At 44.5% G+C, this 288,358-nt stretch overlaps 4 protein-coding genes across 14 annotated transcripts; 3 read left to right on the plus strand and 1 right to left on the minus strand.

The window, feature by feature from the left end:
• Positions 1-344: 344 nt before the first annotated feature.
• Positions 345-73,616, plus strand: GTF2I (general transcription factor IIi). Of its 9 annotated transcripts, none has more exons than XM_055001146.1 (36): positions 345-607; positions 6,542-6,584; positions 8,713-8,816; positions 10,997-11,135; positions 13,094-13,228; positions 14,347-14,530; positions 14,878-14,906; positions 17,304-17,352; positions 18,013-18,056; positions 18,931-18,996; positions 21,789-21,848; positions 22,723-22,779; positions 25,869-25,931; positions 28,361-28,462; positions 33,953-34,018; positions 34,607-34,790; positions 38,089-38,147; positions 39,256-39,327; positions 40,475-40,658; positions 41,501-41,559; positions 43,175-43,246; positions 44,049-44,232; positions 44,522-44,580; positions 46,192-46,266; positions 47,934-48,032; positions 50,104-50,169; positions 53,700-53,883; positions 55,476-55,534; positions 56,331-56,441; positions 63,913-63,993; positions 67,709-67,892; positions 69,170-69,198; positions 69,975-70,037; positions 71,301-71,345; positions 71,891-71,966; positions 72,973-73,616. In XM_055001146.1, exons 2-35 carry the CDS (start codon positions 6,572-6,574, stop codon positions 71,947-71,949), a joined length of 3,039 nt encoding a protein of 1,012 aa, XP_054857121.1. In that variant the 5' UTR covers positions 345-607; positions 6,542-6,571; the 3' UTR covers positions 71,950-71,966; positions 72,973-73,616. The 9 variants fall into 9 exon arrangements, with proteins under 9 accessions (XP_054857121.1, XP_054857122.1, XP_054857125.1 ...); XM_055001147.1 differs by having other exon boundaries at positions 21,792-21,848; XM_055001150.1 differs by lacking the exon at positions 25,869-25,931.
• Positions 73,617-75,181: 1,565 nt separating this feature from the next.
• On the plus strand, positions 75,182-118,129 carry NCF1 (neutrophil cytosolic factor 1). 2 transcript variants are annotated; one of them, XM_055001518.1, is made up of 11 exons: positions 75,182-75,267; positions 93,590-93,670; positions 94,222-94,297; positions 102,786-102,951; positions 104,245-104,294; positions 105,790-105,912; positions 106,796-106,903; positions 109,411-109,528; positions 111,020-111,127; positions 115,186-115,328; positions 116,414-118,129. In XM_055001518.1, exons 2-11 carry the CDS (start codon positions 93,596-93,598, stop codon positions 116,515-116,517), a joined length of 1,071 nt encoding a protein of 356 aa, XP_054857493.1. In that variant the 5' UTR covers positions 75,182-75,267; positions 93,590-93,595; the 3' UTR covers positions 116,518-118,129. The 2 variants fall into 2 exon arrangements, with proteins under 2 accessions (XP_054857493.1, XP_054857492.1); XM_055001517.1 differs by lacking the exon at positions 75,182-75,267 and adding an exon at positions 90,786-90,921.
• Positions 118,130-123,051: 4,922 nt separating this feature from the next.
• RCC1L (RCC1 like) lies at positions 123,052-147,797 on the plus strand. The gene is made up of 11 exons (XM_055001192.1): positions 123,052-123,723; positions 125,650-125,779; positions 127,745-127,873; positions 130,327-130,393; positions 131,058-131,109; positions 132,229-132,313; positions 141,327-141,508; positions 142,015-142,099; positions 143,779-143,952; positions 145,910-145,995; positions 146,711-147,797. Exons 1-11 carry the CDS (start codon positions 123,328-123,330, stop codon positions 146,786-146,788), a joined length of 1,464 nt encoding a protein of 487 aa, XP_054857167.1. The 5' UTR covers positions 123,052-123,327; the 3' UTR covers positions 146,789-147,797.
• A 1,180-nt stretch (positions 147,798-148,977) lies between these two features.
• CASTOR2 (cytosolic arginine sensor for mTORC1 subunit 2) lies at positions 148,978-230,092 on the minus strand. 2 transcript variants are annotated; one of them, XM_055001193.1, is made up of 10 exons: positions 229,593-230,092; positions 188,309-188,379; positions 161,829-162,022; positions 160,548-160,680; positions 159,464-159,587; positions 158,138-158,248; positions 157,090-157,172; positions 156,110-156,204; positions 150,222-150,263; positions 148,978-149,437 (listed from the first exon to the last, which is right to left on the minus strand). In XM_055001193.1, exons 1-10 carry the CDS (start codon positions 229,703-229,705, stop codon positions 149,402-149,404), a joined length of 1,002 nt encoding a protein of 333 aa, XP_054857168.1. In that variant the 5' UTR covers positions 229,706-230,092; the 3' UTR covers positions 148,978-149,401. The 2 variants fall into 2 exon arrangements, with proteins under 2 accessions (XP_054857168.1, XP_054857169.1); XM_055001194.1 differs by having other exon boundaries at positions 150,175-150,263.
• Between the last annotated feature and the right edge of the window lie 58,266 nt (positions 230,093-288,358).

Below are 288,358 nucleotides of genomic sequence, written 5' to 3' on the forward strand. Positions count from 1 at the left end.
ACAGGCAGATCTTCTGCTTACATCGGCCTAGGTTTGCATTGCCCCCTTTCCATGCTCGTCCCCTGCGAGTGCACGGAGCTGCGGAGGCCTTTGCAAGCCTGCCCTGCCCCCCCCCCCCGCACAGCCATCTTTCCCCCTCCTCATTGACTGGCCCTAAGAAAGAGGCCAGCGTAGCTCTTTTTTTTACTCTTGCTCCCGACCGCGGCGGTTTCTGGGAGTCGTAGTTTCTCGCCTCCCTTTCGGACGCTTGTCCAGAGCGTCTGGAACCTCGGGAAGGGAACTCCATCGCCCGGCATCCCGAGCGGCAGCCGAGCATGCGCACCGAGGCAAAAAAGGAGAAAGCTCTCGTCTCGCTCAGCGGGTCCCCCCTCCCTCTCCGGTTCTGGGTTCAGGGTGAGCCGTTGAGCGGAGGGCCCGCGCGCCGCCCCGAGACTTGAGGGAGGGGGAAGGCCCAAAAACGGGAGAGGGGGAAAGTCACCCTTGGAGAATAAGACGGATAAGAGTTTGTGAGCCAAGCCGAGGCCGGGCCGGCGCTGCCTCGTGGGCGGTAGAAGTGGAGGGACGGCTCTCCTCCCCCCTCACGGAAAGCGCGACGCCGAAGCGAGGAGTGAGTGGGGGAGGGGGAGGAGCTCGTGAGGGGAATGGGGGAGGGGGATCCAGACCCATTTCTGGGGGGGGGGGGAGAAAAGGGTCATTGTGCCCTTTCTGAGGAAAAAATGACGGGGGGGGGGGGAGAGCAGGAGAGCGGCTACATTTTATTTCTATTTTTTTATTTTATTTATTATTATTATTCAGGTTGATTTGTTTTCTTGCGCCCTTTCCTCAGTTGAGGCGCGCGGGGGTGTGTGTTTAAGAGGACTTCTTCAGTCGGTATTCCTGGAAAAAAAAGGGGAGGGGGGTTTAGCAGAGGCTTTGGATGAATTAATAATCCCCATAATCTAGACGGAGCCTCAGCCTCTTTCTCACCCCCACTGGTTGGTTCATGTAGAGAAAGGAATGTAAACATTTCTGTAAAAATGTTAATTTCGGGGTTAACCCCCGCTCCCCCTATTGCAAATTTCCTGATTTGAGGACTTTTAAAAAGCTGATTTAGAGTTGAAGCTCTGCACGGCATGTTGTTCTGGTTATTAATATAAGCAGAGCGCCTGTCTTCCCTTTTAGGAAAAGCATATAAAGAAGTCCCCCCCCCCCCAATTCCCCCCAAAATTAATGGAAATGGTGCATCTGTGGGGAGGAAGAAATGATCATCCGTGTAACGCTTTTCCTTATTTATTTTTGTTCTAACTACTATCATTATTGGTAATATTATTGCTGTTAATTTTCCTTCCTCTTCACATTGACATACTTCACCCCCTAATTTGGGAAAGGAAGGAGAGGACTACTTTATTCAATTTTTTTCATTTGGATGGGGTTTGATCTTTTTTATTTCCACTACAAAGTTTATTTTTCATCTGCCCATGGGGATGAAAGATGATTAGATGACCCCCCTTGCGTTTTGTGTCTGTCTAGTTGATTTTACTAAATTGTCCTATTCTGGTCAGTTACAGTTTTTATTATCTGTCTCCCTACCTATCAGTGTGCCCCAGTTAAAGTCACCCCCCCCCCCCCCAGTTATTGCCTTCAAATGAAAGTCTGTTTCTGAAAGGGGCGAAGATAAAATCCTTTTTCTTCCTCCTGTGGTCTCCATCTTCCACTGTCTTTTTTGTGGCTCAGTTCTTTTATGTTTGCGATTTCAAAATTTGTATGGTTTTTAAATTTCTAAAGGAATTTTAATGCAATCTGTTGATCTGATGAATGCCATGCTCTGTTTTTCTAATTTCAGTAAATCTTCCCTCCCCTTTTCTTCTTCCTGCAGTGGGATTGGATGGCAAACGTCTTCTATTTTGTCCCTTCCTCTCCTTTATAGAGATGGGGTATATAAGTAATTTCTCTGGTAGTTCCTGATTCTATTTAGATTGTGAACCATTATTTGCAGTTGTAAACTACCTTCAGTGCATTGGTAGAAAGGTGGTGCATTAAATATGGTCAATACATAAATAGAAGCATGTTTACTCAGAAGTAAGTCCCGTTGTGTTCATCTGGACTTATTCCCAAGTGAGCAGTTGAATCAGAAGCTTAGTCTGTTACCTATCTTCTTCCCACCCCCAGATGTAATAAGGAATGTAAATACACTTTTTTTCTCTTCTCCAAAATGATATGAGTTTAAAACAATTAATTCTTTTCTCACCACCATCAACACTGCTGCACACTTCGGCATACAGGGAGGATTCCCCCCCCCCCACTCTTCTCCCATGCCAATAAAAGGGATCAAGGTTAATCTTTTGTAATTTCATTGTTTTGTTTTGGAAAATCTCTGCACCCCTTACTGTTCAATGGTATTTCCTGAAAGTTTCTATTCACCTTGTTGGTGGGAAGACATAGATTACATGTTCATGTGTACTTCCAGGTGACTTTCTACCTCCCCACCTTAATTTCCATTTTGGAAGTTGTATTCTCCCCCCCCCCCCCCAATACTTTCATGCTCCTCCTCCTCTCTCCCTTTCGTTTGATTTTCCAACCACTCTTGTTGGAAAGTCAATGGGGGTGATCTTTACCTCTCAAAACGTGTGTCTTGCTGAGGGGCCGTATGTTTTTCCTCTCTGTCTTTTAGCAGCCAAAGGACTTCATTTACAGCAGAGCTTCTGAAGTGTATAAATACTGTTTATTTCTATATTGATTATGCTGGAAGTCTTGTAGCTAAGCTTTATGTCGTTGTCCGTCCCCCCCCCCCTTCCCACTTTTAATAGAAGCCGGTCAGTAATGAGAGAACCTATGCTGAGGCAAGGGAGCATATTTTGAGTAAACACTTCCTTATATTTGTGATGGTAGGTGTTGCTAATCCCTACATCAGTGACTGAAGCAGGTTCCTGAATTCTGTCCCGACAACTTCTCATTGCTGAAGAGGAGTCCCCCATTTTCCTAAAATGCTTTTTTTCCAGAATGGGTAGTTTGTAGTCCAAAATTCCTTGCTATTTCTTGTTGGTTTTCTAAATCCTCCAAAGTGCCATCTCCAGAGAGGGAGAGATCGAGATCTTTCCTTTCACCTGCTCTTTCCTCCCCTCTCCCTTTTCCCAGGTATAGTCAGTTTGGTGCAGTGAACAGAGCATTAGATTTGTTACTGAGACTCAGCTTGTGATCTAATCCCTTATCAGCTGTGAAACTCACTGTGATGCTTAAATCTCAACTTGGTTGCTAAGAGCCTAGAATTTTGATGCTGGCAAGTCAGCTGTGTGAAATAGATTTTTCATGCCCTGTGCAGGTTTTGTATCTTTAAAGCTTGATGGTGTTCCCTACATATTTGAGATGAATAATTAGGACTGTAATATATTATTCATCTATAGCTCTAGGCATGAAGAAGTTACCTGCCCTGATTCCTTGGCATAGGGTGGGAAAGATCTGTTTCTCTCAGCTTCAGGAAATAACTGTTTTCTTCCAGTTTAACCCTGATTTTTTCCCGTTGTTTGTTAGGTTTAATTGGGGTGAGGAAGAGCCCCTCATTCTCCTAGTCCTTTTCCACCCTTTGCTTGCTTAATGTCTGTATCCCACCACTTGTTTCCAGTCACTGATGGAAACAATGGCCTGTAATGTGATTCCTCTTGCTTCTTCCATTTATTCCTTTGTGGTGATGGGCTTTTAAAACTTCTTCCCTCTTCATTCCTGTGATGTTTTTCATCAGACCTTTTTGGTCTCCTGTCTGTTCTAGAGATGTAAAATTTCCAGAAGTGCTAAAAATATGGAAAAATGTGTTTCCCCCCAGCCTCTGGAAAAAACTGGAGATTTTTTGGGAATCGGAAATACATACAATATTTACTTTTCTGTCAAACCTAAACTGATTTTGCTGCTCTGACAACATAAAATCATTTATAACTTAGCTAGCAATATAAAATTGTATTAGTTGGCAGATTTACGGTATTTAAAAGTATAAGTGCTTTAGTTTTATACCAGCAAAATTGCAAACAACATTTTAAAAATTGTAAATGAGATCATTGCAGTTTTATTTATTTACATTATTTATAATTTGTTTCACTGAGACTCAAGGCGAATTACACAGTGTAATTCAGTATAATCAATAGCTGGGGCATTCAATAAACAATACAGTAGAGTATAGGTTGCCGAAATCTGAAAACAAGCAGATACCTGATACAGAGCTGAAACAATGTTGAAAAAAGTATAAGCAATTTGACATAACATATTAAACAACATGGGCGCGATCCAGTAGGATCATACTTAGAATAACATAGTGCACAGTAGTATAGTCTACAGTCCCTATCCTTTATCAGAGCATTTCTTTGAACCGTTTCCTTATAGTACAGCCTATTTCCTATGTAAGAAAGTCCTCAGTTTTGCACAGTTTGTGGAGAGTGGGAGGTTGCCTGAAGTCTTCAGGTGGGCCATTCAATAGGTTGGGGCCACAGCAGAGACGACAGCTGATGATTTTGTCCATTTGCAGGATGTCACCTACGAAGGGTCCTGTTCAGGTTAACAAAGCTGTTGTGGCAGAACATAGGGAGAGAGGTGGTCCCATAGATATGAGGGACCAAGGCCATGAAGGGTTCTGCACCCTCTGCTATGTAAACCCATTTCAGTCATTCAAAAAGAGATATTTTATAGAAGTTTTTTCCAACTCCTTGCAGAATTTTCCAGTGAAAAAAATCTCCAGACTTCTTGAGCTACTAAAACATTGTCTTAAAAATATTTCATGCATTACAAAAGGGGAAAATAATTCAAATTAGCTGTTTTCAGTGCTCTGCAAAATTCCCTTGGAAAAATTGTTAAAAAGTCCTTGGGGAAAAAACTGGGTCCACCCCTTTCCCCCCCAGGACCTTCATATTTGTAGTGCTAATCACCAAATCTTGCCAGAGCTCTTTTGAAGTATAAAGTTTTGTATTGTAATTTTGGAGTCTTGGTTTGTTCAGAGTCCATCCGCAATAGTGACGGCTCTTTTTCTAGAGTGAAATCTTCTGGGGTTAGTGCTTTTTGCTTCAGAGAAAATCTGTCTATCCCATTTGCATCTTGTAATTCCTCATTAGCGGTATCCATGAGAGATAATGTTGAGTCTTCTAGAGGAATGCCGACTACAAAAGCTATACAATTTTAAAAAGAAGAATAAATGAAATACAAAGTCACAAAATGTAAATTTGGTTCATTTGATCCCTTCCAAATATCAGATAAATAATTGAATCAGAGATCATAACTCAGTGATGCTTGAGGGTACAGTCGCTGAGGCTGTTTCCATGCAATCATTTTTACTTAGATGGAATAAGGTTCAGGTTTTTTTATAGCAAAATCTAAGCTCTTTGTGTTGAATTGATTTCATTTTATCGAAAGAAATAATTATGTATTTTTTTGTTGGAGATTATTAATTGCCACAAAAAATAGTAACTTGCATGTGGCCACTAACCATGCCCATGGTTCTGCCTGAAGAGCGGTTTCAGTTCAGAGCTCCCTGATCCAAGCCCAGTGTTTTTAAAGCCGGTGATAAATAAACGCTGAAAACCCTACCTTTTGAGAGCATCCTCTGATTTGTAATGCTAGTCTAGCCTTGGCATCATTGCATCTTACAGTGTTTTTGAAGCCAGTGCTGTGGAGAGATCCAGAACACAAGAATTCTGCAGAGAGATCCTTCCTTGGGGAAAAACCTTCACAGCAAAATGAAGTGGGTTGGTGTACGTTAATTGCTAGGTTTGCCTCCAAGCAAGTGGCTGGATTTCAAGGGCTTAAGTGTGTTACTTGCTCCGTTGTTGCAGGGCATCCAGCTGAAATCTGCCCTGCTTGCTCATCTGTTGCAGTGAGATCAACGCACACGCACAAACCAATGCTCAAGATTATTTTGAGTGGCTTGGAAGTGCGATTTCACTGTCCTGCAAATTTAGCTGTTCATTATCCAAGTGCATTGTGGATAATTGTTGAGCTAATGTCACGGGTACCTATCAGACAGTATGTGTGAAGTTTCTTCCAATTCCTGCCCCAATCCCTGAGCTGTCTGATAAGTGGCCCAGCTTTTAAACATGTCCTTGGTGTCTGTGCAGACTCTCGATCCACCACAGACCTGCAAATTGAAATGTGGAGTATATACTGCTCCATTTACCTTGGCCCAACACTTTGGGATCTAAGCAGTCAATAAGCTTCATTGGCATGATTTCTGAGTGGACAACATAGTTTTGGGCTATAAGTGAAATTGACAAAGGAAAGCTTTTAAAGGAGGTATCCTACAGAGGAGCAATAAGAAACAAAACTTTAAAGAGGTTATATATGTATCTCCAATCAACAACAATGTTGTCTTCTGAGTAAGATGCACTTTCTCTCACTCTCCCTTCCCATTGTGTAGAGATTACATGTTGTATATCTGTTCTTTGTGTGGAAATAATGAATATAGCACTTCACGTTGAAATGTGGTTGACTTTATTTTTCATTGTCCAAAAAGGTTTATAGGAACAGTGCCTCAAGCTCATCTTGCTCAGACAATATGAACACTTTTCAGTTATGCATTTTTCTGTTTCAGGTTCCATTTTAGCTGTGCAGAATTCTTGTAATGCAGAGAATAGGTATGACAATACAAACTGAACTTTCATTGGCTGTTGAAAATAAAGTATAAGATACAGGAATAGTTCTCAAACTGGGGTGGGGGCATGGAACAACAGTGTCTGTTGGAGAAAGTGCAGCTAGTTTCAGGTCATATTGGTAATTGGCTTGTACGTAGTGGTGAGTAAGGGTTTCCCAAGCATGGGTTGTGAAGCCTACTAGGATCCTGGAAAGAGAGAAACGGGGTTGTGAATCTTTTCTCTGCTGTGGGAATGGTGTACTGTAGCAGTAAATAAGTTAGTAAGAATTGAGTGTGGAAAAGGGAGAAAATGCTCAGAATGAAATGCAACCATGTGCGTAAAGGAACAGGTGGAAAATAAGCTTTGCAGCCTAAACCTTTTAAGAGAGTAAGTAGAAAGTGAGCTGCAGAAAATGACCCACAAGGCATATTCTTCACTAGATGGCCACGATTGCATTTGCTGGAGGAGGCAGGGCAACACGTGTCTGATTTTTAGTGGGGCTGCTGACATTGAATATCCAAAAAACTTTGCCAGGTCCTGAAAAACAAATGCACTTCGAATACAGTAGCATGAAAAGAAACAGCCTGAGTTTCTCTTCTTGCAAATTCTCTGTGCAATCCAGAGGGAGGGGCCCATCCTCCTGGGAGGTGAGGTTGGGTCTATGAAGGGGGTCTGTGGCAGGCTTTTCCCATCCATACGGAGCCCGTTGAATACTTGACTCCCTGGTCCTAACAGTTTTGCAAGTGCTACAAAGGCTAGCTTTTGAGTTTCATATGGAGCTTGATATGTATGTTTTTATGATGTCTGCTGTTAGTCCCCTAAAGCCTGTGAATTATGCGGAAGATGCATATGTTCATATAACTTCGCCATCTTGCTTTCCTTCTGGCAATTGAACTTTCAGGCTTTTCCCTACAGGCCTGGAAATAATTTTTGATGGGGTGCTGTTGCCATGTGGAGCTTGTAGCGCAGTTCTTTTTCACATTTTCATATACATATCCGTGAAGCATCATAGAGTAAAAGGAAGTGTACTACCATGGAGGTGCTTACCATTAATACACCAGTTCGAATTTTAACTTTGCATGAGATAATGCACAAACAGTTGAGGAAAGCAATATATTCTCGCTGCTTGCTTTTGGAGGTTTGGGCAAGTTCATGCTTCCAAATTTAACAGGCTGTGTATTGTACACAGATGTGTCCATCTGTGTTTGTGAACCTGAAGCAAGAGATAAGCAATTTTTAGGGAGGGAACGGAGGGAGAGACACTCCCTAGTTTTGAATGGAGTAGGAGAGAAAGCAAAGAGGACAAATAACACTATAGCTCTGTTAATGTGGAGAAAGAGGAGCCATCACACTGTGCTGTGAGAGGTTTGCTTAGTTGAGCTTTGAACTCACTCTTTTTGATAATGCTGCCTGTCATTTGACTATTAACCTAAACTGAACTACAGCAATACGTACAGGCCAGAGCAGTGTGATTCATACCAGTAAAACAATGTTAAGAATTAAAATAAGAAATGTTACTGACTTAATCTCCCCTGCCTTGAATGGTGCTTATCTGTTAAAAGCTTAAGTAAATAACCATGCCAACATTGAAGAACAAGAAGCATGGGGAATGTGACAGTGGGACTTGCTAACAGATCTTCAGTGCCTTCTCAGAGTGCCCCTTTACAAAACGTAGTTGTTGACTTGGGTTGTGCACTCTCTTAAAATTTGCTGAACTGAGCCAAGCTGGCTAATGTAATGAACAGTGTCAAGGGGCAGGGCAGGGGCAGAGCCTAACAAAAGTTTTGCTTTGTAGTTCCTCAGCATAAATGGCAGAGTATAGAGCTGATTGATGGGATTAGCTCATGTCCTTTTACCTAGTTAGGACTTGTACAGGCACTCGAAAAGAGGGTCAGAAGAGAGAGATGCTTACACCTCCTCTGGCAGCCACCTGCTTGATGGCCTTAGATCTGCAGCAGTAAAATGCCTTGCTTCTGAAAGCCTCCACAAATGCTGTTAGTAATAAACTGGTCTTCTGACCTGACTTAGTCAGGTTATTGATTGTGTTTCGTACTGCACAAAAGGGAATGTATTTCATCTGTGGATGCCCCTCATTTTGATTCATGCCCATCTTTATATTATTCATTCGCAGCAAAAATGGCTCAGGCAGCTATGGCAGCAGCATCCAGCCACGACGAGGACTCCTCTGAAAGCCGAATGGTTGTAACATTCCTCATGTCAGCCCTTGAGTCAATGGTGAGACTTCACTCATTTATTTCATTTATACCTTGCCTTTATCCCCTGTGGGGGTCCCAGACTGGCTTTCATCGTTGTCGTCATCTCCATTTTATCCTCGCAACAACCCTGTGTGGCAGGTTAGGCTGAGAGTGCATGACTGGCCCAAGGTCACACAGCAATCTTCTGTGACAGAGTGGAGGATTCAGACCTGACTCTCCCAGGTTCTATTCCGACTCTATAATCACACCACCACACTAGATGATTTGCATGGCTGCTATATCGTGCTTTCTGTTTCTTACAGCATCTCTGGGCGCCTGAATGCGCACCTGTTCACTCAGTTGCTTTTCTTTTGCATCCATTAACTCACAAACAGCAGAAGATGTAACTGGGGCGTCCCAATATTCCTTCCTTTCCCATTTTGAGTGCTTATCACTTACTTACACTGCACTGCTGAGTAATTATTGGGTGCTTCTCATATGCATGCCTTTATCAGTGTGCTGTCATAGTGCCTTTAGCCCAGCAGTGACATATAAGTCTGGGATCAGGTTGGAAGAGGCTCTTTTCCATCCCTCACCTTCCAAATAGCCCCTCTTCAGTATGCATCCCTGCATATATGAGGGTTAAGTTCTTCTCAGAAACCTCAGCTGTTCAATGCTCCCCAGGTTCTACCTGTTCCTGTTGTGTGGGAGAGGCTTTGTTACTTCTAGAGCCCTTCTTTCTTAACACCAAGAGAGACATTAGTACAGCCTGTTGACAGCATGTACAAATCAACAAATGTAACAGGAACTGAGAATGAGATTTGTATACAGTGGTAGGCACAGTATTGGAGGTTTATAAGATGTTTTCGTCCTAATAGTAAAGCATGGCTATGTATCTTCTGCACTTCTGTGACCATGTGCCACAAAAGCACAGATTTTGGCTTTTAGTACAGCTTTTAATATCCAGAGAAACTTGTTTCTCCTTTTAATGCCAAATTTTTAGAGCTTAGAGCATAGAGAGAAACATGAAAATGCCGATCTTCGTGAAATCTCATCGGCCCGTCTTTCTGGTTTGATGCTGCTTCAGAAGACAAAAACAAGTTGAATGCCAAAACACCTGCGCGATTAGATGGTTGAGCTATACACTTGCTTCCTAATGGGCTAACTTTCAGGAAGATGTTGTTGAGGGAGAGCCTTGTCTTCCACCTGTCTTCTGAAATGCTCCAATCCTAAGAAAACCTGTCCTGTCTTACACACATTCTTTTCCAAGGAAAAATTAATCTGCACCTATAGAAAAGTAGCATTGCAGGGAGAAGAGTTTGAGCTTGGGTCAGACACGCTTGCTTTTGCCCTTCCTTTTTTGTAAATTTCTTTATTCAGTTTCTGGCATCTTTAAAATTACCTTGGGTAGCTGGCAAAGGCACCTTTGAGAGAGGGTCACTGTTCCAGGAAAGTAGGTCAGTAGGAATTTGTGGCTGGTAGGTGCTTCCTATCTGAAATGTTGGAAGACCTGGAGGGAGTCTAATGGCAAGCCTCCCTGATCTGTGAGCCTTCAGGCAGGGATGGGAAGTCCCATCCTCTCTAACAACTCTCCGCTCTGCAGCCTCCATGCTTTCAGCCCTGCACCTGGACAACTGTCGAGAGAACGCAAGCTGGCCACAGAAAAGAGAATAGAGCAACCACTATGGCACAAAAAAGAGCAAGCTGGCCACAGTGTCAGAGGTGATTTTATTCCCCTTGCTCCAGAGCCAGCTTGCTGTCCTCCCTGGCGGTCTCACTCTCTCACTTGTGCCTCATGTTGAGGAGGGAGCAGAAGACTGAGAGGGAAGCCCTCTACTTCAGATGTACAGGAGCTGGCTAAGATTCAGCCGTGAGGAGAGACAGCACCACATGATCAGAGTTAGTCTGCTAATTTAAAAGATGATTTTACATTTAATATGAATAGCTGTATCTATATGATTGTATATGTGACTGCAGGGTGGTGTACCAGGCACGCAGTAGTAATGTCTCTCTTTTGGTTGATGGTAATTGTAAATGTGGCTCTCCACTAGTTGCCAAGTGAACACCACTGCTCTATTGGATTCCCTTGCAGTCTGTTGCTGGAGTTAAAATTCGTGCATGAGTGGGATATCAGCATAACTTGCCATGTTTTTCCCCACAGATAATTGTGCCAACTGTATTTCTCTCTCTACCTAAGCTGGGTTTTTTTCTTCATTGCAGTGTAAAGAACTTGCCAAGTCTAAGGCAGAAGTTGCCTGTATTGCCGTGTATGAAACAGATGTGTTTGTGGTAGGAACTGAGAGAGGAAGAGCTTTTGTCAATACAAGGAAAGATTTTCAGAAGGATTTTGTGAAGTACTGTAAGTCTGAACAAATATTTTTCACAGATATATCCCTTGCTGTTCATTGTTCCCCTGCACCTGACGTGTGTTGTGACATGATGTTCCTTTTGTACCTGGGTGTACTATAAACATATAGATGAGTTTTGAAAAGAGCTCTGGGAGATCGGATTTGGTGCCCCCTTTTTCAGTTGGCAGCATAAGGGGCAAGGAAATGTTACCTCCTTTCTGCTGAACGCATGAGTAAATCAGGCTAATATCAGAGTCCCTGAAGTGGGAGGTGTGGGCACTTGCAGAGTGTGCAGGAACCCCACCCCTGGCCACCTCCCCTCTCTTTCTTAATTTGTACGTGTCCCTGTTTTGGTTCAGGAGAGAAGATGACCACATCATCCAGTTTTCGCTCTCCTCGCTCTGGCACTTCTTCACTAAGGTGGTTTTGAAAGTCAACAGGGGAGGGAGCGCTTCCTGCTTTTTACCGAGTTTCTAATTTTGGATGCTCCCTTAGTGCCTTCAAGCATGGTGGCAGGTGACTCCACTCAACAAGCCATGGCCACAGGGCAGTCATACTCTATACAAGGAGATGGATGGTTGCATTGAAAAATACTAGTGGTTGCATTTGAGAAGAGCATATAGTTAGCCTTATCTGTCTGCTGCTTCCTTTATTCCTGTTTGTCTGAGTTTGGAAGTAAGGCAGTCATTGCAGCTAAGCCTCTTGGCTTAAAACTGGGAGACACTTTCTGTAATGAAGTTGGGCATTTCTGGGTTAATACAGTTCTAGTGCTTTCTAGTTTGCAACTGCTTTTGCAAATGAACGCAATCAAATTACTGTATCTTTTCCCAAGGCCACTTTCAAAGGACAGCAGTGAGCTTCCAGCAGAGTTATCTTTTTATTCTTTCCTTATTTGGTGCACTTTTGTCCCACTCTGCCTCCACAGGTCTCAGGGCAGAGTACACCATTCTCTTCTTCTTCATTTTATCCTCTCAACAATCTTATGAGGTAGTTTCAGCTGAGACTGTGACTGGCTCAAGGTCACCCAGTGAGCCTCATGACATTGGGTTGGACTGAGGCAGCTTTTCTACTCAATCTTATCTAATTCCTCTCCTCACTACAGTCCCTATTCCACGTGGCTTTTGTCCTTTCACGTCCCACTCCGTAACCTTTTTGGTGGTCAAACTCCACAACCTTTTTAGCAGCTCCTCCATTTGATACCAGCAGAAAAACTTGTTGGATCCAACTCAGAGTAAGGATTTGAACACCGGTCGGACACTTTAACCACCATGTCACAATGGGTCTCCTTTTGTCATGAGTGTACCCATTCTAGCAGATAACCCTAAAATTAAACTCAGTATACTGTATTTCTTTGCTAAATGTGTGCGCTTGCATCTACACACATAACTCATACTAGCTGTTCTTTCATTTTGGGAATCTTACACATCTTGTTTCTTAGCTCCGGATGGATACTCCATGTTTTCCCAGTGCGATTGCCAAGTGGCAACTGAATAACCAGTGGAGTTTTATCGGTACTTTCTAATTGAATAAGGCTTCAGAGAATACGAAGGACAGTTAATGTACTTTGAATTTTCTTGTATCCTCTGGCTGAGTTTGGGAATGGCTGGCTAGGGCAACTTACTGTTTGCCTGCAGGTAATTAATCCTGGGCGAAGCCAGAGGCATGAGTCCTTGGGCATGAGCCAGAGCGCTTCTGCCGTTGGCTGTTAGCCCATGGCTTGCAGCCTGAGGCCTACAGTATTTCAACCCAGCAAATGAGGGCCTGCTCAGAATGATTCTGTTCTCAGTGTTTTGTCTTGGCTGTTCAAATTATATTGTTTAAATCGATTAGTTTGGAAATGTCTGTAAGCTGCTTTGCATCCTTTTTGGAAGAAAAGTGGCATAGAAATGACGTAATAAATAAGTAGGGGGGACTTACATGAATGGGAAGAGCTTGGCTTTGACGTTAGATTCTATGTTCTGCTCTGTAGGTGTTAACGAAGAAGCAAAGGCTGCAGAGCTGCAAAAAATGAAATCGACCTCACTTGATAACAGGATGACGGTAGATATTGTGGAAATGGAAGCCCTCAGGAAATCTGTGGAGGACTACTTCTGCATTTGTTATGGTACATAATTTTCTTTTAGATATTTAGAGGAATGAAGGTGGTTTATTGATTATCCTCCATTTGATGAAGAGAGAGAAAAATGTCTCGTGTGACATGGCAGTTTACAATAACATCACAGTACCTCTAATCCTAGGTTTCCTAGCTGACCTAAATGGCATCTTTTTGAGAAAGACAGTGACTGCCCCCTTTGCTTAGAGCTTTCAGCTACGGTCCATGGGATCAACAGAGGAAGGGCAGAAGCTAGCCAGGCTTGGTCCAGTTCCAGCTGAGGACTTCTTTCCTCTCTGTAGCTTCCAACATCCCTCAATGTGGCTATGGAAAGAAAGTCAGGATGCAACCATGAACCCCTCCATGGTGCCTAAATCCAGCTCAGCGGTGGCACCTCCCACCAGCACATTGTACATTGTAAAGCTTTGTTAACTAGCGTACTTAGGGAATGGGAGTTGCTGGTTAATGAAATGAGTTGGATGTCCAGTCTTATTGCTTTGTCCTGCCCCTGACTCAGAAGAATCTGCAGTGACCAGACCCCACCCCATTGAGAACACCATAGCAACTCCATGTAATCCACATTTAATCTTGGTGAGAAAGGTGGGCTTTAAATAAATTAATAAAATAAATAGCAACAGGCTTTGTGCCTGGTTAGACCCTTCTCCTTTCCTCTGAGCCTCAGAGCTGTCCTTTGTAAGAGGCTTGTGAGCTTTCTGGCAGAGCTGGCTGCTCAAGAATGAAGGAGTCACCTGAGGAGGATGTCAGCTGGCACTGCCAACTGTCAGAAGCCTAGCAGTGGCCAGGGGCATCGAGCTGGCCAGCTGCAGAAGTGAAAGCGGAGTATGCTTGTGTGTGCCTGAAGACACAGAGGTGTGATGGCTGAGAGAGGAGCTCACAATTAGAGCAGTGCTGGTTAACTGAGCATTCTGGATAGTCAGGTGCCAGATAACAAATCTTTTACTGTACTCAATTATAATTTTTGTGATTTTTATTCCTCTGAGCTGCTTTGGAAACCAATTCTTAGCTGAGCAGCAGGATAAAAAATTAACACAAAGACAAAAGCATTTGAGCTTGGCTGAATCTAATACCTTATTGATACGGCTTTTATTCTCACTTTCCTCCTGTTTCAGGAAAAGCTTTAGGAAAATCAACAGTAGTTCCTGTACCGTACGATAAGATTCAGAGGGACCCCTCCGCTTTGATGGTGCATGGCCTCCCAGAAGGACTTGCCTTCAAGCATCCGGGCAGCTACGATGCCACCACACTGAAATGGATTCTGGAAAACAAATCCGGGATCTCATTTATCATCAAAAGGTGATGCCTCTGCTCAGTGTGTTCACTTAAATAGAACTGCCTCTAGATGTCTCTGTTTTAAGCTTTCTGTAATTGTCATTTGAAAAAAGTTGGGGTATGCGTGGCGTGCTGTAGCGACCAAGAGTACCTGTGGTTCAGACCTCAGCAGTGCCACAAACTCGCTGGCACTCTGCCATGCTTCTGCAAAATGGTGATACAACAGCCATAGCTTACAAGACTGTTGTGATGATTTATGGAATGTATATGGAATTCATTGAACTCTCACAAATTCTGTATGTGCTGAGTAGTAGTATTACCTTTTGAGTTGCTGTATTTCCAAGTAATAGAATTCTTTGCTTTAAACATAGGCCTTTCCTTGAGCCAAAGAAGCAGCTTGGTAAGTAAATATTTGTCTGCACTGTAATGAAAACAAGACTATTTTTATTGAACTGTACTTGTACTTGCTTCTTAATGCACCATTATTTTTAAAGAGGTGAAGTTGCAGATTAACCCCTCAGCATAAATGTTCAGGCTTTTCATCACCCATTCACTGTTTTGTAGGGCCAGTGTTAATTTTTCTTGCACACTCACAAGTATTACTGACCAGTGAGATCATTTATTTTGACTATTTTAAAGTAGATATTTATCTGGCATTAACAGATTTTGCTGCCTTTTCTTGCAAAGTGGTATGTTACACCACAAAAAAACGTAACAGGGTTTACAGTACAACTCTGTTTAAATACTGGAACTGTTGATGCACATGTGATGGTACTTTATTCACATTGAAGAATTTTTGCAAGATGTGCTTTCTTTTATTTTTTATAAGACTAGAAAGTGAACCTTTTGTGACCTTTGTATTTTCAAAGAAGAAAACCATTCTCTGATTAATCATAGGACTGCAATTGAATCTTTCTCAGTAATTGCAAAGCTTATGCTTGCAGGAACATTGAAAATTGAACAGGCAAGTGTATGTTATGGATTGATTCTGAAAAGCCTTTCTCATAGCTAAAAAGGACATTTTAACTGGATCCAAGCTGAAATTCGAACTAGTCAGTAGTATGAAAAGCTCTATATTGCAGAATTCTGAGGAATCTCTTACTGTGAGAGAGAGGATTTCCTGAGCTGAGCCATGTTGGTGAAATTTCCTGTTATTTCCAGTTTGGGGGGAGGGGAACTGGTTATTTATTTAAAAGATTTATACCCCGCCTGTCTGTACAAAACACTTGAGGCGGCTTACAATCAAATTAATGCATGCAGTAATCCAATGAAAATCAAAAGATAGAAAACCAATTTACTGTCAGTCTTAAACATCAGTCACTCTTAACATATTCTAGAAAATCTAACCTGTATTAAACCCATTGTTCTGTGTGTCCTGATAAAATCTCGTTTTACTAACACATTATGTATAATACGTATATTAGGAACAAAAGCAGAGAATTTGAGGGGAAACAACATTTAACTAAATGCTTGGGCGACTGACCACATTTGACATGGCATCCTAAAGCATAATAAAGCCAGGCTAACTGCCATGGCACTGTGCCATTCTTCTGTTGAGGGACTGCTAAGGAAAGGCCTCGTTGCTGGACGCTACTTCCATCCCTCTGAAAGTGGGGGCACACACATGAGGCTCTGTTGAAGACTGGCTAGTGAGCAGGTTCATCGGGTCTCGTTCCCGACCATTCAGGGCTTTGACGGTGAGAGTTGACTTGTGGCTGGCAACAAATTGGCAGCCAGTGGTGTTCTTTTAAAACCAGCAAGATGTGTTCTCATATGACTTAAGCCAGGTGGCAGTCTTGTTGCCACGTTTGAACCTGGTGAAATTTCTGAACATGCATCCCCTTTTGTAAAAGTGTGTTTCAGTAATCAGAACATGGATAACTCTGGCTGGAACTTTTTTTTAAAAGGAAAAGCCACAGGTCGTACACCAACTACAGCTGGTAAAAGATGCTATTTATCACAGATGAGACCTTGGGCTCTATATACAGGAATCCCATAGCATTCCCAAGGTACAGACCTGCTCCTTGAGGCGAGAGTGCAGTCCCATCTAGAGCAGGCTGGCGGTACCAGAACTTACAGATAGTAGGTGGTTCACAAGTGGAATTAGTGTCTTTTGAGATTGCATAAACTATCCAGGCAGCATCAATAACTGCAGCAGTGCATAGGAAGCATGATGGGGAGAACCATCCAGTTGGGTGTTAGGCCTGGCTACTTTCAAGCTGGAGATGAGGCAGAGGTGAATCTCTTAGTTACTCAAGCAAGTGGAAGCTTTTATGGTATTGGGGTGTAGGTATCATCTGACCCTCTGTGGCTTGTTAAGATGCTTCCATGGCTGCTGTGGTTTGACTTCACTTCTATCAGCAGAGCCTAGGTGTTGGAGCAGAGGTTGAATCTTTGCTTGATGTCCTTGAGACCTGCTTCCTGACCAGCTATGGGCAACTAGCGTTACACATTGCTGACAACTCCTCTAGGGCAGAATATGTTTTTGTGTAGGGTGGCTAACTTGCCTACAGATCCAAGAAGCATGTGTTTGTTCTACTACTCATGTGTGTGTTCTTTTGCAAGTATGTGCACAGCCAGTGAAAGAAAACTGTGCTGCAGGTGCTATTTCTTGACAGCCAAATTCCATCAGTGGTACGTGAGATCCCAATTATGGTTGTCAGGATTCTCTTGAAGCAACATAACTAGGGGGTAAAATGCAAACACTGCTTCGTTGACAGAATAACTTGTGTAAGTAGTATATATTCAATATGCCTTGTTACATTGTGGAAGCTAGATTCTGTCCTCTCCCTTTCAGGACCTCGCATGGGAGACGCCTCCCACACAATAACATCCCCAGGTGGAAGGTACTATAATTTTCATGCTTATTTGTGTTTTTTTAAAAACACGTTAGTACCAGTGATCCTTGTCTGTCATTAGTACAAAATATGAATGACTAAAGATAGGGTTTCCCTCATTAATAATGAGACGGGTAATATACACCATCTATCTATTCTGCATGGCTAAGGAGCTCTTTAATGGCGATCAAGAATCTCAGCTGCCATTGGCAGCAACAACAGCTTGAAAACAGTGCAGTGTGCCTAGTAGGCCAGGAATCCCAAGAAAAGCATTATGCTGTGATTCTTTCCAAGTTTATTTTACTGTTTGGGTGAGCTTTGACACCAGTATGTACACTTTGATACATGTGGGTTTGATGCACACAGCCTTTGATACGTTTGGGTTGCTTCCAGTCTCTTGGGAAGGAACAGAAGCTTAGTGCTAAGGCGCCTGGTCTTCGTTCAGAAGGACCAATTCTTCTTACTTTCAGTTAAAAGGGTCTTGGCTGTTAGGACTGATTTTGATTTCCTTCTGAGGCCTTGAATGGCTCATGCTTATTAGAGTGGATGGTAGTTTGATAAGTGGATGAACAATGTGGTTTGGCAGAAGACTAGTTTATATGACTATATGATCTTATTGTAGCACCCGCTATGTATGTTAAACACTATTTCTGATACTTCTCCCTCTAGTTGTCCTCCCATCCAAGTGAAAACTGAACCCAGTGAAGATTCTGGTGTGTATTACTGCTTTTTTTGCTTTCTTAATCCATGTTCATGAGCATGCAGGGCAGTAATGTATATACACATTCCTTTACCTGAAAATGTAGTGTGGGTACTTTTTGAGCATTAAACCGGGGCTTAACATCCTTTCTCCATACATCTCTCTGTTCTCTCCTTCATCCCTCCCAGACAGGAACTGATCTCTTTTGAATGATCTGATCAGCCTTTATTTGTGTGTGTGTGTGTGTGTGTGTGTAGGTGTAGTTAGCGGATCTGAGAAATGGTTGTAGCACGCCTGAAAAAAGGAGCTTCTCTTTCCAGTCTGGAACACTTCTAACAGACTATAGAAATGAATGGCTACTCTCTGACTCCCTTTTTGTAAGGGCTTGCTCTGGTTTTAAGTAGCAGGGAGTGATCTGTCCAGTCCACCAAAGGCCCTCTGTTATGTGCCTGCTTGTATCAGTTTTTTAAAAAACCCTCTATATTAAACTCTTTGGACTAACTTTTCACAGACTGAGACACTGAAGTTTACAATGGTAAAAATCTACAAAGAATACTGTTATTTCCCCCCTTATCTTCACTTTGTCTGTGCCTCTGGTGGTTATCTGCTGTCCATGTGGCAGTGCAGTTGGATGCCTACTAATGAGAGCAGAGAGGCACAAACTGAGGGAGTTAAAAGTCCCTTCTTCATAAGGTGGTTACTGTTTGGGGTTAGTTTGGTACAGTGCAAGAGAGAAAGCACAAGTGTTAGTTCTTGCTTTTTGCTGCTGCCTCGTTGTTTCTGCGCACCAAGTGAATGTCGTAATGTTTGAGAGTCCATTTGACGTGAAAGAAACCTGAATTCCAAAAGCTGCCGCTGCGAACAAGTAACTCTTGTTGCTTCTTCAGGACTCGAAATGGTAACAGTAAAGGAAGAATCGGAGGATCCAGACTATTATCAGTTTAACATTCCAGGTAATACTGAGCGTAAAGCTGTTTAAACCTTAGCGGCGGAAAACTCAGCTGTTAACATATGCTAGGGATGGTACAAGCTGTAAAGCTCTTGGAAGAGATAGAAAGTTTATTCCAGTGTGAATTGAAATATAGGATTTTTCTTCAGCCAGGGGAATCCTGTGCATGGCTTCCGCTCTTTGTCTGCTGCTTTTGCTCTTTGTTTCACCATACTTTGTTGTCCCCCCCCCCTCTCTGTTAAAGCCTTGGAGGATGTTTTTTAAAAAGTAGGACTAAGTAGGCAACTTTATATGCCTTTGTTTGTATATGTATATTTATAACCTCGATATCACAACTTCATATCATACAGAGCAGAAAAGCCCTGCTTTTTCTGTGTATAGACAGATACCATTTGGGGAGTGGGAGGGATGGCTGTGTCTCCTGGTTTCTCCCATTTCTTGCTTGTGATTGTTTGCTAGGAGTGCTTATACATCTTGCCCCCTTGTTATTTCTGTGCACTGAGTGACTGTTGTAACAAGCAATTAAATGGGTCCATGTACTGAATAGGCATGCCAACTGCTTAAATCCCTTTGCTTAAAAAAATAGCTTGCCTACATTGCTACTGCTGCTGTTAGAGATAACCACAACAAATTTTGCATTTTTTTCACAATTTTATCTCAAGTTTATCCTTGAGGTGAAGCTTGCGCACGTACACCTTCCCCCCAAAAGCCCTCTTGGCCGAACCATCTTCTTGCCAATTGAAACCAATTTCTAGCAGAGGTTGTATTGGAGTGGCATTCCCCCCCCCCCCCCATTATTTACATTTATCTTCTGGGAATCTGTCATGACCGAAAAGCTGTTAACTTTCAGTTTCCTTTGTTCAGATGTGGCTTGCTTAGCAGTAGTGCATATGGAAATCGGCATGTTAGTTCTGGACTTGAACGGTGACAGAATACAGTCAGAGTCCCCCACCCCCACCCATTACTTGTAAGTTCCTTTGGCTGCTCTGCTATGTTGTTTTTTTTAATGGTCGCCCAAATTGTGAGACCTGCTTTGCCAGGAGATGTGTGAAGGATAACATATGCTAACACTGGGCATCAGCCCAAGGTTATGACCCGTCGCCTAGTGCTGGCATTGCAAGCCAACGCAGCAGGGTGGGTTGGCATCAGAATGTAGATGCTACCAGCAGATGTGTTGTACAGGAAGCCATGCTATGGCACAGACGAACAGCTAGAAAGAATGTATGGCAGTTCAGGTTTCCCTTGCAGTGTCTTGTATGTAGTCACAGGCTGACTGAGCTTGTAAAGCGTGTCCTACTATGTTCTCTTTTCTCCTACCACATCTTGGTGATACCACTACATTGCTCTTTTTCCACCTGGAGAGTAGTCCTATCCCTTCAGCCCTGGAATGGTGCTGGGTTTCTCGTCTTTTTTTTTTTTTTGTGAAGTCTCTCTTCTGGCCTTACAGTGGATAAAAGCACTGCTGAAAGAAGAGAGGTAGTGGTTGCATGAATTTGTTTTCTTGAAATGAGCATTGATTTTTATACTGGAAAAGGATTGCATACAAGGGTAGTACATGAGTGAGGAATTGCAGGGTGTTTCGGCCATGCATTCTGGTTCATCATAGGTCACCTGTCTTCATTATAACTTCCTATGGCATCCACTTCTTCATGTCAGACTGATGGCCATGTTTTGGTTTACATGACCCCCCAAACCCTGAGATGAAAAATAAAGGGGAAGGAGGGGAAGTCTTTGTGAGGTGGAATTAAGAAGTTAACCTTGAACTAAATAAGCCTGGCAGACAAATGCCTGATGTATCCCAGTTTATGGTTATAACAGGCTTAAGATGGCCCAACAGCATAGAGGGTAGAGTTCTCCTCATCAAGGTGCCCATGCTAGAGATACTAGCGTCGCACTGCTGTCATAAGTTTGTCGGTGTTGGTTTCCTTTCTTGGCAAAGATAGTCACTAAGGTTTTTTTGAAGGTGCAGTTGCAGAGTGTTCTTATGCTAAGAAGAGGAGGCCAGGTGAACAATAGTTTGTGTTTAGGATTAAGTTTCCTTAATGAGATTGTATGACCTCCCTCCTTGGTGTGGCTGGTGGATACACATTGCAGATCAGTACCTTTTCTGCTGCACTGTTTACTGGTTGAAACCTAGATGTATGGGACACTGATCAGACAGAAAATGACTAAATTATTGATGGTTGTGAGATGGGCTTCCATCCTAGGTACTAAAGAAGAGTGAGTGGGTCTTGATCAGAAAGGGGAAATTGAAACATATTTCAGATATCATACCAAACCATGATTAAAGAAGCTTGTCTGTATTTTAGTTCTGTGTAAAGTCTGAATTGTCAAACGAGAAATTGTGATCAAACTGGAATCAGAAACCATGGCATGAGTTGGGTTTAAAAGCCATGATTTGTGCTAACTGTGGCTTGGCATAATGTCTAAATGGACTGGCCATAATTGGAGATGCTGCTTCTAGGGACTTAAGTGCTGAGCAGGTGGAAAATGAGAGCAGGCAAGCAGCTCTGGATCCATGATGTGCCAGCTGAAAGTTTGGAAGTTCAAGCCACTATTCAAGCCACTGTTCAAGTTCTCAGCTATAGAGTAAACTGTGGTTGTCATGATGTCTGAACAGAGCCATTGCCTAGGAAATCCTGCTGTTGCATGAGGTTGGCATAGATGAAAGCCACCTTCTTGGTACCGTTCTTCTGTAAAACTGTCCCCTTCCCACCCAGCTGAGCATGCTGTCGTAATGGAAACTGAACAAACCTTGGAAAGTGATTTTTTTATGGCTGTCTTTGTTTATCAAAGCAGGTCCTTCAGAAACTTCGGCGATTGATGAGAAAATCGCCATGGCAAAGTCTTACACAGGTATAGCAATTCACTTGTTCATCTTCACAGTGCTCTTTCTTACAACAGCATTGATGCCTCAATGGCCATGCTCTGCCTGCTGGCAGTACTGTTCTTCCAAGCTTGGTTTCCGATCTGTGGCCTGACTTTTATGAAAGAGATCAATAAAAGTTCTCCCTTCGCCCAGGGTCTAACATGAGATACATTCAGAGGACCAGTGTCAGCTTAGATGCTGTCCTCTCTATGTTTGGGCAGTCAAATCCTGGTAAGTTATTCATTTGCAGAAAATACAGAAAGGCAAAATATCATGATTAAATTGTTTAATGAAATTAGGCAATAAATGATTATTTTTTGACAGATTCATTATGTTCTGTTTCATCTCTCCTCTCCAAATTGTTCATGTCGCTGAGTCATGAGAGAGAACATTTCAATATTATGAAGAAAAACTATTGAATGCTTCATGGCAGAGCTTGGAAGAATGTTGATCTCACTTCATATTTTTTTTCCTCAATCTGTTTTTGAACGTGATGCCATCCAAATTAGGAACACATCTGAGGCAATTACTTTTCTGAGCTATACAGATGGCTTGAAGACATTTGCTTTTCACAACATGTACAATCCACCAAGAACTGTGTTTTGCAGCGCCTCTCTGTTTACATGAAAGTTTGTATGGGAGCAGAGCTCAGTGGACTGACTGTGCCCCTGGACATTAGCTAGTTCTCATTTTGAAAAGAACCCTGTTTGTGTTTTATGATGCAGTACGGCTTAGGTGCTGCTGCGTCATAACATTTCTTCTCTACCTCCCCTACTTACTTGAGATGCTAATTCTGAAATTTCAAGCGTTAACCAGCATCCTCCGTATTTTTATGATGGTATTGTTTATATTTGTCTAAAGGGAGCAACCAGGGTTCCGATTGCAGTGAAGGAACAGATGTGGAATTGCCAGTAGAAGGTTAGAGATATGTAACTATTTTATTTGAAAAATAAACTCTGGAAGGTTTTTTTAAAAAAAAATTAAAAAGACAGCACTTAGTGCAAACGTGTACATTGTGTCTGTGTCTTGCGTTCTTTCCCCCCATATTCCACATGGTTGTATTTTTTTCCCCCTCCCCCTGAATTGTGATCCTGCATGGTTATTGTGGACAATTATTGAGAAGCGTTTGCAAGATGGTTCCCCCTTCCTCCTTCTTTCCTGGTAATCTTTGTAAGGTGTTGTAGAACAGTTCATGATATTGGTTTTCCCCATCCCACTGAGTTCCTTCATGAGTGCGGTGGCTTGTACTTTACAACCCACTCTTTCCTAGGGGCTCTGGGTAGGTAACAGTATTACAATACGTAGACAATATGTTCACCTTGAAAGCATGAGGGCTGCATGTGACTTTGGAAGTATTTTGGTGAGTAAAAGGCTGGCTTACGAAGATTCCAAATCTTACGGTTTCTGAACATGTCCTCTATGAAAGGGATCATGACCTGGCCCATCTAGAGCTAGATATAAAGTGTGATGCAATGGGATGTGAGGTTTTTCATGCCCTAAGTATGCTGTTGGAAAAATAATGACCAGCATCTGCTATTCCTAGTAGGAGTATTCGTAATTTAAGGCAATTGCCAGACTGGGATCTGAGAAATGCTTCTGCTTATCTCAGAACATGTGATTCTACCCATGTGAAAGGAGATGGTTAATCTTCGCATGATATGGATGTTGTAATATCAGGTGTCCCCAGCTGATTCAGGAGGGCCAGCTAGAAAGTGGCTGGATGTCTGCTGTGCCTGACTGCAATAAGTTCTTAACTGGCTAGCTACAAGTGCGCTCAGAGAGACATTCGCATGTCATGAAACTAAGCTTGAATTAGTACGATCCTGGGGTCAATTTGAATGGAAACTGTGTGGGCAAATCCATAAAATTGCCAAGCAGCCATCAAGATTGCAAGAGGAGATTTTGGCATAATAGGTGCATCTTGCTAATAAATGTAGAGCTAATCGGAGACCAGTTAGATTTGAACATCCTCTTACAAATCCTCCAAATTGTCACAATTTGGGGGGGGGGGGGTCCTGCAAAACCTACATTAATCATTTGTGTCATTTGAGGGAGAAAAGATTTCTTTTTCACAAGCTTTCCTGCCAGGTTGCCTGGAGGTAGTAATGGACAAATTACACTTAATTCATTGAGTTGGCTCAGTAATTATAATATTTCCTAAAAGCATTCAGAAAAAATTCTTTTCTACAAGCTCTCCTGTGGCTTGTAACATTGATACCTGTGTGCTAATGATGCCGGCCATCATTATGATAATGTTTCCCAGCATCAGGGATGTGGAGTGAGAACTGAAAAGTGAACAGCGCAGGCTCCCATAGAGAAGATAGTGCTAAATAAAAGGCTGTTCAGTCTGACTTGTACAATAGTTCACAGCAGTTAATGAGAGTTTGGAGAGTAGAGGTCAATATGAAAGAAATTTTGAGCATATTCCTACAAAACAGCAGGCTTTGGGCACCTGTTCTGCTGAAAACCGGCCACGAGTACACGTTTTACGTTTCCAGCCAGAGAAGAACTTTTGAGGGAAGTGCTGGTTTATTTGGTAATACAGATGAACATTACAAGTAGAATGGATTTGTAATCCCAGCTAGTCAGTTACAGACTTCAGCAGCAGCATCGCTACCTGGAGGCAAGACTTTCATGACAAGCAACCAAGTTTGTAGACCTACTGAGACGCATTTTGATATAAACCAAGCTGGATCATTTTAAAGATGCTTTCTCTGCTAGAATTTTCAGCAACTCTGGTAACCTGTCTGAGTCGTCTTTCGCCTAAATGTTCCTGGCTGACAATGGAGGCAGTATACACAGTTGCATTACTGCAAAGTACATCTAAAGGACTATTGACTCTGGCAAACAATTCTGCAAGAAATAGTGCTGTTTGAGGCCCTACTGTAAGATGAAGCTAAGTGGTTCTTACCCCTCGTTCCTCTAAAGGACAATCGTTCTCTTGGGTTAATGGGAGAATCCCCTCTGAATCTGAGAGAGGATGTGGTCTGCCAATACCAGAAGAGCAGTCAATCTTTTTCTGACAATGTCATACGAAGTATTACAGAGGCACTGGGTCTACATCCCAGTGTAGCTCCAATGTTAGCTTATCTTTCGTATTGGTTGGAACTCTTTTGAGTAATTCTCTTCTTTATAAATGATGAAGACTAATTCTGTCGTGTTGTGTGCGGAGAAGGTTTCATTTTCTTCCAGTAGTGGGAACTTAAAGTTGGCAGAGCAATAGGACGCATTTGATGCAGCCAGTATTTTTGCAGTGACAGAATTAAACTACCATTTTTGGTGATGTCCCTGGAACCCATCCCTGCTCTCCTGAGCTTCTGCAAGTTCTCATGAGTTGTCGTTCCACTGATTATTTGTGACTCGATGTAGGAGCAAGGAAGAGAAGAGAAAGTGTAAAATTTCAAGACAGCATCCTGCATAGTTAGTGGTCCCTGTCACATCTTCTAAAAACTCCTGTTTGTGTTGGTGTGAATCCCAGCTTCTTGTGATATTCTGATGTTGTGGAAAGCTTGAAAATGGATGATGTTAATTTCCATACAGACGTCACCTAGCCAGTGATTTGAGAAGAACTGTAGGACCCACCTTACTTCTTGGAGAAGATACAGATCCCTCATATAGCCCCTCATCTTTTGCGATCTAATGTGCAGGTTTTAACAAATGCTATTGTACTGTAATTCATTCAGCTGTGTGTATATAACGTTCTTAACCTGAGGCAAGAACCTTATAAATCTCTGTATCATGTTGCTGAGAAAAATTTCGTTAACGATCCCCAAGAAGGCACCTTTCAGCAGCTGCTGCATGTGTTGTTTGGCCCTTTAGAACATTTTTTTTTATTACCATCCCCCAAAAGGGCTTGAGGCGTGCGATAAAAATACTTGGCTGTGAGTTTTGTGGGTCTGTTTTATTCATAGTGCGCAACACACGTGTTTTCACTATTGTGCAGTAAATCCACTCTTACTGTGCCTGCGCCGTTCAGACTTGGTTTTTGTTTTGTTTTGCTTTTTCAGATTCTTCTCAACATGCCACTTCTGAAACAAGTGAGGATCCTGAAGTGGAAGTGACCATTGAAGGTTGGCCATTTTCTCAACTAACATTTTTTTTTTGCTCACTTGTTTCAGAAGAATCTTAGTCCTGTGGCGTAGTGTGCATCACTCCCCTCCCTCCAAAAAGAATACCTTTCTCATGCTGCAAGTTGACATATCCTGAACCAATTAGATTTTTTAAAAACTGGAACTAAGTTGTTGGTTTATTACAAAGCTGTTCTTCAGGTGTAGGTATTTAGAGTACAGGGTGTGAGCGGGGACTGGTACCATATGGTTAGGCAGTCATTGTGCCTTGTTTTGCTGCTTTTTGGAATGACGCACGTGGTTTGGGCAGATGCAGTTTTAAAAGATGAAAGTTGCTTAGACATTAGTAAATGAAGGTAAAGGTTACAAAGGTCCTCTGGAGAGACAGCAGTCCTTGAGAAGGATATGTCGTCTTGGGGAATGTAGTAACTGAACTGTCATATTTAACTGTTGTTCCTCAGTATCGCTCAAGTGTGGTAGAACCTTTGCTAGTCAGAGGGTAGTTGAGGTCAGCTGGCAGTTGGTACTCTTTGCATTAGCACAATGACTAGTGGATTTGGGGAAGCAGATTGGGTACTGTTTCAGTTGTGAAGTCAAAAGTTTTGAGGTCAGAAGTCTTGATGGGAATGTCCTGTTGGAGCAAATAAGATTTCTATAAAACTCACCTTCTCGATGGCAAAATTTCATATTGTCTGTCTCAAAGTAAGAGTGTTAAGGGCACTGTCGGTGTCTCAGAAGAAAGAATGCAGAGCAAATTAGCGTAAAGCTGTTGAAATGTTAGCATGGAATTTCTCATTTGTTTTGTTTCCTTTCTAGGTGTTTGTGACTCCTGGTTTTTGCTACAAGTTCTACAGACTCAAAAGTTCACAGTTGCTTGTACTGAGTCGGGAGTTTGGGAAAGCCCTCATAACTGAGGCAGGGTTTATTCTTGTGCTGAAATGTGCTGCTTAGTTGAGTGTTGCTGCTAAAGCTGAGAATGTGTGATATTTCTGTACGATGAGTTTCTGATCCTGTCGCCCACATAGTGGGTCTTCCTTTTGTGCCTTGATAGAGAAGCAGTAGCTGCGTTTCTACCTGTGGGGAAATTCCTGGTAGCTTCTGGGCACAGGAGGAGCTTGTGAACGAGGAGATTGTAAATATGGTTAGCAAGAGAGGGGGAGAAGAACCCCTTGCTTTTCTGACTGCTTTGGTGTGCCTATTAAAGTACCAGTGAACGAAGAGATGTGATACAGAAAATGGAGGGCCCGGAATGTAGGTGATTTTAATGTGTCCATTTAATCAGACAGTATGTGCCTTGTGATTGTTTTCAGCAATGGCAAAATTGTGTGCGTCTCTCTTTATTTTTAATGGCTTAAAACCCTCAGTCTTGTGATAATTTTCATTTATTGCTTTGTTGACTGGCAGTGCTTGAGAACTGGAGTTTCTTTATCATCTTTGCTTTTAGCAGTTTGTGGGTGAAGTCCTAAGGTTTTTAAGGCCCTAAGCTTTAGGGAATGCATGAAGTCATTTTGAGGTTTAAAGGAAACTACTGAAGACAAAAGTGATAGGGAAACTCCTGTGTGAGGTGTGTACGTGCACGTGCGGGGGGGGGGGATGTGGATATGGCATTCTTTCCTTCCATCCCACACTCCACTCCAGATGTTTGTATCCTTGTATCACATTCATTCAGACATTGTATAAGAACACATGATGCCAGAATAAAAAGTTTGAAACAATCAAAAATCCACTAACAAATCTGTATCATGTGTAGCTTAAGTAACTGACAACTTAACATTTTGCGCACAACAGATTTTTCCTACTCTTTTGGAAGAAATTTTTTGTTTAAAATTGTACTTTCTACTGAGTCTTCTGCTGAAATCTTTTCCTAGTTGCTTGCGATTTCTATTCACGCAGTTGTTGGAATAGAAGCCAGCTTTCTGTCTTTCCCCTCCTAATTATATCTTCTGTATACTTCAACAGTTGCACCTGAGAAACCAAAAGAAGATTGTGTCCTGTAATTTCTTTTTATGATATTCCTTACGTTTCCAAACAACTTTATCTGACATAGTGTCTGTCTATATATTTAGTACTGCAGCTCTGCAATAGGGTTGCTAGGTGACCCTTAAAGGTAGGAAAGGATACTTTGCTCAGTAATGAAGCTCTCCTTGGAAGCATGTTGTCAGTGGATGGGCACAGCTTCAGTGCATATTCTACTTCGAAGCCATTAGCATAATTTGAACATAGTTGGCATGAAAATACTGGATGCCGGGTGCTGACTACTAGGCCCAGTTCATGTGGCATTCCTTACTTGGGAATGGATCACCACCTCCAAAAGTGAATACCTGAGAAATATATAGAACAGACCATGAAGTAGAGCCGTTGCATCTTACAATACATTCCAACATGGTCTAGCAGCAGCCGTGATGTACATGTTTGTCTCTTTCTCTCTGAAGATGATGATGACTATTTACCACCCCATAAGAAAACCAAGAGCATAGAACCAGCACCTGATACTACCAATGCTGGAAGGAGAAAAGCCAGAGAGTTCAATTTTGGTAAGTTTAAAACAAGTTTAATAGCTATTTCTCATTCACATTCACCATTTTGATGGAGCAGTTGGGTAAATTATATGCAGACTTTCCAGTTACACTGTACTTCTAAGAGGGGAGAATGAAAGGCAGCTGAATAAGTCTCTTTTTGAACACATGAAACAGCTTTATATTGAATATGACCAACTGTCTAAGGTTTCTTGCAGAGATCTTTCCTAGCCCTACTTCCCAAGAGCTGTTAATTGGCACTGTTGGGGACTGAACCTGGGACCTGCATCAAGAGCATGTTCTCTACTTCAGAGCTCTGAGCCATAAATTATAGGACAGTGTTTTGTTTTTACTAATACAATGTCAGGGCTTGTTGCTGCCGCCGCTGGGCGGGGCCCCAGCTGGGCTGGCCCTAACGTCAGAGGGGCGCCAGGGATACTACAGGACCCTGCTCTGTGGAAGGAGGGGCAGTATACATCACCCAGACTCCCTCTCAGTCCACTCGCTGGCCTGCTCAACCTGGCCTGCTTACCCTCTGCATCCTCCATCATCTCCTCCTCCCAGAACTCTCCTCCACACCTCCACTCTCGCACTGCTCTGCTCTCACTCCACACCATCACTCCTTACTCACGCCCACCACCTCAGAGCTCTTCCTAGCCACCTTATATAGGGTTTCCTTTCCCCGCCCCGCCCTCCTTCTAGGTTTGTTCCCTCTCCTGACTTGGCCCAGCCGTGCCTTCCCTCAGGTGTTTCCCTCCTACCACTAATTCCTTCTTGGCTTCCTTGCCTTGCTGGCAGGGTGGGGTTGAATGCGAGCCATCCCCAGCTGAGGTCTCCTTGGCCTTGCTCACGAGGAGCTGCCCCAGCCGGCTTCTGTGCTGCTGAGCATGCCTGGCCTTGCTCGTGAGGAGCTGCCCCAGCTGGCTTCTGTGCTGCTGAGCATGCCTGGCCTTGCTCGCGAGGAGCTGCCCTGGCCAGCTTCTGGGCTGCCTGCTCATTGATGCCGGGCGGGGCTACCCATCTCCTCCCCCAGAATGCCTGTGGCAGCTCCACCTGGAGGGGCTTGGCTCCTAGCACCTCCTGAGCCAGGCTGCTGTCCTCTAGCCAGGGTGTGGCTCTGGGCTGTAGTGGCTGCTTCTCCTCCTTGGCAGGTAAGGGCTCTGTTTGGGCTGTTGCTGGGTCCCTATTCCCCCTGCCTTGGCCCTTTTCCTCTAGCCTGCTTAGCCCCCTCTCTTCCCCCTGGGGGGTGGGACTAGCTGGCTTCTCCCTGCTCCCTCCAGCCTTCTGAGTCTTTGGCCTTTCGCCCCTTCCCCCTGGAGTAGGCAGGTTCTGGCTCTGTTTGCCAGACAGAGCAGTTGAACTGCTGTCTCCCGGCTGCCCCCCGCAGCTGCCTGTCAGCAAGTCCGGGGGCTGGGCTGCTGACCCCTGACATACAAAAGTTTTTAGACCCAGCAGATGACGGCCTAACCAAAAAGTCCACTGCTTCTGCTGTATTATTTGTTTTACTTGTTTATTACTGCACTTACAAACTGGGAGTCTGCAAGAAATTGAAAGGGGGAGGATAACCAGTTTTGAAATCTCTCCCCTCCTCGACTCAAATCATCTCATTCCAGTATAATACTCAGAGCCTATTCAGGACAGTTTCCATCCCTTTGCTTGCCTTCTCCTCTTTTCTTGGTATTCTGAAGGCATTGAGCAGTCTTGGACTTCTGGGAAGGATTGTTTCTCTTAATAGTTTTCTGGATACCTGGGGAGTTCTTAGAGCAGGCAGAACCCCTGATCTTGTCCTGTTTCACTATCCTGTGGTAACCACTTGACGACTGAATTTGCTGTTAGAAGGAGCAAGAGGGGCGTAGGAGGACTCATAGAGGACTGGAAATCCCATTGCTGTCTTGCTTCCTCGGGCTTGTTAGACATTCTTCCCTTCGTCTATTTAGACACTGCTCCCCTGCTCCTGCCCCCACACCCATTTGCTTTTTTCTGCTGCCCAGTAATGCATCCTTGTTATTTCTTTTACTTCCTGAACCCTTGCTTTAATGCCCACCCACTCTTGTCTTCCCTCAGCTGCTCACCGCAGCTGCTCACTATTTTCTTCTTCTCTTATGGTCCCTGAGGGGGGACCCCCCCCCGCCACACACACACCTTCTCATTTCAGTGGCTCTGGTTTGGGAAGTTGCTCTAGTGACCCAAAATGCCCCTAAAGTATTTTATCCTATGTGCACATGCACAGACATCGCTTTAACTGTTGGATGTGGGATTCAAAATCTTTCAAAAGGATTTTTGATAGTTTTTGCAAACTTGGTTTTCTCCCAGGGTTGCAGAAATGCATACCTTAGTCCTGTGTGGCCATCCTTTTGTGAATTTTTAAATCTGACTATGGACCAAACTTAATTATTAGATATATGATAATGATTATTATTAGCAGCTTGACCTATTTCCCCCCCACCCCCCAAATGAAGCAGTTGAGGGGCCCTCTTAGGAGAGGATTCCCAAAAATCAAAAGGGGAAGGTCTAGAGAGCCCCTGCTACCGTTCCCAAGTGCTGAACCAACAGCCACTTGAAACTCTTAGCCGCCTTATGGGGGTCTGACCCTTAGTTTTGAAACGCCTTAGCCTCTGGGTTCACTTCTGAGAGTACAGGCACACATTCAGTCAGTAACATTTGACACCTGAAGTAAAATATATTTTGTTTATTAAGTAGTTCAGATTAGGAAGGGTGAATGCAGGGTAGGAGCCACTCTATTAAAGCACAGAGAAAAAGGCAATGAACATAACAGCTTGTCTATGCTGGCTAAGACTAACTAGACATTAAAAACTTGCTAACTTGCATCTTTGAAGTAAGTTCCAGGCAGGTTGCTCATACTCACAGACTTAGAAAGTCCCAAACCATGCCAAATGGTTCTGGTCACCTCAGTATTTGGCATGGAGCAAAGAGCCTCTCTGACATGTTGGTAGAATGGTTCCGAATAGAGAGGATCCACACTGCTGTGAGCAGCCATCTTTTCAAGAGCTGTCGGCCAATCAGGGCACATTTAGATAATTGCGGTGCTAGCATGAGATGCCAGGGAGGGTGGCTGGAGGCTGATACTCCCTGCTGCCCAATGACATTTTCTGTGAGTGTGAGGGCTCCAGGTGCAGCTAATGAGGAGGCCTACATTCTTTCTCCAAGGTCAGGCTAGGTAGGGGCCTGTGGAAACTCACACTCCTGAACCAAAGTCACACAAACAGGTTGGCCATATAGGATTTTAAGGCTGGTCTTGACAGTGCACCAAAATTTTTTGGTAAATCTGATTTTTTTTGTATCAAATCTGAGGAAAAAATTCAAATTGCCAAATTCCAGATTGATTCCTTAATTCAGTTTGGGTATTTCTGAAAAATTCAGCTGACAATTTTCTATGGGAAAATCACTCTGGGAGTTATCAGGTGGGCTGGAGGGGTCATTTTCTAACCAAACTTCAACAAATTTGGCGGGAACCAGCTCCTGACTGTCCTCTAAAGATTCCCCAAGGTTCATGAAGATTGGACCCCAGGAGCCAATTTTATGGGCCTTCAAAGAAGGTGCCCCACCCACTTTCCATTATTCCCTATGGGGAAAAATATCTAGGAGCTGTCCGGAGGTCTGGAGGTGGCATTTTTCCTGTGAACTGCACCAAATGTTCAGTGGACCTACTACTGACTGTCTTCTAATGACCCCCCGCCCCAAGTTTCTGGAAGATTGGACCCCAGGGACCAATTCTGTGAGCTCCTGAACAAGGTGTCCCCAGCCACTCCATTGTTTCTTATGTGAAAAAAGTCAAGGCTGACTCCCATTGCAGAAACACACTGGGGCAAGGCTGCCGTGGCCAAGGGCACACTCCCAAATGCAAACTGATCTCATCCCAGAGAAAGCCCAATAGAACCAAACTGAAGAACAGAAATGGTATCCCCACCCCCCGAACCAAAGTGAACCAACGCTGCATCAGAGAATCACATCTGTTCCGACCAGACCAAACTGAAACAAGGGACGCTGTTGCAGCTTAGCCCAACAGAAGCAAACTGAAGGGAATGGCATGTGGTTGGGTACTGCTTGGTTCTCTTCTGTGGTGTTTCCCCACTGGCTGAACCTAGCATCTCGCTTCTGGGAATGATACTGGTTCTGTTGGGCTAAGTTGGTAAAAATTCGGGATATCTGATTTTTGATTCGGAATACCTGGGTTTTACCGTATCAGCCAAAATGCAGTATTTTAATCCAAATTCTGAACCGAACTGCACACCCCTAAAGGTGATGTTAGGGGATCATGTGGTCAGAGAGAGAGCAAAATTCCAGTGTCTTCCAGCAAAGGTTTGTCATGCTCTAAAATCTAGGAGTGTGCTAAGAGAAACTGCAGTAAAGTAAATTGAGTATGTGTACTTTCTCTGTCATGGCAGGTAAGAGGTGATTGAGCTCACCCTCATAATGAGAAAATGTGTGTAATCAAGGCCTTCGTATTCTAGAAGATAACACAGGCAGCTCAGTTTTTTGGCTGATGGCTGAGGAAATTTTCATAACTCTTGAACATCTGGTGTGGTTTCCAGCTGATGGCTGTCAAAACTAGATGGATGCAGTATAGCAGAAGGAGAGAGCAAGCCTTCTCTAAGCGAAGTTCCAAATTAAAAAACCTTGATAAATGTAGATAGTCTTTATGGATAAGTGGACCTTTCTAGAGAGACTATGGTGGCTGTACAGAAAAAACCCTGCCTTGAGTCCCAGTTGATTTTGCTTCTTTTAGGGAAAAGGTTCCCCCCACCCCAAAGGTGTCAAAGATCTGAGAAGTTCGTGTGGGAGAAGACATTCCTGCAAACGCCATCCATCTCTTTCCCCAATCTTCCAGAATTTGAATGTTTGTCAATGGAACCATGTTGCTTGACCGCATGAACAAGCAGAATGGATGGTCGAAAGCATGAATAATAGTATGATTCGTGGTTTAGGAATGAATTAGGTAGCAGTAGGGAATAAGAATAGTGGGTGTGTTTAGATACGTACATTGGGGGACCATAATTGTATGAGGTATTCAAAAATAGGACATGAATGGATGCTACCACCAGGACTGGAGTAACAAAGAAGGGAGGGTTAACCTCTTGCAAACCCCACCCTCCTTAGTTAAGGGCTTTTGCCAATACGGCTTCACACACTCTTTGTAACTCTGGCTTTTTAAGAAACTTCCCAAGTGATTTTTTTCATGCTCCACATTAAAGCAACTTGTCAGCAGTGGCTGCAAATGGACCAGAACCATGCTGATAGTGAGCTGTTGACTGAACTGCCCAAGAAAAACCATTTTTGGACAAAGTTTAGCATCCTTTGTCAAATTCTTTAACAAAAGTAACTGTTATTTCCAGAAGGTATGTGGACATTACTCCTTTTAAAGGTTTACCTTTTTCTTGATTATGCATAAGCAATGAGATGTAATGAGTAATCAACAAATCAACACCAGGACACATTGTTAGAAGCTTGATATATCTTATATTGGGCTAATGTTATTTTTCCTTTCAGAGAAGTGGAATGCCCGAATTACAGACTTGAGAAAACAAGTTGAAGAGTTATTTGAAAGAAAATATGGTACGTGCTCACAAATTTATTTCCTCTTCCAAAAAACAATTTGCCCTCTAGCATTTGGAAATCCAGAATTGCTTTTTAAAACAGGTTTGAATTCCCCCGTTCATCAAGTCTGAATTCTTTTGGCATGTTGTCTTGCTTTTGGCTAAAGACTGCCAGTGCTGAAGGGTGTTTGTAGCCGTGTTGGTTCTTCTGAATTAGAGAGGTAGAAACAGACACAGAGTGGCAGAAGATTAATATTAATGTCTGTATTCTGCAATTTAAAAAAATACATAGCAGTTCCAATTTCATTTTTGTGAGCTGTATACATTAAGCAGAGTAGCCTATTCGTGTGTGTGTGCTTACTTTGTTAATGGGTTGTGTATACTTCTTTATTTTGTGAGTGTGGTATGGAGTTAAGCCAAGATACTGTCCTTTTGTATGTATTTAGCCTTTCCTCTGGTTTCTTAGATTTCCCCACCCATAAGGGCTACAAACTTGAAATGAAATTTGAAACCTCTTTTACTGTTTTCATTGCTTTCTGCAAAAGAGAGGAAGTTGTGCTATGCCTAAAGGTTATTTTTTTGTTTCCTTTTCTCCTTTATATCAAAGCTGAAGCTATTAATGCAAAAGGCCCAGTTTCTATACCATATCCACTCTTCCAGTCCCATGTTGAAGATTTGTATGTGGAAGGGCTACCAGAAGGAATTCCATTCCGAAGGCCCTCTACTTATGGGATCCCTCGCCTCGAAAGGATCCTACTGGCAAAGGAACGGATACGATTTGTGATTAAGAAGTAAGTAGTTTGGTTTTGATTAGAGTCTGAGTAAACATGATCTTTTTCTGTAAAATTGTTCACTTCTAGGCTTTTGTTGCCACTTAAAGTATTTCCAGAACATCTGTGAAGGAATGGTTAGAAACAGTTTCTTAGAATTGCAAAGGGCCAGGTCAGACTATTGGATTTACCTTGTACTTACGGGAACTCCCCCGGATTAACCATTCACACAAGCAGTGCTGTGCATATGCTGAAAGCTGTAGCTGTGTAACAAGCTTCATGGACTTGGAAACAGACTTTGGAGCTCTGATGCTGTGGCAGATGAGATCTGTGAATTCCCAAGCACTGTCTTAGCTTACTCATGTAAGCAGTCTGTTGTGAGTGAAAGGAATTGGAGTCTTTTGGTTAAAATCACATGAAATCTGTATAAATATGAAAACAAGATGGTAAAATAAGTGGAGTCACCAGGGCTTTTTTTCTGGGAAAAGGGGTGGTGGAACTCAGGACTGCACAATTATGTCACTTTGGGTCAGCTGGAACAAGGGGGAGTTTTTTCAAGTTTAAATCGCCCTCAGCGAAAATGGTCACATGGCCGGTGGCCCCGCCCCCTGATCTCCAGACAGAGGGGAGTTTAGATTGCCCTCCGTGCCAGCGACGCGGAGGGCAATCTAAACTCCCCTCTGTCTGGAGATCAGGGGGCGGGGCCACCGGCCATGTGACCATTTTCAAGAGTTGCTGGAACTCCCTTCCACCGTGTTCATGCTGAAAAAAAGCCCTGGGAGTCGCATACTTTGACATTATAGCCAAATGTGGACATCATGAAATTCAGTTGTTCAGCCTTTTAGATACGAGTTTATCATTGGAACAATGGACATACATAGTTTCATTAGGTCTGTTAGGTCACACACCACACATGCCTCGCTTAGTTTTAGAAGTGTTTCTCGTCCACATTGGCATAACTGTATTTGGCTGCATAGAGGAGAAGAGGGGCATAAACAGTGAGCCCAAAGAGTTAAGATTTGGCAGCTGAAGCTAGGTGAAGCACCACAATGGTTACTGCTTAATGGAAGCATGTGAATGGTAGTTATTAGAGTGTTGCATTCAGATCAAGGAGCCCTGTCATCCCCATTCAGTTATGAGGCTCACTGCATATGGTCACCTTTTGTAAACCATCTACTCACAGGGTTGCTGTGAGAAGAATGCAGGGCAAATCCCCAGGTCTGCCCTCCATAAAAGGAGGAGTGACTTGCAGCAGTAAAAACAATGTTTAGATGAGTTGCCTCCCTTAGCTTGCACAATGAGAGTGGATATATATTCCTGTTTCAATGGGAAGCATGCTGAAGGGCTAACTTTGAATTAAAAATGAGAAGCAGGAAAAATTCCTGCTGTTAATATTTCCGTTTCTCTTTTTCCTGAAAGATGTCCAAATTCTTATTGCATTAGATTGGTATTCAGTGGTGCTGCCATTGTTTCCCAGTACACTGACTATATGTGCTTAGAAGAATCCAGGATCTTAAAGGAGTCAGCCATCTTTGTTATGAGCACCTCTGTCTTGAACACGTTTGAAAAACTACAAGATAGCAGTGCCCACTTTGCCTGTCTTTGTCAGACTATTAGCCAAGTTTTGGAAAGATAAACTGGAAATTGGGGAGTTGAAGTTGATACGTAAATTTTGGCCTGTCTTTAGCAATGTTCAAGCTTCTGATGAAGCCATGGCCATGCTGATGTCTCAAAGTGGAAAGTTCTGTTAGTGGTATTTGCTGTCAGTCAGTAATCTCTGCAACATACAGTTGTGCAAGCTTTTTTGTAGGGTATTTGGGATCCTTCCCTTTATCAAGCATGAAGCAACTGCTTTGAAAGCCCATGGGCTGCTGCTCTCTCTCTTTTTTTTTAAAGCCTCCCCCCTTCTACCATGGATTGTTTAACAAGTTGTAGCCTCTACACCATAGGTGTATAGATTTCTCCTGCAACTTAGACCTGTGGCATTCTGCAAATTGTGCAAGACTGAATTATTCAGTAGGTCTTTCTACTCAGATTATAAGGCTATGTCATAAGAAATAGCTACCTTGATAAGGGACAAGAACCAGGGCTTTTTTTCTGAGAAGAGAGGTGGTGGAACTCAGTGGTACCATATGCACGCGCACGAAGCGCGTGCGGTCCTGGGACCACGCAATGATGTCACTTCCAGGAAGTGACATCATTGTGCAGGGCGTGGCCAACCCCAGGAGCGCTCCCGTGATTTGAATCCACTTGCCACCCCGCCCTAGGCTGATTTGGGCCCGTTCCTGGCTGTTTTGGGCCCGTTTTGGCCCAAATTGGGCCCAAAGTGGCCAGGATTGGGCCGCTAACAGATGGTGTCCCCCCACCCGGCAGCGGCCTCATCCTGGCCATTTTGTGCCCATTTTAGGCCTCTTTTGGCCATTTTTGGCCCAATCCTGGCTGTCTCGGGCCCATTTGGTCATTTTGTGCCTGAAGCGACCAGGATTGGGCCGCTGCCAGACGGGGAGTGTTCCCCTGCCCGGCAGAGTGCTGATCCTGGCCGTTTTGGGCGCATTTTGGCCAGTTAGAGCCCAATTCGGGTTCAAGATGGCCAGGATTGGGCCACTGAGGCCCAATGCTGGCCACTTTGGGCCTGTTTCGGCCCAATTCAGGTCTGAAACAGCTAGAATTGGGCTGCTGCTGGGTGGTGGAGCATTTCCCCACTCAGCAGTGGCCTGTTCCAGGCTGATTCAGTCCTGATCTTGGCCATTTCCAGCCCGTTTGGGCTAAAAATGGCTGGAAGCGGGGGGGGGGGGGCAGTTTTGAGAACTGCCGGAACATTGTTCCGAAGCATTCCAGCAGGAAAAAAAGATCTCCCAAGATCTGTAGACTAGGCTGTTGGTTGCTGTCTGCTGATGTAGATATGCTCCTACTGGGTAGTTCAATGTTACCAAAGATGTCATGTTAATTACTTATGCTTTAATTCAGAAAGGTTTTATGTTATGTTTTTGACTTCATGCTAATTTTCAAATTTGCAGCTACCATACCCTATCCTACCTGTTTTCATTGAATGCCCTTTTGATCATATTTTGTATTTTTGCTCTGTGAATGTCCTAGCTATTGATTAGATTGTATTCACTGGCAGTATGTAATCCACGTTGGATAAATAAACAACTATAATAATCTTTGCTCAGCTTCTCTGTTTAATCAGTAAGGTTGTTAGAAGGGCATTGCTGATTGATGAAATAGTGCTTGCTGTGGAGCTTAATTTGGGAATGTAACAATGACATCTTGGTTACTGAAATGTATATTTTATATATTGTTGTGCTACTCTTTGCAGGCATGATTTGCTAAATTCAACTCGAGAAGATCTCCCATTAGACAAACCTGTGGCAGGAGGTAAGCATGGATGAATTTGGTTGGCTCAGCTCTACGGACTTCTGATTTCTCTGTTGGATCAGATGTAACTAACATTTCAGTGAAATCTTAGTTCTCAAGAAGTGAGTGTTGAATAGTAGGGTGAGAGTCCACAAGGATCCAGGAAAAATGTCAGCAGGCATCTCTGGGTGCTCGGTTGGCTCTCTGCTTTAAAGCTTCAAGTCAAAAGGCTGTGGAAACTTCAGGTAACCCAACTGAATGAAGTATGTATTTTTCTGCAGTTTGCAAGCAATGTCATGCATCCTCAAGGCATTAAATACTCTGTAGTAATACTCTGCATCTGCCCATGTAACCCTGCCCACCGGATGCCATCACCAACAGATCTTAAATGTTTCTGAAAAGCTTGCACGCTGGATCATTGGCAAATCTCCCATGACAGGGGGCCTTATAACTGGGAAGACGACTATTGAGGGCCCATAGCTCACTGGAAGATCCCATGCCATGCATGAGGATGTCCTGAGCTCAATCCGTGGCATCCCAAGGGCAAGTGGTAGCAAGGCTGAGAGATTCCCAGGGAGCTCTTACAAGTTCACATAGACAGTACTGGACCAATGGGAATGACTTGGTATGATGGCACATTGGAATCTTTAAGTGATCTAACAGATAGTTCAGTCCTGTTAAAGGAGAAGTCCATTTGGGTAGTTGTCTTGGCTGCCACACTGTTCCAAAAATACTACTTCCTCTGCACTTCCCTCTCCTCCCCGCCATCCTTCAATACCTATTGCTATTTCTCTTCTGCCTAGCTACTTGCTGCTTCCTTCAGTCTCTCCTGTATCCCAGGTTGCCATCATTACCCATTTTTGCCTCCTCTTTTCCTTTCCTGTACCTCCTATCCCTTTCATGCCTGCTGCCTGCCTTTTGTGGGGGCTCCCAAGGAGGCAGGCTTCCTAGGTACTCTCATGCTACTTCCATGGCATTTTCTAGTAGCTTCTGGCACTTACAGTCTTTGTCTCCTGCCAAGACAAGGATGATGAAGCTAACGAGTTCTGCAAAGTGAACAGAATATCAACGTTGGGATTTTTGAGTATTGAATATAACTGAATTTCCACCTTTTGATTTTTTTTCTTAGTAAAAGAAGAGTGGTATGCCCGAATCACTAAATTAAGGAAGATGGTAGATCAGTTATTCTGCCGAAAATTTGGTAAGTTCACTTGACAGCAATACATGGTGGGGCTTGTATTCACAGTGAGGTTTCTGTCAAGTTACCAGCCACTAAAAATGTGCTTGTTCGCTCTGTAGTGTAGCAATCAGGGCAAAGGATATTTTTCCAATCTCTTGCTGCTAGAAAACGCAGCTTGTGGAGTAATTGAGTTGTCAGTTTCAGTAGATATTTCAGTTGGTACCTAAGGAGAAGCCTTATTGAAATGAAAGGGCCTTTTCCTGTAGCATTTAAGAGATCTGGAGAATGTATTAGGCTTTTACATGAAGTAGTTGAGGGAGACTGTCCATGAATGCTGAGGCTCTGAAGTGTCCAGAAAATGTCAGAATTAAGTAGGTTAAGTATTTTGGCCGTGAAACATACATTATTTTTTCCTCATCCCTGCTTGATGCATGCTGGGGTATAGCTTGCAAGATCTCTTTCTTTGTGCAGATTTCCTAATTATCCAGTTTTTCTTTACACCTCTGTATAAACAGCATTTTTATTTTTATGACTTTCCAATTTACCCAGATTGCTCATTCAGGTATGTGAGATTGTCTTGTGCACCGTTCCCTAACCATGGATACCCACTCTTGGAGTAGGCAAATTATGTCTATGATGATACATGAACCTATATGGAACTAACTGTTGGTAAAAAGATAAGGCTGGAATAGATGTAAAAAGTAAACGTTCTGGATTCAAATTGCAATCTAGCCATTGTATTCTGGTAGCTGTGGCCACTCACACTGTGGTGGCCTTGGTTTCTTATTTGTAAAAATGTCTTGCTTGCTAATTTGTGGTGGAGGTGGATGGGGTGGGACTGTGGCTTTCAATGGCAGCTTTGGTTGAATTGCCTTTTAGTGTCACTGGTTGCAGATACGAGGGAAGAAAATGTTATCATCCTTTTAAAAGGAAAAGGGATAGATTTGTGAATGCAGCTTATCATGTTCTAGATAAAACACTGGATATTGTTGGTGCTATCTTCAGTATAGATTCAAATTTCTAATCTATATCTAGAGAGAGAGATTAGAAAAAATAGCCCATGTGACTTTTTAAAAAGAAAAAATACTGTCCTGGGAATTGTGACAATGATGTCTGAATCAAAGCATTTAAAATAAAACCCAAATTATTTGGCTACATCTCCTAACAGCTGAGGCACTGGGGAGCACTGAACCGAAAGCTGTTCCTTATCAGAAATTTGAGGCGCACCCCACTCATCTTTATGTTGAGGGTCTACCAGAGAACATTCCATTTCGGAGTCCATCCTGGTATGGTATTCCTCGGCTGGAGAAAATCCTTCAAGTGGGCAACAGGATAAAATTTGTAATAAAAAAGTAAGTTAAATTACTTTTTTGCATTTCCATATTTTGAGGTTACATTTGTGCAATAAATGTTGTCCTGCACAATACTAGCAAATCCCTGTCTCTGAGTTCATCTCTGCTAAAAGGGACCAAAAATCATCATTCTGAGATGAAAACTTTTCCTCAGATTTTCTTTTCTTTCTTGCATTGCAAAATCATCCCAGGATTGCTCATTATAGGACAGTTTTATGATATGTAAAATAAGCAAACCGGAGTCTATAGTGTGCCAGAGTTTGCGTAATTCATTTGTAGAACAATCATTAGATTAACGTGTAGTGGCTGATATATTACTGTCTTAATAACTGTAAGTATGCATTAGAAGTGGCAGCTCCTTTTGTAATTCCCATGTGGGTCCGTACCTGGTTTGCATTTTTATGAAGTTACATTTTAAGATTCATTGCTTTGGTCTTTGAACTGTTAGTTATTAAGCAGGTTTTGAGCAAAGACAATTTGTTAGTGCAGAACAGAGAGATGTGTTGAATATTCACGGTTAGATGTTTTAGTATAGAAATATTATAGAGAATCATTGCGGTTTAAGGGATGGACTATGATCTAGGTGACCCAGGTTCAATTTCCCGCTCTGCTGTGGAAGTCACTGCGTGACCTTGGGCCAGTCACACACTCTTGGCCTAACTTACCTCACGGAGTTTGTTGTGAGGAGACAATGGAGGACAGGAGAATGTTGTAAGCCACTGTGGGACCCCATTAGGGAGAAAGGCAGAATATAATAAATAAAAATAAAATAAATAGACCTCTGAGGCTTAAGTGCAGCCATTCACTCATTACTTGTTAATGCTTTTTATTTTTTATTCTAGGCCGGAACTGCTAACTGTCACTCCATCCGACGTTGCTCAGCCAAGAACAAACATGCCTGGTAGGATGTGCTCTTCTAATGTGATTGAAGATTAACAACATAGCTTATTCACACCACATGGGAGATTCCAATCTCTCTCTCCTCCACCTCTTTTCAACATGTTGATTAATCGCAGAGGTAGAATGTGAACTTTTGGAGCCTTACCGTGTATTGGTTTCTTTGAGATATTTATTTATGCGTGCAAATGATTTCTGTGTCACCTTTCTATTCATAAGAATACTCAAGGCAGTTTCCATAAAACTAAAACATCTATCCAGTGAAACATCTATCCAGTGAAACGAAATGAGTGTCTAAGACAAAAAAACCCATTAAAGCCATTTATAACTATATAGCCAAACAAAAGAAAAAAGCAATTAAAGCCATTTATAACAAAGAAACAATAAAACAGAAGTAAAAGCAGCAATAAAACAGTAGCAGTTAAAGATCTAAAACTTCACAGATGCTGAAAACTCATTTTCAAAGTCTCTTCGGAACACACAAATGTTTAATATTTTTTTTGCCTGAAGTCCAACAAGGACAGTGCCAATTGTGCCTCCTGGATTAGGGAGGTCCATGGCCTTAAGGGTTGCTATAGAAAAAGCTCCTTTTCAGCTACCTGCCAAACCTTGCCTTCAGAAGGGAAGTTCCCTCCGCCAGTTCCTGGGCAGCCACAGGCTCTGTTCCAAGAGTTAGGGAACAGCTTGATAAAATCTGCCAAGTGCTCTAAAGCCTGTTCAAATGAGTGTCCTAAGAGATTGTTTTGTAAATGCCATTCAGAAATGATGATGATTTACAAGTGATTTAGAATGTGCATTCAGAAAGAGTTCGTAACTTAAAAATATCAGGCTATGTCAGGCTATGTATGACAGGATACAGCAGACAGATCTCTGGCCTGTTTGCAGTAAGACAGAAGTACTTAGTCAAATGGATTTTATTCAGAAATCAGATCATTTCCGTATGCAGGTCCATAGGGCTACTTAGAAGCAAGGCAGGCATCTAAGCAGCATGAGTAGAAGTTGACAGGAATGACATCATGTGAAAGAGACTTCTCTTTTACCCTTCTGGTTTACTCCTTTCTCCCCCCTCCCAACTGTAAACAATACCTTGGTGCTTTCTTTGCGTGAGAACATTTCACATATTTGTGATACCACGATGAGTTACTAGGAGGCAAGACACAGCACTGTCTGGGAATGAGCACAAAGTCATAAACACTGGAAGCTGCTGCAGTTCAACAGGTAACCACCTGTGAAAGCCTGAGAGAGAATAGTTATGACACTAGCAAAGTGATATTGAGCTATAGCTAGATACACTGTGTTCAGCAGAACAGAATCAAAATTGACATGGATGGGGCTCAGACATGACAATTTTATGACAGTTAAGAATGTAAAACAATAGAGAATGTAAAATCGAGGGATCAACATGTCATAATTTTCAACTGTGTGTATGTATTCAGTCTTTAAACTTTCGTATGCTGCCTTTTGATTAAAAACAGGCAAAGCATTTACCATTTCTACTTACAGATTTTCTTTTAGAGGCACATTTTGAATTGATAAACTTATAGTTGCCGTCTTCTTGTTTAAAAATCCATACTTCTAAAAAATATAAAATTGCATTTTTTATTTTAAAACAAAATTAGTCAAAGAAGATTGGAATGTCAGAATCACAAAATTGAGGAAGCAAGTAGAAGAAATCTTTAATTTGAAATTTGGTAAGTTTCATCTTGTAGATAGCAGCTGCTGGCAGTACTGCTTTGTGAACATGCCATAGGAGGAGAAATGTGCCATAGTGTTATCATACTTTAGCATGTTGCTCTGTAGCTTATGTTCATTTCCTACCAGACAAGCCAACTATACAGTCTTCCCCAGGAGACTCTACTGATGTTGGCTTTATTGAATTTTTCCTTGTGAAGTTTATTGTCTTGTACCTGCGTTACTTTTGAGGCCAGCTACAGTTACCTTTCAAGAGGAAACAGTTTTTAAAAGATCTTGATGAACAGAATTACATATTTGGTTAAAAATTCTATTGGGTTAGCCATATCTGTCATAAAAATGAAAAGGAATCATGTGGCACCTTAAAGAATAATGGGTTCATTTTAGTATGAGCATTCATGGTCTTGAGCCGATGCGACCATATGCATGAAGTAAATCTTCAGTTAGCAGATACATGTATACATACAAATGATGGATGCCAGTCTTAAAAGGCATAAAATACAAGATGGTGAAAAATGGTGAGTTCTGGCTCAATAGCAGAATGTCCTATTACATTGAAATTTTCTCCAACTGGTTTCCTAATGTTGACATTTTTAGGTCCCCTTTCAAATCAGAAGAACCAAACTAGTTGCACCCCAAACTTACAAAAATTGAATCTGAGTATATAGCTGTTACATAGTTTTTCAAAGGAAGGCTAGACAAGTATCTGTTAGGGACACATGACTCTAAGGCAGGGGCTTGATTTCGGGTGTTCCATTTGAGTCCCTTCCAAAGTTAATGGTTCTGTCACCTTTTTTCCAGGGCAAGCTTTGGGTCTTAATGAAGCAGTGAAGGTTCCTTATCCTGTCTTTGAGTCAAACCCTGAAAATTTGTACGTTGAAGGTTTGCCTGAAGGCATCCCTTTTCGAAGTCCCACATGGTTTGGAATCCCACGTCTGGAAAGGATTGTCCGTGGAAGTGGAAAAATCAAATTTGTGGTGAAAAAGTAAGCTTGTCATTTACCTCTGCTGTTTTAAAAATTGTTTTATTTTTTGTAGATATCATCTTTTTATGTCCTAAGTCAGAACTTTAATGTCATGATGCACATCATGCTTATGGGGCATTTCGTCCAACTTTTGGAAAACTTGTTTCTGTCAAAGTGCATGGGAAACCCTTTTGTAGGGACTGTTTCAGTTTGAATGGTTTTTTCCAATCAAACGTAGCTATTATGGGCTGTGTGGTCTTATGCATGCCTTGTACTGAGCAAACTTTATTATTAATTGTCTGATTTATAGGCCAGAACTCGTCACTTCTTACTTGCCTCCTGGATTGGCTAGTAAGGTGAATACTTCAGGTAAGTGACTAAGAAACAAATATGTGCCTCTTTCAGGTCATAAATAGGATAGATACTCAGTTACCATATTGTACTGCACAGAGATTGGCAATTTGAAAGCTAGACTTTTGAAATCCTGTAGGTGTCACCACACTCCTCCCTATTCCCTTCATGGTTTAAGTTGCTTAAGTCTTGATGCACAAACCTGTTTTACTTCTGTGATTTTAGAGGGTCTGCTAATGGGTGAGAAGACACACACACCCGCCTTGAAAAAAGTTTCCATATAGGAATTTTTCACAAAAGCTTACTCTTTTCCTTTGTCCTAATAGAAGCAAAATTAATGATACTTGCATAACTAAAGAAGTTACTAATCTGACAGAAAGAGGGATAGTCGCAACCCTGTTCCTGTCTTGGGAAGCTAAACTCTGATCTTAATGTCTGCTTAGTAGGGGTGTGCACCCTGAAAATATTCGGGTTTCCTGCTTCTAGTTTACCCGAAGCGGGGAAAAAATTCAGAAATACCCAAAAACCAAAGTGGCAAGCCGCTTCGGATTCAGGTATTTGAATCGCTTTGGAATGCTCCTTAAAGATTCAGAGCATTGCAGAGTGATTCGGGGGGCTGGGCTTTCTCTGCCGTGGTGGCCCTTTGAGGGGCAGGAAAGGCCTTTTCCACCTCCTCCGCCGCCGTGCGGCCTCACAGGGCAGCAGAGAAGGCTGGAGCCGCCTCCTCTGGCCCTTCCTGCCCTTCAAATGGCCGCCACAGTGGACATTTGAGGGGCAGGAAGGGCCTTTCCTCCTCTGGCCCTTCCTGCCCCTCAGTGGCTGCCGCAGTGGTCAGAAAGGGCCTTTTTTGCTTCCTCCGCCACTGCTCGGCCCCGCAGAACTGCAGGGAGGGCTGGAGCTGCCGCCGCCCCACCACTTCTGGGCCTGCAGCGGCCCGCAGGGCACCTGTGAAGGCTGCATCCGGTGGCGCTCAGCCCCACAGGGCGGTGGGGAAGGCTGGAGCTGCCACTGTCTCTGCAGCTGCAGCGACCTGCTGAGCAGCTGGCTGCCTCCACCACTGCAGTGGCAAGGCCATGTTAAGTAGGGTGGGGGGGGGGCTGGGGCTGAGAGTTTGGGGGGGTTGGGACGTTTAAAAGGTCCTTTAAACTTCAGCTGGCAGGTGGGGGAATCCCCCCCGGCCTGCCAGCTGAAGTTTAAAGGGTCCTGCCGCCTGCAAGAGGCAGGGAAATGGCCCTTTAAACTCAGGACCTGAAGCTTCCCGAAGCACCCCAAATTCTTCGGGGAAGCTGCTGGCTCTGCTTCGGGAATCCTGAATCTTTACAGATCGGGTCCAATTTGGGTATTTTACCCAAATAAGAAACCCAAAGCACACCTACTGCTTAGGAATAAAACGGAAATCTAGGCAATATGCATATTAACTTGATGACATTTTTAGTTTTGCTGTGCTTATGTTGTTCAAAATAATACCTAGCTTGGAATAGACTTTAGAGTCTTCTGATGCAGAATGTGTCAACTTTTAGAAAAGCACTGGAATTGTGAATTCTGTGGAAAATTGTTGCTAATGACTGTGCTGCAGTTTGTCTGTATAGAAGAAAAAAAGAAGATAATCAATGTGATTTTTCTCTTCAGGATCCCAGAGTCCAAATAGCTCAAGTCCTGTAAGCAACTCCAAGGTTCCAGAGATTGAAGTTACTGTCGATGAAGGTATGGCATTCTCCAGAGGAAGGACATATAGTTGGGAACTGCCCATGACACATCAAACCAGCGCACCAGCAGACACCCTTCCGCGCCTGTTGGAGGTGGTGGCGGGGTGGGCCTTGGAGTACCCCAGGTTGATAGTATTGGGGGACTTCAACGTTCCAGGTACCACATTAAAACAATTTAGCGGGGCGTGAGCTAACTGATGCAATGGAGGCTGCGTAAAATTCCTTCTTTGCGGCCTTCACTGCCACCTCATAGGATTTCATAAGCAATCTATGAGATGCTCTTTTTTCCTTGTCGCGAGATCACCACCCCAACCAATTTAACAACCAAGATTTCTTCAGCTGTAAAGGGGCTTCCACTTCCTCTCTGTGGAAGTTGGAAAGAGGGCATGATTGGCGAGACTTACTCCAGTAGTTTTGTGTGTGTGGCTTCATTGGGCTAGAAAGAAAAGAGAATTTTATCAGTCTTTTAAAAAAATATTATTTCCCAGTCATCTTCAATTCAAAGTAACGTAAGTGGTGCTGGATCTCTCCATCATCTTCTTGTGGGTGATAGGGGTTTAGAGAACCAACATGGCTTAAGTCTGGGGATTTTTGTTTTTTGGGGATCGTGCTTTGATGGAGAATGCAGAGACGGTGGAGCAGCAAGGGGTGGGGAGGAGAAGTCAAGAGGAAGTAGGAACGAAATAGCTAAAATTCTCCCCTGTAGGTTAGGAGAGCAGCCTTCAGCCTTTCTGGAGCCAGGACCTACTTTTAACAACCCCCAGGTTGCAGCTGGGGTGCAATCGCAGGACTTCACACAATAGGAAGAGGGGAAAGCAAAGTTATGATGTCATAACTATGTACATGGGCAGTAGACCAAAAGGTGAGGAGGGGAAATTCAAACCAAGCACCAGGAGATGTACCATAATGAGGAACAAGTCAATGATCAGAGCATTTAAGAAATCCTCTTGACACCTAAGTGATCTGTCCTCACTGTCCTGCTGCTCTGTTAACTGTTCCCATTTGATTCTCTTGAGCGGCAGGAACAGCACAGGTGAACGATGCAAGATGCCTCCTTTGGAAGAAGCTGCAGGCAGTAGAGCCGGGAGGGAGTTTCTGTAGAGAAAATGCTGGGTTGTGTGTGGGCAAGGAGCTGATCTAGCCAAGGGAGATACTGCAAAGAGATACACAGCTCCTGACTCTGAGTTCTTGGGGGGATATGGAAGAAGGAAGCTTGGAAGCTCTTGCTGGGCATACAAGGACCACCATACTATATTTAAAGAGGGTGTGCAGAAAGCCAAGGAGATGATTCTGTAAAATCTGTTCTGAAGGTAGAAGGGTGAGGCTGAGAAGAGGTGGAAGACTTTTAACCCTCTTTTCTCCATGTTTTCGTGGATGGAGAGGGTGCAGAGAGCTTTAAGTGACAACCAGAGGACATGGTGCTTTCAAAATAGCCACCCAGATTTCTGCAAATTTAAATTTAGCTACTTTGCTCTCCACACACAACTTAATAATTCCAGATTTGGTCCAGAGTAGCTGTTAGCTGTTTGCAAGACTAAGTTTATAGAGAAGTGTTGGGAGCCCTTGATCCATTTTCTTGATGTGCTTCTAAATGTAAAACTTTATCGATCTGGTGTTACAGTTGCTAAGTATATGGCGTGTGTGTGTGTGTGTACGCTAACACAGGTCTTGCTACTAAGACGCAGACCCCCGAAGTCAGAACTAATCCTCAAACCAATGGATCCAATGTTGGTTTCAAGCCAAGAGGAAGAGAATTTTCTTTTGGTAAGTTGTGACCAAAGTGGTGAGAAGGGGGTGGGAGTGGCTTGCTATTCAATCTAAAGAGTTTTTCCCCCTAAGAGTTAGAATATCATAGTAGCTAAGAGAGCTATGAATCAGGAAAGCTGTGGGTTATGAAACAGGAAAGCCGCCATGAGTACTTCAGGAGGAAAGGCGGCTACTAAATATTTTAAATAAAATATTAAAATAAATTGGTAAAACACAGTTCTTTTGACATGCAGTGCCCCCAGTGCAGTTCATAACCATAAATCACAGTAAAATTACAAACAGCTTATCAGTTGGGGAGGTGGCAGCACTAGAAAAGTAGTCAGCCTTACTTGTTTTATCAAGCTTTTTATTTTTACATTTATTATTGCTTATAATTACAAACCCACAGAGAAAAGGTATACATATATGGTCAAACAAAAGGAAATTCATACACACGAAAGAATAATACTCAGTAAATCATAAAAGACAATTAGGTATATCTTGACAGTGACACTTATTTTCCCATTACGGAAAGTAATTAAACAGTATCTAGCATTTTTTAAATGTCAGGATTTTTGGAAATTATGCCTTTGGGTTCTCTAATGATACTTCGTCTTGTCAATAGCGTAGTACACCGGATTTGATTAAACTCATTCATGCATAGAAAAGGGTTTTGCCCTTTTCCAGTTTTCTGCTGTGGCCAGCTTGTCATCATAAACGGACTTAAATCTGACTCCATAGCTGAGGGATCCACATGGCATACTTTTGTCAAACTTTTAAATTATGTGTTAGCTGCTTTCCTGGAAGGCATCCATGCTGAAATGTCCTCTTGTGTGTTGCCATCCATGGAACCTCTTAATTGTAGTGGTGCCCAAAGTGTAAACTCTCAGAATTACCTTAGTCAAGAAAACTTAAATCTGAGTTGTCCAGTAAGATGTTCTTAACGAGGTGAATGAATGTCAGTCTTTTAGCTTTGGGATTGAGATTGATTTGGATAAAAGTCAGTTGCCTGAGTGATAGAGCAAGGTATGTCAAGGGGTGTGAGAGGAGAGATCACTCGAGTTCTTTTAAAAATTATATTGAAGAGCAGCAATTTCTACTCCCCCTTCATCTGATGTACTTAAATGGGCTCGTGCCTGCATTTTAGTTTTGCAAAACACTTTTGGAAAAACTTGTATGTAGCAATTTGAATGTGCAATGAATTTTACAACACAGTTACATTGCATCATTAGCTTTTCACTAGTAGAGAATTGAGGAGGTCAGTTTTTGGCTGAGCAGGATTTTGAACGGTCTTGGGGCCGTGATATTCCCGTCACAAGCATATAAGCTATTGCCGTATTACAAAATGAAGTTTTTAGTTATGCAGATTTATTGGAAAGTAAAGCTGCAGCCATGAGTTTTTAAAAAACACATTACAGGACACACAAAGCAGATCTGTCAATCTATTTTAGCACATGGTTGGCAAAAATGTATTCCTTCAAATGTTTGCCTCCTGGTTTTCCTTGTCTCGATTTTGAAGCAATTGATGCAAGTTAACAGAGTGTCTTTTATATTACTTTAAATTATTTTTATTCAGACAGACAGACTTGCTAAATAGATGGTTATTTAGAGCCCACATGCTGCTTTCGGCAGGTCTGCTTTGGATGTTCATTCAGCATATTTTTGTCCTGAACCTTGTAGCAAAAGGTGGAAGAATAATATTCTCAATTCTGCTTTCTTGGTACTTTTGACCTCTTGGACAATCCCATGGTCACCATTTAATTTTAAATTTTGACAGATGTTCCATGTTTAAGTTACTTACCCCTTTATGTATTGCTGCTGTTTCCAGCCCGGGTTCTTTTGAAAAGGTGGGCTTCACTTGTAGGTCTCGTAAGTGAGCTACATACAAAGTTAGGGCCCATTCTAAATGCCAATATTGTTCTATAGCTACTGGCCAGCAGTGATTTGAAAGAGGTTTCTGTTATTCCAGGTTATTACTGTTTTAATGGATCGGTATAAACCTGTAAAGGATGCATCACTTGGAACTTGAATAGATGTTGGTTCTTTTCTGTTCAGAAGAAATAATTAATCCTGTCTGATTTCTTGACAGAGGCCTGGAATGCCAAGATTACTGACTTGAAGCAAAAAGTTGAAAACCTTTTCAATGAAAAATGTGGTACGTATGTCAAATTTTAATATAAAGAGTAGAGACATTTAGCACTTCAGGGCAGAAATGCCTGAATATATCTTTTCACTGGTGACATAGACCAAGATCCGAAGCACTGTTTTAGGTATGCAGAAGGCCTTGGGCTTGGTCAGTGGGATTTATCCATTGATTTTCTTTTGGAAGGCAGACCTTTTCCGTGTAACACTAACTGCCCATATTACAATCCTGTTGATTTCAAAACAAATTCAGAGGCAGCTAGGGTCATCTGAGGACTGGAGAGAAGCTCTTATTCACCACCCTAGAGCCCCTTCAGTTCCTCATAGTCTGCCCTAGAAAGAAAAGCAGCAGCTGGAATACCATCTCTAGCCCCAGCTGATCAGCAGAGACTAGGTTAGATGAAACTCTTTGGTTAATGGGGATGTGGTCGCTTGGTTGTGGTTGGTGGAGCTTGGAGGTATGGGCTTGGGAACTGGAATTTGCAAGGAGAGGATTTGCACTGCTGTTCAATTGATTGTGGGGAGAGGAAGAAGATCTGAGGAGATGGAGGCTCTGATACATTATGTAGGTGCCAGTAGGGCCTGAGTGGGCACGTCAGTTGACTGTCAGTTTTGAAAGTCGGGGTGTGCATTAAAAAATTCAGGTGATCGAGATCCGGGTTTCAGGGATGCCAAAGAAATTTGGTGTCCCTGAAATCTGTGTCAGATTTTTTAATTCAGTTAGAAAATCCTGAATTTATTGGGCCATTATTAACTATAGGGAAAACTATCAGGGTGGTGGTGGTGGTGATTTTTCAAGCAAACTCCACCAAATTTGCAGGGAACCTTCTCCTTCCTGTCTGCTAAGGACCCCCCCCCCCAAGTTTCATGAAGATTGAACCCCACGATCCAGTTCTCCGACTTCCTGAACAAGCTGTCCCCAGCCATTCTCCATTGTTTCTTATGGGGGAAATTTCCAAGGGTTTCCAGGCAAAGGGAAACCTTATGAAACGAAGCCGAAGAACAGGACCATGTACAAAGGAGTTTAATTTCTTGCTATCAAAACTCAAATATAAGGCACGACGAAAAGCCAAAATCAATTTTCTTGCTTCCAGAACACAATTGTAAGGCACATGATAAGCCAAAATCAACCGAGGAGTTGTGAAGAATTCCCAAACTCCCGGCTGGAGGTGGCAACGGGTTTGCCGGCTTGGAAATTAGGCCCCGTTTCGCACAATGTGCTTTGTCATAAGCCACATGTAAATCTAAAATGAACAAAAGAATACATCATTTGAAATAGCCAGTGTGCCAAACAGTCTTACATAGTTACAAGGTTACAAGGTCTCTCATTTCCAGAAGCCAAAGTTACTTTAACCACACATGCAAATTACATTTAAACTGCCCTTGCTGGTATATACAGCCATGCAGAAATCATAGCAAAAGTTTTTACAGAGAGAAAAGTTCACCAATTATAGTCTGCTATTGATACTTTTCTCTTTTGCATAGATGCAAAGAATCCCAGTTTCCAAAAGCAAGGTTACTTTAACAACACATGCGAATTACATTTAAACAGACCTTGCAGATACAAACATTACAGAAAAAAACTCACCAATTATAGTCTGCTACTACTACTTTTCTCTTAGAAGCTTCTGTTTTTGAATGATTTTACTTCATGGGGTGGGGTAGTGCTGACTACTTCCACTATTTAAAGTTATATTCATTATTATTGTTCTGGAAGCAAGAAAATTGATTTTGGCTTTTCGTCGTGCCTTATATTTGAGTTTTGATAGCAAGAAATTAAACTCCTTTGTACGTGGTCCTGTTCTTCGGCTTCGTTTCATTTTGTTTGGGACCACCCCTCTTGGATTTGCTCTTTGATATTAAAGGGAAACCTTAAGCAAAGGCAACTCCTGGCCAAAAGCTGGTCTCAGATGCAATTCCCACTCTCAGGCAAGCTGAACCTACAAAGCCCAACAGAACCAGTGTCAAATCAGAGTATCTCAGTGTCAAACCAAAGAATCCCAATGTAAAAGTAGAGGATCTCAAACTGAAGGGTGGGTTATAACTTGCCAGAAGCTCAGTTTTAAAAGGTGGCCAGTGGCTTGAAAGGCTCTTTTGGAGCTTGGGTGTGGGTGGAGGGACAGGATCAGAATGCACTCTGCCTGCTGCCTCCTGTCCCCCACCAGCCTCGCACCGCTCTCTTGCTGCGGTCCAGAGCTTTCCCCCATTCTGTGCCACTGCCCTGTCGCTTGCTGCTGCCCCATGGCTGCCTGTGACAAAATCATCCATCTCAGCAGAGTTGGGCTCCTTGGATCTGATCTGGGATTTTCCAGTATGATCCAGCATAGCTGGATCATGCTAGATTGGCATAAATTCGGCTATTTAGCCAAATCAAGAATCCTGGATCACATATCCCTATCTGAAAGTACTGTCAAGAGATATCTGGTTAGTTGAAGAGAAGTCAGTTATCCTCCAGGACTTGATCCAAGAAGAAAAGATTGTTCTGGCACATATTACTAAAGACCTTTCATGAGGCAGAAGGTGTGGGTCTCTTCATTTTTGTCTGCCAGGATTCTCAGTAGGTTAGCAGTCAAGACTTGACAGTTACCGGGGGTTGGGGGGGAGTCACTGTAATACTATTCAGCTATTGTTTTCTCTGTGTGTTTTGCCATACTGAACTCTGATTTTTCATTATCTGGTGTTCGGGATGGGACACAGTAGGGACTGCATAGCTACTATTTAAGTCTCCCTTCCTGAGCTGGAAGAGGTGGTCCTGGACTTGATATTGAGGTTTCCACAATTTTTAGTGTGGAGAGAATTTCACATCCATGCTGGTATGTCTCGGGACTTCATGGGCCTCTGTAACAACCATAGATCTGTCTCAAAACCTTTCAAGGATGTAACAATTTTATATTCTCCCCACCACTGCACCTTGTTAATTTGTTTTATTATTTGTATATTGATTTTAGTTTTGTTTTTATCAATTTTAACTGTTCACCGCCCAGAGCCCCTGGGATGGGCGGTATATAAATTGAATAAATAAATAAATAAATAAAATATTAGGGAAATAACTTACTGGTTACTAAGATAAAGGAAATAAATTTGCCTTAATTGTGGGTGGGCTTTTTTCTTTTACCTTCTGCAACCAACAGTCAGATTTTATTGGTATGAATAAAGAGAACTTTTGTACAATGAACTTGTATTTCTTCCTATGGATGACTTCTGTAGATTTAATTTTGATTGATGTTTTTCTTCCTATTCATTCGCCTGTGAAACTTTGACCCTTGTGCTCTGTTACTAAACAGGACTGAGCTGAATTGTTATGGGGTTCATTTATCTCATCAGTAGATGACATTTGTGAGAGGATCACATTGGAATATGGAGTGTTTCCTCTAAATAGCTGCCGCAGCCTACAGTGGCCCCTTGACAGTTTGCCCAGATTTTGGGGGGGGGGCGTATTTTAAAAGCTCCTCCCTCAGTCCTAGTAAATGTTTGAAGCATGGAAGATTCAAGGCCTAAGAAGTCTCTCAAAGGTTTTTAAGGTACTTTTTTTGTTTGTTTTAGGGGAAGCTCTTGGCCTGACTGAGCCTGTGAAAGTCCCATTTGCACTCTTTGAATCTTACCCTGAAGATTTCTATGTCGAAGGCCTGCCTGAGGGCGTGCCATTCCGGCGCCCATCTACATTTGGCATTCCAAGATTGGAAAAAATCCTCAGAAACAAAGCTAAGATAAAATTTATCATTAAAAAGTAAGCCAAATGCATGCATACCACATGAGCTGCCCCTCTGCATCGCTTAAATGAATAGAGAATTCAACCTAGACAGGAGCAGGATTCTTGCCTCAACAGCAGAGCGAGTCTGTGTTTTAAATCTGTATCGTGGTCATCCTCTGGAAACCAAGAATTCATAATAATAATAATAATAATATGAACAAATATTCATAACTCTTAAGAACAAAAGAAAGCTTTTGGCTGAATGAGCAGCCTGTTCAGAACAGTTGTTGAAGGGGTCTTTATCACTCAAACTCAAAGGGAAAAAGGAATGCATTTAAGTTGGATGATCTTCAGAGCATAGCATCCAGTGTGGCCACGCCAACTGTTCTCTTGTTTTTCTAGGCTGCAGATGGCAATAAAGCAGCCTAATGTGTTCGTTGTGTTTTTCTTCCATCAGAAAGCAGAACCTTATCAAGATCATTAACGCCAGAAAGTTGAACTGGAAATCAGTCTGTAGGAATCTGTTGAAACAGTGTACAGTTCGTTGGTTCTTAAACTGCTTAACTGTTCTTCAGTATTGCCAGAAGAATAACAGATGAAATCTGCATAGGTTCACAGTTGTCCCAGTACTTTGATGCTGATTGAACAATGGGCAAATCACTCTTTAAAGGGAAGGTTTGGAGACCTGTGAAGCAAGAGACCTTCAGGGACCCTGAGTTGGAATTAAGGGCTGTGCCCCTTCCTCCCCCCCCCCCCCATTTGTCCAAAGATTTGTAAGGTTAAATCAGAAAATGGGTGGGTGTCACATCCACATAAGTGGCTTACAGCATTCTCATAAGTGCTCTCTGTAGTCCGTCAATGGCAGAGAAGAGGTTATACCTATTTTCACTAGAGCCTGAAGTAGCAGAGAGTTCCTCCTTTTTACAGAGGCCCTCTTTAACCTTTGGAGACAACTTCTAGTAACTGACAAATTCATGGATGCTAGATCTAGCCATAGTTACCACCTTGGATAGCTCTATGTTAACAGTAGAGCATCAAAGTATTACATGCTAGGAACCAACAACAGAAGGGGCCGTCGGCTTCATGCCTTGCTTGTGGACTTCCCAGAAGCATCTAGATGGTCCTTGTGAGAAACAAAGTGCTGGAATTTGTGGGGCCTTATTGCCTGATTAAGAAAAGTTCTTAATTTCTTTTTTCCCAATTTCCTGTTTCTTCTAGAGTTCCTCCTGGCTCCTTCCGAGGTAGTGAAGATAAATTTAAGCTAGGTGCAGAGAGTTTCATTTCAGTTTGGTGTTGATCTTTTGGGAAAAGGATTCTGTAAGGTTTTTGGTCTCCTTTGGGTGCCATTGGGTGGGAGTGGCATCTTCAGGAGAACAAACCAAGAGGAGTTTGGAGCAAGCAGGGTTTGAGTGTGACCGTGGTGCCGGCCTCCTCCAGGACTGCTTAAAGTATTCCATTGTAAGGGGCTCCCCATTTCTCCAGGATGCCCCCAAGATGGTGATGACCTTGCGTGGCTTGTAATCTCCTTTGACTTGAAGGGAAGTGAAACTGTACAATTGTGTTCACTTTACTGATTTCACTTCTTCCTTATATTCTTATGTCAAAACTTCACTTGTGTTTCTCTGCAGGCCTGAAATGTTCGAGGCAGCAGTTAAAGAAAACGCCACTGTTGTTCCAAGCCCTCAAAGTGAGTTTTACATCATGGCTAAGCTCTTGGGTGCCTGCCCCAATACTTCATGGAAAGGGCGTCACCAATAAGGGCATCAGACCATTTCCTGGCAGCTCTCGAAGACGGTCAGAGGGGCCTAGAGAAAGCAGGGGCAGAATGAAAATGAAGCTGTGATTGAAATGGAAGCCCTTCTTGACAGTCTTGAACTGTTGGATTATGCATATTCCAGATTGTTCCACACACTTGTGTATGCACGCATGTTTCTGCACAACACCCACAACCCTTGGCAGTTTGCAGAGCTGATTATGTTCACCTCTCCTTCTGAGCTGGCAAAGGAGTGATGAGGATTAGAGGCCAGACTGCTGCTGTGCTGCTTTCCCTCTCTGACCTAATTCTAATCAGCTGCCTTTTTGTACGTGTGGTGTATTTCCCCCCTCTTTATTTCTGTGGTGCTATGATGTTACGTTCTGGAAAGGCCCTGGACCATAAAACATCATTTGACTTTTTCAGGGGAGTGCCTTCTCTGTTTTGGAGTGGCAGGGCAGGACAGCACTTCTGCAGGATTTTGAGGCATGTTTGACCATTGTCTTCGAGTTAATTTTGGGGCTGCCTCAAGCATTGGTTGATCATGGGTACAAAGCGTGGGTACTTGTTTGTAATACTTTCAGCTATTCAGAAGTGATACTGATCCCTGAGCTCATCTGTAGGGAGGGCGGGGTTTAAATCAAATCAAATAAATAAATAAAATAAATAATAAATCTGGCTTTCCTTGAGACATTTTGTGCTCATACTTTGATTTCCTGTGTTTTGCAAGGAAGAACCAGTTTATCTAATACTGTGATAAATCCAGTCAGTGTGCCCGACCCAGTGGTGAACACAGCAGCTGGAGTGGAAGATCTTAACATCATTCAAGTGACAATACCAGGTACTTTACCCAGTTTGGAGGATTTGGCAGCTGGTGTATATGAGACTGAGCTATATGAATCAGGAAAACTCTGGTCTAAACCTTCATCTCTTCCATGAACTCATGGTGCAGCGATAGGCAAGCCATCTACAATACATGGATGATAATACTTACCCATCAAGCAAGGTTGTTGTAAGGATGACAGGATACTATATATGAAGCCGATGTTGTACCTTTTATCTGAGAAAACGTTTGCTACCTCTAATACTTTTCAGTTGTTCTAAATAATCTATCAAGTATTTTATTTTTAAAAGATCCCGCTGTAAAATCTGGGCCTCTATAAAACCCTTGTCGTGTGCTGCATTTGAAAATCTTTGTTTAATAATAGTTTTATTTTTATTTATTTACTTCATTTATACGCCACCTTTCTCCCCAGTGGGGACTGAAATCAGCTTACATAGTTCTCTCCTCCATTTATCCTCGCAACAACCCTGTGAGGTACGTGTGACAGGGCTGGCTCCAGCTCCACTTCTGAGAGACAGCCAATGGGAGCAGGTGGAATGCTGGGCAATCAGAATTAGAGTCCGTTGGAGGGAAAAGGAGGCTCTTGGGAGCTACTGAGAGAAAAGGGTTTTTGACTCTGCTGAAGGAAGGTTGCAGAGAGGGACTGATTACAGACCTGTTCTGATACTTAAACACTCCCTTTTTATTAGTTTAAAATCTATTCACTCCTATGTTCCTTCTTGTAAATAAAGATTGTTTTTGTTTTGTTTAACCCTGGCTGGCTTGAGATCGTTAGCTGAGGGGACATATCTAACACACACACACACACAAATGATCTGGTCACGTTAAAAGAGCCTAGTGAATTATATGGTGGCAGGGTCTATATAATTAAGGACAGTACCTCTGAGTTCCCTTTTCCCCACTAGCCCTGGGCTGTAGCTGGGTGAGGGGAGGCAAATACAGGGAACTGGCTGCCTGTCTGATGGAACCTCTGGAAGAGGGGAGAGGGGACTCTGTGAGGATTTGGGTCAGAGCTCTCTGCCTGCTGTAGAGGAGGGTAGATGGGCGGCGTGTAGTGCTGAACTCCCAGCCTTTACCTGCCTGGGAGGCAAAGGAGTGTGAAAGGCTTGTGTGTCTTTGAGGTGGGGTCTACCCACACCCGCCATAGTAGGTTAGGCTGGCTCTGTTTGACTGGTCCCAGGTCACCCAGTAAGCTTCCGTGGCAGACTGGGGATTCGAACCCGGTCCTCCCTGATTGTAGTCTGACACTCAAACCACTACACTACATTGGCTCTGAAAAGTCTTTTAAAAATGGACTGGATCCAAACTAAATTGGCAATTTCTTCTGATTTCTCTCCTTCCTGTTGCAGACCCAAGGTTTCCTATCCCACCAGGAACAACATTGGGTGGAGATCAGTGGGAATGGGGAGAGAAGAAAGTTCCGTTCTGTCATTGGAAAATGTAGTCTGGATTCGACCCATTATCATTAAATCTGTCGAACCAAATGTTGTCCTGAAAGAGTAAAGCAGATGTTTGCCAGCCTTGTCTTCAGAGCCCTTCTTTTGTCCAAATAATGGGCAAACAAGCATAGCACATATATTCTATGAAGTGCCTTGTGCTACTTATTTTAATCACCTGTAGCAGTTCTTTCTACAAGAACAAATTCTGGGGAACAGAAAGGGGAAATGGCTTGTGCAAGGCTGCCCAGTTCAGCAGCTGTTAGATACTTGGCATTCATTCTATTGCCCCATCTGTCAGGCCTTGACTGTCCTGAGAACCTTGCAAGGGATTGGGGCTGAGAACTTGCCTTACACCCACAGTGGTCTGTGTGAATGAACAGGGGTAAAATGAATACCAGCACCCCGACTCCTGGCTCAAATGAGGAACTGAGGGGAACTTGACTGCTGTTCTTTAGCACTGTGGCCTCTTTGTGGCCTGCTTGAGAATAAGAACTACAGTTGTAGACGTTCTGATTCTTAAGTCAAGCACGGCTTGGCAGACGATTTGATTGATATGTGGTAAGAAGAGGCAATGGTTTGACACAGTTTGACATTCCTGTGCTGTCATCAGGTTGAAGGTAAGAGCATGTGTCTTTGAAAATCATCTGAAGGAAGTGCTACTCCACACAAAGGGAAGCGGAGCTCATTGCCACGAGATGTGGTGATAGCCACTGCCTTAAATGGATTTAAAAGACGAGTCGGGCAGATTTTGAGAGGGCAAGACTGTTGTTGGCAGTTAGCAACGAAAGCTAAATAGGATCTCTGGGTTCACAGGCAGAATGGCTCTGTCATTGTCAGATGCTTGGGGAGAGGACTGTTGTTTGTGGCCTCTGGCTAGTCATTTTTGGAAATAGGATGCTGGGCTAGATGGGCCATTGGTCCAGTCCTGTTTGGCTGTTCTTATAAACAAATGCCCCATTACTTTTAAAAATTAGGCCACTCTTAAATACCAGGGTATTGCCATGCCAAGTACATTAAGTGATTCCAGAAACACTCTGTGATTCTCATGATTATTTCATGTCCTGAAACAATGGGTACAAAGAGAATGAGCAAACCCAACAAATCCAGTCGTTATCAGCATGCTTCTCCAGGTTCTTAGCTAACCACCACGTTGCTGTTGAATTATCTCTCTTTCTGAATGTTTGCATAAGCTTTCGTTTGGTGACCTGTGCATTCGTTTATCTTTATTTTTTACCAATGAACTCCTTGCTTTAAATCATTCTCTGGTAAGTGATAGTTGCTTCTGGACAAGCACCTCATGGCCTGTCTGTTTGTGGGATGCTCTTTTCTTTTGCTTTAAGTGACCAAACATCCCTTTGGAAGCTTCAAGAGAATGAACTTGAGCAGCAGGCACAACTGCCAGGCAGGCAGTATCCTGTGAAAAAGCAGTGAGCTGGTGGTGTGCAAGGCTCAGATTCTCTACTTTCATCCTCCTCTTTGAGCCTTAGAGGATTTGTTCATATCCTTTGGGACCAGACTAGAGCTGTGATTACTTGTCATGACCATAAGTGCCAAGGAATGGGAGAAACATTACTTTTTTTTTTTGAAAATTTTTTTATTGGGTTAGACCATTTTTATTTCTACATTACAGTCAATTTTCCCCTAGTTTTTCGTTTCTAACCCCCTCCCTTTCCCCCCCTTTTGTTGACTTCCAACAGCTTTCCCACCCCCTGTCCCTTTTCCCTTACTTCTGTTAAATTCCTCTGTCTAAAACAGATATACATTCTCCATTATATTAAGCAGTACATCTTTAACTCCTTTACTTATTATACACCCAAACTATACGTCTTTAGATAAACAATTTATCCCATTTTCCAGTTTTGAATATTTCTATATAAACCTATATATCATAAACCATAAAAATTTCCCACATTTAAATCAAACAATTTGATTTGTTCTCTATATATTACTCATTTCAACTTTTTATGGTAATTCTATATAACTCCTCGCATAATCTTTAACTCTTCTGTACATTCAGTTTGGTGCATATAAATCTTATCAAAGAAAGAAAATATTGTTATTTACTCAATCCTCATGTTTAAACCTTATCATTAATTATTCTCTATCAATGTTCTATCAGTTAACCTATACATATCTATATATATATCTATATATATCTCAATCAATTAATCTAACTGCTTATAAATTCACATTTCTCTTCCTCCCCCGGTAAAGTCACCCCTCTCTTTTATACTTTTATTATACTTCAGTAGTTCTCAAACTGCCACAGTTTTCCTCCCACCTCCCATTTCTTCTCCAGATATTGTTTCAGCTTCTCCCAGTCTGTGTTAAACTGCCCTGAGTCCAGATCTCTCAGTTTTCTTGTCATCTTGTCCATTTCAGCCATATACAGCAATTTGTAGATCCAATCTTCAATAGTTGGGACTTCTTGTACTTTCCATTTCTGCGCATACAAAAGTCTAGCTGCTGCAGTCATATAAAAAATCAACGTCCTATGATGGGCTGGAATTCCCTCCATTCCCAAGTTTAGCAGCAGGAGTTCTGGGTTCTTATTTATTTGAAACTGTAAAATTTCACTCATTTCTCTTATTATTTCCCCCCAGAACTGCCTAGCTACCTCACACGACCACCACATATGATAGAGGGAGCCCTCATGTTTCTTACATTTCCAGCATTTATTAGAAGTATTCAAGTTCCCTAGCGCAATCTTCTTTGGTGTCATGTACCAACGATAAATCATTTTGAAAATGTTCTCTTTAATATTAGTGCATGTCGTTGTCTTCATTGTAGTTTTCCACAAGTATTCCCATGCCTCCATTGTTATTTCTTTATTAAAGTTTATAGCCCATTTCACCATTTGTGTTTTAACTATCTCATCCTCGGTATACCATTTCAACAGTACTTGGTATACCTTGGATATTCTTTTCTTGTCTTCTTTAAGAAGGGTCTGCTCTAGTTCCGAGTTCTCTGTTCGTATGCCCCCTTTTGCAAAGTCCGAGTTGTATAAGTCTCTAATCTGTCTATACTGGAACCAATCATAGTTAGGTGATAGTTCCTCTTGCGTCTTTATTCTAAGTTTAGATACTTCAATCTTAATTATTTCTTTGTACGTTAAACATTGTTGTTCATTATCCACAGCTCTCGGATCTATCACCTCATATGGAACCACCCACAAGGGGGTTCCTTCTTGTAGGTAAGTTCTGTACTTCTTCCAGATTGTATATAGACTTCTCCTTACAAAATGATGCAGGAACATCGAGTTGACCTTTACTTTGTCATGCCATAGGTATGCGTGCCATCCAAAAAATTTTTTATATCCCTCTAGGGCTAATAGTTTCTTATTCTTTAATGTCATCCACTCTTTTAGCCAAACTAGGCAGATTGCATCATGGTAAAGTCTCAGATTGGGCAGTTGCATTCCGCCTCTCTCCTTTGCATCTTGTAGAACTTTTACTTTCACTCGAGGCTTCTTGCCTGCCCAAACAAAATCTGATATTTTCCTCTGCCATTTTTCAAATTGTTTAGAGTCTCTGATGATTGGTATTGTCTGTAACAAAAACATTACTCTTGGTAACACATTCATCTTAACTGCTGCAATCCTGCCCAACCATGACAAATTCAGTCTATTCCATTTGATCAAGTCTCTCTCTATCTGAGTCCATAATTTTTCATAATTATTCTTGAACAAATCTATATTTTTTGCAGTCAGCTCAACTCCCAAATATTTCACCTTACTAGTTACTTCACAGTCCGTTGTTTCCATTAACAATTGTTGTTTCTGCTTAGTCATGTTTTTACATAGTATCTTTGACTTCTTTTTATTCATGAAGAAACCTGCCAGGTCACCAAACTCCTTAATCTTATCTATCACTTTTGGCATGTTCTCCAATGGATCTTCTACAATTAACATTATGTCATCTGCAAATGCTCTAACCTTGTATGAATAGTCCTTTATTTTTATTCCTCGTATTTCCTCGTCTTGTCGTATTTGTGTCATCAGAATCTCCAATACTAATATGAACAACAATGGAGATAACGGGCAACCTTGTCTTGTTCCTTTACTAATCGTCAATTTCTTAGTCAGTTCATCATTCACTACAATTGCTGCAGTCTGGTCCCTATATATTTCTTTGATTGCTCTGATGAATCTTTCTCCCAATTGTAGCTTTTCCATAGTGGCAAACAAAAAATCCCAGTTTAAATTGTCAAACGCTTTTTCAGCGTCTACAAAGAAGAAACCAACCTCTTTATCGCAACGCTTGTCATAGTATTCAATAGCATTGATCGAGGGAGCCCTCATGTTTCTTACATTTCCAGCATTTGTTAGATGTATTCAAATTCAGTAGTTCTCAAACTGCCACAGTTTTCCTCCCACCTCCCATTTCTTCTCCAGATATTGTTTCAGCTTCTCCCAGTCTGTGTTAAACTGCCCTGAGTCCAGATCTCTCAGTTTTCTTGTCATCTTGTCCATTTCAGCCATATACAGCAATTTGTAGATCCAATCTTCAATAGTTGGGACTTCTTGTACTTTCCATTTCTGCGCATACAAAAGTCTAGCTGCTGCAGTCATATAAAAAATCAACGTCCTATGATGGGCTGGAATTCCCTCCATTCCCAAGTTTAGCAGCAGGAGTTCTGGGTTCTTATTTATTTGAAACTGTAAAATTTCACTCATTTCTCTTATTATTTCCCCCCAGAACTGCCTAGCTACCTCACACGACCACCACATATGATAGAGGGAGCCCTCATGTTTCTTACATTTCCAGCATTTATTAGAAGTATTCAAATTCCCTAGCGCAATCTTCTTTGGTGTCATGTACCAACGATAGATCATTTTAAAAATGTTCTCTTTAATATTAATACATGTCGTTGTCTTCATTGTAGTTTTCCACAAGTATTCCCATGCCTCCATTGTTATTTCTTTATTAAAGTTTATAGCCCATTTCACCATCTGTGTTTTAACTATCTCATCCTCAGTATACCATTTCAACAGTACTTGATATACCTTGGATATTCTTTTCTTGTCTTCTTTGGTCATAGTATTCAATAGCATTGATCACTGTCCTTAAATTGTCTCTTATTTGTCTGTCCGGCAAAAAACCTGCTTGTTCTTCCTCTATAACTTCCGAGAGCCACCCCTTCAGTCTCTCCGCCAATATCTTTGCAAAAATTTTATAATCATTGTTAAGTAATGATATAGGCCTGTAATTTTTCACGCTAGTCAGATCTTGGCCCTCTTTTGGGATCAATGATATATTCGCTTCGCTCCAAGTGTCTGGAATTCTTTGATCCCTAAAAACTCCGTTCATCACCTCTTTTAGGAATGGTGCCAGTTCGTTGGCCATTGTCTTATAAAATTTAGCCGTAAGTCCATCTGGCCCTGGCGCCTTTCCTAGATTTGCGGATTGTATTGCCATACTTATTTCCTCGTCAGTTACTTCACTGTTCAGCTTATTTCTCCAAGCTTCCGAGATCTCTGGAAGTTTGGTTTTCTCCAAATATGATGCTATTGATTCTTCGTTTACTTCTTTTTTATTATACAGCTTAGCGTAAAATTTATAAAAGGCTCTGCTAATGGTAGTCTGCTCCAAATACGTTTTATTTTCTTCACAAATTTTATTTATTATTTTCTTTTCCCTTTTCTTCTTTAATTGCCATGCCAAATATTTCCCAGGTTTATTAGCACCCTCAAAAGCTTTTTGATTCAGTCTTTTAAGGTTCCACTCCAATTCTTTATTACTCATTGCTGTTAACTGTTCTTGAAGAATTTTGATTTCCTGATGTATTTTCTTTTTCCCTGGTCTCTTTTTTAACTGTACTTCTTTGGCCTTTATTTTCTGGAATGGGAGAAACATTACTGACGAGTATAACATAGTCTAAGAAAGCCTCCCTTTCAAAATGCGCTCTGTAAGGTTGACCTGAGCCAACTTTTCTTCCTGTTTAAAGAATTGTTGCTGCAGTGTTAGAATCTGCTGCAAATGGAATTATCCCTGCCTCAAATCCTTCTTGTTTCTTGAAATTTCCTGCAGATGATGACGAAAGAACCTCCAAAGTAGAGAAGGCTCGACAGCTGAGAGAGCAAGTGAATGACCTCTTCAGTCGGAAGTTTGGTAATTTTTTCTTTAACATAGAAAAGCCAATTCATTGTGGTGGCATTTTGCCCCCTTTATGAGACCAATATTATGCTGCCTCCCTGACTTCTTTAGTGTTCCCAAAAGATTTTCACTACCACGAAAGGCTCACTCACCCCTTACTTCTCTCACTTTGACCTATAGTATAGTTCTGGTACAGTGACAGAACTGCCAGAGCATGGATGGGGCTCTGAGGTAAAAGGGGATCCTTTATACTAGATGAAATAGATGTTTTACTTAAGATGTTTTGTTTATAAATACATAGGCATAATGGTTTCAAAATAGTTCACAAGTGTGACGGTTTCAAGTTAGGTACAGATCTTCAAACATTTCTATAAGGACTCCGTCACGAAGACTTCTTTTGCCCAGTTGCCGCTGAGATTAATAATATCTACAAAGAAAACTACGCACAAATTTATGTTGGCTTACAGGACTTTGCTCCTGTCTCTTTCCCCAAAACTGCTCTTCACGACTCTTGAACAGCTCACTGAACTCTTTCCCTCAGAACCCTTCTATAAAACCTATAGCCCATTCAGGCCCCTGGAAGCAGCTAAAGTCCAGTCATAGCCTGCTTCACTCACCGTCCCTCCTTTTTGCTTTAGAGACCTGCATTTTTAACCACGGCAAACATATCTTTAAAACCCCACATTCATTAGCTTAAATAAAACATTTACATGACAAAACATTACAGTTACCATATTGACTTAAAAACACGGTAATCTTTTAAGAAACTTGTCCCTCTATATAATGGGGTGGTGGTGTTTCACCTTAGAATCACGTCTGGTAGGCTCCAATGGGTGATGAGAATCTACCACACCCGGGACAAAGGTCATTGGTGAGGCCACATCCTGCACCTTTGTAGCCTGGCCTCCCATGTACATCAGCTGGGTCTCAAGCCCTGCAACTCAGCTAATCATGGCTACCATAGCTCCCTCTGCCATAGGGCTTGCAGAGAGAGAGGGGAACAGTGATCTCGCCTGCTGGCTGGGGCAGGGGTCTGCATGCAGCTCACAGACCTTGCTGCTTCTGGCAGCCTTGGAGGCAGAAAGAGCAGCTCCTACTCATCAGCTGGGGCTGCCACATGGGCTCTCTGCCTCTTGCCGAGGTAAGGCTGGAGGCTGCAGTTGCTGCAGTACAGGAGCCTGGCAAGACCTGAAGTTCTCATGAGGTGTAGAGGTTGGTAGGAAAAGAATGCCTAATACTATTCTCTGGTTAGCTCATCAAAGGAAAGAAAGAGGAGGGGATGCTAATTATTGCAGTTGAGGACTGACTGCTTTGCTGCCTCCTACAACTTCTTAAAAACAGGGGTAGGGTTGCCAGCTTTTAAACTGGCAGCTCCGGCTGTCCCTTTAATATCTATTTGATCTGAAGTGAAGATCAGGTGATGATAATGACCTCCGTGCCGTGAGAGGCCTCAACTGCCTATTGCCATACATCACGCCTCTTCTAAAGAGACAGGACATTTTTTTTTCTCCTGGTTGGCTCTGCTAGGTTTATGGCCTCCTTTGTTGTAAAACCAGTTGGGATGGGTGGCACGGAGATTGATGTTCAGCTGTGACTCTGGTATTTTAGGGTCATTAAAAAAGGTAGAACAGCCCTCACAGCTGATGCTGCCGTTGTTTTGTTGTCTTACCCTTGGTTGACAGCATGAACTATAGCATTGTTAGATGGTTGAAAACAGGCTCACTCTTTTATGCTTGTAACACATCTTGAGTCATCTCCTGCTTTCCCCTTTTCTGTCCTCACCTGGCTCAAGGTCCTGCGGGCTATATTGTTGTAACTAGGCAGTACCATGTTCTGCACTTGTTTCTGAATCTGGGTGCGAGCCTCACCTTTGCTCCTCCCACAGTGGTGGTCTGCACACCAGTTCATAGAGTTCCATTTTTATTTTTTGCCACCTTTCCGGATTCTAGCTGTGAAATGGCAGCTCAGTACCAAAATGTACCATGAGAAGTTACAATGCAAAATTTAGTCATGGTAGTACAGTATACTGAAGAAATTATCAATTGTGATGCCAGGAGGAAATTTAATGTGACCAAGGGAAATGTTAGAAGATGGAAACGATCAAAGCAGAAGCATTTGATCATTTGAGCATTTCAGTGCAGAAATCATTCAGTGTACTCAAAAGAAGATGGTATGAAGAAGTTGAAGAACAAGTTGTAGAATTTGTGCACACTCAAGAGATTCGAAATCAGTTACATGGGAAATTGTTAAACCAAAAGTTCAACAAATAGCACAGGTGTGACATAGTCCATGGTAAAAATTCATTGTAATGGATTTTTGCCTGTGAAGAACTTCATTTTGCCAGCTTCTGTCTTCTGACTACACATTGAAAAACTCGTTGAGTTCCAGAAATATGTGACTGGATTATGTAACAATCACAGTTATACCGCGAGCCAAATGGGTAATGCAGATGAAATTTGATGTGCATCCAATTAACTCTAGAAGAAAAGGGCACAAAACCTTTCCACGTGAAATCTTCAAGGAATGAAAAAACGCACATTACAGTAATTTGATGGTGGTAGCAGATGGTCTGAAATTGCCACGGTATGTGATTCTGAAGTGCAAGGCAGCTACCTATTGGAGTAATCTTTGGTGTCACAACAAAAGTTGGATGTCTGCAACAGACCTAATGAAGGATTAGCTGAAAGTTATTTAGAATAAGGGACCAGGGGTGTTGATAAGAAAAAGGGGAATGCTTGCCCTAAACGCATTTAGAGGGCATACCACGCCAGAAGCTATTAATACAATCCAAGAAATGAATACTGATCTCGTGGTCATACCAAGAGAAAATGTATCACAACCACAGGTGCTTGCTATAGTGGTGTGCAAGTCCCTTTAAAACCCACTGTCATTGTACACCGAACAGCTCTTAGGAGGGGTCATGCTGTGACCCCTACAGGGAAGTTATAGAGGCCTAGTCAGTGGATTTGTCAGTGGATTAAAACAGCATGGGATCCGGTAATTCCTCAAGTTACAATTAAGGCTTTAAGAAATGCAGTATTGTAACTTTCACAGAGGGAACCAAAGATTGATTGTGAAGAAACTGAGAATGGAGACAGTAAAGGTGATAAAGAAATTGAAGATATTGACAATGCAGGAAATGACGAGGAGTCATATGATGCACAAAAGGGAAAGCAGACAATTATTCTTCTCTTGATTATATTTATTATACTGTATGTTGATTGGTATAGAATAAAAATGTCCATACTGTTGTCCACTTCTTTATTGGATTTGTCATCAGTTTGGACTCACCTGCTTTTGTGTGTAACTTTTTATGGAGGTTGGCTTACATTCAAGGTCATCTTACTCTCAAGTAAATTTGGTGTGTTCTTTACAAGTTTACGCCCTTGTACTCCTTGTTAATCCAATCCGATGCACATTTTCACCTTTCATTCTATTTCTTCTGTAAACATGTGCTGCAAGGATAGAAAATGTCCACCATTTGAGAGCAATTTAAATAATAGATTGGATAGGATCCCAGAAATTCAGCAAAAAACATGTCTCCATTGAACTTGGTGTTGCTTTTTATGGCACTCTTGTCCTTGTGACTATATAGCTTGTCATGTAAATTGTGCATTCTCTTTGGCCTGGCTGCTGTGCTCACATATACATACTTCTTTTATTTATTCCATGGAATATATGTAAACTTGGAGCTCTACTATATATTGCATTCTTGATTCTCTCTTACTAGGGGAAGCCATTGGTATGGGATACCCAGTGAAAGTCCCATACCGAAAAATCACTGTCAACCCTGGCTGCGTGGTGGTGGACGGAATGCCCCCTGGCGTGTCATTCAAAGCTCCCAGTTATCTTGAAATCAGTTCCATGAGGAAAATTTTGGATTCAGCCGAGTTCATCAAATTTACTGTCATTAGGTATACAGCTTTCAGTTACATGCAATATAACTTTTGTCAGCCTAGCTGGCTGCGGTGTAGGGGAAGCATCTGGTAGGCATGGATTTTTGTTGCTGTGGGTGATGGATTGAATTTTTGGTTCAGACAATGTAGGAAACTGCTACATTTTTTTCAGTAATAATTTAGATAGAACAAGGGCGAGTGACTCAGGAAAGAACACCTGTGTCCTTTGGAAATCTCAAGCTACCCTGACATGTCCTATGTGCCAGGCTTAGATGGGCACAGTGCAAGAGGATGGATGGGAGGCCTACCAACAGGTATAAGAAGCATGAATTGATGCTATCCCTGCCTTTAGAGGTGGTGTTCCTCCAAATTCCAGGCACTAAGAGCAGACTTTCCTGTGCCTGTCCCCCCACTGCAGCCCAGTAATCTCCAATAAATGCTGCTCCTGGGGAATAGGGAAGGAACCCTGAAAAACAATAGGAGAGTGGGCTGCAGCAGGAAGGGGGAAATTGGTGGAAATTGCTAATTTAATCTGGGATCCAACCCAAGCCATTGAATTATTAGGATATTGATTTTGTATACCTGCTTCCTTTGATAAGGCTGTCTCACTGATATCAACACAAAGTGGCTTACATTGCCCTTCCTCTGTTTTATCCTCACAACAACAACCCTGTATTATAGATTAGGCTAAGAGTATGTGCCTGGCCAAAGGTCACCCAGCAAGCTTCCATGGCGCAGTGGAGATTTAAATCTGGATCTCTCAAATCCTAGTTGGACAGTCTAGCCACTAATCTGCACATCTCATACATCTAGACATCTAATAAATCCCTAGATTTATTAGAGTTCCTAGAGTCCCTAGGGGTCCCTAGAGTTCTTTAGAGAATCCTTAGTCCATCACTCCTGTGGGTCACTTGAGAAACAGGAATAGATCTAGGTAGTTGCTCAAAAAATAAGTGTATTTCTCTCTCTGCCATCCACTCTGACTGAAAAGCCTGGAATCTGTTTTCATAATTCCATAAGGGTGGAATGGCTTTAAGCATGGTGGTCTGACAAGAGTGAGCTTTGGGCTTCTCCTCATCTGCAGACTTTCATTGTGTGTTTCTTCCTTAGAAATGGATATATGTACAAATGCACAGAGGAGTATATAATTTTTATCACCCCCTTGACACCTTGTTAATACAGTTTATGCATACTTTTAACATCTTGGGTTCTTAGGTTAAGTCTCTCGAATGTACGCAAGATAGCTATTAGGGTTAAAGTGTTCCTTCCTTTTTTTCCCTCCTTCTTTCCAACAGACCATTCCCTGGACTTGTAATGAATAACCGTAAGTATTTTATAGTAGTGATTCCGAAGTTCACATCTGTAACTTGGGAGTGTCGCTGGTTGTGTGTAGTATTTTATCCCCATGGCAAAAGAGCATCCATAACACAGTGTCATCGAGCAAATTAAATACGCAGAAGAGAATGCTGCAGCTAAATTTGCTGCTTCTCAATAGCCAGAGCTCTGTTTTGTCATTTACGTTTGTGCATGTGATATGCATGATTAACACCTCTGGTGCTGTGATTACATACACAAAATGATTTCCATTTCTTCTCCAGCTTTGGAATATGGGTACCATACTGTGATCAGTCTGAGGCTAGAAAATCTGCATGTTGTCCCTTTGAGATGAAATGGTGATCATGTGTCTTGGGAGGGTTGCGGTACACATTCTTACCCTAAATGCACAGTCACAGTGCCAGGAATGTAATGTAATAAATGCCTGCTGCTTAGTTTGGATTATTGGCGTAGGTATCCCTTGCTTAGGTGATGGACTTGTTAGCGTAAACTTGAATTCTCTGTCAATTTCAGTTTGTTGAGCAACATCTTAAAACATGATAGCAAGCCTACTAAACAGTGGGAACGAAAGGGAACAATGAATAGAGGAGCCAAACTATTTTGTGCTCATTCATGTACACTGTCATCTCCATGTAAAATTGTTCAGGGCTAGCTAATATTTTGCATGATACAACTGTTTCATTCTTTTTCTAAATATGAATGGTTTTAGTCCTGCAGGGGCCTAGTTGTTACAAAGTGTAATATTGACTCTATTCATTTTTTTAGAAGTTACCGAGAAAGCTGAACCAGAAGCACCAGCTGCACCAGCCCCGGAACCAGCAGCGCAAGGTACATGCTAGGTGGTGAATAGTTTTGAACATGCATTAGTCAGAAAGCAGATGCCCCTTTTGGAGAGGCCGCTTAGAAGCATCGTGTGCAAGACAGCAGAGGAACTGCTATACTCTGCTATGAGTCTAATTCGGCTTGCCACCATTAAGGGAGAGAGCCAGCCAAGTTGGGAGCACCTAGGAAAGCTGGAGAAACGATGATTTGTGGCCCTGTTTGCCAAGCAGGGATGCTTAACTGAAAACAGTCTCGAGGGTCACTTTTACAGGTTTATGAAGAGGCCTACAGTATGCTGACTGCAAGAACCATGTTTATTACTATTTTATTTCAGTGTTTTCTTCTTAATCCATTTTCCCTTCACATGCACACACTTTGTGTTCCGTGATTTTTCACTGCACTGTCACAGTTTCTCCCATTTTTATTTTGGGCTCATAATGGTTTTTACTCCATTTGTCCTCTGAAAGCCCATATTGTTGCTTTGTTCCCCTTTGCGCTCTCTTGGTCTGCTCTCCCTCACTGAATTGAGTGGCTGAGCCACACCAGGCTTTCAGCCTGCAAGCAGTTCACACAGTTGAAGGGAGTCTGCAGACCTGATGAGCCATGCCCTGGTTGGTAGCTGGTGCCAGCTCCAGACCATGCCTCTAGATCTAGAAGACAGGGACAGGAGTGCCCCCGCAGCATTGTCTCATCCCGGTTGGCAACTGGAATGGACAGGGCTTGAATGCTGCCAGAAACGACTAGGAAGGGGGCTGCAGACACTTAGTTATTTGAAATTCCTGCAAACTATTGAAGTAGGGTGCGGGGAGCAAATGGCAAACAAGACCTGGCTTAGAGGGCAAATGATTTAAGGGGGGAAAATAGTAGTGATTTTCGTCTGTCAAGATACTGAAAGAGATTTTTTTAAAAAATCAAAAATGCCACAAAAAGGATGAGAGGCATCAAGTGAAACTAGAAGTGAAGCATATATAGGCTTGGTGTCCGGCTGGACTTCAGATTGAGTTGTAGAAATTCTTTCCCCAGTGTTTGGGGCAAACGATGGGCTCTGTCATGCTTGGCTTGTTTTGTGGAAGTCTGTCATTGCTGGAGAGGTTGCCTTCTGACACTGAATCCCATACTCAATAAAAGACTCTACCCTTGCAGCTGAAAGATGAAATGTAACCGTATCAATAACGCTTGGTGTTTTTTGAACGACTGTGATCGTGTATTCAATCTTATAGTTAATTATAAATCACTGAAGTAATATATACCTTAATTTTATGTTTTTAGAGCCAGTTGAACCAGACCAAATAGTAGAAGTATCTGTGGAGGATGGTAAGTATCCAATATCTGATGGCAGAAAAGCAGCAGTCAGGAAATGTTGTCCATGTGAACAAAACAAAGAACAGATTTAACGTCAAACCATCCTCTCCCCAACTCCTCCCCATGTTTCTACTTCAATAAAAATGCTTTCTGGCTTTTGCGATCAAAAGCAGTTTTAGAAAATATAATTTGTAGCTTCATTGCAACGCTCACGCTGTTAACAGCTCAGAGTATTTGGCGTCCCCATTCTTTAAACCATAAGATGTAATTTCCCATTGGTTCTATGTTTTTTTTCTGAATAGGAAATCATTTTCCATCTGCTGCTTTTCTCTCGCATGCAGCTGTTGCCCACACTTCACCAAGACAGAATTGCAATCACCTGGGAAACAACCAACCCTCTTAATTAAGCCCATTTTGGTGCCTTGTTCCTCCTTTCTGTAAATGGCAATGTTTGCTGACTCTTAAATTGTTGTCTCTGTGCCTTTACTTCCCCAGTGCTTTGTTTGTTTTTCTACAATCCTAGAATTGTTGAAAGGCATCCATTTTTGTCCACACAGATTCGGTACAGACTGAAGAAAACACTCCAATAAAACAGGAACCAGATCCAACGTGGTAGACAGCATCAGCATTAGGGTAAAATGAATAACCATAAAAGAAATGGAGCAGTGGGTGGTATTGAGATTCATCTTTTTAGATAGAAAGACTGGACTTAAGTTGCAGTGAATATAGTTTGCGATTAAAATGTTGTTATATATTGATCTGTAATTATATGGATTGCTTAACTCGGTGTTGCGGTCTTTGGGTTGCGCTTATCTGCCCTTGGGTTATTTTTTGTTTAATTCTTAGCCCCAGCTGAACTGTTTAGATTAACTCAGTGGTTTATAACCTTTAATTTAACTTCTGCAACTGCATCATCAAATGGCCCCCTTCCTTCAGCTGTAAATTTAAAAAATTAGGACATTAAAACAGCACCGCATCTTTTTGTAAATGAAAGTATGATATATACATAATGATGCACTGATCTCAGGCATATATGTTCAAATGAGACCCTTGTACTGATGGCCATCAATGGATTCCTTAATATTGTCTTGATACTTGCTTCCACTTTTGCGGGGGGCGGTCTTTGGGGGAAATCCACAATCTGCAGTTAACAAAAACCCACTCTTCTGTGTGACTATTAGGCCATTACAAGGGGGGAAAGAAGAATTTTGGGGTGGAGCCTGGGGTGGGCTGGGTTTGAGGAGGGGCAGGAGCTCAGCAGGTTATAATGCCATAGAGGCCAGCCTCCAAAGCAGCCATTTTCTCCAGGGGAACTGATCTCTGTGGCCTAGAAATCAGTTGTAGTTCAGGGAGATCTTCAGGCCTCACCTGGAGGTTGGCAACTCTACTTGATACCATATTCCCCCTCCCCCCCATGTGCGTATGCCTCCCAAGATGTGTAGAATACCCTGGAGGTTGTATGATTTCCATTAAGAATCAGTGGCTTAACCAAATACAGACACATATAAAAGAGCAAGTTAAAACAGATAAAACCTACACACTTCAAGACTCATCAGGGTAGCCATTATTTTCATTGAACGTCTAGCCATCGTAACTTCAACCTTTGCTGTTTTGTTTCCTTCTTTTTTGCTCCCTCTAGTCAAAAGCATCCAGAATTGCGAAGAGTTTGCTGGGACGGCTCTGGGCTGTGTAATATAACTGTATAAGAGAAGTACCTTCTATATACCCTCCCTCACTTCCCTCACTCCTGCCCTCCTTTTTTTAATTTTAACTTTTAGATAGAAATGTCTACTTTGTTCAAAAGTCCCGGGATTTTGACATGAAGCAATGAAAATGTCTTCACAATGGCTTACGTTATTTTAAAGACCTGATTGGAGGAACAGATGCTGGACACATGACTTAATGATTGTTAGTTTTTTGTTTTTTAAATTAAATGAAATCAACAGTGATTTACATTTAAAAAAATAAAGAAAACCTGCCTTTCTGAGTAAAACAGAATTTTATTGCCCCTAGATACATCTTGGCCTTGATTGAAGAAGGAAAAAAACTATGCCTGCTGTAGTTCAGATTGTCAGGGGTTTGTTTTGTCTCCCCCCCCCCTCTGCTGGGGGGGGAGTTGAGATGGGAGGTGGGAGGGGGTGGGATTTGAAATTATTCACTGCAGTTTTCATTCTCTTTCTCCTTTAATGGCTAATTGAATAGTATCTGTATATTTGAAATAATTTTTTCCTATGATATATATCTCTCAACTCATATGTTTTTAATAAAAGCTGGTTTTCCTGACACCATGGCATGTTTTAATTCATTGGTATTTTGCCGTCTGAATATCTTGGGGGGTATAGCAGAGGGAAACGTTCCCAGTACATTTATTATTATTTATTTTATTCAATTTATATTCTGCTCTCCCCTTCAGTTTATATTCCATTTTAGAGATCGTCTCCACTTGATTATATACACTTGTCCACTTGTAAAGGTGTCAAGGCCCAGCAGAAACTCATGTGAGTGTCAAATGGGCAGAAGGAGTGTGTTGTGAGCGGAAATGAATTCTATAGTGCTTCATAAAATATGTCCAAAGCTGCTTACAATGGTATCAATGGAATGCATTGATTTTAAATCATTTTTAAAATACAGTGAAATTAGTAAAACAGCCTTTCACCCGAAGACTCAAAAAGTGTACAAGAAACTGCACCCTATTTTGTAAATGAAAGAAGAAAATATTTCAGATAGAGCAATTATAGTAAAGTTAAAGTGTGTGTGTGTGTGTGTTTATGACAGTGTAAGCAACAAAACAGTCTCATCCAGGGGACATCCACAGACATGTGGTTAAGAAAAAGCATAGCCAGATAAAAACAGAGCCCTAAAAAGTTAGTGTCTTATTAGGAGGTCGTTCTACAGCTGAGGTGCCGTCACTGAAAAAGCCCCGTTTCTGGTTGCTGCACACTCATTTCGGAAGGTGGGATTGTAGTGAACAGACCTTACATGCTGATTATATTTGGTGGGATGGTTGATGTGAACAAGGTGACGTACATAGGTCTGGATGAGGTGGTCTTGGTCTTATCCAGATAGGTACTGTTTCTGTTCTTACGCTGAGAGCATATAGTCAGGATTTAAGATGGAGAACTGCATTATAAGACATACGAGTGAAGCAGTCTTGCTTTGTAAATTGAAGGTATGTAGGTTGGCTTACAGAAATTCTAAGTTTTTTTAAAATTTAAGACAGGCAAAATTAAGCTGCCTATGCAAACTGATGCCGTTCAGCTTTTATGAAGTATTAGTGCCTTAGCAGTCAAATCTTGCATCTCTCCACCCGATATCAAAAAAGAGCACAGTCACATTAAACATTTTTTCCTGATTGACCTTGTTAAAATACAGGAAAACTTGCAAGCTCCCATTCATAATCAAAATGGAGTGTGTACAAGAACTTCCCAGGAATTGCAGACTTGGTTTTTGTGATATAAATTCTTTAGAGAGAGTGTGTGAGATAGTTATTAATGTTTTTCTTTGTTGGTCTGGATTGGGAATGAATGCGTGCTCTCCTACAGTTTACTTTTATTTCCCACTTGTGAGGTTTTGTTTTGTATTTTTTAAAAGAAGGTTTCCTCATTTATCATGTGCTTGTTGGTTTGGTGTGTGACAGTATAAGGGGAAGAACCTCATGTTGGCTTGCCCAGAATAAGAGAAAATGCTTATGCTGTAGAAATCATAAGCCCTAAGACTGATATGTGCTCTTGAGTTCAAGGATCACAGTAGTGCAGGATAAACTCTGTGAAGGTTCAGCGTGGTTTGAGAGCTGTTGCGGTGTGCTCTGCGATCCTTTCGCTGCTTTAAGATGCCATTGCTTTCCATTTCAAGGGTGATCTGTAAGGAACAGACCATCAGGACTGAATCATGATCCCACAGTTTGCCTGTCCCTGGAATATGAACTCTTGCAGAGGTAGGTCTTCACAGCAGAGCCCTAAACACACAGATGAGCTAGTCAGTATCCTGTGCTCTTGGGAAAAAGAAATGACAGAAAAGACTCGCCTCAAAGGAGCTGAGAGCATAGCAACTGCACTGGAGTCTATGGCTGACACTTGCCATCCACCAATCACAGAGTGTCTGGTTGCTAATGGCCTATCTTGGCTGTATATGGAAACAGGCAACCACTGTGTAACAATGTTGGTATGCCTCCTTGCTGTTGCCCTGGCCTCACATATACAGCACAAAAATAGGAGTAGTGAAGGCAGAGAACACTCAGCTGTATGGAAAGCCACATGTCCTGTAACTTCCAGATTCATGGGATCTCTACACAAGGGGTTTCACATTCTTTCCTGTGAACTTAGGAAGCATGGCCAATCCAGATTACCCAGAAACTTACAAAGATCACTTTACAGAATCAGAGAAATTCCAGGGTGTTCCCCAGTGAAGAATTCAGATATATGCAAGGGCCAGTGCCTTGGGAGGGACAGTTTGGCAGTAAACAAGCACTAGGGCACAGCAACACGAACTCCTGGACTCCTGCAGGGGTGGAAGAGCCATTTTGGGAGATTGTGTAGGCCTGTTCTTTAATCTAGAAAGGCAGCTAATAAACGTTTTGATTTTAGTCTAATCTACCTTACTGGGTGGTAGTTGCGAGGGGAAAATGAAGGCAGGGAAACTGATGTGACGAGCTGTTTTCCCTGTAGAAGAGAAAAATAGGATATATTTATTTATTTTATTTATTTATTCAATTTATATACCGCCCATCCCAGGGGCTCTGGGCGGTGAACAGTTAAAATTAATAAAAACAAAACTAAAATCAATATACAAATAATAAAACAAATTAACAAGGTGCAGTGGTGGGGAGAACCTTCCCCACCCCAAAGGTGGGAGGCCGACATGGCACCGCCCCCTTCAATCACCAAACGCCTGGCGGAACAGCTCTGTCTTACAGGCCCGGCGGAACGATAATATGTCCCGCTGGGCCCGGGTTTCCATTGCCAGAGCGTTCCACCAGGCTGGGGCCAGGACTGAAAAAGCCCTGGCCCTGGTTGAAGCGAGGCGGGCTTCCTTAGGGCCGGGGACCACAAGTAAATATTTATTCGCTGATCGGAGCGATCTCCGGGGAACGTACAGGGAGAGGCGGTCCCGAAGATATGCCGGTCCCAACCCACTCAGGGCTTTAAAGGTAAGAACCAACACTTTGAACCTGATTCGGAATTCAACTGGAAGCCAGTGCAGCTGGCGCAGGACAGGTGTGATGTGTGACTGGTAAGGTATACCAGTCAGGACCCGTGCCGCCGCATTCTGGACCAGTTGTAGTTTCCGGATCAGGCCCAGGGGTAGCCCAGCGTAGAGTGAGTTACAGTAATCTAGCCTGGAGGTGACCGTTGCATGGATCACTGTAGCCAGGTCCTGGGGCGTCAGGTAGGGGGCAAGTTGCCTGATCTGACGAAGATGGAAAAATGCAGACTTGGCAACCGCCGTGACCTGGGCCTCCATCGATAGGGAGGCATCCAGGAGCACACCCAGACTCTTTACCACTGGCAAAGTTGCCAGTGGTGTCCCATCGAGGGCAGGGAGCTGGATCCCAACATCTGGCAGCCCCCGTCCCAGCTGCAGGACCTCCGTCTTCACTGGGTTCAATTTCAGCCTGCTCTGTTTCAACCATGCCGTCACAGCCTCCAAAGCTCTGGCCAGATTGTCTGGGGCCGTGTCTGGCCGGCCGTCCATCAACAGAAAAAGTTGGGTGTCATCCGCGTATTGATGACAACCCAGCCCAAACCTCCGCACCAACTGGGCGAGGGGGCGCATATAGATGTTAAATAACATTGGGGAGAGTATCGCCCCTTGGGGAACCCCGCACACCAAAGGGTGACGGGCCGATAGATCTCCCCCGAGCGCCACCCTCTGTCCCCGACCCTGGAGAAAGGAGACCAGCCACTGTAAGACTGTCCCCCTAATCCCCACGTCGGCAAGGCGGCTGGCCAACAAATCATAGTCAACCGTGTCAAACGCTGCTGTGAGATCAAGTAACACAAGCAGCGCTGACCCGCCTCGGTCCAGATGCCTGCGAAGGTCGTCTGTGAGGGCAACCAAGGCTGTCTCCGTCCCATGGCCAGGACGGAAGCCAGACTGGAATGGGTCCAGGACTAGAGCATCATTCAGGAATTCCTGCAGTTGTACCGCCACCGCCCGCTCAATCACCTTGCCCAGGAACGGGAGGTTCGACACTGGGCGGTAACTGGACGGGTCAGTGGGGTCCAAAGATGGTTTTTTCAGGAGGGGCCGCACTACCGCCTCCTTTAACACTCCTGGAAAAACCCCAGAGCTCAGGGAGATGTTAACAATGGCCTCCAGATGGTCCCGTAGCCCCTCCGAGCTGGCCTTCACCAGCCAGGATGGGCAGGGGTCCAGAGGACAGGTGGTTGGCCTCATCCCCTGCAGGATCCTGTCCACATCGTCCTGAGAGAGCAGGCTGAAATGGTCTAATACGGATCCAGAAGACGGCCAAGGGGTCTCCAGTTCCCTTACTGTATCAACAGTGGGTGGCAGGCCACGGCGAAGGGACAAGATTTTACCCGCAAAATAGCTCGCAAAAGCCTCGCAGCCAATAGTTGAATTAAGAATTTGGTGGTCTCCCTGAGAGAGGGAGACCAAGGACCGAACTGTTTGAAATAATTGAGCCGGGCGTGAGCTAGCGGATGCAATGGAAGCAGCAAAGAAATCCCTCTTTGCTGCTTTCACTGCCACCTCATAGGCTTTCATAAACGTCCTATAAGATGTTCTTGCCTCTTCGTCGCGCCCCCGCCTCCACACTCGCTCTAGTCGTCTCAGAGACCGCTTCATCTGGCGAAGCTCCTCGGTAAACCAAGGAGCTACCCGTTTGCGGGCTCGGAGAGGACGGCAGGGGGCAATAGCGTCGATGGCTTCGGAAAGACGGCCATGCCAATCATCCACCAGCTCATCTAACGTACTGCCAGGGGGCATCGGATCCCGCAGAGCCGCCTGGAAACCAATTGGATCCATAAGCCTCCGCGGGCGAGCGTAAATCCGCTCACCGCCCACCCGGGAAAGGAGCGGCATGCTCAGACGAGCCTTCAGAACAAAGTGATCTGACCATGGCACTGCATCATAGGCATCCAAGACCACCATCATCCCTGCCCCAAAAATCAAATCCAGCGTGTGACCTGCTTGATGTGTGGGAGCCGAAACAAACTGGGAGAGTCCTAGGGCCGCCATGGAGGACACCAGGTCAATGGCCTGCATGGAGGCATCGTCGTCAGCATGGACGTTGAAATCCCCGAGAACCAAAAGTTTCGGGAATTCCAAGGCCCAACTGGCCACCGCCTCCAAGAGACCAGACAGGGAAGATGCAGGTGCAGTAGGCGGTCGGTACACCACGCATATTGCCAACCTCTCCTCGGCGTCCAACACTAGGCCCACACAATCAATGCCAGTAATTTTTGGGGTGGGGAGTGGTCTGAAGGAGAAAGACTCCCGAATGAGCAAAGCCACGCCTCCCCCCCGACCACTTGTCCGGGACTGGTGGAGGACCGTATAACCTGGGGGGGCTAGTTCTTTCAAAGCGACCGTCTCGCCCTCCCTCACCCATGTCTCGGTCACGCAAGCCAGGTCCACATTCAATGCTGCAAGATAATCTTGCAGCGTTTTGGTCTTATTATTTATGGACCTGGCATTGCACAGCGCCAGTGTCGGAGAGTGGTTTAATATCCTAGCCCCACAACAGGTATATCTTGGGATGGGACGCAGATTGGAAGGGCACCGAGCCCTACCATGTCTCAATGCCCTTCCCTTCCATAATCTGCTCCCACCACCATACCTCCCGCGATAGATAAATTCTCACCCTAGTTCCTGCTTTTGAATTAACAGTTCCCCTCCTCTTCCTCCCTCATGCATTGCCTCTACGGTTGTACAAACTTGGAAACTCCCAACAGGTTTTCCTCACAAACTAGACTTGTTTCCTGTCACAGACGTCTTCATGACAGAAAGCCAGCCATTTTCGTTTCTGAATCCTTTCAGAATAACGGGAAATGAAAACGCTAAAACTGAAAATATTTGATTTCCAGTCAGGTTAGGTGTGTCAGGAAGTGGTTTTTTTCGAGAAAGTCTGGTGTGTGTTCTGGGCTGAGTTTTCTGATCAAGTGCTGGGAACAAAAAAATCACTTCTCACTTTCAAGCACGGGCAGAGCCCAAGAGCTCTAGGCACAGAGAGGGGGGTAGTCTCTGTAGCCTTACAGGATAGTCTCATAGAATAGATGTGAAGACAGTTTATAGAGTATCATTCGGGTTCAGTCTGGTATATAAATATCGTTAAAGCATCTGGTGCTACTCTGTTGGACTTGGACTTGGTTGTATCGCTGCTTCCGCTTCCAGCAAATGTCCATTTATTGTGGTTACACACTGCTGGACTGAAGGCCCTTTTCCATATCTTCAGTCTCGATTGAAAAAGTTCAAAAGGCAACGCCATCAGGTCCTCCTGAGCCTGCTTTTTCCAGATCAAGACCTTGGGTGATTCCGCACTAGTGGTTTTCTGCTGTTCAGCTTCCAAATGACATTGATTTTTCTTTGAGTTTCCACATGTGGGAAGGCGATCCTAGCAGCAGCTTTGAAGTCACTGCAGGTTTTGTCTTTTTTTCCCCCCCATCCTGCTTTCCCCCGACTTATTTGTCCATTCGCAGCAGATTAGGGATTTTAATCATGCAAAATTCTTTATCCAATGTTCTTCCCACCCTTGCCTTCTCTTGCGCCCTTCGAATCAACTTAATTTGATTGGCCGATCACATTTTCTAAGCCACACACACTACCTTTGTGTTCCACTCTTGTTTTTTTAAAAAAAAAATTATAAAAAATGTTGCAACGTTTCTACAAGTCCATGCAGAAACATATCCTGTGTCATGTAATGACAGCTGACCAATAACGGGTCCGTTTTTCAACGTGCCAAATTTGTTACTTGCTTGCTGACAGCTGACAGCTTCTGAGGCAGAGGGAAAGTGGGGTCATCGGTAACAATTTTCCCTCCAAATGTCAATAACCAATACTCATTCCACAATATCAGTGGGAAATGCTCTGACCTATCAGATGTGTTTGTTTGAGGCAATGTTTATATGTAGCAACGTTTTTGGGGGGAATTTTTAAAAAAAAAATGAAGAAGATGCACGTCTGTCGACACTTCCCCCAGAAAAAGCAACGAGGAATCGATTTTTATACTGGCAAATTCCGCACGATGGACTTTGAGCATGATGAAATGAAATGTCAATGCAAAACAAAAAATGTGGAATTGGGGAGCGGTGGATTCATACGACTCCACTACAGCACGACTGCTCAGAAAGTCCGATCAAAGTCGATCATGCAGAATCCCCCCTTGTGAGGATGTTTGTCATTCTAATTCTGAAACACATTGCTTTTATAGTATAAAATATGGCACAAGCAATGTTGCTTCTCTCTCTCCCATGACCAGCTTCCGGAGACTGTCTTTCTCCACTTATCCGCCAGTTCCACAGCTAAGCGATATTTAGTGTACGTGCTGAAGGCAGAAACGAGGTGGTATGCAAGGGTTCTGCTTTTGCTAACCACATCCAAATAGATTTCACATGGCCCAGGAAACCGCAGTCCCTTAGACAACACATTATTGCATAAAACTTGCGCTGTGTCCCTAAGCATGTTTATGCAGAAGTAAACGGGGGGGTCAACTGGATTCTACTCCTTGGGGAGCATACTTGGGGATCACTCTCTTCAGCTGCACCTAAGAGAGGCGGTTGATGTACTGACAAAATTATAATTCCTAGTTCTCTCGCCTGCTACCAACCAACATTAAACTGGGATGTGTGTGAACAGAGTTGTATCTTCACACAAAGTAAGCAAGTTACTGTTTAGGGCCTCATATTATGATGAACGCCCAAGCACTTTTTCAAAACTAAATTCCATTATCAATCAATCTGGATTGTTTCTCTCCTTCCTTCTTGAGTGGTGAAGCCCAGTTAGAAACTAATTCTGGTCAACTCTATAATTTAGGGGTGCTGCTATACATAGTTGGTCTTCATTGAATCCAGCTTTGGGAGGTAGGGGTGGGGGGAATTTACTCTGGTCAACTGGCCTGCCTGCATTGGGACATCCTGAGTAACTGGTATTTAGTTTTCAGCTAGCGTTCTCCATGGAAGGTGGGGGGGATGACTAGTTAGGTGTGCGTTCAAGCCTAGCAGCAAGATCAACAACATACATCATCCCCCCCCATCCAATTTATCCTCCCAACTAGGCTGAGATAGTGTGAGTGGTCCAAGATCATCCTGTGATCTTCATGTGAGTATTTAAACCCAAGGTCTCTCTGTCTGACAAACTAATCAATTACAGCACATGGTGTGTGTAAAGTGCTGTCAAGTTGCAGCCCACTTATGTCAACCCCTCAAGGGGTTTTCAAGGCAAGAGACGAACAAAGGTGGTTTTCCATTGCCTGCCTCAGGATAGCAACTCTGCTCTTCCTTGGTAGTCTCCCATCCAAGTATTAACCAGGGCTGACCCTACTTAGCCTCTAAGATCTGATAAGATCAGGCTAGCCTGGGCTGTCCAGGTCAGGGCACACCACACTATAGCTCTGGAGAATTGCTGACCTCAGAACAGTTCGAATACCCCCTCTCTGTAATCTATACAACAACCATTGTTGTTAACATATGAAGCTGCCTTATGCTACTGGTTAATCTAGCTCAGTACTGACTGCTCCAACTGGCAGTAGTGCTTCAGTCAGAGAGAACTCTTTCCCACTACCTATTCCCTGAGCAGTGCCGGAACTAGGGTTGCCCGCACCCGGGGCAACCCTAGGTTGGCAACCACGTCATCACGCAGGGCAGAACAGAGGCAGAGTGCGGGGCTGGGAAGCCGCCCACGCCATTCGCCTCCCAGCAAATGGCGCGGGCGGCTTCCCAACCCTCCACGCTGCTTTCACCTGCCCCGCAGGACAGGGGGCGGCTGGTTTGCCGCGCACCCATGCCCTGCAGGGCAGGCAAAAACAGCATGGGGGGCTGCAAGGCCGCCCGTGCCATTTGCTTGCCCCGCAGGACGGGGCGGCCAGCTTGCCGTGCACCCCCTTCTCTGCAGGGCAGGCAAAAGGCAGCACGGCGCAGGCGGCCCCGCAGACCCCCGCACTGCCTTTTGCCTGCTCTGCAGGGCAGGGGGTTCGCAGCAAGCCGGCCGCCCCCTGTCCTGCGGGGCAGGCGAAAGGCAGTGCAGTGGGGGCTGCGAGACTGCCTGCGCCCGCTGGCAGCTGCTCCCGGTGCCCCCTCCCTAGGGGCGCCGGGGGCAGACTACCCCCCCCTGCCCCCCTTGATCTGGCCCTGTCCCTGAGACTCTTAATGGGATGTTAAAGACTGAACCTGGAATCGTCTCCCTGGAAAAAATAATTTTAAATGTAATCAGTTAGCACCCCTTGCCTGAGGTCATCCAGTGAGTGATAAGTCTGTACCATTTTATTTATTTAGAAAATTTATAGGTGGCCTCTCCAGAGACCAGTTGGCAGAATAATAGGGTCAAGGGTAAAGTCTTGGAAGGCCGTTGTGCCTCCCAAATTTGAGAGGCATCAACTGACCCTTGCTGACTCAGGGGCTTATACAGGATCTAGTGTAACTTTTATTCAGCTGTGAAAAATGTTTCCATGCTCTGGAGGATCTGGCCGCCTGGCTCCATGCTGCAGTAATCTTGAGGCTAGACTATTTGTAACACACTACATGGGTCTGCCCGTGAAGACAATTCGGAAACTCCAGCTGGTACAGAATGCTGCAATTTGTTTTCTCTCAAGAGCTAGGTGGGGCACTCATCAATATATTTATTCCCAAACTGGATCATAGAGAATATGATTGATAGAACCACCAAATGGAGCTAGATTCAGATCCAGTAGCATCTTAAAGATGAACTAGATCTCCAAGTTAATGAGCTTTCGAGAGTCAAAACTCTCTTCAGAAGAAGGGAGCTCTGACTCTCAAAAGTTTATACCTTGAAAATCTAACTGGTCTTTAAGGTGCTATTGGACCCAGATCTTACTCTTCGACTGCAGACCAATATAGCTACTCACTTGACACTATCAACATGGAGCTAGGATAGAACCAGGGGATTTTTCTACAAACATGAAGGAAGTCTCAGCGATGCAGAAAAAGATGATTTAAAAAAAAACATCAGGGGATTAAAATTTCCCTAAATAACAAACAGAAAAGAATGCCCACAGAACTCTCAGTGGCTGCTGGGGGTTGCTAGGCCACGACAACAATATTACTAAGGCTTCAGAACCTTGGCTTCTGTAAAGCAAAGGTATGGGGAGGGGAGTTGACAGGGAGGCTGAAACAGCCTCTCTTCCACTGCAGAGATGCCAAGTCTCCTACTGAAGACCTCCCTCCTATCCGACTGGCTATTCCTACCACCCAGAAAAATGTGTGTGTGTGTGTGGGGGGGGGGTTGATCTCTAACTCAAGTGATGTGACAACATCACTTCTGTAGCAACCAGAAGTAATGTCATCATGTCACTGGCAATGTAGTAATAGTGATGCCAGGCCTGACCTGACCTGGGTGGAGAGCCAGGGTCATGGGAGACTGGCCATAGGCAATGGTGTGAGGTCACTTCTGTGGAAACCTGGAAGTGACATCATGCCTCTCTATGAATCACTGGAAATCTATGGTAAAACGATAAGAGTTTTCAGAGATTCCTAGAGATGACTAACATCACGTATGGGTTTTCCCCAGATGGGCTGTCATGCCATTGGCCTGATGGCCATTAAAAAAAAATTCTTCTGCCAGTGCTCAAGGAGGCTCGCCAGCCTACATACTGACCCCCTTCCCCTGTGAGTCTTCTGCCACATACTGTCATGACTTTGGTGGAGGATAACTCACTGGGGACAGATACAATAGTGATTACTGGAGACTCACTACCCACACAACTTGGCCTTATCTGGCCTGGTGGTGGTGACCACTGAGCCTAGTTGCCTTTCCAGGTGCCTTCTTATGTCATGCAATCTCCTAGTACTTTACTTTGACGCCCACTGGTGCCTTTGGCATATTAGAAGAGCTGACAACCCTAGTACTAGCTCAGCACTGCAGGCCACCATCAACTGGACATTGCCCTGTGCTAGTAGCCTTCATAGGATCCAGATATCTGCAGTACAGCCTCTCGATATATTCTACTGTAACAGCTTCATGAATAGTTACTCATACCTGAGCATGATGGCTCCAACTTGCTGGAGTGGCCTTCCTGAGGAGGTCAGAAAGGATTCCCGCGCTTCTATAATTTTCTAGAATGAGGAAACAGAACTGTTTGGGAGAGCATTTTTATAAAAGAAATAAGGATGTGGTAAACCAGAATTGTTCTCGAGGGCACTTTTTATATGGGGAAGAGTGTTTAGTTTTAAGTCTCTATTAATTTTTTAGTTTTTTCCCTTCCCCTCATCCTACTGGTCTTTATCGCATCCTACTATATAAAAGCTGAGCCGTGTTGGTGATGACTCATTTTTTATCCTGGCACAGGCACACAAGGGCCTGTGGGTGTGCCTACGCCTGGATAAAAGTGAGTCGTTGGCGTGGTGTGGCGATGCCGCTGCAGAGCCTTGGGAGGTCCACACTGGGCCTCCGTGATGCTTGTGGCAGGCCTCTGAGGGACTGTAGAGCTGGCGGGAAGGTGCACCGCCGTCCTATGGAGGCAGTGAGAAGGCAGCGCTAGGGGGGTGGGGCTCCTTGAGGCTGCTGTGGGGCCTTGGGAGGTCCATGCTGGGCCTCAGTGCCATGTGCAGCAGGCCTTTGAGGAGCTACAAAGCCAGCGGTAAGGCACAGTGTGGCCCCGCAGCGGCCGTACAGGCAGTGGGAAGGCCACGCTGGGGGGGGGGAGGGCTACAGCCCATTGTATTTCTTCTCATGATGGGCTCTGTTGCTTGTTGTTTTTATAATTCAGTAATCTGTCTTAAGCCCCAATGAAAAAGGCAGATGATAAATAAACTAAACATGAAAAAAAGACTTACTGAACCCCACCCCAACCTGACCCTCTCAGGGAGCCCCAAAAGCTCTCTCTCAAAGCCTCTCAGTAACACTAACAAGTTAGATGCTTTCTCTTCTTTTTCCAATAGGTATTTATTATTTATTTATTTATTTCACATTTCTATTCCGCCCTCCCCGCGAGTAGGCTCAGGGCGGATCACAACCATTAAAATACAATACAATTCCATTTCCATAAAACATTTTAAAACCATTAAAATAAAAACATATTTTTAGATATATAGTCAGCCTTACAAACTAAAACAGGATGGTGGACAGCCTTTGCAGGGAGGGTTAGATTTTATACATCCCTTGTTGTTTCAGGCCGTTGGAGGCCCAGACCTCAGCCATGTGCCTGGCGGAACAGCTCTGTCTTACAGGCCCGGCGAAAAGATAGTAGGTGTTGCCGGGCCCTGGTCTCAATAGATAGAGCATTCCACCAGGTGGGAGCCAGGACCAAAAAGGCCCTGGCTCTGGTTGAGGCTAAGTGGGCGTCCCTGGGGCCAGGGACTACCAACAACTGTTTATCTCCTGAGTGTCCTCTGGAGAATACACGGGGAGAGATGGTCCTGCAGATACACTGGTCCCAGTCCACATAGGGCCTTATAGGTCAGTACCAAAACCTTGAATCTGATCCGGTACTCCACAGACAACTAATGTAGCTTGTGTAATATCAGAGTAATGTGCGCCCCATTTGGCACTTTCATAATAACGCATGCCGCTGCATTTTGTACCAGCTGTAATTTCCGGGTCAGGCTCAAGGGAAGCCCCTCAGAGAGCGAGTTGCAGTAATCTAGTCTAGAGATGACTGTTGCCTGGATCACTGTAGTTAAGTCCCAAGTTGACAGGTACAGGACAAGTTGCCTGATCTGGCACAGATCACAACTGCTGTGACCTGTGCCTCCATTTTCAGGGAGGCATCCAGGATTACCTCCAAGCTCCTAACCCTTGGAACTGGCAGTAGCGGTGCCCCATCGAGGGCCAGGAGCCGGAGTCCCGAGCCTAACCCCCCGCAGCTCAAGTAGAGGACCTCCGGCTTTGTCGGGTTCAATTTCAGTCGACTCTGTTTCAAGCAGCCAGTCGTGGCTACAAAAGCACGTTCCAGGACATCTGGGGCCGAGTCAAGCTGGCCATCCATCATCAGATACAACTGGGTGTCATCTGCGTATTGATGGCACCCGACTCCGAAACTTCATACCAACTGGGCAAGGGGGTGCATATAGACATAAAACAGTAATGGGGGGAGTATTGCTCCCTGCGGGACCCCACACACCAAAGGGTGGCGGGATGACAATTTCTCCCCAAGTGCCACCCTCTGTCCTCGACCATGAAGAAAAGAGACAAGCGGTGAGGCAGTGTGTCAAAAGATCTTAATCAACTGTATCAAACGCTGCCAACAGATCCAGTAATATTAGCAACTCTGAGCCACCTCGGTCCAGATGTCTGCGAAGATCATCTGTGAGGGTGACCAGCAATGTCTCTGTCCCATGTCCCGGGCGGAACGTGGACTGGAAGGGATCTAGAGCCGAGACAGCCTTCAGAGAGCCCTGCAGCTGTTCCGCCACTGCCTGCTCAATCACCTTTCCCAGAAATGGGAGGTTCGAGACCAGGCAGTAATTGACCAGGTCAGTGGGGTCCAGTGATGGTTTCTTTAAAAGAGGCCTCATCACGGCTTCCTTTAATGGCCCAGAAAAACCCCCAGAGCCTAAGGATAGATTAACAATGGCCTCCAATGAGGACCACAGCCCATCAGCACTGGCTTTCACCAGCCACGATGGACATGGGTCCAAGGGGCTCATGGTGGGCTTAACTAATCGCAGGGTCCTGTCAATCTCCTCCCCAGAGAGTGGACAGAAATGATCAGATATTGGCCCTGAAGACAGCCAAGGGGTCTCTAGCTCATTTAATGAATCAACTGTGGCTGGCAAGTCGCGGTGGAGGGACAAGATTTTATCAGCAAAAAAGCTCCCAAAAGCCTCACAGCTAATGTCCACATTCAAAATTTGACGGCCTCCCTCCAGCAGGGAGACCAGTGACCAAACCACATTAAACAATTTTGTTGGGTGTGAGCTAGCTGACGCGTTGGAGGCTGCATAAAACTTTCTTCACAGCCTTCACCGCCACTTCATAGGCTTTCATAAATGTCCTATAAAATGATCTTGCATCTTCGTCCCGAGATCATCGCCACACTCGCTCAAGCCGTCTTAATAAAAACAACAACAACATTCGATTTATATACTGCCCTTCAGGATGACTTAACACCCACTCAGAGCGGTTTACAAAGTATGTTATCATTATCCCCACAACAAAATGCCCTGTGATGCGGGTGAGGCTGAGAAAGCTAAGAGCTGTGACTTACCCAAGGTCACCCAGCTGGCTTCAAGTGGAGGAATGAGGAATCAAACCCTGTTCTCCAGATTAGAGTCCTGCACTCTTAACCACTACACCAAACTGGCTCTCCTCCTCCTTCCGTCGGAGCTCCTCTGAATACCAGGGAGCGTCTCGGGCATGGGGGCAAAGAGGGCAACGGGGAGCAATTTCGTCGATGGCTTCAGAGAGCCGGCACTGGCAGTCCTCCACCAGCTCATCTAACAAACCACCATGGAACATTGGATCCCACAAAGCATTCTGGAACCCGATAGGGTTCATAAGTCTCCGTGGGTGAGCATAAATCAGCTCGCCACCCTTGCATGGGGGCCTCCACGAAGAAAGTTTATGTACAAGCTGTGGCTGAATATACCACGGGAAGGGTCTGAGGACCTGGCCAGAAACTGCTATGGGAATTCATAGAGGGAGAGGCAGCCTGACAAGTATGTGGACTCCAGACTATGGAAGACTTTAACGGTCAAGACTAGTGTTGGCTGAACCCAGAACTGCACTGTCAAGCAGTGCAAAGATCTTAAAAATGGAAAAAGTGATCCCAGCAGCTGGTGATGCTGTTACTTGTGCAAACCGGGGTTTAGGGCTGAGGTGGGAGGTGAACCAGCGGTCTGCAAGGTTACCGCTCACATGTTTACTAAACTGCAACCACGTACCACCTGTTCTCTGAATTACTAAAATTTCAACACTGCCGTTGTCTGGGTAGTTGGTGTTTAGTCATTGCAGTTTAAATGGGGAAAGCTCTAGTTTCTCCCACTGTTTCTCCCACTGTTGTAACTCTAATCTGTGTTGATGATGCGAGTTTGCCATTTGAAGGTGTGGTTTGGGCCTTTTAAACATTACAGAGAAGTCAAGGGAACGGACATGAGGCTGCTGGTTTCATATTTATTTATTTATATAATGCCATTTATAGTCTGCCTTTCTCACTGAGACTTGAGGCAGATTGCATAGTGTGATTGCATAGATTGCATAGTCTGTATCAAGGACATTTCCATACAATGTTAAGGACATTTCCATAAACAATGCCATAGGGTAAAAGTTTACAAAGACATAGCATTAGCTAGGATCTAACACAGAGTTGAATTCTAGGACTGACATTAGACAACATGAAGCACAGGTAGTATATAGGAGTACATATTTAAAGCAACAGATAATATGTAAGGCAACATAGCGGTGAAGTCTATGGTCCCTAACTCATTAGCGAAGCATCTGAGACCCCCCCTCCCTACAATACAGCCCTCCTATCTGAGTAAAAAGACTTTTTGAATAATTCGGTTTTGCATTGTTTACGGAAAGTCAGGAGAGTGGGGGCTCTCCTTACCTCCTCAGGCAGGCCGTTCCACAGGGTAGGGGCCACCACAGAGAAAGCCCCTGCATGGGCTGCTGTTGATTTTGCCCATGTACAGGCTGGCAGCTGCAGGAGACCCTGTTTAGATGAGCGAAGCTGCTGTGGAGGGACATAGGGAGGGAAGCAGTCCTGGCCGTAGGTATGCTGGGCCAAGGCCGTGAAGAGTTTTGTATGTAATAACCAGTACCTTGAATTGTGCACGGAAACTGATAGGTAGCCAATGGAGTGACTCTAGGATGGGAGTGATGTTCATGCTCCTACTCGCTCTTGCTAACAGTTGAGCTGCAGCATTTTGCACCAATTGGAGTCTCCTAGTTAATTTGGATGGGAGACCTATGTATAGTGCATTACAATAGTCAAGTTTTGATGTTATCATAGCATGGATCCAGGTGGCCAGGTCGGCTGTGTCAAGATAAGAAGCCATCTTCCAGGCTAGAGTGAGGTTGTAGACAGCATTTTTTGCAGCTGCCTTAACTTGTTTTTCTAGTAGTAGTGCTGGATCCAGTATAACCCCTAGGTCTGCAAGGGTCAGACGAACGCCATCGAAAACGGGGAGTACAATGTCTTTCAAGATCTCTGCCTTCCCAGCAAGCATCACTTCAGTCTTGTCTGGGTTCAATTTCTATTTGTTATTTTGGAGTAAATACCACTGCCAGGATGGGATTAGTAAGCAGGTTGCCAACCTTCAGGTGAGGCCTGGCGATCTCTGGAATTAGAGCTGGTCTCCAGACTACAGAGATCAGTTCACTTGGAGAAAATGGCTGCTTTGGCAGGTAGACTCTAAGGCAGTATACTCTAGTGAATCGCTAGGAATTTCCCAACCTGGAGTTGGCAATTCTACTAGTAAGGTACATAACCCTACGTAAAGCTCAAGGTTCACCCCACCCCATATTATCTTTACACCAACCTTTTGAGGTGGGCTTGGGTGACTGGTCCAGCAGTTGCAGAAAGAATCATAGCTGAGTAAGGATTTGAATCAACAGCTTGACTGGCCATCTCTAATTCTCCATTCATTACCTCTTGCTGGGCTTTATAGAAGATTAGTTGAAACATGCTTTTAGTACCCACAAAACAAATACTAGTTCTAACTGGGTCCAGCCCTTTGGAGGGGTTAACTGCAACTGGCCTCCAAGGAACTCAGCGTGGCATCAAAAATTCTTCGTTTCCCATTTTATCCTCACAACAACGTTGATGGGAAGGTGAGATTGAGAGAGCAAGAGAGAATATGACAGGCCCATGTCACCTGGCCAGCTTCAGGACAGAGTGGAATTGTCAACAGCCCTCCTCAGAAATATCTGCCTAGCTCCTGATTACCTTTCCAGCGCCAGATGAAGACTATCTTTCTTTTTTATATTTTTAGCTTTTTATGAAAGATAATTTTACATTTCCTCAGTTTCCCTGCCATTTTAACTGTTTGTAATGTTGATTCTTGTATCTTCTTCTGTTTGGATTTTTCCAAGTCACTTTGGAATATGTGGAAAGATGAGAGAATTTCTTAAATTAACAGTCATAGAACTTATACTTTATTATCAAAATCCTGGAGACCAAAAGAATGTCTTGAGCCAATGTATTTGCATTTGGGGGCTTTTTGCTTCAGGTGTACATAACAGCTGCAGAAAACAGAAACCATTTTTTTTCTTTTTTGTGAAAGTCCACGTTGGGCAATGAAGCTCATCTCACTTCCCCTTTTACGTAAGATAAAAGGAATAAACAATTGGCACAGATGCCTAAAGAACAAGAGAGAGTAAGGGAAGAAGCAGTGAGTATTCTGGTAGTAGCCAAGGTGTATCTAGAGTACTAGTGGCAAAGATGGGGGATGCCTACATCAGACACATTGAACTTTTGGGGTTCGAGAAGCGATTTTTCCCAAGCCAACACTATGTAAGTACATGGGGATGCAATTTTACATACGGGTGCGTTCACAAGCCACTACTCTGCCCTGTTCTCTTTCATTCTTTTTTAGGTACCAGCCCAAAATGTTTCTTTTCACTTGGCTTTTAATTAAGGGTTGATCTTTTAAAATCGATTTTACAGTCTGCTTCTAGCCATTTTTACGAGACTCTTTTAAAGCTGTTTTACGCTCTTGGTTAATTGTTATTTTTTAATGAATTAATTGTTTAAAATTAATTTTCAACTGTTTTAAACTGGGGCTTTAATTGTTAGTGTTTATTACTTATATTTTTATTGCATAAGGTGGCTCGAGCAAGTTCTCCGGAGAGGTGGTACAGATAGTTTCTAAAGAAATAAATAATAACCCTTGCAAATAGCGTTATCTCATTGAAATCTTGGGTTTGTCTAGCAACTGGACTACCTTTTTTAAAAAGGCAGGATATATATGGGCCATTTTCTCCCTGGTCATTATTTTGTAGGAAAGTAGCTGTAGTGATCCATTAGTCCAGTGGATCCACTAGAAACAGTTGTGGTGCACTAACACTTGTGGTTGAATAACACAGTGCAATCCTATGAAGAGTTACTCCAGTCTAAGCCTATTGAAATCAATGGGCCTAGACTGGAGTAACTCTTCGTAGGATTGCACTGTAAATGAGCATGTGTATGCAATTGGAGGATGCAGAAAGAAGGATGTTTGACTGATTAAAAACCATTTTAACATTGATACAATGGTTCTTGGGGGTTCCGCAAATGAAACAACAATAGCAAACTGAGGCTAATTTCTTTGCGGAGATGTGATTGTGTGGCCCTGGGAGAACCAGAACTGACCCCTCACATTGCTATTATTAGCCCTGTGTGTTACACTGTCAAGGTGTAGCTGACTTAGGGGTTTCCAAGGCAAGAGATGAACAGAAGTTGTTTGTCATGTACCACTGCCTGCCCCTGTGTAACAACCCCGGACTTCCTTGGTGCTCTGGTCTCTCATCCAAATACTGACCACGGCTGACCCTGCTTAGCTTCCCAACTAGCCTGGACTACCCAGATCAGGGCATTATTAGCCCTAAAAGATAATAAAGATGGCAGCCCTGTTTGCCCTTCAAAACGTAGGGAGAGAAATCAGGCAAGGGTATAAGGGTTTAACTCCACCCTATAAGGCTTTATTGGGCTGAATCAGGGCCACACAGGGCTGCAATTTACTTTTCAGAAAACGCTGGGAAGATCCGGCCATGGCTCTTATCTTAGCTGGACCTTAATTTTATTCCATTGGGTGGTCTTGTGCAGCCGAAAGCGTTAGGGAATTCTCTGTTCAATTTGCTGCCGTAATAATCTTCTGTTATAAGTGACATGACAAAGTCTTATGTGGTTTTGAAATGGTTTTCAAAAAGTGCGCCAAGAGCATGGGAAGCGGGGTGCAGGGCGAGATCGAAATGTTGTCGAGAAAGGAAGGACTGTCTGTGGTTTATCTGGGCTTGGAAAGCAATATTTCCCAGTGGAGGCCTGATGGTCGAATTGGGGATTCACCTAGAAACTGGCAGTGTGTAATATTTTTTATCTGCATAAACTGTATGGAGAGCCAGGGGGGGGGGGCGGGTTGTAGAGGTTACAGTGTTGGGCTGGGATTGGTGTGGGGCAGTGGTCAGATGTCACCCTAGGATCTGGCAGACCCAGGTTTGAATCCCCACTTCTGCCGTGGGAAACCTGCTGGGTGACCTCGGGCCATTCACACACACTCAGCCTAACCTACCTCACAGGGTTGTTGTGAGGATAAAATGGAGGGGAGAAGAATGATATAAACTGGTTTGGGTCACCATGGGGGAGAAAGGCAGAGTATAAATGGTCAATAAATTAAATAACTGTTGATATGTTAAATTTGATGGCTATGATAGATAGATAGATAGATAGATAGATAGATAGATAGATAGATAGATAGATAGATAGATAGATAGATAGATATTATAGAGATGATGTGATTGCTTATGAGTTTGCTGTGCTTTAGCAAAACTCATTTGAGATCTGTTGCCTGAGACACTTCTGGCCTTGACCAATATGGGCCCACGTGGTAGAGCTGGTTAGATAGTTGGGCTAATATCAGGGAGACCTGGATCCAAACCCTCTCTCAGATGCAAAGCTCATTGCATAATCTTGGGCTTGTCACTCCCAGACCAACCTTCCTCACAGGCTTGTTGTGAGGATAAAATAAGGAAAGGGAGAACCGCATGTCCTTTTCAACTAGGGATTAAAAGAAGATAGAATTAGTCTTTCAGAATGCAAGTTTTAGCTTTCAGACCTAAATAATGCCACTTGCTTGTGGCTGAAAATACTGGGGTTTTAGATTTCACCGGAGTTTTCAGTCTATTCCATGGCTGGAATTTTCCACAGAAATACTTGAAGCATCCTCTTAAAACAGGGCTGCCACTTTAGAGTTTGGAAGGAGATTCACAACAAGCTCCAAACACCCGATTTCAGATCTAATCAAGATCAAGGGGCGAAAGAACCCCCTAGTTTTCTTCATGAGCCTTTGTGATAGTTATAACTTCATTTTTATAACGTGGAGAATAAAAATGTGTGGTTTCTGCCTATTGCATTGTTGGGTGAGTCTTGGGGGCATTTTGAACTTCAGAATATTTTTTGAAACGTGCTGCTGTCATTTTGTTGTCAGGTTTACATGTTCTTGGTGAAATGGCAAGATCTCACCGAAAAAGTCGTGTATCGGAAGTTCACCGAGATATATGAATTTCATGTAAGTAAAAATCTGGTCTGTGCTGCCTGGGGTGCTGGGCTAAGGCTGCAGTCTTGGGCACGCTTTACTTGGGAGCAAGACTCATTGGTTTCTCAGTGGAAAGACCAAAAGCATTCTGTACATGCTCAGAGGCACAGCAGATCTGAATACTGGCAATGATATAACGGTAAATGGTATGTGTGTAAAACCTCCACTCAGTTGGCAACTGTGTGGGGAGGGGAGGATTGAACCCCTCATGCTGTTTTTCTACTTGAAACTGATCTCCCTGTGTGCTGTTAGCATTTTGGTGGTGGAGGAGAGTGCCCTCAAGTCATAGCTGACTTATGGCAACCCCCACCCCAGCGGGGTTTTCATGGCAAGAGACTAACAGAGGTGGTTTGCCATTGCCTGCCTCTGCAGCCCTGGTCTTCCTGGGAGGTCTCCCATCCACTTACTAACCAAGGCCGACCCTGCTTAGCTTCTGAGATTTGATGAGATCAGGTAGCATTTTAAGGGGGAAAATTGAAACTTTCAACTTGTCGTGATGACTGTTGCTGTCCTTCCCTCACCAGAAAGCTCTAAAAGAAATGTTTCCCATCGAATCTGGGGATATCAACATAGAGAATCGGATTATCCCTCACTTGCCTGGTAAGTGACTTGGTTGCAGTTTAACAGAAGCTTCTCTAGGCTAAGACATTTTACAGTGCAATCTGATGCAGAATTGCATCCTTCTAAACCTATTGAATCCAATGACTTTAGAGGGGTATAACCAGGGCTTTTTTTCTGGGAAAAGAGGTGGTAGAACTCAGTGGCTTGCCCTCGGAGAAAATGGTCACTTGGCTGGTGGCCCCGCCCCCTGATCTCCAGACAGAGGGGAGTTGAGATTGCCCTCCGCGCCACTCAGCGGCACAGAAGGCAATCTCAACTCCCCTCTGTCTGGAGATCAGGGGGCGGGGCCACCAGCCATGTGACCATTTTCAAGAGGTTCCAGAACTCGGTTCCACTGCGTTCCAGCTGAAAAAAAGCCCTGGGTATAACTGTGCCAAGGCGCTGCGTTGTTAGTTGATGAAAACTATGCATTTATAGTTCTTTAAATTAAAAACATTTCAGTTGTTCAACTCTGCAGTGTCCAGATTTAGGAAATGTGTGATCAGTTACTCTTTTATGCAATAACATTAGAACGGGGACTTCCCAAGGGGTAAACTGCATTTGACTTAGAGGGTCGGTTGGCCCAGACTGGTGTATTTCAGGATTGAGACCAGTTCGGATCAGGCATCTGATGAAGAGAACTTGATTCTCGAAAGCTTATGCTACAATAAAATAAAATTGGTTAGTCTTAAAGGTGCTACTGGACTCTTTTTGATTTCAGGATTGAGGCACTGTGTGGGTTGGAGGAAGTGAAAGAGTTCCCATGTGGCCGGCCAACCAAACAAGCAAATGGCATCGCCTGTTGTTATGGCTAACGTTGTCTCTGTTTTTGTAACAATGACATCAGGGCCAAAGAAGGAGATTCTGGATATTGGTGTGCCTTCTCTGTATTCATTTGTTTTTTTTATTTGAAAGATGGCCGCCCTGCTTTTTTGATCCCTCTACAGAGTGGCTTACACCATGCTGAAAGCCAGAAAAGGAAATGTAATAACAGCAACAACAACAATCACAACAATAACAACAACATTCGATTTATATACCACCCTTCAGGACAACTTAACGTCCATTCAGAGTGGTGTACAAAGTGTGTGATTATTATCCCCACAACAATCACCCTGTGAGGTGGGAAGGGCTGAGAGAGCTCCCAAAAAGCTATGACTGACCCAAGGTCACCCAACTGGCTTCAAGTAGAGGAGTAGGGAATCAAACCCGGTTCTCCAGATTAGAATCCTGCCACTCTTAAGTGTCTGACCCAAGGTCACCCCCCTGGCTTCAAGCGGAGGATCAAATCCGGTTCTCCAGATTAGAGTCCTGCCGCTCTTAACCACTACACCAAACCGGCTCAGGCATAAATGAAAAACCCTCCATTTAAGGGGAAATGTCAGGATTAAACTTTGGAGCAGAAATATGGGATGCTGGTTCAGCATGTGGGGCGTGTCTAATAGTGCAATCCTAAGAAGACTTATTCTAGTCTAAGCAAATTGAAATCAATGGGCTTAGAGTGGAGTAACTCTGCTTAGGATTGCAGTGTAAGAGCAGGCTCTAGCTTCATATTTGAAGCATGCATTATCAATTAGTAATAACTGGCTCCTGGAAGCTTGTCTCAGCCCAATTGACTCAAAGCTTGCTATACTAGTAGAGCCTAAATTTTAGGGACTCACTGAAAACATTTCTGTTAATGGTACAAAATCAATTACTGAAAAAAGATTGGGCTATACTAAAAAGTGCATTCAGATTGGAGATGCTTTCCTGTTTACTTCCATTTATCTTATCAGAAAATGCTTGAGCAATACTTCTTTTATTTAACAATTTCAAAGTATTGTCGCTCTTTCCTGTTACTTAGATGCAATGCGTTTTACCTTCTGCTGAGATGAAGGGCCATTTTAGTAGAACCCCTCCTGAGAAACATTTCTGTACTTACTGTAAAAATCAAGTTGACTCAATTGCCCATATCTTTTTAAGTCGTCTCCATTATATCTCACTTTGTAACCAATATAATACTCCCTGGACTGGCCACCTACAGAACATTTCAGAACAACAGAAATTAAAAGATGTTGCTGTCAGGCTAGATAAAAAAGCGCACATGTGATTTAGTCATATTTCCCTATGCAGTTATAAATAATTTTTAAAATACTTTGATGTATGGCTTGTAGGCTGTTAAGTACAGGGAAAGGAAGTGTGCATTATTCACTTGAGGAGTGTGTGAGCACACGTGCTGTGTGTGCACATGTGTGTGTCCAGGGTCTAAAATTACCAAATTATGAAATTCTACCACTTCTCCAAACACAAACCAAATTCGCTCAAACAAACCATCATAAAAAGAACTACCTCAGGAATTCAGACCTTAGTCATTGGTGTGAATGCATGTGAACCAGAATGGCTTGAATGATGTCTAGAGAGCCAGTTTGGTGTAGGAGAGCCAGTTTGGTGTAGTAGTAAAGAGCGCGGGACTCTAATCTGGAGAGCCAGGTTTGATTCCCCATTCCTCCGCTTGAAGACAGCTAGGTGACCTTGGGCTAGTCACAGCTTTCTGGAGCTCTCTCAGCCCCACCCACCTCACAGGGTGTTTTGTTGTGGAATAATGACATACTTTGTAAACCACTCTGAATGGTCATTAAGTTGTCCTGAAGGGCGGTATATAAATTGAATGTTATTACTATTATTATAGAGGAGAGAATTTTGCCAGTTTTGTTGCCATTGCTAAATCTGGCTTTCTTTTAAAAAACATTTCTGTCTCACCCGTCTCCCAAAGGCCCTAAAGTGGCTTACAAAAATTACAAAATAAAGACGGCACATTTAAAACACATAAACCAGAATTTAAAAACCAACTAAAAATGTACAAGCTGATCCTGAGAATGAAATTGCTTTCAAAGTCCTTTAAGAACTTTCAAAATCCTTTAAAACAATCAATAAAATAAAATAATTAATTAATAACCAATTAATTAATCAATAATGAAGAAATAAGTATTTAATTAATGATCAAAATATAAGAGAAAATATTCAATAAAGCAATTAATTAATAATTAATGCTCCATTAGTAATTGATAATTGATAGTAATTGATAATTGATAATTCAGCCGTGAAGTGGTGTGGGAAAGTTATTAAAGTCGAGGGTCATAAGAACATAAGAACATAAGCAAAGCCATGTTGGATCAGGCCAGTGGCCCATCCAGTCCAACATTCTGTCACACACAGTGGCTAGAAATCCAGTGCCATCTAAAGGACTGTCAGTGAGGCCAGGACACCAGAAGCCCTCCCACTGCCTTCCTTCCAGCACCAAGACAACAGAGCACCACCTCCCCACAAAGAGAATACCATCTATCTCCTGTGGCTAATAGCCACTGATGGACCTCTGCTCCATATATTTGTCCAGTCCCCTCTTGAAGCTGGCAATGCTTGTAGCTGCCACCACCTCCTGTGGCAACGAATTCCATGTGTTTATCACCCTTTGTGTAAAGTAGTATTTTCTTCTATCTGTTCTAACCCGACTGCTCAATAATTTCATAGAGTGCCCACGAGTTCTTGTATTGTGAGAAAGGGAGAAAAACACATCTTTCTCTACCTTCTCTAACCCGTGCATTATCTTGTAAACCTCTATCATGTCTCCCCTCAGTCGTCTTTTCTCCAGGCTAAAGAGCCCCAAGCGCCTCAATCTTTCCTCATAGGGAAAGTGTTCCAACCCTTTAATCATTTTAGTTGCCCTTCTCTGTACTTTTTCCAGTGCTATGATATCTTTTTTAAGGTGTGGCGACCAGAACTGTACACAGTACTCCAAATGAGGCCTCACCATCGATTTATACAGAGGCATTATGATACCGGCTGATTTGTTTTCAATCCCTTTCCTAATAACCCCTAGCATAGCATTAGCTTTTTTTATGGCAGTCGCACACTGTGCTGACGTTTTTAGTGAGTTATCTATCATGACTCCAAGATCTCTCTCTTGGTCAGTCTCCGCCAGTTCAGACCCCATCAACTTGTATTTATATTTTGGATTTTTGGTTCCAATGTGCATTACTTTGCACTTGGCTACATTGAACCTCATTTGCCACATGGATGCCCACTCTTCTAGCCTCGACAGATCCCTTTGGAGTGCCTCACAATCCTCTCTGGCTTTCACCACCCTGAACAATTTCGTGTCATCTGCAAATTTAGCCACTTCACTGCTTAATCCCAATTCCAAATCATTAATAAACAAGTTAAAAACCATTGGACCCAATACCGACCCCTGTGGCACCCCACTGCTCACCACCCTCCACTGTGAGAAGTGCCCGTTTATACTCACTCTCTGTTTCCTATTAATTAGCCAGTTTTCGATCCACAAGAGGACTTGGCCCTTTATCCCATAGCTACTGAGCTTACTTAGGAGCCTTTGATGAGGAACTTTGTCAAAAGCTTTCTGGAAGTCAAGATAAACAATATCTATCGGGTCTCCCTTGTCCACTTGTTTGTTCACTCCCTCAAAGAACTCTAACAGATTGGTGAGACAAGATCTTCCCTTACAGAACCCATGCTGAGTTTTCCTCATCAGCTTTTGGTCATCAATGTGCCCACTAATTTTATTTTTGATAATAGTTTCCACCAACTTACCCGGTATTGACGTCAGGCTGACTGGCCTGTAATTTCCCGGATCTCCCCTGGAACCTTTTTTAAAGATGGGGACAACATTAGCTACCTTCCAGTCCTCAGGAACAGATGCAGAGTTTAATGACAGATTACATATTTTTGTGAGGAGATCTACAAGTTCACACTTGAGTTCTTTCAGAACTCTTGGATGTATGCCATCTGGGCCCGGTGATTTATCAGTTTTTAAATTATCTAGCAGTCGCATAACCTCCTCTCTCGTCACCTCAATGTGACTCAGGTCTTTCAAAACCCCTCCCAAAGTCAGTGCTTCCGGAGTGGGCATGCACTTCTTATCTTCCACAGTGAAGACAGAAGCAAAGAACGCATTCAGCTTCTCGGCCATTTCCCTATCACCCTTTAGTAATCCTTTTACGCCTTGGTCATCCAAGGGCCCCACTGCCTCCCTAGCTGGTTTTCTACTTCTAATATATTTAAAGAATTGTTTATTGTTTTTCTTTATGTTCTTTGCAATATGCTCCTCATATTCCCTTTTTGCCTGTCTGATCACAGACTTGCACTTTTTTTGCCACAGCTTATGCTCCTTTTTATCAACCTCACTCCGACTAGTTTTCCACTGCCTAAAAGAATCCTTTTTACCTTTTACAGCTTCTATTACATTGCTTGTTAACCATGCTGGCCTTTTCCTAAACCTATTTGTGCCTTTCCTAACCAGCGGTATATATTTAATTTGAGCTTCCAGGATTGTAGTTTTAAATAGTCTCCAAGATTCCCCAAGTGTTTTGACCTTTTTTACTTTCCCTTTCAGTTTCTTCTTCACGTACCCCCTCATCTCAGAAAAGTTACCCCTTTTGAAGTTAAACATGGCTGTGTTGGTCTTATTTGGCAATTTCCTATTTATACATATGTTGTACTCAATAACATTATGGTCACTGTTCCCAAGTGGTGCAATCACATTTGCATCTCTCACCAGGTCTTCAGCATTACTGAGGACCAAATCCAGGATCACCTCTCCCCTAGTAGGTTCTGTAACCATCTGTTCCATAGCACAGTCATTGAGACAGTCTAGAAACTCACTTTCTCTCCCCCGATTCGAACACCCATTGGCCCAGTCAATGTGTGGGTAGTTAAAATCACCCATTACAACACAGTTTTTTTGTTTAGCAGCCATCTTTAATCCTGTCATCATTTTATAATCCTCCTCTATTTTCTGATCTGGAGGGCGATAACAAATTCCCACAGTTAAGTTTCCATTTGGGCCCGTAATTTCAACCCATAGCATTTCCAGAAGCGAATCTAATTCAGTTACCTTCTCAATCTTACTGGAATGTATACCTTCTCTGACATATAGAGCCACCCCACCACCAACCCTTCCCTCCCTATCCTTCCGATATAATTTATATCCAGGAATCACCGTGTCCCACTGATTTTCCTCATCCCACCAAGTTTCTGATATGCCCACAATGTCTATGGATTCGCCCAACACTAAACATTCCAGCTCCCCAATTTTACCTCGGACACTTCTAGCATTTGTATATAAACACCTGTAACTTCCCCGGCACACTTTGCCTCGAGACGTAGTTAGGTCATCTGCACTGTTTGTCTCCATCTCAGTTGACAACTCTAATCTATCTCCCTGTAGAAGTGTTATACCTAGCCCTTCATCTCTCTGAGATGAACCATCCTGAACCAGAGACACTTTATCTCTTGTCGGCTTTCCCCTAGCATTTAGTTTAAAAACTGCTCTGCCACCTTTTTGATTTTAAGTGCCAGCAGCCGGGTTCCTTCTCGGGACAAGTGGAGACCGTCTCTCTTGTACAGCTCCCGCTTGTCCCAAAAAGAATCCCAGTGCCTAACAAACTTGAACCCTTCCTCCCTACACCATCGTCTCATCCACGCATTGAGACTCCTGATCTGCGTTTGTCTCTCTGGCCCTGCGCGTGGAACAGGTAGCACTTCTGAGAAGGCTACCTTGGAGGTCCTGGCCTTGAGTCTCCTGCCTAACAGCCTAAATTTTTGTTCCAAGACCTCACGACTGCATTTCCCAACATCGTTGGTTCCAACATGGACCACGACCGCTGACTCCTCCCCAGCACTATCTACCAGCCTATCTATAACACGCGTAATGTCCGCTACCTTCGCACCAGGCAGGCAAGTCACCATACGGTCAGAACGCGGTTGTGCCACCCAGCTATCTACTTGTCTAAGGATCGAATCACCAACTACCAAGAGCCTCCCTCCCGCCCCACCCAGGGATGGTTCCTTGATGCGAAAGGAAACCTGCTCACCAACTGAAGAAGAGGTCCCTTCTGAGGGCATGTTCCCCTTATCCTCAGTACGGTGCCCTGATTCCACAAGATCCTCATTCTCCTTGACAACAAGAACGCTGCCATTTTTAGAGTGGGACACATCTATCCTGTCCCTGAGAATCTTGTCCTCGTGCCTATCTAACTGTCTCCGCTTCTCCAGGTCAGCCACCTTGGCCTCAAGGGTACGTACTCGTTCCCTGAGAACCAGGAGCTCCTTGCAGCGAGCACACATCCAGGACTTCTGACCAGAAGGCAGATAGTCATACATGTGACACTCAGTGCAATACACTGGAAAGCCCCCAACCCCCTGCTGGCATTCTGACTTCATTATTCTGTTTTAGGAATAACACACTAAGAGGAAAGAAGATGGCTATGATCCCCCGGCTAAGAGCCACAGGCCAAGAGCCCTTTAGCTCTCGCCCTTCGGCTCGCGCCAAAGGCTCGCGCCCCTGCCCAGCAGTTGCCTTTTCAATGCAAAAGGTCACTTCCTGCTAAGCACAGGAGGCGAGCACAAAGGGGGTGTGTGGCTTGTACTCCAGCAACCCCCAGCAGCCTTACAAACACACTCACCCTCAAACACAATCAAGCCCAAACACACTCAGCCTCAAAACTACACTCAAATCAACACAAAACTACACACAAAAAGCCCCAAAGCTAGAGAGGACCACCCTTAGCTTCTCAGCTTAACCCACCACAGCCAAGAAAGGCAAAAAGCCCTTACCTCCTCTAGCAGCTGCAGACCATGTGCTCCTGAGCCCAGGTGACTCTGCTCCTTCCTCATGTCCTCAAGAAAGTTGTTTTGTGCTGGTTGTGCCACAGACAATGGACATTTTCACACTGCTTACCTTCCCTCGCACTGACCCGGAACATCGCGCAAAAAATGCGGAAGATCACGTTTTCTCGTGCGAGATTTGCGCAACATTGCGCAAATCTCGCGCGAGAAAACGCGATCTTCCGCGTTTTTTGTGCGATGTTCTGGGCCATTGCGAGGGAAGGTAAGCAGTGTGAAAATGGCCAATGTCCTAAGGCCCGAGGGTCACCCTATGCTCGCCCCCTTCACTCCTGCCTCACTCGGCACATATGCTTGCCAGGTAATGTCCTCCTAGCCTGATCAGCCAAAGTCCAAACTTACCTACAAGTTGGAACCAATAACGGGCCTTGATTGGAGGAATGTAACTGTGAGTGACGGTCCTGAGAAGCCACTCACTGACTCTTATCATGGGGAGAACACTGTGCAGGGGCCTTTGTAGATAATGTGAGCGTTCAAGTAGATTCCTGTTGGATAAGATGGTTCGTGTGTACCTGTAGTAGCCACATCATCACTGGCTCATTAAAACCTTCCTGTCTCCTTTTCAGAGGGGATGGATCCTCCTAGCTTGGCCGTGAGCGAATAAGTGGGTTCAGATGGGAAGAGATCCTTTAATTATATATTGCTGTTTTTATGGTATTCATTGTTTCCTTGTGAGCATCCTGAAGAAGGTCTCTAGAGAAGTGGCATATAAATCCCCTAAATAAATAAGTAAGACACCCTGGGATGTGGTTCTAGGCTGTAGATTTAAGTGATAATTTTTTTGACTTTTAAAAACCTTTTTCTGTAGCCCCAAGGTGGTTTGACAGCCACAGATCCACTCAGAACAGGCAAAGCACGCTGTCAGAATATTGCTCCGCACTGATCAACTTGCCTCGCAAAATCTCCCAATGTGCACACATCCTGAACTTCTTCAAGGTCAGAAGTGATGACCTGAACCCACCTACAGCAAGCCAGTGAGTAGCAGCAGGGTGCTGGGAGGGATGTGATGGAGTGGCCTTTTGGATTTTTTTAGAGGCTGGGGCACTGCAATGAGAAATGGAAGCTACAACTCCTTGACCCCAGTCTGAGATTTGTGGCAAGAATATACAAAGTAGTAGTAGAATGAGGCCACCTGGTTCAGATAGCAGTTGAAAGGGGGCAAAATTCCAGCCATTTATTACAGTTTGTATTATTTTATTGTGACTGAGGGAATTGTGCCATTTGTGTTTTTCCTTCTCACAAGTCACAATGTATTAGCTTTGTCCATCGTGGCAGCCATTTTGCGATGGTGCTAGAATTGCTGGCAACTGGTGGGATCTGGGGGGCAAGGTAGGCTTGCCAATCTCCAGAATTACTCTTCTCCAAGCAACAGAGATCAGTTCACCTGGAGAAAAGGGCTGCTTTGGAAGGTGGATTCTCTAGCATTATGGATTCTATGGCACTGATTTCCCTCCCCTCCCCAAACCCTGCCCTCACCAGACTCCACCTGCAAAACCTCCAGAAAATTCCCAGACCAGAGTTGGAAACTGTTTGGTGGGGACATGGGAGAGGGGTGCTATGGGGACCGGCATTATGTCATGTCCTGGGAAAACCTGGAAGTGTCTCTCTAGCAATCACCAGAAACTTTTACCATAGAGTTTCTGGTGACTCCTAGAAAGATGTGACATCACATCCAGGTGTTCCCATGAAGTGGCATAACACTGTTGCACTGTAATTTTAAATCCCCCCCCCCTTGTGCCAGAAGGCAACAGGAGCTGGGGGTAGGAGATCTCCCACACAGCAGGGAAACGGGAAGCCTAGGTGGGCCCACTTCCCATTCTAAAAATTCCAGAAGCGCTCATAGGCTCAACACAAATGGAGATCCCCATATTATCCTATTCAGGACCAAAGTATTGTGCGTGGGGTGGGGAAGTGGCACTTTACCAGGGCTGTTCTGCCCAGATTTCAAGCCATCACCAACCTGTCACGGCCACCAAGGAGCGGAACACCTGAGCCCCTCCATTTCATACACAGCACACAAAAATTTGGAAAGTCCGATTGGGCCTGTCCAGTTTGATGAGCTGCGTATAAAGATGCCAGCTGGGGCATGAGGAAAGAAGACACACCTTTGCCTCTGACCTTCTGGGTGGTGAAGTGTGAGGGGAAGGGGAAGGTAGAGGTTTCAGGAGGCACTCCTTATCGAGTGGCTTCTGAGGGGCCTGCCTGAGTTTGTGGCCAAGAGGTGAGATGTGGAATTACAGTGGGGTTTTCTTTTCTCCCAATTTCAGGAAACCAGAAACCTTTTTGATGCCCAAGGACTCCAAGAAAGGTATAGCAGGTAAGCAACGCATGCTTGGGCTGTGGTGAACACCTCTCCTTGCCTTTCTAGGGAACCTGAACTTTTACAGGTCTTGCACAAGTTAAATCTGACACATAAGTCGGCCCACTGAGCTCGGTTTTATGTACTCTAAATGGCAAAGTTTGTAAGACACAGAGATTGTAGTATCTGAAACTCTAGTGGAAGTAGCAAGGATTGAACCTGGGCCCCCCTGCGTGTAAAGCAGGTTTGCTACCAGTGAGCGACAGCACTTCCCTCTAATCTCTTGTTATAATGGCTTTGCGGGATGATTTTTCAAGCTGGCTACAGAATTGATCTTGTGAGAATGGCACTATTCAAGGATATGGTGAAGGAAGTATTTGGCCTGTGTCCAAGCACATTAAGAAAACTTAAGTGCCCTTACAGTGCAATCCTAAGCAGAGTTACTCCAGTCTAAACCCATTGATTTCAATGGGCTTAGACTGGAGTAACTCTACTTAAGATTGCACTGTTAGATTTTTTTTTTCTTTAAAGAGGGGGTGGCAGTTTCTACCAGTTTCTCCCTCCCACTGTATATCCCCAGGGTCTGCTGACCAGAACAAAGTTTCAGGGGGTTCACTGGACTGCAGATGAAGGGGGCAATTGGTAGAGATTGCTGCTTCTTCTTAAGAAAACTTAAGTGCCCCTAATTTTTCTTTATGGTGTGGCTGCATCCAGGCCATTGAATGTAACCCTTCCCCAGCCTTTCTCAAGAGCACCTGTCCAGTTGCACACAAGCATTAGGAGTCACAGTGCAATTAGGAGTCACGATGCAAATGTTCACCCATACCAACATCAGAATCATCCGGCTGTAGGCATGGAGGCTCACTCCTACATGTGCATCTCCCTTGCCAATCAGGGTATGTCTGCATGGCAGTTGTTATGTATTGGGCTAGCTTCAGGTAAAGCTAGGCTCCTCAGGCCTATTGGGTAGTAAATTAGCAGCAGCCAATCGATTCTCTGGGATGCGGGCCAATTGCTGTTTGGTAAACATGTTTGGTTGTGTTCAGGGCATGCAAATGAAGGATCCTAGTTGCATGTGTTCCTATTGGTGGGTCACTGAAAAGGGGCGTAGTTTGGGTGTATATATCTGGCTCTTTCAGGAGTGTAGTTGTTAATTGTATTTGCAATAAAGATGTTCTCATGAGCTGAAATCACTGCCTGGCTGAAATCACTATGGGCCGAAATCACAAATTTAATAGCTGTGCACAGGACATAGAGGGGAGCTAAAAAGGTGTGAGAGCAGAAAGGCATGGATAAAGGTGAGACGTGGCCGCTGAGTCCCAAAATCCTGCTTCCTTTTACAATGTGGTGCCCCAATGATGCTTTAGATTAAAAATGCATGTTTTTAGTCCTCGTGAAAATTGCTGAAAATGTGGGTTCTAGCAGTTTCAAAGCGACTAGCGCTAACAGGCTTTTTATCAATTACCCCGAGGACAAGAAACATACTTTTGAAAAATGTATCTTCCCCCTCTAGACATCACAGGACCCATTATCCTCCAGACATATCGAGCGATTGCTGATTACGAGAAGAACTCCACCACTGAGATGGGGGTCAAGACCGGCGACGCTGTGGATGTGGTAGAGAAAAGTGAAAGCGGTAAAGAGGGGGAAAAAATGTCTTTTGCACTTGCTTTGAAGCAGGGTCAGTTTTATTGCTACACTAGAGGAGTCAGCAGTTTTGCTGTGGCAGTGTGCATACAAGGCCAATAGCAGTTGGTGACTTGTGGGTGTGGGGCTGGACAATATCTCCTATAATGTCTCCGCCTATAGATATGCATGGAGATAGCTCCTCCTACTCTGCCTGCCCTTTTAGACAGAGCCAATGCCTCTGATGAAGTGAGTTGTGTATCACAAATTTACATGTTGTTAGTCTTTAAAGAGGCACTGGGCCCTTTTCACACTACTTACTTGCTTCCGAAACATCGTGAAATGTAGCGCAAAAAATGCGGAAGATAGCGTCTTCTTGCAAGAGATGCTATCTTTTGCATTTTTTGTGCTACGTTTCACGATGTTTCGGAAGCAAGTAAGTAGTGTGAAAAGGGCCCTGTATTGGGTTGGGTTTGGCAATATGGGCTGCTATGTAGAGTTTCTGTCTTTTGTACTGAATTTTATGTTTCAATCTGTTTTAATATGGTTTTATTATATGATGTTATCCCCTCTGAGCCCGCTTGCAGGGAGAGTGGACTATAAATTTAATAATAGTAATAGTAATAATGTATCCAGATGTTAACATTTACATAAAAATACAGAAAAGTTATAAAAATGGTTTCTTAATATCTTTGTTCTTTTATTGACTGTGATTCCTATTGATCGTTTGCTCCATTAGTACAGAGATTCCTTTTATTGGCTTTTATCTAAGTTGCTGGTTTGTTTGTTGTGCTTTTACTGCTGTGTGGTTTTTCAGCTTTTACAGCAGGAAGCCACTCTGAGTGGCATTGGGAAAATATATATAATATATATATATTTGTATGTCGATCCAGGTTGGTGGTTCTGTCAATTAAAGAATAAACGAGGTTGGGTCCCCGCTGCGTACCTAGAACCTATGGAAGGTCCAGATGAGGCTGAAGATCAGGAACCCAACTATGCAGGTAGAACTTCTCATCCCTTCTCAAGGAAGTCCATGAAAGTTATGGGCTGGATTGTCCACTGGGATAAGTATAGCATAGAGCAGCTCTCCTGTCTTAGTGCTGGGAAAACTAGATGGAGGAGAAAGGAAATGAAACTTTCAAACTGAAACTTTGAAATGAATTCAACTGTACTTTCAAATGTTCTGTAGTTTGCTTTGGATCTTAAGAGACTCTTTTAAAAAAACTTAAGGCAATATGATTCTTAACACCATCTCCTATGATATTTACCAAAATACACATCATTTTGGGATGTCTCCTTATGCCATGGGCCAGACAGAAATGCCTAGTCACATAATTCCTTTGAGCTACACTTAGGTGACCTCTCTGAAAACTCAGCACAGGGTCAGAGGTTTAAGCTCTATTCATATGTCATAAACACCTAGGAGTTTATTCATGATATGCCTGAACCTGTTTGTTGATGAGCTTCCATGTTTCAGCACATGAAGCTGTCTTTCACCGAATCAGACCGTTCATCTCTGCCAAGGTCAGCATTATTGACTCTGGTTGGCAGCAGCTCTCCAGGGTCTCAGGCAGATGTCTTTCACATCAACCTACCACCTGATTTCTTTAACTGGAGATTCTGGGGATTGATCCTGGGACCTTCTGCATGCAGAACAGATGCTCAACCACTGAACCACAGCCCCTTCCCTCTTCCACAGTCCCTCCTGTAGCCAGAAATGCTTCCTCTTGCTTCTTCCCTTGTGCTGTGATAGATGGTTTCTTGGTTTAGGAACTCTTCAGTCTAACTTCAGTTTGTTGCGATATTTGAATGCAGCTGCTTTCTAAACTTGGAGTTTGTTTCGCCCTGACTCTAAACCCTGACTTTCCTGCATTTAGACATCACAGGAAATTGCAGTGCAATCCTAAACAGAGTTATACCCTTCTAAAGCCACTGAATTCAATGGCCTTAGAAGCAAACACTGCCTAGAATGGCACCACTGGATTCCTAAACCAGGAAGAAAGACTACAATTGTCTCACCATGCATAGAGGGGAGGGGAGAGAAGGGAGACAAGCCGGCCTGAGAAGAAACTATGTTCGTTGTCCTAAAAAAAACCAACCTCTTTTAGTTTGGGACATCTCTTTCTCGAGCCTTGTTGCCGTACAACAGACAACTGATTCCAAAAGTCAATCACTTTTCAAAATATCTGAGGTAATTTCCTGAAATGGTTGGTTGAGTAATACAAGAGTGGGCTCATCTCCCTTGCACTGCCGCGAACATGATTGCAGCAACCCTTTTTGTGGGTTTTCCTGTTTTTCTTTTATTTGGTTTTTCGATTTCATTTCCCCACTCCTCCCTCCACCCTTCCACCAATGTGACCATTTCCGTAACCTGTTAGTTATAAGTATGTTTCATTGTTTAATTTGGGGGGGAAGAAAGGGAGGGTGTGTATGAGAGAAATCAGGGAAAGGGTTAGGAAGAATGGGGGAAGGGTAAGAAGAGATGAGGAGAATGTTTAAACTTCCTTCAAAATACGACGTTTTCAACAAATTGGAAAAAGCTTGAGGCATTTGAAACAATATTGTATCTCTCTATACATTTTTATCCCCCACTCTTTCTCCCATACATGCTCCTTCCATCTACATTTTATCCTCACAGCAGCTTTGTGAAATAAATTAATCTAAGAGAGGGTGACTGGCCCAAATTTACCCAGCAAATTACTGAGGGCCAAGCTACAAGTGATGAATGACACAGGTTGGACACTTGTCAGCTTCCCTCAAGTTTTGATGGGAAATGTAGGTGTCTTGGTCTTGCAGCTTGGCTCTCTGACTGCTGTCCAATGGACTTTTCAACTGTCACTTGTCCAACATTCCGCCAAGCTGCCTACATTTCCTGCCAAAACTTGAGGGAAGCTGACAAGTGTCCAACCTGTGTCATTCGTCACTTGTAGTTTGGCCCTGAGTGGGGATTTGAACTGCGGTCTCCGAGGTCTTAGTCCAACACTCTAGCTACTACACCACACTAGATCGAGTTTCACCTTTCTAATTTTAAAAATATTTTTCTGCCATGAACGTTACAGTCCTAAGCCCATTGCAGTCCTAAGCCCATTGACTCCCATGGAGTTATAAGGATATAATTCTATTTAGGACAGCAGTGTAAAACTCTTAAATTTATTGTTATCTTCAAATGGAAGAGGTTGGAGGTGGGAAAATCCATATTTAGGATCATATCTCTTACAACTTCTCCAGAAAATGAATTTATTTCAGGACTGCTTGCTGAGCTTTGATCATCCCTCAAATGCATTTGAATTAAAATCTGAGTTCAGATCTCACTTCCAACACAACATGTCTAAAATGGGAACCGTTGTCACCTTCTTCCCATGGAAAGTTAATGCAATTAAATTTGCAAAGCATTTTGCAATTTTTAAGGAGCAAAATGAATGATAAAAAATGCCGTGAAATCTTCCTTGGCTGTGTTTAGCTCCTCAAAGAACTTTTCTTCATGATTCCTCATCTTTTTTCCGCTCAGGTGAACTCCACATTGTCCGCAAAGGCTACACAGCTGCCCAAGAAGATGAGATCACATTGAAGGAAGGAGAAACCATTGAAGTTATCCATAAATTGCTTGATGGCTGGTGGGTTGTCAGGTGAGACCTCAAGGAAGCTCATTTATTAATTAAATCTAGACCTCATTTTTCTGTCATGAAGGAACTCAAGGTGGTTTATTAAGAAAATTTATATGCCACCTCTCCAGAGACCAGCTCAAACCAGTTTATAAAGGCATAATATCTTGGGGATTACAAACTGTGAACTGTAAATTTTATGTGTATTAGGACTGTATGATTTTACTGTGATTTTTAAATTGTATTTATGTCTGATGTAGCCTGCCCTGAGCCTGTTTGTGGGGAGGGTGGGCTAAAAAGGAAATAAAATAAATAAATAAAACATGCTAAAATCATAAAAAGCAACACAAAAATAATTAAAATCAACACAGCCATTTAAAAGGAACCCAGCAGGAGTATAAAAACAGCACAAAACATTAAGCAGCCTAAAACAATCATTGTCAAATAGTTCTCAGGCTGGAAGCAGACTGTAAAAAAATATTTTAAAAGATCAAATGCACGTTTACATGAGTTTCTCCCTCTCATATCTTGGGACTCAGCAGACATAGATCCATTTGGGTTTATCAGGTTGGCAGCCTCCAGTTCCCTCGAACAATACCCTAGGACCCTAGCTCAAAAGGAGAGCCTTATCAAGACAACTATCTCCTGTGGTTTTCCTTCATCGTTTGCTAATTGGAGGTATCCTGCCCCTGAATATGGAGGTTCCATTTCTATCTGCTGATAGCCCCATGTGTGTGTTTTCAAAACCTACTTCTGCAAAAGTCAAGGGATTCCCTAGACAAAAATACGTTGTGGGAGGAAAAGTACTTCCTTTTATCCATCTGTACCTCCTGTCAATTGTCAGTCATCAGGCATTTGTGTATCATTGGCTACAGAACGAAGAGAAGCATGTATACTTTCACACCTATGTTCTGGTATCTGCTTTTTCTCCTTTCTGGGGCTAAAAGTAGGCAGCAGGTGGGGTGAGGAGCATGGGGCCCCAGTTTTGATATATGAAACGATGCAGAAAGAGTTAGCAATCCCATTTTCCCAGGATAAGATGGCCCCAATCTATATAAAAGCCCACTGTGGCTACATTTTGGAGCCAAATTACATATCTGTTGTTGTAATGACAGAGCTCCAACATTAGGCATAATTTGGCCCTTAGAGACTTTTGTTTGGTGTGTGGCTCTCAAGCTTCTTGAATCTGCCTGGAAGAGAGCGGATGGATGCTTCTGTGATGGGCCAGTGGGGTGTAGGGGTTCGAGTGTCGGACTAGGATCTGGAAGCTCCAGGTCTGAATCCTCACCCTGTGCTGGAAGCTCACTGGGCGGCCTTGGGCCAGTCGCACACACTCAACTTAACCTACCTTGCAGGATTGTTGTGAGAGTAAAATGGAGGAGAGGAGAGCCACCATGGGCCCCCTCTGGGGAGAAAGGTGGGATATAAATGAATGAATAAATAAAATGACTTCCACTCTCAGCATTTCCTGTTCCTTGACCCTGTGTGTAAATGTTGTTGCTTGTTCAACTCCAGGAAAGATGAAATCACAGGCTATTACCCTTCTATGTATCTGCAAAAATTGGGAGAAGAAAACACCCCAGAAAAGAACCAGCTGAGGAACAGAGGAGCACCACCCCGAAGGTAGCGTGGAGGAAGGGGGTTGTTGGGGGGGCGGTACAGGAATAAACATTAAGGGCTTGCCTAACCAATTTTATTGTAGCATAAGCTTTCGAGAATCAAGTTCTCTTCGTCAGATGCATGGTACAGAAACTGTACCATGCATCTGACGAAGAGAACTTGATTCTCGAAAGCTTATGCTACAATAAAATTGGTTAGTCTTAAAGGTGCTACTGGACTCTTTTTGATTTTGCTACCACAGACTAACATGGCTAACTCCTCTGCAATTAAGGGCTTGTGTGCATCACCAACAACAACTATTCTCTCTGAATAGCCATAGAGCTGCAAAATTAGAATATGTTATGCAGAATAAGTGACTATTTGTAGATTTGTTTCAGTGTCAGTTTGCAAAGTGGTTGAGAGCGCTTAAAAATAATACCAATTATATTGTTTAGAAAGTTTGAATGCCTGCTCTCCAGAACCTGCTAGAGGTGGTTTAATTAAAACTCACCAATTGAAATGCACCATGTAGTCTTTAAGGTTGCCAGCCTCCAGGTAGTGGCTGGAGATCTCCTGGAATTACAACGGGTCTCCAGGCCACAGAGATCAGTTCGCCTGGAGAAAATGGCTACTTTTGGGGGTAGACTCTATGGAATTATGCCATGCCAAGGTCCTTTCCTTCTCCAAACCCCACTTTCTCCAGGTTTCTCCAGGTTTCATGCCCCAGATCTCCAGGAATTTCCCAACTTTGAGCTGGCAACCCTAGACCAGACAGTTCCCCCCTGTTTCTGTTCAGGGTAATGGTGTGTGTGTAACTTTGAAACACCGTCTGCCTATGCATCACTCTCTCATCCAGAGTAGGAACAGTTTGCATGAAAAGAACATATAAATCATTCATGACTATGATGGTCCATCACAGGAGTTTGTTGGATGGGTCCTAGATCTCCACCTAGATCTCCACCAGAGCCAGTTTGGTGTGGTGGTTAAGAGCGATGGGACTCTAATCTGGCGAGCAGGGTTTGATTTCCCACTCCTCCACTTGAAGCCAGCTGGGTGACCTTGGGCTAGTCACAGCTCTTTCAGAGCTCTCTCAACCCCACCCACCTTACAGGGTGATTGTCGTGAGGATAATAATGACATACTTTGTAAACCACTCTGAGTGGGTGTCAAGATGTCCTGAAGGGTGGTATATAAATGAATGTTGTTGCTGCTGCTGCGGTTGTTGTTATTATTATTATTATTATTATCTTGTACCCTGTGAAGTCCATCTTGTAGAAATTGACCCTCGGGAGACCCAGACTCAAATTCTTTCCAGGCAACTTTGGGCCATTCATTTTCTCTAGCTGAATTGACTTCTCAGATTTCTTGTAAGGATAACAGGAAGGAGCAACAACTCAGGAGGGGACTGCCATACGGTCAAGCCATGACTCGCTCCAGCCCTTGATGGTGTGGGAGGGGATGACTATTGACTCTAGCACTCATGACACCACCAGATGAGTCTGAGCTGAATAATTGCAGTATTGTTGTAAGAGCTCAGCTTGGCTATAGCCCAGGAAGAAGGAACAGGTGTAACCTCAAGCCTCCCTCCGCGTGCACCGTCCTGAACCCTGAACTCCTTTGAGAAAGGGCAGGCTATATAATGCAATCAATACAATTGACCAATCTGCCCCCCCCCAAAAAAAACCTGTCCAGGCAGCTGGATCTGCAGCAGACATTACCTCTATCCCAGATCTGGATGCAACGGTCTGTGAACAATTACCACCATCTCAAACCCCTGGCAGAGCAAGACAGTTTTTTTTTAAACTTTCCTTAAAAGCTCTTGAGGCTGCTTCCGATTTGTTGCTGAATAAAGATATCAAGTGATTAAAAATAAAACCAACAATCACATTGCTGCCTCGGAGATGTTGAAAAGAAAATCTTTGAGGAGAATGGGAGCAAAACAGACCAAGAAATCAAATCACCGCATCAGTGGAAAACCTGTATAAAAAGAGGTTTTTACTCGGTGCTTAACAGTGCAGCCTTAAACAGAGTTAAACCCTTCAAAGCCTATTGCCTTCAAGGAGGTAACTGCTTAGGATCGCACTGTAAGGTTAAAAGCGGATTCATGTGTTATAAAGTCCTTGCGGCATGGGCAGAATTGCTGTCAACATTCGTTTGCCTGGAATTACTTGCTGGGACCAAAATTCCCAGGAGTGCCGGGATCAATTCAAATTGGCCACCGTGGCACACAGCTGTGATCCAGGAACAGCTGTTTGCTCCACTGGGGAAAGTTACATCTAGCCATCAATATATGTAAATTTCCCTAATGGGGTAGATAGCACACCCTAGGGGCCATTTCATGTAGAGAAAATGGTGTCTGTGTAGGCTTAAGCCCTTTCTCTATGCTCGCTGCTGCCACTCGCTGGGTAATTGACTTCCCAGCGCATAATTCCAGGCATACATTTGATCAAAAGTCCTCATGGTGGCTGCATGGATTTTTTGATGAGTGAACGGGCCCCAGGAACAGCTGTGTCCACTTAATTGGGAGAAAATCCCATTGAAATCAATGAGATGTTATTTCTTGGATATATATGCAAATGACTGGGCTGTAAATTAGGTGCCAGGCAAATCTCTGTAGGGAGAAAGTTAGGGGTGGAGCCATGGCTCAGTGGTTGAGCATTTGCTTGACATGCAGAAGGGCCCAGGTTCAACCCGCAGCATCTCTTGCTAAAAGAACCAGGTATTAGGTGATGTATAGGACCTCTGCATGAGACCCTGGAGACAGCAGTGGCGCCAGGGTTTTCAGCACTTGCAGCCGGCCAGCCAGCCGGGCACCCCAGCACACGCGCATGCATGCACACACCAGCCTGCATGATGATGTCACATGTGACGTCATCATGGGTGCACTCGCGCTGCCAGCCCAATCGCTGTGGCAGGTGGCTGGGACAGGGCGTGGGTGGCCTCTGAACTCTCCCGCTCAGTTGCCCTGCGCTGCCACAGACGCCTGCCCGCGGCTGCTGCGCCCAGCCGGGGGCGTGTGCTGGTGGCGGCGGCGGCGTGGGGCGGGAGGGCTAGGAGGCTGCAGCTCCATGGTGCGCGCTCCCGCCCCCCGTGCCTCCTCTGGCGTTTCCTCCGGCACCCCGCACCCTGAGGACACTGCCTACCTGGCCTCAATGGGCGCGCCGGCCCTGCCTGGAGAGCAGCTGTGTCTGTTATTTGCCATCAAGTCGCCTCCAAACTATGGCGACCCTATGAAGGAAAGACCTCCAAATGTTCTATCATTAACAGACTTGCTCAGATCTTGCAAACTGGAGGGCTTGGCTTCTTTTATTGAGTCCAGCCATCTCGTTTTAGGTCTTCCTCTTTTCCTGCTGCCTTCCACTTTTCCTAGCCTGATTGACTTTCCCAGAGAATCTTGTCTTCTCATGATGTGACCAAAGTACGATAGCCTCAGTTTTGTCATTTAAGCTTCTAGGAAGAATTCAGGCTTGATTTGGTCTAAAACCCATTTATTTATCTTTTTGGCTGTCCATGGTATCCACAAAACTCTCCTCCAGCACCTCATTTCAAATGAATCAGTTTTCTTCCTGTCAGCTTTCTTCACTGTCCAACTTTCACATCCATACATAGTAATGGAGAATACCATAGTTTGGAGAGCAGCTACCAGTTCAAATAGACAACACAGAGTTTGATGGACCAGTGGTCTGATTCAGTATAAGGCAGATTCATGTGTTCGAAGTTCTAGAGATGAGGAGCTACAACCAAGAAGACCCTGTTCCTGGTAGCCTCCTACCAAATTTCCCAAAGCTCTCTTCATAAGACCTTAATATAGGCAGGCAAATGTATGTGGTATCACTTGGTCCTTTAAGGACCTTTGTTCCATATCAATTGGGGCTTTCAGGTTGATGGCTGGCCCCTTGAATTGTACCCTGAAGGGAAGATCTGGTCAGCAAAGCTCTCTTAAAATGGGAGAGAGGTGGCCTCTGGTAGTGGCAATCTAGCTTTAATGTTTCAAATGATGATTGAAGTCTCTGAAGCGATCCTTTTAGGATTCTTAACAGTATGAATGCTGAAGAAGCTCTCCTTTTTCTGTCTCCTGGTAGATCCACCATCCGGAATATCAAAAGCATTCACAACCAAAACCGCAAACAAATCAGCCAGGACACCTACAGACGGAACAGCGTGAAGTATATGCAGAGCAGAAGGAAACTGAAGACCAACTTCCTGAACAAGGGCAACACCATTGGTAAGTTTTTCTGGGGGCCACATCTGACTTCCTTAATGCCCAATCTAGAGTTTAACTTTTAAAAAAAATGTCTCCCTTTGAAAGGCGTGAGGAGGTAGGATGACAGGTTACAAACCTTGTGAACGGCTTGTGGCTAGGGTTGCTAACTGCAGGCTGAGAAATTCCTGAAAATTTGTGGGTAGACCCTGGAGAGAGGGGAGAGGAGCAACCCCAGCAGGTTATAATGCCATACAGTCCGCCCTCCAAAGCAGCCATTTTGTCCAAGGGAACTCATTTCTCTTGACTGGAGATGAATTATAATTCTGGGAGATCTCCAGACTCCACCTGAAGGTTGTGGCTCAGGCCAAGTTCACACATGCCACTTAAAAGCATTTTCCAGTCCAATTCTCACTGAGAACTAGGCTCTTATAGTTGTAATAGCTTCAAGGTACAGATTACAGTTGTCCAGTTTAGAAGGAAGATCTGCTTTTTTCTCAAGCAGAAGTGCTAAAAATGTTGCCAGTGTCAAGGCCTTATTACCCATGGCCAGGCCCCTAGGCTTTCAGGTATTTCGGGCCCCCGTCCGGCACTTCAATCTTTCACCCCACTACAGCTGACAACCTGACCCTGGTACGGTAGGTAAAAGGCCACAGTACATAGCCCTATCTCCATTTTGAGGGTCTCCTGAAGAATTCTATTCACAATTTTAAAAATATTTTTATTGTGCAAGTAGAACTCTTCAGGAAAGCACATTTTGGGGTTATAATTGTTCAATACGGTAATACTTTGAAATGAATAATTTTTTATTATTTATTAAAATATATATTATTTATGGATAATTGTTTTAATATAAGAGACAATTTGTTTCACTTCAATAAGGAAGCAGTTAATTATCTTATTAATAGAGGTTATATAAGAGAATCAATTGATTGTAATTTATATGGGGGGGGTGCCTCAGCAAAAAAAATTGATGGGCCCCTAGTCCTTGCGGGGCCCCTAGGCTTCGGCCTAGTCAGCCTTATGAATAATATGGTCCTGGCCAGTGTGGAGTTTGAAAAGCGCTTGCCGTGAAACACAAAGAGTGATTCTTTCTTTTTGTTTTATAGTGGAGAAGGATGAAGGAGAGGCTCAGCCAGCCGTTCCTCCAAGACCCAGTAAGGACTTGATTCTGATCCGCTGCTCAGAGAGCACTAAGAGCAAAATCAAATGAGAGAAGCAGCTGCATGTGGCTTCTTTGTACCCCCGGAAACATCTCAAAGCAACACGATGGCCACAGTGGAATCAATAACGTTCTTTGCTCATATAACAGTATATTCCAGAATGTCACATCTACTCGTTTGGGTTTTCAGCAATGTATATAACATTTTGTACATGTGTATGACTATAAATCAGTGCAAGACATATTGAATATGACCTGTGTGTATTGTGCTAGTCCTTCAAGGTCACATCCCATGTCAATCTTGAAAAGCTTATGGACTAGTGACATGTTTGGTAGTAGTAGCATTCTACAGCCATGGCTGCTATATATAGCGAGCAAGGTGGCATGAATGTCTGTAGATGTCTTGAGTTTTCACTGAATGGTGGAGGATCGGATGCTGTTCAGCCATACATGATGCTTGTAGGGTGTCTCTTTCTCCAGTTAGTTTGCCATGATTTGTGGGTGATGGAAGAGGAAGGAATGATTGAGAAAGCTCGTGTGGTGCTGGACTGAGGATTTGAATCTGGTGTTGTGGGGTTAGAGTTTCAGACTAGGAGACCCAAGTGTGATTCCCCTTCTGCTATGGAAGCTTGCAGGGTGGCCTTTCAGCCAGTTACCATCTTTCAGCCTAACCTATCACATGGAGTTGTTGTTGTGAGGATAAAATGGCAGGAGAATGCTGTAAGCCACCTTGGGTACACATTGGGGCAAAAGGTGGGTATAAATTAAATAATAGCCCTGCTTGTATTAAAGATATTCCAGATTCTAGCATTTCAGTTTTTTTAGTATCTCCAAGTTAGAGGGTACCTATCTGAATGGATACAAAAAAAGAGTTATTTTAAGGTCCATAACGGAGTCTGAGGAATTGCTTTTAGCGGATGATAAAGGTATTATTTCTAGTATTTGTTTATTGAAAATGATGCTCAAACTTTTCGCAGTAGGTAGCAAAAAATATAGGAAAGATGATTCAGCATGGAAATTTATTTTCACTTACGGTATTTCCTTCACAGTTTGCCTATCATTTAGAGAAAATTTGTGGAAAATGATTTACAGGTGGCATTTAATTCCTTTAAGACTGGCAAAGATTTATAAGATTAGTACCTGCATATGCTGGTTCTGTGAAGAAGATAAGGTAGATTTTTTTTCATATGTGTTGGGCATGTGTGTATGTGCCTCCAGTTATTGGAAACAAATGGTGAAAATTATATCAATAGGATTGGAAGAGCAAATTCCCCATAAACCAGAGACACTGCTGCTGAATTATTGACCTGATTTATCTAGAAATCAGCAAACGGTTGCCTTTCATATTATTACAGCTGCCAGACTGGTTTTTGCCAGGCAATGGAAACAAAAATAAAATTACTCCTAGACTAAAAGATTGGTTGTTGAACATAAAGGAGATCTATACTTGAGTGAAATTAGCCACTTATCAGAAAAATAGAGATAGTATAGATCTTTTATGGTCTAGAGCAATACAAAGAATGGAACTAGCAATTATATAATTGGAAATAGTATTGATATTGTCAGTTGATGGTGAAATGTTTTACATGTCTATGGAAGCAGGATGAGGGGTCTTAGATTGACAGTGTATTTTACCAGCATTGGTATCTTTTGTATATATCTGTAACCCTGTTTATTTTAATAAATGTATTTTAATAAATTTTAATAAATGTATTTTAAAAAATATCCCTGCTTGGCCCTGAAGTTCACCGAGTGACCCTGCCCAGTCATGATTTCTCAATCTCACTTGCCTAGCAATTTGGTTGTGGGAACACAATACCCAAACATGTATGCTGTTGCCCTGACTTCCAGGAAGGAAGAGGCAGCATAAAAAATATGAGTAATGAACTGTTCCCTCTAATAGCAAATGTTATGCCTGAGCACCTATCAACAGGGCTGTGAAATGGGGGCACCCGCAGACTAAGTTAGACTTTCTGCATGTATTGGGGGGGGGGAATGCAAGAAAATATAACTATTTTTTTTAACAACATGAATGGTCTAGAGACTGACTATGCTTATTGCCTGGTAAGCTTGAGCCAATTCAGCACCCAAGAGGCGGCGGGGGGCGGGGTGTTGCTCAAATTTCCGGTCATTGATTCCTCCCTCCCTCTGATTCTTGCCACATAATTTCTTTAAAAACATATATAATACTGTTTTTTTTCCGGTTCAGTGTATATTGGGTAAATAGGATCTTGGCATATTTCTGCTGAATCTATTATATAATATTTCTGCAAATGTCCAAATGTTTGCTAAATTAACAGGCTGATGGGAAAGCAACATTTTCAATCTTCTCTCAAGAAAGGAAATCTTGTTTTCGGTAACCAGCAAGTGTTGCGCCAGAAAGGAAATCCTTTGGGGTAAATCTTGGCCTTTGGTGGCTGCTGTGACTCATTGCAGCAGCCCTGATGTCTCATGTGTGAGACTGACAGAGACGAATTAACAATTCTGCAAAAGGGTTGCTGCCTGTATTTGTAAGCCACTCTTTCTTCATTTTGTAATATGGAGATAAATAATACTGGCCTATCTTACAGGGCTGTTGTAAGGTTTACACTCAGAGGCCACTTCATCACATGCACAAGGTGTCATCCTCTCTTGGCAGACATATACACACATCAAGGGGAAAAATGGTAAGTTTTAGGTACACGTCTTTGCAAAGCATAAGATAAGCTCAGTGATCATTCACACAACCAGAGTCCTTGGCAACAGCATCATCTTCCTAGTTTTGCTAAGCTTAACTGAACACCTGTGTATGTATTTATTTATATCCTGCTTTTCTCCCTGGTGGAGATCCAAAGCAGCTTACAACACCTAAACATAGATGCAGAGAAGTTAGCCGTGTTAGTCTGTGGTAGCAAAATCAAAAAGAGTCCAGTAGCACCTTTAAGACTAACCAATTTTATTTTAGCATAAGCTTTCGAGAATCAAGTTCAGGCATCTGACGAAGAGAACTTGATTCTCGAAAGCTTATGCTAAAATAAAATTGGTTAGTCTTAAAGGTGCTACTGGACTCTTTTTGATTTTTTTAACACCTAAACATGTGACATCAAGCTTCCTGATCAGCTTTAGTTGATCATCTGTCCTTTTGAATGTTGAATAATGGTGACTTTTAATGTCAGAAATTGGCCAATGGGAACTGAGCTTGCTTTAGGAGCCATGGATGTTTAGAGCAGTTGTGAATGAGAGAAAAAGTGGGGAGGGGAGAATTAATCTGTTCAAGTCTCTCACTGCTCAAGTTTCTAGAATTCTGGAGGGAGATATTGAGGAACTTCCCAGTTGTCCTGTCCTCCCAGGATTCCTTACATAGCTTGTTTCATATAATTAACTAAAATATGGAAGGAATCCTAAGCAGGTATATCTGTATATTTTATTCAACAGTGCTTACTCCCAGGAAAGTGTGCTTAGGGTCCTGAAGACTGAAATGTTCTCCACGTAGTTTCTGAATAGCCCCATTTTTTATGTCATCTTGATTCTGCTTTCAACCCATGTTTGCCATTGTGGTGTTCGAGGCTGCCTCCTCTTTTTTTTGATTGGGAAATCAGAAATACAAGAAAGGACGTTGAAAATCTCCCTGCAGTGAACAGTAAGCCCATGCTGCTAATTGTTGGGTAGAAAAGGGGATTTTGATAGGGAAGGGTTTTGAAGTAAAGTACCTCTTATCTCAACACTAAGTAATGTGTGACTTTGCTCTTCAGTGGGTTGGAATTTTTGAGCCATCTGACTTGGACTGAGTCACCAGAGCTTGCTGGATAAACCCATCAAGGACGCAAACTCTCCCTTTTTGTGAAAATGGAGGAAACCCCTTTTCACCCATTTCTTTTTGGCTCAAGTTTGAAGCCATCTTCCGATTTAAGGAGCCTCCCTCCAACTTAAGTGGCTTTTCTGTTTGTCAGTTTTGAGCGTCTCTCAACATGAAACATCTGACACATGAAGAACACACGTGGGGAGATGAAATGTTAGCTGGGAAGGGTAGTTTAAAAAGACAGAGCTGGTGGCAGGGTAAAGGCTTTGCTATACACTGGAGCTGTGTGAAGGGGCTGTGAAATCCCAGAAGGGGAACTTCAGCCCATTATAACCTCTCCAGGTCCAAGCCTGGCTCTGGAAGGCAGCTCTGGCCCATTTCCATTCCTTGCTGCCCTCTGGTTGCCATCCCACCCAGTTTTAGACTGGAGAGGTGAAATTGACAGAGCCTTTGGGAAGGCAAAGATGAAATTGACAAACCCTCTGAGGAGCCACCTCCAAGGGCTGTCCTTTAAAACTACACTTCCGCGCTAACATTGCATCTCCCTACACTTGACGAACATGTGCTGAGGTGTCTCGTGTAGAGAGACTCTCAGAGCGGGACCACAAGTGATGCCTGACACAGGTTGGACACTAGTCAGTTTCCCTCAAGTTTTGATGGGAAATGTAGGCATCCTGGTCTTGCAGCTTGACTCTCTGACTGCTGTCCAATGGACTTCTCAACTGTCACTTGTCCAACATTCCGCCAAGCTGCCTACATTTCCCATCAAAACTTGAGGGAAGCTGGCAAGTGTCCAACCTGTGTCAGGCGTCACTTGTGGTCCCGTTCTCAGTCAGAGCAGCTCTACTTTCACTAAGCCCTCTTGCCATTCTTCATTCTCATGCAGAGGGAATCTTGCAAAGACCTCTGGGATGGAACATTTGCTCAGTTCTCACAGGACTTATTTTGCTTCACTGTCCAGCATGGTGATGGACAGTGTGATCCTAACAGCAGTTTCCTGGGAGCAAGTCCCATTGACTAGACCTGAGTAAGATTCTCTGAGTAGACATGTTTCAGATGAAGTGCTAGGCATGCCCCCTTCTGGAAAGAGAGGCTGTTGCCACAACAGCTCGTCAGGACTAATTACTGCTGTGCCTTATAACTGAGGCCACCAGTGAAGTAATGTGTTGGAAACCACAAACTCTTTGAAACTCATAGCAGTCAAACTATGGAGCATAACCAGACAGGACTACAATAGGTACACAACATGTCTTGCAAAAATAGATTTGAGACAAAACACTCCTTTGCACGGAGAAGACTACAGCACTAGCACAGGAGAAACCTTTTCCTTGGGAAGTCTGCAAGATAGATCAGCATCCAGTGATTGGACAATTACTCTAAACACAAATGGGACTTTTGTTACCTACAAGTTGGATATCAGAGCTCAAGTAAATCTAGCATCTGAGGTTACTTTAAGGGACTTAAAGAGAAAGTCAAGCCGCATTGAATTACAAACAAATCCAACTAAAATCTTACGATGGAGAGCTCATTGTGACATAGATGTTCAGGAAAACAGTAACATGGTACAATTATTGTTTGTAATTGTTGAAAGTAAGGAGATACCCATATTAGGACTTAAATCATGTCAGACTCTAGGTTTTATTGAAAAGCTGTACAGTGTGGAATAACAGGGGCACACAAACATTGAAAATCAATTTTAGGATGTCTTTATTAGCACAGGAAAATTCTCAGAAGTATAAAATAGAACTGACAGAACCTAATTTTACACGCACCTAGAAACATTCCCTTAGCTCTTCGAGAAAAGCTAAAAGAAGAATTAGATAGACTGATTGAACTGGACAGTATAGAGAAGGCTGAAGTATCCACAGAATGGGTTACCTCTTTAGTCAGTAGAAAGATGGAATCCTGCAGCTACGTTTGGATCCTAAAGAGCTGAATAAATATGTTATTGTTGCGAGGATAAAATGGAAGGGCACAGGACAATGTATGCCAGTTGCCCACCCCGAGCTCTTTGGGAGGAGGGTTTGATTAAAGTATGCTAGACAAACAAAGGGGTTTTAAAATTTAATTGGTTAAGACTGCTGGGCTCTTCACTGAGACCTGCTGGAACATATTTACCCAGTTCTTAAAATGTACATTCTTGTTGATCCATTTGTCATGTATATTATCAATATAAGCCATATAATTTTGAAAAAAGTTAATTTTTAAAAACATTTATTTAAAAGTTACAACTAAGCCATCGCAAATGTATTTGTCATTGTGGACAACAATTTAATAATATCTATAAAACGTAAGGATTATAATAAAGTTGCCAGTTTAGCAGCGCCTCTACAGCATGGCCTCTGCTGCTAACTGTGGCCGTTGCTATAGGCAACCTAAACGCCTGGGAAGGGAAGGCATTCGCCTCTCGCGTTATGGCCGCTATCGGCGAATTGGCTCTGCGCTTGCGCGCAGAGCAGCGGCGGACGGTGAGCGCGCCGCTGCGAAAGAACGACAGGTATGAAAGATTATCTCGTTGCATGCAGGCAGGCAGGCAGGCACTGCCTCTAGTGTCATGGCCGCCGCCGTCTCGGGTGCCACTTCGCTAACTCAACCCAACCCGCCTGATAGAACTTCCAGCGGATGCGAGGCCGAGGCCTCTTGCCTCTTCTGTCATGGCGGTGTACGCCTCGTCGAGCTGCGCCTGCGCAGAGAGGTCAAACGAAGCTAACGGGGAAAGGTGGGCAAGATGGCGCCGTCCATGCTGCGGGTTTCCCAGGGCTGGATTTAGATGTGACATTTCGGGAGGGGTTGGGAAGGGGGTAGAGGGGAGGGGAGCAAGTGTAGCCCCTCGAGGCAGGACGGTGGTGCGGAAGGCTTAATGTGGTGGTTCTGTTACATCAGGAGGGAATTTGGGACAACCACTGACATGAGTCCTGCAACTGCTAAGGCTCCAGGGAGAAATTTGAGAGGTTGTTGCTAAGAATATAGGATTTTCCTTGGAGGTCTTCTTTGGTGGTCAGTAAGGTACTGTGGGTGCCATCTATAATCTCTATTTGATACCGCTTGATACTTTGAAAACGGTATTTGGGTCTCTTTTTGGGATGTCCTTAGTGTGCCAGAGAAGGCTCTTTCTAGGCTTCCCGAGGAGGTTGCAGGGTTCTGCCCTGGGGGCTTCTCTGACCCCACAGAGAAGTTTCCTTAGTGATCCCAATGGGTCGTTCCTAAGCCTCCCCAAGGGAATCCCATCTGAAGGGCTCTCCAGAAGCTTCGCCAAAGCGGCTGGCCCAAAAAGTGTCCGGGACCTCAAAGAAGCCGACGATGCTGCCCCCATTTTCCAATATGTGGGGGGACACGCCAAGAGGAAAAGTCGACTGTTTGTGTGGGGTTTCTGTTACTCGGGAGCTTTGGGCATCCCTAGTTTTGTCGTGCCGGATGTGGGGTGGAAGAAACGGCGGAGGATCCAGCCCACTCCATATCGTCTAGATATTGAGGAGAAGGTGAGGAGGAGGGGTGAGGGGAGAGAGACCAATCGTCTCCTTTCTTGGAAAGTTTTGAGTTCCCATAAAACAGATATTTATTGTTGAACGTAGAAAAACTGCCTTTATACTGAGTCCGATCCTTTGGCTGTCTAGACAGTGCAGTCTGCTTTGATTAGCAGTGGCCCTCCAGGATCTCAGGGAGAGAAAGATCATTCCCAATACCTGCTACCTGAGTTACTTTAGCTAGAGATGCCTCAGGTTGAACCCAGGACATTTAAATACGTTAGTACAAGATTCAGTACATTAATGTAAAACTATTGATCATCTCGTTCTCAGTGTAGCATAACAGGATTTCCAGTGTCATTTTCAGTACCATCTTCCAATACCTTTATTGCTATGCTTGTTCATTTATTTATTTAGATATTTATATCCTGTTATTTTTCTTCAGGGACAAAACTGAGTGGTTTACAGCATTGTTCTCCCCTTTTGTCCCTCCTTTTGTTTTCTTCTTTTATCCTTATTACACCAACCCTATGAGGTAAGTTTGGCTGAAAGTGAGTGACTTGCTTAAGGTCATCTAGCAAGCTTTCATGGCAGAAACTTGGGTCTTCCAGTTCTAGTCCAATACTCTAACCACTAGTTAACAGGTTTAATAAATACTGATGTGGCATATAGACTGTTTTTATATCATTCAGAAGAAAAACTTTAGCTTTAACAGGCAAATCAGTATTAAATACCTCTTGTATATTTCCAGTTATCATTTACCAAAAAAAGGGGGCTGCCACAGAGTCCCTGCATACGGTAGATATCGGCTCTTCTGTTAAAATGATAGTAGCTTTCGCCTGATGACATGATAAATTTCGGATAATATCCATGGAAATAAATGCCATTGTTGTAGCCTTCTAAAGCAGTTTCCTCTTGTCTACAGAAAGCAAAGAACTTCATGAACGTATATCTCACCAAACAACAGAATCCAGTGCCTAACCAAAGATTTTTATGCCACTTCTGCGTGTGGCATTTAATCCCATTTTCTTCAAGTTCCTGTAATAGGGAATGCATATTCACAGAAATCCCTTAGTATTACTTATTACTAACTTTGCAAACTCCATTGATTTCTTCAGAGCTCTGGGCTGTCTTAAAATAGAAACCCAGAGATGTTAGTCAGAGCAGAAATTTGTCCTCGTGGGTATGAACGCGACTTTTTGCTGTGCTTGCCTCCCCCTCCCCCCATATGGAACACACCTGAAGGCCTTTCCTGCTTTGGGAAGCCTTGTCTGTAGTTCCAGTTTTTTGTGATGTCCAGACACAGGTGCCTGGGCGAATCAGAGCCCCTCCCCACCCTCCCCACCCTCAAGATTATAAATTAGGATTTAGCTGAGGTTTAACAACAACAACAATAACAACATTTGATTTATATACCACCCTTCAGGACAACTTAATGCCCACTCAGAGCGGTTTACAAAGTATGTCATTATTATCCCCACAACAAAACACCCTGTGAGGTGGGTGGGGCTGAGAGAGCTCCAGAGAGCCGTGACTAGCCCAAGGTCACCCAGCTGGCTTCAAGTGGAGGAGTGGGGAATCAAACCCGGCTCTCCAGATTAGAGTCCCATGCTCTTAACCACTACACCAAACTGGCTCTCCAAGTTTGATGGTATGGGATGGTATGGGGGGGGGGGTGGCGGCTTCAGTTTGTTTAGGTATCTGCATCATGGAAAACAGGAGTTTGGTTTAAAATGTCTCAAACAATGGAAACCCTTTAGTCACACTCAGTGCATGAGAGGAAGGAAGGAGGCATAGCCAACAAGCTGTGTCCCTGACCATCATAGTTAAACCTCTGTTTGTTGCAGTATCTGAATGCAGCCACACCTGCCTGCCTCAGGAATCTCTTTACTATCTGGACCTAAACTCTATCTGGACCTAAACTCTTAATTTTTTTAAAAGATCTCTTCCGCTGCCTGTGGCTATGGATTCACGCTGCTTTCGTCCAGGACCACTGACATTACCAAAGTCTGGGGGATGGGGCTGAACAAGGACTCTCAGATTGGATTTCATCGCAGTAGGAAGGATCGGTGTAAGTACCTGCCACCTTGGTAAGGTCTGAAGCGTTGCAAATGGCTGTTGCTCAGTTGCTTGCACATATTATTACTAATTTAGGTTTGTGCCATTTTTCTCCCTGAAGAGACCCACAGCTGCTTACAGAAAACTCCAAAGAGCTAAGCCATTTAAACAGATAAGACAAATGTGTCTGGACTGGTCTTGGTTTGCTTACGCAGACCTTAGGCTGTGAGTCATGGACTAAGAGTGCTTTAGCCCTTTAGCTCATGGCTAAGAGCTCGCACCTCTCTGGTGTATAAACTCTGATTTTTCATTTCCTTGTTAAATGTCTTCCCATGATACACTGAGAGCCAGTTTGGTGTAGTGGTTAAGAGCAGCAGGACTCTAATCTGGAGAGCCAGGTTTGATTCCCCACTCCTTCGCTTGAAGCCAGCTGGGTGGCCTTGGGTCAGTCACAGCTCTCTCAGAGCTCTCTCAGCCCCACCCACCTCACAGGGTGATTGTCGTGAGGGTAATAATAACACACTTTGTAAGCTGCTCTGAGTGTGGCATTAAGTTGTCCCAAAGGGCAGTATATAAATTGAATGTTGTTGTTATGGTGGTTAGAATGTTGGAACTCTGGAAGATCTAGGTCCAAATCTTCACCCTGACAAAAAAAGCTCTCCTCTTAAATTTCAAAAATATAACAACAGTTTACTAAAATATAAGTGTGCAAAGGTGCAATCAATCATATATATACAAAATATTATTCCAATTACATATATCACAGTCAGTCCTTTCTAGAGTTAACACACAGATACTGTTACTAGTGCCAATTTGTCAAAATACAAGGCAACCAGAATCCACATGCTTAAATAAACAGTTACATAACCAGTAAATCTGGAAACGATTACAAGACCAAATGTCCCAGTATACCAGTCTACACGGCAGTGTAGTTACCCGAGATAACCCAGAAACTCATTGGCACTTTGGTGCTGACTATACCGTTGTGTATACTTGGGAAGGCTATTGCTGTCTTGCTTCCCAGAAGCATTTATTTTATTTACATCCCCATTTGTTTCCCTCAGTGGGGTTCCAAAGCAGCTTACGTTGTTCTTTTCTCCTCCATTTTTATCAACCTTCTGCGGGAGGTTAGGCTGAGAAAGAGTGACCGACCCAAAGTAACCCAGAAAGTTTCCGTGGCAGAGGGGGGATTCGAACCTGGTTCTCCTAGATTCTAATCTTATGCTGTAACAACTATATTGTGCTGGTCAGGCATTGTTGGAAATGGGATACTAGAATAGATTGGCCTGATCCTTACGTCCTTTTATTTATTTATCTGTTTATTAAAGTCATTTATACCCTGCCTTTCTCTGGTAAACCAAAGTGGCTTATATTGTTCTCCTTGCCTCCATTTTATCTTCACAAAAATCTTGTGAGGTAGCTTAGCCTGAGAGTGTGTAACTGACCCAAGGTCACCCAGCAATATTCCATGGCAGAGGGCAGATTTGAACCCAGGCCTCCCTGTTCCTGACTGACCCAAGGTCACCCAGCAATATTCCATGGAAAGGGCAGATTTGAACCCAGGCCTCCCTGTTCCTGACTGACCCAAGGTCACCCAGCAATATTCCATGGAAAGGGCAGATTTGAACCCAGGCCTCCCTGTTCCTGACGGTCACCCAGCAATCTTCCATGGAAAGGGCAGATTTGAATGCAGGCCTCTTTGTTCCTGACTAACCCAAGGTCACCCAGCAATCTTTCATGGTAAAGGGCAAATTTGAACCCAGGCCTCCCTGTTCCTGACTGACCCAAGGTCACCCAGCAGTCTTCCATGGAAAGGGCAGATTTGAACTCAGGCCTCCCTGTTCCTAGTCCCAACACTCTAACCACTATCCCACACTGGCTCTCATTCTCTGAGTTCTATTTTCACAGGCCAGCTGGTCGAAGGTTCTCACAGCCATGTTAGTAAGTCATTTTTAAACCCTTTCTCCTCTCCCTTAAGCGCGAGGTTACGAATATGTCCTGGAGCCAGGCCCCATCCCATTGCCTCTGGATAAGCCCCAAGAGACCCGAGTTTTACAAGTGTCGTGTGGCAGAGCCCACTCCTTGGTGCTGACAGATAACGAAGGAGGTAAGCTGATAGCACTGCATATCCTGAAGAAAGGCCACGTCTCATCGATGGTCTACTTCAGTATTTCTTTGGCTGCCAAGTCTGAAACATTTGATTTTAGATGTCTTCTGGAACTTTTCAAGTTCTCAGGGTCATTTTTAAAAAAGAAAACAACAGATTGGGCAAATGGTAAAATTTCTGTTAATTTTGAAGCCACATGGGCAAAAGAATTAGAAGTTTGGGGGGAAATTGAAATTTGTTCAATACTTTCCTATCAAATTAAACCATTTTTACTGATTCAGCAGTATATATTGCATCATTTATAACTTAGCTAGCATATAAAATGGTAGTATTTGGTACGTTCATGGAATTTAAAAGTATAAATGTCTTTGTTTTCTATAATAAAAATTGCAAGTATTTGAGAACTTATAATCTGCTGCACTGTATGCTCCCATAGCACATGTATCTTAATTTTTTTGTCATTTGAAAAGTAGGAAAAAACCAAAAATTGAAGGTAGTAAACAAAAAAAGAGTGTATTATTTGGACAGAAATTTTCAAAGTCATAATAGGTAGGATGGCTAACATATTTAGATATTAAGCTAAATCTTACTGCACTGAAAACAATGAACTCCTTAATAACATATCATATTATTATAGCATATTTACATTTTTGCAAAACATGTTCTTGAAAACGTTTATGTCTACAGTGTTGAGCTTTTTTTCAATGCTCCTCAAAATTTCTCAGTTTCTCCATTGGAAAAATTGAGAAGGTTCTCAGACTTTTTCTTGCTGTTCATTTAGAATGGGTGAAATGCGTGGTAAGACAAGGGTTTTCTCACTCACAAAGTAAAAAAACTATTTCATAGGAGATTTTCCCCCCTCACTGTACCTGCAAATTTTCCAGTTCTTCCTTATTGGAAAAATGTAAAAAAGTTTTCATACTATACATTTTGACTATGTATAAACCTGCCTCAAGACGCATTTCCCTCATTCAAGATAAAATATTCCTTAGGAGCAGCTGTTGCTCAGTGGAAGAACTCCTGCTTTGTATGCAGAAGGTCCCAAGTTCAATCCCCAGCATCTCTAGTTGGAAGGACTAGTTAGTAAGTGATGTGAAAGACCGCTGCCTGAGACCCTGGAAAGTTGCTGCCATTCTGAGAGCCAAGCTACAAGAGATGAATTGCACGAGGAGGAGCACATGAACGGAGTTGCAGCGTTAGCTGGGAAGCTGAGTTTTAGAAAAGATCAGAAGGCTTTGTTAATTTCCCCTCTCTACAGAGCCAGGGAGATGGCTGCTCAGAAGGTTTAATTTCCTCTTTGCCTCCCAAAGGCTCGCTCAGTTTCACCTCCCCTTCTAAGAGGCGAAGAGGAAATAAACCTTCTGAGCAGAGATCTGTAGAGAGGGGAAATTGGCAAAGCCTTCAGATCTCTTTTAAAACTCAGCTTCCCAGCTAACATTGCGGCTCCCTTCACGTGCACGTCGTTGTGTAATTCGTCTCTTGTAGTTTAGCTCTGAGTAGACAGCAATGACCTTGATGGACAGATTGTCTGATTCAGTATAAGGCAGCTCAAGAAATGCATAAAATATCTAGATTACTCTAGCTCAGTTATATGCGCTCGGACAGTATGCTCCACCCAGTTCTTTGGCAACCTTCCATCCTCAACAATCCCAGCCTATATTAAACTCTTAACAATTCCTTGCTATTGCAGAGCATTTACGCTCGCACATCTGAACGCTGCCCCTTCAGCAGTTTTATATGGGAGATGCTGTAATATACTTTACTTGGGTAGACTTTGTCAATGCGATTTGGAAACAGTCGACTCTTTGTCCCATATGATATTGGAACGCCCTCATTACAACTGTTATCGTGAACTGTGGATTGCTCCTATTTTCACTAAACTACCTCCTACTGTATCCAAAGACAATATAGTCCCTTATTTGCTGGTGGATAGAGACCCAAGCCTCACGCTGGCTTTGGCCAATTATCTCTCCATCATGTTTTCCTTAAAGAAACAAAGACTCCTTATCCACTGCTCAAGATCATTGGATCAAAGGAGCTTGAAAGAAATTATAAGGCAGCATCATGTGTGAGTTTTCTTCCTCTCTTCTAAACTTTCCAACGAAAAACTGAAAACAGGCCTGTTTGGAAAAACCTGTTTTTTCCTAGGCCTTCACATCTCCAGGTCATGCTGTACCACTCTACGACAAGCAAAGTACAAGCCCAGACAGAGTGGCCGTAGCCTGGAGGCAGAGCACTTGCTTTCTGTGTGGAAAGCCCCGAGTTCATCTCCAGTTGAAGGAGAGGAAGGAAGAGAAGGGGAGGAAAGGCTTCTCCAGACAGTGCTGAATTGGATAGATCAAGAGAGCAGCTCCGGACGTTCACGGAAAAAGCGACCTCTTGTCTGCGTCCTCAAAAGGGATGTTTGGTGCTCTGTGAGGTTTGTCTGACCAAATCATCTGGTTTCGTTTCAGTCTTCAGCATGGGCAACAATTTCTACGGGCAGTGTGGCCGAAAGGTGATCGACGGGGAAATTTACAGGTGAGAAGATCTCTTCCGCTCAGAACCTTATTCGGGGGAGAGGCCATGGCTTACTGTCAGAATAGCTGCTTTGCATGTTTATGGTGCCAGGTTCAATCCCTGGCATCTCTAGTTACAAGGTGATGAGAAAGACCTTGGCCTGTGACCTGGGAAAGCTGCTGCTTGTGGAACCTCCATGTACAGAGGTAGTATACCCCAAATACCAGTTGAAGGGAAGGACTGTTGCTGTTATGCTTCTTGGAAACATGCATTTTATTTTACTGAGATATTTATACCCTGCCTTTCTCTACAAAGAAGCTTACAACTGTCTTCCCCTCTGTTTTTATTGTCACAATATCCCTGTGAGCTGAGAGACAGTCACTGATCCAAAGCAACCTTCAGGGCAGCGGGGGAATTTCAACCCAGGTCTCTCAGATCCTTCTCTGACATTCTGACCACTACGTGTTGGCCCTCCACATCTTTAACGTCTGGTTCAATGTGACAACTGCTTTATTTTGGATACTTGCCTACCATTGTCTACAGTAACACAGAATGGATGTCTGTAACTTGACTATAATTATTGGTTGTTGGTAAATCTTGTTATTGTTGTGTTCTTTTAAACATGCAAATATTCATTTCTAATCCTTTTACTGCCTTGCTATCTTCTCTCATGGTGCAAATGCAGTGAAAGTCAGCTAATTCACAGACTGCGGGGATTCGAGGACCGAGTTGTTCAGGTAAGAATTCCATTGCCTGTGTATCATCACTTGATGGTTGTTGTTGATTTTCCGGGCTGTATAGCCGTGGTCTTGGCATTGTAGTTCCTGACGTTTCGCCAGCAGCTGTGACTGGCATCTTCAGAGGTGTAGCACCAAAAGACAGAGATCTCTCAGTGTCACAGTGTGGAGAAGATGTTGGCAGGTAATTTATATTTACTCAGGAAGGTGGGGTTGGGCTGAGTCATCCTGTAAGGGTTTCCCTGGGTGTGGAATGCTAATGGGGTGCTAATGCTTCACTGTATCCTGAGGAGGTTCTTTTGCATATGGATTGGTGCTTGATATGCTAATCTCTGCAGGGCTATTGTAGGATGTAGAGTATTTTGTTAGCCTGGTGTTTTTCAGGACTGGAAACCATGCTCTATTCATTCTTAAAGTCTCTTCTTTCCTGTTGAAATTGTGCTTATGCTTATGAACCCACTTCATAGGGTTTCTTGAGTCAGTTGCAACTTGATAGCAAACAATGCAAATTAATTGCTATGCAGCCCACAGGATCTATGAAGGAAGAATCTGTAATTGGTTTATTAACCACAACTATTGAGAGAGTTTGTGTATGTGTGTGTGTGTGAGAGAGAGAGAGAGAGATTGAGAGAGAGAGAGAAGCTGCTTGTGTGGAGGGTGGGCTAAACATCAAACAAACTAAACTAAGAGTGGCCTGCTTTGTAGGGCTCCTGTTATGCTATCTTGGCCTGCCATGGTGACTGGTTGTATTTAACAGGATGCTGGACTAGATGGACCCACTGATCCAACAGGGCTCTTCTTATGTTCTTATGTAAATGTAGCATCTTAGAGAACCAGCTGCAATCCTCAGATCACATCTTACCTTAGCTGCCGTATGGGTTGTGTGTGTGTGTCTCATAATGTTGGCCTACCTTCCAGGGCTTTTGTAAGACTTAACAGCAACATTGTGTGAAGACCTTTAAATACTACAAGAACTATATAAATTCTAAGTATTGTTGTTATTAGGTGTTGTCTTAGTGGGGTGCTGTAGCATAAAAATGTGTTAAAGTTTTTCAAATGAAATAGTCTTCAGACCTTTTTCTTTATTTCTCTACCCCCTCCCCTTGTTGTTGCCTACAGGTTGCTTGTGGGCAGGACCACAGCCTCTTTCGAACTGAGAAAGGAGACGTCTACTCCTGCGGGTGGGGAGCTGACGGCCAAACAGGTAGGACAACACAGGTGAACCAAACTTGGGGGCCTCGATAGCCATGGGCTGAGAAACACAGGGGTTGGACGGCACTGCTGCTTCTGCTCGGGAAACAGAGGGATTCTTGAAGCTCTTGAGCAGGCAGCAGGGAGTGGAAGAGGCTGCAGTAATGGCGTGGAAATGGCTGCCTTTTCTTTAATTAAGAATGGGAAAAACGGGTCGAGAGAGAAGCAACCTTTGGCTTATGCTGGACCCGGGGCTATATATCTCCCCCTCCTTTTTAGTTTTCTCTTGTTTTTCCCTAACTGCTTTAGTTTGGAAGCTCCTTGGAGTCCGAGAACTATCTGATTTTATAAGGCAACAGCTTATCAGCTATCACTGCTGTCAAATATTAATTATCTGAAAGGGAAAAAGTCAAAGGAAAGCTGTACCCTGAGGAAATGTTGCCCGTGGAACAAGTTGACATGCGCCTTTGCATTATTTTCCTGTTTCTGGCTGGGGGTGGGGGAGGGGGCAAAAAGCAGTGAAGCCGCCCACCGACCGCCAGAAGTGCTTACTTGCCATCCCATTGGTATTATATTTTATTTATTTATTTTATTACACTTCTAGACCGCCCTCCCCGTCAGACAGGTGTCAGGGCTTGCCGCCGCTGCCGCTGGGCGTGGCATTGGGCGGTCTGCTCCTGACGTCATAGGGGGGCCAGGGATGCTGCAGGACCCTGCTCTGTGAAAGGAGGGGCGGTATACCTCACCCAGACTCCCTCTCAGTCCACTCGCTGGCCTGCTCAACCTGGCCTGCTTGCCCCCTGTGTCCTTCTTCATCCCCTCCTTCCAGAACTCTCCTCCAAACCTCCACTCTTGCCTTGCACCGCTCTCACTCCACATTATCACTCCTTACTCACATCCACCACCACAGGGCTCTTCCCAGCCAGCTTTTATAGGGCTTCCTTCTACTGCCCCACCCCTCTTCCAGCCCAGTCTTGGGCTGCACCAAGCAGTTGCAGCTGGGGTAGCTGATCTGGCCCCACTGACCAGCACCAGCTGTGCCTTGTTCCCTGGCTGCCCAGCCTCCCTGCCTTGGCTGATTGCTGAAGGCCTGTCCAGCTGCAGTCCCCTGGCTAGCAGCTCGGCCTCCCTGGCTGAGCTGATGGCTGAAGGTGGGTCCAGCTGCGGCTCCTTGGCTGGTTGCCCAGGGCTTCCTGCAGAGTGCCTCCAATAGCCCCACCTGGAGTGGCTTGGCTTCTGGCAACTTCTGGGCCAGGCTACTATTTTCTAGCTGGGGCGTGGCTTTGGGCTGTTGGGGCTGCTGCTGCTTCTCCTCCTTAGGTAAGGTCTTTGGGTGGGTGACTGCTGGGCCCCCAATCCCTCTGCCCTTGCCCCCTTCTGCCTTGCTTAGTCCCCTTTCCTTCCCCAGGGGAGTGGACTCGCTGGCTCCTCTCTGTCTCCCCCTGACTCCTGAGGCCCTGGGCCTTTGCCTCTTGCCCCTGGCGCCGGCAGGTTCTGGCTCCATTTGCCCGTGGGAGGGGATGACCTGCTGTCCCCAGGCTGCCCCCTCTGCTTGCCAGTCAGACCGGTTGACCTACTGCCTGCTGGCTGACCGGTTGACCTGCTGGCTGCTGGCTGCCCCCTCTGTTTGCCCGTCAGCCCGGTTGACCTGCTGTTCCCTCTTGTCAAGTCTGGGGGCTGGGGCTCAGACCCCGGACACACCTCCCCGCTTGGCTTTGAGTTGTGGGGGTCCGATTCAGCCTCGAACATGCGGGACATGAAGTCCGCGTCCACATGCCGCGCCCCCTGGCGGTATTTGACGGTGAATTGGAAGGGTAGGAGGGAGAGGTACCACCGCAGCACCCTGGGGTTGTGCGCCTTCATGCGATGGAGCCACTGCAGGGGTGCATGGTCTGTCAGCAGTACAAAGGGGTTGTTGGCCAGGTAGTACTGCAGGGCCCCAACTGCCCACTTGACCGCTAGGGCCTCCCGCTCCACTGTGGCGTAGCGCTTCTCGGCGGGCTGGAGCTTCCGGCTTAGGAATAGAATTGGGACATCCACGCCATCCCGCTCCTGGGTCAGCACGGCCCCGAGGCCGGTGTCCGAGGCGTCCGTGGCCAGTGTGAAGGGCCGGTCAAAGTCTGGGTTCCATAGGGCAGTGGCATTGGAGAGGGCTGACCGCAGGTCCTTAAAAGCTGCCTCTAGTTCTGGGGTCCACCGGACTTGGTTGGGCAGCCCTTTCCTCAAGCTGTCTGTCAGGGGTGCCGCTCGGGAGGCAAAGTGGGGGATGAACCGCCCGTAATACCCCAGCAGTCCTAGGAATCGCCGAACCTGCTTCTTGGTCTTGGGCTGTGGGGCGTCGGCTATTGAGGCCACCTTGTCCGGTGGTGGCCTGACTCGTCCTCCCCCGACCACAAAGCCCAGGTATTGGAGTTCCCGGAACCCCAGGTGGCTTTTCTTTGGGTTGGCCCGCAGTCCGGCCTGTTGAAGGGCTCTCAAGACTGACTCCAGGTGCTGGAGATGGGTGGGCCAGTCCGGGCTAAAGACAATGATGTCGTCAATGTAGGCCATAGCGTATGCCCGGCACTTGCCCAGCACCTGGTCCACTAGTCGCTGGAACGTGGCTGCTGCACCATGGAGCCCGAAAGGCATTTTCTTAAATTGAAAAAGACCTTGGGGAGTGGCGAAGGCTGTTTTCTCCCGATCTTCAGGTCGCACGGGCACCTGCCAGTACCCCTTGGTTAAATCGAGAGCTGACAGGTAGCGAGCGGACCCCAGGTGATCCACCAGCACATCTGCTCGAGGCATGGGATAGGCGTCGAACTTGGCCACCTTATTCAGCTCTCGGTAATCGACGCAGAAGCGGGTGGTCCCGTCCGGCTTGGGCACCAAGACTATTGGACTCCTCCAGGCACTCTGTGAGGGCTCAATCACCCCCAGCTGGAGCATCTCGTCCGTCTCCTTTTCCACCGCCTCCCACCGCTTTCTAGGGATGGGTCGCCACGTAGCCCGAGCCGCCTGCCCTGGCTCGGTTGGGATGGCATGCTGTATCAGGCTGGTGCTACCTGGTCTGCGGGAGAAGACGCCTGGTACCCGGGCCCATAGAGCCTGTAGCTGGGCCCGCTGAGTTGGGTCGAGCTGGGGGTCCACCTTGGGCTCCTCGAATTCTGGGCCTTCTGTGGTCCACGGCAGCTCACTGGAAGGGAGTTCCAGGGGGTCCTCCGCCAGCTGGCACTCCTCGCTGTCCCGCTCGTACCACCTCTTCAGCAGGTTCACGTGGAGCGTCTTCCTCTGGCGTCGACGAGGCCCACACTGGACCTCATAGGTGGTAGGTCCTAGTACCTTTGTCACCACATAGGGGCCTCGCCAGGGGTCCCCCTCCTCCCTGGGAAAAACTGTGCGGTGGACGAGGACCTTCTCCCCCAGCTGGAAGGTTCTCTGTCGCGTACCCCGGTCGTACGCGGCCTTCTGGTGTGTCTGGGCGTGGGCCAGCCGTCGGCCTGCTTCTGCTTGGAACTGCTGCACCCGCTCGCGGAGTTGGCTCACGTACTCCTGGACTGGGGGGGCTGGGGGGCTGGCTTGGGGGCCCCATTGCTCCACCAGGCGGGAGAGCATTCCTCGTGGCTTTCGCCCATACAGCAGTTCAAATGGGCTAAAGCCAGTGGAGGCCTGGGGGGTCTCTCGGAGGGCAAACATCAGGGGGTCGATATACAGGTCCCACTGGTGAGGTTTGTCATGCGTCATCTTTTTCAGGGCCTCCTTAACAGTCTGATTCAGGCGCTCTGCCAATCCATCTGTTTGGGGGTGGTAGGCAGAGGTGAACACCTGCCGGATCCCCAAGTTCTGACAGAGCTGACGCATGGCCTTTGCTCGGAAGGGCCCTCCCCGGTCTGTCAAGATTTCGCTGGGCAGCCCCACCATTGCGAACAGCTTGGACAACGCCCGGACCACCCCCGGGGTCTGCATAGTTTTCAAAGGAATGACCTCCGGGAAACGTGTGGCGTAGTCCACGATCACCAGGGCAAAACGGTAGCCCCGGGGTGTGCGTGGCAGTGGGCCGATAAAGTCCATCGCTATCCGCTGGAAGGGCACCCCCATCACTGGCAGCGGGGAAAGAGGGGCCTTTGGCGGGCGTCTCGCTGCCACCCTCTGGCAGGTGGGGCATGAGCGGCAGTATGCCTTCACGTCCGCATTCACCGAGGGCCAGAAGAAACGCTCGAGGATCTTCCTCAGGGTCTTGTGGTGCCCCAGGTGCCCGGCCCAAGCGTGCTCATGGGCGGTGCGGAGGACCTCCGGCCGATAGCCTGCTGGCACAAGTAGTTGGCGGACCTCTCCCTGGCCATTCGGGGCACGAGCTATGCGAACCCAAACCCCTCCTTGCTTCTCAATGCGAGGGAGCCGTTGGGACCTCCGTTCATCCCGCACCTGCTCCTCCTCACGAGCGGCTGTCTCTCGCAAGCGCTGCAAGGACTCATCTGCCCCTTGGGCATCACAGAATGGGCGACCTGCTGGGGGTCCAGCTGGGTCTTCAGTCCGTGGTTCTGCCCCTGGTCTGGTGGAGGGACCCTCTCCCAGGTCGTCGGCCTCCTCCACTTGCAGAGTGGTGGCAACTTGTGGGTCTGTCAATTCCCGTGCCGCCTCCCGCTGAGGCCTGGCGATCCCTGGGGCGTCTCTTCCCGATTTCTTCGCTGCCTGCTGGAGGAGCCTGAAGAACCCCGGGGCATCTCTTCCCAGCAGCATTGGCACGGGTAGGTGAGCTACCTGGGCAACTTCCATTTGGTGGCAGACCCCTAGGTACTCTACCGTGATTAGGGCCGTAGGGTACGGCTGGGTGCGGCCCATCACATCCGTCACCGGGATCCAGCGGTGCACTGGGGTGGCAGCTGGGAGGAGTTGGGGCCGAATTGCTGAGACTGCACTCCCGGAGTCCAACAGGGCTTGTAGGATCAGCTGGCCTATCCTCACGGTGGCGCATAGACTCAGCACCTGCTTGCCAGGTGGTGGGTTACTTTCCCAAGCCAACGCACATACCACTGGCGAGGAGGCTGTGGGTGTGCAGGCTTGCATCCGCTGCTCCACGGCCTGCATTAGCTCTGCCTGAGCTGTTTGGAAGGCCGCCTCCAACTTCCTCCACATCCTGTCCAAGCATTCCTCCAGCCACAGTCTGAGGTCTGCTGGGGCTACGGCATTGGGATACATCCCTTCGACTGGCGCCTGCGTCGGAACGGCTTTCCCCGTACGGGCCACCAACTTGTCAGGGCTTGCCGCCGCTGCCGCTGGGCGTGGCATTGGGCGGTCTGCTCCTGACGTCATAGGGGGGCCAGGGATGCTGCAGGACCCTGCTCTGTGAAAGGAGGGGCGGTATACCTCACCCAGACTCCCTCTCAGTCCACTCGCTGGCCTGCTCAACCTGGCCTGCTTGCCCCCTGTGTCCTTCTTCATCCCCTCCTTCCAGAACTCTCCTCCAAACCTCCACTCTTGCCTTGCACCGCTCTCACTCCACATTATCACTCCTTACTCACATCCACCACCACAGGGCTCTTCCCAGCCAGCTTTTATAGGGCTTCCTTCTACTGCCCCACCCCTCTTCCAGCCCAGTCTTGGGCTGCACCAAGCAGTTGCAGCTGGGGTAGCTGATCTGGCCCCACTGACCAGCACCAGCTGTGCCTTGTTCCCTGGCTGCCCAGCCTCCCTGCCTTGGCTGATTGCTGAAGGCCTGTCCAGCTGCAGTCCCCTGGCTAGCAGCTCGGCCTCCCTGGCTGAGCTGATGGCTGAAGGTGGGTCCAGCTGCGGCTCCTTGGCTGGTTGCCCAGGGCTTCCTGCAGAGTGCCTCCAATAGCCCCACCTGGAGTGGCTTGGCTTCTGGCAACTTCTGGGCCAGGCTACTATTTTCTAGCTGGGGCGTGGCTTTGGGCTGTTGGGGCTGCTGCTGCTTCTCCTCCTTAGGTAAGGTCTTTGGGTGGGTGACTGCTGGGCCCCCAATCCCTCTGCCCTTGCCCCCTTCTGCCTTGCTTAGTCCCCTTTCCTTCCCCAGGGGAGTGGACTCGCTGGCTCCTCTCTGTCTCCCCCTGACTCCTGAGGCCCTGGGCCTTTGCCTCTTGCCCCTGGCGCCGGCAGGTTCTGGCTCCATTTGCCCGTGGGAGGGGATGACCTGCTGTCCCCAGGCTGCCCCCTCTGCTTGCCAGTCAGACCGGTTGACCTACTGCCTGCTGGCTGACCGGTTGACCTGCTGGCTGCTGGCTGCCCCCTCTGTTTGCCCGTCAGCCCGGTTGACCTGCTGTTCCCTCTTGTCAAGTCTGGGGGCTGGGGCTCAGACCCCGGACAACAGGCTCAGGGCGGTGTAACAACATATGATTTTTACATAAAGATTAAAAACAATAAAAACATTAAAACATTATTCAATATACAATTAAAATTGGCGGGTATAAATATTAAAATACAGCATTTTAGGCGCAGGGCTTGGCTCTTGCATCATGCCCTGCGCCAGACTTATGAGCTCCTGCATGGGTGGTGGATGGTCTTCAGTGGTATGGCCGGCGAGAGGACAGCCTAGCCCCCGCCAAATGCCCAGCGGAACATCTCCGTCTTGCAGGCCTGGCAGAAAGATAACAAATCCTGCCAGGCCCCAGTTTCCTCAGACAGAGAGTTCCATCAGGTCGGAGCCAGGACCGAAAAGGCCCTGGCTCTGGTAGAGGCCAGGCGGACCTCCCTGGGGCCAGGGACCATCAGCAAGTGCTTAGTGGCTGATCAAAGCGACCTCCAGGGAACATATGGGGAGAGGCGGTCCCGAAGCTATGCTGGGCCCAGTCCGCATAGGGCTTTATAGGTCAGCACCAGAACCTTGAACTGGAACCAGTACTCAACCAGTAACCAGTGCAGCTGATGGAGGATGGGTGTTATATGAGCCATGATTGGTGCTCTGGCAACCACCCGTGCAGCTGCATTCTGAACCAGCTGCAGTTTTCCGGATCAAGCCCAAGGGAAGCCCTGCGTAGAGTGAGTTGCAGTAGTCTAATCTGGAGGTGACCGTTGCCTGGATCACTGTCGTAAGGTCATGGGTCGATAAGTAAGGGACAAGTTGTTGAGCCTGTCTTAGATAGAAAAATGAGGATCGAACAACCGCTGCGACCTGTGCCTCCATAGACAAGGAAGCATCCAGGACCACCCCCAGGCTCCTCACTCTCAACACCAGCGTAAGTGGCGCTCCGTCAAGAGCAAGGAGCCAGAGTCCCGCACCCATGGACCCTAGACCCACATGCAGGACCTCCGTCTTCGAGGGATTCAGTCTCAGCCGACTCTGCTTCAACCATCCAGCCACAGCTCCGAAGGCACGTTCCAGGACATCTGGGGCAGATGTAAATGTCAAAACCAAATATTATTAGATATTTGGTTTTGATATTTACAGCCAGAGGCTACCAGTGGCTCACTTTTTTCCGTCTGCTTGAGCGTCTGCTGCTGCCGTACGCCCAAGTGGGCTGCTCCTCCGTCGGTCCTGGTGTGGACGGGCAACAGATCTGCAGGATGGTCTTTCCCAGGTCTGCTTCCCAAGATCCTTTAGCTGGAGGTGGGACCTTCTGAGCAGCAAGCAGTCCTTCTGATTTTTGAAACTGCCTTCAGCCACAGTGGGCCTTTAGTCTGTCTGGCTCATTGCTGCACCAGAAGATCTTTCCCAGCGTGCAGTGTGTGTGTGCCCTGTGGGACCTTGTGCCGCTGCAAATGGTAAAAAAGCAAATCGGCATAATTACACTCACTTTTGCATGCACGCGCGCGCTCTCTTAATAATGCAGCAAAATGAAGCAGGAGTCCAGTGGTCCCTTAAAAACTATAACACCCCAAGTGCTGGAAAGCCTGTGGTAACATTGGATCATTTATTCTTTGCTGGCGGTCCTGTCCACATGTACAACAATATTGGAATAAAATTCTAGAAGTTATAGAAAAGATCACAGGACACAAAATAGAAAAATGTCCAGAAACCATCTTGCTCAACTTATGGAACGATAATGATGTTTCTCAACTGAGAAAAGAACTTGTTTCTTTATTGTTGTCTGCAGCTAAGACTGCATTTGCTCAAAATTAGAAGACAGACAAGATCTCCACTGTCAAACAGTGATTGCTGAAGGTTTGGGACCTGTTGATAATGGAGAAAATAACCGATCAGACAACATCTATGCAGGGGTCATTTTGTAGAAAAAGAGCTGGAGGAACTCATTAGCATAACTCATTAGCATAACTCATTAGCATATGCCACGCCCCAGACATCACCTATCCTGGCTGTTTTGGACCCAATCCTGGCCACTCAGGACTGAAATTGGGCCCAAAGTGGCAAAAAGGGGCTGAAAATGGCTGAAAAGGGGCCCAAAATGGTCAGGATTGGGCCGCTGCTGAACAGGAGAGTGGTCCACCACCTGTCAGAGGCCTGATCTGGGCCGTTTCAGCCCCAAGCCAGGCCGAAATGGGCCCAAAATGGCAGAGAGTCAGGTGGGCGGGGCCACCTGACGTGACTTTTTTGGGGAACTGCCAGAACTGTGTTCCGGCGCGTTCCCCCTCAAAATGAGCCCTGCATCTATAAATAATCCCAATCATCAATTTTCGTATATAGAAAAATGGTCCCCATTTTTTGAATATGTAACCAACTATGCTACAACTGACAACTCTGTACCAAAAAAATATAAGAATTTTCTTTTTTATTAATTGTATGTGGTATATATCAGGTCGTGTATCTCAGTATCTTAAATGTTGTTATATAAATCACTCGTTTGGTATTAAAAGTTTACATTTTGTTAATGTTGGAACAAATTTATAAAATAAAAATAGTTATTAAAAAAAACCTTTAACACAATTTATTCCAGCATAAGCTTTTCGTGAGTCAGAGCTCACTTCATCAGACAGATTGATGCATCGGATGGAGCGAGCTCTGGTTCACGGAACGTTTGTGTTAGAATAAATTGCGTTTTCTTTCGGGGTCTAGACTCCTGCTTTGCTGCCACCTGCTAATGCCATCTGGGGTCTAACTACAGTTGTGTTTCTCTCCCAACTTTGCAAATCAGGTCTCGGCCACTATGATTGTGCCAGCACCCCGACCAAACTGGGTGGCGATATTGCAGGGGTCCCCATTGTCCAGGTTGCTACTTACGGAGACTGCTGCCTTGCTGTGTCGGCGGACGGCGACGTTTTTGGCTGGGGGAATTCGGAATACCTGCAGCTGGCGTCTGTTACAGAACTGACACAGGTTAGGAAGATCCTGACGGAATTTGCCCTGCTATAACTTGCTGTCCTGGACCGCGTGGGGTGTGCATAGGTCCTTCTCCTGTTGCGATTTTCGTTCTGTGTGATCTTACTTGCATGTTGATAATCTTTAGTTGAGTGGGGTGGGGGGAACACCAGCCCTGTTGGCTGATCTAATTGCCAGCAAAGTTCTTGTTCATTTCACTGGGCATTGCTAGTACATTTAAGGGTTGGAAACTTGGCCTTTACAAGAGAGAGAGAGAGTGAAAAGGGCTGAGATTTATCTTAATATTAACTGACTAAGTTCTGCACCCAGTGCAATGATAGAATCATCCCCTTCAAGGCCAGTGCTTTGTGGGAAAGCATGATTTGGTTTTAATTTAGGTAAGTTTTGAGTCCTCTTTTCCTTTTTGTTCTGTAAATGTGAATCCATAAATGTGATTCCTTCTTGGGAAACTGTGGGGGGGGGGATATCCATGGGGTCACCTTCCAAACTTGCATCCTCAATAGGTGAATGTGCCAAGACACCTGCCGTTCAGAGTTGGGAAGGTGAAAGAAGCTGCTTGCGGAGGAACAGTCAACGCTCTCTTAAATGGTGAGCTTATCTCTAAGGGGAACTTTTCAGGAATCCTCGCTTTTTGAGGTTTAACAGGCAGCTTTTATGGGTGGCTTTACTGCAGCTAAGGGAAGTGCGCAACACTGTTGCAGTGACTGAGGGCCAAACTACAAGTGACGCCTGACACAGGTTGGACACTTGTCGTCTTCCCTCAAGTTTTGATGGGAAATGTAGGCATCCTGGTCTTGCAGCTTGGCTCTCTGACTGCTGTCCAATGGACTTTTCAACTGTCACTTGTCCAACATTCCGCCAAGCTGCCTACATTTCCCATCAAAACTTGAGGGAAGCTGACAAGTGTCCAACCTGTGTCATTCGTCACTTGTAGTTTGGCCCTGAGGAGGTCTTTCAGTTGAAAGCTGCTGCTGGATAAACGAGGGAAGGGCAGCCCTTCTTAGCACAAGTGCCGAAGTAACCCCACAGTATCTCTCTGTGTTGGTGAGCTGGCAAACAAAAGGGAAGGAGCGGGGGCTAGGTGAGCATCATAGTGTTTAACGAAGGAGGTTAGCAGAACAGGAAAAAAATGATAAACTTGTGGAGAATATCTAAAAATATGAACTAAAAATGCCGGTATGAAGTTTAATTAGAAATACATAAATTGTATTTCTAAATTGTATATAAAACGTATATGTAGAACCATAAATTATATGGTTCTACATATACGTACTAAAATCTTGTATATAAATAAAGTAAAATCACTAATGTACAGGTATATTAGTACAACTCATTGCCATATATACAGAACCAATAAAGCCAGATGCATTTCGGCCCAGGGGCCTTCTCCAGTGGTATAAAAACAGAGCTTTTTTTCAGCTGGAACTCAGTGGAACGGAGTTTCGGCACCTATTGAAAATAGTCACATGGCTGGTGGCCCCGCCCCCTGATCTCCAGACAGAGGGGAGCTGAGATTGCCCTCCACGCGGCTCCAGTGCGGAGAGCAATCTAAACTCCCCTCTGTCTGGAGATCAGGGGGCGAGGCCACCAGCCATGTGACCATTTTCGCCAAGGGCGATTTAAACTTTAAAAAACTCCCTCCTTGTTCCAGCTGACCCAAAGTGACGTCATTGTGCAGTCCTGAGTTCCACCACTGAGTTCCACCACCTCTTTTCCCAGAAAAAGCCCTGTATAAAAATATCACAGATAGCACCCCATCAATAAAATACCTAAATGAAACAAACATGACCTAGCACACAGTGAATGCTGTCATGAAAATATAAGGCCGTATCCGAGAGGGTTGGATCCAACCAGTTTTTCTGCTTGCGCAAGAAGAAGGTGGAGCCCCCTTTAAACACCAAAAGGGATTATGGGACCTACGTGTACAAAAGACAAGTGGGGCAGGAGCTGTAGCAAGGAAGGGAGTTGGAACGATATCGGTTGACAGTGCTGGCCGGATCCAACCTCTAGCCTACTTTCTAGGCAATTACAGGTTCTCCCGTCTCCAATCCTTTGTCTGTTTTGGTTATCCTGATATATGTAAATGCTTTTACTTTAACAGAGCAATTGGGGGGGGGGGTAGGATTGAACTGGGCGGAAAGGAGCTGCTCACTATTGCCTGTCAGTACTTGCTAAAACGTCATGGCATAGCCATTTCGGTCTGGTGAATGTGGCGTTGCAAATATTCATAAGTTTGCTCACAACAAGCTGTTCTGAATGAAATCCAGAGGAAGGCCACGTCTTCGTATGGGGCTATGGAATCCTTGGAAAAGGTCCCAAACTGATGGAGGCAGCAGTCCCTGAAATGATCCCACCCTCCCTCTTCGGCTTCTCAGACCTCAGCCCAGACATTCGCGTGGCTCGGATCCGTTGTGGACTCAACCAGTTTGCTGCTATTACCAGTAAGCTTCCTAAATGTTGTTTCATCTGGACACTCTGCTGGAAGAGGTTGTTGCCGTCCCTGGGCTGAGTTATCTTCATGTTCTGGAATGTTCAGAAACATTTTATCTGCCGAGTGTGTTAGCACGGGAATGTTTTCAGAAATATCGTGCCACCCATGTGGGAAGGGGGAAATTTGTTTGGCCAAACAAAAATTGCACTTAGGGTGTAAGAACAAGAGGAGGTATGTCTGGTTTGGGGACAGGAGGGGTGGATTGGTAGAAGCCTGGAGAGACTAGGCCTGGTTGGAGACTGAAGGCTGAGAAAAAGCGTCATGACTTTGGACAGGGGTCTGCAACTTACGGCTTTAGAGCCAAATGCGGCTCTTTATCTTTAAGTTAAGATAAATTGGAGGAGGTAGGTGGGATGTTAGAATAACCAGCGTATGAAGGGAATGTCAGGCAAAGCTTATAGGGGGCTTCTTATGCTGACCTGTGTGGTCCAGGATAGCTTGATCTTGTCAGGTCTCAGAAACTAAGCAGGAGCAGCCTTGGTAAATACTTGGATGGGAGACCACCAAGGGAGTCCAGAGTTGCTATGCAGAGGTTGGCAGTGGCAAACCACCTCTGAACTTCTCTTCCCTTGAAAACCCCAAGAGAGGGAGCCATCGTAAGTCAGCTGCAACTTGATGGTACCTTCCACACAAAGGGCTTCTTAGAGAAGCTTTCCAGAAAGGGAAATGAGGGAGGTGAACAGTCGACAGCAGTCCAAGCGTGAACCGTGCCCAGATTTATGCCAGTGCACTAAAACAATCGTGCAATGCATATTTACTAGTAATTGTGAGATCTTGTGTGCGCCATTTCCTAATGAAAGCGTCACAACGAGTAGTGCTTGGCCTGTAGAAACTTTATTTATCAATATGTCAGTTATTGGTAATATTTATGATGTGTATATTTTCAGTTATACAAATGATGTTTCTTATACTCACTCTTATATATTGGTTCTAGAGCAGTAAGAACTAGAAAGCTGGAATGTTCTGTATATTGAGAAGTCTTAAGGGAGGGATGGTTTTATGAATCAGATGTGGCTCAAAAGTTACAGACTTTGCAGAAGATCCCAAGTTCAGTTCTGGACGTCTCCAGTTACCTGATCGCTGGTTTTAGGTTTTGAGAAGGGCCTTTCTCTGGCTGAGAACGCAGAGATGTGTAGCAAATCGCAGTAGGCAATTCTCTGCTCGATGGACCAAGGCGAGTGATTTAGAATAAATCTTATGTGTTTTTTCTAGCCTGGAAAGAGTGGGGGCGCATGCACAGTGATCACTTGCAGCCCCCCCCCCATTGAGGCACACACTAAATTTAAAATCGAAAAGAGTCCAGTAGCACCTTTAAGTCTAACCAACTTTACTGTAGCATAAGCTTTCGAGAATCACAGTTCTCTTCGTCAAATGCACATCTGATGAAGAGAACTGTGATTCTCGAAAGCTTATGCTACAGTAAAGTTGGTTAGACTTAAAGGTGCTACTGGACTCTTTTCGATTTTGCTACTACAGACTAACACGGCTAACTCCTCTGGAACTAAATTTAAAATACAGTTAGTATGGGTTTCCTTGTGGATTGGTGTCTCTTGTTTCAACAAAATAGTGAAGAGTCCAGTAGCACCTTAAAGACTAACCAACCAGCGTATGTGTTTCAACAAATAGATGATCTCACAAATGTTTCACGTCAAGCACACCCTGTAGGGGGCAGCAGCACCCAAAGCAGTGGAAACAGGTCGGTCTTCCCTTTTGTAGGCTTCCAGACTTAAAACACTCAAAGAGAAGATTTGTATTTATAAGAAGGAAGCTGGCAGGAAACTTTGCTTTTTAAAAATAGATGAAAAGGAGATAGTGGTAAGGAAACTTAGTTTTCTTGCCCCCAGATATACAGCCAATGCCTCCCCCTCTCCCTCACTGATGGTTTGACATGCTCTCTTGGCTTGCAGATCGAGGAGAGCTCTTTGTCTGGGGAAAAAACATCCGGGGCTGTTTGGGAATTGGCAGGATGGAAGACCAGTACTTCCCATGGAGGGTAAGGATCGTTCTGCAGCCACTCTGAAAGGAGACCGAAGTGTGTGCTTGTGTGCGTTTGGGGCAGCACCAAGCTGCTGTCGGTTTTCCATGGCCTGACCATTCACACAAGCAGAGATCAACAGGGACTGATCGGGCACCAGATGTTCTGTGGAACTCCTCACCTCTGGATGTTGCAGTGGCAACTAGCCTAAATGACTTTAAACAAAGGTGGCCAGGGAAGTGGCCGGTCCAGCATTGGCTTACTGCTGTGGTAATTGAAAGCACAGCTGCAGTTTTCAGTATATAGCAACTAATCACAAGAGTAGCCGTATTGTGCTGTTACTTCTGATCCTCTGCTACCACTGGAGGGGATGCGGGGAGCAGCAAGACCCAGTAATAGGATATGAACTGATATGGTTCTTGTCTGGACATGTTTTAACTTGTTACAGGGAGGTAAGGGTAGGAGGCTTTCCTTTAACCTTTTAAGCAAAATCAGATGGAGGGTAGATAGGAGCCAACCATCCCTTCCCTTCAGTGAGCCTGGCTTCCACTGTGCTGAGAATCCGATTTTGCATTGTTATTTTTTTGCAATTTTTATGAGGTTTGGATCTCCAAGAGCTGCTTTGGGAACCAGATTTTTGGCTGGATTTGAGTCGAGTTGTGCAAATTGCTGTCTTCTCACCATCCAGAAAAGAAGCTAATTAGAATCTCTTTTTTTTGTCCCCCTTGTCTAGGTGACAGTGCCAGGCGAGGTGTTCGATGTGGCTTGTGGGGTGGACCACATGGTTACTCTGGCCAAGTCCTTCATCTAGCAGTACCTGGCCAATGCCATGAATTGCCCAGCCCATTGGAGTTGGAAGGACACAACCAACATGGGAAAGTACTGTCCTTTTTGTGCTGGTGTTTGCTTCTCCCTGAATTCCTGGCACGCAGGTCCATGGAGGGCGCACTCTATTGGCACCTTCATGAGCAACAGTGAGCCCAAGTCTGGGGGGACTCGTGTGAACATAACTGAAGGGAAAAATACTCCAGCCCGGAAAGAGTTTTACAGAGATTGCTGTTTTAATGAACACTCTTGCGGGACAACCCGTGGTATTGTTTCCCTTTGCGAGAGGCTTACAGTTCATGAAGCAAATTTGTGCCCTCTTGTTTTACAATGTGTGTTTGAATCATGAAACAGAACAGGCTAAAGATGCCAGTTGAGATGATTTAATGTTGTTTTCCCTCTCTCTCAAACCCGCCCCCCCTCCAATTTATTGTTTGGGGGCAGCTCTGCCTTGGGCTTCATAAAAGTGCTGGACCAGAAACGAACATTGTCGTGTTTGTTCCCATGTAATCACCTTCAGCAGGATCCACTATAATCCACTATACACCTATACCCAAAGTGCAGGTAACAGCTCTTTGTGGACAGAGAGGAGGAAGGAGGGATAGAAAGCTGACTCCACCAGGCTGTGTGGAAGACTCCAAATTTCCCAGCTGATTCAACTTTCTGCTTTCCCCAAGCGGGATCCTATAGTGCCATTAAACACCTGCAAGCTGTATTTGATCACTGAGTATGCTATTTTCTTTTCTGAGCCTACAAGTGGCCCCGACCTGACTAAAGCCTGTCATGGGGTTGGAACCCCATTCAGTTTTCCACTCGCACAAGGCACTTCAGTCCGTGGAAGAGAACGTACCCCACTGCAGCCCACTGATCTCCCCAAAATGCTGCTTTCGGGGGTGGGGGGTGGGAAGAGCATGAAAGGCAAAATGGGGGTCTGCAGCATGAAGGTGGAATCTACCCCACGCTTACCATTAAAGAAAAATTTTATCTGGTGCCAACCTGTGGTCTGTGTGTGTCGTATCTGTGCCAGAAAAACCTCCATGTTTCAGTATTCTATGTAGGGACGAGTAAAGAAAACATTCTCATATTCACCATTTTGGGCCCTTGCACCATGTTGGCGTGCACCGAAAATGTTTGCCCCGTTTTCAACGATCCTCCTTCCAGCCATAGATCTCACTTTCTGAGTTGCGTGATGGCAGTGGCAACTTTCTAGAGGGGATTGTGAAAAGCCTTGCAGTGGGGTAGTAATTGCTCGCATGAAAGAAACTTCTAAAAGCATTCTTTGTCTCGAGAGTCGTTTGCGCTCATCCAATCAAATAATTAGAAAAAAAATGCAGAGTGCAGAGTTGTTACCCAAATAGGTTATACACACGGAAGTTCTGTAATAAGCAAAGATCTCCCCTTGCCAGCCTGGAACAAACATGGGTGCAGGTAGGCAGTCTGCTAATAAGTTGAGGGAATTAGCGTACAGGAGACAAGCGAGGGCGGGTATCTGGGATTCTCCATCTACGTTTATGGGGATTATTCCCTCAGAATGAACAGAATCAGTGTCTCAGAATGCGGTGAGCCATCTTCTTGTTTTTCAAAAAAGGGACAACTAGATTTGTGAAGTTTCCCCCCTAGGGCTGTTCTATGCAATGCAGCTATGGGGAACTTTAAAACTGAAATGAGTTGGGGTGTGTGTGAATGAGAATAGCTGATTTTTTGTGCTCAGAATCATCCACCCTGTGTTTATGTTCCTGTGAAGCATTATTGAAATATACTTTCAAGCCTATGTTGTCTGTTTTAAGGACTAGAAACCTATCGGGAAAGTTAAACAAAAGAGAACCAGTTCTCTGCAAGCCCCGTTTTGTGCCCAGCGCTTTCCTAGACACGAAGTCCAGAGTGTATACCATATGTCACAGTGTCATATGCACCGTAGGAATTAACCCCTTGCCAATATTAGGAGAATATTTTTTAGCAACATAACTCGCCTTCACCCAGCAGATAATTCGCTTTATCCCTTGAGATACGGGATTTACAATCCAGCAGTTGTTTTTAATTGGAAAGCGTTTCAGAGTAACACCTTGACTTGTTCTACAATGTGCAGAAGTGTCTAAATATGCAGAAGAAACTGAGGCAGCGGCAGCAGAAAGAGAGAGAGAGGGAAATAAAAAAGCAAACTGACGTAGACTGGAAAACTTTGCAGCAAAAATGTATTCAGTCACTGTAGAGGGCTCTTGTAGAGGCATATGATTGCAGAAACATGAGGAAGGGCCTGGTGTACAGCGGTTCAGAAGTAATCCCTTCTCCATCCAAAAAACCAGGTAACCACCCCACTGCCTGAATCCCTCACAATCTGCGTGGATTGTTAGTGGAATGATCTATCACAGTAGTACAACCTGGTTGTCAAAAGATGTATGAAGGGTGAGTCGTATACCTTACAATGTGCCACAGAAGTTCTGTACACACTTCAAAAGGCACTGACAGGCGCTGTACGAGAGCTTTGCCATTGTACCATTTCCTGTGCATTCCACAGAGATGTGTGGCAACAGAGTTCCTGCTGGACAATTGGGTTTTCACGGGGAATGTGTCACCATCAGGTACCATTCTTCTCATCCTTCTAATCAAGGCTGTGTCCCTCTCCTTTGGCCCTGATCTGGTGAAAATGAGATATGACAGAAGTTTTTTTTCAAAGTTTTGGGCAGTCACATTTCCCTCAGGTCATAATTTCACCTGTCAGGATTACGTTGCTTTTCCCTGTTCAAAACGGGTCACATGGACTTGCCCTCTGTTGACGTTCTACGTCGCTCGATTCCAGCAAGGGGAAGCAATATGGCACGAACCCCTTTAGGAATTCAACTGAGCTAAACACTTTGTGATGAAGAGCTTTTGAATGATCACGTCAATCAGCAGAGGAAGAGAGAGACAGGTGCCCTTGCTGCCACATTCTAGGCGCTTCCGTTTACACTTGCCAAGCTTCCCTGTAACAGAAATGGCTCTTTCCCCTCACAATTTTTTTCTCCCACCGTTGCACTCTACTGTTTTACTATAGTTACTGTCGTTTCAAACCTCAGCATGTATTTCTGTCACACCACACACGCACGCACGCACACACACACAAAAAGCACAATTTTGCTTTGGAGTTTAACTTCAGAAAAACCTTCACAGTTCTTTATCCCAACAATTCTTCACCCTTCCTCCCCCCCAAGGATTATTTTTTTAAAATTATTTATTTTAAAAAGCTATCAGCGAGGAGTAGTTTGCAGCCTTCTCGGTGGTGATTTTCTGTGCGGCGCTGCATTCTGTCTCCCACACACTTTTTGGAGTTAAAAAATCCTATTCCCCCCGCAAGAAAATACTGAGAAGTATTATTATTATTGATGTAAAATGCACCTAGATCCCACTCAGAAGGGGCCCTAATGTTTTTCAGCTTGACTAACTTGGAGTGCGTTGATAACACCGTTTATATTTTCTTCTGGTACCTGTGAAAACAAAAATGAAAATTACGTTGCTAAATGCTGATTAAAACCCAACTTCCATAGATAGTAGCTTCCATTTATACTAAGCACAAGTTCAATAAACAGTTTAATCAATGAACCCTGCATATGAATAATAAAAATATTAATAAAAATAAAAATTCTAAATATTAAAAAATGCTTTACACCTGGTTATTTCATAGATGAGACATTCTTTTTTATATGCAAAAGAAGGTGTAATACCTCTCCCTAAGGTAGCTGAGGCTATTGTAGTTTGGTCACATTATGAGAAGGTAAGATTCTCTGGAAAAATCAATGCTAGGAAAAGTGGAAGGCAGTAGGAAAAGAGGAAGACCTAAAAGGAGATGGCTTGACTCAATAAAAGAAGCCACATCCTCCAGTTTGCAAGATCTGAACAAGTCTGTTAATGATAGGATATTTTGGAGGACTTTCATTCATAGGGTCGCCATAGGTTGGAGGCGAATTGACAGCACATAACACACACAAGATAGCACTTGTACGAGTCTTAAAAATCTGCTTTATTAACTAGGGACACCTTTTAAATCAAAACCAATACTTTTAATTAGCTCAGTTAATAGAGTAAAAGCTGCCCTCTTAATTTTCTTTGGGAACTACGGGGGATCTAAGACGGACAGATTGGACAGCCTTTCTCAGGGCAACCAAGCTGTCCTCTAACAAGGTCCAATGAATGTTCTTTTGGTGATTTACTGCACAATCCTATGAAGAGTTACTCCAGTCTAAGCCCACTGAAGTCAATGGATTTAGACTGGAATAACTTTTCACAGGATTGCACTGTTAATGTATCCCTATTAGGAATCGTTGCCCTCTGTGAGGCTGAATAGCCCTTATGAAAGATGAAGCTAAATATGCCCCACAGTTCCATTTGTTGACCTTCACATATTGCTTCTTTGCCAGCTGTCATAAAAATAAGTTGACGATGAGTTACTCTATTTTTCAGGCTTGGGAACCCTCCGTTTTGTGATGTAAGGTCCATTCCTTTTTTTCCTTCCTGCCCAAGAAATTTTTATTTCTTCCTAATTGACAATGGTAGGTAACCTCAGTCATCCTCCTCTCTGCACCTATTTTGTGATTATTGTGAAATGAATGGAAAATATCATTCAGCTCCCATTAATTCCATGTACTTATTTATCATATTTAAATTCTTTCTTAGCCGTTTCTCCAGAAAACTGCTCCGGTGGCACCTTTTTATCCCTCCCTTCCTGTGGGGAACTGGGGGAGGGGAGTTGTACATGGTTTCTGTTTCCTCTGAACAACTCTCTGAGGGCCAAGCTACACATGACGAATGACACTTGAACAGCAAGTGTATTTCTCCCTGTTCACTTGCCCTCCACTCAATCCACTTGCCGTTCAAGTGTCATTCGTCATGTGTAGCTTGGCCCTGAGTTCAGTTAGACTGAGGAGGAGAGTGCGACTGGCCCACGAGAATTTCATGGCTGAGCCCAGACTTGAACCCAGTGTTTCCATTTCCCCGTCTCACACACTAACCATCCTGCTAATTTCAATGCACGGAAAACTTATGCGCATAAACAAAACCCAAAAACACACCCAGAGAAGCAAGGTAAAGTCTGCCTAAAAGCCAACCAGGACAGCCCAGATAAAACAACTAGAGATAAAATGATGAGACTAGTAAAATCAGTGTGCCAGTATGGTGTTGTGGTTTATCAGACTAGGATCTGGGAGATGCATGCTTGAATCCCCACTCGGGCAGGGAGGTTTCTGGGTGACATTGGACCAGCCACAACAAACACTCAGCCTAACCTACCTCCTAGGGTTGTTGTGCGGGTAAAAGGGAGGAGAGAATGATGTAAGCTGCTTTGGGTCCTCGTTGGGGAGAAAGGCAGGATATAAATAAATAAAAATGGGCGGGAAAAAACCTCTGTTAAAAGCCCAAGTAAACAAAATGGTCTTTACCTGGCATCTAAAGGATAATAAAGTGCATGCCAGATAAACTTCTGGGGGTGGGGGATCATTCTACAACAAAGCCCTGCGTCTCCTTGCCAAACCCACCTCATCTCCACAAAGGAGGGCTTGCAAGAAAGATCCCTTCCAAGAACTTTCCTCCCCAACCCCCTCAGAATTGTACTTGGATGGTGATGAAAGTTCAGAAATTGAGAGATACCTCCTCTCACCAGAGAGAACTAAGAGTCAGGGAGAGACAGTAGCCACAAGACCAAACCAGTTCTGCAGCACATATGCTCTCTCCCCACACATCAAGAAAGCCAGTACTTCAGGAAGATAGGCTCCAAGCCTTCCTCTTGACATAATAGTTTTCTATGTTCAGGGAACCCAACCTTGAAGTGGGATAAGGCAGGTGCGGATTTAATAACTGAATGCTCCTTGTTACACGACCCCTTTCTTTTTCTTGGGTAGATTTGGCCTTTAAGCCTTTTATTCTTGCCCCCTCTTGGTAGATTGCTGCCACCAGGAATTAAATTCCAGAATAACTTAAATTTCTCCTTTTAGTAACGTGCCCAAGAGTCAGGCTTTTTCGTGGTACTATGTGGCCCTGAGGAAAGGAATGGGAAATGACTGGGATTTTTAAAAAAACAAACGTTTATTTTTATAAGAAGCGTATCAGTTTCATATTTTTTCTAAAGCTTGATGGTTTCCAAAGAGTAGTTCTCAATTCTTAACATTCTCAATTCTTAACATTCCGCCAAGCTGCCTACATTTCCCATCAAAACTTGAGGGAAGCTGACAAGTGTCCAACTAGTGTCAGGCGTCACTTGTAGTTTGGCCCTGAATCTTTTCTCTCCACTCTCCGTCTAAAACTGCATTCACTCTTCCCACACTCTCAGTCATCAACCATATCACTCACTCATCCCTCTCTTTCACCCCCACTCTTCATCTATACCACACCAAGCATTTAAAGACACATACACACATTTACTTAAAATCATCATGCTCCTCTGTCCCTCTTTCCAAAACCAATCCCCCTATACATAGAAAGCTAGTCTATCTGGGAGACGTGTTTTAGCTTAGTCATGCTGTTTGTCCTACGTGCAGGGTTTTGTGTATGGAGATGTATTCGGTCAGGTAAGCCATCTCCTGCAATCTGAAACGGAATGGATCTTCTGACACGGCTTGATCATTACTTGCAAGAACTAGGCCAGTATGTTAGTTTTTAAAATAGGGGTTTTATGAGCTTATCTTATCAGCATGGTTAATGTTCAAGAAAGTAAACCCAATGAATATAACCATTTGACCTTTGCTATCTGAGATAATGTTGACTTTTTGCTGTGTACACACACACAGGCTGGGAAGGGGGTTGGTGCCAAGAACGAGAAAGGAAGGTGGTGGTGGGGCAACAGGCTGTTGCCTGAGTCTTTTATAGGTGAAAAGGTTAGGCTGGTGAAAGAGGGTTGATGCATTCTAATGGGAAATGGATACCATCTTGTAGGGTTGCTTAGGGACCAAAAACACACAGCCTGTGACTCCGTAAAGGGATACCCTGTACTAGCCCAGTTGATGATGCTCATAGGAAGAGGCAAGCATTGAAAATTACCCCCCCACAAGTAACTATATTCAATCAGCTGACCAACGTTGGGCCAGGCATTCCTTCTTCTAGAACCCGCATCGTGGTTAGAGTGTTGGACGAGTATCTAGGCGGCTCAGGTTCAAATCCCCGCTCTGCCACGGAAGCTTGCTAGGTGACCATAGGGTAAGTCACACACTCTCAGCCTAATCTACATTGCAGGATTGTTGTGAGGATAAAATAGAGAGGATGAGGTAAGCTGCTTTGGGTTTCCCCTGGGGAGAAGGCGAGGGATAAATAAAGTAAATAAATCAAATAAAACTTTTGCACAGATGCATTTTATTCCCAGGGTGAGCTCTAGAAGTTAGGCACTCTGGCTGGCTATGACTTTCCCAGGTCTCAGGAGGAGAAAGATCTCTCCCAACACTTGCTACTAGAACTGAAGTTGCCAGAATCAAACCTGGAACCTTCTGCATGCACAATGGGCCTTTCCTTGAATCTGTTTTGGAGATCTACATATGAAAATACAGATGGAGGCAAAGGGTGTGTGTGAGAGCCTGTGTGAGCAGATGTTTCCAGAGATGTGTGGGTTAACTACAGCCCTGCTGGGCAAAAATAAATGGCTAGAGATAACATTGTACTACCTTTAAAAAAAATCTACTCTATTTTCCTCTATAAAATCTCTGAAGCTGCTTACAATGAAAAATCAACGGCAGCAAAGAATTTAGAATGAATCTGAATGACACCCCCCTTCCGCAGATCATATAAATAAATCCAAAGAGATTATCACACAAGCAGCAAAGGAAGAACGGACTGGCAGTAGCCATTTAAGCAGGCGCTGTAACAAGATAAAACATGAAAAAATCCTGGAAAAAAGAATATACAGTGTGGCACCTCCTGAAATTGTCTGAGGAGGGTATTCCAGTAGAAGTGCTCTGCCACAAAAAAAATCTCCTCTCTCTGGGACCCCCCTTCCTCCAAATTTCAGATGGTTCAAAAGAATAGCCTCCAAAACAGGTCAAAACAGGCCATAAGAAGTACCAACTTCTGTGGGGTAGCCCCAGCTACAGGAACCAGGGAATGAGGATCAACTGTGATTTTTGTCTGTGAAGATGTGAACAGCCCTTTCATTTCCCCCATACGTAAATTAAGTCCATGCATATAAATGCAGATTTTTCTCTGGTTTGTCCCAACCACTACTACCGCCCTCTTTTTCCCTTTTTGACATCCCATATATAAAACGTTAGATTGTAAGCTCTGCTGTAAAGCTCTATGCAAATTGATGGCAAATAACAAAAATAAAAATTCTGCAAATGGTGGGGACACTCCCCGCAGCTGAAATTTATTTAAACACAGTTTTTACGCACTTCTCGAAATGCTCTAACAGTGCAATCCTAAGCACAGTTACTCCAGTCTCATAGATGCAGAGGAGTTAGCCGTGTTAGTCTGTGGTAGCAAAATCAAAAAGAGTCCAGTAGCACCTTTAAGACTAACCAATTTTATTGTAGCATAAGCTTTCGAGAATCAAGTTCTCTTCATCAGATGCCTGAAACAGTCTCTGTATCAGGCATCTGACGAAGAGAACTTGATTCTCGAAAGCTTATGCTACAATAAAATTGGTTAGTCTTAAAGGTGCTACTGGACTCTTTTTGATTTTACTCCAGTCTAAGTCCATTGATTTTAATGGCTTTAGACTGGAGTAACTCTGCTTAGGATTTCACTGTAAGTAGCTTACAAAGCAATATATAATTACAACACAACTAAAACAAATGCAGTTGCAACAAAGAGCCCCTGTCAGTCTAAATTTTCTTCTTGCCCAACAGAATATCCTTGATGAAATCCCATGTGTGGATTAGCAAGAAAAAGCTCATGGAAGCCAAACCGCGTTGCGTAACTTGCAAATGCACACCAAAGAGGGCATGCTCTGGAATGCTGGAATGGGCTGATGGTTTTTGAAAAGGTTGGTATAGTCATACAACTCCTCAGTGGGACAGCCCCTGGTCCCCCAACCTAAATGTACCCTTCTAGGTGGAAGAGATGGAAAACAGCTGTAAATGGCTAAAAAAAGTAGTTTAAATTCATGGGCGACACATCCATCAACGGCTACTAGTCACGATAGCTAAATGGAACCTCCATGTACAGAGGCAGTGTACCTCCGAATGCCTGTTGCCGGGTGGGGCAGCAACAGGGGCAGACTTGGGCTTCTGAAACCTGCCTGTGGGCCTTCTGGGATGTCTAGCTGACCACTGTAGGCTAAAGGATATCTGACTTGATGGACATTTGTTCTGATCCGGAAAGACTTTCTGTATGCCCTTATGTTATTTAAGGTACTTACCAGTGCATGATCAAACTTGAAAGTACTGATATAATAGGCAGGTATGTCAGCGGCAGCCAGAGGCTCAGAAATCTGAGCAACGATTCCACATTCATCTAGGAAGAGGAGGAGAAAACACAGCTCAGCCGAATCCTGCTTTAGCCAAGAAACGTCTACTGGACCTGAGTCGAGTCAGAATTATGCGCATTCCACACATCTATCCAGGGTTTGGTGCACAACTTCCTGTGCATATGTGTTGTTTACATGGTTTGTCAGCACAGACATGTTTCTGGCTCAGCACCTCCTTCTTGCTCAAAGCATCTGCGAGCTCCTGTAAGAGCAGTTCAACCTACCTGTGAAAGGAGGGAAAGGACCCCCACCCCAAAAGATAACTTGCTAATTTACTAGCATGAGATAGATAGAAAATCTAGCAAAATGATGGAGTTTTAAGATGGAGTTGAAATGGGGCGAAAGAGAAAGGTTATAACACAGGGCCTTTTCGGAGTGTGTGTGTGTGGGGGTGCACTGCTTCTCTGTTCATGGGTTGTCCCCCTCTTCCTCACTGATTTTCTGTTAGTGGAGGCCAGACCACATAATAGCTCGATTATTTAAACATATGACACTGTTTGAGACCAAGTCAGGCCACTGGCCTGCTCAAAGAGTGATTAACTTGTGGAATTCATTGCCTCAGGATAAAATGCTTTAGCTGGCTTTAAAAGGGGATTAGACAAGTTCATGGAGGAGCAGTCCAACAATGGCTGTTAGGCTTGATGGCTTAATGGAACACACACACTCCTCCATGTTCAGAGGCAGTGTACCTCAGAAAACTGGTGGCTAGTGAGCTGCAGGGATTGGGAAGCTAGCTGTAATGTTACGGTTGGCAATGATGGATAGCAAAACGGGAGAGGAGAGGAATTTCTGATGAGGGTGGGGAGCCACCAGGACAGCCCTGAGGGAGAGATTTGACCTGGTGGATGTTGGTGGCCTGGGATACAACCTACCAAAGCCGAGGGGCTGCCCTCCGATCCGAACCATCTTCCAGAGTTCTCCTGATGCGCTTGTAAACAACAAATTGTTAGGAAACCTGGGAGGGGGAAAATGCAAACAAACAAAATTAAACTAATAAAATATCAGAAGTATTTGTACCTTGAATCATTTATTGTTTCCACAGATATCCAGAACAGCTTAGCTACATCCTACAATTATGGGTGACTCTCTGGTCAGTTGTAAGATCCGTCTTTGCTGACCTATGACATTGCCACAGGTTACGTGGCTGTATATTCTTTAGAAATTGATACCCTGCTTTTCTCCCCAGTGGAGACTCAAAACAGCTTACAATGTCATTCTTTTCTACTCCACTTTTCCTCACAACTACTTTGTAAGACAGCCATTTTGATGTAGTGGTTAAGAGCGGCAGGACTGTCACCTGGAGAGCCAGGTTTGATTCCCCACTCCTCCTGTTGAAGCCAGCTGGGTGACCTTGGGTCAGTCACAGCTCTCTCAGAGCTCTCTCAGCCCCAGCCACCTCACAGGGTGATTGCTGTGAGGATAATAATAACAAACTTTGTACACTGCTCGGAGTGGGCGTTAACATGTCCTGAAGGGCAGTATGAACATTGAATGTTGTTGTTCTTTTAAGAGTGTTGTCTCAAGGTCATCCAGCAATTTTAATGTTTTTGGCTCTTCCTCCTCCAGAATAATGACAAGACTGTCAATTCTGGAAGGAGAAATAATTTGCTGCCCTTAATCACTTATTGTTTCCAAGAGGTCCCAGAGTAGGTTTGCCAGCCCTATTTGTGAAATTCCTGGAGATTTGGGGTACAGAGCCTGGGAAAGGCAGGGCTTGGGGAGGGGAGGGATGTCAGTGGGGTGTAATGCCATCAAGTCCCCACACTCCAAAGCAGTCATTTTCTGCAGGGGAACTGATCTCAGTAGTCAGGAGATCAGCTGGAATCATTATTATTTTTTGGCACATGGTGCGTGCGCAGGCACAAAGTCTCCTGCAGTCTGGCTGAAGGCTCAGTGAAGAGGGTTATGAAGCCAGCTTACCTTTTCTGCGTCTGTACATCCATCACCAAAGAAATGTAACCCTCGATAAGAGAAAACGAGAAAAAGCGAATGTGCCCAGAGTCTTCACTGCTCGCCGCAGACTCTTTTACTCTAGTGGAAAGCAAGAGCAGAGTTGAGAATCTAAACTAAGAGGAGCTAAAACATGTGTACATGACTTATTAACATGACATGGAGGGCTGGCACATGGCCTCATTCCAACCAATCAGGGGTGGGGTGTGTAACAGGTTAGACAATTCTACTGCAGTACAGCAGGACCCGCATAATGGAAGGCAATTTGCTTTCTCTTGTCTGAGCCTTCCTGTCAGTAACTGAAGACCTTCTGTGTATTCTGAGGAAGATGAACGGTAGCAGGGCCTTCTTTGTGGTGGCATCTTGACTGCACAGTGCCCTCCCCACAGCTGTTCATTTGTTGGGTTCCGGCTTGATAAATTTCAATCACCAGATGAAAACTTTCCTGTGTGCCTGGGCATTTGGTCATGTCTGCTCTTTCCATCCCCGTGACTTTGCTTTCTCTCTCTGTCTTTCTCTTTGACTGCTGCTTTGATAATCGTTTGTTAATGCTCTTTTAGGGTTTCAGGTTTTGATACTGCGTTTCTGACACTGGCAGCCTCCTGGAGCATTTTTAAGGGTGAGGTGGCCAAAAAAAGTCTTTTAAAACAAAGATATAAAGAGCACCCAGGGCAGGTGTCAGAAACCATTGACATGGTTGGGCACCTGCCAATGCCCACAACCTAGCAAAGGGCCACCTTTGACTGGAGATACTGAGTTGATCTCCCCTTTATTACTTGGGGAAAATGCCTGGAGGCAGCTCAGGAAGCAGAATGCCAGAGAACCGGGCACTGCTGCCTCCTCCGGGCACCCTTTTTAATTAGCCTTGAGGCCCCTGCTAGATCCTTTTAGTCCCACAAGTGCCAACTGGGCTGAAATGAGTGCGAAAACAATTGCACCTTGTTCTCTCCAGCAGGAGCAGAGAGGCATGACTGAAGACAGAGAAAAATCAGGATCTGGTAAATGGGAATGTGGCTGTGATAGGGAGACTTATGCACATGCTTTCCTGAAGGGCCCATAAAACCCCGCATCCAGACCATGTAGATGATGCATTTATATTGTCTTGTACTGCTTGGAAGAGTTAAGGGAAGATTTTTTTTTTAAAAAACGACAATAATTTCCTTTGGAGCATCACAGGGCAACGAAGCCGCTTGTGGTACCTTAAAGACTGAGGAAAAGATTGCACTTTGCAGCCACTATAAAGAGTTTATAACAGACCTTAAAGCCAGTGTTTCTAGTTCCTTGATCTGAACATACCCATTGGAGTAAAACATGACATCCATAAGGAGTGTAGCAACAGAGGGAAGGGTGTCAGGATCCAAGCTGGTGACACAAAACATATTACTTGGACTGGAAAGGGGATGAATGACGGGTCTCTGGACTGAAAGAGAGAAAGAAACTTAGTCCTTTGTCTTTATTGAGACAGCATACTCGTATTTGGGTTATGTCATTTAAGAGGGTGGGTTCTCAGAACCCCAGGCTCCCCCATGCAAAACACAACTCACTGCGCATAAAAAACGAACAGGTGAGCCCTGAAATGCTAGTTTTCTATATGTAAGAATCATATATTAGTTAAAAGGCAGTGAATTTTCTCTAGTTTTCTACTTGCAGGGACGTGTATGGAGAAGCACTTAGGCACATTAACTCCCACTGCAGTCTGAACTTGTGCAGCTGGAACACAGGTTTATCATGCCCACCCCCCAACTAGGCCTAGGACATACAATGGTGGTGGAAAGTGCTGTCAAGTCACAGCAGATTTAGGGCAACCTATTAGGGTTTTCAAGGCAAGAGACATTCAGCGGTGATTTGCCATTGCTTGCCTTTGTGTAGCGATCTTGGACTTCCTTGGTGGTCTCCCATCCAAGGACTATTCAGGGCCAACCCTGCTTAGCTTATGAGATCTGATGAGATCGGGGGAGTTTGGCCCATCCAGGTCAAGGCAAGACATGCAATAGCACGAAGCAAAGTTTTCACATCCCACTGGATGTCAGCTAACCCCAGGTGGTCTTAAGTGAACTTAATAATAACATTTTATAATAATAACATTCGATTTATATACTGCCCTTCAGGACAACTTAATGCCCTGTGAGGTGGGTGGGGCTGAGAGAGCTCCAGAGAACTGTGACTCGCCCAAGGTCACCCAGCTGGCTTCGAGTGGAGGAGTGGGGAATCAAACCCGGCTCTCCAGATTAGAGTCCCGCGCTCTTAACCACTACACCAAACTGGCTCTCTGAGTTGAATTGAAGCCTCTTTAGCTACATGCCGGATCCTGTCTTGACACTTGCTCTGCCCACTCTATAGCTACGCTACAGCAAAGGCGCTGGGGCGGAGAGGATCGTACCTAGTTTTGGCTTCATAAATCCGTTCGTTATCCCAAGGCTGTCAGCGGCCACCGTCTCCCCGTTCACGACCCGGAGGATGGTAAACTCGGCAGCCAGCGTGTGCATTACAAAGGGCAAGTCCCGCTCGCGTACCTGTGCAAGGGAGATGTTGACTTGTGAACAACCAACAGTGTGATGGCTTAACGGTGGCTGAGTCTTTCCTCAGGGGGACCCCATAATACGGCACGGGAGCCAGTGGGACTCCTGAATCACCAACACTGGAGTGGATCCTACTCCTGTCCTACCATCCTACTGAGAACCTTAGAGGATGGTTGGATCCACCCCATTAGCCTGTTGATTTGACCACATTTATGAAGTGGGGCATGTGCCTGCCGAAAGGGGAGGGAAATGGAACTCTCATGCATTTTTCCTCTGCTGTGGTCATTCTCCTGATCTCCTCCTCCTCCTCCAGCCTTGCTACAAAGTCCACGTTAGCTTAGCTGGAAGGAAAGCAGGGATGATAGGATTATCCGGCTTTGTCTTGTTTGGGATTTGACCCCTAACTCCTGTGGATTCCTTCCAACAAAATTCCAGAGTTTGCAGGCTTTGTAGAACTCCTGGAGTCCCGCAATCTCTTGTTCACGAACTTCTGCTATATCATGTATTTGCAGCAAGCTTGGTGGATAGTGGGCAGAAATAAGGCTCTCTCCTCCTTTTCTTATCCTGTGTCTCACCCATGTTTTAGAGCATACCCAATGCACTCTCGTAAAAGTAGTTCATCACTGGGTCTTCTGTGCAGTCCCACATGGGAACTGCGCATGCAGCTTGGCCTGGGCATGCCCAGTTTCCATGTGGGACTGCACAGAAGAACACTCGATGAACAACAGTGACAGGTAAGTGCAACCCTGTTTTCGAAAAATGTTCGACCATTTGGGATAAGAGAACTTTCCCTTCATTGAGCTTGCCAGCTGGCCCACCATGCAGCAGCAGGTATGTTGGAAGAGGGGGATTTGACTCGGACGTATTATCTGAGCCAGAAACGAATGTGGGACAGGTAGTATGTGCGGTGCTTTGCATACGAGAGTTCTGATCTTCTAAAGCTCGTACTTTGCGCCAAAAGAGTGTGAGATCTGGTGGCATCTTGACTTCAAATATTCCATTTGAGGGTACACCTCAAAATATCAAGTGTGAAGAATGATCTCAGCATTCAAACTTGGGCAGTATTCCAAAAGCCACCCTGTCAGAACTTGAATAATAACCATCTCAGTCCCTTGGCCCCTGTTTGTGCCGTGTTTCCTTACCAAGATGAAGTCCGTCTGGTAGGTGGAGAGCATGAATACTGAGATGTTCTGATCAGCTAGCGGAGCTATTACTGACTTGGCGATCTTGGTCACTCCGATGGGCTGGGAGCTGGAGAAACTGCCTCCTCCGGAAACGACGTTGAGGGCCAGCCATGTAGCATCTGCCACACTCAGGTGTTCTGATGAAGGGAGCTCTGTGAGGAAAATGACACCACACAAATATCATTTATCTATTCAGTTCTTATCCCGGTTTTCCTCCCAACCAAGACCATTTACATGATTTCTTCCAGTTTCATCCTTGCAAAAACTGTGTTCAGGTTCAGGAACAGTGGTTGACCCAAGATCACCAAGAGCACTCCTGTGGTGATGTGAATTTGGTTCACCCTCAGGGCTTTTTTTCAGCTGGAACACGGTGGAACGGAGTTCCGGAACCTCTTGAAAATGGTCACATGGCCGGTGGCCCCACCCCCTGATCCCTCGAGGGCAATCTAAACTCTGTCTGGAGATCAGGGGCAGAGCCACCAGCCATGTGACCATTTTCGCTGAGGGCAATTTAAACTTTTAAAAACTTCCCCCTTGTTCCAGCTGACCCAAAGTGAAGTCATTGGCCCTGGGAGCATGCGTGCACTTTGCGTGTGCACATGTGGTACCAGGGGCACCACCTCCCACCAGGAGTTGCCCCCCGTGCTGGCAACCCACTGAGTTCCACCACCTCTTTTCCCAGAAAAAAAGCCCTGCTCCCCCTTGTTGTAATCTGACATTGTAACAACTGTCTACAACTATAAGTGGAGGACATGGAGATGAAGCAGGAAGTTCAGAACTGAAATCAACCTGCATGGAACATTCTGGAAAGATCAGAAGATCAAGAGCCTGCGGAGTGGATGGTCCTGGTGTTGTCCTGTCAGGGAACATTTTTGGATTATTTTGAGAACTGAGTCAAACAGGCAAATTCAGGACAACTGGAGATTATATAATAGATGCTTAGATTGAATTACATGGCACTGGCAAACGCCACCCGCAGCGTCTGACATCTTCTTGAGGCATTGCCGATTTGCCTCTGTCTGGAGAAACGAGAGGGGTTGATATACCACTAAAGCCAGTCTCAACTTTGGAGACTACCAATGACCATCTCCTCAAGTAGGGCTGCATCAGATCTTATTGAAAGGAATGCTTTTGGAGGGAGGTCATGAAATTTTTCCCACAAGGGTGGCCATTATTGTAGTTTTGGTTTTCACTCAAGTGGCAAAATGTTGACTATACTATTTCAATGCCAGGTGGAGGCCGTCATGACTGAATGATCCTCCTTCAGGGGAAAAAATAATCTGCATTCCCTCTTTACTGATTCCCTCTTTTAAGTGTGACCTTATCTTTATGAAGTTAAGCAAGCAGGAGGCATATTGTCATGATTTTACATGGTCATTGCTGACTCTCGTGGATCATCAGCGATCTAGTTCTTACCTATCACCAATGAGCTAGAACCTACATTCTGTTATCTAGAACCCACTCTTCCAGTAGTGCCATCAATAATAGAACCTCCTCCATTACACTGTATGGTCTAAAATCCATCCTGGACTATAAGCCTTCATTCTCAAAGCCTTGGAGGTAGGTCATATCTTGTTTACAAACAGCATGCTACTCTAACTGAAATCTTAAGCAGAGTTATTCTAGTCTAAACCCATTGGTTCCAATGGGCTTAGACTGGAGTAATTCTGTTTAGGATTTCACTGTAAAAGTACTCACTTGCAACAAAAACCTATCAGATAAAGGCTGGGCTCATTTTGAGGGGGAACGCACATGAACGCAGTTCTGGCAGTTCTCCAAAGAGGTCACATGTCAGGTGCCCCCACCCACCTGACTCTTGGCCATTTTGGGTCCATTTCGTCCTAGATTGGGGACGGAACAGCCCAGATCGGGCTTCTGATGGGTGTTGGATCACTCTCCTGCTCAGCAGCAGCCTGATCCTGACCATTTTGGGCTCCTGTTTGGCCATTTACAGCCCCTTTTTGCCATTTTGGGCCCAATTTCGGCCCTGAATGGCCAGGATTGGGTCCAAAACAGGCAGGATAGGTGATGTCAGGGGGTGTGGCATATGCAAATCAGTTATGCCAACGACACATTTCCGGTGATGTCAAGGGGTGTGGCATATGCTAATGAGTTCCTCCAGCTCTTTTTCTATGAAATGACCCCTGGGTAAAGGCATCGTTAACCTAGGGCCCAGATCCTGCAACAAGCTTAGCTGCCAACTCTCTCCTTGTTTCTACTATTATTATGGGGCTTAACAGCATCAGATATACCACCTGAGTCTCCTTTCATTTACTCCTTCTCCAATATATGTGCTTCTGTCCACAACATCTTTCTTCTGTCTATATGCAATGGGTTGGTCTCCATACGAAGGAATACAGGGGCACACATAGCACATCAAGAACAGCAGCGTTCAGAATCCAGTGGGAGGACATCATTTCCGCCCATCGGCATTGCAATGCTCTGCTGCTGACCTGAAAGTCAGTATTCTTCAACAAGCTGAATTAGAATTGATCAGCAGGTGTGAAGTCTTTTTAAAAATAGATCTGACATTTTTCTTAGCCTTTTCAGGTGTTAAACAGCTTAAGGCGAAATTATGACAAGTTACAAAAGCCGTGCTTATCTTGTATATTTTTGAACTTTGCACAGAAATGTCATGAACATTTGCCTTTTATTCCACTGTTCATAATTTCTCTCCCCCGTTCACTTTGATGCATATATTACTGCTGAATGAAGTATCGCTAGCATCTGATGAAGTGGACTCTAGCTCACAAAAGCTTATGCTCTGGCTGCCAATGGCTACCCCAGGTCCTTAGGCAGATAAAGCACTTTCCCAACAATTGCTACCTGAAATTATTTAACTGGAGATGCAAGCCCATACACTTGATCTCGATCTTCTGATCCTTCCAGAATGTTCCATACAGGTTGATTTCAGTCCTGAACTTCTTGCTTCATCTCTTGTGAAGGTCACCAATGAGTACCGGGTCCCTCCCCCAGGAGGGGATGAATACCTGGCAACCCTAGGAGAGGTGTTGGTTGAGGAGTTATAAGGGGAAATATGTACTCTGAGAGTTTTGCCTATAATCCCCCCCTTTTTCTGGTGATGGTGGGGAATGGCAGTAGTGAGGACTGAGGTAAAGAAAACGACACTGATGTGGGCCAGACCTTCACAAATCCACACATTCCTGACCACGTGGTGTTTAAAGTTACTTTGACTGCAGTCTTTCCATCAGGCCAAGCCATGTCTGGGAAGGCCTGCAACTTGCAACAAAGTGTGTGCGCATGGGGCGGGGGTGGGGGGGAACAGAAACAGGACAAATAAAGAACAACATTATCTGGATGCTCCCAAAGACAGCGTCACAGTAAGAAAGCTTAGGCAGACTAAAATTTCCAGAGATTTTGAAAACGTTGGGAGAAAAAATCTGGGTTTTTTCCCAGACCTTCACATGTCTAACAAAAACATCTGAGTGGAAGAAGCCTCCATCACAGCCTGCTAGGGTTGCCAGCCTCCAGGTAGTGGCTGGAGATCTCCCGGAATTACAACTGGTCTCCAGGCCACAGAGATCAGTTCACCTGGAGAAAATGGCTACTTTGGGGGTGGACTGTATGGAATTATGCCATGCCAAGGTCCTTGCCCTCCCCAAACCCCACTTTCTCCAGGTTTCACCCCCCACCCCCAGATCTCCAGGAATTTCCCAACTTGGAGCTGGCAACCCTACAGCCTGCCTCACCATTTATTTAAAGATTTATTAGAACTTTTTAAAAAAATGTGATTTTAATATGTGTTTATTGTTTTTTAGACCATCCGTAAGTTACTTTAAGCGCCTTACAAGACACAATTTTCTTTTTTAAACGTGTTAGCTATCAAATATCAAAATATGCCACCGTGTGTCATGTCAGGCTTGTTCTTAATGTGCATATATAGATATGTATAGAGCCTTAGCGTTCATACACAGGCATTTACATAAATGTATGTTAGTGACAAGATTCATCCAACATCACTCAGATTTTACTTCAGTAGAAAGAGGGGGTGGAAGAACTGGGATGAATTCTAGTACGGCAAACACAAACGGGAGCGTCAGAGAGTAATTTACCTGAGATAGCGTCTAGAAAACAGGAACAAAATAAGAAAAGCTGTTCCTGTATCTTTACACTGGTGAAACAGACTTGCTTTTGTGATGGGGATCACAGAACCTTGAGATAATGTGGAGTAAAATACCTTAGGGTATTTTTACAATTTAAATCCTGACCTTTCTGAAAATGTAAACGCCCCTCCCTTCCCACAACTGAATTATCATTTTCTAGTGTTCTGTATCTCACTCTTTGCTTCCATGCAGAGACCCAGACTTCCTGATGCAAAGGCTAGACATTTTCTTTCTTTTATAAAATGAACATACAATAGGTTATGGATGGTTCAGGAAAATAGCATACACGTTTTTAACTTGTAGACTCTGGTTGATTGTGGCAGTGAATGCAGGTTACTGGAGTGCAAAGGAAAGAAGGCCTCAGCCTTCACTGTACATGTCTGTGGCTCCATGCACACCTGATGGGGTGCAGAAATCAGAACCCCAAGCGCACATTATGATGGTGCAATCATAGAGTTCAAAATACAGAGAGGTAATGGCCAGGACGTTCTTTCCCTTGGACTAAAGATAACAAAGTACGTAGGGTTGCCAACTCTGGGTTGGAAAATTTCTGGAAATTTTGGCATGGAGCCTCAGAAGGGAAGGGTTTAGGGAGGGGAGGTACCTCAGCGGAGCATACTGCCATACAGTGCACCCTCTAAACCACCCCTTTTCTTCAGGCAAACTGATCTCTGTAGTCTGGAGATGAGTTACAATTCTGGGAGATCTCCAGGCCCCACGTGGAGGAAGTTGTTAACTATAACAAGCCCATAAAGCAAGCCATGAAAGTCTTCACTGACTGGTGTTGGTGGAGAGTGCCCTCAAGTCAGTTGATTTATGGCGACCCCTAGTGGGGTTTTCATGGCAAGAGACTAAAAGAGGTGATTTGCCATTCCCTGCCTCTGCAACCCCCGTCTTCCTTGGAGGTCTCCCATCCACTTTCTAACCAAGACTGACCCTGCTTAGCTTCTGAGATTGGACAAGATCAGGCTCACCTGGGCTATCCAGGTTAATAACAGCTGATGGATGTATCCACTTCCACTGATTTCTTATTCACTTTTAAAGCCTTATCAGTGGGCAACCCCACATTTTGCGGTAGTGAACTCCATAAACTAATTAATTAATTGATAGCTTATCTTTCTCACTGCGATCAAAGGCGGATTACAATAGTGCAAGTGACAGGACAATATAATCGACAGCTAGAACATTCATATATCATATGAGAAGGATTTAGTCCTAGTTTCAAGTTCCTAGTCCACTATAACAACAACAAAACATTTGTACCCTTTCAGTATTCCTGGCACTTCACAGGTATTAGCATAGGTCCTGTAAAGTAGGCCAGTATTATGATGACACGCGCCTTCCAATGGTGGAACTGAGGTTTTTGAGCAAATGAGGTTCTTGTAGCCAAGTTGAAATTTAAACCAGTGACTCCCAATTAGACATGGGCATGAACCAGAAAAAAACTGAAACATGGGGTTTGTGGTTTGTGGGGTTTCCACGAACCACGAACTGGCACGAAATTGACCCAGTTATGAACCAGTTCGTGGTTCGTGGGGTTTAAATGCCCCTTTCCGGCAGGGAAAGGGGCATTTAATCATTTAAAGGGCCCTTTCCTGCCGCTTGCAAGGGGCAGGACCCTTTAAACTATCATCTGGCAAGCAGGGTATATAAATCGAACGTTATTATATTATTATATTGTTACCCTTCCTCTAAGATCAAAGGTCTACTAAATAGGGTTCGAGGAATCCCCCCAAATCCTGAAATTAATCCTGGTCTGGCAAGATTACATTTGTTCTGACCACTATTAGTGCCTCATGAGGAAAAGGTACAAACATGGCAACAATATAAAGTGTGTACAAACATGGCAACAATATAAAGTGTGTCAGTACTGACTCCCCCCTCTTCATGTGTGAGGCTTTGAGGAAACTGCCCCTCTCTCCTTAAGAAGGGACTGGCAGCAGCACTAACAATATTTTGAAAGTTTCCTCTGGGAAGAAAGAGAAAACAATCCATATCCATGGCCCTTTACAGAGAATTTAACATTCTGATTACAGGTCTCCTAGCCAATGCTTTCGCTGGTAAGTTCTAGTGTACATAAATTCTGATGCAATGTATATCTGATGAAGAGATCTGTGGTTCTCGAAAGCTTATGCTACAATAAAGTTGGTTAGTCTTAAAGGTGCTACTAGACTCTACTATTCTCCATAGAAAGAGCACCTGGAATAACTAGCACAAAAACACTAACAGCGGGCATTTATGTTACATCTTTCAGTCATTTTGAAACCAATTTAACTGCCATGGCTTCTCCCAGGAATACTAAGAACTGGCTGCTAAGAGTGCTAAAAACGCCATCGGTTCTAAAGAGCTGCAATTCTCATGGTTCCTTGCATAAGAACCCCGGAAGCCATGGCATTTAAATGGACTTGAAATTGCTGTACATGTGCGGTGCAGATTTGCCTTAAGCAGAGATGCTCGCTCTCCCAAAGAATCTCACATTCTGTGATGCATCCCACCCCGGTGCTCCCTCTGCCCGTCAGGCTCCAGGGGCCAGAAGCTCTATTGCAACACACCCCTTTGTTTTCTCCTAGCTGTTCAAGGGCAAAGCAAGATCTATGGGTGCACAGCGGGCAACTCTGGCCCTAAACAGCAGCAATCAAAGGCCCTCGAGATTGCCATTCCCTTAAAAGTGAAAAGGGTAAGCCCTCGGGTGTATGGCTGGCAAGCCTGGCCTGACCTAACAGTCATAAGAAGTGTGAACAAAGTCTTAACATAAAAAGAGCCCTTCTGGAGGCACGTTTTAAAATTTTACTTCATTTATACTCCAACTTTCTCTCGAATGGAGACCTAAAATGGCTCACATCATTCTTCTCTACTCCATTTTACCCTCAAACAGCAGTTCTGGTCTGGCATCCTGTTCCACACAGAAGCCAAGTACCTGTGCTGGAGGGCAAACAAATCAGGGACTGAGGCTGAGGCCTTGCCAGGACGTGGTTTTCTAGAACTCAGGGGTCATTTCATAGAAAAAGAGCTGGAGGAACTCATTAGCATAACTCATTAGCATATGCCACACCCCTTGACATCACCAGAAGTGTGTCATTAGCATAACTGATTTGCATATGCCACAGCCCCTGACATCACCTATCCTGGCTGTTTTGGACCCAATCCTGGCCATTCAGGGCTGAAATTGGGCCCAAAATGGCCAAAAAGGGGCCCAAAATGGTCAGGATTGGACCACTGCAGAGTGGGAGAGGGATCCACCACCTGTCGGGCCTGATCCGGGCCGTTTCAGCCCCAATCCAGGCTGAAACGGGCCCAAATGGCCGAGAGTCCGGTGGGCGGGGCCACCTGACACGTGACCTCTTTGGGGAATTGCCGGAACTTCATTCCAGCGCGTTCTCCCACAAAATGAGCCCTGCTAGAACTGATACGCAGAGGATTACTGCCTCTGAAGTTCATTGACGGACCTCTCCCCGACGAATCGGAACACGCAAGAGGTGATCAAAGATATAAGAGAATTCCTTTTCAGAAGTTTCTATTAACTTCGCTGAAGCATCATCTATTCTTTTCTCAGTGAAAATGCAAGTGAAGACCAGATTAGCTGCCCTTTTAACTGAAAAGCCAAATCACCGGATGAGCAGCGGGCAGCCCTGAGTCTAAAGAGCGATGCCAGCAAGCCCAAAAGATGAGAAGCGTCACAACCTATTTTCAAAACACCGATTTAAACCGCTGATTTCCTATCGATTTCTGCTCTCTGCTTAGAATTCCACATGTACCGAAGTAGTGAAGCCTAACTGCAGTTAAATGCAGTCTGGGATTGGAAACGCCAGAGAAGGGGCGTGTGTGTGTGTGTGTGTGTTTCTTTGCCCTTCCCTTCACCTTAGAGGCAGAAAAACAGGAGCAGATGCCGAAACTCAAATCAACATTAACATTCTGTCGTAACTCTTGCCATTCTGCAACCCAGTGAACGGCTCCAAGAGTTAACATCTGGCTGTTCATTCATTAGTACAAGCCCAGGACTTCCCCAACCAGAAAGATGCCCATTGGAAACAATAATAAAAATAGCCAGGGTGGGAAATCTCCCCCTAATAACACACCTTCTCTCTTTCAAGGAATTTAAATAGAGTTGGTACCAGGGCTTTTTTTCAGGGGGAACGGGGGGAACGGGGTTCCGGAACCTCTTGAAAATGGTCACATGGCTGGTAGCCCCGCCCCCTGATCTCCAGACAGAGGGGAGTTGAGATTGCGCGGAAGGCAATCTAAGCTCCCCTCTGTCTGGAGATCAGGGGGCGGGGCCACCAGCCATGTGACCATTTTCTCCGAGGGCAACCCACTGAGTTCCACCACCTCTTTTCCCAGAAAAAAAGCCCTGGTTGGTACGATCTGCTAATGGGCAGAACAGCTTGCTTGGAAAGGACTAGGAGATGAGAACTGGCTCAGAAACAGAAACCGAGCAGAGACTCTTTCATGAGGCAGAAAGTGGTGGGATTGGGACCAGGGAGGATCCAAGTTCAAATTCTCACTTACCTCCTGGGTGCCCACTGGCCCATTGCTTGTTTCCTCAGCCTAACCTACTCCGCAGGGTTGTTGTGAGGCTAAAATGAAAGCGGGGAGGAGCCTCTTCGGCTGGGTCATGACCCACTATACAGCTTCCATTTGTGGGGCTGTCTGTTGCAGCGCCAGCAAGTGGGCCGAGCCACCGGCATTACTTTGCTCACAGGCTATAAGGGGCAGCGGGACTATGAGGTGAGCTCATTCCGTGGCAAAAAGGATTCCGGCAGGAAAAAAAGAATAGAAAATGATTACGGGGTCTGTTGCAGCACCTCTGCTATGAGGGTGGAACTTTTCAGTTGAGGAAAAAAAGAGGACAAACGGAATACCTGACAGAGACTTATAAAATGATGCATGGGGTGGAGAAAGTGGAGAGAGGGAACTTTTCCTCCCTTCTCACATCATCCCAGAACTTGGAGACAACCAATGAAGTTGATGGGCTGTTTATTCAGGATGGACAAAAGGAAATAGCAGCAACAACAATAATAGATTTATGTACCGCCCAGGACAACTTAACATCCACTCAGAGCGGTTTACAAAGTATGTTATTATTATCCCCACAACAAACACTCTGTGAGGTGGGTGGGGCTGAGAGAGCTCTGAGAGAGCTGTGACTGATCCAAGGTCACCCAGCTGGCTTCAAGGGGAGGAGTGGGGAATCAAACCTGGCTCTCCAGATTAGAGTCCTGCCACTTTTAACTACTACGCCAAACTGGCTCTAATTCTTTACTCAACAAGTCACTAAATTGTGGAAGTCACTGCCAGGAGACATAAAGATGGCTTTAAAAGGGAATTAGGCAGATTTATGAAGGAGAGGTCCATCAGTGGCTACTAGCCTTGGTGATTAAATGGAACCTCCACATTCAGAGGCAGTAAACATCCAAATTGCAGGACTTGGAAGCCACGTCAGGGAAGCCCTTCACTTCCATGCCTTGTTTGTTGGCCTTCCAGGGCTACTGGTTGTCTTCTCTGTGAACCACGATGCTGGACTGCTGGTTTGATCCAGCAGGGCTCTTCTGTCATGTGGCTTGCTCCTCAGCATGGTGCATCTTGTGGTGCTTGCTTGTATTTCCTGTTCCTTGCTCTCTTTTTCTGTTGCCCATAGTCATAACTCTAGCTCCTCCTCTTCCTGTCATGTGCTTACAGCGCAGTAGGTATCAGGTCTAGAACGGTTGATGACCACTGCCCTAGACAATATCCTAGGCCTTCAGTCCCTGCTTGAGGGCCTTCCAGGGGTATCTTGCTGGCACTGTTTCGTAACAGAATGTTGGACTAAAAGGACCATGGATCTGATCTGGCTTATGTTAGTATTAGCCATAATAGTTAGGAATGGAGCTTCCATGGACATAAGCAGAGTATCTTGGGGACAAGCAACAGGGAAGGGCTGTTTCCTTCATTCTCTGCTTGTAGGATCCATGGAGGCTTCTAGTTGGTCACTGGGGGAAACTGGATGCTGGTTCAGATGGGGTATTCGTCCAATCCAGCAGGACCACTCTAGAATCATAGAATCATAGAGTTGGAAGGGCCTTCAGGGTCATCTAGTCCAACCCCCTGCAAAATGCAGGAAATTCACAACTACCTCCCCTTCCTCCACACACGCCCAGTGACCCTTGCTCCATGACCAGAAGATGTAAAACACTGTCAGGATCCCTAGCCGAACTAGCCTGGGGAAAATTGCTACCAAGGTGGCAATTGGCCTTACCCTGGGCATGTAAGAAAGGACCACAAGAACTAAGACTGATGTAACCCTTCCTGCCTTCCCCCTTTCATGAGCTGCCTAGGTTCACAGAACCAGCATTGCTGTCAGATGGCCATCGAGCCTCTGCTTAAAAACCTCCAAAGAAAGAGAGCCCTCCACCTGATCATATTAGGATTGTAGAAGAAAGAAGTGACCCCCCCTACCACACTAGGAGGTGTAGGTCTTTTGCTCAGGACAGAAGATCCCTTTCCCACAAAAGACTGCAAAATCCTGGCTCCAGCCACAGTAGGGAGTCCGATGATACTCACTGTGGTGTAGAGGTGAGAGTGTTGGACTAGGACTGGTGAGGCAAACCAAAATACAAATCCTTGTTCTGCTAAGAAGTTTGCTGGATATCCTAGGGCCAGTCCCCCCCTCTCAGCTTAACCTACCGCACAAGGTTGTTGTGAGGATAAAACAGAGGAGAGGAGAACCACGAACACAACTCTGAACTCCTTGGTGGTAAGACAGGTCAAACATCTGACAAATAGAAGCCAGCGAATTTTCAAGCACTAAAGAATATGTACTTGGACAGGTATATTACAGGTACCAGTTGCAGTAAAGGAAGAGATCTCTTTGTGTAGATTTTGAAACACAAACAAGGAGGGGGGGATATCTCATCCCTTTAAACACTACATTGTAAGCCTGACTGGAATTTCTATTTTGGGATGGATTAATTCTTTTCTAGGCTAACAGGAAGGAGGGGCAAAGGAAAGAAATGCATTTTTTAAAAAGAATATTTTTGGCCTTCTTCTGAGGATTAGACCACTTCATTGGATCCACTGTGATTCTTGATCAAATGTGCCGCAAGGGGATAATTAGATCCCCCCCCCTCTTTTTAAGCCTGTCCTTAGAGAGTTATTCTGTTTGGACACACGGCTGCTATGCCTAAAGCAAACCACACAAAATGCCCCCCAACTGGAGGGTTCGTTATATAATAGAGGTTACATAAGAGAAAAAGCAACTAAAAATATACTCCAGGATAACTTCCAATGCAGTGAAGCACGAATTGACAATCCTTCTCCTTCTAGAAAGAGAGCCATCTCTCTCTTTCTCCCTCTTTTCTTTTGCTGAATCATAAATCAAAGGAGTTTGCCCAGATTTGTGTGCCACCAGATGCTTCTTACACCGAAATGCTGAGTAGCAGGGTTTGGCCTGAAATTTCAGGAAGTTTGCTTCCTTCAACACAACTTCCTAAGTAAATATCTCAGGGTGAATCAAGATTAGTTATTTTTTTGCTAAGGAGTGGGAAATTTTGCTGCATGCTTCTCTTTATCTCCTTCAACCAAGTTCTTCCTCCCTGAACTGCCGGGTGACACTCTCTGCCTTCACTTATCATAGCTAGGATCTAGGCTTACCCAGCTGCCCCCCATGGTAAGCAACTTTCCACCCCCACTGTTCTAGCTCTTGTCCTTGCTCAAGGGAGTGGTGGGAGCAAAATGGAGGGGGGACAACACTGTATGACACAATTACGTGATTTCCTGTGAAATCACAGCATCACGTGATGCTCTAGGAATTCCCCTAATCCCTGATTAGTACCATAGAGATTGAGGGAATTCCTAGATTGTTGCATGATACATTGACTTCACTCATTTGGAAGCTACGGTGCTGCATGAAGCTGCATGATCCAGCAGGGGTCTTCTTATGTCTTGGCTAAAGTAGTGACCCACTGACCTGGCTAGCCCAGGTGAGCCTGATCTTGTCAGATCTCAGAAGCTGAGCAGGGTCAGCCTTGGTTAGTAATTGGATGGGAGACCTCAAATGAAGCATTGCAGAGGCAGGCAATGGCAAACCACTTCTGTTAGTCTCTTGCCATGAAACCCCACTAGCGGTCGCCATAAGTCAGCTATGACTTGACGACGCTCTCCATTCCAAGGTAGTGACAGATATTTTTTGGTATCAATTTGCAGGCAGCAAATTGACAAATGCATTCTGACTCATGCAACAAAATCTCTTGGGCTGCCTCTGCCCACCTCATTCTCTCCTCAGTTCACCAGAAGAAGCCATCGCCCACTCAACCCCTCCCAGCATCCTCCAGTTTATCTCCCTAAACACCCATGGAAGATGCTCTGGGACAACTGGGGTGGGGCCATCCATCCTTGCAGCTCCCCTAACTTCACCATTTGCTCCTTTCTTTTCCAATAAGGCCACACGACAACTCAGAAATCTCTGATCTGTGGATTGTTTCCCACGTTCTGGACAGCAGCCGAGATTATGTGCCTCTGGCACCAGGAACAATGCAAAACACCCACAGCTTTCTCTCTCCCTGCAGGAAGAGCCAGCTCTGCTCCCTGTTCTATCTCCGCAGGGGCATTGTTTACCCACATAATTCCCTGAGCACCTTATCAGATTAGGAGGCCTTCAAAGTGTTAAGCGCATCTGGGCCTGAAAAGAATTTTGCACTTGGCTTGCATCCGGCCTGTCTGTTGCCTTTTGTAGGTTCAGATTTTGATGTAAACACATTCTTGATATGAGGAAACCATGTGGGCCACTGGTGGGGCCGTCTCTCACAGGCCTAATTATAGAAACAAGGGGACCTGCTAAACAAGTCGGACTCTATTCTGTGGTTAGCTTGACCTCACACATTGCGGGCATCCTGTCCTTCAAGCATGTGTTCAAGAGGGATGAGGAATTTGCTGACGCCCATGGGAAGGGAGGGCTTGACCATAGCAAGACAAAGAGATCAGCCTCTCAGTACTCATATCAGCTCCTAAGCGAAGGAAGCAACAGAACAAGAGGACGGAGCAGGTGCAGCTTCACGGTTGGAGAGCCAGGAGGGTGTAATCATTACAGTATCAGACTAGGTCTCGAGAGACCCAGGGTTAAATTCTTGCTCTGCTTTGAAACACCACAGTGAACTTAGAATCCTGGGACTTTGGTCGGAGCAGGACATGGGAAGAGGGAGTATTGCATGACATGCTGACGTCACAGCCTTGCGCAAGTCTCTAGGAACTCCTCCAATCTCTATGGTAAAGACTTTAGAGATTGAGGTAAATCCTAGAGCGATGTGGACATGGCAACCGGAAGTGATGTCACGACATCCGTGATGTTATCCCCCATTTCCTCCTGCTGTGAGAGTGAGGAGGAGCTGGTAAAAGTGAGAGGTTGTCTATCATGGTGGACAACCTGGTAAGCCTACCTCAGACCAAACACAAGTTGCTCCCACACGTCAACACTTCTCCATGTACTGTTCACTGCTGCGGCAGCAACAGAGCATTCACACAGCTGTTTTCTGTACACTTTCCTTGCCTCCAACCCCACCCCAGCTGCCATTCCTCTACCAGAAGGCTTTTTTAAAAAAGGCAATTGCTAAATTGCTGAGCCATAATGGTATAATGACAGGGCAATTGTTGATTTTTTTTTTTAAATCCCTTTGGTGGCAAGGACAAAGGGTGGCTGTGTGTGTGGAGAAGGGTGGGGGAGGCAAACAAAATGGCACTGATATGAGTGGAAATGCACACCTTTCTGTCCACATGATGTTCAAAGGCACTTTTAGGTGGCATCGTTCCAAAAAGACCAAGTTTGGGAGATACTGCAGCAAAGCAGGGGGAAAGGGAAACAGGCAAATAAGAGGACGATGTCATGTGCTGCTATAAGAAAGCCCATGTGGATAAATTTATTATGCAACCACTGTCTCTCAGCTAGGCTTGCCCTTTGCCTGCCTACAATGGGCAAACCTCTGCCCTCAGCCCAATTGGCTGCCCTTGAGAAATGGGAGGAAGAAAGTGCCAGAAAATTGTTGCCAGGTCCAGGTTGGGAAATTCCAGGAGATTTTGGGGGCGGAGCCTGAAGAGGGTGGGGTTTGAGGAGGGGAGGGGCCTCAATTGACACTGTAATCCACTGCTGATGGCAACGAGCTTGCCAATAGCAAAAAGGCCGGCAAAGCTCGTTGCCATCAGCAGTGCTTGTCGATTACAGTGGATGCAGCGCTGCGGTCTCCCCTGAACTGCGTTGCTTCCGCTTGCAACTCGCAGCAGACTACGAACACCAACCCTCAGATACTTCACCTTTGTTCTACGGGGTATTTGGCTGCTCTTCAGTCTTTATTCCAGGACTGGTTGGTTATTATTACCCATTTGGGTTCAAAATAGACTGGGACTACATTGTATGTCTATTGGGACTTTTCTATATTGTATATTCTGAACAAAGTTTTTTGTCAACTTCCTTGAGCTTGTTTGCTCTCCCTTTCTTGGTGTTCTTTCAGGAAGTTTTCCCCATTTGGTGGTAGTTTTCAAGAAGAGGCTGGATGAATATTTGTCAGAGATGCTTTAGGCTGATCCTGCACTGGGCAGGGGGTTGGACTAGATGGTCTCTATGGCCCCTTCCAACTCTATGATTCTATGATTTGTTCATAATAAGACAGAGTGTAACCTGAAGCAGCTTGTGGAAATGGATTGCACGAGCTGTTGGCAACGTTTTGACAAAACGCATTCTGTGTGAGCTCAGAGGTACTTGTATTCACAAGTAAGCAGCCCAACCTTCTCTAGGAACTCTGTAGACATGTAAACAGCAGCCAGCAAGGGACAGCTTGTGGCTCCTTGTCTGAGCAAGAGGTACAGAATGGAGCTGAGGTTGCAGATAAAGCCTTTAAGGTTTTTCTTTAAAAAAAGAAAGAAAAAAAGAATCGGCAAGTTACCACATTAACGCAACCCACCTCACACCACAGTGGCTGCTAATTACTGTTTTGTTACATCAAGCTGCAGGCACATCTCTGCCAATTGTAGCAACATGACTAAGTGTGTTTGATATGTGTACGTATATATATATATATATTTGGAGGGTCAGTTCTATTTCTGACATAGGTGCTGCTTCCAAGAAAAATCAGAAAAGAGGGAAAAAAGAAGTCCAGTGATGAACAGCAGGTACTCTTCTTTTTCTTTTTTAGCTAGTGGCAAACTGGGCTTGTGCGCACAGAACCATATGCTGAGCTCTTTGTCCTGCCATTGTGCTGAGAAATAAAACGGGCAGGCCAGCTCCTTGCAGAGCCAGTTTGGTGTAGTGGTTAAGAGTGTGGGACTCTAATCTGGAGAGCCGGGTTTGCTTCCCCACTCCTCCACTTGAAGCCAGTTGGGTGACCTTGGGCTAGTCACAGTTCTCTCAGAGCTCTCTCAGCCCCACCCACCTCACAAGGTGATTGTTGTGAGGATAATAATGACACACTTTGTAAACTACTTTGAGTGAGCATTAAGTTGTCCTGAAGGGCGGTATATAAATCGAATGTTGTTGTTATCATCATCATCATCATCATCATCATCATCATCATCATTATCATCATCATCGCAGTGAAAAAGTGTGTAGGTTTTTGAATTACACAAATGTCTACTGGTGACATGAAAAAAGCCACCATTCTTCCATCAACAAAGCAGGACTCCATTATTTAGATACTTGAATCCCGCTTTTCTCCCCAGTGGAGATCCAAAGTGGCTTACAATGTTCTCCTTTTTCTCCCTTTTATCATCATAACAACCCTTGAAACATCTTTGGTTCAGGAAGGGTGACCGGCCCACGGGCACCCAACCTGAACAGCAGATTTGATTGCATTCATTTAGGCCTTCAGATAAACCAGGATTTTCTTTCCCATTACAGGTGTTATCGGTGCAATGCTAGAAAGACTGTAGCCAAATGGTTCCTGTGCTTATCTTGTATACATTTGAGCTTTGCTCATAAAGGTCACAGACCCCTAATGTTGGTGGCCTTTTGGTCTCTGTTTGCCATTTCTTTCCTCTGAGAGAGCGTGTGCAGAGGACAATGCATCCTGCATATAAAGAAATTTACTCAAGTTCACAAAAGCGTCTGCCGCAATAGTCGTTAAACATTTGCAACATAACCTACAACATTTTAGAAGAAAATGGGGTAGGGCTGCCAGCTCCAGGTTGGGAACTTCTTGCAGATCTGGGAACGGATCCTGGGAAGGATGAGGTTTGAGGAGGAGAGGGACCTCAGCAGGGTGTAATGCCACAGAGTCCACCCTCCAAAGCAGCTATTTTCTCCACGGGAACTGAGTCTGGAGATCAGTTGTAATTCCAGATCTCTGGGCCCCACCTGAAGGTTGACATCCCTAAAATAAGGACACACTTCTTATACCAAGGATTGTGATCCTTCCTCACCATTTGTGGTCCAGTAGCACCTTAAAGACCAATGAGATCTCCCAGGATATACCTGTTCGAGAATTAAGTTCCCTTCACCAGATTCTTTGTAATAGTTGACCCTGGCAGTTTCCGCACGTCCTTAAAGGGACAGCCCACGCACCAAACGCAGGTGGCTTTTCCACTTCACTCCAGACATCTACAATTTCAAAACGGTTGCTGGCTGCTTGGCTTCCATTTTTTGGGTGACTTTTCTGGCATCGTGGGAAAACACAGTTCCAGAAAAGGCCTCAAAAAAACAGAAGCCAAACAGCTGGCAAACGTTTTGGAAATGGAGACGTCTGGAGTAAAGTGGAAAGCTGCCCGTGTTCGGTGACTGGACCATCCCTTTAAGGATGTGCGGAAATGGCCCCTCTTCCATTTAAAAGCCAAGGAAGTGATGATGATTGTTTTGGTTCTGGGGCACCCAAGAAGTTCATGGATAAACAAAAGGAAATACTTTATTTAATGAGTCGTTAAATTGCCGACTTTGCTGTCAGCTGACCTAATGGTTGCCACAAGCATAGATTGGGGGACTGGGCAACGGGGATTGGGCAGAGTCATAGAGGTCCATCATGGCGACTAGCCGTGATGATGAAAGGGAACTTCCACATCCAGTATACGCCTGAATACCAGTGGTTGGGAAGCAAAATCGAGGGAAAGCCTTGGCTTCTATACCCTGTATGTTGGCACTCCAGGGCACTTGGTTGGCCAATGCGTGAAGCAGGATGCTAGACTAGATGGACATTGGCCTGTGCAAGGTTCTTCTTATGTGCCATATACTAGAAAAACACCACAATCTGTATGATACATCATTAACAGTTCATAATTATTGTGCAAGTGGGAGCCGAAAAGTACCCTAAGTTTAGAAATGACTTCCACTTCAAAACTTTCCACTTGTTGAAGGCAATTAGCTTTAAATGGAAACTATCTTCAGTCTGGCAGAAGAAAAGCAGTCATAGAAAGGTAGCAAATAATAGCCAATAAACAAACAAAGCAAAACTGATATCTGGAACCAATCAGATTCCTCAAGATGGGTAGCTGTGATAGTCTGTACGTGCCAGTAGAAACAAGCAAGAGTCCAGTAGCACCTATAAGACTCAGTATAAGGCAGCTTCATATATGTTCATACGATGGTGGATTATAGTAGAAACCTAAAATCCATTATACTTTCAAGTTGGCTATAGTCTGGGACTTACTCCCGCAGTTCAGGTTAGTTTTCAAGTGATTGCTCAGGTTTAGGAAACACAACTCTTGCCAGTTTCAGGTTCAAATTCAATTTGATCTGGGAGTTGGGTTGCTAGGTCCCTTGATTCCCCTGGCGGGAGATTGGGAGCCTGGCAAATGGACGCACTCCCGGCATGTATGATGACATCACTTCTGGGAAGTGACATCATTGTGCGGGGGTCAAAGGGTGGCTAGGAGCACTCTGGAGGGCTGGATTGGCCTGCTGTGAGCCACAATTTGGCTTGAAACAGGGCTGCTGTGGGGCGCATTTCAAGCTGAATCGGGCCACTGTGGGTGCGGGGGTGCTCCCGGTCAGCAGGGGTGTCATTCCTGCCGTCGGCCAAGTAAGTAGGCATGGGGGGAAAGGTGGGAGCAGGGGATCTCCCACCCCAGGCAGAGGAATGGCACCCCTATCTGGGAGTCAAACTGAGCCTGAATAGAAAAAAACAGGACAAACCTCTATTTGCCCCTGACCCGGAACAGCTCAGACAGGTTTGACTTGCAAATTCTCATGTTTTATATATAGTTTGGATAGCTGTTTATTATGCTGTAAAACACACATAGTTCTACCCAGTTGATTCTTGTGTGTGTGTTTGCTGGTGTTAATTAGATTTTTTTTTAAAGGCCCAACTACAGGAAAAGAATCCAGGCATCTATTCTTAGCAATCCAAACCCTGAATTATTTCTTCCACAGTATTAACGTGCCTGAAGAGGTAACAAGAAAAGGCACCATCGGAAGCCATCAGCTGAACATACAGCTGTGCACTGTTGATCAAACACAAAAAGAGCACTTGGGGTGTTCAGGATGGTAATTTCCACCCACAGGAAACAAGTCAGGCTGTAAACAAACTGGGGCAGCAGAGGGAAGCAGCCTGAATTGTCCCCTCCCATCCCTGCCTGTACCTTGGATGTCTTCCTTGGGGGGTGGACGTTTCAATTTAAGTTAGTAAATTGAGTGAGCAAAAGAAGAATAAATAGTATCTGTGCCAAATATAATTTCTCAATATTAAGGGCTATCTGAAGGTCTCCAGCCCCAAACAACACTCTTTCTAGACTCAAATAAATGCTGAGTAAACCGTGGGGAAATAAGCCCCTCAGCCAAGGGCCGTTTCCAGATGGCTTACCTGCACCCGGAACGTCGCGCCACATTGCGGGGAAAATGCGAAATATTGTGTTTTCTCGCACGAGTTTTGCACGACGTTGCGCAAAACTCGAGCGAGAAAACGCGATATTTTGCGTTTTCCCCGCAACGTGGCGTGACGTTCCAGGTGCAGGTAAGCCATCTGGAAACGGCCAAGGTCCTACAAACTCTTTTCTCTAAATTCATTTGCTGAGAGCTGCTGTGGCATATTGGTTAAGAGGCTGGGATCTGGGATGTGAGTCAGCACTCTGCTGGTTCAAATCCCACTACTGCCATGAGCTTGGCCGGTTGACTCAGGTAATTCATTCCTCTCAGCCCAGCTCCCCAGCTGTATTGTGGAGATAATAATAACACTGAGTTTGTTCACCGCTCTGGGTGAGGCACTAATCGGTCTAGAAAAGTGGTATGTAAGCATGCTGTTATGATCTAAAAAGACTCAAGCTTTAGAATACTCCTCTCTCAAAAGCTGCATTTGTATTTTGTTTGATACTGTGCTCTCTTGGCATTACAGCATTCATTCACAATGGAATTGGCTTGTCCACAATATTATCCTGTTGTGAAAGGTTGCTATAGCGCAACAATAGCGCAATATCTAATGATGTGCAAATGCAGCCAAAGCTTGCTCTGGGTTTTCTTTCGAACATGTTCCTTCTAGCATTTACATCCTTCGCCTTGCATATTTATTCAGTGATTTCGATCAGGGGTCCCCAACATGGTGCCTGTGGGCACAATTGTGCCCACCACACCTTTCCTTGTGCCCGTCAAGTGTTTTTAGAAAGTGGGTGAGGCCAGGTGGGCTTTCTCCCAGCAAGGCTTGTGATTGGCCATGGGAGATTTGATCTGTTGTCAGATACTGCTCTGGCAGAGGCAGCTTCTACAGCACAAGAATTTTTACTGTGTGACTGAAGATAAGCTGTAGCAGCCATTTTGTGGCTGGCTCTGTCTCCTGCAGCAGCCATTTTGTGGCAGCCATTTTGTTGCTGCGCCCACCATACTTTGTCAGAATTCCAAATATGCCCACAGGTTCAAAAAGGTTGGGGATCCCTTATTTAGATATTTATAGCTTGATTTTCTCCCTAATGGGGACCCAAAGTGCCTTACAATATCATTCTTCTCTCCTTCATTTTATCCTCACCACCACCACCTTGCGAGGTAAATTAGGCTAAGAGAGAGTAACCAGACCAACGTCAACTAGCACACTTCGTGGGAGCTAACCTGGCTCTCCCAAATCTTAGTCTAACCACTATGCCATTCTTCCTCCAGATATTTGAGTACCAGAACTTTATATTTATTTAGGTCATTTGATATCCCACCTTTCTCCCATTAAAATGGTAGTATAGTCAGTTTAGTACCCCCTCTCTAGTTTAGACACTGCAATAGTCTCAAAATGTTACACTCCAAAGGGCAGCAAGGTAACTCCTGTCTAACTAGCAATCAAAACCAGCAGCAAATATAAAAGCAAAAGTCAATAAAATCCATCACACATAAATGATGCATCACTAGGGTTGCCAGCCTCCAGTTGGTAGCTGGAGATCACCTGGAATTACAACTGATCTCCAGGAAACAGAGACCAGTTCCCTTGGAGAAAATGGCTGCTCTGAAGGGTGAATTAGCCATTTTCTCCAGGTGAACTGATCTCTGTGGCCTGGAGACTAGCTGTAATTCCGGGAGATCTCCAGCCACTACCTGGAGGCTGGCAACCCTACCCCCACCCCCGGCAGTCTCTTTTGCATACTACAATCCCAAGATGCACTTGGCCTCCTCGAAAGCCCAGCCGGCCCCTTCCAAACAAGACAGCCAGTCGATTGCCATCGTCTCCTCCTCAAACTTCTGCTGATACAGTTCATTATCTTATAAAACAAATTGCACCAAGTGAACTGTGACATTAGCGTGCCGTGCGATTCTCCGATTGAGGAGGCTATTAAAGTTTAAGATGCAATTAGAATTGAGGGCAGAAAATAGCTTTTGTAGAATATTTCGCAGGCCATTAGTTTAAAGAATTTTCCACACAATTTATCCCTGACATTTATAAGTGCAAAGGCTTTAAATAAATGGGAGGGGGGAGTCAAAACACACTATCTCTGCTTTGCTAAAAGCAGTGCATTTGAAGACCAGTATCGGGAGGGGGAGGGGGTTGTTTAATATGTTCCATACTTCTATTATAACACCTGACCATGTCCAAGAAGATCAAAATCACCTTTTTAGCAGAGCAATTTGTTCTGTGATTATGGGCATGCAGAATTTCAAGTTTATAGCCCTCATTGGTACTAGGGTTGCTAGTTCCCCGCTGGGGGCTAGGGGTTCCCTGATCCTAACCTCCACCCCCTGCCCCCGCTTACCTGGCCAGTGGGGAAGAGGCAGGGGAATGCGCCTTTTGGGCGTGCTCCTGGATGGAGCAATTTGCACCCGTGCTCCACAGTGGGCCAATTTGGGCCCCAAACAGGCTGAATCAGGCCCGTTTGGAGCCTAAATTGGCCCACTGTGAAGTGCAGGAGTGCTCCAGGGCCCTCCTGGCAGTGCTTCTGCATGCCACAGCAGGCCACATCAGGCCCATTTGGGGCCGAAAGCAGCCCACTGCAAAGTGCAGGAGCACTCCAGGACCCTTCATGCTGTCGTAGCAGTGCTCCTGCGCTCCGCAGCGGGCTGATTTTGGCCACACACCAGCCCAATTCAGCCAGCTGCCGAGTGTGGGAGTGCTGCTGGGAGGTAGGGTTGCCAGCTCCAGGTTGGGAAATTCCTAGAGATTTGTGGGGTGGAGGCTGAAGAGGGTGGGGTTTGGGAAGGGGATGGACCTCAGCAAGGTATAATGCCATAGAGTTCACCCTCCAAAGCAGCCATTTTCTCCAGGGGAACGGATCTCTGTAGCCTGGATATCAATTGTAATTCCAGGAGATCTCCAGCCACCACCTGGAGGATGGCAACCCTACTCAGAGGGCCCAGGAGCACTCCTGCACAGCCGGCCAATTTAGGCCCCAAATGGGTCCAATTCAGCCCCAAATGAGCCAAAGTCATCTCGCCGCAGAGCACTCCGAGGGGCAACACGAGGCCCTGTGCAATGATGTCACTCCCGGAAGTGATGTCATCACGTGGCCCTGGGAGCATGTGCGCAAAGACCTCCACAAAGGTAAGTGCCAGGCCTCTAGCCTCCCGCCCAGAGGGTGAGGGAACATGGCAACCCTAATTGGTACAGACTTCCTGATCTTCTAGCTTGAAACAGGAAAGATTTGACCGATCCTTTCCCCCTTCTGATTTCGTAAGAATGTAAGGAGCACCCTGATGGATTGGACCACAGGTTCCTGTATCCTAGTTTTACTGGTGGTCAGGCAGATGCACCAGTCTTGAACTCCTCAGAGTGGCTTGCTGCAAACATAGTAAATAAAAAGCAACAAAGGACCATCCTTTTATTTGTTGGCCTTCTATCGAGAATAACAGACATCATCGCAGAAAAGCCTGTACTGATTTTTAGAATGGTTCCTAAATCACAGATTGGTTTAATTAACTGTAAGGAAAAATAATAAATATTCACGGTTGAAGGTGCCCTTGCTTGCTGTCTTTAAGAAGGCATGTAGGACATTTTCATTGCAGAGGGCATTCAATGGAGGGCAAACTCTTCAGACAGATCTATTGGTGTTTTTAACCTGTGTGACGTTTTTATCTGGTTGACAGGCTGTTATGCTGTTCGTGGGGTTTTGCAACTGCTTGTTCCTATCTTGAGATCAAGGAGATAAGGTGGGTTATAAATATTTTAAATAAATCAATACTATTTGCTCACAGCTAAATATTCCACAAAGGCTGGAATGCAACTCTGGAGGAGGTTGCTTCTTTATACGTATTTCATTCTGGTGTGATTTGTAAAGCAGATAAGTGAGGGTAACTTGTTCCATGAGCTTACAACAAACCTAGCAGCAGAGTAAAGTATGTTTGTCAATTCAATCAGAATTGCTTTGCCAATTGTCCACCCTCCAAAGCAGCCACTTGCTCCAGGAGAACTGGGCCGTTTTCACATGCGCCCTTGGAGATGGCGCAAATTCATGGCATGAAGCGTCTTCCTAGCACGATCTCCTGGCATGATCCCCTTTAATGACCCGATGACATCCGAAAAAGCGGCATTAAATGGGATCATGCCGGGAAATCGTGCTAGGAAGATGCTTTTATGCCATAAATTTTGTGCGATCTTCCGGGCGCATGGCCGTGTGAAAACAGCCCTGATCTCTGTAGTCTGGAGTTCTGTTGTAATTCCAGGGTGTCTCCTCCTGAACTTTCAGCTCCACCTGAAAGTTGGACAGCCTAGATCAAACCTGCTCCTACTAGACACCTGCTAAGAGAGCAGTCACATCAAGAAAAAATGACCTTTTAAATAAAAAGGGTCACTTTTAACTAGCTGTCTTCTTTTTAATTGTGACTGTAGTTTGGCCCTGATGTACTAGGATAAAAGCAAAAGAAAAGTTCAGTGAACTGTTTTACAGAGATCTTAATATAACATGGTTTAACATTATAATAATTCATTACAATTTTAAAAAGCCACTTTCCTTGTTTCATGGTAACAGTTAACAAATTTGTTTTTGCAATGAATATCAAGCAAGTGGATGAATATTTTTTGTGTAATAAAGTTAATGCTTTAAAATATTTGACTAGTTCAAATACTGACAATGCATTCCTAAACAGAGTTACATCCGTCTAAGCCCACTGAAGTTGGTAGGCTTAGAAGGGTACAACTCCCCTTAGGAATGCACTGTAAATAATTTTTTATCTGTCAAACGGCTAAACTTTTTCTCAATTCTTTTTTTTTTTTTGAAAATTTTTTTTATTGGGTTAGAATCCATTATTTCCACATTTACATTCAATTTTCCCCAATTTTTTCATCTCTAACCCCCTCCCTTTCCCCCCCTTTTTGTTGACTTCCAACAGCTTTCCTACCCTTTGTCCCCTTTCCCTTAATTTTATTAACTTCCTCTCTCTAAAACAAATATATATTCTCCATTATTCTAAGCAGTACATCCTTAACTATTTTTAACATTGTATGCCCAAACTGTAAGTCTTTATTTCCATCTTAGATAAACAATTTATCCCAATTTTTCAATTTCAGATATTTCTATATATCATAAACCATATAAATCATACATTCATTTATATCAAACAATTTGACTTATTCTCTATATATTACTCATTCTATCTTTTTATAATAGTTCTATATATCTCTCCTCACGTATTCAATCAATAGACCCATCTATATCTTCAGACATTCAGTTTGGTACAAAACTTATCAGAAAGAAAGAAAATATTGTTAATTAATCAATCCTTATATTTAATCCTTATAGTTAATTATTTTCTCTATGTTCTATTTGTTAACCTATATATATCTATATATATGTCAATCTATTAATCTGACTGCTTATTAATTCACATTTATCTCTTCTCCCCCCGGTAAAGTCTCCCCCCTCTACTTCAGTACTTCAGTAGTTCTCAAACTGCCACAGTTTTCCTCCCACCTCCCATTTCTTCTCCAGGTATTGTTTCAGCTTCTCCCAGTCTGTGTTGAACTGCCCTGAGTCCAGATCTCTCAGTTTTCTTGTCATCTTGTCCATTTCAGCCATATACAGCAATTTGTAAGTCCAATCTTCAATAGTTGGCACTTCTTGTACTTTCCATTTTTGCGCATACAAAAGTCTAGCTGCTGCTGTCATATAAAATATCAACGTCCTGTGTTGGGCTGGAATTCCCTCCATTCCCAAGTTCAGTAGCAGGAGTTCTGGGTTCTTATTAATTTGAAATTGTAAAATTTCACTCATTTCTCTTATTATTTCCCCCCAGTACTGCCTGGCTACCTCACACGACCACCACATATGATAGAGGGAGCCCTCATGCTTCTTACATTTCCAGCATTTATTAGAAGTATTCAAATTCCCTAGCGCAATCTTCTTTGGTGTCATGTACCAACGATAAATCATTTTGTAAATGTTCTCTTTGATATTATTACATGTCGTTGTCTTCATTGTAGTTTTCCACAAGTATTCCCATGCCTCCATTGTTATTTCTTTATTAAAGTTTATAGCCCATTTCACCATTTGTGTTTTAACTATCTCATCCTCGGTATACCACTTCAACAGTACTTGGTATACCTTGGATATTCTTTTCTTATCTTCTTTAAGAAGGGTCTGCTCTAGTTCCGAATTCTCTATTCGTATACCTCCCTTTACAGAGTCCGAATTATATAAGTCTCTAATCTGTCTATACTGGAACCAGTCGTAGTTAGGTGATAGTTCCTCTTGTGTCTTTATTCTGAGTTTGGATGCTTCAGTTTTAGTTATTTCTTTGTACGTTAAACATTGTTGTTCATTGTCAACAGCTCTCGGGTCTATCACCTCATATGGAACCACCCACAAAGGGGTTCCTTCTTGTAGATAAATTCTGTACTTCTTCCAGATTATGTATAGACTTCTCCGAACAAAGTGATGCAGGAACATCGAGTTGACCTTTACTTTGTCATGCCATAAATATGCGTGCCATCCAAATATTTTTTTATATCCCTCTAGGGCAACTTTTTCTCAATTCTCAAACCAAATCTGTTGGTGAAAAAATATCTTTTGTTCTAGTCATGGCTTTTTTTCTGGGAAAAGAGGTGGTGGAACTCAGTGGGTTGCCCTCAGAGAAAATGGTCACATGGCCGGTGGCCCCGCCCCCTGATCTCCAGACAGAGGGGAGTTTAGACAGAGGGGAGTTCAGCACGGGCAATCAGCGGCGTGGAGGGCAATCTAAACTCCCCTCTGTCTGGAGATCAGGGGGCGGGGCCACTAGCCATGTGACCATTTTCAAGAGGTTCCGGAACTCCGTTTCCCCCACGTTCCCCCCGAAAAAAAGCCCTGGTTCTAATGAAACTGATCCTTGAAAAAATATTTGACCTGTCAAGTGACTAACATTTTTGTGACCGGTCGATTAGATAACTGTAAGTCTTACTTCAAACATGTCCATAATGTGAGGGGAGGTCTTTATCAGCAAGAGGAGTTTAATGAGGTCACTACCCTGAATGTATAACAACCTCTCAGGGCCATCCCAACTTTTTTTGGCACCCTTGGCAAACTAAGACTTGGGTGCCCCTATTCAATAGAGAGAAATGTGAGAAGTCTAAAATGAATGTTCTACTTACAGGGCATTCCAAATGAACAATGTAAAAATAAAAGTAGATAAGATCTTCAAAAGCCCTCCACCCTGGCAGTTATAGAAGACCAAAGTCAACAGATACAGAAACTGTAGAAGCCAGTTAAAGTTTCCATTCAAGCCAGGAGAGGAGGTTCCTCTTGCATTTTGGGCGTTCCTCAAAACCTGGACCCCCAGGCTTGTCTATTGGTCTAGCTGGTCTTGCCTCCAGGCTTTTAGGAAAAGTTATAAAATAAGTGCACTTGCTTAACACAGGTGTAAACTTTGTGGATGTAAACTATGCGCTTTGAGGTTTCATTAAGTGAAACAGTGTGAACTGTCAACAATGGCCAGATAGGTTGTGAACGTTTTGATTAAAGTAACAATCTAAGGGACCGCTGGCATCATCCAGAGCTTACCTAGGAAGCCTTCTTCATCTACAATGATTGTGTAGTCCTCAGGTGTTTCCGTCAGGCTGAAAAACTTGCACCTGTAGAGACGAGTGGAGAGAAAGAACCTTAGTTACCAATCTAATGGATGGCTGATAAAGCAGGAAGCATGCCTCCTCAGAGAGGTGGTATATTTGTATTGTGGTGACAATGCAGAAAAGAGAACTGTTTTGCATTCACTATAAGACTAATCGGGAGGGAAAGCGGCATGGTGTAGCCCGATCTCATCAGATCTTGGAAGCTAAGCAGGGTTGGTACTTGGATGAGGGACCACCAAGGAAGACTCCAAGAATAACAAACCACTTCTGATCCTCACTTGCCTTGAAAGTTCCTTTCCAGGGTCATCATACTTGACAGGACATACCTGCCCCACTACCTACCTACAAGACTAACAGCCCTTTATTTTACAACAAACCAGACAAAGAGTAGCCAAAAACCTGCAGCATCTACCCATAAAGATGTTGGTGTGTCAGCAAGCATACCAAGACTGGAATAAAAACATGATGGATAAATGAAAAAAAGGGACACGTGCACAAGATCACTGCCTGAGCTTCATTTCACCACTCACAAGGTCATTTCTCCCCTTGTACTAGGGTTGCCAGGTCCCTTGAGTCCCCCAGTGGGGGACTAGGTACATGGCACTTACCCTCCACTCTCTGTGGTGTGCCTCCTCTCATGCACGCGATGCAGGTATGCTCCAGGAGTGCATGATGACGTCACTTCCGGGAAGTGATGTCATCACGCGGGTCAAAGGGCAGCCCGGTGTGTGCTCCCACGAATTGCCCTCCCCCGCAGGCCTGATTTGGCTTGAAACAGGTCCGTTGTGGGGCGCAGGAGAGCACCGTGGTGGGGCATGGGGGCACACTGTGCCACCGGGGCGGCCATGCCCCCCGCTGGTTAGGTAAGTGGGGTTGGGAGGAGGAGGTGGGAACATGGGATCCCCTGCCCGGGTGGGGTATTGGCAGCCCTACCTCGTATGTATGCTGTGCATGTTAGTTAGCTACAGGGTTGCCTACTTTGGGTTGGGAAATTACCGGAGATTTGGGGGGTGGAGCTTGGGGAGGGTGGGGTTTGGGGAGGGGAGGGGCCTCAACTGGGTATAATGCCATAGACCCCACCTTCCAAGGCAGCCATTTTCTCCAAGGAAACTGATCTCTTTCGCCTAGAGATCAGCTGTAATTCTGGGAGATCTCCAATTACCATCTGGAGGTTGGCAACTCTAGTTAGTTAGCCCGGGTGGGGTATTGGCAGCCCTACCTCGTATGTATGCTGTGCATGTTAGTTAGCTACAGGGTTGCCTACTTTGGGTTGGGAAATTACCGGAGATTTGGGGGGTGGAGCTTGGGGAGGGTGGGGTTTGGGGAGGGGAGGGGCCTCAACTGGGTATAATGCCATAGACCCCACCTTCCAAGGCAGCCATTTTCTCCAAGGAAACTGATCTCTTTCGCCTAGAGATCAGCTGTAATTCTGGGAGATCTCCAATTACCATCTGGAGGTTGGCAACTCTAGTTAGTTAACAGTTCTGTCTCTTAAAAAATAACTTAAGAACATCACCATAGTTCTGGCTGTGTCATTATAGCATCGTTCACCACAGCCAGCGTCAGACTAAACCAGCAACAATTTGTCAATCTGGAGGTCATGTAAACCACAGTTAAGCTTCCTTAACCATCATCAGGCGCGAGATGTGAGCTGAGTCAGTATTAAGTGGACACCCAGCGATTGGACTTGCCACATCTTCACTAAGGAGTGGCAAAAAATTATTTGTTTTACAAAGCGCCATTTAAAAAAAAAAGATGAAGAAATAGCCACTCCTCATCCACTCTTCTTCCCCACAGCAAACTGCAAAAACGGAGCTCCTCCCTGGTTCTTATAAATTGCTCTTTCCAGCTGCATTTCTCTCCCCTCATACTTTCCTCTCAAAGAGATTGTTTACATCTATAAAAGTGCTGTTAACAACAGGGAGTTGGCTCCATACAGCCATCTTCCGCAGCTCCTCAGAGAGATGACTGAGAAATGTTTATATCAAAGCGTCACTTCTGTCTTGCTCAAACAAAAAAAAGTGAACTTAAGAAACCCCACCCCTGCAACTGCTATTAAGCAAAATGCATTTTCTACAAACCCAAGCAGTCAATTGAACACTATGCTTGTTTACAAAACTTTTTAAGTAAGTGGCCTCTCAGTAGCAGAACTGGGTGCTAGACCCTAAAAGATTTCCTAAACGTGTACTAGATCAAGATGGGTAGCCGTGTTCGTCTGGCTGTAGCAGTAGAAAGGAGCAAGAATCCAGTAGCATCTAGAAGAATAACAAAATTTATGGTCAGGTATGAGCTAGCCATAGCTTACTGTGGTATCTGAAGAAGTGAGCTGGGGCTCATGAAAGCTCATATCTAGAGATGGGCATGAACCAGGAAAAAACCAAACCATGTGGTTCATGGTTCATCAAATTTCACGAACCACGGACTTTCATGAACTTGCCCCTGGTTCGCGAACTGGTTCATTTGGTTTGTGAAAACCTCACACCCGGGTCAGGAAAATGTCACTTCCGGGTCAGCTGAAGATCCCTTCCGGGCCAGCAGAAGGTCTGCAGGAAGTCCATCCCCTGTTGCCTAGGAAAATGATTGATTGGCACCAGGCTGTCTGCAGTGAAAAACCAAAAAATGAACCAAACAAACCAGCCTAAAAGTTCGTGGCGGTTCGTCAGAAATGGGATCTGACAAACCGTGGTTCGCAAACCACGAACCGGCCTGGTTCGTGCTTAATTTTGGTTCGTATTTCGGTTCGTGCCCATCTCTACTCATATCCAACCATACATTTTGTAAAACGTGTACTGTTTAGATTGCATATGTTGTCTGCAACACTGACGTTCATTTGCTGTGCAGTCGTACTCCTGCAAGTTGGAGTACGAACTTCAGTCGTTCGGAAAGCCTCGTAAACTGAGCCAAGCCTTCCAGCTGCCAAATGATTCTTTGGCTTGAATGGTAAGTCCAAAACAGAGAAGAATGCCCCTCCCTTGCTTTTTACCCTACCCCACACCAAGTTATCTGCTCTACTGCTGGGGATATGGTTGCTAACTCTGGGTTGGGAAATTCCTGGAGATTTGGGGATGGAACACGGGGTGGGCAGGGTTTGGGGGAGGGTCCTCAGCAGGGTGCAATACTATACAGTCTAGTAGTCAAAGCAGCCATCTTCTCCAGGGGAACTCTCCTCCTCATGATTTGGACATCCCACCTATGGAATGATTTCTCATGCCATTTCCTTTTTTATTAAGAGTTTTATAAAATAAAGCATAAAAAAGACTGTTACACAAAAATTAACCAAATAAAAAATCAGCTAACCAATAGAACTCACAGACAAAACAAAAAAAAACAAAAAGGAAAAACCATATAAATTAAAAGATTTCTAATTTTCTCTACGACAATCTAAGTATCATTTTCAAATTTTATTCTAGGTTGAAGATATAGGTTCTCTTTTTTCTAATGTCCAAATTCCTTAGTCCATAAATCCACAGATCATCAAATCATTATTGTCTATCTCTTATAGCAAGTCTAGAAGAGGTTCCCATTCAACAGTAAACAAACGTATTGTCTTCTCTTTAATCAATGAAGTAAATTTTGTCATCATTGCAAATTCCAACCCTTTGATCAACTGTTCCTCTATTGCATTTTAATCCATTGATGCTTTAAGTTTTCTAAGTCCCTAAGTATAATATATATTCGTGATTCCACTGCAGTTGCAACCCGAAGTTCTGTGAAATAAGGAAGAGGTGGCAGACCCTTTGGCTGTAATTTAATTTTATTTGATATTGGTATCACTATTTAATTGCTACAAGTCTCTTTAGGAGCCAATGAGGGGAGAGGGCTGAAAATCAGGGTAAACATACAATGAACGGAGAAAGTGCAAATCAGCCCAGAGATGAGAAAGGATCCTAGATTTAAAAAAGCATCGTATTACAAATAAGGCTGTTGGAGAATTTCTGCTACAAGGAAAGACATGGATCCAGAGGAGAGCTGTGTTAGTCTGCAGTAGCAAAATTGAAAAGAGTCCAGTAGCACCTTTAAGACTAACCAACTTTTCTGTAGCATAAGCTTTTGAGAACCACAATTCTCTTCGTCAGATGCATGGAGGGTATGAAGAAACTGGTCAGATATATAGGTGAAGAGGGGAGGGGGGAGTAGACGCAATCATTGGCTTCTGATAATGGGATCAGTTACTTCTGATAATGAGATAATAACCATTCATAGTCTCTCTTCAATCCAAGTCTGACTGAGTCAAATTTACATATGAATTCCAATTCAGCAGCTTCCCGTTGGATTTTGTTTTTGAAAGGTTTCTGTTGAACTATGGTGGCCTTTAAGTCCTTGATGGAATATCCTGGTAGATTGTTCTCCCGCTGGTTTCTGGATGTTGCCATTTTTTATGTCCGATTTGTGTCAATTTATTCTTTTGCGCAGAGGTTGGCTGGTTTGTCCAATGTCCAGATCAGGAAAGACATGGCAATTCCTTGTGTTCTTTGGTTGAGGCTAAAATGTTATTAAGCATCAAATGATGTGCTATCTGAAAAGAAATGCAAGCACATTTTTCCTCCCGTACATATCTTGCAAATATTTATATTTTATTTTTCTCTCTCATTTCCTGCTTTGAGGCTTACAGCATTTTCAAAAACAGGAGTACCATAATTCAGATTGTCACAGCCTGGAAAAAAAACATCCTGCCTCTTTAACAGGCTTAATGGGAAGTATGTACCAGCTGATGTTACTTAACTCCATGCCATGAAAAGCTTCGTCTGCCTATTTCCATATATTATGCTTCTCTTAAATAGAACAGGATACTTTTTCTCCAGATTGTGGGTAACCCTAACCATAATATGGGTGGAAAGTTTCCTTTTTTGCCACAATTACAAGGACTTCTGAACACATACAACCACAGCAAGATATAATTAACAAAAGATGGCAGGTCCATTTTGTGCACTGGTTTTCCCCCAACAAATGTCTTAAAAAACACCATACGGGAAGCAATCTCCAATAAGCTGATTTGGATCCTGCTCCAATTTACCAATGTAGTCACTGTTCCACCCAATCCACCCACTTCTACTGTTTTCAATTTGCTACCATGAGTAAAAGACTTCTGTTTCCTTTCCAGCCCAAGCTGGGGAAAAAAAGGAGAGCCGAGCTTGGATGATGCTCACAGAAAAATAGGAAGAACTGAATCATACATGAACTCTGGATGCTCACCTCAGCCATGGAACAATTGAGGGAAAAAGTTCCCTATTTTTATTTCTTGCATATTTTTGTCAACCGTTATGTTTTCTCACTTCTTTTCTTGCTGGACTTTGTTGGTTTGCCTTGCATACTGTCCCTCCGTTGTTTTCAAGTTATGCCTCCTCCTGGGCCAATAAGAAACAGTTCCTGAGTAGCCTCAACTGTTTGGTATCTCTTCCCAAACAATTCTCATCTAGGAGTTTACTGAGGCAAGAATCAACTGTACTTGTGCAATTAATGCCCCTGCAAAGGAAATGGACCCGGTCTCTCAAAACAGCTGGGCTTTCAAGTCATTCACATGCCAAGCCTGTCGAGGAGTCTGCAAACTTGCTTTACAAGCTCTACCGCTTAAGGGTGAAAATGTATGACCCACCTGCTTCGTGGGCTGGTGACTATAACCCAGTAGGGGCTCTGAAATGTTTTGAACTTGGATTCCCCTTCTAGATTGATTCCACCTTCTGGAATCCTCCACTCCTAAGCTCACCATCTGGTTGGCAGGCAGGTGTGCGGAGATCCTCGTGTACAGCAAAATGCTGCATGGCATATGAAACCCCATCGTATACACCGCTTGGAAAATGGTTTGTGTTGGGAAGGATGTTCTAAGTCCAGGACCAATTTTTATCTCTAGTAAACTGACCCTGATATCCAGTCTTTCCAGATAAGGGTTCAAAGAAAGATTTTAAAAAATTACATTATATGAGTAAAATGATTACTCCTTTACTAATGCTGAATGCAGTAAAAAAAAATGATACACCATCCATTGAAAATGGTATGCTTTGCTTTGGCACACAGGTGAGAAAATCCTGGATCTTTAAAAAAAAATTCAGATGGACCTAGAAGGCACGAGAGTTAATAATTACGGACAAACTTTTGGCACAAATTCAAACTACTGATACTGACAGAGTGAGAGCAGTGGAGCTGAAAGAGTTAACTTCCCCTGTTCAATAATGGACAACATTTTTTAAAGTCACGCACAGACCTCCTCCAATAGGCTTACCAACCTCAAAGAGCCTGGAGTTCTCTCAGAATTACAATTGACCCTTCCTAAAGTCAACCCCCTCCCGGCACTGCCCCAAATCTCCAGGAATTTCCCCATTTGGAATCGGCAACTCTGTTCTCGAAGCTGGTTCTCATCGGTGAGCAAAATACATGCCGCAGCTACCCCATGCCTTTTCAAAAGGGATCTACCTTCCCACAGAAGACAGGCCGTTATTTTCCTTCCCTGCACATTCCTCTTTCCATATTATCCAGAATGACTTCCTGCTGAGCTTCATGGGAATGGTAGTTTCTGAGTGGAAAATGGTAGAAGAATAATTTGCTCTGACAGCTCATCGTACACCACGATGACTCAATTCAGACACTGTACCAAAACAACAGTTAAAGCTCCCTTCAACAGAGTGTGCTGTAAAGTGTTAATTGAGCCAGTAAGTGGCCGTTTCTATTACAGCTGTCAGCAAGGATGCGATGTAACTTTGTTATGTCATGTCCTATAATGTCACTTCCAGGTCAAAGGTCAAGCGATGGTACACTGTGATACAGATGTACCAACCTTCCCGTGAGGTCTGGAATTCTCTCAGATTTGCAACTGATCTCCAGACTTCAGAGATCTGTTCCCCAGAAAGAAATGGAGGGTGGATTGTATGGGTTGTAAGGTTGCCAGATCTTCCTATCAACTAGCAGGAGGAGTGCCTGGTACTTACCAAGGTTCTTCTTCGCACACATGATCTCCTGGCCAGTGTGTGATGATGTCACTTCTGGAAGTGACATCATTGTGCTGACTGCTGATTGACACTCCCACAGCCAGCATGTCATCACTCCTGGCCGGGAGCACGCGTGCTGCATGTTTGCCCATGATGCCTGCCGGTAGCGGGCAATTGCTGGGCAGTTTGCCATCTCTTGCTGATCGCCAGCAATCAACTGCCTGGAGTTTGCCCTCCACTGGCGGGTATCTGGGAAATCTAATAGGTTGTGAACTCTGGCCTAGAAAATTCCTAGAGATTTGGGGTGTGTGGAAGAGAGATTTAGGGGAGGGATTTCATCTAGAATTTATGGTATACCATAGAGTTTGCCCTCCGAAACTGCCATTTTTTCCAGGGGAACTGATCTCTGTAGTCTGGCAATCCGCAGTCATCTAGTGAGAACTTCAGGTTCCACCTGAAGGTTGGCAGTACTGATTTCCATTTATAGAAAAGAATACTGGACAGCACCTGTAATTCTGTAACTCTACAAAGCAACTGATTTTGTACTCTGTCTCCACATTCCACCCTGTTCTTGTAGGCCTTGGACGTCAAATGAACAAAGTCAACGAACTGAAGAAGAATCTCTTTCCTCTGTGCAGATTTAATGGCGCTTGCCCCAAACTGGTGAAACACGCCGGTTGCAAATCAAGAGAGACAAATGAATAAAATCCAAGTCAATCCAAGCCTAACTGAATGTTTGAGAAGATTCCAAACTCCCCACTGACATCCAAAACATTACACAGTTCACAAAGTTAAATAGACTGAAACAGCACTGCACTGATGCCTGTGGACAAAACGTTGAAGGGATCACAGGCAAATGCCACAAATCGACGCTCCAGCCCTTTCTGATATGTACGTGTGCCTTGCAGACTGCCCTTCCCTTTAACTATCATATTCCTGTGTCAGTTCTACTTCTTTGAACTTTATAAAATTAGGCATAGTAAGGAAATAGCAGGGAGAGAGAGAGAGAGAGAGAGAGAGAGAGAGAGAGAGAGATTTTTTTCTTGCCCCTCTTCTATTCCATCTAGGGTGGTCTAGTAAATTCAGGATGGAAAAAGAAAACACTCCTTCACATAATACATAATTCGTTTATGAAACTCCCTGCTACAAGATGTAATGTGAAAGGGCATCAGGCAAATTCATAGAGGAGGACAGGTCTATCGATGGCTATTAGTTATCATCACTAAATAGAACCTCCATGTTCAGTAGCAGTACACCACAAACAGACCAGTCTGAAGCAGGTCTACTTAGAACTGAACCTGGGTGTCTCAGAATTTAATCTGAAACTCTAAGCACTACATCACACTGGCTTTCATGGTGTGGCTGCTTTTGAACAGTAGCAAGAAGCCAGTCCTGGGTGAGTCATGCAAGTCTGGTGGTAGCAAGTTGACTGGTGGTTGCTGGTGGCCCTGGCCCTGATGAGTTCTCTCTCAAAGGCCCAAACAGCTCTGGAAATGGCCCTGCCCCCCCCCCATCTTTTACTGACAGAAAACAAGGCTTGAAGGCTGGTGATACTGTTGTAGTTGCCAAACGATGGCCAATGAGAGAATCAGTTTCTTAAAGCTATAGGCACACCTTTTATCATTTTTTTTAATATTTCAGATTTTTCTGCAAACCTGGGGTGCTTTTCAGTTTTGTAGAAAGATTTTTTTTGTCTGTTTATGGCTCCAACCTCTGGATTTGAGTATCCACATTTAGCCATGTTAAGAAGAAGATATATTGAGAGACAATTAGACAGTTACAATTCATATAAATGTCATAAATAAATGCTGTGTTATAATAAATTCCTATCCCTTGATGGTCATCTAAATAGTCTCTAGTGACACGAATGGTTGCTGATCCGTTTGAAACGGCAACTTTTTTGTGTAGATGCAGTTTTGCACAAAACAAAAACAAAAAAGATTCTGATGCCAAACTGTCCAGCAGGTATGTGTAGCTGTTCGGCAGGAACTGAACAGCCTAGTTGAGCAGCTCGTTTTTTACCTTTGACCTTTGAACATGGTAAGTTCAATCATTGAACATGTTCATGGCAAATTTGTAGCATCCCTAATTAGGACTGAACTGCTGATTACAATTTTCTGGAATAAATATCAGGGGAGGTTGTTCCTTCTTACCCTGCTTCCCTAGGACCGAATAGCTGGTTATTGTTAAAACAGGAGACTGGGGCATTAGGGCTTCTGTCTGGTTCAGCAGTTTAGTCCTTTTGTCCTTTGTTACTCATGACAGTTAGCAATGGAACCTCCATGGACAGAGGCAATATACCTCTGTATAGGGGTCATTTCGTAGAAAAAGCTGGAGGAACTCATTAGCATAACTCATTAGCATATGCCATGCCCCTTGACATCACCGGAACTGTGTCATTAGCATAACTGATTTGCATACGCCACACCTCCTGACGTCACCTATCCTGGCTGTTTTGGACCCAATCCTGGCCATTCAAGGCCGAAATTGGGCCCAAAATGGCAAAAAGGGGCTGAAAATGGCCGAAAAGGGGCCCAAAATGGTCAGGATCGAGCGACTGCTGAGCAGGAGAGCGATCCACCACCCATCAGAGGCCCGATCCAGGCAGTTTCAGCCCTAATCCAGGCCGAAACGGGCTCCAAATGGCTGAGAGTCAGGTGGGTGGGACCACCTGTCATGTGACCTCTTTGGGGAACTGCCAAAACTGCGCTCCTGTGTGTTCCCCCTCAAAATGAGCCCTGCCTCTGTACACCAATTGATGGGGCCAGAGGAACCAGTTTTGTTCGTGCCCTATTTGTGGATTTTCCAGGGTGTCTGGACTCAATGGGCCTTTGATCAGCTCGTTTCTGTTATCAGCCGTGACAAATAAGATGAGAACCTCCATGTGCAGAGAAAGTATAACTGAGTAACAGACTGTCGGGACAAGAAGTAACATTCCTTGCTTGGGAGGCAGCGCTTCCTCGTGCAGGCCGCTGCACAAAACAGAATGCTGGACCTTTGGTCCAATTCAGCAGGACTCTTTAGGAGCAGGCCCTTTTGCCAGATGTGGTGAAGGAGGAGAAAGAGGGCTGTTGTTACTAAGTAATAGTTGCCCAGCTGCCACCACTCAGCCCTCCAGGGGAGATGGCAGAGAGGAGGCATTTTATTTATTTTAAAGAAAAAAAGTAGTACCGTTGAGATGTTAGCCAATCCCAGCCTGAATCTGTTTGGAACACCATTCTTAATGGGTCACTGGACTTTGAAAAATGTTACCTCAAAGCTCAGCTACGTTTGCCTCTTAAGAGTCGACCCTTTGCCTTTTCTTTAATGGTCTTGTTTTTCAGCAGAAAGCAAAGAACAGACTGTGCAATGTTCTATTTCTTTCTCTCTCTTTTCTTTTTGCCTGACAGTCCAGAATAAACTTATTTATGGCACCAGTTCTCAGGGCAATATGTACAGAGCTTTGTGCAAATGAAATCTTCAGAAGAGGTTAAATGAACATTAAGGATCAAACTGTGGGGTGGTGGACAAGGGTTATTACAAAGCCAGTTAAATATGTACTTTGCTTTGTGTATTTCTATCCCAGGAGAATAATCACCAGCGACGGACAACTCCAGGCAAAGGCATTTCAAAACCTTTGTGGGAGACACACCAAAGATTGGTTAGGAAGGATCCTTGCTTCACTCTTATACTCCCTGCTCCCTCCTGTAAGGAAAACACCCCTTAATTTCCAGTTTTTATGTTATGGTGAAATCCTTTAAAAGGGTGAAGACATATCACAGAAAAGGGGAATGAGCATCCACTTATACCCAGACAGCCTTTCAGAGCCAGACCCTAGACCCTCCATATTCAAGGGCAATCTACCTCTAAATACCAGCTGCTGAGGACATCCGCCAGAAAAGAGTTGTTGCCTTGCTTGTGTACCTGAAAATATCTATTAGATCACTGCAAGAAACAGGTTGCTGGGTTAGATCAATAGCCCTGTTCTTATGAGTCGTGATGGGGTGGAACCTCAGAATACCAGTTTAAGAGGGATACATCATAAAGGAGGGCTACTGCTTCCTTGCTTTGCTGGTGGGCTTCCCAAGGCACTGTGGGAAACAGGATGTTAGATTAGCTAGATTACCGATCTGATCCAGCTGGTTCTAAATGCAATCCCTCCAATATGTTCTGTGCCCACACAGTTCACTGCCTGCCACCTCCCACTGCTTGACAAGTGACACATCTATTTTCAGACAGGCTCCAGCTTGTAGCAAGGACATGAGCAAATCAGGACAAGACGGAGACTGTTTGTGGCAAGGAGACTCGCGTGGTTTTTTTTTTAAAGAAAGAAAAAAAGCATTACAACGATGCATTCATTTACGTAACTCTCTAGGAGCTGCTAGGAAGTGCAAACCATAGTTTGCACTTCCCAATGCATTGGCAAACTATGGTTTAGAGCTGCTTGTCTGTTTTTGTTTGTATTGGAAGATATAATGCTGCTTTAAATTGAATCAGACCATCGCTTCATTTAGTTCACCCTGGTGGAGGACCTTTTGAATGCAAATCATGTACTCTACTGAGTAAGCTATGTGGTGGTGGAGGAAAGCACCACCATGTTGCAGCTGATTGATTGCAATCCCCTAAGGTTTGCAAATCAAGAGACATTCAGTTGTGGTTTGCCATTGCCTGCTTCCGCACAGCAGCCTTGGACTTCCTTGATGGTCTCCCGTCCAAATACTAACTAAGGTCAGCCCTGCTTAGCTTCAAAGAGCTGGCTAGGTCTTCCCAATGTGAATCCATCTTGTACAAAGCCAAACCGTGGGTCTACCTAGGCTAGTAGTCCTCAGCCTTTCAGACCAGAAAATCACCTTCCACCCACAGACTGCAGCATGGGATGCTAGCACGTGACAGAAGTGTCACATGACAGGAAGAGGAGGAGCAGAAAGGCAGGATGTGCATATTTTAACAAACTTGGTTCTTGTCAACTGGTGAAAAAGTCTAGGGCATAAAACAATTACTTCTGAGATCGATAGCCAGTGCTTGATCATGGTTAAAGTACCAGACTGAGGGCCAAGCTACACATGACAAATGACACTTGAATGGCAAGTGTATTTCTCCCTGTTCAGTTGCCCTCCACTCAATCCACTTGCCGTTCAAGTGTCATTCGTCATGTGTAGCTTGGCCCTAGGACTTGGAAGACCTGGGTTCAAATCCCCCCTCAGCCATGAAGCTTGCTGGGTGATTTTGGGCCAGTTATTCTTTTTCAGCTTAACCTATTTCACAGGATTGTTGAGATGATAAAACGGAGGGAGAAGCATATATTTTGTCCTGAACTCCTGAAGGCATATTGGAACAAAAATGTATGAGAGAGACACACTCTGGCCATTTTCACACTGCTTACCGGCCACGGAACATTGCACCAAGCTCCCGAAACGACAGCGTCTTCCTGGTGAGATTTCATGCTGTCGTTCTGGGAGCTTGGCGCAAAGTTCCGTGGCCAGTAAGCAGTGTGAAAAAGGCCTCGATCTTTTGTGTTGCAGATTTTCCTGATTCCATTCCTTTATCTTTCCAGAATTATCTCACTAGTCCATAATTCTAGTATATTCCTAAAAAATATTGCCAGAATTGGCACATGCATAGTTTGCTGCAGCATATACAATATTTGCTTCTCCTCTTCCCCACATGTTACTGATATTCCCATACGCGTTGATAAAACACTGCAAAAAAGCAATTTTGATGTGACTCTACATTCAATTGTATTAACTTTCTTTGTGTGGAATTTTGCTGATGTTCTCCCACTCTTTCAGAGGGTAATGTGCACATCACATACAAAAGGAATCTTGCTACAATCTCATCAAGATTACTCTTTTGCAGTGTTTTATCAAAGTGTATCAGTAATGCAGGGTGGTGGTGGTGGTGGTGGTGGTGGTGAAAGACACAAACAAATGTGAGGAAGCTGAAGTGGCAAATTGTACATATATTTGTAACCTTTTTTTAAAAAAAATGAACCATGAATTCATCAATTCTACGTGGGTAACAAGACCAGACAAATCAGAAATCCAAAATCTGGGGAGAAATTTTGAAAGAGGAGAATGTCAGAAGCTACCCTACAGAATACCAACTGGTAGGAGGAATGCTTCCATCAGCAGGATGTGGCCATTAAGGGTTTTTTGGCACGTCCAAGAGCAGTTAAGTCTAACATTGTGAGAGCCAGAGAACAAAATGATTAACTGTCCAAAGGCAGCCTTCAGCCAACTGGTTCCTGAAGAGCAACTCAAGTGATTAGGTTAAAGAATGCATTCCAATCAGGAACATGTCTGGGCGCCGGCTGACAATTCCTGGGGGAAGCTAAGGGATGCTAGTCTACTCCAAGATCGAGCTGTTGCCAGCTCAAAAAGCTGGTTGCTTAATGTTTTTTCCCCTATGCTAATAGAATTTGAGGTCTGTGTGTGGGGAAAAGTTAGCAAGAAAAAACAAATCCATCCACACATTGAACCAAACATTGTCACATCTGTAGACATCAAGTGTCACCTAACCTTGTGAATCAGTGTGGTCAGGGCTTTCTTTCTCGGAAAAGAGGTGATGGAACTCAGTGGTTTGCCCTCAGAGAAAATGGTCACATGGCTGGTGGCCCCGCCCCCTGATCTCCAGACAGAGGGGAGTTGAGATTGCCCTCTGCACCGGCGTGGAGGGCAATCTCAACTCCCCTCTGTCTGGAGATCAGGGGGTGGGGCCACCAGCCATGTGACCATTTTCAAGAGGGTCTGGAACTCCGTCCCACCACGTTCCAGCTGAAAAAAAGCCCTGAGTGTGGTATAATGGCTAAAGTACTGGACTAGGACTTGCAAGACAAGACTTCAAATCCTCATGTGGCCATGGAGCTCAGTGGGTGCCCTTAAGCCTGTCAAATTCTTTTTTAAAATAATAAAAATGTATTGAAAGAAAATTGGATACAGAGCTTTACAAATTCAACTCCATTTCTATACACAAATAATATAGGTGTTAAGTAAATTCAATTCAGCATCCTAATCAAAATAACTTTCCATTTTTCAAAACTGTTTAACTTTTACCCATGCAACATACAGGTTGGTTTACTCAACTGTACTCATTTCGTTAGTTTCTCCAACCACTTCTTTTTATTTGGGATTATGTTCCTTTCCCAATATTTGGCAAAGACTAATCTTGGAGATGGTATGGCATATTAAAAAACCCCCACTCTTGAGTGTTTTAGGGAAGTCGACATAGTTCAACAAGAAACATTTAGAAGGGAAAGGTAACTCTTTACTTATGCTTTGAGAAATGGCCTTAGAAATCATTTCCCAATATTCTTAAGCCTGTCACATTTTCTTTGTCTAAGGGCCAAGCTACAAGTGACAAATGACACTTGAATGGCAAGTGTATTTCTCCCTGTTCACTTGCCCTCCACTCAATCCACTTGCCAGGCAAGTGTCTTTCGTCATGTGTAGCTTGGCCCTAAGCCACCTAACAGGGCTGTCGTAAGAATAAAACAGAGGAGACAGAAACGACTGAGAGATCTTGTTTTGTCAAAAGGCCTCGAAACTGATTGATTGGCCCATTAGGCTTCAATTAACAGCCCATGGCAAACAGACAAATAAAGCGGATTTTTAATAACAGTTGCTCAAGGGCCTGGGGAATCCAGATCTAAGACTGACCAAGTCTCCTTCTTAGCAAATAATTGGCTAATCCTAGGCTATCTTTATTTATTTTATTAATTTATTTACTTTATTTATATCCAACCATTCTTCCCAATGGGGACCCAAGGTGGCTTACATCATTCTCCTCTAATTTATCCTCAAGACAACCTGTGATGTAGGTTTGGCTGAGTGTGTGTGACTGGCCCAAGGTCGCCCAGCAAGCTTCCATGACAGAGTGGAGATTCAAACCTGGTTCTCCCAGAACTTAGATACCTTACTGTGACATCACAGCAGCTGAGACAATGACAGCCACTGTGGCAATTCTGCCCACAAAACCACAATGTAAGCAGCCAATGGCATCAAGAGAGGGCAGGTGGAAGGAGAAAGTGGTCCCAATCCAGGGACTCTAGCACTAAGTGGCCAGGTCCCCTTATCCTCCTGGCGGGGGTGGGATGGGACCTGGCACTTAATTTAATAATCTTCTCGTGCACACAGGTTGTGTGTGCTTGCTTCAGGCCTGGGGGAGGGGGGATGATGTCACTTCCGGAAGTGACATCATCACGCTCTGCGGTGGGCATGCTCCCATCCTTCTGACATAGTCTGACAAGGTCTGACAGAGATAATGGGTGTCGGTGAATTTGCAGACATTCATCATTGCAAAGGCTTTGCGGAACTGTTTTTATCGCAGTAAAATGAATATAATCCCTCTCCCCCCAAATCTTTATGTTTGTAATGCATGTTCCAACTCGGGATGCCAGGTCCCTTGACTCCCCCAGCGGGAGATTAAGAGCCTGGCACCTACCTCGCTGTGCTCTGAGGTTGTTGCTTCATGTGCACGTGCAGTGTGTGCATGCTCCTGGCTTGCGTGATGATGTCACTTCCGGGAAGTGATGTCATCACATGGGTCAAAGGGCTACCTGGGAGCACTCCCGTGCTTGATTGGCCTGCTGCGAGGCACAATTCATCCAAAATCAGGCCCACAGTGGGGCACGTTTCAGCCCAAATTGGATTGCTGTGGGTGCAGGGGCATGCTGCACCACCTGAGGGGGGGCACCCCGGGGAGTGTGCTTCCCTGCCGGCCAAGTAAGTGGGCACGGGGGGGGGAAGGGTGGGAGCAGGGGATTCCCTCACCCTGGGCAGGGGAATAGCAGCCCTAGAACTTCCAATATATGATGATTTCCCAACGAAGGTTCGTAAGCGTGGGAGCATGCCACTAGGTGCGATGATGTTATGTTGTCCTGGCCAGCGGGAGTGTGCCCACTGCACACTGGCCCGGGAGGTTTTTTGCTTCCTGGGCTTGTTCCCTGAGCCTTTCCCCCCCGCCCCCGCTGGCCAGTGAGTGGTGGCAGGGGGCAGAGGCTGAGGTTGGAGGATCCCTCGCCCGCACCGGGATAGAGGAGCCTGACTCTCTCAATACCACTCCCAAGTTCTCAAGGAACTCAGGTTGCATCTGTGGGAGCCAGTGAGAGCAGACTTTCCTAGCTCAGTGAACCAATGATCAGGCTCCATATAAGGCACTGTCATGCATTCTCAGCCATCTCTGAAGCGCTTTGGTCGAGAGGAGGCAAACAGTGGCTTTGTGCCACAGAACGCTGACAGACATGCTTCTCAGCTATACAGCACAAAAACAACGAGAGATAAAGCTAAACCATATGTTCCAGTGCGCAAGCTGGGATGGGGTGCCAAGGCGCACTGTCTAGGAAGAGAAGGGATAAAAGGTCTTGGGGGACGGGGGGAGAATAGGAACCATTAAACCCCAGGTTGAGCAACCAGACTATGCTAGGCCAAAAAGAAAAAAGAAGTTAATTGTTATTTTGGTTGCTCGATTCAATGGTCTGATTTATTAAAACACTTGTGCATGCCTATTGTCTTTGGGCCTGTGGATCCAATTGCCTCCTAATTGTTTTGGAGTACATATATTTACTTTATTTATACCACAGCCCCACATGGGAAATCAAAGTATACAACATCATTCACCCCTCCTCCGTAGTATCCTTACAACCACCACCCTGGGAGGTAGGTCAGGCTGAGTTTCTCTCTCTCTCTCTCTCTCTCTCTCTCTCTCACCCCCCCCTCTCTCTCTCACACACACAGAGAGAGAGAGAGAGAGAGAGAGAGAGAGAGAGAGAGAGAGAGAGAGAGAGAGAGAGAGAGAGTGACAGACTGACAGACTGGCCCAAGGTCACTAAGCAAGCTTTCATGGCAGACAGGGAATTTGAACCCAGGTCTCCCCCAAATCCTAGTCTAATACTCTAACCGCTACACCATATAGGGGGAGATATAGCCACACGCACATTATATAAGACAAAGCCAATTGGTTCCTCTAGCCTGTTAATGCCTACTCTGACTGGCAACAGCTCTCTAACATCACTAGAATCTCCTGCTAAAGATCTTTCCTACTGGAGATGCCAGAGACAGATTTGGAACCTTCTGACTGCAAAGGCAGGCAGGTGTCTGCCGCCAAGCCACAGGTATTCTAAACAGAGAAAAACTTGCCTAGCTGTGTGGCTCGAGAACTGATGCACAGTGATGTAAATAGTTTTGGGATTCAAGCCAGCATGAATAAAGCTCTGAAGTAAAAAATCCGGTGTATTTTATCAGCCTTAACAAGAAGGGGCCATCTTCCTATGAGGATCTGGTATAAGGCTCCCTTACACCAATGGGATGACTTGGTCTGTCTATCTTAACTGTGTGCAGTTAACCTTCAGCAGCTCTCCGGAGTCTCAGGCATGAAAGACCCTTCCCAGCACCCAAGATAACTGGAGAGGCCAAAGATTACGGCCGAATCCACACTTCCTTTTTGTTTCCGCGCCTTTTTTGCAACCGCGGCACTGTTCAAGCAGATACTCACACGCTTTCCCATTCCGTGTGTTCCCCGCCATCACTGTGCCACAATTGTGCCTCCTTTCCGTACCACATGATAATGGCGGAAATCTGATTTTGCCCGGCCCTTTTTTTTTAAAAAAAGGGCTTTCATAGCACATTTGCACAATAAAGAAAGGTTGGTATACCGCAAAACCTACTTTAGTGAGCAGCGGTTTGCGCGGGAAAAGAAATGGTCCCTGGAGCATGCGCATGTCACCAGCCAATTGTTAGAAAGTAGAGCAAAAAATGGGCCAATCAAAGTTGAGGGGGAGGGAACCTTGCCATTTCTTAAAAGTCGAAATATCGGTATAGCGCAAAATTAACTTTTTTTTTTTTAAAAAAAGGGAAGTGACATGCGCCGTCAACGCTGACGACGGAAGAGGGAACCGCCCACTATAACGCTTTACTCAGTGGCGTGTGGAGAACTGATTGCGCCACGAAGATGCATTGGGAGGGTGAATGTGATGATGCACAGCATGGTAGTGGAATGAACCCAACTACCTTGACTGCGCAGGATAAGTGGATGGTGAGTGCGTGTGGATTTGGCCTACATATGGACAGTTATAGGTGCAAAGAAAGTGAACATATGAAGCTGTCTTATACTATATCAGTCCACCAATATATCAAGGTCAGAATTGCCTACTCTGACTGGCAGCAGCTCTCCAGGGTCTTAGGCAGAGATTTTCAAATCACCTATGACCTGATGCTTGAGGAATCTCCCCAACCTCTATAGTTTTTACCGTAGAGTTTTGGGGAAATCCTAGAACGTCACATAATGCAGTGACAGTACTTCCAGTTACACAGCTGGAAGTGATGTTGTGCAATGCTGTTTCACCAGGTCATCGCCCCTCCAGTCTCCCCACACTTGAACAGCAAGATTGAAGCCCAGTAGTACCTTAAAGACCAACAAAATTTTCAAGATATAAGCTTCCGAATGTCAAAGGTCCCTTCTTCAGATACATGATGTATCTGAAGAAGGGAGCTTTGACTCTTGAAAGTTTCATCTGAAAATTTTGTTGGTCTTTAAGGTACTACTGGGCTCCAATCTTGCTGTTCTACTGTAGACCAACATGGCTACTCACATGAAACTATCTCCATAGTTGAGTGAATGTGGAAGAATATCTATCAATATCCTTGATGATCTGAAAATGGAAAATGTGTCTTGAAGATTTCATTGTTGTTTGAGTGTGTGTGTGTCGGGGGGGGGGAGAGACAGATGAGATAAAATATTTCCCGATGTTGTTCTAAATCACTGTGAGAATATTGTTTATTTTGAACAGGGGGGAAAGAACATGAAAACTGAAAAAATTGCATCATTCAAAATTTAGCTACAACCTCGGGTAGCTAATGTTACTTAAAGATGCTCACAGGGCAGACATGATGGAGCCAAAGGAATATTATGGCCTCTGTAAGTCAGCCAGATGCCATTAAATAGGACATAAAGCATGACGGTTTCGTATATTAGAAAGAGGGTCTATCACTGGTAAGTATGAAGGGCACCCAGCCAGAATCTGACCCTTTTGGCCTTTTGCCAGCCGAGGAGCATACAACTGAGAAAAAGAATACCCAACAAGTTGCTGTCACCGCTACTTCAGCTGTATCAGCTGTTCCCCAGTTCCAAACACAATTTTTTATTGGCCAGACTTGCCCAAAAGATATGCAGGTCGTTTCCAGACGACCTCAATGGGACGGCCTGCTAATGGAACTTTGGCGGGTTATTTCACTTATTACATACATCATGGTTTCCCATGCGCGAGCAGGTTGTGATGATCCCAGTTTTTAAGCATTTTTTTTGTGAAACTTGTTTTGTTCCGTTTTCATTTTTGATGCCGCCTTTTTCGCGCAATTATCTACCATATCATACTGCAGTGCTTGCTCCATTGGATCACTTAGTGATCGGACTGTCAATTACAATGGGCACTCCTCCCCACCCTGCACCTCCCCTGATGGCATCAGGAAGGGGAGATCAGGGAAGAGATCAGGGGCTCCTCTTCCTCTGGCTCCCTGGCCGCTGCTTGGCTTGTGCATGGCCTTCCCAAGGCCCTGTGGAGCGGTGGGGAGCCCCGCCCTGGCTGCTGCAGGGCCTTGGGAGGGCCTCACTGCTGTGCTGAGCCTTTCCATCTCTGGATGCCCCAGGAGGCAGCAGGGAGGCAAACCGTTTTGCCCCCAACTCGCTTCTTATCCCTGTGTACTATGCCTCCATGGGGATAAGGAGTGAGTGGTCAGTTTGCCTTTTATATAGTCGGATATGGAATTGTGTGATCACACTAATCTACTGTTCATGTATTTATGAAACACTTTTGCATTTAAAATTTTGAGTGGGAAATCAACGGTAGAGAATGCTGTACTACGCATGCCCAGTTTCTACAGAAGCTGAAAGATGGGACAATGGTATAGCACAATCCTGCATGAATAAAAAAAAAAAAGGAAAGTGGGGCGGGAATGTGCCAATGTCATTTGTGATGAGGCGCAGATAATGAATGCATTTTCTGTTTTGGGACCTTTTTTCGCAACAAACGCCCACAAAACACGCATGATGATGGACGATGCATGTGAAAGGTGAGTTCTCGAAGCGGATTTGGAAGATGTGACTTTGGGACAGGGAAAACCTGAAAAAATGGGAGCATGTGGAAGCGACCATGGTTCTCAGGGAAGGAGAGTTGGCACAGTGGTAGAACACCGGTGCTACGCCAGCTGCATTGGCTGCCAGTGGAGTACCGAATCAGGTTCAAGGTTTTGGTGTTAACCTACAAAGCCCTACGTGGACTGGGACCGACGTATCTGAGGTACCGTCTCTCACCATATGAGCCCCGGAGGACTCTCCGCTCTGGCGGAAAACATCTTTTAAGTGTCCCTGGCCCTAGGGAGGCCCGCCTGGCGTCGACCAGGGCCAGGGCCTTTTCAGTCCTGGCCCCGACCTGGTGGAATGCTCTGTCTTGCGAGACAAGGGCCCGGCAAGATTTGCTTGCATTTCGCCGGGCCTGTAAGACAGAGCTATTCCGCCAGGCATATGGCTAACGCCGGGCAGTGCCCGCCCCCCCCCCGTGAAGGGGGGGGTTAAACCATCACCCCTATGCAAACACAGAGGCATGTATGAACCACTGGGCAGCATGAATTGTTATATTTAATGTTTTTAAATGTTTTTAAATGTATTATTTAATGTTTTTAAATGTTTTTAAACATGTTTGTATTTGTTATCCGCCCTGAGCCTGCGAAAGCAGGGAGGGCGGAATATAAATATAATAAATTAAATTAAATTAAATTAAACATTTACTTTGCACGCAGAGAAGTTCTAGCTTCACCTACAGTTCAAAGATCTCAGGAAGCAAATGCTGGGAAAGACCTTACTCTGTGGGAGACCTTGGAGAGCCACCACCAGTCAGAGAAAGCAAGTCTGAGCTAAGCTTGGAGAAATGAAGGCAACTTCATGGATGTGGTTCCACAAGATAGGAACCACTATGGAAAAAATTCACATCCTTACTACCACCAATCTTTACCGGTGAGTCAATGCAACTGTCAAGAGGTCCTGCTGTTCATACCCTGAGTTGGGTGGAAAGGTGGCATAGAAATGTTTAAAATAAATAAATAAAATAAACTGAGAGCGTCCTTCAAGTACCAGGGTTTTAAGCCCCAAAGGACTCTAAACCAGAGTTTAGAACTGAACCCAAAAGAACCAAGTTCTACTGTATAAGCTGCTCTCTAGTGAAGACTACCTTCAGCAGAACCAGCCTGCAGAAGACATAAAGACGGGTTCATAGTCACATAAAGACTGGTTCATAAAGATGGGTTCATAATCTACCACAAGCTCATAAACTATAGTTTCCTTAAAGTTAAAGCAAGTCAGAATTATCCCCATATCGCAGATTTATGGGGTGAGACAGGAGTGGGTTTACATGGGAGATTTGAATCAGTCTCTTCCCAACTCATACACGACCGCTCCTGTAGAGCAATTATCTAGACGATCAGGGTCCCACAGTTTTAGGCAATGGCTAAATGTGCACTCAAAAGTGCTGAGCTTGAGTATGAACCATGGCCATCAAGTTAGGACGTACTAGGAGACTTACAAGATCATTTCTCCAAAATTAACAACCTCGCCCATTCAAGAAATACACATGGAAGTCAGCAACTTAAACTTCGCTTCCATTTCATCCCAGGATGAAGGATCACATAAAATAATAGGAGGCCTGGCATATCAGGTGGGAACTAGGGTTGCCAGGTCTGAGCTGGAGAATTCCAGGAGTTTAGGGAAGGGAGGGAACACAAAGAGGTATAATGCCATAAAGTGCAACTTTCAAAACTGGCATTTTCTTCAGGGGAACTGGAATGTAATTCCAAGAGATCTCCAAGCCCAACTTGGATACCGGCAACCCTAACAACAACAACAACAACAACAACAACAACAACAACAACAACAACAACAACAACAACAAACAACAACAACAACAACAACATTCAATTTGTATACCACCCTTCAGGACAACTTAATGCCAATCTCAGAGCTGTTTACAAAGTATGTTACCATTATCCCCACAACCATCACCCTGTGAGGTGGGTGGGGCTGAGAGAGCTCTGAGAGAGCTGTGACTGACCCAAGGTCACCCAGCTGGCTTCAAGTGGAGGAGTGGGTAATCAAACCCGGCTCTCCAGATTAGAGTCCTGCTGCTCTTAACTGCTACACTAAACTGGCTTTAGTGGGAACAGTTCACTATTCCATAGTAAAATACAATGAACTTTGTAAGGAAATTAGCTGTCGGGATTGACTGAACACCCAAGAACGTTTGCACAAACAGTGGTGGTCTCTAGAACTACTGTTGTGGCGTTAGTCAGGTTAATATTCTCTCAACTCCAGTATTCACTGAAGAAAGGCTATATTACAGGGTTGTTGTATAGATTGCTGAACCTAATATAGTAGGCTTCAATGTGTGGATCACGGAGGAGGATTTCCAGATACCCACTGGAACAGGGGACCCCCCCCCACTGGCTCTCCTTGTCTCTTACCAGTTTTCAATGGAGTGGCAGGGGGACAAATAGGGTGGGGTAGGGGGATAGTGTTGCACTGTGTTTCAGGCTAAGGACCTGGAAGTGACTGCTAAGATTTCCTTGAAACTCTATGGGGTTTTTTTTAACCATAGAGTTTCAGGGAAAGTCAAGAGTGTGGTGTGATGTGGTGACATCGCTTCCTGCTATGCAGCTGAAAGTGGTGCCATGCAACACCATTTCACCATATCTCCCCAGGTTTCCCACCAGTTGACAGCACTTGGCATCCTGTCATGGAGCCCCGCCCACTGGGTCACATGCCTCGGTAAAATCACCATTTTCGTTGCTGGTTTTTGGAATGATGCGGTGCTTGTGTACATGTGCAAAGACCAAGGGTGGGCACCACCCCCACTTCTCTTTGCATGCACTGAGGGGAATGGCAGGGCTGTGGGGTGATAGAGAGGGCTCTGACCTTGGCTTGTTCTTCTCTATGGTACACCTCCTGGTATGCAATTTATGTTCTGTAGGTTTGCTTCTTGGCCTGGACACTGGTTAGATCATAACTCTCACCCCCCCCCGGTCTTCCTGTCTTGTGCTTGCATGTCAGTAGATCTTGGGCATGGAAGGACTACTGAGCTAATGTTCATGGACAGCTCCAAGCCACACCTACACCAAAAACTAATATAAAAATGCTTTGTGTTCAGACAATGAGACAGAATTGTCCACCAGGAAGCCTGTTTCAAATTTAGCCTCTGACCTGCGCACGGGCACGCACCCTCCCCAAAAACGCACCGATACCATTTAGAGGGCAGCGTTACCATTGACAGCTTCTGATAGGGTTGCCAGGTCCCCATAGCCCCCCGTCAGGAGATGTAGGACCCGGCTCCTACCTTGTACTTTTCCCGGCTTGTGCGATGATGTCATTTCTAGGAAGTGACAACATTGGACGGGTCACAGGCTGCCCTGGGAGCGCTCCTGTACTCCTCAGGGGGACAAATCGGGCAGCTGCAGAGCGCAGCAGCACTCCCATGCTACACAGTGGCCCGATTCGGCCCGAATCAGGCTGCTGTGGAGCACAGGAGTGTGCCGCACTGCCCGGGGATGCCCTCCGGGAGGTGTGTGTAAGCGGGTGTATGTGTGTGTAACCACTGGCCAGGTAAGCGGGGGCAGGGGGTGGAGGGTGGGAGCGGGGGATCCCTCGCCCCCAGTGGGGGACTGACATCCCTAGCTTCTGAGCCAGACAAAGCACACCAATAAGTGACTAGAGCAACACTGGCTCCAAATTCTAAAGATGGAATCCCAAGGAAAGTGCCTTTCAGCATACGCAGAGGGCTTTCCCCTCACCACAGAACAACCACATTCTCCCCTCTCTCAGCATTATAAGAATTAAGACATGGGGTTTACAGAATGGCAGCATAAGCCCCACACAGCTTTAAACCCCAGCACCTCTCGCTTCTGAATTCCCACCAGCAACTATAACTGGGGAAGTGTTCCCCTTTAAAAATGTGCCTTTGCACTTCAGGCAAAGAAGTCTCTTTGGTGTAATTCTCTCTCCGCTGTTACAAGCAAACCCTCCTTGCATACCTTCACCACCCTGACTCATTTTGCTTCCAGTTCACACCAGTGCTTAGTTTATGAGTCCGAGCAAAGAAGTGAAGAGTACTTCTGAGAACGTGCAGAATGCCTTTGTTTCATCACTAAATAACAGCAGTGCCCTGCTTTTCCACACACTTAGAATTCTAGAGCAGGTTGCTTATGAGCCCAAGGTCAAGCAGGAGGGCAGAGCCATCCCTCCACCGCAGCAGCCCCTTCCCCAATACTCTCCTGGTTTCCCCTCTTGCTCTTGCTTCCCAGCATCGTGGTAGGGTTGCCAACTCCAGGCTGGAAAATTCCTGGAGGTGAACCCTGGGGAGGTGTAACGCCATACGGTCCACATCCCAAAGTAGCCATTTTCTGCAGGGGAACTGATCTCTGTAATCTGGATGTAATTCCGGGAGATCTCCAGGTCCCACTTGGGTTGCAAAATTTGAGGTGCGGCCTGAAGATCTCCTGGAATCACAGCTCATCTCTAGACTACTGAGACCTGCTGGAGAAAATGGCTGCTTTGGAGAGAGGACTTTATGGCATCATACCCCACTGAAGTCCTTTCACCTTCTACAATCCCTCTTCCCCCAGGCTCCACCCTCAAATCTCCAGGAATTTACCAACCTGGAGTTGGCAACCCTAGGAAACCCTGCACCAAATCTATATTAACCCAGTGGAAGAATGTTCCACTTGATGGTTTATCAATAAATTGAGATGTGTAAATCTGGGTCGTTGGTGGTCTGAAAGTAGGAACTAGCCAACTTACATAGCGAGGAGGATCAACATTTGTAATTGTTAAGGCTCATCAACTACAGTGAGTCTCAGAAAGGGTATCAGGTACAGTTTAATGAGATAAATAACAATCAGGCTTTTCTGGATCTTAGCTGCCACAGATAATCATAGGGCACGCACCAACGAGAGACCCAGAGAAAATGCACAGAGTTCTTGCTTTCAAAATAAAAATATTTTGAGCTTGCTAAGGTGCCCCCTGCTGGACAACAGGAGCCCAAGCAGTTGTTTTTGTGTTGGGATGGGTGAAATGTTCCTGTGTGTGTCCCCGCTGGCAGAAGTTAAAAGAACACAAAGGCCTTACTGGTTCCTCTACACAGATATTTGCCTAGGGTCAGCCCCTACATTTTTCATTTCCCAAGCATTTGGATAATTGTTTCTCCTGCCTTGAAGCACTTTCCTCACTGGCTTTGATGGCTTTCATGTTTTTCTCACTGTCTTTGGGAAGAAAGCTGCTGCTTTTTATGTTTTTTATGCTGCTTTTAATGTTAGGGGGTTTAAAAAGTATTTATCTGTTGTTGTTGTTAGCTGCCTTGGGAATACTTAGAGGGCATGAGATAAATAAATAAATCAGCAGGCAACCAGTGAAAGCAATAGAAAATAGGCTGGATATACTCAACCCCTCAAACACTGGACAAGTAATGGGCATCCTTGAACTAGTTGAAGCTCCCACCTAGTCATCAAGGGCAGCACTATGTACAGTAGCACTCAAGTGGGAAAATTACAAAGGCACTGATCAATACTGTGAGATCAGATTGGTCTCGAGAGGATCCAGGACTTCAAAATGATAGAAGAAGAGCCCTAAACAGCACCCCATTTCTCACAGTGGCCAGCCTGATGACTCTGGGAAGTCCACAAACAAGTAGGGATCCCAGGTCTCCTGGTAGGGGCAAAGGATCCCCTGCTCCCATCCTCTGCCCCCCCCTTACCTGAGGGAGGAAGACGTGGGGACAGGCCTCCTGGGCACGCTCCCAGGGTTGGCGTAACCATGTCATTTCCTGGACTGATATGGCCACTTCGCAGTGGGCTGATTTGAGTGAGTGCTCCTGTGCCTGTGTGATGACATCACTTCCTGGAAGTGATGCCATTGTGCAGGTGCAGGAGTCAGTGTGCGAGAAGCAAAGACAAGGTGAGTGCCGTACCCCCTCCCGCCAAGAGGGCAAGGGGACCTGACAAACCTACAAACAAGACAAGAATCTCTGTCTTGTAGCTGTCCAACCCTAATAAGTGTTATTTGGAGGTATATTCCCTCTTAACATGGAGATTCTACTTAGCCATCAAATGGACCTACCTTCCAAAAATGTGTCTAATCCCTTTCTAGTAATCTCAGCAAGCATGCTATATTTTGCAGCTGAGAGTTCCACATCCTAATTGCATGAAGAACCTATTGCTGATGAATTTCATTGGGTATTCCCAACATTTGGTATTATAGGAGAAACAGAAAAACCCTCTCTATTCCTTCCTTCCACCACACACATCATTTGGTAACCCTCTTCCATACCTCCACTCCCAGTTTTGGGTTTTTTCCCTCACTGTAATTTAAAAGCCCCAACTCTTTTGCCTTTCCTTAAACAGAAGGTGTGTCACCTGCTCACTTTTGTTGCAGCTTTCTTCATTCTCTTTCAGGGATGTCATCCTTCTCCTACCCTGACCTAGCCTGATCTCATCACATTCCAGAAGCTAAGCGAGATCAGATGTGGTTAATACTGGGATGGGAGACCGCCGAGGATGTCCAGGGTCGCTATGTAGAGGCAGGCAATGGCAAACCTCTTCCGTTTGTCTCTTGAAAGCCCTGAGGGGCCACCGTAAGTTGGCTGAGACTAGACAGCACCTTATACACACATCCTTTTCCTCCATCTGCAAGTTTCTGAACAAAAGACTCCACTCCAGGTGAGTAGGGAAGCCTGCAAGGGCAAGGCATCAGCTGGGCAAGCATATGGCTATCTGTTAACAGTTCCATTAAAACTAAGGAACCACGGGCAGGATCTCGTTTTCATGCAAAGGTTCCAGGTTCAGCTCTCGGGATCTCCAGTTCAATGGATCAGGTAGTGCGTAATGGGAAAGACTTCCGCCTGAGACCCTCGAGAACCGCTGCCAGTCTGACTTTAGACAACTGGCCTTAGTAGACTGATAACCTGACTGAGTATAACGTAGCTTCATGCATTTACGAAGTTTAAATGCCAGCCAGATTTGTTGGCACGACAGGGCAGAAGTTCAGCAAGTGGCACAAAACGTTTGTGACAGAGCAAAAATTACTCTGAAAGGGTCACCAAAGCTCCGATGTGCAAGGGCAGCAATGTCGGGCTTTGTAGAGCAAGCAGAAAAGCTGGGCCGCTCGTACAAGCTGCCAAGCCAACCCTTTATAACGCAAGAGCGTTTTTTTTTGTTTGCTAACTGACTTCTCTCTTAATAATGATATCCCCCTCATTAGCTACACACAACGGAGCTGAGCTTTGGGTGAGTGTGGGTGGGATAAGACAGATCTTTTGGCAGTGAAATCCAGCAAACTCCCAAACCAGGATTCTCTCCGTTCAGAATCCATGGGTCAGTTTCTATGTTCACCAAGGGACAAATGGGAGGCCACAATTTCCTATTTCCAGTTATGGAGATTAACTACCCTGGTCCCATGGTAACATTTACCCATGCGGATTAGAATTCTTGTATCATTGGTAAGCAAAACCTTAGGAAGGAATTGACTCATAGATCATTTTACAGGAGGCCCAAACTAGACATAGGGTTGCTAACCTGAGGTGGGGAAAATCCTGGAGATTCATTTCCCCCACTGGCTGTCAAGTGGTGGTGGGGAATGGGGGTCTTGGGCCAGAAGATCCTGGCCCTCTTACTCCCATTAGTTGCATAACTTTTGCTTGTAAAAAAGAAAATTCTGCTACTCAAAGCTTGGAGACAGAGTTTATGGGACGCTGCAAATGGATACATGTGGATTATATGCTCCTCCCCTTCCCTGCTGACACACCTGCTTTTTCATGCACATAATACTGGGGGAATCTCCACTAGGTATTGAATCAGCATTCTTAAAAGAGGGTTGCAGAAGGAAAACATATGTAAATCACATAAAGGTAAAGGTAAAGGTAGTCCCCTGTGCAAGCACCAAGTCATTACTGACCCACTGGGGGACGTTGCACCACGATGTTTTCTTGGCAAACTTTTTACAGGGTGGTTTGCCATTGCCTTCCCCAGCCATCTACACTTTACCCCCGGGAAACTGGGTACTCATTTTACTGACCTCGGAAGGATGGAAGGCTGAGTCAACCTTGAGCTTCTGCCGGGATCAAACTCAAGTCATGAGCAGACCTTAGGCTGCAGTACTGCAGCTTACCACTCTGCACCACAGGGCTGTATGTAAATCACATAGCTGTCATTAAAACCAGGAGCATCAACATATGGTGAGCTGAGTTTGACCACACAGGTACACCATCAGACCAACCCAGGAAACTGCCTTACACTGAATCTGACCCAGGATCCGTCAAGATCCATCTTGTCTGCTCTGGCATAAGCCCTCCAGGGTCTTTCATATCACCTGCAATCTGAACCTTTATAATTGGAGATGTTGGGGATTGAATTGGGGACCTTCTGCACGCAGAGCAGGTGCTCTGCCAGCCGCAGCCCCTCTGTGACATGGACCCTTGCACTTGGCAAGGGGACCCACAATGGTTTATTTGGGTCTGGAGGAATTTGCCAGTTCCCCATTCATTTCTTGGATGCCCCACCTGGAAAATGCAGCGGCCCCACTGAGCAAGCCTATGACCATACCAGCCTGAACATGGACAATCTTGTTTGATCCCAAAAGCTAAGTAGCATTGGGCTTGGTTAGTACTTGTATGAGGGACCACCTGGGATTACTAGGTGCTCCAGACTAATTTTGGGGGGCTTTTGCCCTGACCTGGATAGCCCAGGGAAGCTCGATCTCATCAGACCTCAGAAGCTAAACAGGGTCAGCCTTGATTAGTAATTGGATGGGAGACCTCCAAAGAAGCCCAGCATTTCTCTGCAGAGGCCAGCAATGGCAAACCACCTCTGTTAGCCTCTTGCCTTGAAAACCCCAGCAGGGGTCACCATAAGTCGGCTACGAATTGACAGCACTTTCCACCACCACCACCGAGCAAGGATGTATTCGATGGATCTGGCAAAGCAATTCTTGACAAATCAAAACAGAAGAGGCAAGACAAAATCCCAGGTTTGCAAATGAGCAGGGCCAGCTCCACATCCGGGAAGGTCCTCTGGTAAGCTGCTGTCCAGAGCGCCGCTTCCTGGGCACAGCAGTGACACAGAAAGCTCTGATGCTTCTCACTCTCCTGTGAAGGTACACGAGCTGCTGTTGCTCACTTGCACGCCCTCTACCTTAAGCTGATGTCTCTTTCTGCCCCGGGAACCATTGCTGCTTACTCAGGCAGATTATTGGCTAGAGGCACACAGAGCAGCCAGTGCGTCCTGTCCTTTCTGGCACAGAGGGAGAGGAGATGCTGCTGCTTCCACTTGTGGCAGTGGCAGAAGAGGTGCCAAGGGAGGGTGAAGGGGTGGCCAAGTCTAGCCCTTCCAGAAGCCCCCAGTGCCACCATCCAGAGAGATGCCAGCATGAAGTTGTGGCTGCTTTCCAAGGGAGGGCCATCTTCAAGCCATTGGGTTGGGGTAGCAGTCTACCCTGGATGCCAGCCCAGCTGTGAAGGCATGCTCCTCCCTCTGTGCAAGCCACTATCTCTGCTTCAGTTCCCTATCAGCTTTGCTGCATTGGGAAGCTATGAATGCCTGATCGGGGCCAATTGCCACACCACTGCTGTGGGGCGGGGGGCAGGGGGGGGAGTAAGTTCCAGCTTTCAACCTCAAGACTATATCAGGGGGCTCATCTAGGCTGCCAGCTTTTGTCTTCTGTTATTTTAACCATTCAGATTTCAGATGGATGTTGTTAGCTTTGTGCTGTCTTTAATGATTTTCAGTGCAATCCTATGCATTGATTGAAATCTATGGTCTTAGAGCAGAACCACAAGTGACAAAAGGCACAGGTTGGACACTTGTCAGCTTCCCTCAAGTTTTGATGGGAAATGTAGGCGTACTTGTCTTGCAGCTTGGCTCTCCGACTGCTGTCCAATGGACTTTTCAACTGTCACTTGTCCAACATTCCGCCAAGCTGCCTACATTTCCCGCCAAAACTTGAGGGAAGCTGACAAGTGTCCAATCTGTGCCTTTTGTCACTTGTGGCCTTGTAAATCGACTCCATAGGATTGCGCTGTTTATTGTATACTTTTGAACTGCTTCAAACTGGCCCCTCTTCTTCGGCACAGACACCTTCTCATCCCAGATCAATAGCAAATCAATGGCTTCCCTTTTCTTTCCAGGAGAGTCCACTTACTTCCACAAGCTTGCTTTCCTCTTTAGATCACATGTTGACAAGGAATCTAGTACACAATGCACAGAGCTTGAAAATGGTGCCCAGGTATGGTGCTCAGGTCTTCTCTTAGAAGGAATGTGCCAGGGGGCAGCAAGGAGAGGACAGGCTACTTGTGAGCCAGTTTGTAGCAGGACTTTAATCTGGAGAACTGGGTTTGATTCCCCATTCTTCTGCTTGAGCCAGCTGGGTGACCTTGGGACAGTCACAGCTCTCTCAGAGCTTTCTCAGCTCCGCCCACCTCACAGGGTGGTTTGTTGGAGGATAATAACAACACTTTGTAAACCGCTCTGAGTGTGGCATTAGGTTATCCTGAAGGGCAGTATATAAATCAAATGTTGTTGTTATTGTTTTCAACATTCAGGTCGGTCATTGCCAGTTTGTTCAGTGCACGTGCGATATATTGCTTTTTTTTTTTTTTTTTGAAAATTTTTTATTGGGTTAGAATCCATTATTTCCACATTTACATTCAATTTTCCCCAATTTTTTCATCTCTAACCCCCTCCCTTTCCCCCCCCTTTTTGTTGACTTCCAACAGCTTTCCAACCCTTTGTCCCCTTTCCCTTACTTTTATTAGCTTCCTCTATCTAAAACAAATATATATTCTCCATTATTCTAAGCAGTACATCCTTAACTATTTTTAACATTATATGCCCAAACTGTAAGCCTTTGTTTCCATCTTAGATAAACAATTTATCCCAATTTTTCAATTTCAGGTATTTCTATATATCATAAACCATATAGATCATACGTTCGTTTATATCAAACAATTTGACTTATTCTCTATATATATTACTCATTCTATCTTTTTATAATAGTTCTATATATCTCTCCTCACGTAGTCAATCAATTTGACCCATCTATATCTTCAGACATTCAGTTTGGTACAAAACTTGTCAGAAAAAAAAGAAAATATTGTTAGTTAATCGCTCCTTATATTTAGTCCTTATAATTAATTATTTTCTCTATGTTCTGTTTGTTAACCTATATATATCTATATATATGTTAATCTAGTAATCTGACTGCTTATTAATTCACATTTATCTCTTCTCCCCCCGGTAAAGTCTCCCCCCTCTACTTCAATACTTCAGTAGTTCTCAAACTGCCACAGTTTTCCTCCCACCTCCCATTTCTTCTCCAGGTATTGTTTCAGCTTCTCCCAGTCTGTGTTGAACTGCCCTGAGTCCAGATCTCTCAATTTTCTTGTCATCTTGTCCATTTCAGCCATATACAGCAATTTGTAAGTCCAATCTTCAATAGTTGGCACTTCTTGTACTTTCCATTTTTGCGCATACAAAAGTCTAGCTGCTGCTGTCATATAAAATGTCAACGTCCTGTGTTGGGCTGGAATTCCCTCCATTCCCAAGTTCAGTAGCAGGAGTTCTGGGTTCTTATTAATTTGAAATTGTAAAATTTCACTCATTTCTCTTATTATTTCCCCCCAGTACTGCCTGGCTACCTCACACGACCACCACATATGATAGAGGGAGCCCTCATGCTTCTTACATTTCCAGCATTTATTAGAAGTATTCAAATTCCCTAGCGCAATCTTCTTTGGTGTCATGTACCAACGATAGATCATTTTATAAATGTTCTCTTTGATATTAATACATGTCGTTGTCTTCATTGTAGTTTTCCACAAGTATTCCCATGCCTCCATTGTTATTTCTTTATTAAAGTTTATAGCCCATTTCACCATTTGTGTTTTAACTATCTCATCCTCGGTATACCACTTCAACAGTACTTGGTATACCTTGGATATTCTTTTCTTATCTTCTTTAAGAAGGGTCTGCTCTAGTTCCGAATTCTCTATTCGTATACCTCCCTTTACAGAGTCCGAATTATATAAGTCTCTGATCTGTCTATACTGGAACCAATCGTAGTTAGGTGATAGTTCCTCTTGTGTCTTTATTCTAAGTTTGGATGCTTCAGTTTTAGTTATTTCTTTATACGTTAAACATTGTTGTTCATTATCAACAGCTCTCGGGTCTATCACCTCATATGGAACCACCCACAAAGGGGTTCCTTCTTGTAGATAAATTCTGTACTTCTTCCAGATTATGTATAGACTTCTCCGAACAAAGTGATGCAGGAACATCGAGTTGACCTTTACTTTGTCATGCCATAAATATGCATGCCATCCAAATATTTTTTTATATCCCTCTAGGGCTAATAGTTTCTTGTTCTTTAATGTCATCCATTCTTTCAACCAAACTAGGCAGATTGCATCATGATAAAGTCTCAGATTGGGCAGTTGCATTCCGCCTCTTTCCTTTGCATCTTGTAAAACTTTCACTTTCACTCGAGGCTTCTTGCCTGCCCAAACAAAATCTGATATTTTCCTCTGCCATTTTTCAAATTGTTTGGAGTCTCTGATGATTGGTATTGTCTGTAGCAAAAACATTACTCTTGGTAACACATTCATCTTAACTGCTGCAATCCTGCCCAACCATGACAAATTCAATCTATTCCATTTAATCAAGTCTCTCTCTATCTGAGTCCATAGTTTTTCATAATTGTTTTTGAATAGATCTATGTTCTTTGCAGTTAATTCGACTCCCAAATATTTCACTTTACTTGTTACTTCACAATCCGTTGTTTCCATTAACAATTGTTGTTTCTGCTTAGTCATATTTTTGCATAATATCTTTGACTTCTTTTTGTTAATGAAGAAACCTGCCAAGTCTCCAAACTCCTTGATCTTATCTATCACTCTTGGCATGTTCTCCAATGGGTCCTCTACAATTAACATTATGTCATCCGCAAATGCTCTGACCTTATATGAATAGTCCTTTATTTTTATTCCACGAATTTCATCATCTTGACGTATTTGTATCATCAGAATCTCCAATACTAAAATGAACAACAATGGAGATAACGGGCAACCTTGTCTTGTTCCTTTACTTATCGTCAATTTCTTGGTCAATTCATCATTCACCACAATTGCTGCAGTCTGGTCTCTATAAATTTCCTTAATTGCTCTGATGAATCTTTCTCCCAATTGTAGCTTTTCCATAGTGGCAAACATAAAGTCCCAGTTTAAATTGTCAAACGCTTTTTCAGCGTCAACAAAGAAGAAACCAACCTCTTTGTCACAACGCTTGTCATAATATTCAATAGCATTGATCACTGTCCTTAAGTTGTCTCTTATTTGTCTGTCTGGCAAAAAGCCTGCTTGTTCCTCCTCTATGACTTCCGAGAGCCACCCCTTCAATCTCTCCGCCAATATCTTCGCAAAAATTTTATAGTCATTGTTGAGTAGCGATATAGGTCTATAATTTTTCACATTAGTCAGGTCTTGGCCCTCTTTTGGGATCAATGATATATTCGCTTCACTCCAAGTTTCTGGAATCCTTTGATCCCTTAAAACCCCATTCATCACCTCTTTTAGGAATGGTGCCAGTTCATTAGCCATTGTCTTATAGAATTTAGCCGTAAGTCCATCTGGCCCTGGCGCCTTTCCTAGATTTGCAGATTGTATTGCCTTACTTATTTCCTCGTCAGTTACTTCACTATTCAACTTATTTCTCCAAGCTTCCGAGATTTCTGGAAGTTTGGTTTTCTCCAAATATGACGCTATTGATTCTTTGTTTACTTCTTTTTTATTATACAGCTTAGCGTAAAATTTATAAAAGGCTCTACTAATGGTAGCCTGCTCCAAATACGTTTTGTTATCTTCGCAAATTTTATTTATTATCTTCTTTTCCCTTTTCTTCTTCAATTGCCATGCCAGGTACTTCCCAGGTTTATTAGCACCCTCAAACGCTTTTTGATTCAGTCTTTTGAGATTCCACTCCAATTCTTTATTGCTCATTGCTGTTAGCTGTTCTTGAAGTATTTTAATTTCCTGGTATACCTTCTTTTTCCCTGGTCTCTTTTTTAGCTGTATTTCTTTGGCTTTTATTTTCTCCTCAATCTCTTGTCTTTTCTCCTCTTTCTTCTTTCTTGCTCTACCATTTAAGTCCATTAGTATGCCCCTTACAACCGCCTTGTAAGCATCCCAAACTTTATTGGTTGGTACTTCTTTATTCACGTTGTATTGTATAAAAAACTTTGTCTCTCTTCTCAGTATTTCCATATTCTCTCTTTCCTGTAACAAGTCCTCATTTATTCTCCATGCTTTCCTTTTTCTCTTTTTTCCAAATTTCCACATAATTGGGTTGTGATCTGAGCCTACCATAGGCATTATTTCTACCTCCTTAGTCCATAATGCTAAGTCTTTTGAGGCCCAGATCATATCAATTCTTGATAATGTAGAATGCCTTGCAGAATAAAAAGTAAACTGTCTGCTTTTAGGATATTCTCTCCTCCATACATCTTCAAGAGTCTCTTGTTGAATCAACTCAAAAAAAAGCTTTGGTAATAGTCCTCTTTTCTTTTGTGCCGTTGTAGTCTTTTTGTCTAGTTCCAAGTCTGTCACTCCATTGAAGTCTCCAGCAAGAATTATCTGGTCGTATGCAAGATCGTCTAAATGCTTCCTTAAATCCTCAAAGAAGCTTTCTTTTGCACCGTTAGGTGCATAAAGTCCGACTACCAACACTCTCTTTAAATTCCAAATACATTCCACTGCTACAAATCTAGCTTCCACATCTCTCATAACAAATTTTGGCTGTAGCTCCTCTTTTATATACAACACCACTCCTCTTTTTTTCTTGTTGGAGGCCGCTACATATTCTTTGCCCAATTTTCCAGATTTTAAATATTTTACATCCTGCTTTCTGATATGGGTCTCTTGCAAACAAACAATGTCACATTTTTGTTTTAGTAGCCAGTGAAAAGTATTTTTCCTCTTATTCGGTGAGTTTAGTCCATTTACATTCCAAGATAATACTTTACACTCCATACTCATGATCTTGTTGGTAAGTCTTTTTCATTGTCCTTAATAAATTGCTCCATCTCTCGCTCAGATCTGATGCGTTTTTTGGCCCCTCCAAACTCAAAGGACACTCCTTCCGGTAACTCCCATCTGTACCTGATTTTCATGTCCTTCAAAATCTGAATTAGCACTTTATATTTTTTCCGGTCCAGTAACACTGATCTGGGCAGTTCCTTCATTATAATAATCGTCTTGCCATCAATCTCCAATGGATCTTGAAACTGTTTTGTCACAATCCTCTCTTTCATATTTCGTGTTGTAAACTGCACAATCACATCTCTTGGTAGTTTCCTCTGGGTTGCTATTCTCGAATTCACACGGTATGCCACATCTAGGATAGCCACAACTTCCTCCTCCTCCTTCCCCAGGTACTCAGCCAACACCTCAGTCATCTGTTCTTGCGCTGACTTTCCTTCCACTTCTGGCAAGCCACGAAAACGTAGCTGCTTCTCCATATGTTTAGTTTCTGCAACTGACATTCTCCCCTTCACCAATCTCATCTCTGTTTGTTGCGTGTCTGCTAAATTCTCCATCGCGTCTTCTACTGTTTTAACTCTCTGCTGCGTTCCTTGTAATTCACTTCGTATTGTTTCCATACCTTTTTTCACTTCTGACAGCTCCGATTTTACTGTCTGTGTAACCTCTTTAACCTCTTTTATCAGCTCCAATTTCGTGTCCTTAAGTTCTTTAATCATATCTAAAAGTTTTTTGTCCAGGTTTTTATCCAGGTTTTCTATTGCCGATTGCCACTCTTTTTTTGACATCGTGGGGCTTGCTTTAGCTCGCTCCCACGAATCCGCTCTCTTCCTTAACTCCGTGGCGTAAAATTTAACGTTTTTCTATTTTAAATGTCCCGGTCTTCTTATAGAAATTAAATTTTAAAGAGTCCAAAATGTCGGGCGTCTTTTCTCTATGGTTTCTCTATGATTTTGTAATCCAAGATGGCCTACTTCCTCTTCCGCTGAAGCCGCGACCCTTCCCTTTTCAAAAATGGCGATTCCCTACTTCCTGCCCTCCAGCAAGGGCCGCTTCTCTCCAGCCACTCTATTGTTATTACGCACTTCCTGTCTCCCGTCTTCCCACAGCAGATCTCGCGATGGTGTCTTTTTCTCACAGCTCCAAAGCCACAGGTATTCAAAACAATAGTCCCATTTCTTTAATAACTTCTTTAAACTTAGTCTCTTTTTAAATTCAATTCCTGCCGAGTCTTCCCCTCCTTTTCACTAGTCTGTTGCAGTTTAAAAATCTACTTTTTTTCCTCTTTGTTTTTATCAATCTGTCCCGTCTCAGAAGATAATGATCTTTACCTTCTCTTCACTTTTCTCGGGTTGTAATCGCTGTTTCGATTTTAAGTTCTCCTCTCAGCTTCTTCCCCCAATCGATGCTTGGGTATGTAGGTCTTATGCCAGCCGAATTGGCCCCAAAACTGCCGCAGAGATTATAGCCGACCCGTCGCAAGGTGGGACCTCAAGGATCGGGGGGAGACTCGTTGTATAGAGCCCCCCCTCGTCCGAGATCTAGCTCACCCTAGGGTCTTGAGCGTTCTTTGCCTGCTCCCCGCCTGAGAGCAGTCGGCCGCGGGCTATTTTCACCCCGCCGGCCGGTTAAAACGGCAGTCCGGTCAGCTCCGCAAGTGGAGCTGCGTTAGACCTCCATGGATCCCAAACAGGAAGTCCGATATATTGCTTTTTTGATATATTGCCAGCAAGCAATTAAAAAAAAAAAAACATACCAAACCAAAATGGCAAGGTGGGCGGAGCCATGGGAAAAAAGACAGGCGCTACAGACAGGTGAAAAAAAATGCAATCAAGGCATTTCAGAAGAAAAGACTGGAGGAAAACAGGCTTCAGAAAGAGTGGAGAAAAGACGGGATTGCGAGGGATAGGCAACAAAGCTGTGAGGAAAAAAAACTGGTAATGAAGTGAACTGGAGGAGTAAAGGTGTCTGGAAGACACCTTTGGTGGATCCCTGCCTATATAACACAGCTCACTTCGAGGACAAAAAGGGCTCCTGAGCCGCCACCTCTCCAGCACAAACAGCGAAAGGCAATTACAGCTCTCCCTATTGAAACATGGAGGCAAGAGGGCTCTTTAAGCCGCTCTTTTCCAGCAGGGACACTGACAGAAGCTTTGGCAAAGTCTTCCCTGGACAACGCTGACTGGCCGTTGACTTCAAGATACAAGCAAAGAGCTCCCTCAAATTGCCGAATTCTTTCCCTTATGCAACTCATCTACTAAGTCCTATTGGTTTGAGGCACCCGAAGGATGATCTCCGGCCAAGCTTCTGGCTCACTCAGCGAGCCCTTTAAAGAGCCCTTCGCCCAGATCTTGGCTTGTGTAGGAGAAAGTGGCTGAGGAGCTTAGTGAGGGATTAGGGGGCAAACTGGGAGGCAGATGAGAAGTTGAAGGAAGGGGCTGGTTGGCCCACCTATGCCTACAGCCTACTGGCTTCAGCTCTTAAATTATATGAGTAGCATGTTTGTTTGTTTTCCAGGGACGCTTGTCTGCTGGTAAAATATATATGAGCAGGGTGGTGGGAGAGAGGCAGAAATGACATGGGAGATCAATGTGACTACAGAAGACCAGATCAAGAGGGAGGGCAGACACACGGATGTGATTTGTACCAGATGCCCAGCCAACGTGCTTGTCCAGTTCTTAGACTCATGCTACACTTTAGGCCATGGAATCAATGTGGCATAGCGATTTGAGTGCCAGTCTAGGGACTGGGACAAATGAAGTTCAAATCTCCACTAAGCCATGAAGTTCACAACAGCCCTGTGAATCAGTCTAGGCTGAAAATGACGGCCCCACAGTTATTTTCAGTCTAGCCTACTCCACAGGGCTGTTGTGCTAATAAAATAGGAGGTATGAGTTCTTTGGAGGAAGGGCAGGATAAAATAAAATATGTTGATAGAAGAGGCCAGAAGGAAATGAGATAGCAGCTGTGCATCTTTTCATCTTGGACTGAGACTTCACTAAAATTATATTTTAGTTGTTATCTGTTTTAGATCTTTGATGCTATTAACTGTTATGGGAGCCAAAGGTGTTTTATGTGTGTATGTTTGTAAAAGCAGGGTAAACATGCAATGAGATAGATAAAATTCTGATGGGAACTTTTTTTGCATTTTAAATTTCTGTCATATACAAAATCTCCCTGCATGTAGAAAGCCAGCCCATCAGTGAGAGAACAACACTAACCCCTTGTGACTTATGTGCTAGTGCAATACATTCAGATTTTATTTTAATGTAGAGAGCCATTAAAAAAAAATTATCCCTACCTGCCTAGAAGCGGAATGGTCCACTTTATTCTGTTTTTTACATGTTTTCAATAGAGCTGTAGTAACAAAGCAGCTCCAGGACTGTATCATTTCATAATGTATGTGCTTGCATGTTTACTTGGTCCTTAATGGGGAAAAAAATCTCCCCTCACATAGAAAACTAGCACATCAGGGAAAAGGACTCTCCAAAAAGGACTTTTCTCGTGAGCCTAGAGGTAGGCTTCTTCATGGAGGAAACATTCAAACAACCTCCCCAGCTGCAGGCTGAGATAGTACAACCCAGTAAGCACTTGAATTTGTGGAACATAAAAACGTTGACCTTTTAGAATAGGTCTCACTTTACTGGGAGTTGTGCAGACCAGATATTAAGAGTGTAACGATGATGCAACTCTCAACCTGTTTGAATTAGGCCATTTTAAAAGAAATTGATATGCTGCTTATCCAGAGACCTGCTTGAGGCAGGACACAAAGTAAAACATGATAAAAATCATTAAAAACAACATAAAAATAATTAAAACCATAAAAAGCTGGATGTTAAAAAACAGCCAAAACATAAAAGCAGCACAAAAGGTTTGATCCAGACTAAATTTTCCATGAACGACAGGAGTGAGGTAATTTCTACCAGTTCCCTCTTCCTGCATGTGAGTTGCCTCTCATGTTGCTTCTGAGGGACCCCCATCTGTGGGTGCAGTGTGGGGTAAAGGGGAGGGAGGAAGGAATGTTTTCCCTTGACAGAAGAAGGGCCTTGTGTGGATAGAAAACATAGCCTGATCCAGCCCCAAACACCAAACAGCCTAAAAGCATTCTTGTTAAACAGGCTAGAAGCAGTCTCTTAAAAAAGATCAGACTCCTTAGGTAAAAAAACCTGGTGCCTCAAATATACTTGGGGTAGGTTCCAGATGAACCTCAAGGGGCAGGGCATTCCACAGGACAGGAGTCACCACTGAAAAAGCCTTGTCTTTGGTTGCCACCTGGCTCCCCTCGGCTGGTAGGAGCATGGGAGAGCTGGGCGTATGAGGTACCTCTTAAAACACAAGCTGGGCAGTACGGGAGGAAGTGGGCCTTCACATGTGCCTAGCCTGATCCATCTTGGCCCTTCAAAGTAAGCCCCAGCACTTTGAATTGTGTCCCGAAACAGCCATTGCAGGCGTGATATGATCCATTTCTCCCAGAAGGCCGGCTGTAGCAATGACTCACAAGGACACGGCAAAGTGGCTCTGGCTTATTCCCATTTTACGGATGGTCAGCTGAGACAGAGCGATAATGGTTTGGAATTATAATGAGAAAATGCTGAGATACACATACAGATTATTGTAGGCCAACTTTTTTTGTGTTCTTTTATCCAAGCATCCAATTTTGCGGAACAACCTTTTGTCAATCACGGCAATATAAGGACGTGTAACTGGAGTTCTGCTCCAAAACACGATATTTTAGTCCAGTAAGATCTTGAAGGATATTGGTGGCCTTTTAAAAGCCTCTGGGATTTCCCACTGCCACCAAAGAGACCAGATTAACAAGGCGATGAAGAGAAAGCTGTCACAGTCCATCAGCAAGAGGGGAAGCGTACATTTAAAAATAAATTGTGTTGGATTTTTCCATTTTAATACCCTGTTGAGATATTGGAGAGAAGCAGTCAACAAAGGGGGTTGGGAGAACATAACACGGCAAAGAATGCCCCAAACACCACACATCAGAGAGAAATTTGAATGCAATCAAGTTTTCACTTGAGGTAAGGGACAGCGATCCAATTAAAACACGCCCCCTTTGTTCACGTGCTTTATTAAAATGGAAAGAAAGAAGCCTTGGCTGGCACTTTTAAATGGCTTTTCCAGTTTGAACAAACACAGTTTGAACTTAGTGACAGCCTTCCCCTTGGCCAAAAAGGTTATGGAAAAAGAGGGGGAGTCCAAAATAGAGTCCAAGTAGAAAAGGATATTTAATTGACCAGTCTTTAGAAAATGGACAGTTGAGTCTTATATTATTTCTCTGCCCCCAACAGCTAAGCCTATCTGCATTAACTAAAGGGGGGGGAGAAAGAAGTGAACACTCTCCTCTTTACTATGTATTTGCAATTCAAATTGTTTTCCTGGACAGTGGAACCCCCCCCCCCTTCACTAGTGGAATGCCTCTCTGTGATAAAGATTTATTTATGGGTCTAACTTTAAGTGTCCACTTCATTTAGCTGGGCCAAGCAACATTATCCCAAAAGAAAGAAAGAGAGAGAAATTAATAAGAAGAGCAGGATGTTTCAAGAAAGCCAAGAGAACCCTCTACCCGCCCCCCCTCCCAGCAACACTTCTTTTTTGCAAAGATGACATGAATTATTAAAAAAATTGCTGCAAGCCAAAATTTGTTTTACTTACACACTGACACACACACACACACCGCTCCTCTTTCCCCCCCCTCCCCCCTCCTGACTGCTTTCTTTGTTGTCCTGCCTGTCTCTGTTGAGTTTCCTATTTCACCCTCTTTTAAATTCAGTTTCACCTTCCCTCTAAACTTTCGATTTTTTTTTTGTTCTCTAGACATTGCAAACACCTGTTTGTATTAAACAGCTTTAAAAAGGTAATCATGATTTTTAAAAAAAAGACTCTAGGAGGGGGAGGGGAAGGAGGGGGGCGTGTTTGTGCAAAAAAAAAACACCTCTAAGATTCTTTGTAAAAGACAAGAAAATCAAAGACAGCATTGGGGGGAGCTCCAATCGTTTTGGAGGAGAGGATAAAAGAAAGATTTTAAAAAATAAGTCCTGGGGTTTCTATCTGCTTGACCCAACCCCCTGAGCACCCCCCCCTCCCCGATTCCGGCATCTGAATTAGCCAAGGTCTCGAACGCGCCTTGCTTTGCAACAATGTTCTTCCCTCCTTCAAAGATCAGCAATAATTCTCTTTTTCTAAAGAAATGTTGCGCTTACCTTGTTTTGGAGGAGAGAAAAGCCAGTTTGATCAAGCCATAGGTAAACAACTGTATCCTCTCCTTAGCCACACTGGCCACTTTCAGCCGGTGCTCTAAAATGTGCAGTTCCATTTTTTCCTTTTGGTCATTTGTGGTTCGTCTATTGGGATTTGGTTGGTGGATTCTTTGATCTGTTGTGAGTGTTTGTTTGTTCTCTTCTTGCCCCCTCCCCCCTTTTGTCAACGGGGTATTTTTCCACTCTGTTCCTTTAACGTCTCCAGTGCAAGCAGGCAGAGGGGAGAAATAATGACTTGGAAAGGGGGTGGGAAATGGGATTTATATATATATATATATATAAATAAGAATAGAGAGACAGAGGAAGGAGATGTTGCAAACTATAGGAGAAGTGGAGGGGAGGGGGAGAAAGAGGAAAAGAAAGACGCAAAGCAATTAAAAAGATAGAGACAGAGAGCAGAAGCTAGAAGGAGAGTTGAGACCTCCAGAGCGCAGAAAGAGCTGCTGGTGTTTCAGTGTAACAAACAACTTGCCACTCAAACGGAGCTGCACTGGACATGCGCAGAGGAGCAAAGCGTGCTGGGAGATGTAGTCTAAAGGCGGGGCATCACTAGGAGTTTTGACAAAAACAGAGGGGGGCGGGGTACAGCAGTCCCTCAACAATAAGGAAACAAACAGACACCTTCAAGATGCGTTGGGTGACATTCAGACATGACAATGAAGTGGATTCTTTCAGAGGATGTTTTCTTTTAAAAACAATTTCTCTCTCTTTTCAGACAGGTATTCTTTGGAATTTTATTTTTTTTAGTTCATCTTTGGAATTCTTTCGAGCTCATCTTTCCAGCAACTTGTGAGGAATTCGAACACAGCACATGCTTCTTAGTCACAAATCAATGCATGTTTACTTACACACTCCCAAACCAATGTGTGTTTATTCAACAGTAAACAAAACTCAAGGGCAACAAAATCTTTGCTAGCATAAAGTTGTAAAATGGTTGTCATCCTTCCGGCTTCAGATCCTTCTCTAGCGTCTTTAAGAAGCAGAATCGTTGAGTGCAGGGATGAATGCATCTGGTGTCTAGCACATAAGCATGTGCATGAGCACTAAGGCATCGTGCATCACACAGCCTTGGAATACCTCCGTCTTGGAACTTGGGACACTATTGGATAATTTGGTCTTTTAGTGGACCTTGAATCTCAAAATGAGCATCCTCTTTGGCTTCATTTTTATTTATTTATTTATTTTATTTATGTCATTTATAGTCTGCCTTTCTCACTGAGACTCAAGGCGGATTTCACAGTATGAGAGTACAATCAATATCAAGTACATTTCAATACAGTATCAAGGACATTTCCATAAACAATGCCATAGGGTAAATAGATACAAGTTTAAAAGACATAGTATTAGCAAGAATCCAATACAGAGTAGAAAAAATACTGAAGCAGAACATAATAAATTCTAGGACTGACATTAGACAACATGGGGCACTGGTGGTACATAGGAGAACATATTTAAAGCAGCATATAATATGTAAGGCAATATAGTGATGAAGTCTATGGTCATTAGCAAAGCATCTTCCCTACAATACAGCCCTCCCATTTGAGTAAAAAGCCTTTTTGAATAGTTCAGTTTTGCATCATTTATGAAAAGTCAGGAAAGTGGGGGTTCTTCTGGCTTCCTCAGGCAGGTCATTCCACAGGATAGGGGCCACCACAGAGAAAGCCTGTGTACGGGCTGCTGCTGACTTCACCTGTGTGCAGCCTGGCAGCAGGGTAAGCTACTCACACAAGTAACCCAGCCGAACAGAACCTTCGGCAATGTGTAAGAATTAGGCAATGGCCTTGGTATTATTATTATTATTATTATCATTATTGCATCTTTCTTTAATACAGAGTCCAGGGTGGCATACATCAGGTTCCTAGCAGGCACTTCTCAGTCCATAGGTTCAGCAGTGTCACTACATCACGTGCCTTCTGAGCATGCCTAGGGCATGAACATTGCACATAGGTCCATATTCTTGTCTGTGAAATGTTGGAGGGTGTGACACAAATCTTGGGTGCATCCATGCAGTGTTGGGAATTGCACTCTTGCTACGTTAACCAACTGTTTACAATGGGATGGATTTGCTTATATGGGATGTGGAGGATGGTGGCCAGGGAACCTCCATATTCAGAGGCAGTAAACTTTAGAAAACCAGTCCTAGGAGACAACAGCAGGGGATGTCGGCCTCTAGGCCCTGTTTATTGGCCCTCGAGGGCAACTGTTATTTATTTATTTATTTGATTGATTGATTGATTGATTACTTTCATCTCTATTCCACCATACTCCTTACTGGGGATCCAAAGCAGCTTATAGCATTCTCCTTTCTTCCATTATAGCTCAACAACAACCCTGTGAGGTAGGCTAGGCTCAGAGAGTGTGGCTGGCTGAAGAGCTCCCAGTAAGATTCCATGGGAGAGTGGGAATGGTCTCCCAGGTCCTATTTGAAATATGATATCACACTGGCTCTCACTTGGATTGGCTGCCCTGTAAAACAGGATGCTGGACTAGATAGAGCACTGGTCTGACCCAGCAGGATTCTTCTCACCCCTCAAGACGATCCGGTTGTGTGTGGCGGCTATAGAAATCTGCAACCTACGGCTGTAGAGCCAAATGCAGCTCCGTAGGGAACCCAAAGAAAGCAACATCTTAAAAAAAGAAAATGAAATCTTTAAGGTGTATTGGAGAGGAAGGTGGGATGCTAGAATAACCAGTTTGTGACGGGAATGAGAGGCACAGGTTTCTTAGAGATGCTTTAGAGAAAGGGAAATGATAAAAAGGCAATCAGCTGCTAGAAATCCAAGTGGTACTTGAAGCAGTTAGCTGTGACTAGGGTTGTCAGCTCCAGGTTGGGAAACTCCTGGAGATCTTGCAGGGTGGAGCCTAGAGAGGGCGGAGTTTGGTGAGGGGAGGGACTCTTTGGGGGTCCCCTTGTTTCTTGTGACTCCACCTGAAAGAGATAAAAGAAAGAGAAGTTTCAACTTACAAGAATTCACACTCGGGATTACGCACAGGACTCACCTACTCTTTGCTCCATGTGAGTGAAGGAGGGAGAGGGACGGCGTTTCCCGGCAGTTTCTTTTTCGTCTTCCATTTGGATGAGAATTCTCAGGACTTCTCAGTGTCTTCAGTGCTTCGTATAGTGTTGACTATTTAAGAATCCACATGACCAAGTAATTGGGACTTTGTATATTTTTGCACTGAGAGACTATTTTTGCACTGAGAGACTATTGGAACTTACACCGTCTGTGATCATCATTATAATTGTACATTAACGAGAGAGTAAAATTATCATATAAGTTTGTATATAAATAGATACTTTTGTATAGAAGAGAATTCAATTGTGTGAGTATTTCTCGAGGTTTGTTACACTGTATATTTGATTGGCGTTGTTCCTGGGAGTTGTGTAGCTTGTGTCATTGACTAGATCCCTTGGGGACGCCTCTATTTTTGTTGCAACCACCTGGAGGCTGGCAACTCTAGCTGTGGTTCAGAGTTAAGAGAGAATTCGGCTTTTCGGACGCCTGCTGACACTCCTTAGACCAGGCCAATTTAGCACTCGGCTTTATTCCATCCGGCCCCTTCCCCTCGGTCTTTAGCAGATTGGTTAACGGAAGGGCCGTCTGGGTGAAATTCTTTATGAATGATCTGTAAAAGTCCGCAAAGCCCCGAAACGATTGGAGCTGCCGCCTAGTTTTAGGGGCTTCCCACCCCAACACATCCTGCACCTTGGTCGGGTCCGTCCCCAAGCCCTTTAGGGAGTCCCGATATCCTAGAAAGTCCAGCTCCTCCTTATGGAACTCACATTTGGACAATTTAGTGTACAGTTTGTTTGCATGAAGAGCACTTAACACTTCTCTGACCAGTTTCACATGCTCCTCATAGATATCTGTGTAGATCAACACATCATCAAGATAAGCTACCACTCTTTTGTAGAAGAACTTGTGCAGTACCACAAATTTTATTAGTCTTATCAGTGCTGCTAGATTCTTGCTCTTTTCTGCTGCTACAGAAAGACTAACATGGCTCCCCTTCTTGAGATTTCCAAGTGCAAGCCATGTGCAGATTTGTGCCTGTGTACTAAAACAATTGCACAGGACACTCCTTATTGTGAGATCTCATATTTGCCACTTCCTAATAAAGGACTCAGCAGCTGGTATTTGGGCTTTGGAAATTTTATATCTCATTAATCAGTATGTCAATTATCAATACCGTTAAGCTGTGTTTTCAGTTATTCACATGGGCTTCCTTCTACTGGCTGTTTGTTGTTCTTTTGCTCTAAATTTTGACTTAGTTTGACTCTTTAATTATAAAAGGTTGCTGAACCCTTTTAGTGCAATAACAGTGAAACATCCGGTGAGGTGTGGATGCAGCCCTTGCTGCGTTGAACAGGGATTGCTCCCAGGTAAGCATGCGGAGAATCAGAACTGCCACTTCAAAAATAAGAGAGGGGGGGTCAGATGTGAGTCTTCCTGGAAACCAGATATGGAAAGTCCTTCTGCAAATCCTGGACTGGGGCAATCGTGACTAGATATGGGCATGAACAGAAAAAAAACTGAACATGCTGTTCGTTGTTCGTTGCCATCCATGAACAACGAACAATGAACACTGACGGACATGATCTGTTCACGAACATGTTCATTGTTCGTTGTTCGTGGGGGCCAGCAGGCTCTCCTCCAGCCATCAAGATCCTTACCACACCACTCCCAGAAACCCTACCTGAGGAGGCAGCAGGAAATGTACCAATAATAAATAATAGCTTGGCCCCAGAGCCTGGCAGCAGCCCTGGAACTTGAAGGGGTAGATCCCTACTGCATCACTCCCAGAAGCCTTACCTGAGCAGGCAGCAGGAAAGGTACCAGTAATAAATAATAGCTTGGCCCAGAGCCTGGCAGCAGCCCTGGAACTTGAAGAGGTTGGTCCCTATCCCACCACACACAAAGAAAAGTCAAGCTCCAATGCACTCTCCCTGTCTTTCTCTCAAAATGCCAACAGCAACTGTCTCTCCCTCACTGTCTGCAAAACCAGAGCTGGGAGCCCCCCTCCCCTCTGCTCTTTGCTTCCTTGTAACAAATTTGGAGCTCCACACTTGAAAGGAAGACCTGCCTATCAAGCTAAATTGGGTTTAGATTGGGGTTTCCAGGGCAACAGCAGGAGTTCAGAAACAGTTCAGGCAGTCCCTGCCTCCAGTTGCCAAGGGAATTGATTGCAGGTGTCAGACTGTCTGGCTTGACAAACAGCAAGGAACGAGGCTTACAAGACCACCTGTTCATTTAGAGTTCATTTAGAATGGGGCCTCATGAACAGCTTGTTTGCGAACAGCTGATTGGGCTGTTTGTGGCTTTTTTTAGTTCATATTGCTGTTCGTGCCCATCTCTATCATGACTCAGTGGAGCCTGGAAATCACTTTGTATAAACTCAGGAGCATCCAAATATTGGAAATCGGTTCTACGGTTGACTCTTGACTCACATTAACCCAGTGTTCCAAGGATTTATACCTAACACAGGAGATTTCTTATTGCCATCTGCAGCACCAATCTATGAGGAAAATTGCATGTTTTTTGAGCCTTGCATCTTATTTGCTTTCCAATCTCTCTGTACAAATCTCTGTACATTTCAGTTTTAAATGAGAACAGGTCCTGTGGCTGAACCTTGGCTCACATCCGGGCTAAAGGGTGTGATGGAACCAAAAGGTTTTTTTTTTTCTGAGCAAGACACACCACAAATGGAAACAAAGAGGCTTCATGAGAGCTCGACTGCTAGTTAAAATCAAAATACAGTTTGTGTTTTTAATTCTTGTATTTGTTCAGTTTCTCATGCATACAAAACGGGTTATTTCGTAGAAAAAGAGCTCGAGGGACTCATTAGCATAACTCATTAGCACAACTCATTAGCATATGCCACACCCCTTGCCATCACTGGAAGTGTGTCATTAGCATAAATTATTTGCATATGCCACACCCCCTGACATCACCTATCCTGGCTGTTTCGGGCCCAATCCAGGCTGAAACGGGTCCAAAATGGCTGAGAGTCAGGTGGATGGGGCCACCTGACATGTGACCTCTTTGGGGAACTGCCAGAACTGCATTCCTGCATAGTCCCCCTCAAAATGAGCCCTGATACAAAATCTTTTTGATAGAATAAACTGGCAAAAAAACCTTTTATTGTAAGGAAAACATACTACTTCTTGATTCTGAGTCAGGGCAGGTGATGTAATTTTAAGAGAGGTGGCGTGGTGTTGTCACTTGTTCTGAAAGGCAAAGGTCCCATGGTTCAACCTTGGCATCTCCAATTCAAAGGAAGCAAGTGCTGGGACAGACCTTTGAACTATTGGTAATTAGACTTGTTGACCTTCTGAGCATTTTTGGAATGTCAAGAGCAGAGAGTTGATGCCCTAACAAAATGGCTGTCAGGAGTGAGTGAGAATGATCACAAAATGGCTGCCATAGGGCCTGAGCTAGGGTTGCCAGCTTCATGTTGGGAAATTCCTGGAGATTTTGGGAGTGGAGCCTGGAGAAACGGGTTTGGGGAGGGGAAGAACCTCAGCAAGGTATAATTTCTTACAATCTACCCTCCAAAGCAGCCATTTTCTCCAGGTGAACTGATCTCTGTGGCCTGGAGATGAGTTGTAATTCTGGGAGATCTCCAGCCACCACCTGGAGGCTGAGAACCCTAGCCTGAGCCGACTTGGAAGAGGGAGTGGATGTCCCAACAAAATGGTTGCCATGGGATGGGTGGAACTAGCTGTAACCTGTACGGTGCATTAGTGTTCAAGCATCCACACATGTTCATGCGTATGCATACTTGAGTTAAGACCTACAGGTGCCACCTTGCACATGGGCGAAATCTGTTGGGTTTAGTTAAGGATGGCTGGACCAGTCAGACAGCCATTCCTTTCCTTATTAACAAAATGCGCCTCCTGAGCTTCAGCGCAGCAGTGTGGCCTAAACTAATATTTACCATTCTATCTTACAAATTGCACACAGAGAGCCTCTCCCTTGAGTTAAAGAACCAATAATGGCCTATTTATTTATAGAAGTACATTAACTTAAGTATAGTGAAGCGAAAAAGTGACTAACTAATCTAGCTAACTAGGATGGCTTCAGATTGATAACAGGCCATCTGCTTCATTTGTCCCAGGAGGCGATATCATGCTGCTTCTGATGCATGCAGGGAAGGGAGGAAGGAAGAGGAGGAAAGGAGGAGGGAAGTTCCTTTGGACTACATTCTACCAATCAGAGACAGTGGCCATTTCCACAGCCTTACCTTCTTCTGCCGGAACATCGCGGAAGACAGTGTTTTTGCACGCGAACTTGCGCCAGGAAGATGCTGTCATCGCGGAAGACAGCGTCTTCTCGAGCGAAATTGCACCAGAAAGATGCAATTTCGTGCAAAAATCCCAGATGACAGTGTCTTCCTGGCGTGATTTCACGCGCGAAGATGCTGTCTTCCGCAATGTTCCGGCAGAAAGTAAGATGTGTGGAAATGGCCAGTGAGTGATAGTAGAGTAGGCAGGAAGGAGACTGGTACTAGCCTATCTATCTGTCTGAGGGCCAAACTACAAGTGACGAATGACACAGGTTGGACACTTGTCAGCTTCCCTCAAGTTTTGATGAGAAATGTAGGCAGCTTGGCGGAATGTTGGACAAATGACAGTTGAAAAGTCCATTGGACAGCAGTCAGAGAGCCAAGCTGCAAGACCGGGACGCCTACATTTCCCATCAAAACTTGAGGGAAGCTGACAAGTGTCCAACCTGTGTCATTCGTCACTTGTAGCCTGGCCCTCACTCTATAGTTCTTGTCTTGAAGGTTCCTTTTTCCTAACAAAATCAGCAGCAGCCCATATATGGGCTTTCTCTGTGGTGGCCCCTACCCTGCGGAGCAGCCTGCCTGAGGAGGTCAGGACAGAGACACCCCCCCCCCACTCTCCTAGCTTTTTGCAAATGGTGCAAAACCGAATTATTCAAAAAGGCTTTTATATTGTAGGGAACGGCTCTCAGATGCTTTGTTAATGAGTTAAGGACCATAGATGTCCCCACTATGTTGCCTTATGTACTACCTGTTGTCTTAAATATGTGCTCCTATGAGCTACTTGTCCTTCATGTGGTCTAATGTCAGCCCTAGAATTGCTTATCTTCTGTTTCAGCATTTCTTCAACTCTGTATTGGATTCTTATTAATGCTGTGTCTTTGTAAAATTGTGTTTTTTTACCCTATGGCATTGTTTATGGAAATGTCCTTGATATTAACTGTACTATAATCTCACACTGTGTAATCCGCCTTGAGTCTCAGTGAGAAAGGCAGACTATAAATGACATAAATAAATAAATAAAATAGAGGAGCCAAGTAAAGTAAAAATGTTAGCTCAGACTTGTGCTACCCCAGTTGTAAAAAAGCATTACCCAAAGAGAAACATAAGGATAAAATAGGAACTGTGGTTTGGCAGGGACAGATAAGAAAAAATAGGGACTTTTGCAGACAAATAAGTACAGTTAAAGCAGATTGGAGTTCTAGAATTAAAAATCACAAACATTTGGGATATGAGATTTGGGCTTCTACGGAGTTTAGGATTTATTTTACTTATTGTATTTCATTATACTTCACTTTCCCCCCTCTGGAATGGGGCATCTAAGTGGCATACGACTTTCTCCCCTTCTCCGTTTTTCCCCTTACAACAAACCTGTGAGGAAATTTCAGGTGGGTAGTCATGTTAGTATGCTGTAGAAGAGCAAGATTCGAATCCAGTAGCACATGAAAGACCAACAAGATCTCCTGGATATAAATCAAGATGGGTAGCCGTGTTCGTCTTTCTGTAGCAGTAGAAAAGAGTAAGAGCCCTGTAGCGCCTATAAGACTAACAAAATTTGGGGTAGGGAATGAGCTTTCGTGAGCCACAGCTCACTTCTTCAGATACGTTCTAGCCATATCTGAAGAAGTGAGCTGTGGCTCACGAAAGCTACCACAAATTTTGCTTGTCTTATAGGTGCTACAGGGCTCTTGCTCTTTTCTCCTGGATATAAGCTTTTGAGAGTCAAGTTCCCCTCAGGTAGGTTTGGCTGAGAATATGTGACTGGCCCAAGGTCACTCAGCAAGCTTCCATGGTGGAATGGGGGTTTTGAGAGCCAGTTGGTGTAGTGGTTAAGAGTGCGGGAACTCTAATCTGGAGAGCCGGGTTTGATTCCCCACTCCTCCTCTTGAAGCCGGCTGGGTGACCTTGGGCTAGTCACAGCTCTCTCAGGGCTCTCTCAGCCCCACCCACCTCACAGGGTGTTTTGTTGTGATGATAATAGTGACATAAACAGCTCTGAGTGGGCATTAAGTTGTCCTGAAGGGCGGTACATAAATCGAATGTTGTCGTCGTCGTCATCGTCATCATCATAATTGAACTTGAACAGATTCTGGTCTGTTGAACAGATTCTAGTCTGACGCTCAAACAACTACGCGTCACCTTTGGTGTAAATCTCAGCAATTCTCATTTTAGAAATTAAGTAGAATTTCCCTCCTTGTTTTTGTGAAGAACTTTAAAAAGGAAGATTTTTGTGAGGGTTTGGGCTGACCAAGTCGGAGGCGGGGCAAAGACAAAGCTTTGTTTGAACTCGAGTGAAAGAGGAATGGGGGGGGGGAGGATGGAATATGGCAAAGGCATTTTTGGCCCTGGGCGGCTTCCAGCATTTTCCTGCCCTGGAATATTCAGCTGTGCTGAGCTTGGCATGTTCTTTGAATGCCTTGCGTTGCAAGCGAAAGATACTTCTGCTATCGGCACTAGGGAAGTTCCTGTAATGGAGGAGCTGGTTGCTCCGTTGGGAAGAGAGTTTTAAAAGCATGTCTCTGGGCCAAGCTGGAAGTGACGAATTACACTTGAATGGCAAGTGAAGAGACTCACCTGTATTCCTCCCTGTTCAGCTGCATTCCACTTGCACTCCAATCGATCACTACGTGTGTGCAGTATGCAGTTGCTATTGGGAGTCATTGAATGTGTCCTGAGATAAAATGCACCTCCCAGTCTTCCCTTCAAAGTTCACTAGGGTTGCCAACTCAAAAAAAAAAGTTACATACTCAGGAATAATAATAATAACCACATTTGATTAATATACTTAACACTCACTCAGAGCGGTTTACAAAGTATGTTATTATTATCCCCACAACAAACACCCTGTGAGGTGGGTGGGGCTGAGAGAGCTCTGAGAGAGCTGTGACTAGCCTAAGGTCACCCAGCTGGCTTCAGGTGGAGGAGTGGGGAATCAAACCCGGTTCTCCAGGTTAGAGTCCTGCCACTCTTAACCACTATACCAACTGGCTGTCAGGAAGAGGGGAAGTGGGTAGGTTCACCTTGATGAAATGAACTCTGACTAGAGATAATATCAACATTTCCAATCTTTTGTTTTTACTTAAACCCCCAGTTTTAAAAGAATCAGTTTTATTGTAGCCTCTCCTTTGTTCAAATCTAAACTGTGATTCTTAACATTTGTGCTGTTTTCAGTTTTCTTGCACAGGATTTCATCCACAAGATGTATACATTTTTCCAACAGAATTTGCATGTCAATAAAGAGCCTTGTCTTTTGAGAGTGGGATTATAAAAAGGTAAAGGAGGTCCCCTGTGCAAGCACCGAGTCATTGCTGACCTATGGGGGGATGTCGCACCACAACGTTTTCTTAGCAGACTTTTTAAGGGGTGGTTTGCCATTGTCTTCCTCAGGGGGTGGGATTGGAGAACCAAAAAATTTAGAAACCAGACTTATTTTTCAGCCTTTTGGTTTTATTTTTTAATGATCATACTTTCTAATTATTTCTATCACAAACCTGACCCTAAACCCTTCACAGTTTCTTGCCATTTTTAAAAAAGCTATGTGTTGTAAATATATAAATTTACATGTGGTAATTCTGGCTGTAATAAAAAAGCTAGGCTCTATCTCTCACCTAAATAAGCTTTGTACTTCTCCTGAGAATCACCAAGAGGCACTACGATATATACTAGGCACCTCAATAAAATTTCTGTGGGCCATGGCACCTTGGTGCCTGGGATTTGTTGAGCCCTGTTATATATTATATGCATCAATGAGGTATTTATTCTCTATAGGCAAAGGTCCAGAGCCTCCACTAAGAGATGCTGAATTTTTCTAGGCCACAATGTACCAAAGACATCAGTGAGCTCCATCTATTCTGAGGCAGTTCCCTCAGTCTCACAGAAGTGACTAGGTTTGCCATTTAATCAGTTCTTGTGGGAGACTTCTTGGTAATGCCCCCATCTCTCATCCTTGCTTAATGGAGTAGCAGGCGAAAATGGGGGAGGGAAATGGTGTCAATTAATTCCTGGACATCACTTCTTGTGGAACTGGAAGTTGTGGAACTGGAAGTGGCATCATGTTACTCTAGGACTTTTCAACGCTCTACGGTTTTTAGAGTGACATGATGTCACTTCCTGTTCCCAAACAGGAAGTATCTGGTGATGTGGTCTTGACTTCTGAAAGTTTATACTCTGTAAAGTCTTGTTGGTCTTTAAGGTGCTACTGGACTCGAATCTTGCTCTTCTACTTCAGACCAACATGGATACCCACCTGAAACTGTTCCAAAAAGGAAGTGATGTCTCACAAGTCTTCACCCTCCAACCCTCCTGGGAATGGTCAGCAAGGACTGGCAACTCCAGAGGTGACAGATCCTGGCAAGGGACACTTTTCTCTAAACCTTTTTAAATTTAAACTTTGCTATCATCGAGAGGAAGAAAGTTTGCCCACATTCTGAGAGCTAAGCTACAAGAGACAAATTACACAAGGAGGAGCACATGAAGGGAGTTGCAATGTTAGCTGGGAACCTGAGTTTTAAAAGAGATCAAAAGGCTTTGTCAATTTCCCCTCTCTACAGAGCCAGGGAGATCCCTGCTCAGAAGGTTTGTTTATTTCTGCTTGGCCTCTTAAAAGGGAAGGTGAAACTGACAGAGCCTTTGGAAGGCAAAGAGGAAATTAACAAACCCTCTGAGCAGGGATCTCCCAGGTTCTGTAGAGAGGGGAAATTGACAAAGCCTTCCGATTTCTCTTAAAACTCAGCTTCCTGGCTAACATTAGGACTCCCTTCACGTGCACCTCCTCGTGTAATTTGTCTCTTGTAGCTTGGCTCTATGTTTCTCAGTCCAAAGCACCAGAATTTTCTGAAAACAAGTCTACAAAAGGAAGGATGAAATGCAAAACATATATTGCTTTTTCCTTGTTTCATGACCTGGCTAGTATCTACAGATGGTGTCAGAAACATCTGCCTAGTTTCTTGCCCTTTCTCAAAGGAGCTAAGGAAAGCATACATGACTCCCTTCCCCATTTTCTCCTCAGAGCACCCTGTGATGGTGGTCAGGCCAAGAAAGAGTACTGGCCCAAAGTCATCTAGAAAACTTGATGGCAGAGTAGGGATTTAAACTCAGGTCGCCTTGATCCTAGTCCAACAACGCTAACCAGTACACCACACTCGATCTCATTCAAAGTCAATTGAGGTACCAATGACTTCATCACTGTATCTTTTTGAAAAACACTGCGCTGTCATTTGCTTTAATGAACTTGGTTACCTCCTGTCCTTCGAGTCATGCTTAGCAATCTCAGGAGTCTTTTAGAATTATCGCCGCCTGCACAATTTGGAGGAATTACTTTAAAATAGCTTGAAATGGAGAGAGGCCAAATAACATGTAATCATGTTTAGTAAAGTAAGCTGAAGAGATTAAAAAAAAACATGACTCTAGCTGTAAATATAGTATTTAGAAAGAAGTGTTTTTTTGCTAAACCCCTTGAAGCCAAACAAACATTTATACAATGAAGTTCCAGACATGTTAAACAGGAAATTGAAAATTTCAAAGTGGAAAAATGTAAACAGCATTCAAACCAGGCTGGTTACCAGACTACTCATGATAGGAATAATAGCATCATTTGTTGTTCCCTTTTTGTTTTATTATAATATTCATTTCCCTCTACTGAAAACAATGGAGAAGCTTAGATGTCAGTTTCATATCTCTGGTTCTCTCTTGACTCACTCCCTCGGATCTCTTCTTTAGTTTTTCTTTTGCAAGATCTCTTTGACTTGAGAATGTGTACGTAGCTTCAGATCTGCTCTCTCCTCTTTACTCTCTCCATCTTGAACCTCTTCTAATGTAGGTTGTTTGATTTTTGAGGATTGGGGCTTTGTATTTTGCTGTGAGTGAGGAAATTCTCAGTCCTGTGCAAGACGAATCAAAGCAAACTCACCTGGGGGAGGGAGTGTGGAACCACAGCTGAGACTGAGAGTGGAAATACAGTTGCAAATGTCCTGGGGATTTTGCGTGTGGTCCACAACTAAACATGCGAGCTGTTCTTGCTTGGCACACATGCATGCCACTTTCACGGGAGCTCCCTTTGAGTGATTGCATCTGCCAGTGTGTCTGGAGGGCAGATTGATGCTAGAACAAGTCCTGTAGGCTCCTTTGACTTGCCAATTTGCATTTCTTTAAGGTGTGAGAAAGTGTCAAGATCAGCATTTCAATGAATTGGTGGGAGGTGGGGGAAACTGGAATTCTTTTAGCAGTTGAGGAGGCACTGATATCAAACACATGAATGTATTCACATGGAGCAAATTGAAGTGTGACTGCGAACAAGTGCATGGAATGTTGGAGGGGGGACATATGAAATGAAGTTCTCTGGAGCATCCTAGGTACTTAGTAATGTGTATTTCTACCCAGAGACTGAGCATTTGTCTCTCTTCCCATAAAAGTCCAGGAGAGGCCAGAGACACAAGCTAAATTTATAGTCTGCCTTTCTCACTGAGACTCAAGTTGCCAGGTTCCTCTCCCCTCCCGCTGGGAGTGTAGGGAACCTGCTACTTACCTTGAGTCAGGCGGTGCTTCTTTGCAGTGACATCACTTCCGGAAGTGATATCACCACCCCACCCATGTGAGTGCTCCCATGCTCTGCACAGGGCAGATTTGGCCCGTTTGGGGCCCAAATCGCCCCCAAACAAAGCGTGGGAATGTTCTTGTGGCCAGCGCAATGACGTCACTTCCGGAAATGACGTCACCATGCCCCCAGGGAGAGTGTGCATGACACGTGTTCCTTGAATGCCTGCCAGTGGTGGGCAACCTCCAGGGGGCTTGCTGTCCCAACCCAGATTTGGTAACCTACCAGTAGCAGGCCTGCTGAGTCTCTGCCTTGACCCTCTGCAGTCCTGCTGCCAGTCGGAGTAGAAAGGACTGGGCTAGAAGTCAATTGATACATTTTTTTCTTATCATTCCATTCCTGGCCCCTATTCCTTATGCCTTGCAGACTCTTGACCTAACAGGGCAGGCGTCTGCGCTGGGCTTTCCCTGCACCTACTGCACCCAGCAGTTGCGCTTACATAAAGAAGTCTGGGCAGGGGAGGGAGAAGGTATTATGTTTCTACCCAACCCACAGATGTTGAATGCTTTCATTGTTAAGCCAATCTGGTTTTGGAAACTGTTTTTTATTGTTGTTGTTGCTCTTGCTAGCCTGAGCGCTAAGCCTTCAGTGGCAATTTAATTTCCCATTAGTGTGCAAGATTAAATCTAAATACGCTGGAGCTTTGTGCAGCGTTGCAGCTTGATCTTGTGGTCCGTGGGAAGACGGGGCGGGGGGAATGGGGGCTCCAGGAGAGATATAATCTCACTGGATTTTACCACTCCCTTTTTAGTTTTTGGCAGTGTTGTGAATCTGTTTATAGAAAGAGAATTTTTAAAAATGCTCTCTGGACAGAGAGATTTGTGGTGCCATATAATATTGGCTTTCCTCCAATTGTATTGAAAACCATTGTGACAAGTTTAATGAATTAATTGACTTCAGTTTTACTCTGCCTTTCTCTTCAATGGGGATCCAAAGCAGCTTATATCCTCCTTGTCTCCTCCATTTCATCCTTACCACAACCACCCTGTGAGGTAGGTTAGGCTGAGCATGTGGCCCAAGGGCACTCAGTGATCTTTAGTGGTAGAGTGGGGATTCAAACTTGGGACTTCCAGATCTTAGTCCAATGCTAATATTTATACTATGAAATGAAAGCCTTCTCTCAAGTCATAGCTCTTATGGCGACCCCTGGTGGGGTTTTCATGGCAAAAGACTACCAGAGGTGGTTTGCCATTGCCTGGCTCTGCAACCCTGGTCTTCACTGGAGGTCTCCCATTCAATTACTAACCAAGGCCGACCCTGCTTAGCTTATGAGTTCTGAGGAGCTCAGGTTCTCCTGGGCTTTCCAGGTCAGGACTGGTTTTTATATGTTTCTGTGCCATATTTCCAAAGCTCAAAGTGGCCTACAAAAATATAATGCAGTACCTGAAATTATAAAATTAACAGGAAAAAAATGATCAGCAACACAACCAAACACAACATGTCTTCAGTAAACGTTTAGATGGTCAAACCAAAAGTCAGACAAAGAAAGCAATCCTAGTAAGCAAGTCTACACGGAATCTTACATAGGTCTATTTAATAGGGCTTACTCAGGGCTTTTTTTCTGGGAAAAGAGGTGGTGGAATTCAGTGGTTTGCCCTCGGAGAAAATGGTCACATGGCTGGTGGCCCCGCCCCCTGATCTCCAGACAGAGGGGAGTTTAGATTGCCCTCCGCTCCGCCGAGTGGTGGGGAGGGCAATCTAAACTCCCCTCTGTCTGGAGATCAGGGGGCGGGGCCACCAGCCATGTGACCATTTTCAAGAGGTTCTGGAACTCCGTTCCACCGTGTTCCTGCTGAAAAAAAGCCCTGGGCTTACTCCTGGGAAAGTGTCTTTAGGATTACACTGAAAACGAGGAATGCACTGCATTCCCTCCTAAAAACAAACAAAGAGCTTCGAATTGCCTCAGCAATTGCCTCAATTGCTCAGCAAAAAGGAAGATCCAAAATGAGATGGTTTGACTCAATAAAGGAAGCCACGTCCTCCAGTTTGCAGGATCTGAGCAAGTCTATTAATGATAAAATACTTTGGAGGTCTTTCATTCATAGGGTTGCCATAAGTTGGAAGTGATGTGACGGCAATAACACAGGCACACAATCTAGTGTGAGGAGGCTCCTAAGGTATGTGAGGTTCAGGATAATAATAGCACTATGATCAGGGGTCATTTCGTAGAAAAAGAGCTGGAGACACTCATTAGCATAGCTCATTAGCATATGCCATGCCCCTTGACATCACTGGAAGTGTGTCATTAGCATAACTGATTTGCATATGCCACACCCCCTGACATCACCTATCCTGGCTGTTTTGGCCCCAATCCTGGCCATTCAGGGCCGAAATTGGGCCCAAAATGGCAAAAAGGGGCTGCAAATGGCCAAAAAGGGGCCCAAAATGGTCAGGATCGGGCTGCTGCTGAGTGGGAGAGTGATCCACCACCTGTCAGAGGCCCAATCTGGGCTGTTTCGGCCCCAATCCATGTTGAAACGGGCCCAAAATGGCCGAGAGTCAGGTGGTTGGGGCCACCTGACATGTGACCTCTTTGGGGAACTGCCGGAACAGCGTTCCTGCGTGTTCCCCCTCAAAATGAGCCCTGACTATTATTATTAATGATAAGTAGTAGGAATAAATACTTTTATAGAGAGGCACCAGCGTACAAAGTGCCCTACAAAGTTTCATAGGCATAACTGGACAATCTCTGCCCCCAAGGATCTTCCAATCTAGTAGTCAGTGGGGAAAACTACATAGGAAAGTGAGGGACAGTCAAGAGGAGAGGTGGTAGGGAGACAGGGACCTCTGCAAAGAGACTGGCAGCTGCAGGTGAGTGAGCAGGTGGGTATGTGACCAGCAATGGTACCAACTTGTATCTGTTATTCCCTTGCCCACATTCAAGGCTGTTTTGGGGTGGTGGCAGTAACCGCCAATCCCTTTAGGGAGTGTTTGTTCCACGACCCACCAAGAGAGGGCCACTGATCTGATTCCAGTTTGTCTTTTGAGAGTCGGTAGTTTTAATGGGGGAGAAGAGCAGCAACTGGTTACTCCTGAAAACAATCCTGCTGACTCGCGGTGAGGCAAAATTGATGCTGAGGTGCTATAAAAAGTAAACAATAGGAGGGACACCAAGGAGGCGGGGAAGGAGGAAATCAAGAGGAACAAGCAGGGAGTGGAGAAAAGAGATGGGAGAGGTGCAGTTAAGAAGAGATGAGTGTGGGCCAAGAGATGTAAGCTAGATATTAGTTTGATTTGGGAGAAGGAGTTAAACCAGGAACTGGGAGTAAAAGGTGGGTTTTTGAAGTGGGATATGGACACAGACAAAAGCGGAACTGCCTTTTGCAGGCAGGTGTCCTTGCAAACCACAGAAGTGTCAGCATCCTGTGCACTGCTATGTCACTTCCGGAAAAAAACTTGGAAGTGACATAGGATAGCTCCAGGAATCTCTGGAAACTCTACAGTTTTGTTTCTGATGATTCCTAGAGTTACCCTATGTCACTTCTGGGGTTTCCTAGGATGTGAAGTAGCGGCACACATGATGTCGTGGCCACCTCCAAGATTCTGCCTCTGAACCTTCCACTGGTTGTCTGGCATCCCTGTGTAGGAGTTCCAAGTTGCCAAATGAATATGGGAATTATCATGTTTGTGGAAATGGGGACCTTGGGAGCTCATGTCACCTAGCAGTTAAGAGAGTGAACAGCGATTCAGACATTTGTTAGTTTGACAGGCAGTTCTATGCAGAATTAAGTTCAGTCAAAACTCATTAAAAATCTACTCTCTAACTGCATAGAATTGTAAAGATTTACTTCACTTTGCTAGGTAGATAGAGCAGCCATCTCTGCCTCACTTTCTGTCCTCCATCTGAATAAGGGGATGACCATACTGGCATTTGATTGGAGCATTAGTTTTTCGACACGGAGAGGGATGTTTTGGTGTGAATCCTGCCACACCACTGCACAAAATTCGACACCTTCCACCAGTCTAAGGAATCTCCTTCCAGCAAAACAACAACAACAACAACAACAACATTCAATTTATATACCGCCTTTCAGGACAACTTAATGCCCACTCAGAGCAGTTTACAACGTGTGTTATTATTATCCTCACAACAATCACTTTGTGAGGTGGATGAGGCTGAGAGAGCTCAGAGAGAGCTGTGACGGACCCAAGGTCACCCAGCTGGCTTCAAGCGGAGGACTGGGGAATGAAACCTGGCTCTCCAGATTAGAGTCCTGCCACTTTTAACCACTACACCAAAGTGGCTCTTCCATCAGAGGGAGGCTTTTTAGGCTAGAATAAGGCATCCCACTTTGTTGAACTGACTGGTAGGATCCAAGCCCTCACAAATACAAGCTGGGCTTCTCAGAGGGAAGTTGCAGGCATAAGAGAGATGGAGGGTGAATGGCTTGCAGCATTAACCCCAAGTGGTGGTCCACAATCCTATTATAGCCCCAGAGCATCTGTCTAGGTCCTTTCTCTGTGTAGATTGAAAGTTTGAAATTAGGATATTTTGCTGCCAGCAGAGATCCCCCTCCAACTTGTTTCTGGTACCTGCAGAGTCTACTGTGACGCTTTTGGGTTTTGAAGCATGGAAGTGCTGCTAATGGCTTGCAAACACATTGCCCTTGCAACACCACCTGTCGAGAAAACCTCGTGACTCTGAGCAATCGGTTGCTGTTGCTACGTTGCTTGCCTGTAGATAGCGAAGGTTTTTTTCAGAAGGACAAAGCTAGCCACTTGACTGCTCTTAGGTTACCACCGATAAGGGGAACATACTCTTGATGGTGTTTCGTAGCGGAGTCAATAATGCAGTCTGGGATTCAAGGCTAGTCTTTTATTTGTGTACGAAGTGCGTGCGCGCACACACACACACACACCTTCATTAAGTCCTAGCATCAGAGACACAAGGTTGGCCTAGAATTATATCCAATAAGTAGGGTTCCCAACTCTGGCTTCAGAAATTCCTAGAGATTTGTCTATGGAGTGGAGAGTTTTGGGATGGGTTTCACATCTACAATATACCACAGAGGCTGTTTTCACACTGCTTACTGGCCACAGAACATCGCACCAAGCTCCCGGAACAACAGCATCTTCCTGGCGTGATTTTGCATGAAATTGCTCCAGGAAGATGCTGTCATTCTGGGAGCTTGGCGCGATGTTCCGTGGCTGGTGAGCAGTGTGAGAACGGCCAGTGTCTGTCCTCTGAAGCTGCCATTATCTCCAAGGGAACTGATCTCCATAGTCTGGAGCTCAGTTGTAATTCCAGAAGTATTTCTGTCCCCACGATGAACCTCAAAAAAACTTTTGCATATATATTATTTGGACTTGAATCACATTATTGGGGGGTGAAATTTTGTTTAGTGTATGTTTCTGCATCAAGTGTTCTCATTATAAAATGGTAATTATTGTTTTCTGATTATTGTGATATGGAGCTTTAAGCGCTGCATTTTTGAATGATTGCTTATGATTTTCCAAATACTTTAACTCTTTGTATTTATTTATAAATTGTGCATCTATTTTTGATAATCTTTTTATTTATTATTTAGTTAGGTTATCCTAGTAGATACATATATCCTTCTTTGTTCTGTCCTACTTGGAGGCTGGCATCCCTTCCATTAAGCCTTTTGTGTACCCCCACCAACTCTGTCATAATTTAAGGAAGAATTTACCTCTTCTTCAGCTAACCCTGACAATCACCTTTGTCTGCAGTTACACTTTTCTGTAACATGATCTCCCTTTCCTGTAAATTTCTTCCTGTCCATTTCCCCTGGATCCAATTGTCCCTCTGCTCCAAAATTGGAAGCTGAAAGAATCAGATTGGCCAGCAGCTGAATGTGTGAAATTGTCTTATATAGAGCCTTTTCCCTTTTAACTGGTGATGCCAGGGATTGAACCTGGGAACTTCTGTATGCAAGAGAATCCAAAAGAGCCCCCTGTTGGGCTAGGCGGGTGTGAACTAGAGATAGACATGAACCAAAATATGAACCAAAGTTCATGATGAACCGGGCCGGTTCGTGGTTCGCGAACTGGCAGTTCGTCAGAGCCCATTTCTGACGAACCGCCACGAACTTTAGGCTGGTTCATTTGGTTCATTTTTTTGGTTCCTCACTGCAGATAGCCTGGTGCCAATCAATCAGTTTCCTAGGCAACAGGGGATGGACTTTCTGCAGACCTTCTGCTGACCTGGAAGTGGCCTTCTGCTGGCCCGGAAGTGACTTTCTGCTGACTCGAAAGTGACAATTTGCTGACCTGGATGTGACATTTTCACGAACCAAATGAACCTGTTCGCGAACTGGCACAGGTTTGTGAAAGTTTGTGGTTTGTGGTTCGTGAAATGCAACGAACCACGAACCGCATGGTTCGGTTTTTTTCCAATTCTTGCCCAGCTCTAGTGAGGACCAGCAATGCCCCAACTTCTATTACTCCACATGAAAGAGAAGAAAACAAAGTTGAATATTACTGCTGTTCATGATTACTTGGAATACTTACCTTGTACATGGATTTCTTCCCCGGAGCTTATCTTCTCAGCACATCTAAGAGAAAAAAGAAAGACTGCTTTACCTTTAAGTGCTTATTTGCACTTGGTTTTTATTTAAATAGTTGCAGCCATTACTATATTGGTTCCAGATATGTATCATTGTATTTATTGATTGTTCTACCTCAGTATTGAATTATGGAAGGTTTTTGACTTGTTTACACTATTAAATTTATTAATGCACTAAGACACTTTATATGATGAGTAGCACTTATAAACTTTGTATTTGGCTTTAATAACTTGAAGTGTGCTTATATAAATATATATATTATCCTGGCTGCATGCAAAGCAGATGTTCTACTGCTGAGCTGTGACCCTTTCAATATATATAGAGTTATAGCCTTGCAGTGCAATCTAAAACAGAGTTACTCCACTATAAGCCCATTGATTTCAATAGGCTTAGACGGGAGTAGCTCTGCCTAGGATTGCACTGTTGGTCTATCAAGTTCTGCATTGTCTACTCTGATTAGCAGCAGTTCTCCAGGATCTTGGGTGGAGGTTTTTCACATTACTAGAGATGGCCGAGACGGAACCTGGGATCATGGAAAACAGAAGCTCAACCTTTGAGTCATGGCCGCTCCTATAAGCTGGGCCCTCTGCAGCTGCTCCTCCAGGAATCCATGAATTTCGGACTTTGCACTTTAGTGATCTTACAGTCAGTCTTCAAAAGTGTACTTAAGAGGAGACTGGAAGCAGCTGGGTACTTCCCATCGTGCCTGGATCTTGCTCAGTTGAAAGCTCAATTCGGAAACATTTTTATCACATTTTGAGTGGGATTTTTATACCTGTAAGTCCCTTTGGGGTTTCCCCCCTGCCATGAGAAACATTTACTTTATTAGTAAGATTAAAAGCCCAATAAAAAGGGCAAAGAAATAAAAAAGAAAATAATACAAAAAAAGGAAAAAAAACAAAGATTAGAAATAACAAAGAACAGTAATACATATTTCATTTTCCATTTTTCTCTACAACCCCATCATATTTTAACAAACATTATACTTTTATAGTTTTGATATCGCCAAAATTTACCTTTTCCAATACTGCCCCCGTAAGTCCCTTTGGAAACCAATTTTGGGAGAGGTAGAATATAAACGTTTAAACACAGTAACACAATAAATACAAAATGTAATGAATAAACACCAATCTCCTTGTAGCAGTAGAAAAGAGGAAGAGTCCAGTAGCACCTTATAAGACTAAAAAAAATTGTGGTAGGGAATAAGCTTTCATGAGTCACAGCTCACTTCTTCACATATGTATCTGAAGAAGTGAGCTGGGACTCACAAAAGCTCATACCCCACCACAAATTTTGTTAGTCTTATAAGGTGCTAATCAGGGCTCATTTTGAGGGGGAACGCGCAGGAACGCAGTTCCAGCAGTTCTCCAAAGAGGTCACATGTCAGGTGGCCCCGACCACTTGACTCTTGGTCATTTTGGGTCCGTTTCAGCCTGGATTGGGGCCGAAACGGCCTAGATTGGGCCTTGGACAGGTGGTGGATCACTCTCCCACTCTCCCACTCAGCAGCCTGATCCTGACCATTTTGGGCCCCTTTTAGGCCATTTTCAACCCCTTTTTGCCATTTTGGGCCCAATTTCGGCCCTGAATAGCCAGGATTGGGTCCAAAACAGCCAGGATAGGTGATGTCAGGGGGTGTTGCATATGCAAATCAGTTATGCTAATGACACACTTTGGCGATGTCAAGGGGTGTGGCATATTCTAATGAGTTATGCTAATGAGTTCCTCCCACTCTTTTTCTATGAAATGACCCCTGGTGCTAATAGACTCTTGCTCTTTTCTAGTGCTACAGACAGACAGACTAACATGGCTACCCAACTCACTCAAACTCCCTGTGTTACTGCTTTCACTTATTCATCTAATTGTCTTTAACTTCCCGGCAATTTCTGCCCCCTTACAACTTGCAGTTGATTATGTAGCCCCTGTGTGCATATTTTCTGTGGGTAGCTCTGTTGGTTTGCAGTAAAACTGCTAGATTCAAGTCTAGTGACACCTTAAAGATCAGCGAGATTTCCAGGGTATGAACTTTTGAGACTCAAAGCCCCATTCTTTACATACAAGGAGGAATTCCTACTTGTGGAGTCCCTCTGGCGGTCTACCTCTTTCAAGTGCTGCACCATTTCCCAACATTCCTTAACAAGAGTTTCCTCCAATGTAGGTTGACTGCTCTGGGTTTGGAAATTATTGGAGATTTTGTGGGTGGAGTTTGGTGAGGAGAGGCATTTCAGTGGGGTACAATGCTATGGATTCTACCCTTCAAAGCAGCCATTTTCTCCTGATATATGTCATCTGGAGATCAGTTGTAATGCTGGAAAAACTCCAGCCACCATCTGGAGGTTAAGGTAAACAAGGAAACCCACCCCAACTACTAATTAGTCACAGAATCAAGTCCACATCAAAATCATTCCTAATATATTGTTCCAACCAATGTTCAAGATATGCAACATCACTCGTAGATTTACATATTCATAATCCCATGCAGTATAATGTGATAAAGTGTCTCAGTGTAAAGTGTCAATAACTATGTAAACCAAGGTCAAAATCCACATATAAAATATTCAAACATTAAATACAGTTCATAGAAATTATACCTTTGAATAAATAACATTCACCATGAATAGTATAATTTTCAGGTAAGTCCATAGAAGTTATAAGCAAACTGCTTTGCAGTGTTGGATGATTCCTGTTCTTTATTTCTTGTTCTTTTTTCAGGATGAGAGAGGAGAAACCGCTCCCACAGCTTAGCTCATAAGTCTTGTCTATTGACTTGTGTGGCACGGTACCTGGTGGCTGGCAACCATGGTTGTGAGAATGTTTGTGAACATTCTATAACATAGCAGCATCGCAGTTAGTGTTAGTGCGGGAGAAAACCCACTGGGTTTTGTTTTGTTAACATTTTCATATTATGATATAGATTGGCCACTAGATGTCTCTGTTGCTTCACTAGTGACATTTCTAAAACTAGAGCATTTCTCAATAGGACCAGTTGAGGATGCCTAACATTTGGGTGATACTGTTTAAAGTATGCTGGAGAAATAGAGGCTTTTAAAATACGTAACCATTAAATTCAAATATTCATCTGGATAAACAAGATCTTTGAAGTATCAATGGCTGAGCAGCACTTCAGAGTCCCAACTGATGTTCTCTCACTCGATTGCCAAGCTCACGGAGTTTTTGTCTGAAAAAGCAAAGTTCCATTTTTGAATTATATATAAAAGACTGTAGGATAAGTGTGCTCATCCAGTATGTTTATTTATTTAAGTAATTCATATGCCACCACTCCAGAGACCTGGTTGAAGTGGCTCACAAATAAATACATTACAGTAAAGCCATAAAGGTAAAAGTAGTCCCCTGTGCAAGCACCTAGTCATTACTGACCCATGGGGGGATGCCGCATTATGACATTTTCTTGGCAGACTTTGTTATGGGGTGGTTTGCCATTGCCTTCCCCAGTCATCTACACTTTACCCCCAGGAAACTGAGTACTCATTTTACTGGCTACTTGAACCTGGCTTCCGCCAGGATCAATCTCAGTTCATGAGCAGAGCTTGGGCTGCAGTACTGCAGCTTACCACTTTGCGCCACAGTAGCCGGCTCAAGGTTGACTCAGCCTTCTGTCCTTCTGAGGTCGGTAAAATGAGTACCCAGTTTTCTGGGGGTAAAGCGTTGGTTCTTTCTTCCTATACATCACTATGAGATAAATCTAATTCAGATGTATCCATCGTGATTCCAATAAATGAAAAAAATACAATGATACAGTAACACAATTACCATAGTTTCTAGTGATTCCTAGAGTAACCTTATGTCACTTCTGGGCGTTCCTCAGATGTGATGTTGCAATGTGGCCAATGTTGTTCTCCCATTTCCCCATCCCCAACCCTCCCGCCAGTTGCCAGGCTTGTAGAAAGAGTGAATAACACACGAGTAGGAAATAAAGCTCAGTCACTAAACATTATCACAGTAATATAATAGAGTAGAAAACTCTCCAATTGTAATCAAAGAATCAAAAATGTTATCATCAAAATGTCATGCACCAACAATTCAGTGCATCAAGAACAATTCAGTGCATCAAGAACAATAATCAATAAAGGAAGATATTCAATAATCAATAAAGGAAGATATTCAACAGGTAGGTATCTACCTGTTGATGTTGATGGTGAGATGCAATTATAATACCCCACAATACAACAATCTATACAGGAAGAAGTTCAACAGGTGAGTATCAGTAAAGTCAATAACTATTTCAGTAATAAATATTCTTCTTTTTCAGATGAAGTGTTGACGGTGGGTTGCAGCTGTATAAATCCACGGTGCCTGAAGTGCAGTGCCGGCTTAATACCACAGTTTCGTTTTCATAACTTCCTCAGGGGCACAATGTCCACCACATTCAGTCCGTCTATGCTCAAGTTAATCCAAACAGTCAAAGTCAATACAGTCTCAATGAATCTCAGATGCCGTTCTAACTTTTTGGGATTTTTGCAAGTGTCCTACATTCAGTCATGGAAGAGTGAAATTGTTATTCTGTTTGTTTAGTCAGACAGCTAGTTAGCATTGGACCACTTAGGCCTCCAGAAAAAGTTCCTGCCATGGAAAGGGGAATCTTGAGTCTTAATGAAGGGATCCAGGATTGTCTATTGGACGAGCCAGTTTATTGGGGAGCAATTAGCTAGCAACGTATACTAAGGTTTCATTGCTCTTTGTTCCAAGTCAGTCTAAGGCCGTTTTCACACGGCCGTGTGCCCGGAAGATTGCGCAAAACTCACGGCATAAAAGTGTCTTCCTAGAGCGATTTCCTGGCACAATCCCGTTTAATGCCCCTTTTTCTGACGTCATTGGGCCATTAAAGAAGATTTTGCTGGGAGATCGTGCTAGGAAGACAGTTCATGCTGTGAGTTTGCACGATCTCCCGGCCTAAGTCTTTGCTCAGTGTCAGTCTCTAAGTTTCTCTCTCTAATTGCCAAGCTACAAGTGATGCCTGACACAGGTTGGACACTTGTCAGCTTGCCTCAAGTTTTGATGGGAAATGTAGGCATCCTGGTCTTGCAGCTGTAACGGAGAGCCAGGCTGTAAAACTAGGACGCCTACATTTCCCATCAAAACTTGAGGGAAGCTGACAAGTGTCCAACCTGTGTCAGGCGTCACTTGTAGCTTGGCTCTAAGCTCCTAGTCTAGCCATCAAGATGTAGTTAGTTAGCTCTTCTTTATTTTCTCCACAAGTGTACCCTTTCCCCGTTATGTAGTAAAGTAATTTTATAGAGTTAAAACCATAGAAGTCTGTCTACTTATTTCCAATGTGCTAAAACCAAAATCTGCTATCTTACTTGTCTCTTTTTTAATCTCACCCTCCAACACAACCCCAGTGCCAGGTGAGCCTCAAGGGGAAGGATTTCCACAGGTGAGTTTTCACAACTGAATATATGTTTCATTGCATATCTTTAATCACATTATTGGCTGTAGAATTGATAAAGTTGCAGAGTAAATGCATATAAACATGGAGTTGAGGCATCAATAAAGTGTCCAATGATGAGCTTAGGCAGCAGTCCTTAGCAAGGATGTTACAAACATGCTCCTATTTTCATTTGTGAAATGTTGGAGGTATATTAGCTCCCATTAACATTGTCCAATGATCCTGGATATATTAACCAGCAGCCTGCCTAATGAAGAAGGGTGGGTCAGCAGCTATAACACTATTAACCGGAATGAAAGCTGTGAAAATAAGACCGCAAACATTATTCACTCTCAAAAAAATCGTACTTGGCTCAACTGACTTAAGTAATTTAGGGGATGTTGAAAACTCCTATGGGAAAAAAGAGAGCCTGAAAATCAGTCTTTCCAAGTCACAACTGTTCCTGCCAGTTTACCTAGATTCTTGCCATAGATGACTTGCTAGTAAAAAGTGCAAGAGGATCCAATGAGGACAGTCTGATCCCGTGTATTTCATGAGCACTTTCAAAATGGTGTATTGATAGGCTGAAGAGAAAAAACACATCTGGAATGCAGTGTGTGGGACGCAAGTCCTGTCCCAGCTCGGTGGAAGCCACAGTTGGGGAAAATAAATAGTTTATCTTGCATTGGACATAGGCCTAAAAATTGAAGCGTCTGCAAAATAAAACCAGCAGTGGTGCAAAAATGTCATCGTCACCATTCATATAAAAGGCCACTAGGAAATTAATGATCTCATCACACACAGCTCTTCTACAATTACTGACATAAGCATCCAAGAAACTTTGGCGGGTTTTACCCACAGCTAACACAAAGCCAGCCACTGATCTGATTAGGTTCTGATCTGAATTTGCTAATAAGACATCGGTTATATCGAAGCTGATGCACTGAGACGACCCCTTCAGTTTCGGAGAACTGTTTTGTAATTGTCTAGTCTTAATAAAAAATATCACGGAACTTCTGTTTTCAGTTGTCTGTCTGTCTTCCTTCTTTTCTGTTTGGTACATTATCCTGTCCTTCTTCTTAGATGGCAGATATGGCTCTTCTTTCCTAATTTTATCCTCACAACAACCCTGTGAGGTAGATTAGGCTGAGAGAGGGTGACTTGCCGATGGTCACCCATTGAGCTTTGTGGTCAAGTTGGGATTTGAACCTGGGTCTCCAGGAACTCTGTGCAGTATTTCTACAATTTCACCCAACTAGGTCTTTCCTTGTATGTTATGGGTGAACACGTGTGTGTGGTGCAGTGGTCAAGAAGCCCATGCCACTCTGGAGTACCGACTATACAGAAGGTGCAAATGAAAAGCAGAACAACAGAGAATTCCTAATGAATGGGTTCCTCTTTGGAATGAAGACCAAGTAATTTAGAAGTCCAAAATCCAGGAAGAAATTCAAAGAAGAAGAATTTGGGAGTATCTCCCAAAGTCAGCATTTCAATAAGTAACAGAGCCTTATCTTCCAATTGCCACATAAGCAGAACTGGGATAAAAAATAATATTTCTATATCACTCCTAAATATCAATCCAGCTCCAAGACCCCTCTGTTGAAGAACTCCTAGTAGCTGTCTTTGGACCAGGCTGTCAGTGGCCCAAGCCTGGCCTTTATGGAGGTCACCTGCTGGTTTGGCTCTCATTTTGTTTGGTGGTTGCAAGCAGAGAGCGAGTTTTCTTCAGGCAGTTTGTCTGTTCATAAGCAGCTTGAGCCTGTTTAGTGGATTATTTTCAGCATATCAAACAATAAACTGGCAGCAGTTCACATGTGCATGTTCTTACACAGCCCAGAGAGAATACTAGTTTGCACACCACTCACAAGCCAATATATTAAATAGGGAAAGCAAAACAATCGGTCATTTATTGATAAGTAGTCTTACCATTTAGAATCTAAGTCCCCATTATCAAAGTTATTTTGTTCATGCATGTTTTTTGAACTGCCATATATCAAGTCAGAGTCATTTAATTACTTGACCCAGTCTTCCATGACCCTTATGGAGAATCAATTTCACCTACTGAACAGAGCCAAAAGCACCCGCAAGTGGACAGAAATGAACCTCTCCCAGCCCAGCTACTGTGCAGATGTAAAGGTCTTCAGCTGTAAGGATCTGCCAAACAACTCTCAAAAAGACTTCACTGCATGAGTTAAAGAACTTTATTGATAAGCTACCAGTGTCAGAATCTTACTCCATCTTTGCCAGGAATGACGTTTCTCTACAAGCATAGGACATATATAGGATTCTAAGTGCGAGTGAATTCCCAAATCCCCACCTCCTCAAGGTAACTGTCAGCTAAGTTCAAGGTCGTGACCGTGAGTGTCCGTGCAAGCATCTCTTCCCAGGCTATGGTGAGAGGAGTTTAGGAGAACATACAGATAACAGTAAAGATAGCCCCTCCCTTGCATACATTCACATCACAGTCAAGAAATAGCTTCAGCCGCTAGTTATACCCATAGCATTAGAGCACAAACATTACACAGGGTTTTGCTGGGTATGACAGGTGATGCTAAGCACCTGACATCAGCACACTACGTGAGCTGGGCAGGCAAGGAGATCTAAAGTTCAGCGCACGAGTGATTGCAACTTTCAACAATGTTATGCTCACTTGGCAACCATGTTTTAGTTCACAGCATCCTCTCAGAGGACCACAGATACATCTTGTTGGCATCTGTGCTTGTCATCTGAAGACATCCTCCAGGCTTTTGCTCAGCATTCAGTAGAGGTTGAACTGAATTGAATTGAATGAATTTATTTGCGGTGAGAGACCTTAACAATGGCAATACATCCTTAGCAACAGGGCTCAGTTCGAGGGGGAACATGCAGGAACGCAGTTCCCCAAAGAGGTCACATGTCAGGTGGCCCCACCCACCTGACTCTCGGCCATTTTGGACCTGTTTCAGCCTGGATTGGGGCCGAAACAGCCCGGATTGGGCGTCTAATGGGTGGGGGATTACTCTCCCACTCAGCAGTGGCCCAGTCCTGACCATTTTGGGCCCCTTTTTGGCCATTTCAGCCCCTTTTTTCCATTTTGGGCCCAATTTCGGCCCTGAATGGCCAGGATTTGGTCCAAAACAGCCAGGATAGGTGATTTCAGGGGGTGTGGCACATGCAAATCAGTTATGCTAATGACACAATTCCAGTGATGGCAAAGGGTGTGGCATATGTTAATGAGCTATGTTATTTAGTTGTGCTAATGAGTTCCTCCAGCTCTTTTTCTACGAAATGACCCCTGCTTAGCAATCAATAGAATAGTTAAATCCAGCATAAAAATGTAAAGGACATAGAAAAATACATTTAGCATTTAAAATCTTATCTTAAAATGTATATAGTTCTCTGGGAACTGCAGTAATTCTAATATTTAAAACATTGACGTTAAAATAGTTAGAGGCTTGTCACTTCTGCACTTCCTTGGATCTTTTTGTTTTATCATTGTTCTCCACTGTTTTTATGGCTATCTGATGCTCTCTGCAGGCTCTCACCATTTATTGCTGATGCCCTTGTATTACTTTATCACTGCTGGATGCACTTTGGTTTTATCTTTGGCTATATGGACTTTTTACTGGGTTTAAAGCCATATTTTACAATGGTTGTGAACTATCTTGGGTCTTCTGGATTGAGACGTATGGCATATAAATGTACTGAGCATAAAGTGTATAGGGTTTCCACTTCTCAGTCAGGAGACTTGAGGAGCCTAGAGGCAGTCAGAGAACATTCGTTTGCAAACTCTCCAGCAGGATTCACCAATTCTCCAAGTGTGGCTTGTCAATCAATCTTGACAAAACCTTGTCTGCCTAGCAGCAGGTGACCCCCTTCCCCGCTCCTTTCCTTCCTGTGATGTTTGCTTTCTGGCTGAACCCAAGTCTGGACTGCATTGTCAAACTCCGTACTGTGGAATTCAACATTTGACTTGGGGAGAAAGACATGTCAGCAGGCTTCCTAATAATTGCTTCCTGTTGTGGAAATCTCCAGCCATCCTTGAGGAAGGCACACAATGTGACTTGGGCAACGATATAAACTCCACGTTGTAAGAACAGACTCTGGTAAATCAGATTTGAGTGAGGGTTGGCATCAGCAGGCAATGCATTTTATAACAACAACAACAACAGATTCAATAATAATGACATAACATTACATTATTACATAATAATAACATTTGTTTGGATTAGACCAACATTTGATGGGACTTGTGTCTAGTCTTTAGTGATTTTTAATGAGAATTCCATATTATAGTCCATTTCCCAGAGTCAAATCGAGTATTTAAAAAGAGCCAATGTGGTCTAATGATTAGAGCAGGGCCCCCCAAACTTTTTGGAATTCTGACAAAGGGTGGTGATTGCAACCACAAAATGGCTGACGTGGGAGGCAGAGCTAACCCCAAAATGGCTGCTGAGAGAGGAAGAGCCACACACATACAAGGAAAGCCCAAGTGCAGAGAAGAGGGGTAATTTTTAAAATACACTGGGAAAGAGAAGTGAGAGAATAAAAACAACACTGTGGGGGTCAGCTGCAGCCATAATAATAATAATAACATTTGATTTATATACCACCCTTCAAGAAAAAACGCCCACTCAGAATAGTTTACGAAGTGTGTTATTATTGTCCTCACAACAATCACCCTGTGAAGTAGCTGGGTCTGAGGGCCAAGCTACACATGACGAATGACACTTGAACAGCAAGTGTATTTCTCCCTGTTCACTTGCCCTCCACTCAATCCACTTGCCGTTCAAGTGTCGTTCGTCATGTGTAGCTTGGTCCTGAGAGAGCTCTGAGAGAGCTGTGACTGACCCAGGGTTACCCAACTGGCTTCAAGCGGAGGAGTGGGGAATCAAACCCGGCTTTCCAGATTAGAGTCCAGCCGCTCTTAACCACTACACACAACTTCTCTCTAACAATGTTATTTTAATCTGCACAGTCAGTAAGCTGTCCAGTGGCCAATCAAGAAGTTCTGCTGGGCAAGACCCCCACCAACTTTCTAAAAAAACTTGGTGGGCACCAGAAAAGGTGTTGGTGAATGCCACGGGGCTCACAGATGCCATGTTGGGGAATCCAAATTGGATTGGAATTTGGGTTCTAATTCCAACAGTAGCAGGAAAGTTTGTTGGGTTGACTGGGGCCTGGCACTCTATCTGATGGTCATACTGAGGATAACACAGAAGAGGGGGAAACACTGTTGTAAATGGCTTTAAGTCCACATTGCAGTGAAAAGTGGGATATAAATAACTAAATCAATAAACAGGAAGTGTGTGTGCATGAGCAAGCGAGAGAGTGAGTAATCCCAACTGGGGCTGTGAATACAAATCAAAGCTTCTTTTTAAAAAATTGTGCTGTTTCCCAACCCCCGCTGCCACAAACTAGCCAGAAGGAGAAATATGTAGGCACCAGTGTCCTGTAAGGCCCACTCAGTGGTCAAATAGAAGCTGATAGAAGCTGGCACGAACTGAAATACAAACCAAAGGTTGTCAGGAACCGGGCCAGTTCATGCTTCGTGAACCAGTGGTTCGTGGGAGCTTCTTTCTCATGAACCATGACGAATTTTAGCCCAGTTCATTTGGTTCGTATTTCAGTTCGTCACTGCAGACAGCCTGGTGCTGATCAATCAGTTTCCTAGACAACAGGGGGGATGGGCTCTCTGCAGACCTCCTGCTGACTCGAAAGTGACATTTTCATGGACAAAATGAACTGGTTCGTGAACCAGGGCAAGTTTGTGAAAGTTTGTGGTTCGTGAAACACTACGAACCACGAACAACATGGTTTGGAATTTTCCCAGGTCGTGTCCATCTCTAGAAGCTGAGGAGAATAGGAAAATTGGACAGTGGAAAAACTTAAATCCCCATCCTTCATGTCACAGTCTTGATCCGAATTGGGTCCCCCCATCATGAGTCTCACAGTGTCACATCCGGTTTGGCCCTTACTGAGGTGGTTAATGTGTGTCCAGCCTGGACCACTTCAGATTTCAGGAGAGGGCTTACAGGATTGGATGCTTTTCCAACCAGGGAACAGATACCGATGTATCAACATTTGTCTATGATGGTTGGAAATCTTGAGAGAGAGAGATCTCTCATAAATTTGCTTGTCCCAGTTCAGTCTGTCCAAGGCAGCGTTCACCCCACATCTTGTGGCAGCGAGTTCTATAAGCCAATTTATGTTACATGAATAACTACTAAAACTGCAGCTAACCCCATTTCATTGGATGAACCAATTTTTGGTGTTAAGACAACAGGGAGAAAAGCCAGCATGTGTAGAGTCCAGACTATTTGGCTAGGATCTGGGAAACCCAGGAGATCTCAGCGTTCTATAAAAATTGCCAGGTGACCTGGGCCAATCATGCCTTCTCAGCCTAGCCTACCTCATAGGAATTACCATGAGAATAAAATAAGGGAGGAATAACCATGTATGTCACTCTGAGCTTCGTGGAGGAAGGGTGCAATAAATATGTACCAGATAGAGAGGAAGAATTTCTCCAAGCCATGCATAATTTAATAAATCTCTTAGACCTAGCTGCGTAGTAAACTTTGCCCTTTGGGAGCAATTGCCCTTTCTGATTATTTTGAAGGTCTTTTGAAGATTATTCGGCGGCAGAGCGATGCTGTTTCCCTGGTCCTTTATCTTGGCCCTTCCATTAGCATACTTTGCATGACCATTAAAATTAAAGAACAAATGGCTATTTGTGTACATATATAAAAGCACGGCACACTGCAGCTCTGGACAACAGTTCACGTCCGTAACGAGACCCATAATGGTGATTGCATTTCATCCTGTATGGCTAGAAGGAATGGATTGCCTCCCATCTCACCCCTGGTGTGCTATAAAGCTGAATGAAGATACACCCAATAAATCTTTAATGCATCTAATGGACTCTTGAACATTTGCATCTCTGATGCTGACACTTGGCACAGTAACAACTTGTGTTCTTAGAATGCATGAACTGCTGATTGATGGAAGGTGCCCTGGGCTCGAGTTCCTCTGGCTACAGAGCTGGAAATTAAGTGAAGACAGTTTGAAGGAGGCCAATGCTAGCTTGTTGGTTTCTATTCCCAGCAAACGGCTGCCAGGCCCCCAAGAGAGCCCACGGAGCCCCTTGATTGTCACAGCACAAGGCCTCAGCATGGAACAGCTTGAGGGAGCACGCCCACTTCTCCAGAGGTGCCCCTTCCAACCAGAAATGAAATATTGCCCTAGAAGCCCCTGTCACTGGAAGGCTTTCTGTCTTCTTTCAAGCCCAATTACCACTGAAGGAATCACCAGTTGTGCTCCACTCTCTCCTTAGGTATATATGCACATGCATACATGCGGATGCTCATATATGTGAGAGTCCTGCTTCCCAAACCTGGAGCTAGTCCTGTCTGCATATTGCCTTCTGAGACCGAGCATGACTTGCTTGTAGAGATACCTAAGCAGTAAGGCTCAATAATTTCAAATTAGTTTTTTTTCTTTTTCCTATCAACTTTTTAAAAATTGGAGACAGATGCAGGGGTGGGGGGTAAGAGCAGCAAGAAAGCAGTGAAATGAGGCAAGAAAACAATATCACCATCCAAACAGGATATATCTGAATTCTCTCACGTGCATCTAAACAACTTGTGAACAACTAGCCCTTGATTCATGACTAGAGATGCGCACGAACAGAAAAAAAAATGAACATGATGTTCATTATTCATTGCCATCCACGAACAGGGACTCACGGACAACCATGAACATGGCCCTGTTCACAAACATGTTTTTGGTTGGCTGTTTGTGGGGGCCAGCAGGCTCTCTTCCAGCCATCATCCAAGTCAAGAGCCTTACTGCACCACTCCCAGAAACCTTACCTGAGCAGGCAGCAGGAAAGGTACCAATAATAAATAATAGCTTGGCCCAGAGCCTGGCAGCAGCCCTGGAACTTGAAGAGGTAGATCCCTATCCTACCACACACAAAGAAAATTCAAGCTCCAATGCACTCTATCAAAATGCTAACAGCAACTGTCTCTCCACTGTCTGCAAAGTTAGAGCTGGGAGCCCCCCTCTCCCCCTGGTCTTTGCTCCCTTGTTGTAACAAATTTGGAGCTCCACACTTGAAAGGAAGACCTGCCTATCAAGCTAAATTGGGTTTAGATTGGGATTTCCAGGGCAACAGCAGGAGTTCAGATAGAGTTCAGACAATCTCTGCCTAAGTTGCCAAGGGAATTGATTGCAGGTGCCAGACTGTCTGGTTTGACGAACAGCAAGGAACGAGGCTTGCAAGGACCACCTGTTCATTTAGAATGGGGCCTCACGAACAGCTTGTTCGCGAACAGCAGATTGGGGGTTCGTGGCTTTCTTTTGTTCATATTACTGGTCGTGCCCATCTCTATTCATGATGAAAGAGCACAAGAGATGCTGAATCAATGGGTGATGGAGCATAACAAGTCACCACCACCATCACACGGGGCTCCCTTAATTTGGAAAGCTGTACAAGTGGAAATTGCAATGTTTTATTTCATAATTTGGTAAATTTTGAGACCTCTTTAAAAACGTGGCCAGGGGACCATATTAGCTAGGGATTCTATTGAATTTCTCACCTCTGCTCTTCCAGCCTGAAAATCCTTCTTTCGATTTTCCTTTTGTGCAAATCAAACCTGTGATTCTTAATGTTCATACATTTTTCTGCTTCCTTGCACTGAATTTTCCTCTTTACATGTACATATTGATCAACACGCAGTACTTGTGCATTGAACTAAATGATGTACCTACATACAAAAAGCTTTGCCCATTACACACAACACTATGCACACTGATTTCAGCGTGTGCAGAAAGGGAATGGGAAGGGTACATTTAAAAGCTAGTAAATTTAGGATTTCAGGGGGAAAGTGCTCCCTTGCCCCTTGCAAATACCTGTTAATATTCATGGTCATGGAGAAGAAGCAACAGCCCTGATTGCAGGGAAGGAGTTTGAATCCATACACTTCCTGTACGTGTAAACTCCACAGCATGCATCAATGGCATGCATTGGTGTTGTCAGGTTCTGCACTGGGCACCGCTAGGCTGGCTGCCAACACACCTGATCCTCCTGACTCTGGGAGGTCATCAGGGACAATGCAGGTTCTCATTTTGTGGAAGGAGGGGGGTATACATCACCCTCACTCTCTTTTAGTCCACTCATAGGCCTGCTCAACCTGATGGAGTCCCGTCTGCCTCCCCTTCCTTCTCACCTTCCACAGCCTTCGGCCTCCTTGCTTCCTCCAGGCTTGGTCTTCCTCCTCTCCTCCATCTTCCACACTCTTCCTCCTTCCATCTCCTCTCTCACTCTACCAAACCCCATCATGCTCCTACACCATCCACACCATCCTACTTCTCCCTCTTCCTGCTCCTAACTCACCACCCCACCTTGTGAGAGAATTTCCCTTATATCCCTTCACCCATTCCTGACTCCACCTGCCAGCCACACCCCCAGCACCCTAGCCACAGCCATGTCTGTCTTAGGCAGCCACACCTGTGATTGCTTTGCTGCCTGCCTTGGCTTTATCTGCTAAGGGCCTCAGGCAGCCCCACCTGTGGCTGTGGTGCTTTCAGCCCCACCTGGTTCTGGCTGATTCCTTCTAGCCTGCCTGCAGGCTGGGGCATGGCCCTGTGCTGCCCCTCCTCTACTGCAGGTAAGATTGCTGGCTGTCTTGCTGCTGGCTGGTTGTCCCTGCTTCCGGGGCTTTCTTCCTCTGGTCTGATCCCCTCCTGGCTTCCCCTACTCTCCCTGCCTGGGCTTTTAGTCTCCCACTGGAGGGTGGGACTAGCTGGCTTCCACCTGCTCTGCCTGATCCTCTGAGGCTTTGGTGTTTCTCTCCATCCCTCTGTTGCTGTTGTGTTTTGGACCGGGGTATCAGTTGGGGCAGCTGGGTAGCTGTTCCCCGTCTGTCTCCCGTCCTTCCTCCCAGTAAGTCTGGGGGCTGGGCCTCAGACCCCAGACAGGTGTGCGGGGACAGAGTGCTCACTCTGTCTCTAAAGGCACTGATTTTGCTGCAGGTAGCATTATGTGTAGAAAGTTTGTATAAATTGCTTGTTAAAAACATACAACATGCACATGCAATGAAACAGAGGCCACCCATCATCAGAGACCTGAGATCTTTGACTAAATAGAAACCAGGGTAAGAAGAAACATGTCAAAGCATATTTGCAGATCTCTAATGTTAGCCAGTCATTGCTCTTGCATAAGAAATGTGAAAAAACCTGGCAAACAGAAGGCAAACAGCCCAGCGACAGCATAAAAGATTGTATGAACGATCACAAAAACACCAGTTCTGCACGAAAGGCCGCTGCAAGTTAGCCAGGCTAAGGCTTCCATCTAAGAAACAGATTGCTTGCATTGGAAATGTATCTAAATTGTTAATGGTTCACTTGAAATTCAGTCTCTTCTATTTGTGTGAAACCCGTCTTACACACACAGACACCCTTTACAATCTGTGTGGTGGTGGAGAGTGCCCTCGAGTCATAGCTGACTCATGGCGACCCCTGGCGGAGTTTTCATGGCAAGAGGCTAGCAGGGGTGGTTTGCTATTGCCTGGCTCTGCAACCCTGGTCTTCATTGGAGGACTCCCATCCAATTACTAACCAAGGCCGACTCTGCTTAGCTTCTGCGATCTGACGAGATCAGGCTCACCTGGGTTATGTACTCATGGCCTATGAGGGATATGAGCCGAATGTGCACCTCACTGAAACTAAGCTTTGCAAGATCTCTGTCAGTAACTATGAGATCCATACTGGAAGATATATCTAGGAATTCAATAAATAAATATTCCAGCGACTGAATGTTCCTATATTATTTGTTGATTTCTTACATTTTATTTACAAAAGATTGCTGACCCCTAGGCTATACTTATACGCTGCAGATGGAAGGCTTCCTGGTTTCAGTGCTCCTCCATCCACAACAATGTCCTGCGCTTAGAACACGAACATATCAGATTGCTGCATGATTGTTGCCCGGCTTTCTCCATGACATGCTAGATGTCATGCAGAAAAGATGCAGAGTATCTTTTCATAGGAAGCTATCCTGTTTGGGCCCTCCCCCTGCAGTCAGAAGTTCAGGCACAGGCAGACCTCCTCAGCGAGAGAGTGAGTCCTCGGAGTTCAGTATATTGTGTCTAGCTCTTCCACCAGGTCTAATAATGAAGCACGCTGGTCTTTATTTATAGAACTGCCTCAAGGATATGACAGGGAGAATTGAGCTCACTGCCAAGATATTAAATGAAATTCCCGAGGAACGCAACGGATGCATTCAAAAGAGCCTCTGAGGCAGAAAAGAGGAAGAAACGGACAAGGTAAGTCAGAGTTAATGATCTTGGTATGTGTCCATTGATCTGGCCATCACACGTCCTTGAGAAGAGAACAGCCTGAGAAGTCTTTTTAAAAGTCACTCAACAGTTTTCTGAGGGACTCTCGCAAATTCGCAGACGGGAACTAAAAGGATCGTTGAGGTTCCTTGCAAAAGTCCCCTTTTATTTCTTTGCCTCTGTAGTTTGAAAAAGCAAGGTGTGGGAGAATTAAGAGCCAAGAGTGGAAGTCATGATGGGCTCGGCAAAAGTCTTGAGCCAGTGGTTGTGGGGGGGTGATGTCAAAACCCCACCAGGGGTCACCATATGTCAGCTATGACTTGAGGGCAGGATTTCTTTTTTTTTCACAGTTAGAGTATTGGAGTCAGCTGAGAGATGCCAGGATTCAAATCCCAACTCAAGGACAGGATCCTCTGACTGTGGGAGCCAATGAGCTGCAAGCATATGACAAGAAATCATGTGACAGGAAGAGGGAAAGCTCGCATTGTGAGAGCCAGTTTGGTGTAGTTGTTAAGAGTGGCAGGACTCTAATCTGGAGAACCAGGTTTGATTTCCTACTCTTCCACTTGGAGCAAGGTATCAAACCAACTCTTCCTCTTCCACCTCCATCTCTAGGGTCAAGACCAGGAATAGGGGCAGACTAAGAGCCAAGCTACAAGTGACTCCTGACACAGGTTGAACACTTGTCAGCTTACCTCAAGTTTTGAAGGGAAATGTAGACATCCTGGTCTTACAGCTTGGCTCTCCATTTAATAGAAAGTTTACAGAACCCCCCCCCCCCCCACCTACACACCCAGCAGAAGGGAAGGGGGGCGCCCGGCGAGAGCACGACGCCTGCACTCCCCTCCGGACTGCATGTTCTCCCTCCCATAGACTGCCGCTCTGTAAACTTCAATTAAATGGAGAACCAAGCTGCAAGACCAGGACACCTACATTTCCCATCAAAACTTGAGGGAAGATGACAAATGTCCAACCTGTGTCAGGTGTCACTTGTAGCTTGGCTCTAAGAGAGCCACAGAAGGGAAATATAAACTGACCCCAGGAGGCGTACTCTACAGATGAACAAGCCAAATGCCAGAGCCCTGGATTCGTCACTGAGTGATCTCACCTCTTCCCCATCCTAAGCATGTGAGCAAGGAGGGAGGAAGTGTGCCTCCTTGTGTTCTAGGCATGCAAGGTCCTTCCATAAGGCAAAAAGATACGGCTGCCCTACAAAGGTTCGTGACCCAGCAGGTGGGACTTCATGACCTACCTGGTGGTCCTGGCCCACAGTTGAATATTACAGTATTAATGCATTATTTCTTTATTGACACTAAGCCCTTGGCATGACCTCTTAGTTCTTTTTGCTCGCCGAAGGCGACACCAGGCATGTGTAACTGTAATGAATCCAGATTCTTCCCGTGTCCATCTCCATCTCCTCTTCCTCTGTGGTTGCCTGCCTGGGGTTAAATTTAAAATTGTGACTTAGGACAACTCTTCGCTATGCAGTGCCATGCAAGTAGATGGTGCTGCAGAAATCATTTTTATTTATTTATTACTTCGATTTTTAAACCGCCCGTCCTCAGGGGCTCTGGGCGGTGAACATCAGTTCATTATGATCTTTATCATAGTTGTTTTGATAGCAGTTGCTTTTATTGTTGTTTCTACTGCTGTCGTTTTTATAGTTCTCGAAAACACCAATCAAAATGTCAATAACATTAAAACCAGTGCTTAATTTATGGTGGGTGGGTGGAAACGTGTTATTTCTGTGTAGGCTAGGGGGCTAAAGGAGACCCAGCCTGCTGTTATCTTGCCTCTACCACCATTCGTTGAGGGTAAATCGTTGCAGGTCCTTGTCAACGATACGAGGTAGAACATTTTGGACACACTCTGGGGTTAGTGCTTGTCTTACACACTAGTAAGGCCATGGTCTTTACAGACTGCCTGTTAATGGCAACTCACACAACAAGGGAAAAGCATGTTTATTTCTTATGCAGATCAGCCATATATTGATGTCTTGTGTCTTCATTCAGGGCTTTGGTTTGGCCATTGCAATGGCAGGCAGTGCTCAGTAGAAAGTGCTGCACATCTATTCCTCCATGTGTTTTACAGCCAAGATGCATTCATCACTACCGGAGATTTAACTTCTATAGACATAGAGGAGGGAGCAGAATTCTGAAGCTCGACAGCACTAGAAACGCATACTATTCACATTTTCAACAAGGCATTGCCCCCAAAGGCACTATCTGGGTCAAAATAGAAGTGCTTTACAAGGAAGAGAAAAACGGAATGATCCTTGGTAAATAAAGGCTTGTATGGATCTGGTATGTATCACATCCAAAGCGGAGGAATGTTTCATCCAAAATCGACCATTTCCTTAAATCAGCAAGCAATGTATGCCAAGACCATTGTAGCAATGTCTCCGAACTGGAATCTTCCTCCAGCCCAAACCTGCCAGCAAACCAATCTGGTTTGGAAACCTTTCCAAAATGTTGTTGTCTCTGCTGATTGAAATTTCCCACAGTGAACCCATTTAAAAGCTGGAGTGATTAGAAATTCATTCTTTTGGTTGTAGGTTCAGAGCAAAACAAACACACAGGTTTTGACACCACAATGGTTCAATTTGCTGTCCTTGGCAAATGAATTTGATGCTCGTAAATAGCCGCCTAACTGTTTGTTTCTGCCGCCAGCTGTTGGGATGGCACGGTGCCAGTTCTTTGAAGCGGTGTGCCAGTTTGCAAGGGCAGCAATGCCAAGGATAGCTTTATCCTATTTAATTCTTTCTGTGCTACCTCACATAAAAACAGACCGTATATAACGGCTGGCAAATCAGAACAACCCAGAGAACCTTTATTTCCGAGACAGCAGAAGAGCACAAGTCTGTTATCTTTTGCGGTATTATTCAGCAATGTGCTTTATGGCAGAATGCAATCACACTTGTGCTCTGCCTTCCCTCCTGGAAGGCAGACTCCTTCGTTCTTTCCCAAGTACTGACAACATCTACAGGGCTCCATCGTCTCCCTTGGACCAGTTCCCTCATCCTCCATACTGGCTTGAAGGAGCAAGCAATACCCATAGGATGCAATAATACCCGTAGGATTTCCATATCCCTGCATACAACCCCTGGGAGATTTCTAGAGTGGGTCCTGTGGAAGGTCATGTCTGACCTGGAAGTGACGTCACTTCCAGATGTTGCTCTAGAACCATCCTCCCAATACTCTATCATAAAAATCATCGATTAGAAGAGTCCTAGAGTTACATCACTTCTGGGTCAGATGCTATTCCCTTCCTTTTTCTCCTACTGTGAACATCCCAGATGGCGGGAATGTGAGTTTGGTAGTGGTGGGTCACCCACCTGAAGTTGGCACCTGGTAAGTTTAGTACCTTGCCCAGTTGGAAATGGGAGATTGCCCAAGTGGTTCCAGTGATATGATAGCGTTCTCCAAAAAACTTTTTTTGGCTGGGAGGGGTGCCTAGGTAGAAGCAATAGAGCATATAATCCTTCAAGTCCCAACCAGTTGGGTTTAGACATGAGCATGAATGGGGAAAAAAAACACCGAACAAGCTGTTCATTGTTCGTTGCCATCCACGAACAATGAACAGTAACGAACATGACCCTGTTCACAAAAAATGTTCCTTGTTCATTGTTCGTGACCCCTTAAAGATCCCTTTAAACTATCAGCTGGCAGGTGGCAGGGGGAATTCCCCCCTGTTGCCTGCCAGCTGATAGTTTAAAGGGCCCTTTCCTGCCATGTGCAAGGGGCAGGGCCCTTTAAACACCCCACAAACTGACCTTCCCAATGTCCAATACCCACCAAATTTGCAGGGGACATAGTCCTCACTGTCCTCCAAAGATCCCCCCAAGTTTCAGAGAGATTGCACCCCGGAAAATGCATGATCCATGTGTCGCCCCCCCCTTTGCTGTCATTTTCTGTTCACAGTGGTAAAAACGGAACTGCCTGTTGGAAGGCAGCTACTTTGAGGGGTTACAAACTGACCTTTCCAATGTCCAATACCCACCAAATTTGCAGGGGACGTAGTCCTCACTGTCCTCCAAAGACCTACCAAGTTTCAGAGAGATTGCACCCCGGGAAAGGCATGATCCATGGGTCATTCCCTTTGTTGTCATTTTCTCTTCACAGTGGCAAAAACGGGACTCTCTGGTGGAAGCTAATTTGAGGGGTTACAAACTGACCTTCCCAATGTCTAATACCCACCAAATTTGCAGGGGACATTGTCCTCACTGTCCTCCGAAGACCCCCCAAGTTTCAGAGAGATTGCACCCCAGGAAAGGCATAATCTATGTGCCCCCCTTGCTGTCATTTTCTCTTTACAGTGGCAAAAACTGGACTCTCTGCTGGAAGTACTTTGAAAGGTTAAAGCCAGAAGGAAAGCCAGAAGGAGTTCAGACAGAGTTCAGTCCCTGCCGTTGCCAGGGGAATTGATTGCAGGTGCCAGACTGTTTGGCTTGACGAACGGGTGACAAAGGCAACGAACGAGGCTTGCAATGACCACTTGTTCATTTAGAATGGAGCCTCACGAACGGCTTGTTCGCGAACAGACGAAGGGGCTGTTCGTGGTTTTTTTCCATTCGTAATGCTGTTCATGCCCATGTCTAGTTGGGTTCAGCATTGGTGCTGTGTACCCTGGCAATTGAGGGACTTTCCTCTGTTTTCAGAGTCTTGGTGAGGCCAAGACTTGACACAAAGCCAGGCCAGCCCCTGACTGAGCACGTGTCATTAAATGGAAGCCCTAAATATGGTCAACAGATAGAAAAGAAGCAACAATTAGAAGCCTGACTATGCAACGTAGAGTAGGAAAATGCCATTTGGTCCATAGGTGCACTGATTTACGTTCCTCTCTCCTATTAAGAGCTTTAGTTCTTTCTAGCTAAATATATCCAAATCCCACTGGATATTAGCTGGCTTGCAATTATCCTTCAATTATCATAAAAGTAATAAGGTACTAGCGGAGCGACAGTGCGGGATGGGGGGAAAGTGAGCTGTGCATCACTTAGACCAATACTAGCGTTAGCAGACATATAAATTTAGCAGGGGAGAGCCTTGGCTCTCAGGTTCAGTGGCTGGATGCAGTCTTTTACATCTTCAGTTCAAGAAATTGTGGTAGCTGGAGATGGGAATACACATTCTTTTTCCTCCCCCCGCCCCCGCCCCCGTCTGGAGACCTGCTGCTAGTCAAACATTTGGCACAGACAAAAGAAATTGTCTCTTGACTCAACAAGTAAGTAAATTGTGGGACTCAATGCCAGTGGACCGAGTTATGGCTACTAGTGTGTGTGTGTGTGTGTGTGTGTGTGGTGCCCTCAAGTCATAGCTGACTTATGTTGTTCCCTGGTGAGGTTTTCATGGCAAGAGACTATCAGAGGTGGTTTGCCATTGCCTGCCTCTGCAACCCTGGTCTTCTTTGGAGGTCTCCCATCCAATTACTAACCAAGACTAACCCTGCTTAGCTTCTAAGATCTGACCAGATCAGGCTCACCTTGGCCATTCAGGTCAGGGCACTAAATGAAATCCTGCCCTCAAGTCATAGCTGACTTATGGCGACCCCTGGCGGGGTTTTCATGGCAAGAGACTAACAGAGGTGGTTTGCCATTGCCTGCCTCTGCAACCCTGGTCTTCATTGGAGGTCTCCCATCCAATTACTAACCAGGGCGGAATTTGCATGTCCCTGCATAGTGCTAAACAGTCGGAAAGACAGCATCTTCCTTGCATGATTTCTGAAGTCATCATGCCATGAGAGCAGAATTGTGGCGTGATGACATCAGAAATCGCACCAGGATGACGCTATCGTTCCGACAGTTTAGCGCTATGCCGGGACACGTGGATTCAGCCCAAGACTAACCCTGCTTAGCTTCTGAGATCTAGGTTACAAAAAACCCCAAATTGTGACAGCTTACTAACAAGCAGGCTTTCTATAATCAATACTTATTCAACAATGTTCTTATAAATAACACTTACATGAGTAACAACAATTTATGGAATAAAGAATACCTATATCACATTTCATCCACAGTGTTGGTGTCTGTGTCATTCCATATCCATAAAGTGGTAGTGCTTATTACCAAACATTCACCATTTAAATATACATTATACAATAGATATTATACAATAAATACTATACAATAAATAATCAAATCAATATTGCACTAGAACTCTTCTGGTATGATTAAGTCCATAAATAGCTCTGGGTAAATCAATTGTGAAGCACTTCAATGTGCTGTTGTGAAGCAGTTCAACGAGTCCAGTCAAAAACCCGAGCTGTTGTGCATAGAAGTATAGCTGGCCTTTGGAGCTCAAGAGTCTTGTGTGACTGAATGGGCTGTCCAGTTTGCTTTCCGACCCCGTTTCCTTATCTTCCTCAGTGCAGTCACATAATCAACTCCATAAATATCCCGGTGGTTCTTGCTCTTAAGCAAGCATACCCGCCAGGCTCCTACACAAGGCTGTGTCATAGCTTCTGATATCTGACAAGATTAGGCTCACTTGGGCTATCCAGGTCCGGGTGATGGCTACTAGTACAGATGACTTTAAAAGGAGATTCAAGAAATTCATAGAGAAGATATCCATCTACGGCTACGAGCCATAATGCCCAAAAGGCACCTCCACATCTAGAGGCAACAAACCTCTGAATCCCTGTGCGAGGAGGTAACAGTGGAGAAAGCTTTGCCCCTTATGCCCAGTTGCTGACCCTTCATAGTAATTGGTTGGCCACTGTGTGAAACAGAATGCTGCACTAGATAAACCACTGCTCTGATCCAGTGGGGCTCTTCTTATATTCTTAAGTAGGAGACAATTATAGCTGAGACAGACAAACATTATAAGGCATCTTCATATGCCAGCCACTAGCTCAGATGGCTTTAAAGGGGATGAAACCAATTCCTGGAGGAGAGGCTTATCAAAGGTAAATGGAATCTTCAGGTGTGGTTCCTTGTTGCTGGGAGACCACAGCGCAGGTCTTCTAGGGCATCTGGTTGGCCACTGCCGGAAACTGTGGATGCTGGACTAGATGGATCTTTGGTCTGATCTATCAGAGCAATTCTTATTATGTTAGAGGTGAATACTAGCTAACATTGCAAAGATGAAAATAGTTGATAAATTCTTGCATCCATGAGAGAGTAGCTTTGAGAGACTACTGTGCCTGCTTTCCAGACTGGTAAATATCACCCAACCCTGCACTCCTCTCTATTTTTCCTCCCTGTTTTCTAGTTAGCTCTGTGTGTGATTTTCTATGTTTGCTTTTGCTACCCCTTTAATAAAAACCATTTCCATTGAACATACGCTTGTTTTTAAGAGCTCTCTAGAGGAACGATCCTCATATACACAGGTGGAAAAATCTCACTTTGTTAGCCCCTCTTGCTGCTTTCCCTTGTACTCTAATTCCCCCAACTTGCAAGGAGACCCTCCATTTGGGTAACAGTGGAAGTGCACATGCTCAAAAGTAGCTGAAAAATGGTCATCAGAGCTGTAAAGATGTCCACAGCAGTAAAAGTAACAAAAGCACAATGTCATAATGGGATTTTAGGAAGATTTCCTGGTTCCACAAGAACTGATCCTAACCTAGGATTGCCAACTCTGGATCGGGACATTCCTGGAGATTTGGGGATAGATCCTAGGGAAGACTGGGTTTCAGGAGGGGAGGGATATCACTGGGGTATAATGTCAGTCATTTTCTTCAGGGGAACTGACCTCCGTAGACTAGAGATCAATTGTAATTCCAGGATATTGCCAGGCCCCACTTGGAAGTTGACAACCTTATCTGAACTGCTTGTGAAGGAAGTGAACCGGTTTTATTTGCAGGAAAAATTCCTGGAGATTTGGGGAGGAGAGGGAGCTCAGCAGGCATGTGATACCAAATCATATGATGTCACCCTGTGATGTCACATCCAAGTTAAGGTCAGCTCCTCCAATTACTTCCCTTACTGTGAGGTCACTTCCTCTTACCAAAATTCAAATTTTAAAGTTAAATTTTGTGCCCCAGATTGGTTAATTTTTCTCCCATTTTACATCATTTATAATACTGGTTGGGAAATCTTCACACAAGGTGACAAATTTGCTTCTTTTTGAGATGGTCCCTTTCTACCTCCTGCCCCTCTATTTTGCCTCTAGCAGGCAGAATGAATTCTACCTTGTGAGCAACACGATGCAGCTCTCGATAAATGAGCTGTTATGAGGAATAGTACTTTTTTAGTTCATTTAAAAAAAAAAAAACCTTTGCAAGGGCGATATGTCTTCCCAGAAGAAGAGTTAATATTCCCCTTGCTGGTGTTTCTTTCCCCTATCCAGCATTTATTTCTGTGCTATAACATTAGAAAACCAGGCGTTTGTGTCACTTTCAATGCAATGAAAAATGCCAGTGTGTGAAAGGGGATAATTGCTTGGCTGGTCCATTTGAATTGCTAAGCAAGTCAGAAGGCTTTTCAAACAGGCAGTGGGAGGAAGTGCTGGGCACTCAGTAAGGCCAAGAGCTTTTATGGGGTTAAGGGTTGGATCTAGGGTTGCCAGGCCCCCTCAACCTCTGGGCGGAGGATAGGGGCCTGGCACTTACCTTGGGGGAGAGAGGGTGTGTGCTCACCCCCACAGGAGTGATAACGTCACTTCAGAAGTGACGTCATCGCACAGCCCCTGGAAGCACATCCAGGCTCCGCAGGGGCTCAAAACAGGCCCAATGTGTGCTGAAATGGGCCCGTTTTTGAGGCGTTGCGGAGCGCAGGAGCTTTCCTGAGCAACCTAGTGCCCGAAAACAACCCCATATTGCCATGGATCGGGCCAGTTTTCAGGCACTGCGGAGTGCAGGAGCGGTCCTGTGCTCTGCAGCGGCCCCGATCTGGGCCAAAACGGGCCCAATGCTGGTGGCTGCTGTGCACGGGAGTGTGCAGCGCTATGGGGGAGCCCACAGGGAAGGTGCATGCCCCCCAATTAGGTAAGTGGGGGCAGGGTGGGGGAGCAGGGGCAGGGAATCCCCGCCCCCACCAGGGGTCTGGGATCCCTAGTTGGATCCCACCAGCTTTTCCACCCAGTCTTGTCCAGTTCTCCTCCTTATCGCAGCCCCCATCCCACATGGCTTTTGTCCAGGTAGGTCCCATAATTGCCGCATAGCCTTTTTAGATGGAGAAAGGGGAACCCTTCCTTTTATCTTTTCACCAGCAGAAAAAATGGGTTCGATCTATGCTTAAAATGGGTTGAAATTTGCAATGCAGTCATGCCTAGATTGTGAAAATCTAGGGCTGCAAAAAGAGGGAACGTAGCTAAGTAGTAGAGTACCAGCTATCAGAAAGTCTCAGGTTCACTTCCTGACATCTCCAGTAAAAGGATCAGCAGTAGAGATGGGCATGAACAGCAATACGAACTAAAAAAAGCCACAAACAGCCCAATCAGCTGTTTGTGAACAAGCTGTTCGTGAGGCCCCATTCTAAATGAACAGGTGGTCATTGCAAGCCTTGTTCGTTGCTGTTCGTCAAACCAGACAGTCTGGCACCTGCAATCAATTCCCTTGGCAACTTAGGCAGAGATTGTCTGAACTCTGTCTGAACTCCTTCTGTTTATTCACCAACCTTTACTAATCTCTTTATGAGTAATGAGGGTCCTCACTCCTCATTCAGTCACATAATAAAGCAAACCTACTGGGAAAGAGTAAACAGAAGGGGTCAGTTGGGTGCTCTGGGCCCTTCTGGTGGAAACCTGTACCAGAGTGGTGGCAGCCTCTAGAGAGCTTCCCTGGGCCTTAGACAGCACCTGTGAGACCATCTTATACAGAATTACTGTCATGGCTGTCTCACCCCTTCTGGATGAGGGATTCCTCCATTTGCAGCAGCCTCACCTCAGCTCTGCTCCCTAGGAGAGGACACCCTCCCACTTTGGACAAGGTCTTTTATCCCTTCTTCTCAGGTAGGGAAGTTGGGAAATTCCTGGAGATTTGGGGAGTGAAAACTGGAGAAAGCAGGGTTTGGGGAGGGAAAGGACCTCAACATGGTATAATGCCATAGAGTCCCCCCTCCAAAGCAGCCATTTTCTCCAGGTGAACTGATCTCTGTGGCCTGGAGATCAGTTGTAATTCTGGGAGATCTCCAGCTACCACCTGGAGGCTGGCAACCCTATTCTCAGGCACTACCCCCCTACTTCTCTATTGGTGCAATTTTCCCTTCCCTTCCATATCCCCTGTTAACCAGTCACAGCTGCCAAAGGGAACCTGGGAAATGTAGGCCCTGCAGTCACTTTAGTGCGGGGTTCCCCAGAGACACTAGGCCGCATTAGGCGCAGGCTTATAACAGATGTATATTGTGTTGGGGAGGCCAAATGAACTGGGACATATCTGTGCTGCTTTAGCTACTTTTGATTGCCAGCAACAATGTGGAACACCCAAGATAAAGCTGGGTCAATCAAACAGCAAAATGTGTGTCTTCTTGCATCTTTGGGGCTTAGAGCCTCCTGTGTCCTTTAGACATAGGGTTGCCAGGTGCCTGCCGGTGGTGGTCAAACTCCCGGGGATTTGCCCCCTTATCTGCTGATCGGTGAGCGATTGGCGGGAGGGGGAAAACTCCTGGAGCGTGTCCGCCACTGTCACACACCTCAGGAGCGTGCCCTATGCGTGCACTCCCACCCCTCGCACTGGCTGCGGGAGCATCCCTGCACTCCGATTTGACCCCAAACCGGCCAAATCGGAGCGTGGGAGCGTTCCCACGGCTGGCACAACAACGTCACTTCTGGAAGTGACATCATCATGCCGCCCCGCTGAGACAATAGAGGGACCTGGCAAACCTATTTAGAGAAAATAACCCGGCAAGTGGCTGCTTCTGAAAACAGTGGTATTTTGATGAATTACAGTGCTGCAAAAATGCTGCAAAGCTGCCACAAAGCACACTGCTGAACGAATGCCGAGCAACGCAGCAGGGGCCCAATTTGCAACCCAAAGGTGATAGGCGCAAGTCCTTAAGGAAGGTTGTGCTATTTCTCTGCCCTTCTTTGTCCTTGTACAGAAGAGAGAATTATTTTCTGGCAATGCTATTACTGCAGCTCACCAGAATATGTCATATTCTTCCTGGAGGTTCATTTGTCATCCTAACTTCCGATCTGATTTGAGTTTGCACTAAACAGCAACCAGGGTTGTTCCTCACCGTGACTAATTGGCCTAGTGCTATTATGTCTACATGTCACTATTGTGCGTGTGTGTGTTGGGGGGGAGGGGGAGGGTTGGGCCATAATAGAAACCACAGTCACCTCTGTAAATTACAAATGGTGAGGCAGTTGTATATAAATCCATGGTTCTCTTGGGAGTGAAAGTTCTTGCTAGGTGAGCCAGGGCTTCTGTGCTGCATGATCTATGGCAAGGTGCAGTCCCCGAACTGTCGGGAAATATTGATCTTTGAACTACCTGTTTAAATTCGTATTAACAGCCTGCGTGGAAAGGACCGGAGTGAATCAAAACAGTGGAATGCCATGGGGTAATTGTGGGAGCACTAAAAAGTAAGTGCTTCTGAAAGCTCATCATGATAGGATATATATATTAAGCTCTGCCTACGTGAAAGTTCAAGGACCTCAACAACTGAGGCTTGAGCCTACATATTAGAACAGGAGGGTTTAATTTAGGCTGGTGGAAGAAAACCCACAAGGCAAAACTTTTATTCATATTTTACGAGCGGCTGTAAACGCAGTTGCCTAAAGAAAAAGGGACTGCATTGTCAACTTTTCACTGTGGCAAGGCTCCTGTGCCTTTATCAGTTACAAGACAAATAGAAATGCAACAGGCAAAGCTTTGCCTGGTGCACAGGTGCAAATCTAGGCAATTTTCAATGGGTAGATTAGGTCCATATTATGGCAGGTCTGAAGAGTGGCCGAGTCCCTTCCAAAGAAGGCCATATATGCTGCCCAGGTTATTTTTATTGGTGTGCACTTTCATCAGGGTAGCCCTTATAACGGGGCTACAGCATCACAGGGGCCAGCTATTGATGCCCTCTGCAGCTAGAAGGAGGCCTTAGGAGTGGAGGAAGAATATCTGAATGTTCCTTTCCCAACATGATCTCTCTACCAACCGACTGTCTTTTTGTTTTGGGTGGTCCCAACAGATATGCAGATTTTGTGCATTTGTTGTGTTGGAGGAAATTGTGACAAAACTGCACCTTCAACAACTTTGCATTTTTTAAAGAAAAAATTTGGTTTGCATTGGAGTCTCTTTGGGAGCCAGCCTGGCTAAAAGCGTGGTATAAATACGTGATATATTCACCATCTTTTTATTGCACATTTACGTATGAAAGCTGAGGAAGTGCACAATGCTGTACCAGTTCCAGGGTTTGGTGGCACCCAGGCAGAGAATGCCCAGGGCCTCCCTCTGCCTACCAGCAGACCTTCCCTCTTGCACCTTCCTTTCTGCCCCTCTTTCACCTGTACATCTTTCTCCCGCTCACAAATCCTTCCACCCCCTGGGCTCATAGCTGGGTACACTGCTTGCATACTTTTGCCTGACAGTACTGGCCAGTGCATGTTGCTGTGAGTGCTGCTGTCGTGGCTGCGAGGAGTGCTGCAACTGTGCGCCACCTGCACGTGCTTCCCCAACAATGCTGGACAGCATGTTTAGTGTGAAGGACAGGTAGTGGAGTGCTCATCATGACAGCAGGGATAGACAACAGGAGAAGTGTATGGATGGTGGGGGGCGGGGGGCGGGTGATGGCAATGGGCCCCAATCTGAAATCCTGGGCCACAACAGCTTCCCTTGCTGCAGCCAGTTTGGTGTAATGGTTAAGAGTGGCAGGACTCTAATCTGGAGAGCCAGGTTTGATTCCCCACTCCTCTGCTTGAAGCCAGCTGGGTGACCTTGGGTCAGTCACAGCTCTCTCGGAGCTCTCTCAGCCCCACCCACCTCACAGGGTGATTGTTGTGGGGATAATAATAACATACTTTGTAAACCACTCTGAGTGGGCATTGAGTTGTCCTGAAGAGCGGTATATAAATCGAATGTTGTTGTTCTTCTTCTTCAGGGTATGAGGATGCTGTCCCTGGTGCCTTGCCTGCTCTTTTCCCATACTGCCATGCCTGAGGCAAAGTTTGAGCAGTCAATAACCAGTGTTAGGACAATTCTAGTGTATCTTTAACTTCAAAAACAATCACCCTCTTGGCTTATACACTTTCAGTTGCAGAGAAGAAATGCACACGCCAGGCAGGCAAGCCTTCAGAGATATTTATTCAGTAGCCTGAGTGCATGTCATTGGTGCACATGAAGCCAGTCCATGGTCTGAAAATTGTGATGTTGCAGATCTGTAAAGTTATGGCATAGTGGTTGGAGTGTCGGAGGAGGCCTGGAGAAACCCAGCAGCATGTGGTGCCTACTACATTGGACAAGTAGAACCTATTTATGAGCAGTATCCATTCCCTTTTCCACTGGTAGGGGCGTCCAATGGAATATGTGCCTCATTTGAAATTATGGCACTAAAACATTCCTGGCTCTATGAAAACTCTTCCATGATTCAAAGATGATGCTCTTTCCCTGCTTGGAAAGTGAACGATGCTCCCAGTGTACTGCAAAAACGCTTTCATGCCAACCCCGATGCATATGGTAAAAGAACGATCAAAAATGCCAACACCCACCAGCGGATGGTGCTGTTGGTTCATACAATTCCTCCTGGCTCTCTTGAATGTGAGAACTCCACCCCCAGTTTGTGCCTAAATTTTGATTCTAGCCAGAGGCAACCCTTTCCCCAAATCTTAGGGCCAAGCTACACATGACGAATGACACTTGAACAGCAAGTGTATTTCTCCCTGTTCACTTGCCCTCCACTCAATCCACTTGCCATTCAAGTGTCATTTGTCATGTGTAGCTTGGCCCTGAGTTGCAAATGTGAGGAGAGCAATGTTCCTTGAGACTCCCAGCTGGGGCTGGTAGTGATGTACAAGGAAGTTCCTTTTCACCTTATAGAGTGATGAAGAACATCAGGTGCTCCTTTGTGGGGGAGGGCAGGGGATTCTTTTTGAAGCAATGTAGCCTTTGAAAAGCCATTTTAGCTATTCCTGGGACGGCTCAGAATTTCTCATCACTAATGTTGCAACCTGAAAACCCCTTACATAATATCTGTTGCTTTAAATATGTACTCCTATGTACTACCTGTGCCTTAAATTGTCTAATGTCAATCCTAGAAGTGATTATGTTCTGTTTCAGTATTTTCTTCAACTTTGTATTGTATTCCTGCTAACGCTATGTCTTTTAAAACTTGTATCTATTTACCCCGTAACATTGTTTTTGGAAATGTCTTTGATACTGAATGGAAATGTACTTGATATGGGTTGTACTAATCTCATACTGTGTAATCCGCCTTGAGTCTTAGGGCCAAGCTACACATGACGAATGACACTTGAACGGCAAGTGGATTGAGTGGAGGGCAAGTGAACAGGGAGAAATACACTTGCTGTTCAAGTGTCATTCGTCATGTGTAGCTTGGCCCTCAGTGAGAAAGGTGGACTATAAATGACATAAATAAATAAAATAAATTATCCTCACGACAATCGCCCTGTGAGGTGGGTGGGGCTGAGAGAGCTCTGAAAGAGCTGTGACTGACCCAAGGTGACCCAGTTGGATTCAAGCAGAGGAGTGGGGAATCAAACCTGGTTCTCCAGATTAGAGTCCTGCTGCTCTTAACCACTATATCAAACTGGCTCTCTTAGTCACATGTTCAAGCTGGGACTAACCTTTAAAAATCTCTGCATGGCTCTGAACACTGCAAGAGATGAAGGAGGGCTTCAGGCTCCTCCCACTGTGTTTTGGCTGGCAGAAATGGCCACATGAAGGGGGTGTTGCCCCTTCCTCAGGGCCAAGCTACAAGTGACAAATGACACTTGAACGGCAAGTGTATTTCTCCCTGTTCACTTGCCCTCCACTCAATCCACTTGCCATTCAAGTGTCATTCGTCACTTGTAGCTTGGCCCTCAGTCTCCATGTGTCTGTACCAGGTTTTTAAAGGTTAGTCCTCAGCAGGGGTCATTTCATAGAAAAAGAGCGGGAGGAACTCATTGGCATAACTCATTAGCATATGCCACGCCCCTTGCCATCACCCGAAGTGTGTCATTAGCATAACTGATTTGCTTATGCCACACCCCCTGACATCACCTATCCTGGCTGTTTTGGACCCAATCCTGGCCATTCAGGGCCAAAATTGGGCCCAAAATGGCAAAAAGGGGCTGAAAATGGCTGAAAAGAGGCCCAAAATGGTCAAGATCGGGCTACTGCTGAGCAGGAGAGTGATCCACTACCCATCAGAGGCACGATCCAGGCTGTTTCGGCCCCAATGCAGGCCGAAACAGGCCCAAAATGGCCAAGTCAGGTGGGCGGGGCCACCTAACATGTGACCTCTTTGGGGAACTGCTGGAACTGCGTTCCTGTGCGTTCCCCCTTGAAATGAGCCCTGGTCCTTAGTTGTATGTGTGACTGAAAGTCAAGTCAGGCACCCCTGACCAGACTTGTGTCACACTTAATGTGTATTTTGGCCCTCAGACATCACAAATAAATTGTGGTATCTCTAAAGCAGGAAATCTTCCCTCTTGAACGAGAGGGCAAAGTTGGAAGGCGTAGCGTAAACCCTAATGAATTCTCATTTTTTTGGTGTATGATACCTGAATGCTGCTGCTATGTTGGCTTCCTGTTACCTCAAACCACACTTCCTTCTGTTGCCCTAGGGATGTTTGTGTGTCAGGATTACACATTTGTGTGTTTGTATCTCCATCAGTGAAGGCATGAATTGGAGTTGTCAAGATTGCCAGTGAACAACTTGCCCTCCCCGCTTGCGTAAAATGGGTGTTCTGGAACTGATAAGGAAGTTAATGTACACTGATGACAAGAATTGATTTCCAATTTCCTGTAGAATGACTCTATCGCTGGTTCTGACTCAGGCAATTTAGCTTATATTACTTGGCGAGCTGAGAGCTATAGATCACCGTGACAGGCTTAGAGGTGTAGGAGATGCTGATTTTTGAAAAGATATTGAAGGAGATATTTACAGAAGTGTTCCATTTTTCCTTCTCTGATTCCTCTCTCCCTCAGCCCGCCTCTCCTTTGGAACAGTTCAACGTCAAGTGTTCATCTCAGGGGATAACAGCGAGTCAGATCTTGTATCAAGGTGTAAGTGTCTGGTTCTTCACATCTGTCCATTTTTCCCCAATTCGTGGAGATGTGTTTTGTCCCAGGTTCCTCTTTCCTCATGAAATCCCCAAAGAACATGTACAGGAGGAAAGAAGGAATGAATCTCTGAAGAAAGAGAGGTAGCCCCATGGTTACTACCTGGGAGGGGGAAAATAACTCTACCCCCTCCCCCAAAGTGATGCCAACTGAGCTCATTGGGTGAAGTTCATTGTAGAAAAAACAGGAAATAGGAGGCACGACTTCTGACTAAGGGTAATTAAAGCTGCAGCATCAAATTAATCCTTGGATTAGGTTAATTTCAGTGCAATCATATCCAGAGATTCTGATTTCAGTGGCCTTAGACTGCAGTGACTCTTTTTAAGATTATAGTGTTTATTGAACAGGTGCCCATTATTTATCAGGGAACAAATTTTTTAAAGATATTTTTGCCATAAATCCAGGGGTGCCAAGGATCATCTTAGAAGCACCCCTTTTCTGTCTTACGCAAGAAGGAATGCCTCTTCTGAAATGGCACCTTATTTCCATAGAAGAGCACTCTCACTTTCTTTCATACAGGAGAGAATCCCTCCTCCAAGACAGTGCTGTTTTAGAAGAGGCATTTCTGCCTCTCTTTCAAGTGGAAGAAAATGAGCATTGGGAGTTTTTGGAGGCAGCCCCAACTTAAAACAGGCAGGAAGCACAAACAAACACAAAATTTTCATCTCACACCGGGAGGGAATACTTCCTCTGTGATGGTGCCTTCTTAGAAGAGGAATTCCCCCTTTTTTCAGACAAGGGAGGGAATGCCGTTTCTAAGACAGCAGCTGCAATACATGCTTATAATCACAAAGCAAAATTTTTCCCTTTTCCAGAACTATTGTTGGGTTTATATGCATGTCGAAATAATTCAGCAATGGACTAAAGGATTAACGGTATTAATCAGCCAAGATATCCTTGTAAGAAGCTTGGCCGAGAAAGCATGATGGTCCTCAGGTCAGTTTTGCTAGCTTCATAACAGAGCGGGGATTTGAACCTGAGTCCTAGTCGAACCGCTACACCGCATGAGCTTTGTGTTAAAAGCTAGCTCCCAAGGTTATAGAGGTCAAGAAAAGGAGAGAAGCAAAATCTAGATTCAGCAAATGAAAGGACGGGGGTTTGTTTCAGAAACAAGACCATATGGAACTCCAGAATCTGAAGAGAAGAATGTGGATGTGAAAAGTTTGGAAGCATCACTCGTGAATTGGGATGTACAAATATGCCATTTTTAAACGTTGGTTGGAGAAAACTTTGTCATAATTTCATCATGAGGGCTGGGTAGCTCCGCATTTCAAAATGAACCAGAGGCAGCTGAACGTTGGTAGCATCCTTTGTTGTAAATGATGTGATCTATGATAACCTTATTTTATTAAACAGGCTTGGAAGAACTGGGGCATGAGTGTATGCATATTTCAGATTCGTTCCGAGTAAATCTGACTGAAGGTCAGAGATTTTTTTCAGCTGGAACGTGGTGGAATGGAGTTCCGGAACCTCTTGAAAATGGTCACATGGCTGGTGGCCCCGCCCCCTGATCTCCAGACAGAGGAGAGTTGAGATTGCCCTCCGCACCACTCAGTGGTGCGGAGGGCAATCTAAACTCCCCTCTGTCTGGAGATCAGGGGGTGGGGCCACCAGCCATGTGACCATTTTCTCCGAGGGCAACCCACTGAGTTCCACCACCTCTTTTTCCAGAAAAAAAGCCCTGCTGAAGATATTCCGTATTGTTTCAATTTTTGCAGAAAATAGGACACAGAGGCATTGCTTTTTGGTTTCTTCATGCATACATTGAGACTTGTATGTATTTTCCCTTAGCAACAGATTTAAATTAAAACATTTCTTCCCACCCCATCGTCTCCTGTTTCTTTCTGCCTAAATGACAGTTTAGGGTCTCGTTTTCTTCGAATTGTCATGGAGGGCAAAACTAATGACACCATATTCTAAGTGCTAAGTTTTTAATTGGATTTTCAAATCCGACGTCTGGATGAAAATGGCACTCACTAAGACTATGAACCACAGCATGGCTTAAAAACTGAATTAAATTAGATGGAAAGAAATCTAAAGACAAAACCATGATGTGAAGGGATACAGTTGCACTCCAGAAATATATTAGAGGGGTTAAGATCACAGAAGAGGTTGGATTTTTGTATGTTTAAAAAATGGCTATGGATGTAAATGCAAATGGCTTGATGGCTATAGTGAGAAAAAGAAGGTATATTCATGGAGTGAAATTCTGGGTTATTTGCTGTCGAATAATCATGAGATGAAAGCATCTCATAGTATTCCCACAGAGGCAGGCAAAAAGTGTGTGTGTGTATGTAAATTTAAAAAAAAATTCTGCTAAAATGATGTGTTCATCTCCATTTATTATAAATCTTTCTTATTCTAAGCACGGCAGGACTCTAATCTGGAGAGCCGTGTTTGATTCCCCACTCCTCCGCTTGAAGTCAGCTGGGTGACCTTGGGTCAGTCACAGCTTCTAGGAGCTCTCTCAGCCCCACCCACCTCACAGGGTGATTGTTGTGGGGATAATAATAACATACTTTGTAAACTGCTTTGAATGAGTGTTAGGTTGCCCTGAAGGGCAGTATATAAATCTATTATTATTATTATTATTATTATTATTATTATTATTATTATTATTACTTTAACTCTAACTTTAACTCTAATGACCTCATCCTCCTTAAAAAATCTTGAAAGAAGCACTTTGCTTAACTTCAGAATTCAGACTCTTCCACTCTAAGCAAGACTCATGGCAAAATGGAGATTTGAATCTGGGTCTCCCAGATCCTAGTACACCTGTTACAACACACTCCCCAGTAATCAAACTAAGCACAGCTTACAGCAAAAAAACCACTACGCCAACCTAGCTCTCCCCCATGTCCCTGCCACCCCCCAGTCTCCTGCTAGGTGCTGCTGGAAATCCCGTTGAGAGTGCACGATGTCACTTTTATCAGTGGCACCAGGAATCATATGATAATGCCTGGTCCAAGTTGGGTTCTACTTTCTGCCTTTCCTGTAATGGTCTCCTGTATGGCAGCTGGAGGTGATAGCAAAGCACTTTCTATCCTGGAGAGAGTGATTATATGGGGCAGTCTGGACAGTGCTGGACCCAACAGCGAAGCATTCTGAAGTATAACAAAGCAGGGGTTCTGTGTTCTTGCTCTTTTTTTATGATTAAAGCAATAGACCCTGCCTGTTGCATACCCACTCTGCAGCACAGCCACCCAAAATGCAGCCCACCCTGGCCATAAAGCAGAACTGTTATTATAGCCTGCAATTTTCTAGCAATGCTGTTTATATTCACCGCAAAACCTTTTGATAAAATTACAGCTGCCAACTGTACATTGGGGGATAGTTTATTCACGGCGTGTCACTCTCGATTTTCATCTCTGTCTGTCGAGAGAGTGTGTTAAATCGGCAAGAGAGGCGGTATATTATTTAGCTTTAAACGAATCTCAATTGTTTAAATTCCAGGCTCAGGACAAATTGCTTTAGGAATTGGAAGAGTATGAGTGGGGCTGATGGATGGTTCATCAATTCGAGTGGAAGAGAGATTCGACAGCAGTTCTTCCAGGCTGACTTTAAAGAGAAGATTGGCTACAATTAACATTCAGTTCTGGGATAGGTGGTGGGTGGGCATGCCAAGAGAGGGTCATTGAAAAATTGAGAGCTTCCCTTGTTAGAGAAAAGGTATGTGTGAGATTGTTTGTGAGGGAATTTTCAGGTGGGCCGCTGTGTTGGTATGCAGTAGAACGAGATCTGAGTCCATGCGCACGTTAAACACCAACAGGGTATACATTTTTGAGAGTCAAAGAGAATCTTTTGAGAGAAGAATATAGGGTAGGCTTAAGCCAGAGTTTTGAGTGCATCCTATCATCATCATCATCATCATCACCACCACCTTCAGGACAACTTAATGCCCACTCAGAACCATTTACAAAGTATGTCATTATTATCCCCACAACAATAATCACCCTGTGAGGTGGGTGGGGCTGAGAGAGCTCCGAGAGAGCTGTGACTGACCCAAGGGCACCCAGCTGGCTTCAAGCGGAGGAGTGGGGAGTCAAACCCGGTTCTCCAGATTAGAGTCCTGCTGCTCTTAACTACTACATAAAACTGGCTACTTCTCCCCCAATAGCTTGAAGCTATTTCCCCCCTGCCCCAGCTGGTTTACATCATGGCAAAATCACAAACGTTACACCTGAACTGGATCAATGTGCCTTACCATTCAAATCTGTTGCCAGACTGCTGTTTCTGGCAGTCTTGATATTCCCTATTTTACCTGGAACAGCTTCGCTTATACAACCCCTTAGAGGCTGTTTCATTTGAAACACTTGAATGAGAGCCCCAGCTGTCAAGTGACCACCTCCAAACCATTGGCTCCCAATGATAAAATCTATATCCTGGACTGCTAAAGTTGGCTGACAGCTACAACAAATGGTGCAATCCCGTGCAAACTTACTCCATTCTAAGCCCATCGACTTCAATGGATTTAGACTTTGCATAGGATTGCACTGAACATCCCCCCTAACTGGAGTTATTTTTTTTCTAACTCAAGTTTGGAATAAAAAAGACGTTTGAATATGAGTGAGCAGGCTGGGGCAGTTCCCCTTAAAATCCAATTTAGAATTTTGCTTGCAAATCCCATTGAAACCAACAGGAACGATGCGCTGATCAGTGAATTTAAGCCTGCTGCCGAAAACACGCAACGTTCCTTTGAAGGTTAGCAACAAAATGGCACTCGGGGGCTCCTTAGGCAGATGTCTCATAAGGTGCTTGCGTCTGCTTGGTGGGCATAAAAATGCAAAATGGAAAGAAAACATCAATTGAAGGTGGCGGGAAGCCACAAAGGAGGAACCATTCCAGATGGTGCATCTGGAAAAAAGGAAGAAGGCAATAACGGATTAGGGATGTTTCTGAAATTCTCCTCTTCCAAATTTCTCCCTGGACTTTGGAGTTTTAAATTACTTGGTCTTCTTTTCAAAGCGGAACCAATGAATTAGGAATCCTCCATGGTTTAATTTTAGATTTGTACAAGGCCATGCACAGTTTGTGGCAATGTTCATTTCCTTCTGTTCATTTGTGTCTTTCTTCTCCTCTCTGCGTTACCGTTGTGCGACCTGCATGTCAATAAAAACAATGCAAAAAAGCAGTCTCACTGTGATTAGAATCTTTCGTACAGGTACTTCATGCACACTCACCCTGGGGCTTGAGAAGAGCCACATTTGCAATTACCCTCAACCGAAAGATCCACATTTATTTCCATTCCTGATGAGAGGCCTGCACCTCAAGAAGTCTCTCAGCACAAGACGCCTGGGCTTGTGTTCGTCAAATGTAGGGAGATGCAATGTTAGCTGGGAAGCGTAGTTTTAAAAAGAGCCAGCAGAGATCACTCCTCAGAGGGTTTGTTAATTTCATCTTTGCCTCCCCCAAGGCTCTGGTCAATTTCACCTCTCCAGTCTAAAACT

This window comes from Eublepharis macularius, chromosome 17 (assembly GCF_028583425.1).
Source record: "Eublepharis macularius isolate TG4126 chromosome 17, MPM_Emac_v1.0, whole genome shotgun sequence".
Lineage (NCBI taxonomy): Eukaryota > Metazoa > Chordata > Lepidosauria > Squamata > Eublepharidae > Eublepharis > Eublepharis macularius.

Bases quoted from the DNA above. Each gene is read 5' to 3' on its own strand.
- GTF2I (XM_055001146.1), top strand. The intron at 11,136-13,093 runs GTAAGTCTGAAC...TCTGCTCTGTAG, and splicing joins GAAGGATTTTGTGAAGTACT to GTGTTAACGAAGAAGCAAAG. The intron at 28,463-33,952 runs GTAAGTTTAAAA...TTTTCCTTTCAG, and splicing joins AGCCAGAGAGTTCAATTTTG to AGAAGTGGAATGCCCGAATT.
- NCF1 (XM_055001517.1), top strand. From the start codon at position 90,850: ATGGGGGATGCCTACATCAGACACATTGAACTTTTGGGGTTCGAGAAG. The intron at 93,671-94,221 runs GTAAGTAAAAAT...TTCCCTCACCAG, and splicing joins CCGAGATATATGAATTTCAT to AAAGCTCTAAAAGAAATGTT. The intron at 106,904-109,410 runs GTAGAACTTCTC...TTTTCCGCTCAG, and splicing joins TCAGGAACCCAACTATGCAG to GTGAACTCCACATTGTCCGC.
- RCC1L (XM_055001192.1), top strand. From the start codon at position 123,328: ATGTCCTTAGTGTGCCAGAGAAGGCTCTTTCTAGGCTTCCCGAGGAGG. The intron at 125,780-127,744 runs GTAAGTACCTGC...CTCTCCCTTAAG, and splicing joins TCGCAGTAGGAAGGATCGGT to CGCGAGGTTACGAATATGTC. The intron at 130,394-131,057 runs GTGAGAAGATCT...GTGCAAATGCAG, and splicing joins ATCGACGGGGAAATTTACAG to TGAAAGTCAGCTAATTCACA.
- CASTOR2 (XM_055001193.1), bottom strand. From the start codon at position 229,705: ATGGAACTGCACATTTTAGAGCACCGGCTGAAAGTGGCCAGTGTGGCT. The intron at 188,380-229,592 runs GTAAGCGCAACA...TCGTCTCTACAG, and splicing joins TTTCTCTCCTCCAAAACAAG to GTGCAAGTTTTTCAGCCTGA. The intron at 156,205-157,089 runs GTAGGTTGTATC...TCCTCTTCCTAG, and splicing joins AGGGCAGCCCCTCGGCTTTG to ATGAATGTGGAATCGTTGCT.